Source organism: Hyperoodon ampullatus (assembly GCF_949752795.1).
Source record: "Hyperoodon ampullatus genome assembly, chromosome: 1".
NCBI classification, from domain to species: Eukaryota; Metazoa; Chordata; class Mammalia; order Artiodactyla; family Ziphiidae; genus Hyperoodon; species Hyperoodon ampullatus.
In genome coordinates, this window is record NC_136914.1 from 90,756,439 (window position 1) to 91,044,796 (window position 288,358).

Below are 288,358 nucleotides of genomic sequence, written 5' to 3' on the forward strand. Positions count from 1 at the left end.
ATTTTCTTTCCATGGTTCAAGGTGACACTTAGACATACTCCTTTGAGTAAAAATAAAATAGAACATGCTCCTCAGGGCTCTAACTTACCATAAAGATTTTTCCAGTTCTAGTTTTTCTTTATGAACAAGAATTATTTATGTTGATTCCCTAAAGAACAGCACCAATTTATCACCCCAAGCATTTTCCATTTGCGTGAGATGCACATCAGAAATTTCTGTCTTTGTGCTAAACCTAGCAGTGCACAGAGCCAGGCTTTTTAAACAGTAATTCATTAGTTTGCAAATAGGAAGTGACAAGAGGCAATTGATCTGTTTCAATTTGTTCTGACAGGGGATAGCTTTTATTTCTTTGCCTCATGGCCCCTTTTGATTTAGTGTATGTATTTTCTAGACAATTCTTGTCTTTTTTTTTTCAATTCAATGGGGAGCAAATTTTAGACTGTTTTAAATCACAGATGTAGACCTCTCAGTCTCAACCTCTACTTTCCTACTATAACTAAATATAGCAATTAGGCAATACCAATGTCTCCCTCCCCGGCCTGGCTCCATCTCAGCATTCTGCCCAACCTTGTTTATTCTGTTTCCCCTCCCCCACAGAGATTTTAATTTTGTTAAAACATTTTTACTGCGGCTGTGACTCAAGCGCTCAGCTAGCTGCAGAAACACAACGTCATTTAATATTCCAGCCCACAGCCCAGACAGTTTCACATCAGGTCATCTGGAGCAGAGCTGTTGTGACAGCTTTATGACAATGATTGGCAACACCCTGCTGCGGAAATCAGACAGCCTGGAAACCCACTAGTGTGCTCTGCGCGTGTTTCCATTTTCACACCAGACTGCAAATCACAGCCAATTTAACCAAAGTGAGTGTGGTCACAAGACGACGGTATTACAGTAAAGCCACACTCTTGATTCCCTCTGTCTTGGTTGGATAAGACACATCCATTCATTAACCCACAGCCCATTCATTCAGCTCTATTCAAAGTGGGCCTCTTTCAAGATGGGAACCATACAAAGGCATTGCTCAGGACACAAAACAGCACTAGTTTAGCTCCCGATGCTACAGACCTGTGTCTACTGGAGAAAGTAGACTTCAAAAACACATTACGGGTGGGGGCGGCCATGATGGTAACCTGGGGAACCAAAGAAGATGGTACCCTGCTCACAGGCAGACGAAAGTCACGTTACAGGGCCTCACAGAGGAAGTGAGGTTTGAAGTGAATTTTGAGGGATGAACTGGCTATGACCAGATGAAGAAAAGGAGTAGATGTATTTCCGGCTACGGAAACGCATCCATAAAGGTGAGAGACTGATGACGGCAGTGCTGTTAACTGAGGTCAAGAAGAGAGGACTGGGCTGGAGAGAATGAATTCTGCTTTATGCCATGTTTGCAGTATCTGTGATGGGTCTGGGGCTCACAGGAGAGCTGGGGCTAGAAGTAGAGATTTGAGAGTCAGTCTCTACAGTTCAGGGCTAAAGGCAGGTGAATGAATGAAGTCATCTAAGAATGTGAGGAGTGAGAGGAAAAAAGAGCCCCTGACTGAATCCTAGGAAGAGCAACATTTAAGGAGGTGACAAGGGACACACAAGAGAGGCTGAAGAAGAATATAGATGGAGTACAAAAATAGAAGTGTGTGGTGGAGAGAAGGCACTGTTTTTACAGAAGCTGTCTCCCTCACTTTTTAAAAAAAAAATAAATTTATTTATTTATTTTTGCCTGCATTGGGTCTTTGTTGCTGCACTCGGGCTTTCTCTAGTTGTGGTGAGCGGGGGTTACTCTTCCTTGTGGTGTGTGGGCTTCTCATTGCTGTGGCTTCTCTTGTTGCGGAGCACAGGCTCTAGGCGCACAGGCTTCAGTAGCTGTGCAACACAGGCTCAGTAGTTGTGGCTCACGGGCTTAGTTGCTCCGTGGCTCACGGGCTTAGTTGCTCCGTGGCATGTGGGATCTTCCCGGACCCAGGGCTCGAACTCACGTCCCCTGCATTGGCAGGCGGATTCTTAACCACTGCGCCACTAGAGAAGCCCATCTCTCCCTCACTTTTACATTCCTAGTACCTGATATTCACCCAGATATCCGCTAAATGAATGATTTTACATATTATCCAGCTTAATCTTATCTAAAAATGAGAAAAGTAAAGCCTAAAGTTATGTAATTGAGATATTCTCTCTTGTTTTCATTTTTGCTATGATGTGTCTAGGTATGGATTTATTTCTAATTACCCTTTTTAGGACTCATTATGCTTCTTGAGTCTGGAATCATGTCTTTTTTCGAGTCTAGAAAATCTTTAACTATTACATTTTGAAATATTACTTCTTCCACCCCCATCTCCAGCCTCCACAAGTCCCTCTGGAATGCCCGTTAGATGTACATGGAGGTTTTCCATTACTCTGTTGTGGACTTATCTGTGGCTTTAAAGGGTGTTTGTTATCTTTTATGCAGAGTATCTGGGTGTTTTTTGTAAAAGAAAGATTTTCAGCTAGCCGAATCAATCATATTATCAGAAAGTGGAGGTAGGTGCGACAATTGCTATAAGTCTGACTGCTAATTTACATCTGTTCCCAGTTCTCTGTCTTAGACTTCAGACCCAAAGTCCATTTGCATATTAGACTCCAACTGGATGATCCAAACATTCCTATACCCAACGTATTTAAAACCCAAGTCTCAAACTTGCTATTGAATACTTTGCCTATGTTCTGTAGCTCAGTTAATGTTATTACCATCCACCCAGTCTTCCAAATTAAAACCTAATTTTGCTTTAAGTCATCTCTCTCCTTCACCACAATTGTATCTTTTTTCAATTTCCATGCTTATTTTCCAGGATAAGCTGCCATTAGTTTCCATTGGCATTATCATAATAGCCTCCTAGCTTGACTCTCTCACTGTTCTTTATGCCTGTTCCTGTCCATTTACCCTAAGCTTCTGGAATTGTCTTTCTGAGTCTTGAATCTGGATATGTCATTTCCCTGCATAGAAAACTTAGCTGACTTACTGCTGTCCACAGAATAAAGTTCAAGATCTTTACATGGCAATAAAGGTCTTAGATACTTTACTACCCACCTTTCCACATCTTGTTTCCTGTCCTTGCCACTTTGTATACAATCTCTGTTCCTCTGAGGAAGTAATGTACCCATGACTTTGTTCAAGCGCTTCTTCTCTGGAATGTCCTTCCCTTCCTTCACAGATTGAAAGTCTAAGCACTTGTCGGTTAATGAGGCTTAGACTCCACAGCCAGAGTTTATCAGCACCATCTCTATTTGAACTTGAATATATACAGTTCATCACAATATGCTTTGCATTACACTTAGCTGTATACTTAGATGGAGCAGCAAGGTCCTTGAGAATATGAAACAGATCATATATCCACCTCTATCGTCCTACTGTCTCAAAAATTGTTGGGAGATTAATACACAGTTGTTGAATTGAGTTGTTATAATACAATATTACAGGGGCTTCCCTAGTGGCATAATGGTTAAGAATCCACCTGCCAGTGCAGGGGACACGGGTTCAATCCCTGGTCTGGGAAGATCCCACATGCCGCAGAACAACTAAGCCCATACACCGCAACTACTGAGCCTGTGCTCTAGAGCCCGTGAGCCACAACTACTGAGCCTGTGAGCCACAACTACTGAGCCCACATGCCACAACTACTGAAGCCTGCACACATAGAGCCCTGCTCTGCAACAAGAGAAGCCACCGCAATGAGAAGCTCACGCACCGCAAGGAAGAGTAGCCCCTGCTCACCGCAACTAGAGAAAGCCCACGTGCAGCAACGAAGACCCAACGCAGCCAAAAATAAATAAATAAATAAATAAATTTAAAAAATACAATATTACAAAAAGAACTCTGAAATTTTCAGAATCCATGTCTACTAATTATAGACAATTCTAAAGGGTCTAGAGTAATAGAAGAAAGCATGTGTGTATATATATATATATATATACACACACACACACACATACACACAAATATACATATGTGTCATATATATCCCAAAATATCAGATTTTTTGAAAAGTCATTTATATTTGATCAGTTAGGAGAGAGTCAAAACAAGTACAATAAAAATACTAGTACCAATTTTTAACCCCCTCATCTCCAGCCCCATACGTCCTCTCAGCATGAGTTTGCAGAAGCGGTGTGGGGGAAGCAGTGACCTTATCTACTCTCCCCCAATCAATATTCTAGACAAAGTAGGGCAATGGATAGTAATGGCATACTGGAAAGCAGCATCCAGGGGTAATAATTCTCAGATCTATTGGATGGCAAGACTAATTCAATATTGAGAGTAAGAAAAGAATGTATGAAATAGAAAATTATTAACAGACCTCAGTCTTTTCCTAGGAAAGAGAAACCAACATTCACTGTTATTCCACCAACACATATCACTACTTACCAAGGTTAAATGAGTAAGAGGTTGTTTTCATGATTTGCTTCTTGCGTAAGGGGCAAGATGTTTTAAATTATTCCAAGAGTAATCCAGCTTTAAAGAATGTTTCAAAATAACACTTTCTAAATTCAAAAATGTTAATTTTTTTTATGGAGTGCTGGAAAAAATTTTTTAAACCAAATTCAAACTAATTAGTGGTGTCTAATTTTAATAAAACTTAAATTTCACTTTTGCTATTTATTGTGTTGTCTGGTTAACAAGAGGTAATCTTTCTGTTGGGAGCTTTTAAAAATATCAGTGGAGTTTTTCATGTTTAGATCAAATAAATTCTCAGTTTAATATCCTGCTAGAGCTCTGTAAGATACTGTTTATTTCTTTTCAGTTTATCAGATGACAAATGCCTCCTGATACAAGCTTTTATGCCATACAAAGACTGCTATGGAAGTCCCTAGGAAAGTCTTCTATGTATCAAAAACATGTTGAAATATTAGAACTTCAAGAAAGCAACAGACTTCTCACCTTTCAGGTTAGTTGACGGTGATAGGAAAGTTAAAGAATAGGTGAAAACAAGGATGGGACTGGTTAAAGAATGGAAGATTAGCAGAGAAAAGAAAAAGAAAACAGTCTGAACAATCTTCTCCTGTAAAGTAAACCCCTATTATTAAATCACTGAGGAGGTGAGTAGAATACTGAGGGCCCCTTTGGTACAGACTTTGAGATAACATGCAAAGGAGGACCTGGATTAAATCAGATCTCAATTGATGCCTTCTGTAGGGACCAGGAAGTGTGCATTGAATCATGTGATTGGAGAGCAGAGCAGATGAGATAGTATTTTTACAAAGATGACTATTGGATGAGATCTGACGTGTTATCAGAGCCAGCAGGATGGGCTGGAAAAGGTCATGGGAGGACACAAGGAATCAAAGCCTCAAACAATGTAGCAGAAGGAAGACGTATCAGCTCACATAACCAGGAAGGTGAGGAGTGTTGTTGGGAAGGACCAGAACAGGGACCCGGTGCTGCCTACGTTTTCTCTCTTCACCTCTCATCTGCTTTATTTAGGCTTTTATTTTTGGCTTTATTCTCCCAAGCTGAGTGGTTTTATAAAATGGAGCCATGATTAGTATCAGTTTCTGGGCTCACAGCTTCCCAACTTCTTAACGTGAAGAAAGGGCTTTTCCCTGTGACTCTCATTAAAAAAAAAAAAAAAAAAAAAATCATAGGGAAGGACCCTAATTGACCTGAGTTGGATCAATTTCCACCTTCTGGACCAGTCACTAAAGTTAAGAGGTTGGTTCCTGGAGTCACATCATATACACACTTTAACATTTACAAATTCAAGTCTGAGAGTTAAATGGGGGGAAAATAAGAGAGAGAGGGTGGTTGTGTGTGGGTGACACTGCCAGCCACCGAGTACAGTGGATGTGAGCCTGGAGAAGAGAATATGCTGTGCCCGAGGTCCCAGTGCTTGTCATGGCCTGAGAACCTGGAGCAAAGGCCCAGAGAAGTCATTTCATATAACCTGACCCTGAAATGCAAGCCAGCTACTTCATCTGGTAGTCAGCTGAAGAAACAGCCATCTGTTCCAAAACTTGGGGGGACATGTCACTGCAGCCTTCATGAAAAAAAAAAGTATACTGTTATGGGTGTTTAAAGGATTTTCAAGGACAATTTTACCTGTAGTGAATTTCTCCTCACAAGCTGACATTAAAACCTACCCCCTGCCTAGGATTTCTCCAAACTCTATTAAGATGAGTCTGGGGGCCCATCCCTCAACCAGCCCCTGACAACTCAGAGGTGGGGTCCTTTAGGAAGGCAGTGGCTTCCATTTGGACTTTATGACAAGAGCTGTTGGATGTGCAATTCCCCCCCAAAAGGAGAGTCTGCCTTCCAGGAGAAGAGGGGAGGAGCGCTGGGGAGCAAAACAATTGGGATCCACTACACTGGAGTGACTATGTGGCATAAGGGTTGAGTGTCTACAAACACCTTCCTCCACTCTGACATCTTGGAGTCCACCTCCCTCCTCTGGTCCTCACGGGGGCCTCCTTCATGGCCTCCTGGCCCTCTTTAGAGCCACTCTGTTAGTGTCTAATTAACATGCACTTCATTCCCAGACTACTGCCTGCTCTAGTGTTTGTGTATGTCAGTGGCTTCCTCCTGCTCTATGAGGCTGGAATTCAGCTATAGAACATGTTTAATTGGAAACTGCAGTGCTTCTCTCCACCTGGAACCAGGCCAAGTTCCTCAGCGGAGGAGGAGGGGCCTCGCTGTCTCCTCTTCATCAATCCCCAGGCAGCACCCCTAGCCTGAGTCTAGCACCTCCCCTTTGTTCCCTGTGATTTGGGGGTTGCTTCCCAACCATGTGGAGCTCTTAGCCCCCAGAGGCCACCGCTCCGTTTCAGTTTTCTAATCATCCTCTTTCTCCAGGTAAGGTTGCCTGATGAAATATTTGGGACATCTTTATACCAAAAACTTTATTGTTTACCTGATACTCAAATTTCACTGGGCAGCCTATATTTTTATTTGCTACATCTGGCAACTCTATCAGTAAGGCTTCCATAAATATGACCTCTGCCTGCCTGGTGCACCAGGCCACCCAGACATTCCTCAGCAGGTTTCAACGTGCCTACACGCACCAGGAGCGACAATCCAGGCTTAAAATATTCAGATTTTCATGCCGGTTACGTAAATGTAATATGGGTGTCCCCCGCTTTTCCAAAGTTCACTTTACACCACTTCACTTTTACGAAAGCCCTACCTATCAGTAGTCCTTGTTTTCGCTAACCAAAAGAAATCCAAAGAGGATTTTCACTCTCAGGAGAAGAGAAAAGCGAAAAGAGCGTGGGTTTTGCAGCAGCCATTATAGAGGCAGTGCGTGCCCCAAGCAGCGAGAGTGGCCCCGCCAAGCTCCTTCCCAGGAACGACACTCAGCATCTCAGCATCAGGCCACCAGAGCTTTGAACTGTTTCAGCATCAGTGCTTTTTCTCCATTGACTTCGTACAACCGTTAGCAAGATGTGTCCTAAGGTAAGTGCTTCTTTGCTTTATGCCATTTTGGTTTATCAAAGGTTTCATAGGAAGCTCTGCTTTGGGAGAGTGGGGAAACCTTAATGCAGACCAGCATTTTAAGTGTGGAATGCATTTTGGACACAGAAGATAGTCCCTGGTTATATCTGTCATTAGCTAGTTATGAAGTATGATTAACACTGTTAGAAATCGACGTTTATCTGTAAAATAGGCTTAATTATATAAATTAGGCGTAATCACCAGGCCATGTTGCTTTTAGGTACAAACCAGCTGAGAGGAATATTCCTATCAACGCTCCCATTTGACAGCTTCTATTAAAAGAAAATCTTCCCGCTTCCTTTCAACAAAAGTGGCCAAATATTATTGCAATTCAAGTTTCTTCAAGGAATTTAGAAAACCTACGTGTTTTATTACTTAAAACACAATAAATTACTATATACTCAATCTACTTATTTGAACAATTTCAGTTTCTTTGAGAGGGTGGTGCTGAGAGTAGAGATAAAGCAAGTATAAGAATGCAAAAATCATCCATCATCCAATATATTTTGAACACATTGGCCCAATCTTTTTGAATGCAAATATATGAATATTTTTAAAGAAATTTGGGCCAAACTGTACATACATTCTGTTATATAATTTACTTTCTTCCTATCAGATTTTTAAGCTTTTTAATAGTGTATACTCTTCTATTATATGAATAAAGCATAATATACTCAACCAATTGCATATTGCAGAATATTTAGGTTTTTCTAATTTTTTTTTTCTGTTGCCACAGTCTTACTTTAGCTTCCTGCATAAATTGTCTGCAATTCAGATGATTTCTCTAAGTCAGCAGAGTGAGCACCTAATGTTTCTGCCTGCCCAAAATCCATTTATCCTCTGTTAACAGCACCCAATATTCTGTTGGGGAATCCCTGGCCCAAATCTGAGTTCATGTGTCTTGAGTGGGGATGAGACTACCCCCAAGTTCAAGGGAGAGCATTCCATCTTGTGGCTATAACAACCTTTTCAAGGATAGGCACAGTTCCTCTGCTGGGTCAAATTTATCCCAGGACTTTTATGAAAATTATTGGGAAGTAATCATTCTCATTCCATGGGTGGTTCTGAGCTGGTGGATATTTCTGGATTTGTCTAGCCCCCTAGGGAGAAAGGGAATGTAAAAATGAAGATGACAGTGGAAAGCAGAGCTGAGAAATGGACAGAGACCCAGTCCTCACTATAACCTGGGAGCCAGCCACACCAGGAGATTTTTTCATTCTCGTGAGTCACTAAATTCCCTTTCTGGCTTAAACCATTTTGAGTCAGTGTTTCTGGCACCTCACTTGAAATAATCCTAATTTAAAAAAAAATGTCCATCAGAACTGCATTATCAAATTTCTTTCCCCAGAAGTTGTATCAAATAACCCCTACCATCAAAGCTGTGCTTCTATCGCATTTCCACCATTAAATGTTGTTACTTTGAGACACTGTTTGACTTTTTTTGAAGTTTCATATTTTATGTTTATTTAAATACTAGCGAGCTAAAATTTTTCCTATTTAATAAATAGAATGTAATTTGTCTATTGTAAATTGTATCTTTTGCCTATTTTTCTCTATCAACCTATGGCCTATGGATTGATTACATGATTTGCCCTTTGATACTTGTGGAATGTATTTTTCCTCTAGATTTTAAGCTTTAAAAAATAACATTTACATTTTTCTGATTATAAAATATATTTACAGAGGAATTTGGAAGACACAGTAAAACACAAAGAAGAAAATAAAAATCACTTTTAATACTACCACTCAGATATAATATACACTGGAGAAATTCCCTCTAAGTTTACATATATTTAATATGCTTACTAGAATATAAGTGTATGTTAATATGTGTTTAGGGCTTTTTAAATTGCTTTATCACTTAAGATTATGTCAACAGGGAATTCCTCCCTTGTCATTAAATATTCCTCAAAATGGGTCTTGGACCCTCTGAGAAAAGTCATGAACTCACATTTCAGGAAAAAAATGTACATATATAGAGAAGTTGATACATTATTTCGGGAGGGTCACATATTCACCCTGGACCAGATTAGGAACTCTGGTTGTAAACACGATTCTTAGCACCTGCATAGCAGTCTTTTGTATTAGTACATTTGTATTTATTTATTTTTTTATTGAAGTATAGTTGATTTACAATGTTTCAGATGTACAGCAAAGTGATTCAGTTATATCTATATCTATATCTATATATCCATATATCTTCTTTTTCACATTCTTTTCCATTATAGGTTATTTCAAGATATTGAGTACAGTTCCCTGTGCTATACAGTAGGTCCTTGTTGTTTATCTATTTTATATATAGTAGTGTATACCTGTTAACCCCAAATTCCTAATTTATCCCTCCTCCACCCATTTCCCCCTTTGGCAACCATAAGTTTGTTTTCTATGTCTGTGACTCTATTTCTGTTTTGTAAATAAACTCATTTGTATCTTTTTTTAAGATTCTACATATAAGTGATATCATATAATATTTGTCTTTTTCCATCTGACTTACTTCACTTAGTATGATAACCTCTAGGTCTATCCATGTTGCTGCAAATGACATTATTTCATTCTTTTTAATGGCTGAGTAATATTCCATTGTATATATGTACCACATCTTCTTTATTCATTCATCTGTCAATGGACATTTAGGTTGCTTCCATGTCTTGGCTATTGTAAATAGTGCTGCAGAGAACACTGGAGTACCTGTATCTTTTTGAATTAGAGTTTTCATCTTTTCCAGATATATGCCCAGGAATGGGATTGCTGGATCATATGGTAACTTTATTTAAGGTTATTCCTATTTAACTACATCATATTCAGTTTAGGAGGACAGACTTTGGGATCCAAAAACTTGGGTTCAAAGCCTATCTCTATCCCTACTAGGGGGTGACTTGGCAAATTTCTTTTACTCTCTCCTTTTTTTTTTTTTTTTTGACTTGGCAAATTTCTAACCTCATTAAGCCTGTTATGAAGATTGAGTGAGATGATCCATGATTAAAAGCTTAGTAGATTGTATGTAAGCATTCAATATAGCTCTCATTTTTTTTTTAATTCCCTGATTGTTTTCTTGGATAAACACCTAGAAATGGAATTGCTGGATCAAAGGAGATGCACATTTTTAGGACTACTCTCATCTACACCAAGTTTTCTTCTAGAAAGTATACACCACTAGCAGGATGAGAGGGTATGCAATTGATAGTATCCTTGCCACCATAACATAATATAATTTATGTCAGTTTTCTCTGACAGTGGAAAAATGGCATCTATAGCATTGGCCAAAAAGTTCATTCGGGGTTTTCCATAACATCTTACGGAAAACCCGAACAAACTTTTTGGCCAGTCCAATAGTTGCTTCAATTTAATTTCTTTGGTCTTTCCTTTTTGTGATCTTGTGTGTCTATTCATATCGTTTGCCTTTTTCCCTATTGTATTGCTTGTTCTTGTTAATTTGTAAAACTGTTTTATAAATTAATGATACTAGCTCTTGGTTTTACATATGTTGCAAATATTTTTCTCATTTTATAATTTGCTTTTAGTTTTTTAAATGCTCTTCTGACTACACCAAAGGTAAAAATTCTTATATAGCCATATCTACTGAGCTTCCCATTATGATTTCTTCTGTTATTTTTTTGCTTGGGAAGATTTTCCCTATCCAAAGATGAGATAAATACTAGCTAATATTTTTCTCCAGCATTTTGTTCCATTATTATTATTTCTTTAATCCATCTGGAATTAATTTTGGTGTATGCTGTGCAAGAAGGCTCTAAATTTATTTTCCCCCAAATGGCATATTTTCCATCTATGTTGTCATCTCTCCCTTCTATGTATTTTCTCCCTTCTGGGTGGGCCAGACTCTCCTTGGTGGCAGCAAGAGTAAAGGTAAGGCAATTGAGAAAGCGAAGTGACCCATGCCAGCTTGCCCAAATCACCTCATCTGGAGAACTAGCTCTGTTTTCTAATCCTGGGCTTTTCTCCTAAATAGTGAAGGAAATCAGAAGGAAGAGGGGAGGCAAGAACATCTGCTTTATTTACAACAATTACACCAGGTGTGCAGGCCCCAAGAAGTCCTCAAGGCTGCAGGTTGAGCATGATCCTGCTGATTTACAACCCAAGCCCAATACTTTCTGATTTTTGCTCTTCACCCACTGCACAAATCGCCTCCTGTATCCCTCCCCAAACCCCAGGAGGAGCTAGTTGGATGAGTTGGCCTGCCTCTAACTATGGCTTACTTAATTTGATTGTGGATTTTAATATCATTAACACAAGGAGGGGGCAAATTGGAGTGGTGTCTGCAGAGTTGGGCTTTAGCTCATGCTCTGCCATTCGTGTCCTTGGCTTATCTCATCCTGTGGTTCAAAGAATGTAAAGGTTTCACAGTCCTCCTCCTTATCTTGTCTGTCTGTCCACATGTCTCCCCTGGATATACTCACTTAACTGAAGTATTTGGGTAGCATGTTTCTTTGTTTATCTGCACATAAGCCTAAATGAGAACTTGGAATATTTTTGGTCACATCCCACTTCCTTCAAAGCTCTACAGATATTACTGCCTTGTTTTCTTGGGTTTATTGTTTTGGGGAAGAATGAAGGTATATTATTTTCTTAAATGCTTGCAGAAGCACTGCCCTCATGGAATGTATGGTCTGATGGAGAAGAAAGAAATTATTCATTTGTGATTGAGTGCAGTATTCTGTGAATTTAATCATATTTTTCATATTCTCTGTCATTTTCCTGAGATTTGGGGAGGAGAAAATATAAACACATGGGCTCAGTCCACCATTGGGAAATGGAAGTCACCCAGTCTCCTCTGGTGTCAGAAAAGGGGCTAGGGACAAGTTTCCAGGAGGAAGAATTCACTCTAGGATCTTGGCTCCACACAGACTAACCATGGGCTAAGAAATTCCCACTGTTGTCTTTCACAGATCAACTGGCTATCACTTTTTTTTTTTTTTTTTTTGCAGTACGCGGGCCTCTCACTGTTGTGGCCTCTCTCGTTGCGGAGCACAGACTCTGGACGCGCAGGCCCAGCGGTCATGGCTCACGGACCCAGCCGCTCCATGGCATGTGGGATCCTCCTGGACCGGGGCAAGAACCCGTGTCCCCTGCATCGGTAGGCGGACTCTCAACCACTGTGCCACCAGGGAAGCCCAATAACTGGCTATCACTTTATGGTCACAGCCTTCTCCAATGGCTCTGCCTCCTTGGTATGAAGAGAAGTCCCTTTCCTTTGTAGATGCATCTAGAGACTCCCATAAAGTTGTTGAGTCAACATTTCCAAGAACTCTGCATTTGATTTGTTTGGGGATAAAGCTGTCTGAAGCAGGGAATCTCACAACTTTATTTCTCTTCAGTCCTTTAATCCTAAGGCCAGGGCTATACTCAAAACACTTCATAAATCTATGGCCACTGAAGTAGCGTCTCCCCATCTGCCAATAACTTCCCAAATACACATTTTTCACGGAGACTGTACTTAGCAGAGCTCTTCAATGCACGCTTTAATACCATCTTCGCGGTGCACACTGAGCCAGCTGCTTCTGGGTTTGGCTGATGAGGCTGAGATTTCCCTGTGCCTCGGATTCCTGGTGTGGAAAAATCGAGCTAACAGTATCTCTCCCACGGCTCTGCTGTGAGAAAATCAAATGAAATAATGCACACACACATGCACAAGACCTGGCTCAAACCCCGCCAATATTTTTATTACTTTTTACTTTAAGTTGGAACGCAAAAATCTTATTTAAAAATTGTAAGTTAAAACCAGATATTGTGTCTTACTACCAGAGAGCAGCTCCTATTAAGTCAGGCACCCCTCGGAATGCTAGCGGTTGCAGGCTCTTTGAACAGTGTGTATGATGTATGTGCGTCCATAGACAAACTCCTCTCTCTCTCTCTCTCTCTCTCTCTCTCTCTCTCTCTCTCTCTCTCTCTCTCTGTATGTCTGGCTTTCCAGATTTCATTATCAAAGAGGCACAGCCCATGAGAGAACTTGGTCAGCAGCCAGGCACAGTTTTTTCTTCTTCTTGCCCTTTGTCAGGTCTTTGTTCCGCCCCTGGCTACACTCTAACAGAACCACTTACTGGTGATTAAAAGGGGGGGACTCGGCGGCGGGGGCGGCGCCTGCGGGCGCGGGGGCCCAGCGATTGGGTTCACCCTCGGGGGCTGCGCTTTCTTAAGTGCCAGCCAGCGGCCTTCGGCCGACCCCCAGCCGAGCACCGACCCGTTGCCCCGGACGTCAGCCGCGCGTAGCACAGCCTGGCCACCGGCTCCCGTTTGGCGGCTGCGGACGGGCGGACAGACAGACGGACGGCGGTGGCGACCGAAGGCGCAGAGGCGCGCGCGGCGGGAGAGCAGAGAAATCCGCAGGGCGGGCAGGAGCCAGACCCGCAGCCTCCCGCCGACAGCGCCATGGACGGCACCGGCAACGCCACCCTGCTCTTCGGCCCGTCCTCGCTGCAGCCGGACAACTACACCTTGTCGCCCAACGCCAGCAGCCTGAGCCCCGGCCCAGACGCCCCCCTGGCGCCCACCTCCAGCGCCGGCCCTAGCCCCGGGCTCAGTCTCGCGCCGGGGCCCGGCGTCAGTTTCAGCCCCGGCCCCACTCCGACCCTGGCGCCGACGGCCGGCTGCTTCGCAGGTGGCGCCACCGGCCCGAGCCCTACCCTGTTCGCTCAGCCCGAGGCCGCCCACGAGCCCCCGTTCTGGGACACGCCGCTGAACCACGGGCTGAACGTGCTTGTGGGCGCCGCCCTGTGCATCACCATGCTGGGCCTAGGCTGCACGGTGGACATGAATCACTTCGGGGCGCACGTCCGTCGGCCGGTGGGCGCGCTGCTGGCCGCGCTCTGCCAGTTCGGCTTCTTGCCGCTGCTGGCCTTCCTGTTGGCGCTCACCTTCTCCTTGGACGGGTCGGCCGCCGTGGCGGTGCTCCTATGTGGCTGCTGTCCCGGCGGGAATCTCTCCAACCTGATGTCCCTGCTGGTTGACGGCGACATGAACCTCAGGTACGGAGCTGCTGTCTGGTAGGCATCTTTCTTCTCCCAGTCAGCCGCGTGTACAGCCACGCGTTCAAGACCAAGGAGGGAGGAAGGAGAGGCGGTTAGAATGAGGCGCAGAAGAGGGGAGAAGAAACTGGAGATGATGGGGACGCCCGGGCTTTGGAAGTCCAGGCAAACATGAAGAGGTAGGGTTGGAGGGGAGAAGATCTAGATGGGGACAGAGGTGCTCTGAGGGTCTTGGGGTCTCATCCACAGCTCCCTCCCCACCCTCCCTGAGTGTTGGGCTGTCAGTGCAGGTTTGCAGGCCCCGGAAGACAAAGGAAACTGGGAGGTCTGAAGCCAGGACTCACGGGAAATGTAAAAGCAAAATAGGACCATTGGCTCCAATAAAGAAAGTAATCTCATATATAAGACAGTATAATTGAGGTTAATCCAACAAGTAGTATTCAGCAGCTTTACCATGCCTTACAGGGTGCTTTGGAGGATTAAAAAGAAAGCAAAAATGTTCCTGGCCCTCACAGTCATCCAGACTGTAACCAGCTTAATAGGCTGTACAAAGCAGAGGGCAGCAGTCCTGAGATTTTTCTTCTCCTGCCTGGAGTTCATGTTTCAGTTGGGCTTAGCCATGCTGCTCTCTTGCTGCTCCCCTGGGATGAAGCAGGTTCTTCCCTGACTTCAAGCTGGGGGACTTGTAGTCTCCCCCGTTTTCTTCTACCCAATGTTCAAGCAAGGATCTTTGGCTCAAAGCCCATTCCGACTTCTGTTCATTCCCTTTTCTGCAGTATCATCATGACCATCTCTTCCACGCTCCTGGCCCTGGTCTTGATGCCACTGTGCCTGTGGATCTACAGCCGGGCTTGGATCAACACTCCTCTGGTGCAATTACTGCCCATAGGGACCGTGATCCTGACTCTCTGCAGCACTCTCATCCCTATTGGTTTGGGCGTCTTCATTCGCTACAAATACAACCGGGTGGCTGACTACATTGTGAAGGTAAGGTCACTCTTCCCTTTGCATACTTTACACACGTAGAGAGTCCTTGGTCTCTGACCCATGGCTGAAACAGTGAGAAGCTTGGGAAAGAGGAGTAAGGAAGAAAAGGACTGGGTAGCCCTTGCATGGATAAACTTAAAAAAAAAAAGAAAAGTTTATGCCACAAATATAACTTCTGTTCCATCTTTTGGAACTTCAAAAATAATAGCTTTAATTAAGACACCGGGTTAATTAAAAACAGCATAAGAGAACTATCAGTATTCATAGGATGAAACAGATCATGGGGGGAAAAGATGACAGTGCAATTAAATGGCAACATGTTTTCCACTAAGAAGTCATGTATTACTAAAAATCAAAGCAGGTGAAATAAAATTAATAGGATTTGTGCAGTACTTTTGAAATGCATTACAGTACTCTACTTTTTAAAAGTGGAACTCTAATTCTGAGAAACTCTGTAGAAGTTTCCTTTAAAATGTTTTATTAATTTTCTAAAAGTAAGTTTACACTAATAAGACAAAAAGTAATTTAAAAATTACATCGTAAAAAAATTACATCGTAGAATATAATAGAATACACAAAACATTGGCTTTAAAGCACAAAATAAAATTAGGTCCTGGGTAAATAATGCAGAATATATTCACATTACTAAATTTGTGTTTCTTTTTCCTTCCCCATTGCAATATTTCATATGGTTTTTAAAGGTAGCGGAAGAATGGGATTTCTATTATTTTGTGCAATATTTCCAAAATTGCTTTATTTTAAAAAAATTGATGCTTTTTGTAGCAGTAGAGATTTTGTAATAGTTGATTGGAGAAAAAATTTAAATATTTCTAAATTAAACTTTCTTTGAAAACTCAAAACTAGTAGTAAATAAGAATAAATCATGAACAGGATTCTCATTTTAGGAAGTTAATTAAATAAAATACATAACGAATTAGTCTAATTAGTGTAAAATGTACATGCAAATTCCTTCAGACAATGAAGAGAAAAAGGATCACTCTAATGTTTCAATTATGTAGATTTTAGAAGACAATCTTTTGTGTTTTACTTATATTATACCAAAGTAATCTGATTATACAGAGGGGCTAACTTTTATTAATATGAAAAATAGAGGGCTCTTTTCAGTACATATATCCAGCCTTGAGTAAAAAAATTATGCTCTATTGTAAGCATATATATACTCTGAATGTAATAAATATATATGTACATGTAAATATACATATTTGTTATATGTTACACATAACATATCTATAGATCATCTTGAGATCATTAAGAACTTACTAAGCTTGATCATTAAGGTAATACTATTAATGTGATGGCATTTACTATAAAACCTTGGGAATTCTAAGAGAAAGTCAAATTACCTATTTCCATGCTAAAAACAGGTAAACATATTTAAATAACAGACAATTCAATAAGATAGTGTAACTTTGAGTTTAAGCTGAACCTATTCCATAGCCAGCACACTCATTAAGATTCACTTCATATTTTTATACTTTTGCAAACACTTTAAAATGAGCATTCAGTGTCAGTGTTCACCCAAATGATTTTAAATGGTTCAAAGGAAATGTTAGAGCCAATATTTTCACAACGAAGAATCAGATTTCCTCTCAAAACTATTGATGTAGACACACTTTGAAACTTAATATAAGTTTTGATTTATAAAAGTCTGGTTTCTGCTAATTGTACATTTGTAACATGAGTATCTTATATAATAATTACTTCAGCACCATTTAGGGTAGACTTTTTGACCAGCCCAGATAAATTTTGAATAATCTTTTAAAGAATATAAAGTATATGCCAACCCCATAGACTCCAAAGGGTTATCCTCCCAGATATCTAGGGAACCAGAAGCAACACTTAAACTGTTCTGGATCTGTAGTCTCCCTCACAGACACCCACCCAATCCCCTCCCCCATTAAAAAAAAAAGCTACCGATCTGAAGGAGAACTAGGAGAAGAATTTTTAGGTTTCCACCTTACTATTTACAAGCCTGTCTTATTTGCATGAGTGAAATGTACCAGTCAGACATCAAGGTGACACACTGTTTTATACAGTCAATTGTTTTTATCTAAAATCCTTCTATTATATATAATAATTCCTAAGCGTCATTAGAGACTTACATGTGGGAGTTTTCTCATGAACAGGTGAAAAAGCAGGGAGTTGCAGGATTACAAAGAATTCCTCACATCTTATGTTTACATTTTTTTCTTTTCTCTTACCTAATCTAAGAGTTGGTAATTGTTTGGGTATTGCTAACGATTCTCTGAGCTATGAAGTATTTTACTTTTTTTTTTTTTTTTTTTTTGCGGTACGCGGGCCTCTCACTGTTGTGGCCCCTCCCGCCGCGGAGCACAGGCTCCGGACGTGCAGGCCCAGCAGCCATGGCTCACGGGCCCAGCCGCTCCACGGCACGTGGGATCTTCCCAGACCGGGGCACGAACCTGTGTCCCCTGCATTGGCAGGCGGACTCTCAACCACTGCGCCACCAGGGAAGCCCTATGAAGTATTTTGAAGGTTAAAAATATCAGACACTCAGTTTCATAAATCAATAGCCTTTTATGTCCTGTGTAAAACCAGAACTAATTTCTTATGGAAAACACTGGGTCCTGTTCAGGGAAAGCAATGTCCATCTGTCCCACTCTATTCATCAGACCACACCTGGTGTCTTGGGCTCAATTCTAACTGCTCTGTTTTTAAGAGGCACATTCACAAATTAAACGAATGCTTAGAACAGTCAGGACTCCAAAACAGTTACGGAATGGAGGCTGAAAGCCTGGGATAGTCTGCCCCCAGAGAAGAGTAGCCTTCCCCTCATAACTGGTTTTTAAACTTCTGGAGGCTGATTTGCAGGAGTAGTCGTCTGTCTGTTCTGTGCTGCTCCTGAGGGCCTACCCAAGACAATGGCTGGCAGTTATAGAAGGCAAATGGTCACTAGACATAAAGACAGGTTGCCAAACAATTAGAGCTGCCTGACATGGCCTGGATGCCTCCTGAAGAGGTGATCTACCCATCTTCAGAAATACTCTGTCAGAGACTTTTTTTTTTTTTTTTTTTTGCGGTACGCGGACCTCTCACTGTTGTGGCCTCTCCTGTTGCGGAGCACAGGCTCTGGACGCGCAGGCTCAGCGGCCATGGCTCACGGGCCCAGCCGCTCCGCGGCATGTGGGATCTTCCCGGACCGGGGCACGAACCCGTGTCCCCTGCATCGGCAGGCGGACTCTCAATCACCGCGCCACCAGGGAAGCCCTGTCAAAAGACTTTTAATGGTGAAGATCTCCATTCTGTGTGGGAGGTCAGACTAGATGACTCTCCTCTTCCAAGAGCCCAGGATCCCCTTGCCTGAATCCCTCTTCAACTATCTTATTTTTGATGGCTTGTTTATCCCTGTTCTTTTACTAGGTTTCCCTGTGGTCTCTGCTAATGACGCTGGTGGTCCTTTTCATAATGACCTGCACTATGTTAGGACCCAAACTGCTGGCAAGTATTCCTGCAGCTGTTTATGTGGTGGCGATTTTTATGCCTTTGGCAGGCTACGCCTCAGGCTATGGCTTAGCTACTCTCTTCCATCTTCCACCCAACTGCAAGAGGACTGTGTGCCTGGAAACAGGGAGCCAGAACGTGCAGCTCTGTACTGCCATTCTAAAACTGGCCTTTCCACCGCAAAACATAGGAAGTATGTACATGTTTCCCTTGCTTTATGCCCTTTTCCAGTCTGCAGAAGCAGGGATTTTTGTTTTAATATATAAAATGTATGGGAGTGGAATATTGTACAAGCAAGATCCTCTAGATGAGGATGAAGATACAGATATTTCTTATAAGAAACTAAAAGAAGAGGAAATGGCAGACACTTCCTATGGCACAGTGAAAGCAGATAATTTAATTATGATGGAAACCACTCAGACTTCGCTCTAAATATGGGGATACACAGGAGAGTTTATCTTACTGAAATATTACTTCATGTTTATGGTCTGTGGTAGTGTCTGTGGTTTACATAAAGAACAACAATTGGTTCACATTATTATACATGTAACAACTTTGATCTGCCCATTGGTATATTAACCAAGCGTTTTCATAAATTACAAATCAATGTTGTAATATAACTTGCACCTGAGACTGCTAGGGTGCTACCTGAACAAATGTGCTTTTTGGTTTTTCACCGTTACCGATTTCTATGATTGTTTCAAATATTAACTCTTAGAAAACAGGGTCTTGGAAATGTAGAATTTTGATGCACTATCTTATATGAGTAAAAACACGCTATATTTGTAAAGCATAATTGAGTTTAATGTAATTGTTGTAAAAAAAAAGTGTGCTTGCTCAGCTTATAAATACTTGACATTGTTAAAATTTGACCTGTGTTCAGAAAAATCCCCAAACAGGTCTATTAAACAATGAAATATAGTATTTTATTGTCCAACCTGTATCAAATCAGAGAAAAATTACATCAACGTATTTGATTACTTGACCTGATATCTATTTGTAACGAGCCGCCAACATGTTTCTAGTGGACAAGGCATTTGCTTTCAGCTGGGGATTGATTTGGTCTTTTGCATTTATGTAAACACACCCTAAATCAGTTTCTCTTTTGGAAGGATTATTTGGTTAGGAAAATCCGTAGAGCGACTGTCTACCCCTGAGAAGAGCAACAGTCATCAGACCCTCGTGGTACTCAACAGCACCTCCTGGTCACCGTTTGAGGTGGGGGGTTGGGGGCGCGGCGGGGGTGGAGTACGTTCTCCAAGGGAGAAAACGATTAGCCTAGACACAGATGCCCTGGAATGCTTTCCCTATGCACTTACTGAAAGGGTTCAATGAGTAGATTTCTCAGGGCAGCCCTGAGATGATGAAATAACCTACAATCTGAGATCGTAGGTATCAGACCCAAAGCAGTTCCCTCAAATCTTCGCATTTTTGCCCACTAGCCAGAGGCAATCAGCCTCGCCTCAGCTTCCCGGGCGGCGCCGACGATCACCCAGGGCTGGGGACCACCTGGCTCAGCGAATTGCCGTGATGGTTCTCCTGCTGGTATCCTCTTCACCTGGAGCCAGTTCACTTACAGACCAGTTCTGCTTCGCAAAGAAAGCCTTCTTTGCGGATCATCTCAGGGTATTTGTGCCAGCCTCCGGGTGTGGAAAGTTCCCACACCGAGAAAGTCTGGCAGGGGCCCCTCCGGCGGGGACACCAGCGGGTGGCGGGGAGGGTGCGGGGGGCCGCGCAGCGCGGCCAGCGGGGGTGGGGCCCGCGCCCGGCTGCCCCCGGGAGGTCGCCTATTTAGGACGCAGGGGCGGGCAGGAGCGGCAGGGGTGCGCTGATGGCTGCTCTGGGGGACGAGGTGCTGGACGCTTACATGTACCCGGCGTGCGCCCTCTACTCGTACCCGTACCCTTACCCCTACCCGGCCGCCAAGGGCAAGGGAGCGGCGGGCGGGGGAGGCTGGCGGCACCGGGATGGTGGCTACCCTCCGGTTTCCTCCTCCTCTGACGGCGCGGCCTCGTCGTCTTTCCCGGGCTACGGGCAGCTGGCGGCCGCCGAGTACTTCCACAGCTACCAGCGGGCGCAGCTCATGGCCCTCCTGTCGCAGGTGGGCCCCGGCCTCGCCCCGCGGCCCGGCCGGGCCAGCATTCGGGACGTGGCCGTGCAGGTGAACCCGCGCCGCGACGTCTCCGTGCAGTGCTCGCTGGGGCGGCGTACGCTGCTGCGCAGGGCCCGCGAGCCCGGCCCTGACCCCGAGGGCGCGGCGGGCGCGGGCGGCAGCTGCCCGGCCTCCCCGGAGCTGGCCCGCCGGGGCCCCGAGCAGGGCAGCCCACCGAGCGGCGCCCCGCGGCCCGTGCGCTTCCCGCGCACCGTGGCGGTGTACTCGCCCGTGGCCTCCCGCCGCCTTGCCACCCTCCTGGAAGGGGCCGAGACTGCGGCGGCCGAGCAGAGGCCCGGGGCGCCGGACGGAGAGCGAGGGCCGCCAGCTGCGAGGCCCCGAGGACCCGAGGAGGGAGAGGGGTCGGCGAGGAAGGAGCCCCAACGGCCGCAGTCCGAGGAGGACGAGGCCCAGGCCGGCGTACCGGCGAGCGGGGAGCAGCCCCCGCCGGTGGCCGGCGCCCCGGATGCCGCGGGCGAGAGGTGGTCGCCGCGGAGCCCCCAGCCGGGCAAGGAGCGCCTGCGCTTCCAGGTGAGTCCCGAGTCGGCCAGGGAACCGGAGCGGGAGCTCCAGGGCTGTGCGCCCTCCTGGCTCGCGTCCCCGTCCCCGCCCCGCGGCTGCTCGCGACAAGTGGAGGCGCGCGCTCCCTTAGGCGCGGGCACTTCTGTGTGCCTTTCGGCAGCTGCTGAAGTCGTCTTTCTCCGGCAGAATTCAATCCAGTGTAGTTTGCGTGTTGCTGCGATGGTAAAATACCGGTTGCACAGGGGTGGCCGAGGAAACGCCCTTTTAACATTCTTATTCCGAGCGTATTAGCTGTATAAAGCTCTGACCACGGGAGTGTAGCCCGGTGTTGATCCTGCACTGGATGATCTGGGATGGGTCTCGGAACATCAGAAGGTGAACTTAACTGGCAAAGGGAGTTGATTCCCAAGGATCCCACTCACATTTTCTCATTCAGTGTGTTAGAAACCGTTAACAATTGACTTCTGGGGTCCTAGTCAGGATCTTCTCTTGCCCTTAAGACGCACCCCTCTTCAGAAATCTAATAGCACTGCATCTGCGCTGTACTGCATTGCTGCCTGAGAGGAGCAGGCTTGGAAGGCCAGTTGGTACTTGCCTGAAACTGAAAGAGCTGGAGCACACTGAGAGGTTGTAACCCAGGGGAGTGGAACGGCATGAGAGGTAGTAAGAGGCCCGGAAGAGCCCTTTTGGGGTCTCTTCCAGGCTCCCCAGGGCTGTTTCGTGGGGGTGGGGGAACACAGAGTGAATCAAGTTTGTGCACAAGCTGTGCGCACTCCAAGCTGTGTATGATCTTAAGTCTTTACCTTCCTGGGCTTCAGTTTGCTCACCTGTGAAATTGCTCAGTGTCCTCCAAAGTTCCTTCCAATTCTAAAGGCCTAACTCCAAAAACTTGTTTATAACTTGTTTCTCACTGAGAAGAAGAACTTAAGAATAAGGTAATACTACTTTTGTTCATATTATGTGTGAATTATGGCTTATCTGTATTTTAGATTCCCAGCACCACTGTTTGGTGGAAACTTAATTAGCATAGAGAACTTTTTTCAAGGTGTTCTCACCCAAGATCATTTTAGGATGCAGAATCTAGTCTCTTTTCTTGAGTTTAACCACTTCATTCATGTGTGTTCTAAGATCAGACCTATTCTACAGAGAGAAGCCCTCCCTAAAGAACCCCAAAGTTCAGGAACCCTATGTGTTTGGTTTTCCCCTTGCCTGCCTGAGGGAAAACACCTGCTTAGTAATCTGTTAATTTGCTTTATGAACCAAGATAATCCGGTACATAAAATTCCGGTGGGCCCTCGCTTTTCTACTTAATTAAGCCATTAGCTTTCCTAATGATCACGTGGTGGAGATGGACTATGAACCTGATTCTACTTTCCTCCAAGATATGGAGTGGAGTTGCCAGTTTTAAGTATCAGATCCTTTCCGAGCTTCTGAGATGAAGGCTAATTCAGATGTCATGTTGGTTAAACTCTGCTATCCTTTTGCTCAGTTCTTAGAACAGAAATATGGCTACTATCACTGCAAGGACTGCAACATCCGATGGGAAAGTGCCTACGTGTGGTGTGTACAGGGCACTAACAAGGTAAGAAGTGCCCTGTAACTGGCATCATCCTGACAAAAGGTTCAGGAGGGTTTTGCTCTAAGTTTTTCCTCTTTCCCATCACAGGTTTACTACAAGCAGTTTTGCAGAACTTGTCAGAAGTCTTATAACCCTTACCGAGTGGAGGATATCACCTGTCAAGTAAATTGAATGTTTGTATTTTGTGTTTGAACTGGGTAGTGATTAGAAAATTTGGGGGTAGTTTCTTGAATGTATTTCCTAAAAGAGCCTAGATTCCCAGTGACCTGAGGTTTTGATTTCTTTCTGGAAGGAGTTGTAGAAATAACACTTAACTGGGAAACAAGGCCTTGGTGTTAGTTTTCTTCTGCTCTTGCAAACCTCGGTCATGTGAATGTCTCTAAGACGCTGTTGCCTCACTTGCCATGTGGAAGAATGTTTGCTTTGCCTGCGACTCAGCTGACTGTAGGAGAAAATAAACTTAGAAAACAGATTATCTTTCTACTAATATGAAGTAGTAAAGGTTGACAGTTTTACCCAAATGCGTTTTATGAAGCACATACCCAAGTTAAAGTATTTAGTAAAAGCACGGGCTTTTTTTAAAGTTTCCATTTTGCCTTTGAGTTCAGGAAGGGATTTGTTTTAAAGTAAACCTGTTGCTTTAGCTTTAACCCTAAGCTTTATGGGGTTAACTGGTAACACGTTGCTTGTTACTATTACCTGAGCACTGTACTGTGATAAAAGGCTCTGATAATCGAAGAGGGAGAAGTGGCTAAACTTGCCTGTTAATCACACAGCTAGTGGAGCTTGACTTGCCAGTAGAGACAGCCTAATCAATGCACTTGACTCCAGGTGGGTGCCGGATGCATGAACACTGCAGGGTGGGTGGAGAGAAATTAAGTATGGAAAACTTAGACTAATCTAGATCTTGGGAGAGTAGGGTACATTCTAAAGTAGGAGAGAGGAGTGTGAGAATGAAAGTGAACTTCCTAACCACTCTGCTCTTGGCCCAGCAGTTGCTGCTCTGCCTTCTGCCTTAGCTTGAGGTCCTTCGGGGCAGGGAGAGGGCCAAGGTTAGCCACTGGTGCCAGGCCTGCTGCTAGTTCCTGGCCTCACACCTTCGATGTTGTTAAACTCCTCTCTCCTGCTTGCTTGTTCCTACCCTTCAAGGGCAGGGACAGGTTTCCTCTTAAACTGTTTTAAAAGAAACTTCACACAATTCAGAATTGAATCCTGTGCAGCATGGGAGCAGGACTGCATGATAAAATGCTCTATTCCTCCCATCCTTCTCCTTGCTAGGAAGGGATGTAGACAGAACAAGATTAGCACAGGACTTTGCTTAGCGTGCATTCAGTTAGTATTGCAATGGACTAGAAAAATAACTTTGAAGTTCCAGGACATCACCAAGTGTTTATGTTCTGTATGTACTTCTCACTTTTTTTTTTCAGAATTGTAAACAGACTAGATGCTCCTGCCCAGTAAAAGTTCGCCACGTGGACCCCAAAAGGCCCCACCGTCAAGATTTGTGTGGGAGATGCAAAGGCAAACGCCTATCCTGTGACAGCACTTTCAGTTTCAAATATATCATTTAAATGAATGTGAAAAAACCAAAACACTGGTCCCGCTGAACGTGTGTGTGCTAGTGGAGCAGACAAGTGAGCTTTTTTCCATGCTCCTCCTCCTCTCCGCCGCTCCCTCAAAATACTTCGTGAAAGGCTGTATTTGACAAAGCTGTCAAATAAAAGCATTGCAAAATTGATACACTGCGTAAAATCCTTAAGATTTAGGAGAGCCTGTCTTGTCTTAACAGTCTGGGCCTTTTACTTTAACATCTGTCCATTGCTTACAGAGCAACCAGGCTCTGAACTAGGATAGTCACTTGAGAGAAAAGTGTAGAGGGACTCACATGGGAGGTTTACTACTTTTAGGTCTGTAGGGCTGATGCCTATAAGAAATTAATTGAATAAAAAGCCATCTATTAAAATGAGCATCCTTCTGGGGCAGGTGGAGGCTAGAGCCAGGCCTTGACGTTTGAGGGGACTCTGATGTTTGGGGATGGAATAATGCAGAGTCAGAACCCAGAATGGATGGGCCTACAGCTGATCTCGGTTTAGTCGTTGCTGAGGGAGAAAGGCTGTGAGAACTGGCGCCTTGCTAATCACGATGTCACAGGTACGGATGGGAACAGGGTGGCTAAGGGCAGCTTTAAGATGTTAAATAACTTCAAGTGGACTTCGGCTGGTAATTTGTTAACTTGAAAAAAAAAGCCCTCCTAAATGTATTTAAAGATTCAGTTAGAGGCAGCTTTATTTAGCCTTTGTCATTATGGACTTGCAGTTCTGTAAGTGGAAGCAGTGTTTGGCGCCATCTAACACAGGGATTCTCATCCTAACCTGATTACCAAGCTTTCTACCCGATTACCAAGAAAACATGAGACCCGGCACCAGCGCTCTCCCGGTGCAGGGATGGGGGTGGGGGATGACATGAGGGATTTTAATGAAATCAGTGTTGAGAGCTGTTGATTTCTTGGTTACAGAAACCACATAATTGGAACCAGGTGCTAATTAGGCCTCCTTCCAATTTTCTAAGCATCCCATTTTTAAGTTAACCCTTACTACCTTATAGACCATGTATAGTAAGTCTGTTAACATCTTGGATGCTTGTATGTTAGACAAATATGGAAAATAACAGAAACAAAAATGAGTTTGAAGTCTCTAGAACTTTATAGCAAGGGGGAAGGCCTCTAACCATATGGCTTGGTAAGGTGTTTGTAAAAAGGCAGATTCTTAGGTCCTTGTCTCTACTGAATCACTTACACAGAGGTGAAGCATTGAATAGGCGCCCCCTGTATTGCTTATGGAATTGAAGTGTGAAAACTACAATTGAGTCAGCCTTGCATTCACCGTAGAAAAACATGGCTGTGGGCTCTGCCCTCATAAAACTTCCAGTGTATCGGGTAGATGGCCATTAATTCCTGCATAAAACTTCTGCCCTGCACTATGTAAGACCTACTTGGTGCCTGGTAGGAGAAAAAAAAGGGATCTGACTTGGGGAGGTCAGGGAAGCCTTGCCTAAAAAATGACACTACAGCTGAGCTAAAGTTTGGATGAGTTGAATTAGACAGGGGAAGAAAGAACTTTTCCAGACTAAGCTAATGTGTGCAAAGGCCCAGTGGTAGAGAAAGCCAGGAGGCCACAGGGGCAGGGATGGGGATGATGGCAGGTGCAACTGATAGGCCCAGGCTGGAAGGACTCTTTGGACCTTGCTCAGGATGACTGGTTTTCATGTCATCAGTAAGAATCCACTGAAAGGTTTTAAAGCTGTGGTGGGGCATGGTGACAGATTCACCCTTTAAAAAAAGTAATCACTCTGGCAGTACGGTGGATGCCTGTTAAACCTGTAAGGAGTCTTGCAAAGCTCAAATGGTGGTGGGACAAAAGAGAAATGAAGGATGAGAACTCTAGGTGTGGGTGAAGGTGATGTGTTTTGTACTAACACTATTAACTCCTGATGTGGTTGAGGGTAGGTACAGGGATAGGAAACCGATCTGACTCACATGACGTGCAAGGGGTACATAATATTCACTCTAAGCATTTGCTGAATGAATGAGGAACAATAGCAATATACCTTCAGTGAGTCCTAGGACAAATTCAATGGTTATTAATACAGCTATTAAAATGGCTATTAATCATTCTTTAAGCTTAATATTGTTTGCCATTAATTTTCCTAATAGAGCAGCTAACCCTGTTTTACAGCTGAGGAAAGCAAGGATCAAAATATGTGTTACTTAGAGTTAGTGGCCATTCAGACATTGAACAAAGTGGTATAAAAACTCATGATTCATGAGTTATGGTGATAACATTCTACCAATAAGGCACTGTCAAACTGTATGTATAATTGGAAATTTATAAAATTGATTTTTCTTTGAGAGATTGAGAGGCTAGAAGGAAATATCCCAGAATACTGTTCTCTCTGGGTGTCAAGAGAAGTGATTCTAGTTTTGTTCATATTTCTTACATTTGCTAAAGTGACAGTGGGTTACTTTGAAAATTTAAAAATAAGAATGCCATAAAGTACAATTATTATCACATTGATTCTTATTTCCTCTAGTGTAGGTTATGCTGGTGGATGAGCAGTTCTCATAGACCAAAAGGAGGTACACTCACTCTGGCTTTGGTGAGTCTGTTCCAAGAAAATGTCTGACGATTTCCTAAACTTAAGGTAGATTGTGGGCTGTACCACACCCTCCATCTTATATCACTAAAAGTAGAAAATATTTTCTAAATTGTGTTTAAAATCCTTTGGATTTTTCTTCTTTGGAGAAACTGCCAGATATCTTTTTTGTTTGTTTGTTTTTTAATTTTTTTAAAATTTATTTGGCTGCACCGGGTCTTAGTTGCAGCACTTGGGATCTTTTTAGTTGTGGCATGCGAACTCTTAGTTGCGCGTGTGGGATCTAGTTCCCTGACCAGGGATCAAACCCAGGCCGTCTGCATTGGGAGCATGGAGTCTTAGTCACTGGACCACCAGGGAAGTACCCAGATCTCTTCTCTTGTGTGATTTTACAGACTTAACTGTTTAAAAATGATAAATTTAGTGGGCAAAGGAAAAAGTTTATATGAGCAAAGACTGGGCTCTGATTGGAACTAAATAAGGTGTTTAATAAATTAAGCATTTGATATATTTTGTTAATAAATGCAAACTTTGGACCCAGAGGACAAGGAGCAAAAAATTATAGGTTTTAAGGAAATCTGATTTGCAAAAGGACAATCCTAATGACTTTACATCTGCATCTTGCTTTCTGCATGTGCATTAATCTTTATTACATTATTAATAGGCTTAGTTATATATAAACAGGAGAAGGAAATTTCAACTGTTTGGAAGGTTTGGTTTGGGTAATTAGTCAATTGAACTGAATCTGTTCTCCCCTTTTGAAGGAAAAATATTTTTAAGAATAATGAAGGCAACATTTGAAAAGTTCCTTAATTATGCACACTCTAATCATTCATCTTTTCTTAAAATACAACACAAACCAACAGCTACAATGCTTTTTATTTTAACAAAAAGGATATAAGGAGGGTGAGAAAAATAGGGGATGGTAAGATAGGCTGTAAAGTGCGGTGTGTCTCCAGACACCCACCCCTCTCTTCCTGCCCCGCACCCAGAAGTTATTAAATAATTTAAAGGACACCATTTACAGTACCAGAACACCATCAAAATAATTGTTTTTTATCAGGGTCAAAAAATACAGTGATTATGAATGTGCTGTGACCAGTTACAGAATTTTACAGGAAACATAACTCTAGTCAGCAGTCCAGCGGCGTGCACAGGGCCCTCAGTTAATGCACTTGAGCATAATTACATTTCTGGCAGGGGTCTGCACCACCAAGGAAAGGCAAAGCCAAGCATTTCATTTCTACATTCTAAACTCTGGAATCCCAGAGCCCAGTTTAAAAGAAAAGTCACAGTGGATAAGAGATGCATATAAAAAATACAAGGTGTTCCTTTCAAATCAGAGGAATTGTGGGACTACATTCATTTCTTTTACAAAATGCTATTTAAAAAAAGGACAGAGAATCCAGTTCATGTTATGCTACAGGCTTGGACAGTGAATAAGTATATTGCATGTTTTGGTAGTCAGTCTTCAGGCTTCCTTTCATCTTCCCCCATAGCCCCAGGTTCCTTTAGGGTGAAACATGTGAGTCCTGAATAAACATATAAAAATGCATTTGCATCTCTCTTCTTGAATTCTGCAGACTTCAGGGCCTGCAAGTCATATATTTTACCATCAATGACCACAATTTTTTCTTTAGCTTTGTACACCTCTTGTATAACAGTGCGTTGCACAAATGTACAAGAAAATACTGGTTTTAATCTATACAGTTTCTATAATAATTATGGAGTAAAATAAGTTAACTTTTCTAATGAGAAGAGCTGACGGGCAGCATACATCTTTATTTTACATTTTAAAGTCTCTGCAGGCATCTACTTTGGTTAGTTATCAACAATCGTAACATAAGCACTGATCAGAGAACTGAGCAGCATTCCAATAACGTTAACAGATATATTATTTCTTTTTGAAATACTGGGAAAGCCCAGTTTTAAAATATTATTAAAATGTTCTAACATTTACACACTATGAAGAGTTAGATCTAATAAAATAAAATTTTTTCAAAAATAATCTTGCAGTGCTCTTTTAGGCATGCTCTGAGACGTTATCACCAAACATCCATACCTTGAAAATATGACTATCACATATTCACACATCTCAGCACACACACAATTCCTTATACAGACCAAAAAACAAAACACCCACGCCCTTATCCCACATGTTGGGGAAAAAAAAAAAAAAATCAATGGTTTTTGCAAAGAAGTCTTTCTGTGTATATCCATCCGACTGGATGTTCTTCATGTAGATGATTAACTATCAGTTGTTGATTATGCTTGTGACTACTAGAAATCCAAGCATCTCTGCAGGTCTTCAGCTAAAATGAACCAGCCTCGATTTCAGCCTCATTTCACCTGCTTTCCAATGTCTCAGTATTAGAGGCCATTATTGCAGACAATCTTAGAATTCTTTTCTTTCTCCAGAAAGTAATATATTTGTATGCATCACTTTTAGCCCTTTTCTTTTCACATAGGTAATTAAAAAAATTCTTTCTTCACATAGTTATTGTGGGAGGTATTGGCAGCTGTTAAATGATTCGTTTTTTTTCCCTTCAGCTCTGATTCTGACGTTCTTACTTTTTTACCCTGGTAAAGTTTGACAGTGAACTGCAAGGGTCCATAGAAGGTGCTTGTTAATATTCTTAATCGCCTTCAGTTTAGTCTCTTCCTAAATGCCTGAAGTTTCTCAGAATCCAGTGCTCACAAAATTTCCAATTGGTTTGGCCTGTGCTAGGAGTTGGTATGACTGCACCATGCGTAGAGACTCTCTTATTTCTAGATTAAGTTCCATCAATTTGTAGTTGGCTTCTGACATGTCCAGGTCAGAGCCTATGACTGCAAAGCTTCCCGTCTGGCCCAGGGTCTGGTGATGGAAATAGATGTGTAACAGTGTCTGGACAGGGTCATCTTCACAACTGCCAAAGATATCGTTGGGCCAGAGAGATCTGAAAACACACAGTATTTTTAAGTCCTGAGACTCAAAGTAATTATTAAAGATAACTACTTTTAAGTTAATACCTATAAAAATAATTTCCTTTTGAATCACTGAGGATGTTTTAATATTTGAGCAAACATTACTGTGAAAGTATCACAGTATGAACAAAATCTAAAATTGGTGTCATTTCATTGGTAACTGTACAAAATAAGGTCATGTTTTCCTTTCACAAAGACATAATATTGAAACATCAAACTGAAAACCAAACCCAATCTTTATAAACTTCCAGTTAGGTATAAAGGCATCTCCTATAAATTTCCTCACAATTTACCTGAAAGCTTTGACTTGTGCTACAGCTGATATAAATTCCTTATTTTTCAAAGTTTCAATTAAAGTATGAATGGCAGTTTCTATAGTAGTTTGTGCAGCTTTGGAAATGTCAATTTCTTCATTTTCTGAGGCGGACTCGGCTTCTTTGAGGATACTTTCCAACTGGGCAAGTTCCTCTGACATGTTGAAGACCTAAAAGAAATAAATATACCTTAAAAGGATCAATTTGTTCGGTAACAACAAGAGCATTTACTTGGCTGTGAAGATACATCGAATGGTGGTAGTATCTTCTCTTTTTTTTTTTTTTTTTTTTTTTTGCACGGTACGCAGGCCTCTCACTGCTGTGGCCTCTCCCGTTGCGGAGCACAGGCTCCGGACGTGCAGGCTCAGCGGCCATGGCTCACGGGCCCAGCCGCTCCGCGGCATGTGGGATCTTCCCGGACCAGGGCACGAACCCATGTCCCCTGCATCGGCAGGCGGACTCTCAACCACTGCGCCACCAGGGAAGCCCTAGTATCTTCTCTTAAATATTATTTTCAACTGTTAAACTTAGTCCTTATGGGCAGTTAATATTTCAAGTTCTCTATTCAGTTGGAATAAATAATTTCAGCTGCCAAATAGTAGCCTTTAAATACTCTTGATAAAACAGGTTGTCTTAAGTGTAATAACTGTTACATTGTAATAAGTTAAAATAATTGGTTGCAACCAATGTTTATATTGGTTTTAACATGTGATATATACTTCATCTTGGATAGTAAAAAATACATTTATGTTATTATTTTGCCAACAGTAGGCCTGGAATTATGGGATGATCATGAAAAAAATTTTTGACAGTAATGAGAAGTCTTTATATTTTAAAGGGTTACTTACCCAGGGTATTTTATATAAACCAGTACGTGTTTATTTTTTTAAATAAATTTAACCACTTTAGAAAGCGAAGTGATTTCCTCGGTGATAGTTTTGGTACCAGTGGTTGACAAGGGGGAAAAAGACTAAAGTCCCTACTTTTGAATCTATTCATGACACGATTTCTAACATTCTCAGTGCTCTTGACATGTTTATTCTTGTGTGCATTACTTGAACTATAGAAACACTATGTGGACAAGATGTTAGGGGGTTTCATAATACAATTTTGTCTTTATTGAATTGACATGCTTTACTTCATTTTTGATTACAGATGATCTGTTGCTGCTACTGCGACCTTTAAGGTCTCGGATCTTTTAAGATCGCTGGAAATCTGCTGTCAGATTTACTAACAGGTCCTGAAATAGTACATCATTTCAAAAACCAGTAATGCTTAACTGGGGCGGGGTGGGGAAAGATTCACTATAAGCGACTTCTCACTTCATCGCTCCTGCAAGGAAATATGTATGTATGTATTTTAATTTCCTAGAATCAGTTACTAATGCCTAGTACAACTGAATATTTACCTCTGCTTCATTTTTAATTGTGTTTACTTGATTGATAAGTTTACAGTAGGCTTGGAACAGAAGCAGCAATTGAAAATGCAATTTGTATAACCTTCGGCAGAGCTCCAGTTCCTAGAAATAAATAACACTGTGTTAAATTTAGGTGTTATTTTCCATATTTGACTAGACAACATATTTCAAATAAGAATTTATAAGTAAATAATTGTTAAAATTTATTCTGAGCTTTATTTTTCTGCAGTAAGCAAGTTAATATGGTATGAAGTTGATGAAAGACAGATGAAAGATGCTCTGAAGACTGGGATTAAAATAAAAATTTAAAGATTATTGGTTACATAATTCATTTTTAGTGTGAAGCACATTTTCACATTAGACAAACAGAATTTTTCAGCAGGCAATAAATAGAATGCTTTAAAAAGAATCCACTAGAACTTAAAACTTTAACTTCATAAGGAGAAGAATTTACAAGTGCATATACTACTCTTGCCACACTGAGATGTACATCTCACTGCATTTATCAACAAGTGCTTGATAAAGCAAAAAGTAAAACTCTGGATAACCTCTCACCTAAAAAGTAAGAATAGTTTGTCTTTAAAATGAGTTCCTTTTTTTAAAAAAAGCAAACTTGTAATCTCACTGAAACAAGACAATGAAATTAACAAATGCACTTGGATTTTTAAATTAAGAAATATAAAAGGAGACATGTTAGAGATGTGTAAAAAGGCAGCCACTAGTTGTACAGATTAATTATAAAACCTCATTGTCTTTGTAGGACTGAAACATTTCATGGATTAGGGCTATGCAAAACTGAAGCACACACTACTCTTAAAGCAGTCCATGACAAAACATTGCTAGGTCACAAATGGCAAATGAAAACCAGTTTGTCTGACATGGATAAGTAGTCTATAAATTAAGACAGGTCACTTACTGCTAGAATTTCCATTTGCTAAGCAAGAAGGTGATCGGGTCACAAAAAATACAAAGGAAGAAAAAGACCAAGAATTAGTGTAACAAATCATTTTAACTAGGGTCACAGATGTCCCAGGCAAACTGAAGAACATTTAAAATTACACCCAAAAGAAAAATTTATGACGCTATTTCCAGAATAAAACTTTTTAGACATTTACTGTAACAATCCAGGGTGTTTTTCACTCTTTGCCAAATAACAGCTAAATTACATTTAGGCTATAGTTTATTTCTTGTGCAAAAGCTACAAAGAATAAAACTAGTGGGATATTGGGAAAGTTGGCTACTGAAAGTGGTCTTCTATCTGGGTTTTTATAGCCTTTCCAAAAAAAAAAAAAAAGCCAAATGTAATAAATTTCCATTAGTAAAGTGGAAAACTTCTGATTAGAAAATATGAAATGATTTGCTCTTCTCAGAAAAGAATTGGTTTATAATTTTATGTAATATGCATTTGCCTATGAGAAGATTCTCTCTGGCGTGGCTCATTCTGGGTTGCCTACCCTTTGCTGTCTAACTAAGTCCTAAGTTGCCATAATTAGCGCTGAATCGGAAGGTAAAATATTGAGAGCAGCTGTGTGTTTTAAATTGTATTGCAAATGTAATTTAGTAAACCTCAGAAATTCAACCCAACTAGGTTTGAATCAAATGAGATAACGTAAAATACACAGTGAAACATCCAGTTTATGGAATATTTAAAACTTATTACATTAAAATATCTACAGCAACTTAGACCTAGTCTCATTAATGGAGAGGAATGACTTCTAATTAAAACAGCAATCGCCATAATGTAAATATTGCTTCTAAAAGTCCTTTTTGAAATCTGCTTTTCTAAATAGTTTCCTCTGAAGCACTGTTTATATAACATTTATTCCTATCAATTTAGAAGGGATTTGCTAAGCAAAGGTGAACTTCAGCTCCGTACTGCTTACCATAAATTATGTAGATAGTCATCCTGTGAATATTAGCTGAGCACAATCCAATGTCAAACAGATTAGCATATCTAAATTTCTGAGGTTTTACTTCATACAGTTTTATATGGAAACTAACAACAATTTAAGCTTTTAAATATTTTCTTTTCACTTCCATTAGCATAAATAAAAACTGACTCTACACACGTATTATCCAGAGCATCTACTTTGGGATGTAATGGAAAAGAAATCACTGATAAAGTTTACCATCACCACAACTGTAGGAAATAACACAGACATAATTAATTTCATAGCTCTGAATTACTAGAAATCACGCTAAATATGTTAACACTGTACATTTAAAAATATTGCTTTTCAGTGTACTGAAATTTGCATATACAGCCTTAATTTATTTTTAATATTTATTGATTGCTTATTATGCAAAAGACTATACTGGTATACAGCAAAAGACAATACATAATGTTGTTCAAAAAGGGACCCCTGCTCTCAAGGAGCTGAATGTGAAAGGAGACCTAAGATATCAATGGAAGTCTTCAATGTACCGAGTTCTCAGTTTTCACTTAGTAGAAAATCTCAAGCTATATTAATTGACATAGACTCCTGGAGATGGAACTCATTTTCTTCAAGGTAGAAGGGGTATAAGAAATCACTTAGTCTAACCACCTAATTATATATGAGAAAAGCAGTTTGTTACTTGCTTAAGCCATAGTGGCAAAGACAGAATTAGAACCAAAGGATCTAATTCTAGTCTGGGGTTAATTCCTTATCTTGCCTCGTTTCTTTCTTTACACAGATTATTTGACAATTTCTTTATGACAGAGCAGGATTTGGAGTCAGCCTTCCAAGGTTTGAATCTTAATCTATTTACTTACTGATATTAGATAAATTAGCTTCTCTGAGCCTCAATTTTAATTTGCATATACTTTTTCTCATTTATTTTTAAATATTTATTAATTGCTTATTATGTATCCTCATCTGTGTAACGGGGCTAATTACAACATCTACTAGACAGAGCTGTAAGGACTGAGATAATGAATGTGAAATGCTCAGCACAGTGCCTGCCAAATAGCTTACATTTATTGAGAGTATACTGTTATTTTCTCAACATTTCAGTTTTGTAAAACTTCACATTTTTATTACAATAGTACAATAACTTACAGTGACTAGAAATCTGTAACAATCTGATGTTGTAAAAGGTTAGAATTCTCATGTCAAATGCAAAGGGTGTTAACTGATTAATACATGTTCCCCATATGAAGTTATACTTCTATTAGAATGATTTGTAGGTCTTAATTTTATCCTCATTTAATGTATGTGTTACATATGTGCACTTTTCTCTAAGCAAATATATTACTATTATTTTCACTGAATTTTATACTAGCAAAAACCATAATTTATCCAATCAGAATTTCAGCTTCGGAAGGGCTAGTATGAATGTATATAACATTACTCAGGTTTGTTATCCTGACCAGACTATTTATCTGTAGAGGACTAATGCAGAATTAAAAAATGTTTAAAGAGGCAGATGCAACTAAAAGTCAACTTGGACTGTCCAGATATTCATCGAGCTTATCTATGGAATGTTATTAAGCTTCAGTCATAAGCTGGCCGTTCATTTTTATTAAAGTGAATTTTTCATTACTAAGCCAATATTCCACTGAACCTAACTTTTACAAAGATTGTTCTGATAACAAAAATGAAAAATGTTACCAATATTCTTTATTTCTAGGAATATCAAGGACATTTGAGAATACGTATTATTTTACCTGATACAGAAATATAGCAAAACTAAGAATAAGAAACTTACTTGTGCATCTGTGTTTATCCTATACATGTCTTCTTTGGCACCAAATGTCCTCTTACAATTGTCTAACCACTGAAGAAATAAATAACAGTAAATTTTAATAGAGTAATTGCACAATGTATAATGAAATAGGTAGTGTAATGGCCTGCTCATATAAAACAACAATCTTGGACCTCCCTGATGGTGCAATGGTTAAGAATCCGCCTGCCAATGCAGGGGACACGGGTTCGAGCCCTGGTCCGGGAAGATCCCACATGCCACAGAGCAACTAAGCCCGTGCACCACAACTACTGAGCCTGCGCTCTAGAGCCCGCGAGCCACAACTACTGAGCCCGCGTGTCACAACTACTGTAGCCCGTGCACCTAGACCCCGTGCTCTGCAACAAGAGAAGCCACCGCAATGAGAAGCCTGCTGGCTGCAACTAGAGAAAAGCCTGTGTGCAGCAACAAAGACCCAAAACAGCCAAAAATACAAAATAAATAAATTAATTAATTAAAAAAATAAAACAACAGTCTTAAAAAGTGAACTTGAATTTCTAGGACTGGTTGTAGACATAGACTTTCATCTCCATTTGAGCCGAATCATTTGTATGCAACAAACCCAAGCAGAGGATACTGTGTATGTGGCTACATGCACACGCTGGGGCCGGTTTACTAATGGAAACACAATCAGGTGTCTTCTATTCCAGGGCCTTGTGGCGCTCCATTTCAGTAAAGAATATTCATTTTGTAGATTTTATTGGAAATCTTCACAACCTATACCTGACCTTTGTCTAATGTAAGATGGGGAAATGAAAGATGGGCTTGCCCTCCTGTCAGTTTAATAAAGGCAACTTAGAAAGAATTAACCAGGTCCGTTTGCTTATCGGAAGTATAATTCTCAGAAGAATAGTGTCACTTTTAATTAGTGAAACAGAAACTAAAATACATTTTAAATCTTGTTTTTGTTTGTTTTTTCTTCCTTTTTGGACAGCAATAAATGACAAACATTATCTCCAATGAATATTGAATACAGAAGCCAAATGTGGATTTTCCTTTTCCAGGGGCTAGTCCTAAAGATGGATATTTATTTAAGGTACCTTTTCCTTGGTCAGATAAAAAGAAAATAATAGTACTATAGTTTAGTGGGGAAAAAACACTGGAGTCACAGAATTTCCAAGCTAAAGTGAAAGCTTAGAGCCTTCAAGTTAAGATCCTAGGTGTTGACGGTTTGATATTATTAATATTACCAGTTCATTCGACTTCCTAGTTCTTTTTGTGTGATAGATTAAATATAATAAAACTAATATATATATGTATATATGAAGTCATTAGGACTTTGAGAAAAACTACTAGCTACATTGTTTACTCTTTGAAAATATTTCAGTAGTAGACATTTGAAATTCTCAGTTGTAGCTGTTAATGGTCCACATGCAAAGAATGAAAATTAGATGTCTCGGTTGTTTCAAAACAATCTCTTTGACCTTATGTCCCTTTTATCCTGGTTCCTCAGCCTGCACGGGCCCTTAGGCTCTTTACTTGACAGCATCTCAGAAGAAAAACATGTTAGGCTTTCCTAGTAAGATACAGCTGCTGGCAGTCATTGTCAAAAGCTATCTAGCAGGTTTCTTTATATGAGCAAAATTCAGTTGACATCTATCATGGAATCTGTACCTTAATCTTTATTCACTCAAAATGTTAAAATGCCTATACACTTCATCATCATCACAGGTCCAGCCCAGTTTGTCCAAGTATACTGATAAATTTGAAAAAAATAATTTCAATTGCTTATTTAATGGTTTGTTCTTACTAAATATAATTTTTTATACTGTATGCCTATGATATGGCATTTGGGGGGCACTATTCAAAGTAATTATTTCTGATTTTTATTCTATTACAAGAAAAGCCCCAACCCTATTGTCCCGAGGCTACACACTGGCCTGCAAAAGTAGAGGTCCACACCTTCCCAGTCAGTGTATACAAGATACAGTAGACGGTTTGTGTACAGAATACTCTCCAACTCACATGTAACAGTCTTCCTGTCATGATGGATTTTTTTTTTTTCCCCATGATGGATTTTTTTTTTTTACTCAAGGCCCAAATAAAGGTTAAAATTTAACTGGAGAAGTTTGGCTTCTGGGTATGATGGGGTAGCTTGTATAAGGCCAGTCCTCCAAGAACAACTATGGAAGCTGAATACCACCAGCCAGGAGGATTTAGGGAGTTAGAGAAAAGTACTGAAGGGAGCTGTACATTGATTCCAGCATTACCCTAGGGGACTTGCTCATTGATGTCCATGGGCTCAGAAGCTGAACAAAAAGTAGTGGCTTGTAGTTCACTGGGCTGGGAAAACAGGGCTGTCACAGGTAGTGAGGTACTGAGGGCCAAGATCCTGGAGAAAAGATAACTGCAGAGAAGGGAGCCTACCAATCTGTGTGCAGTTTGCTCTTGGGGCACTTGTTCCTATGTTTGTCATGTGCAGGAGGAGAGGCTAAGAAAGCAAGTAATAGCATCTGGGAGGATGAAAAGGTAAGCAGAGACTTTTTGGTCTCGTGGTGCTGGGGAGATGAGATAAAAATTGTTCCATTCCTGCCAAGAGAGCAGGGTCCTGATAAATACCCCAGGCTTTCACCTGTGATCCTTAGAAGACTCAAGGAATAATAAAAGAATGTATAACTAAAAAACTATTAGAGGGGAAAAACTGAATAATGAAAAATGGTTGATAGAAAAGAAGTTAAGAAAGAAAGGAAAAAGTAACAGAATAGATGGGATAAGAAATGGTGAGATGGTAGCTTAGGAAGGAATCAAATTCATTTTTCTCTCCATACAAATATTTTAATGGATTCGGCACAATTTATTGAACATTCTTTTCCCACTGCATTGCCATAGAGCCTTTGCTGTAAATTATATGATTATATATGTGTAGGTCTGTTATGTTCTATTGGTCTATTTGTCTATTTTTATGCCAGCACTACACTCTTTTGAGATTTTTAATAGGTCTTACTGGATGTAGGTCTCACTCTGTTGTTTAGACCTTGTTGTTGCTCTTTCTGGACAAGATTTGGAAGACGTTTTCTGTCAAGGGCAGACAGTAAATATTTTAGGTGTTGCAAACCATAGATTTTCTGTTGCAACTATTCTGTGTCGCAGTGCAAAATAGCCATAGACAATAGGTAAACAAATGGGATGGCTATGTTCCAAAAAAGTTTATTTACAAAAACAGGCAGGAAGCCAGATATGACCTGAGGGCTATAGTTTCCTGACCTGTGTTCAAGACTATAATCAGCCTGTCAATTTCCATTAATATATTGTCTGAAATTTTGAATGAGACTGCATTCAATCTATAGATCATTTTGGGGAAAAATGACTTTACACTGTTGAGTTTTTTGATTCATAAACGTGGTATAGCCTTCCATTTATTCGGGAGGCCTTTAATTTCTCTCAGTAATAACTGAAATTTTCTGTGTGGAGGTTTGGAACATCTTTAAATAGACTTAATTTGTAGGTATTTGATGTTCTCCTGTTGTAAGTGGTATCTATTGCTGTATAACCAACCACCCCTAAAACTTAATGGCTTCTTAAAACAACAAGATAAATCTTTGTGTTGGCTGGGAGTTTCTTCTGGTCTTGCCTAGGGTCACTCATGAGTCTACCGTCATCTGATGGCTTGACTGGGGCTGAAAGTTCCAAGCTGGCCTTCCTCAAGTGCCTGGCATGCTGGCAGTCAGCTGGATTCCTCCACTCTCCTCCACATGGCCTCTCATCCTCCTGGAGGCTGGAGGTCAAATAGTTTTCCAGAGTTTGTTCCAATTTACACTCCGACAGGCATGATGGCAAAAGTAGAAGCTGCAAAAGACCTCTTAAGTGCTAGTCTCAGAGGTTGCACAGCATCACTTCTTAATTTGATTGGTCAGAGCAAGTCACAAGGCCATCCCAGACTTAAGAGGTGGGAAAATAGATTCCATCTCTTGATGGGAGGAACAACAGCAAAGTCATATTGCAAAGAATCGTGGACACAGAGGAGCATGATTCATGGGGACTATAATCACAGCAATCAACCTTCTAGGATAGACAGAGATTTCTGAAGACACAAAAGCACTAACCATAATGGCAAAGATGGATTAACTTGGACCTAAGTAAAATGAAAAACTTCTGTTGATCAAAAAAATGCTATTGAGATAGTGGAAATGCTAGCCACAGATGGGGAAAAATTTGTAATTCATACATCCAGTAAAAGGCTTGTGTTTAGAATGAAGAACTCCTACAAATCAATAAGAAAACCACAAATAACCCATTTACAAAATTGGGCAAGATACTTTAGGCACAATTCACAAAATAGCTAAATGAAGAAGAGAAGGTGCTCAAACAGTCATCAGACAGATGCAAAATAATATCATGAAATACTACCTCACATCCACCAAAAATGACAAAATGTTAAAAGTTGGCAATACCAAGTGGTGGCAAAGGTATTAGGGCATGGTAACTCCTGTACACACTTCTGATAGGATTGTAAATTGATGTAACCTCTCTTAGAAAACTGCTTGGCAGAATCTACTGAAGTTGAACAGATGTATACCCCGTGACCCAGCAATTCCACTCCTAGATAGATATCCAACAGGTATTTGAACATATATACATAAAAGACATGTATAAGAAGTTACACAGCAACATTATTTGTAAAATGACCAGATCTTGCCCGATACTTTCCTGCTACTGAAAACTCTCCTCTTCTCCAATCTGTCATTACTATTTCAGTCCAGATATAAGATCACTACCCCCTTATAAGTATTTTCTTATACCATATTCTTTTCCTGAGATAATCCCCCAATCTAAAATTAATGTCTGTCAAGGACTAAGGTTGCATCTCTATTCCATGAAGCTTTCCTATCAGCTAAAAGTGACCTCTCCTTGGAAATCATAGATTTGGTTTGCATCCGTTCTCTGTTAGACCTGTATGATTTGGGGAAGTCTCTTTCATTGCCAGTACTTTTATTTATAGCTATAATTTAAACATTTGTTACTAATTATTCATGCACAGTATTTGTGCTTTATATTCCTATCTAGAATATTTAGGGAATAAGAACCAGGTTTAACACTTCATTTTTCATAGGCCTTTACATGTGATAGATATTTAGTACTTATTAATGAAACACTCATCTCCTATTCTAGGGGAAAAAATGCCTACTGTATGCAGTTTGTGTGAAAAGGAGAAACTTTTTTTCCTTTAAGTTTTTCTGCCCCTGCCAATTGAAAATATACTGGATTTATTCTCAGGGAATAGAATGACTGTGGGTTTTTTTGGGGTGTTTTTTGGGTTTTTTTGCGGTACGCGGGCCTCTCACTGTTGTGGCCTCTCCCGTTGCGGAGCACAGGCTCCGGACGCGCAGGCTCAGGGGCCATGGCTCACGGGCCCAGCCGCTCCGCGTGGAATCCTCCCTGACCGGGGCACGAACCCGTGTCCCCTGAATCGGCAGGCGGACTCTCAACCACTGCGCCACCAGGAAAGCCCAGAACGACTGTGTCTTGCAGTGCCACACTGGAGTTAAACATTTCTTTGCAGGTAATATAATATACTGTGTGCTTACTTCTCCCTTTGCTTGCCCACGTACACATACACATCACAGGAAAAAGATCACCACTTTGTCACAGGTTGCAGATTTTTCTGGACCACAACACCACTGTGCCTTTCTCAGGGAAATACTGCTTTTATACCCCAGCTTGCAATGTTGACAGCAGCTATTATAGTCTCAACACAGAAGCGTTTTATAAAGCTCATTTTCCATTGTGCTCTTAGGCTCTTAGAGGGCCAATTTCTAAAAGCAAAAGATAGGAATTTACTGGCCAGAGAGCTCCAAGGCCCCAACATTCTCAGTAAAACCCTGAGGCAAGTGTTAATAGGTTCTGTTTTCCATCTAAGCTATTATGCCCAGTTAGCGCTTCTAGTGTCACAAGCAACTACTTTATTTTACAGGTAAAAACAGACCGACCTGCTCAGCTGCTTCCCGTTTGGCATTGTATGTATCCAGGTGCTCTTGCAATTCCAAAACACTGAACTTGAGTGTTTCTAGCAAATCACAGGACATCAGCTGTCAAATCAGAAACACATTGATCCAGGTCACCATTTCTGATCACAATACTGAGACCAAAAACTTTGGTTTTCAGGCCAGCTTAAGCTGGCCTCCCTAACTGTACGCTGTCCCATACTAAGGACTGACCTTTCACTGAAACAGAGGAGAAGTGCAGTGCAATTTCAGGGATGTCAGAAGGATAAGCATGCCTTCAACTGCCTTCAAAAATGGGCTCAGGCAAAAATGGCAATGTCAGTCCAGGATATACCTTAAAGGTAACACCCTTGAAGCTTTTTCAACCTTAATTCTTTAAAAACCTTAATACATAATCTACAGGCGTGCTTGGACACAAGTGGGGAAGACCAGGGAGTTCTGGGTTCTTCATGGGGGGAGGTCTAGCCCTCTCCTACCCGCTTTTACTCAGGAATCAGGAAAAGTACACATCTCTAGAGCATGATTCTTCAGCTTCCCCATCTAGGACTCTGTGGAGGGTGAGGGCAGGGAGAGGCCAGAATCAGAAGTAGTCACAAGCCACTGCATATAATACACGGGAATTATATTCTGCTAGATATTTATAATCAAGTTGAAAATATGAACCTTCAGACTTCAAAATTCTGAATTACCTTAAAAAAAAGACCATTTACTGAATGATGCCATTTCAATTTAGTTTTTATAATAAGCCCTCATGTTAAAACTTACTGTCTCAGCATCCACAAAGACTGTCGGGCATTCTGAACACACCACCATCACTTCCAGTGAACTTTTAAATTTGGTACCAATGCGTTGCAGACTCTCGCCAAGAAAGCTGACTGCCTCATTAGTTATGTCTCCAAACTTTCTTTGAATTGACTATGGAGAAAACATAAGAAAAATGTTAGTATTTCATATGAAAGCCTTTTTTCATGGTTAAGTAAAAAAAGCATAATTTATAATTAGAGCAACCTTTTATTTTAAAACTATTATTGTAGTGATATATAGAACTCTTAAAACTGATCTGTAAGTCCTTGTTTTTAGGCACTTCTTTAGGAAACATGGTCATTTCTAAAAATGATCAAAACAGTATTTACAGAACAGTATTCCTGAAAAAAGAAACTGTTGGTACAGGCCATTCACCTCCCCATTCCTGAGGTTTTTTTCATTAGGAAAGACAGAAGGAATACATGCTATATACGTTGTTGGAAATAAAGTCCTCACATGTGTGAGGAATTAGCTCTTCTAAAGTTAAGTTCTACCTGAAAGAAACTTTCAGTAAAAGTAGTGTACTCTCCTTGGCTATGAGCTGCCTTCTGACTTTAAGTCATCAAAATGCATCAAGGGTAATATCTTCTCAAAACTCAAGAATATTCATTCACATAAAACAATCAGACAGTGCCTGACCCATAGTGAGCACTCAATGAATTAGTGTAATCAACAGTGTAATTACTATACAAACACTTAACGTGTACCTACATGTATATGTGTAGCACCATTAGTTGTCACTATGATTAATTAGGAAAAAAAAAAAGCATAAGCCACAGTCTTGGGCATCAAGAAATTTATATCTCTGGCATGAAAAGAATATAAATAGAAAACCGAGTAGCAATGCAAAACTACAGAATTAAATAAATAAATGCTCCAGTTAATAAGCACTAAAGAACCTCCAGGAGGGAGAGACCGAAGGTTGGAGTGGTTGGTTGGGAAAACCTCAGAGAGAATATGTACCGACCTGGGTTTTCTAAGATGGGCAAAGTTGCTGAGGTAGGGAGGAAAGGTGGCAGGTAGTTTGGAAAATAATGACTTAAATGGTGGCATTTCTCTCTGCCTTGGTTTCCCTAGCTACAGAATGCTAAAAACACATCTACGTTACATAGGTCTATTGTAAGAATTACTCAATGTAGAACATTTAGCCTAGCGCCTAGCATGTACTGAGTGCTCAATAAATGTCAGCTCATATTATTTTTAGGGCTGGAAGCAACCCTGGCTAAAATTTTTAAGGTCCCCACACAGTGATGAAAGTGCCAATGAATTTAACACTTTATGATAAGTTGTCTTATGATACTGACGTAAGCTCCTTGAAGGCAGGAACCACGCTTTATATTTCTTCAGTGTCCCTGAAAGTGCCTCAGAAAACTTATCAGATGTTGTTCTGAAGTTTTACTCTAATTGCCTTAGGGGCGATATCAGTACTAGTCATTGTATAATGTCCCAGCAGTGCTACAATGTCGAAGTGTAAATTTAAATATCACTGTCTCAGGGCTTCCCTGGAGGCGCAGTGGTTGAGAGTCTGCCTGCCGATGCAGGGGACACGGGTTCATGCCCCGGTCTGGGAAGATCCCACATGGTGCAGAGCGGCTGGGCCCGTGAGCCATGGCCGCTGAGCCTGCGCGTCCGGAGCCTGTGCTCCGCAACAGGAGAGGCTACAACAGTGAGAGGCCCGTGTACCGCAAAAAAAAAAAAAAAAAAAAAAAAAAAATCACTATCTCAGGAAAATAAAAATTTTTAAAGGGAATCAGTAGGAATATTAACATTTGAGGTACTGATTTTAGCCAAAACCCCATAACTTTATCAGGTAACTATAATATGAATTCAGAAACCCTAAACCTCACTGACCTGAAACAGCCTAGAAAACACGTGAAAAGTAAACACTGCACAGGACCCATCGGTGTCAGACAGCATCTGATTGACATGACAGCGCCAGGCTTCTTCTTCATCATCGTATGCTACTGGCTGAAAAGCGGCTATGATGGCAGAAAGAAATGGTGATGGCAGAGGTGATGTCTGTGCTTCTGGAAAACCATCTTGCTCTTCTTCATCTTGACTGTTAACACAAGATATCATCATCATAATATTATCGCAAAAGAATACACTCAATTACTTAAAATAGTTTGTCATCTAACATAGATTATTTTTTACTCGTATATACACATTGATTTAGAAAATGTGCAACCACCTAAACTTTGTGAGGAAGCACAAACAAGCAGATTTTCTTATTCATCCTGTTCCTTCTAGCATCTTGTTCTTTCTTAGCATCTTTGGAATTAGAAATCTAATTTCACATGACCAACTTACAACAGCTCAAGTCCTAGCATAGGCCAGGGCTATGGAATAATTTCTGTAACTTCTATGAATAATACAGATTAGAATGCTTTCATTTTAAATGGTCAATTTTGGAGGCTTTTTTTATTTGAACAGGCCCAGATTGACAATGATAATATTTTTAAAGTTTTTGTCATGTACTTTTATGTCAAGGGCTATATATTAGGTGCTTTATACAGATTGTTTTCATTCAATCTTCACAGCAACTCTAGGACAATTAAGTACTATTATTATCTTGATTTTTTACCAGTGAGGAAACAAAAAGTTCAGCGAAGTTAAATGATGTGCCTAGGCTACTGCGTAGGAAATGACAGAGCCAGAATTTGAAGCCAGGACTTCAAATGCGACCAAACCCAGTGTTAAAGCCGTGACATATACTATATGCCTAGCAGTATGGCAGTAACAGATCTGACTTAAAGAAATATAAGGCCTGGCCATTTTCTTTGAGAAATTTATAATCCCCACAGTCAGATAATACATACAAAAATGAGACAATGGGAAAAGATGGAGATGTATTTGGGTTGGGCATCCTATAAGGAAATGTGTGACTCTGGGTCTTAATATTGTGTATTTCACATTACAGGGTAGCTCCACAAGGCTTTATAGAAACTACGGAGCAATTCATATGGAAGAGAGGGATCTGAGAAGACTGGGGCGGGGGGGAAGATCAAAATGAAGCAGACATTTGAAGTAAAAAATTATATCTCAAAAAGTTTAATTTTTAAAATGTCAATGTGGTGATTGATTTGAACAAAATGTATCCTCTAAGCTTGAGTACATATACCCCTATATTTAGTAAGGATGTTTAATTCTATTTCAACTTCAGTGCTTGGCCAAAGTCAGCTCTTTGGCTGCAGCCTTTTAGAAAGGCAGACAGCTGAGTATCTACCCCTGCATCATTTCTGGTGTCCCTTAACTTGTGTATGATCAATGAGTGAGTGACTGCATAGGCTACTGTCACATCCAAGTCAGTAATATGAACAAGGTATGTCACCAAGATGTGTTGTTAACATCTGAATGTGCACTTTCAAGTGTAGATAGGCATTCCAGATATGCTGAGAGTGAAAAATCTCCTCATGTGCTATATATGTTAAAACTCAATTATTACTTGAAGTATTGATATAAATGAAAAGCTTTCATTGTAGGAGTAAAGCTCTGATATACTTGATTACTAATTATTAATTTTTATATAAAAATAGTTATCAAGGAGCTTCCAACTGTTGAATAGGGAAATAAATACACTGATAGAGAGTGCATTAAATTAGATGTGCTTATAAAGAACATTATTTTGAGCCACAAATATTTATAAAGTTAATTTAAAAAGCAAAATAGTAGATGTAGATTATATCATAAGTCTCATCATTATAGAATTGTTTGGTATTTAAGTTACATAACAGTCACCAAACTTTCTTTTAAGAACTTTATGTAATAATTGATTATTCAATTTTGTCAGCCCATGAGTGAAAAAAAGTCCTATTTGAGAATTCAACTATCACTTTGTGATAATTCTGAAGCTATGGTGCGCATAAACATTTAAAAGGAGCACTCTAACATCTGACAGTAGTAAGAAATGGTCACTTTTGCCCATTATGTAAGTCAAACTTTAAAAATATGACTGTTGATAATAAAACTATAAAATAATTTTTGGAACCTATTTCAGATTTGTTCTGGTATCACAGAGTTCATACCATGATTTTGATACTTGGTTCTGGCCATGGTCCAATATTGATTTTAACACTCAGCCATTTGGCATTTTGCCAAAATAGGTATTTGGTGTATTTCTAAATGCAGAATGCTACTCACTATGTTCTGAGAATGGCCTACTTGTTTTTCTTTAAGTGAATGTCAATAATAGAAAATAAACCCATCGTAAAAATGAGGTAAGTCATTTTTTTTACCTTGGAAACATACACAGGAATGAAAGTCCGTTTACTAGAACAGAGGGTCATATTTGGGAGGGGATAGGAGAGAAAATATCACCTCATTATTGTGTCTGTGATACTGTATTCTCACCTAGACAGCCCAGAGAAATCCGCTTCCTCTTCTTCACATCGTTCATCCAGTTCTTTCAGAGCTAAGGTGACATCTTCTTCACAGACTGACCCGGGGTAGCTCTCTGGAGCCGAAGGCTCTGGCATGTCAGTTTCCTCTAAATCAAGAATCCCTTGACACACGAGAGAATCCTGCTGTTCTTGAATAATATACGACCCTTCATCTTCAAAGGCTGTAAGAACTTGTTCCTCCTTTAATACTGAGCTTGTATCCTGTAAAACAATTATGTTTTTTATGGCCTTGAAAAACATAAAAGAGAATTTTACCAACACAGAATAAATGACTATTGCCACCAACCTACATCTATTTTACTAGGCAGTCTTCATTTACACAGTTTAAGTTTTGGAGTTTTTGGACTCTGATCGTATAAAATTGATTTTTAAAAATATTTCCAGCTTTAAAATATTTTGAAATTAAAATGTATCACCTATTGCCACTTAGAAATATCATGGAGATCTTTTTTCTCCTACTAGGATTTAGGTGTTTACTTAGAAATATATCCTTATATAATACCTTCTCTCATACATATTCTAATTCTACATAAGTATAACTTTGTATTATTACTATCAATTCTCTCTTATTTGAAATGTCATTTCTTTCATTATGCTTGAACCTTATATCCAGTGAATCGTGGATATAAGAAGGGGAGGTAATTCAAAATGGTTAACCCACTGGTCCTGTGGGGCTACCGTGAATCAAGAACAGGTCCTGACCAATCAGGAGGCTGCTGAATGAAAACAGTGAGGGCCACCTGACTGGTTTAAGTGAGCCGAACACCAGAGATGTAAGATTTGCTTTCAGGTCATAAGACCACAGTAACTCATTTAGGTTTGAGTTCTGAGGCTGCTTCATCACTGAGTTAGAGTTCAGAGAACCCTGGGAAATTTTAGACTCTTGTACTTTTGAGAATTAAATGAACTATAAACATTTGTCAATGGGGGAAATGATAATGGAAATGTGTGTTATAAAGTATACAGTGTGCACTTCCCAGGTGGCGCAGTGGTTTAGAATCCGCCTGCACATGCAGGGGACGTGGGTTTGAGCCCTGGTTGGGGAACTAAGATCCCACATGCCACGGGGCAACTAAGCCCGTGTGCCACAACTACTGAGCCTGCGAGCCACAACTACTGAAGCCCACACGCCTGGAGCCCATGCTCCGCAACGAGAAGCCAGCGCAATGGGAAGCCCGTGCACCGCAACGAAGAGTAGCCCCCGCTCGCCACAACTGGAGAAAGCCTGCGCGCAGCAACAAAGACCCAATGCAGCCAAAAATAAATAAATTAATTAAAAATAAAAAATTAAAAAAATAAAGTATACAGTGGTATTTCCTTCCTATCCATTGTAACATTACTGAAATAATGTTGCCATGTGCCTGGCGTGGAGTAAAAGTTCAACAGGTACTGGCTGAATAAATGAACTACCACTATTGAAAAAGAAAAATACTTCCGGGGTGTATATCATGTCATATCAGCACCAGTTTTAATTTGCATGGACATTAGTTCAATCAGTTTGAAAGTAAGCACTAATAGTCTCACAGCTTTAGGAAAAAAGATGAACTTCTTTCAGTACTTAGACCTAAGGTTACTACTCAGTTCTACAGTAGTTCCTTATCTCTTTTTCATGGATAAAAATAGAATTTTCCTTCCAAATTATGAAAAGTAAGTGAAATCCAGAGCTCCTGACCTCAGACCTCATCCGTAAAATTCATGTATAAAATGAAGGATTTTGACCAGCTTCTGGGATGGGTGCTCTGGGATAAATTAATAACTACAATTAGTGTGCAAACTAATAATGGGGTTAGGCTAATGTACAAATGACGATAATATACAGTAGAGTATGGTACATGTAAGGTAAATATAAGTGATATACAGAGGGCTACTGGTACTCAAAGAAGGGAAAGATCACATCTGGTTGAGGCAATGAAGACTAGTCTCTTTGGAGGAAACAACATATGGTGGGTTTTGACAAAGATGGGGTAGCAATAGTGCTATGGACCAAAAGTTTCTGTCCCCTCAAAATTCATGTGTTGCAACCCTAACTCCCAATGGGATGGTATTAGAGGTAGGGGCCTTTGGGAGGTGATTAGGTCATGAGGGTAGAATCCCCATGAATGGGATTAGGACCCTTATAAGAAGAGGACAGAGAGCTGGCTTGTTCTTTTTCCACCATGTGAGAACACAGCAAGAAGAGCTCCCAGGAAGAGAGCCCTCACCAGACAATGAATGGCTGGCACCTTGATCTTGGACTTCCTGGCCTCCAGAACTGTGAGAAATACATTTTATTGTTGATAAGCACCCCTGGTGACAGTATTTTGTTATAGCAGCCCAAGCTAAGATAGACGGTGTCTCAGGGAAAAGGACTTAGAAGATATCGAAGGCACAGAAACATGGCAGGAAAACACAAAGTATACTAAGGGAACACTGGTCTGGAGATAGTTATGCAGGGAAAGCACAAACTCTTTGAGTCTTCACAGGATAGTACTTTATAAATAATATAGTATAATCATTCCTTAATTGCTCCAATAGCCTATATTCAATACACTCTATTTAAGGTTTCCATCTGAATTTTTTTCTTAAAGATCTGGCCATTAAAGGGGTAAGCATTAGTTATTTGGAAAGATATTTTTCCTTCTACGTATCATGTTGAAATAACCCACCAAACTTCTTAGTTTAATGCCGTCACTTTTCATTAGTGTACACCTGTATTTTGTTGTCATTTGTTCTTGAATAATAATTTGAAAATAGATGTTTACCTAAAATTATTATTATATAGTATATGCTGAAATTTTCTAATAACACCTAGAATTCATGAAGAGAGTGCTTTTTGGTTAATGGAATGAATTCCACTATTATACACAGATGGTGAGAATCAAATTTTCTTGAACTTTACCTTATTACACAATGTCTGTCTCTCTCTCTCACACACACACACACGCACACACTTCCATTCCAAGTTTCATTTCCTATAAGGAATAATTTCTGTCACACATGAATCGGTATCTAAACTATTATAGATACTAGAAGAAATCTCTCTGTGGAGGTTTCTCTGATAAACACAAGGACATAAATCCTTCTAGAGTAATTTGTATATATTATAGAGAAGGGAAGGACACACTGGGTTCTAAATTTTCTGTCTTGAGGTGGAATGCTTTAGCCTATTACGTTTCTTCTTCCCGATATTAACATAATTTAAGGGGAAAAATTCAAATAAACATTTCTAGGATTTTTTCTTTAGTTCATAAAATGTTTCATCTACTACAATTAATTGTATTCTTTTTCTTGAGAAACTGCTTTATAGCAATATGCATAGCGTATGTAACTCATATATAACTCTATATAATAGAGTTCTGGTTTTATTTCAATATATTAGTGCTTTCATACTTTTTTTTTTTTTTTTTTTTTTTTTTTTGTGGTACACGGGCCTCTCACTGTTGTGGCCTCTCCCATTGCGGAGCACAGGCTCTGGACGCGCAGGCTCAGCGGCCATGGCTCATGGGCCCAGCCGCTTTGCGGCATGTGGGATCTTCCCAGACCGGGGCACGAACCCGCATCGCCTGCATCGGCAGGTGGACTCTCAACCACTGCGCCACCAGGGAAGCCCTCATACTTTTTTTAAAGGCACAATTTTGGGTCATTTAACACTGTTTGGCACACCAGGGACAAACAAATTAGGCCATCGTATCCAGCAGATACAAACTTGAATCATTCTCTTGTGGACAGCCATTCTTTTGGTGATTAATTTTAATGTCAATAGAATTATTTCTAAAAGAAATAGTATGATTCAAAAATATCTCCTTCATTCTCATCTGCCAGTGTCACAAAGTTTACAGTGATACTGAAATGCACTACTGTAAAAGGGAAAAAAACCTAGTAAATTAAAGTGTTTTCCCTTCATTAAAAAAAAAAGTATCCTCAGGAACTTTATAGTACCTCAGAAGTAGGCCCATTAGATATTGTTGGATGAATGACTATCTCATCTGAAATAACACAATTTCCAATATGTGTGGAAATATGTATGAATTTCCGATTCACTTCCAATAAATATGAATGATTTACAGGAGGTAGTTTACTCACTAACTATGATTACAGCTATTTTAATTACCAAAAATAAAAGATTTCCCTGTCAACTACACAAAATTAAAGCACATGACCATTTAACCATACTGCTTTTGTTAAAAAGGTATTTCTAGTACCAGCCTGTTGTTTTCCATTGTTTCTAATGAGAATGTCTGTTGACCAGTAACATGCTATGAGGCACACCAGACACAGTAGATTAGATTAACTAGTAGCTAATGCTCATGTAACAAGCCTTCCAACACTGAAAGTAATACAGTCTACTTCAAGCGCAGCTCTGAACCCTGTCAGCTCCCCCCGTAGACACTTTCCTGCCCACGCGCTCTGTCGCTTCGGGACCCCTGATCTCCTGCTGTTATTCCCCTCGTTTGTCTCCTCATCTCAGTCCCCTCCGATCCTCCCTCCACAGCTCGGTCAGAGACTTTACTAAAACACTGATCGGACTTTAACCTTCCTGGATGACAGACTGCAAGCTCCACGTGGCAGGTCTAGGTACTGGAACCAACTTTCCCTTTGCCGCAGAAAAAGCCAAGATTGAAGAGAATAAACACAATCAGATCATGTCATCCTTCTGCTGAAAACCCTCCGACGGTTGCCTGCTGTGTGGCCTCTAAGCTTGCCCTCGAGAGCGCCCAGCCCCTCCAGTTCCTCCCCAACTCCTTTCTCAGGTACACGTGCTCCAGCCCCAAGGGCCGGCTTGTTGGCTCATCAGACACACCAGGGCCTTCTCCACTCCTGTTTCCTGGGCCCAGAACATTCTTTCTCCACACCTTCAAGGGCTGGCTCCTCGTCACTTGTTCCACCTCAAATGCCGCCCTATCTAACTCTCTCCCTTACCAAGTCCACATTACGGTCAGATTTTCTTAGTATGAATAGCAAGATGATCACTTTCAGATACATCATTTATGTTTTATCTGTTTTACCTGTTTATTGTGTCTCTCCTACTAGAATTAAGCTCCATAAGCCAGGAACCTTGGCCTGTTTCACGCGGTGACATATGCCCAGGGCCTAGGACAGCGCCCAGCACACGGCAGGGGCTCAGTAAATAAATATTGCTTAAATGTCTGACTGCCTGTGTGCCCCGTATTCCCACGTCGGTATCTGGTACAGGGCTTGTCACATAACAGGCATCTCTGGGAAGAATGAAAATTCATGACTTCCTATCATCTCAAGGTAAAGTGTGTCTTTAGCACGGCCTGTGGGACCCAGCATGTCTTAGACTCGTCCATCTCTCCCACTGCTGCTGCCTGCACATACCATGTTATTTCACATGGCCATGTCTTTCTGCATGATGCCCCTCTGCCTGCAAAGTCTCAATCACCACGAAGCCCATCCTTTGCCACCATCACCCTTAATGCACAGCTGATAGGTTGTCCTTTGAGTTTTCACAAAGCTTTGAGCATGTCTATTACTGAGTTTCTCATATTGGCATGTAATGCCCCCCCCCTTTAAACCATCTCTGTCTCCCTTAATAGACAGTGGACACTCTGAGGACAGGGTAATGTCTTATTCATCTTTCTAGCACCTAATGGAATGCCCAGCATCTAGTAAATCTCAATAAAAATTTGTTGAATTGAATTACCTAAACTTCAGCCGTACTAATATGAGCATTTAAAAAACTCCCCAAATGCCTTCATTTCAAAATATATCTGCTTACTGTAAAGATCTACAATACATTGTCAGTGTAATAAGAACATGAGATTTCAACTTACTCAGATAATAAGATCTAACAACTAGATTGGTCTAGATCTAATAACTACATTAATTTGGTTAACACTGAAAAAAATATAGTATTTTCCTAATACCAAGGCACAATAGCATACATGAGAGAGCTATAGCAATTACAGGTTAAAAAATATCTGTAATAATCTTAAAAAAAAAAACAAACAAACTAAGAAAACTAATACTTACTTATTTTTGGTCAGTCATTAGCTTGGAATCTGGCTTACTTCTCACAGGCCTTTCCAAAAAACATAATACTAGTAGTTCCAAAATCTTTCTAAAAGGTTTCATTTTAACCAACTGCTAACACAGCTGGCCTGAGGTTTTCATCCCAATTATAGCACCAATCACAAAAACCCAAATACAAAGCAAAAAGAGAAGAAAAAACAAAAGCGGTCCTTCAAAGAAGGCACATTGCCACAGAAGATGCTCCCCATCCCCAGAGAAGCGCCTGTACATTAACCTAATCACATTCTGCAGCACAAAATGCTCATTAAAAACACTCAGGGTTATTTTTAACCTGTAGGTCATTTCCTTAATCTATCAATTTTTTTTTTTTTTTTTCCAATCATCAGATCTGACTATTTCACTTAGACTATATCACTTAACCAACAGGTTAGAAATACTGGTAACAAATCAAATAATTAGCGTATCAGATGAAAACTCTTTCAAAAGAAAAGCAAGGGGTATAACGGATTGCTAAAAAGAGCCCAGATTGGCCATGCACCAGCCCCCATGTCTCCCCACCTCAGGCAGCTGGCTGTTAGCATTATCTAGAGAAGCTTCCAAACTTGGGGTCTCATCTCTGATTTGCAGCACTTCTTCTGTTGAGATGCTGCCCGTGGAATCTTGAGACTGAAGAAGTAAATCAGGATGGTCTGGCATGGTTTCATCTGCAGCGGAATCATTGTTTAACTAAAAGGAGAGATAGTAAAATAAGGAATTCATTTATGAGTCAGTGATGGTCACAAAGGCCACAAGAAACATTCTATGTTGTAAGACATTCTGGGGCCATAGTTATAAAGAGCTTCTTTGACTGCCTAAAATTACTTTTTCCCCTCATTTCAGTCTATGCCAGAATTGGTGCTGTGAATGCAAGCAACTAACCCATCAGCAGAAATGAAGTATCCGTTAACAAGGGTTAAATTTTGCTAAATAAAAACTACCAAAGTGAAAGAGCTCCTTGTGACTGTGTTAATCTTGACCTAAAATTCTTATTTTTTTATTTTTATTTTTTGTGGTACGCGGGCCTCTCACTGTTGTGGCCTCTTCCATTGCGGAGCACAGGCTCCGTACGCGCAGGCTCAGCGGCCATGGCTCACGGGCCCAGCCGCTCCGCAGCATGTGGGATCTTCCCGGACCGGGGCACGAACCCGTGTCCCCTGCATCGGCAGGCGGACTCTCAACCACTGCGCCACCAGGGAAGCCCTAAAATTCTTATTTTTACAGTGACGTCTCGTGCTTGCAGTTGGTCTTAGGACTCGTGAAGGGGGCGCTTTCACCTCCCCCGTGGCTTTGGCACCAAACACTCAGTGGATTCTCAAGAAGCAGCGTTATTAACTGGGAAGCAGGCACATAAGTCTGAACCGGCCATTCACTTATTTAAGCAAAAATCAATACCACAAAACTTCAGCAAGACGTAAAGAATTAGGACAATAAAGTTGTAATGGCAGGCCAGCCTCAGTGGGTTTATGTTCTAAGAAAATATTACAGTTTTTCCTCTTTTAAGTGGGGTTATACATTTTTTTTTTTAGGAATTATTTTTTAGGTGTGAAATGGTACTGTGATTATGATTTTATTTTACTTTTTTGAACTTTTTAAAAGTATACATTTTATTTAATATTTAGATACACTTTTTTTCTTTTTAAAAATTTAATTTAATTTTTTTTATATAGCAGGTTCTTATTGGTTATCCATTTTATACATATTAGTGTATACATGTCAATCCCAATCTCCCAGTTCATCACACCACCACCCCCCTCCCGCCACTTCCCCCCACTTGGTGTCCATACGTTTGTTCTCTACATCTGTGTCTCAATTTCTGCCCATTCAGGGTTATACATTTTTAACGGCCAATATTTGACATAAGAAAAATCAAGTTCATGATTCAGAATAGATAAAGGCAAAAACTAATTTTTTTTTCCCTGTGAGGAGGAATCAGCTTCAAATTCTTTTTTAATTTCACTACCACTATGACTAGGGTCGTCCTTCTAAGGAGACAGTCAGTTCTGCCCTGAGGCTCTCATGGGAGCTAACCTTTGTTAAGCACTTACTATACTGTCCTCCCCATGAAATTCCCAGGAAGCAGGTACTGCAGGTACTATTGGGAGAGGGTAGGTAACGACCGCAATTACATAGCAGGTTGGTGGCACGATGCCAGCCTCTGAGCCTCTAGTCTGGCTCCAGGGAGAGCCTGGGCCTTCCTCATTGAGTCGCTGCTACCAGCAACTCACTGTTCCTTTAAATGCGCACAGTCCCTGGAAGAGACCGTCCTTTAGGTAGCATGCAGACCGCCTGGCTCAAATGCACTTACTAGCTGTGTGTCCTGGGACAAGTCACTTAATCTACAGAACTGCTGTAACCATACTTAGCTTGTGTGGTTGGGGGGAGAGTTATAGTGACTAATCCACGTAAAACACCTTGCCCAGGGCCTGATGAATCTCAAACGCTCAGCGAGTGGTAACTACTGCTACTGTTATCAGCGACACCTCATCACTTAAGACGTGATAGGGAGTTAGTGGAAAGACATACTGGGGTAACGGTGAGATGCCAAAACAGGAGACGTGATAGGAAGCCAACCACAAGCTGACAACTGTACATGTTCACTGTCTAAAGCCAACTCAGCCCGGCCATTCAACAGCACTGCCAGTGCTTTACCAGCAGACCGAGTGTGATGCAAATGGGCCTAATTAAAGAGAGGCATGTAAAGGGCCCTCATGTAAGAGCGCTGTAACTGTAGCTGCCGTCTGGTCTTCACTAGCTGACTCCTCATCACGTGGGCCACGGTGGCTAATCCACACCCCTTCCCTCTCCTTGTTCTGCCATCTTCAAGTTCCAAACCAGCTACCACTTCGTGTGCGGTGCTCCCCTCAGTCCACACTTCTGAACGGACAGACTACTCCTGCAGCCTTCATTTTCTCATCTGTCTCTGTCTCTCTCTCTCTGAATATCTGCCATCTCGCCCTTGGAACACAAGTCAGAACCTCCATATAACTGACTTGATCTTGCAAAGAGAGCAAAGCTGTGCTCCATCTTTCCACGCTGACGAGGAAAGAAAAGCAGGTGGAGAATTAAGCAGCGCTGGCGCTCACACCGATACCAAAACATGTATCATTCAAGGCGAGGGCCTCTAAAAGTGCCCAGCACAACTCACTGTTACTAGGAGAGAAGCAATAGAACATACGTCTCAGCGGCTAAGCGGCACACAGTATCCAATGTTTAGTTCTGTCATGAATAATGGAACACTGCATTGCGGCTACAATTTTGTATTTTCATTTCAGTGTGTGCATTTCACCCGCACTGAAATGAAAATCACAATATAGAGAAACAGTAATTACTAAGTTGGAAGTTAGGAGAAAGGAGGCCAGCTGTCACTGTACGAAAAGGTCACTGTACCATCTGCGTGCGTGAGAGTATCTGGCTTGCTGTGAGTGCTGCTTCTTCTTCTGAGGACTCGTCCGTATCCTCCTGGTTTGTCAGGTTCAGGCTGGGGGTGCTGCTGGAACACTGGTACTCCTGGAGGGATGGTGTGTCCCCTTTGTCAATACTGTCCAGTGAGCGCCTGCGGACTCCCCAGTTGAAATTGTCCATGCTTTCACCCTGGAAAATCAAGACATCGTTTCTAAGACCTCAAATACATGCTTATAAATATAGAAAAGGTAATACAGCAGGAAAACATACACCAAGATGAGAAATACTTAATGCATCATCATAAGCAGAGTTTCAATCAGCCCTTCAATTTCTTGAAACTTTTAAAACATCATTCAATATTTATAATATTTAAAGGGGTCAAAATATTTGGTCAATGCCCTGTTTTAACTAAAGAGTTCTCTTGACTTTCTATCTTATATTACTGGGGACCAACTAAATCTACTACCTAGGCCATTTCTATTCTAATACACAAACACAGATGAGACCACAAGGAAGACAAATACATCACAGATGACAACAAATAAACAATCCACAACACCAGGCTGCAACTTACCTGCAGCTCCTGGTTAGCAAAAAGGAAAACACACAGAATTAGAAAGAACGAAGACAAACATGTAAATATACACTACACTTTTGGGGAAAACTCTTTGTGATTTCTCAAACCCAAAGACTGATTCAAGCTCTGGATTAAGCTTTGTGCAGGAAGCCAACATGTGATTCAAACTACTTTTTTATGCAAAATATATTGTGAAAAAGTCAGAGACAGACACTTAAAACAACATTTCTATGATACACTTTGGCAACACAAACTTTATGAAAATCTTCAAAATTTACATAGATTTAATGCTGGATACAATGTAAAACTGACTTAAAATACCCACATTCAGTTGACAACATACAGGTTCACAATTATTTTAGATTGTAGCATGGTTCTGGCTAAACCCAATGGTCATTTTTTGCTACAAAGTAGTTTAAAATCAAGATTATAGTTATCAAAACGTAACCTTTGCCAATCTCAAAAGGTCAATAGGAAATAAGACAAATTTCTATTTCGCCCCACTTATGGATTTATATAAGTTAACGTTTCTGTTATTCCAAGCTGATCCTCCTTTTGTAAGGATATAACTCTTATGCTCCTCTTTCTTAAGCCCTGATGACGAATTACAGTGTGTTGGCTAGCAAAATATGACTTATGTGTATTCCTTTACTCAAGAGGGATTGTCCAGAATAGAGGTTTTCAGATTTTTTTTTTTTTAATAAAGCAGAGGAATACTCATGTCAAATGAAATTTACGACAGAAATCAACTGTGCAAAACTGATGAACAAAACCAGGGCTGCTCTGGTTGAAAAAGGTGGCCAGGAGTCCTTGGATCTTTCCCTATTTCTCAGGTATCTAGAAGCCCTAAGGCTCTGCAGGTCAGAGTTTGAAAGCCACCTTCCTAGAACATATCATTTCAAATATTGCGATGTAGCAGAACACATAATAATGGCAACAGCCCTTGATACATATCTGGTGGATGAATGAATACACACTGTGGGCTTTCAAGGTTGGGGGATATTTTAGAAGTTTCATTAGCAGTTAAGTCTGTTTTGTAGCAAAGTACTTCTTGTTACCTTGTTGGAAGCAGGACTATCTTTAGGTTTTAGAAAAGCTCTATCATTTGATTTGGCCTAATTATGAGGCATAAATTAGCACCACGCTCCCCAAATTACTGTGACTTGAATGAAAAATAGAACTACAATAAGCATCTTTAATTCCTTCTAAGGTTCTATTCAAAAGTTATATTCATTACTATGGACATTTTAGAGTACTGGATGAACCTGAAAGCATTTACAGTGTTCTTTAAAAAAAAAAAAAGGCAAACAAAAAGAAAGAAACTGACCATTACAAAAATGTCAAGATCCAGCCTTTAGAGATTCTAAATTCTGCACTGAAAAAAGCAAGTAATTACAGAAGAATTTAGAAGTGGCTCATGCCCGTGAGGTAGGGCAGCAGGTCTCTTGTACCCACCACACTTCCTTGCCTGACTGTGCAAGTATGTCCAATTTCCTACAACATGTTTTTCCAACTGTGGGAGCGACATCAATTTTAGAGGCTGGTGACCTGCTCTTTTTAAAAAAAAAAAAACTGAAATGAAAGGAATAGAAAATATCACTGTGCATAGCATAGAGTAAAGATGCATATTCTTGAAACTTTTATTTTAAAGGTGCGTCCATATAGATACACTTGGATGTGATATAAAATGTACTAGCAATGGCCACAGCTCAAAAAAAAAATGTTTAAAAGCCACTGCCCTACAAGATGCTGAACAATACTTGTTCTTGGGCTCCTGTGAACCTGTCCAGTGGTGTCTTTGGGAATATGGCGAACTATGACATAGGAGCCTGTGCCACCCCTCAGCCAGTGTAAGGGCATCTGCTGATCTCTGAGGCACCACGGTCATACCCTCATATCTGCAGGGGTGGGGGGCCTGGGGCGCCGAAGCACACAGGAGGACCTCCCTAAACTGGCTTCCTATCAACAGCTAACGGTGTGACATGGCAGAAGCCATTACATTTTATTCCTTCACCTCACCTATATGAGCCAAAGGAAACATCCCTTCAAGAGGGTTGATGAATGCATGCAAGTTATATGAGTGATTTTAATGTCTTTGGACAGAGATATATCAGTGACACAGTATGAATACTTGACAGTAAGGCATTTGGGGCTCTTGAAGATAGACATTTATAACAATTTTAGAATGAACATTTTTGTGATCTGTTTGATGTAAACTTTTCAGATTTAGGAGACTGTTGTTTAGGGGACTGACATCAGCTACAGGAATAGGCCCTGAACAGCCTAACACAACCAGGGCAATGGGCAATCCTATTCTCTTTGCCACAATGATTGGTTTAGAAATTGGCAAATGCCCCAACTTGGGCCAATGAGATGTGACAAGAAGTGTGCTAAAAGCATTCAGAGAGTAACTTCTTTACTTTCATGAGAGCATTTCTGGAAGTGACCCCTGCTTCCTCTTGACACTGCTGTGTGTGGACATAACCAAGATCGTCTGAGGTGAAGCTGACTTGCAGAGAAGGGCAGAGCCTACAGAACTGCAGAGAAACAGCCTGAAACCTCACTGAGCCTTATCTAAAATAAGCTCTAACTCTGGGCTAGCTCAGTTCTGGGAGCGTAAATCTACTTTCTGAGTTGGATTTTCCATTTAGGAAGCATCTAAACTGACACAACTATCAACTTTCTCTAAACGGAGTCAATATCAAGGACAAAGTCCTTGGTATTGAATGAAATGAGGCATTTGAGAGAGCTGGCTCCAACCTAAAGAAGAAAATGATGATCAATGTCATAGGCAGAATCTCAGCCATAGGAAAGTGTTCTAGAAGAGAGCCAAAGGCGCCTTAATCGTCAATTTAGTTTCAGGGCCACCTTCTTTCAAGTTGTCTGATAATTTTTTAAAAAATAACTAATTTTATTTTATTTTTTAAATTAAATTTAATTTTTTTGGTCACACTGCTCGGCATTCAGGATCTTGGTTCCCCGACCAGGGATCGAACCTGTGCCCCCTGCAGTGGAAGCGTGGAAGCCTAACCACTGCACTGCCAGGGAATTCCCCATGTCTGATATATCTAAATGTAATTTTTACTATTCTGCTGCACATTAATTTGTATAATTCATGCAAACATTTAAGTCTAAGCATACCCTCAATTAAAAAAAAATACTTTCGAAGAAATCCATTTTTACTCTATATTTTAAAATATAAAGATGAAAAATTAGATGTTCCTTTTATTTCAGACTTATTCTGTTATGCCTAACTGTACTAATCATGTTTAGTTCCCAGTTTAGATTTTTACCTTTTGACCTTACACTGCCCTTAATCAGGAAAGATCCTGTGGTTAAATCCTTCCTTTTCATGCAGTTGTCAACTATTCTATAAATATTAGAAAAGAAAGTCCATATCCTTACCTCTGCATCTTCCAACTCAACATCTAAAAAGTCAAAATCCTTAAAAACGCCAAACTGTTGTTCACTGCTGTTATCTTCCACAGCTACTTCTTCCTCTTGAATTATGTCCTCTGTTGCAGAAATGAGGCTAGTCTGCTGGTCTCCGGCTTCCAAATCCTCATTAGAAGAAAATACAACCTGACCCCCAGCCAAAAACAAAGCAAAACAAAACAAAACTGAAAAAGGCCATCCATCAGCTTTGTCACTCTGAATATGGGACATCAGTGCCCTAAGAGCCATTGCAGGCCTCACCTGTCAATGAGCTCAGAGCTTCAATTTGGTCTAATGTCTAACTGGGTGTATGCTTAATTAGCATAGCGGCCAAGTGTCAGAAAGGCAAGTAATAGTTTTTTCATTCTTAGTCAACACTGTAAGTAAGGTAAGTTAGAAAAGGCAAGCAAGGAGACAGTAATTTCTGTTTCTTCATGGACTAACATGATGTTTAAAACCTTTACAGAGGTTTTCATGATTACTCACTGATGGATTCTTCGGAAGACCAGACTCTGGACCACAGAGAGAAAGCACATTCATTAGCTTTTCTCTTGTTCTTCGCTAAGGAGAAGGAAAATGCAAACGTTACGATTCCTGATAAAATAAGACAAATTCTTAAGTTCTCATATATAGAATAAAATGGATTCTTCTATTCTATGAACTTTTTTTAAATCTTTTTTAAAAATTTTATTTTATTTATTTATTTTTTATACAGCAGGTTCTTATTCTATGAACTTTTATGTACCTGTGATAACTGTGGCCTCTTCCAACTAACAGGAACCAAGGCATTAGAATTAGAACCAGAAGAAGTTGAGGAAGTGCTTCTTGTTACAGCAATCACTTTCGGCTTCCCGTTTCTTCCAGCTGCACTATGCTGATCACCATATTTATTTCCAATAATTGGTGTCTACACAGAAACAAAATGCCAGTGTTTGACTCAAATAATTCAACATAAATGGGTTAAGTGTATCTATAATGACATTTTTTATAAACAGCCAAAAAAAACAGCATAAGGAGAAAGATTACTTAGCGTAAGGCAGATACTACAAAAATCAAAGGTAATGATGATATCTTTTTTTTTTAATCATAAGATTTCACTTTATTGGGAACAAGTCTCTGAGGAGATTATTGGAGAACTTATTCCTACTTTAAATACAGATCTGCTTTCTTTAAAAACTACCATCTTCATCTTTTCCCCCATGATTATAAAATAGGTCCTCTTTGAAAGCTCAGAAAATATGAAAATGATTTAAAAAAATCATCTGTCAGCTCACCACTCAGACTTAATGTCTATTAATATTTTGGTGTTTTTTTGATGCATGTTGTGTGCCTCAATAAGGTGCTTTTGCAAATATTCAACATAAGTAACAACTTCAAAGAGAAAGCTATCTACATATGTCTTACTGCAAATCTGATATATAATATTTCCAAAATTTATTTCCGTAAAATTCCATGATGAGCCCAAACTTTGGATGATCCAAAACATGTGTATTTACTTGGCTTTGTGAAGTGTCTCAAATTTGCATTTGAATATAATTTTAAGCTCACTTGCATGTCACCCAAGTCCCCTTATGATCTGGTTCCTGCTTATCTCCCCAACTTCAGCCTCCACCACTCCCTCCTGAACTTCATACTCCAGCAGAGCTAAACTTGCTCCCCAAGCATATGGTGCCTTTGTGGACCTATGTGTTGGCACATGTCACCTCCTTTGCATAGAACATGCACCAAGCAAACCCCTAATCACTTTGAACATTGCCTCCAGACTTCCAAGGAGGCCTATGCTGATACCACCACCACCTCTGGGTAATTATACTTGGACATTTACCAGGTGATGGTGATTGTTTCTGTGCCTCCCTCCCCGCTATACGGGAGTCCCTGGACTGGGTGTGACTCATCACTGCTCCTCTAGTATATCTCCAGAGCCCACACAGAGCAGGTACTTGGGAATTTTTTGATGAAACAAATTGAAATTAACTATGTGATATAGATCAAATGTTCTGAGGATTCGTATCACTGTTTTAAACAAAATAATTGTGACACCATCATTTTCTGACTCAGAAGAACAGCAAAGCCCAGTTTCTCCATCATATTCCCATCCTGTGTATTCCATGTTAGAAATTCTCAGGTGATAGAAACCAAAACATTGGCAGTAAACATACTTTCTATCTTAAAAAAATAACCAATAAGCTCTGGATAAATTCTAAGACCAAGACTAAACTGCAAAAAATTTTTTTAATCTATATAATCCTAATCAATTAAAACATGAGTAGATCTTCAGCTGTTATCTTTCTCAACTCCCCCACCCCCACCCAATACTTGATCAATAACTTCTCTCTTGAAAAATTCCTGCCTTGGCTTGTGAAAGACCATTTCGATGGCACCAAAGCCAACAAGAGTGGGCTGAGTTTCTGGAGGAAAAAAACCAAAACTGATGCTCTCCGCAAGGGTCAAAAAATCTTTGCATGAGATTTGTATCGATATTAATATGTAACATAGTCAGGGTTCAGGTTCCCTCTGGACTGGGGGGCCCTGCCTCAATCTAGCCCTAAAATGTAGGGCTTCTCAAATCTCAGTTTATTTTAGCCTCATTTTTCCTTCCATGATTTCAACCATCCACCTATATGACACTGAAAACCCTTAAACTTTTTCCTTCTGCCCAAGTTTTCCTCTAAAACTTCAGATCTCTTTAGGTAATCAGCACCTCCATCAGTATGTTTTTTGGTCTCTTTGGAGCCAGTATACCCGAGACTGAGCTCATCATGCCCTCCTTCCCTGCTAATACCTGTTCTCCCTGCATTTCCATCCTCTTTGAAAGGTACCAACACTCACCAAGTTGTCACAGCAACTGTCCTTGTCTGTTCCTTACTTAGCACCTCCTCTCCTTCCCATCAAACCCCATCAATTACTTCCTCAGACTTTTGAAAACCATCCCTTCCCTCTTTGTTTCCTCTGCAGTTGCCTAGGGACACAGTCCAACATTATCTTTTACCCAAATTACTCTAACAGATTCCTTAAAAATTTCCACCCCCCTCCTCCCTGGTCCATTTTCTGTCCTGTTGCCAGCATGATCTTCCTAAAATGCAAATCCTAATATTTCCTATTCCAGCTAAAAATCCTTTAAGAGCGCCTACTGCTTCAAGAGAAAGCCATCTCATCAGACAAGATGCCGGTGACCTTGCGGCTCCCTATGCCTTCAGCTTCCTCTCTCATCCCACTCTATACCTCCATCCTCTGTACTCCGTGCTCAGGGTAGGCCACACTAATTGGATGGAAGTTTCCAGAGCGCCACGCTTTCTCACACTTACAAGCCTTCATTCACACATGCTGCTTTTTCTTGGATTACTCCTCCCTCTCCAGACTTCCATATATACCTGTCTAGGTTTACTTATCTCTCAACATTCAGCTCAGATCAGGTTAGATGTACATGCTATATATTCCTATAGAACTTCAAACCTACTTCCAGTCAAAGCACTTATCACAATGTTTATTTGCCTATCTCCCCAGGAGGCTATAGGCCTTCTCCCCACTCCCACCCCATTTTCATGACACCTGTCACAGCATCTACTGCTGAGTATGAGCTCAATCAATGCTTGTTGAATGACAGAATGAATAAATGAAGAAATGAAAATTTCTAATAGAGCACCTTTATCAATCTCTGAGCATCTTACCTCAGATATATCAAAATGAAAATCTAAGGTCTTCCCAGGCAACTCCTTAGAGACGTTATTAAAAATTTTAGTGAAGGATATTTCAGGAGAACCTGTATCTCCTCCGTAGGTCCTGGGGATATCGTTGGGCACGACAAGGCTTGCCGAGCGAGACACCACCAGTTTTAAGATGTTAAGGGCTTCCTTCCAGTAAGGACTCTGGTTTCAAAAAATAATAGACAAATACATATTTAACTAAGAACAAAAACTTAGTGTACACTGTAGGCAATGAAAATATTATTTCTACAAAAACTCCTTATAAATTATTCATTTTTACTTTGAGGTCCCTAACAGAGGGTCCGAGTTACAAAAGGAAAGAAAATAAGTTATTATTTGTACTGTTAAATTTATGAGATATTGTACATATAATAATGCTACCAACTCAGAATATTTTGCATTTTTCCCAATAAGTGCTTTATAAATATTATTGGTTGAGAAAGTCTAATACAGTAATCTGGCAGTTGGGGTAAACAAAGGGGTTGTATATATATGTGAACTTTCTAGATGAATGAAGTATATGGCTTTAAGACTCTAAAACTTTAAATGTTTTAAGTCTTGGAGATAAACATTTTTTTTGTTTTTTTTGTTTTGCGGTACACAGGCCTCTCACTGTTGTGGCCTCTCCCGTTGCAGAGCACAGGCTCCGGACGCGCAGGCTCAGCGGCCATGGCTCACGGGCCCAGCCGCTCCATGGCATGTGGGATCTTCCCGGACCGGGGCACGAACCTGTGTCCCCTGCATCGGCAGGCGGACTCTCAACCACTGCGCCGCCAGGGAAGCCCGAGATAAACAATTTTTGATGCATACTTTTTAGACATAAAAATATTAAAATACTAAAAAAATTTTAGATTTTTCTTAACGACCCAAGCCCCAAACAATAAGCATAAGTGCTACGCTAAAACGATGCTCTCAGTGATTCCTGAGTTGTATAGGGTGAACTTTTCCCCCTATATATGGTGGCTATGTTTTCGAGTTATTCTTCTACTTTTAGTTTTGTATATTTCTGCCAATAAAATTTAGGAATGATTTATATGACAGACGTATATGTGGAGAGGAATCAATGCCTAATTAAAAATTTAGAACTTTTTTTTTTTTTACTGCTTACTGAAAATCATATAAAAATGATTTTTTTTCTTACTTGTGGTACCAAAATCAAACTTCAACCTTGTATTATACATATTGTTTCACAGTTGGCAGTTCTGAGAGAGGGGAAATACTACTTAAAAAAGGAAGTGAAAAATCTTTGGCAGAACTGAATTATCCAATTTAGCTAATAACATCTTGCTATGAAGACATCTAAAGCATAAAATATTACTAGTAATTAAAAATGTCCACATGTGGCTTCCCTGGTGGCGCAGTGGTTGAGAATTCGCCTGCCAATGCAGGGGACACAGGTTCATGCCCTGGTCCAGGAAGATCCCACGTGCCGCGAAGCAACTAAGCCCGTGACTACTGAGCCTGCGCTCTAGAGCCCGTGAGCCACACTACTGAGCCTGTGCGCCACAACTACTGAAGCCCATGAGCCACAACTACTGAGCCCACATGCCATAACTACTGAAGCCCGCGCACCTAGAACCTGTGCTCCACAACAAGAAAAGCCACCGCGATGAGAAGCACACGCACTGCAACGAAGAGTAGCTCCCGCTTGCCGCAACTAGGGAAAGCCCACGCATAGTAACGAAGACCCAACGCAGCCAAAAAAAAAAGAAAAGTCCACATGATACTGTGACATTTTAAGCACATCATCGTAGAAAACAGTTTATCTTTAACAAAGTTAGACTATGTAAAAATCATCATCATTTTTTTCTTATGGAAATAATTAGGAGCCCTGGGCATTGCAAAATGCTAAAATCTCTTCAGAGATGTTTCCATAAATTATATTGGTACTTGTGTTCTAAATGTGAAAGATCATCAAGAGTTCAAGTATGTAAAATGTTTAATATTTGAATAAAGCAGAAGTCACTAACTGGGATGACCTGTCAGCTAAATATAACCTTGGTTTACCCAACATTGAAAAATAAATTTAAGGGCTTCCCTGGTGGCGCAGTGGTTAAGAATCCACCTGCCAGTGCAGGGGACATGGGTTCGAGCCCTGGTCCAGGAAGATTCCACATGCCGCGGAGCAACTAAGCCTGTGTGCCACAACTACTGAGCCTGTGCTCTAGAGCCCGCGAGCCACAACTACTGAGCCCATGTTCCACAACTACCAAAGCCCATGCGCCTAGAGCCCGTGCTCCGCAACAAAGGAAGCCACTGCAATGAGAAGACCGTGCACTGCAACGATGAGTGGCCCCCGCTCACTAGAACTAGAGAAAGCCCACGCACAGCAAAGAAGACCCAACGCAGCCAAAACATAAATAAATTAAAAATAAAATAAAATAATTAAAAAATAAAAAGAAATTTGAGACATTTTAAAATTAGGCGATTTTAAAGAAAAACCCAGATTTTGAGCTTCTCTTTATAAATTAGAAAAGAAAAATTAGAAGTTCTGGCCACAGTGGACCTGTACTCCAACATGGCAACCATTCTTAGTCATGCTGTTCCTTTTAGATGAGGAATGTGCAGTTCACTTAGTCATAAATCTATGCCCTCTTATGGTTACTTGCTGGCCCACTGGGCATATAAGCTTGTGGTTCTGAACAAAAGAAATGAATCTATGTTTCATAAATTAGTAATTCAATGTGCTATGTATTTCTGCGGGTGATCCAGCAAATATCTGATGAGTTAACTTCTTTAAGCCTTAAGGAATAAAAAGAGAAAAGTGCTTTAGGAAAAAAAATATAATTGTTGAGTGGTGAAGCCTTGCTCCTTAAGAGATAAAAATAGAGAAGATACACAGGGTTACCAAAGAAACCTATGTTTTTTTTTTTAATATTTGCAATCACTATTTTCAAGGGAATCTAAAAAATAACCCAGATTACCCAATAAAAATACTGAAAAACATTTTAATACAGTTGTGTTACTTTCAGAAATGGACAAGAACACAAGCTCATTGCAGATGAGTATTTCCATTTGTAAATTTTGCTTTAGCGAATGCAGTATCACTGGAGTAGAAACACAAAGTATTAATCCGTTAAGGCTCTCAAAGAGTTCGCTCTGTTTGCTCAGTTGTATCCACAATACTGCTCTGCTTATCAAGGCGTTTCTTTTTTTTTTTTTTTTTTTGCGGTACGCGGGCCTCTCACTGCCGTGGCCTCTCCCGTTGCAGAGTACAAGCTCCGGACGTGCAGGCCCAGCGGCCACAGCTCATGGGCCCAGCCGCTCCATGGCATGTGGGATCCTCCTGGACCGGGGCACGAACCCGTGTCCCCTGCATCGGCAGGCGGACTCTCAACTACTGCGATCAAGGCCTTTCTTACAGATAGTTCAAAAGTGAAATTCAGTACAGACCAAGTTGACTTGTCGCCATTTACAGTTAAACCAAGTCTGATTTTCTACTTTCTAAATATCTGGCACTTTTTACCAGACACAGAAAGCAACTCTAAAATACAGACTCTTCAAAGAGTTCTTCTGTTTCTAAAAGTAATATCTGTTCATTATGTAGGACTTGGTTAAAAACAGAAAGGTACAAAGAGTCACAATCATACTGTCCAGAGACAGTGACTGCTGCCATTTGTGTACATTCCTTCCAGTGATTCCTGAAATGTACATTTGTAGATGTAATCATTAAAAATAAAAATCAGGAATCATGCCAATCCTACCGTTCAGATTCTGCTTTACATCACTCAGGTTGAGAGCATTTTCTCATGTTGTAACTATTCCTGAAAACATGATTTATGAACTAACCACTTCCCCTATCTTAGACATTTAAGGTGTTTCCAATTTTTTTATGATTATAAATTGTTTCAAGATGAACACTTCTATACATGAGATTTGGGGTCACTCACCTGTACATATTTGCCAATAATCTTTATGATCTCCAGATTAAACTGCTTGACTGGGGCAGCGGAGAGGTCAATATGACTCAAAAGACTATAGATGATCTGTAGTAATGATTGCTGCATACTGGACAGTCCTTTTTCTAACAACTGAAAGTAATATTAAAAAGTATACTTTAATCAGGTTAAAGAAAATTCCACAGGATTTACATTAGTGATGTTGAAAACCATAATAGATTTAACCTAAGAGTTCATGGTTAGAGTTATCAGAAATCCAGAGAATAATGAAGGTAAAAGGTAATGTCTATTATTGTTACTTGTCCTTGCTGCAGAAAGGAGAATTAGACAGATTACTTGTCATCTTAATCTTAGTGCTTTCTTTTATATCCTTAACTAATTTAGTTAAACACCATTTATTTTAGGTTAAGAGAAAAACCGCTACACCACCGTCACCAAAGAATAACTAACTACCCGCCAGCCATTCACACCAGCCACTTACTACCTATGTGATCTTGGATACGTTTCTTATTTCTCTGAGCCTTGATTTTTAAAAATAAAACTGATAACACTTGCCTCATAGGGTTTGTAGGACAATTAAATTATATATGTGTAGTTTTAAATATATGTGACTAATTTTAGTACTGTTGTTAGTAATAATTTGAGTTATTAATAATCATAAAATAAGGATAACTTACACTAGTAAGAGTAACACTGGGGACAAAGCATTCTCTCTGTAGACTGGAACTATATGGCCCACATGTGGTACCCAATGGGCTGTATTGTGCCAGTGCCAGACCTTAGAACCCCATGGGTGGGTCTTCAGGGAGCGCTAGTGTTGCTTTAGTGTTGAACTTTATGGTGGCGCAAAAGTTGAACTTTATAGTGGCACTTAAATTCAAAGCCAGTTAAGGAGGTCTGGCTTTATGTTGGCTCTTGTCCTAAAGGTGTAGGTATAAGATAACCTAGCGATGCGCATTCATTCAGGTTAGGAAGCTCTCAGGCAGAGGGCTCACGCTGTTGGCTCACCTAAATATAAAGTCGATGGGAGTAAACCCATCCAAACCAACACCTTAAACATCCACACCAGTCCTGAGCACTTTATAATGCCCACCATCAGTGACTTAGCTAAGTTAAACAGTGCTGTGAGCAATACTTAAAATGTTTATTGAGTTACAAATAATTTAAGTTTGTACAGTGTGTTAGGTTTAGTTGCCAGAGGTCAACTTTCTGAAAAGGAAGGTATCACTGACAAACATTTTTAGTGACTAGGAATTTCTTCCTTTTGAGGGTCTCCTTGTGGCTCTCTACTCAATAATTTACTTTTCTAGGCACGAAGTTAGTTCTTCAACAAATAAATACAGTCGACCCTTGAATAACAGGCTTGAACTGCAAGGGTCCACTTATATGTAGATTTTTTTCAGTAGTAAATACTACAGCACTATAGGACTCACAGTTGGTTGAATCACGGATGTGGAGGGCTGACTGTAAGTTACATGTGGATCTGACCGTGTGGAGGCTTGGCACCCTTAACTCCTGCGTTGTTCAAGGTCAACTGTATTAAATTTTCATGCTGTTCTATCACCAGATTTTAAAATTCTATTTACTCCCCCCCAAAATCATATTTTACATTAGGAAGGAAATATATCATCAAAATTAAAACTTGCCCAGCAGAAATGACTTTGCATGCTGTATTTCTAGAAAGGATCTCAAAGCCAAGAGCTGGTTTTGTAGAAACAAAAAGATAACCATTCCCTAGGATCAAGACCAGGAAAAAACCCATTTGCCTTTTGAAATAAAGGTGAGGTTTATATTATTATGAGTTTTATGTCACTTAAGGACAGTGAATGAGGAAATAAACACTGAAAATGAAAAAAAAAAAACCTTTATAAAAACTTCCTCCTTACATGAAAGATATTACCTATACTTTTCTTCAAAAAAAGATGTTACCTATATTCACTCTCAAAGAAAATTTGAAGATTAATTAGCATCAGTGCTGCTTCTAGAAATAAATCTACTTGAAAATTTTGCCACAGAACAGTTGAAAAACCCTTTTTTTGGGGGGGGGGGTGAATTTACCTCTGCAAGATAAGTCACAAGACTAAATGTAGTATCTGAGAAGGAGTCATGCAGGTATCTACACACTACGTTGATCCAGTTAGAACAGTCTCTGGAATACGTGTGCGTACTGTACAGACTCATCATGTGAGCCAGATTGACAAGCGTTGGGCATTTTTCTTCTGCACAAACCTAAAAAAGCAAACAAAAATTTCATTCACTTAAAGACAGTTAAGTTTAAACTTGATTTTATACTAAATGTATTTATTTAATGAATCAATTTAGATATATATGTTGAAGAGTTAATGCATTTCATTTCAATACGGTAGATAAGTTAAACAGAAGAGGAAAAAAGCACAAGGCATTCTTAAGAGAATACCTTAGATCATACAGAGAGGATTAATATGTCAAGCACTTCCGTGGGTGTTAAACAGTGTGGCTTTTTTTCAGTCTGATGTAAAATGTCTTTGGTAAAAACCCAAATGTTTTTGTAAACCCTGTGTGTCATTTCGTAAAAAGAGTTTTGTTTTGTAAAATCTATATACGGTTCAGTGCACAAATAACTAAACAGGCAGGCTCCACGTAGGAATCCTCAGCAAGGTTCGGAGCTGCTACGCCAAAGAAGCAATGCTTTAGTCTCAAGCTGTCCAGGGTATCTCACTAGAGCAGTCAACTGCAGAAACCTCAACCTGTGTGATACAGTCAAAGGACTTCATTGGAGGACTGATAAAACGTTTGAGTCCTGCATCTCCAGTGTGGATGTCAAGCTACTCTTCAGGAAATCACCTAAAGCTCTTCAGGTCCTTGGCCAGTCATTTACAGGCTACTACAAAGTGTACTGACTTCCTAGACTTTGCGTGATACGGTACTACAGAATCTGAATCAACAAATGTTTGGGAGGATCTTACTGACTAAATGCACCTTCATAGTCCGTCTGGTTCCCTGAGTTAACTGGTGAGATGTTCCTTACCCTCCTCCGAGGATACCTGAACAATGAAGACCTGGAAAAAGGCCACCCTCGTCTTATAGCCTCATCTATCATGAAAGGCTAGCCTCGTTGAAATTTCTTTTAATTTTCCTTTTTTCCTTTTCCTCACTTATTCTTCCATCTTATTGATGTTTGGTATGTATTTTCACAAATTGCCTAGAGCATTTGATAAAGAAAGTAGAGTATTACCTACTAAAATATATGTATTTTCAACTTTCAGATGACTATAACTAACTTTTACTTTGATTCGTCATGCAGACGGCATCACTGGATAGGCCCAAGATATGAAGGCATGCAAGACTATGCAGAGACTAATACAGTACCTTGGAAGTTATTTTGTAAAATCATTAAAAGCAGTTGTTTTCATGCCATTAGCCTTTTACTCATAAAACAGACACCAGGAAGAAAAAAGAAAAGTTGTTTGATATTTCTGATTCGTATTTCAAAATATAATAATTTATCACACTATTTTAAAAAACCACATAACTTTATAATTTCAAAATTTGTTATCCTACAGCAAAAATTTTTATAGTTTAAATTCTTTAATCTTATCCTGAAGGATAAGGCATTCCTATAGAATTCTTATATTCTTAAAGAATATTTTTTGAAAGAATGATTTTTTAAAAACCTATTTTTTGAAACAGAAGAAAGTTCTTTGGAATAATAGGCTGTGTACTTTTATAGTAAAGCAAGTGGCTTAGATTTAATTTTGGAACTTTGGAATTACCAGGTTAAAATATGAGCCAAAAAAGAGTATGTTTTATAACCAACTTTTTTAGCATACTATTTTTGCCATAATGAATAGCTAAAAAGGACAATATTTGTCCTAAGTGTTGCCTCATTTTGAAATTCTGTGCTCTCCAAGGGCACAAACAGTAGAAAGAGTGACATTTGCATAATGAGGAAGCACATAATGGCAGAAAATTATTCTCAACAGTTTAAGTGAGAGAACAATTAAGGAATCAATTCAGTTCACATCCTGCAGGTTGCTGAAAGGCCACAGAGGGAACCTTTGTGTGCTGCTCAACAGGAAGAAAACAGACTTAATAGCAGTTTATGACTAACAGAAAGCCACATATTTGATTTCTTAAAAACATAAAAGATATTTGGGACTTTCCTGTGCTTTGCCTCGGTCATGACAGCAGAGGCTTGGAGCTCAAGGGGCTTCTATGGCCTTCCGGTCACGCTGTGCTTCTCACCTGACCCAACACTTAGCAAATTACTCAGCACTTCAGCTGCCCATCTCAAATGCTTCTACTTCCCCTATCAAGGGATTTATGCTTTTTGCTTTCTTAAAATCCTGAAATAAGCCAATATACATTTTTTCCTTATATTTTCTTTCTTACCCCTCCATGTAGAAAAAAAAAATCTTTGTTTACATTTTCCTAATGGTATGTTATTAGAATATTAAAATGAAAGTCATTTTAATAAATTATTTTTAAAAATCACTTTTAGACCTCATTAATGCAAACACATGTTGTTGGGTTTTTTAGTGCAAACCATCATTTTCAAAACTAAGATATGTCTCCATGAACTATAATAATGGCTCTTCTTTTCAAATACATGCTTTTAAAATGGTTAAGAATTTCTCCAGATCTATTTAGAAATTTAAATAAGGATGGATTCAACAGCAAATTTTATTAAATATTTTCTTGTCACTTATTAAATATTTTCTATCCAGATAATGAAAATGTTCTTACTCTTGTTACTGTGTATGTGATTTGGGTTGGTAGTATTTTTTCACTCCACTGGCACCCAGAGATAAATTTGCACTTAACAGTATTGAAATGTGGGCCACAGAGAGATGGGTGTTTTATTTGGTTTTCTAGAAGCTTGCTCTTTCCATTTACTGCTGTGCTACTTGCTAACTGAATCTCAGGTTTGAAAAAAATTGCTTATATAAAAAGCTCTTCCAGAGAAATTTACTTGCTTGTTCCCTTCTGTTGCAGACTTCTCTGATTTTTCTCCCAGTGCTTTAGCCAGGTTATCTTACTTATATTACTATTGAGTCACCCCCTCCAGTTCACCTGATTTCCTGTTGTATGTATATTACTTGCAAATTCCTATAACTTGTTCTTGTAACTGTTTGTATTTTCAGCCTGAAAAGTCTTTTTTCCAAGACTCAATGTGACAAAAAAAATAAATATATAAAATAAAATTAGTTAAGAATTCAGTTTAAGCCGAAGGTAAGCCGAAGGTAAGGTATTTGTGATCTCTTTATTGTTCTTAAGAGGAAGTTACTAAATAGATAAAATGTCAAAATCATATTCTTTTACAATTAAGACTAAGAGCTATAAAACTTTTAAACAAATGTTCACAAATGATTTAAAAATAGCTACATACGTGTTTAAGAAATATATGATGGGAGGAAAAGAGTCAAATAAGGAAGAAAAAAGAATGAAGGGAGCATAGAGAGAAGATAAAGAGAATGTTAGAAGGAAAAAGGCAAACATAAAGGGAGAGAGAACTTTCAGAATCAAAAAATACATTATGCCCTCTTCTTCCGCAGGGCCTTTGCACATGCAATTTCTCCTGCCTGGAAAATTTCTACCTTCAGCCCTGCTCTTGTTTCTCATCTAGGGACCTTATTTTGGTTACTCTTATTTGCCCTTCAAGTCTGCTTAGATATGACTTCCCCAGGCAGACTTTTGCTTTATGTGTCCCTAGAATATTTTGTTCTCCCATTGCAAAGTCACCAGACTCTACGGTGATTGTCTACTTACTTGACTGCACTGCCACCCTAAGGCCCATAGGGCTAAGGATTCTATTTACTCTGATTATCATTGTTATTTCCAGCACCTGATCCAGTGCTCAGTACATATCTAGGGGCAAATAAATGAATGACTTGGAAACTGACAGAGGATAAAGTAGGGAAACAGAGCAGAAAAAGATTCAGACTCAGAGGAGAGCTACTCTAAACAAATAATTTTATTCACTGTCATTTGAGCAGCTAACATATCATTACTATATTACTCCTTCATATGCATAAAAGAATAAAAATTTAGATAGGAAGTGACGGTAAAAGGATTTTTAAGAGATTCCCCCCTTAAGATAAACTCCAGAGAAAATTCCCTAAAGTGTTATCTTCCAGCATCACATTTGCTTACCTTTGCTATTCGACTAGCTGTTTCTTTGCAAAACTGAGTTGGGCTGTCAAAATGCTGGATTAAGTGAGGCAATAAGCAAAGGATGTTAAGAGGAAAGCCTATCAAAAAAAAAAAAAGCAAACAATAACCAATTTTATTGCACATTATTTTAAAAATTAAAGGATTTTTTTCATGGTTCACAAAAACCATTTTCTTTTTATTTCCTGGAGTACTTGATCTTCTAAAAAAAATTTTTTTTTTTTTGCTTTTACCAAAGAATTTAAGCTATCTCACATATTAAGAAAACCATAACTGTTTGTGTAAAAGCAGAAATTAGTAGATTTCAAAACCAACGATTAGTTTACATTTCACTATACTAAAAAAAAGCAAAGAGTTGGTGCAATTCTAGTCACATCACCTGACAACTGGGAAGGATCCACCAACGTGTGTTTGGAGACAGCAATAAGTTTACTCAGGAGGTGCACTGTCATTTCCTGTGTAGATACTGAGGTAAAACCCTTAAGGAAGAGCTGCTGAAGGCCTGGGAAATTATTCCACTTCAGTTTGCTTTGTACGGTTTCAATCTTCTCTCGACTCTCTGTTTTTTCCAAAGGCAGGTGGATCAGCAGTTTGTTGAGAAGTCTGAGAGCCAGGAGGTATTCATATTCATAATCTGATTCTAATAAAGATGCTGCTATCCAAAAAATGGTGGCCATCAAGCTGGCAGGCTCAGTAGTGGGCTGCACATCATACACGGCTTTCTCTCTCAGGGAGGAAAGGCTTCGAGTCCTCGCTAAGCTACTGCTGTGGTTGAGCCGTCCATCCATTATATCCAGTGTATTACTCCGCCGCCGGTCACCTCTTCGGTCACCAATTAAACTTAACCTCAAAGAGTTACTTCTTGCATTACTGCTATATCCCAAATAACTGCTACTATTAATGGGACTTGTGCTTAGATTGAGTTGTCCAGTGCTTTTCCTGTTAGCTGCATACTTGTTTCCCATTATAGGATCATGGTATGAGGTTCTTTTTAAAAAAAAAAAAAAAGAAAAGAAAGAAAAAAAAAGATGAATTCATGCACAATCACTTCTTTTGCTACATTAATTGTACTCTTGAAAACACTGCAAAATGGTAACTGTTACTAGGAAAAATCATTTTTAAGTATATCTGACTTTTGCTTAACCCAATTTCAGTTCTTTCCTCCCTATTAAAATGTACAACAGTATCTTTTCCACTGTGGCTACTTTCGGTTGGAGGAGGTTTGATTTGAAGCGAAAATTCTGCAATAGTTATCGCTGATAACTTTTAGCTCTGGGATTTAGTACATATTACGTCCAAAGCAGGCCTCGTTTGTCTCACCCCCAGACTCAAAGGTCCTGATGTTCCCATTTCTGTCAATTCACATTCTTTCCAAAAGAACCAAGCTCAAAAATTTAGTTTTGATTTCTCCTTCTCCCTCACGTCTAATTATCATTGATTAAAAAATAAATACAGAATACTTTCTACATTTGCCAGCAGTATGCAAAATGCTAGGAATATTAAAGTCCATGGAAATGGATAAATTAGAGCCTGTTAGTTGCTGTTATGAAAATATTAAGAAAATACTGTGAGATCCCAAAGGATGGAATGCTTGGCATTGCCCTGGGGCAGTTAAAAATACTTAGCTAGGAGGTGATATTAAGACGGGACTTGAAGGATAAATCAATTTGGGATTTGCAAGGAAGACAAAGTTCAAAGAGAGGCTGGTCCAGGGAGAAGGAACAATATGTGGAAGGTGTGAGTCCCGAGGAGCCTGGTCTGCTGGGGTGACAAGAGGATGTTGAGTGTGGCAGTAACAGCCTGTCACTGAGGCTGAAGCCTAGTAGCACAGCAGAGAGGTCTCTGACTAGGGTGTCAGAGGAACGGCACTGCCGCAGACTAGCCCCGTGAGCTTTCACACGTCTCACTGTCTGAGGCTCATTTTCCCACCGGCAATCCATCTGAATTTAGGGGTAGTACTCTCACTGCCAATATTAGAACAATATAGTATTACACATATTTAGCTATTGAAGGTCTAAATACAAATCTACCGGTTGCCTAGTTTTTCAGTTCTTACTGAGAAAGGGCAGAAAGAAGATCGTAATGCTTCATGGTTTCAGCCAAAGTATCAATTGCAGATTCCAACGTGAGAAGAAGCTCAATCACAAATCCCTAGAAAAAAAGGCAGATCTTAATTAATTATACTCTGGAAAGAAGAAACTGCAATGCACTTCCTGATGAGATTTCAAAATAGAACAAACTCCACATTAATATGACAAAATAAACTCTTGAGCAACATGATCTTGCTGATGGATGAGAATGCATCAAACTAATGGTATAAACTGATTATACTGGCAACACGATTCACCCAAAATTACCTGGGCCGGAAATCTAGGAGCCATTCTTGGTTCTTTCTCTCACATCTAAATTGAATCCATCAGCATCTTCAAAATATTACTTTAAAAATAAATCCTGGGCTTCCCTGGTGGCGCAGTGGTTGAGAGTCCGCCTGCCGATGCAGGGGACGCGGGTTCGTGCCCTGGTCCGGGAATATCCCACATGCCGCGGAGCGGCTGGGCCCGTGAGCCATGGCCGCTGAGCCTGCGCATCCGGAGCCTGTGCTCCGCAACGGGAGAGGCCACAACAGTGAGAGGCCCGCGTACCGCAGAAAAAAACAAAAACAAAAACCTAAATCTGACTTATTTTCTCTACCTCCATAGCTTCCCTTAATCCAAACTATCATCATTTTGGCCTGGACTCTTATAAAGAGCCTCTTAACTGACCTCTCTTGCCTTCCTAAGGATTCCACCTAGCCTCCAGAGTGTTTTTTAAAAAAGCAAGTCATATCCATCACCTTCCTTTTAAAACCAATGGGCGGTTTCCCATCAATTCAGAGTGAACTCCCACCTCCCACCAGAACCTCCTTGGCCTCACATGATCTGGACCTGCTTACCTCATCAATCTCCTGCCTCTGAGGTCCCCAACCAGTACGTTCTAGCCACATTGGTTTGCTTGATGTTCCTCTATTTTGTTTTATTTTAATTTTTGGCTGAGCCATGAGGCTTGCGGGATGTTAGTTCCCTGAGCAGGGATTGAGCCCTGGGCCCCAGCAGTGAAAGCGCCGAGTCAATCCTAACCACTGGACCGCCAGGGAATTCCCCTGATGTTCCTTTAAAAAGCCAATTGCTTCTGCCTCAGGCCCTTTGCACTTGTTAGTCCTATTTCCCTCTGCCCTCTTCCCCAGATTATCACAGGGCTCACTTCACTTAAACATGTGTTCAAAACTCTTCTTCACAGATGATCATATAAAAAAAAAAAAATCCTCTCCCCCATCATTCTTTAACCTGTTACTCTACCTTATTATTTTCACAGCATTCACCACTAAGTAAACTTGTATTATACATTATTGGTGGATTAAAGGCTTGTTTCCCCAATGAAATGTGAGCTCCAGAATGCCAGGAACTTTGTCTTGTTCATTACTGTATCCTTAGTGTCTAAAGCAGTGTTAATAAAGTCATGAGTCTGTACAGACCTACGTAAGCTCTCTATTGCAATATTTCACTTAATTTATCTTAACAAATGAAATTCAGTGTTCTAGTTTACATCTAACTTTAAATTCCTCTTATACCTTGCGGTCATCTCAGAATAATATCCAGGTGTGTGTGATAAAGCTGTTTCTGATAGGCACTATTTAATTCAATTAGTATGCTATTAAACATTAATTACACAACTTTGTTTCTTAATTCTTTGCTTGTTAGCATCTGACATCAGTAATTCTATACAACCATTATCTTGCTCTACCTGCCATGATTTACATTTGGCAATAAGTCCTTGAAAACGAGGAGTGCTCGATACTTGCTGAAAGAATTGAATGAACTACCTGTGCATCTTCTCCTGGATCCCCTACAGTTTCTACAAGTCTGGAGAGAACATCAGAAAGTGTAGTTGCCGAAAGAGGCTGCTTAAGGGCCCTGAAAATCTGAAAGGATCTCCCAGCATAGTGTCGAGAAGAACAAGAAAGTGCTGTCTGCAGAGCAACCTCGCTAAGATGATGCTCCAAATGAATTCCTTCTGTGAAAGCAAAGGAAACAAGTAAGTGCTTGTTTTTCAGGATATATATAGGGGTTATGATCAGAGGCTAATAACCATGTTAAACCCGGTGCCAGCACAATACCTGGCAAACTGGGCGGGCACTAATATTTCATAAGTCAATGCTTTTTCTTTTCATTAAATTCCATCTGCACTTTAGATGACTCTTCATTCTAATCTCCAGGGAAGTAATCCCTGAGAAAAGGGTTTCTCAGCTCCAGCATTACTGACATTTTGGCCAGATAATTCTTTGTTGTGAGGGCTATCCTGTGTAGTGTGTGTTTGTGTAGCAGAATCCCTAGCCTCTACCCAAGTGGACACCAGTACTAACCACTTGCCCCGCGCCCCCTAATTGTGACAAAAATGTCTCCAGACATTGCAAGATGCCCTGAGAAGCAAAATCACCCCTAGCTAAGAACCACTGTTTTAGATACATTTTACTATAATTTTCAGAATGTGTTAAATTTTAGATCATCGAAGCCTATACCAGTATAAAAAAATAATATAAGAGTTTGTCATCTCTACCTATGTTCCTTCAATATAATAGTTTCATAATAAACAATTGTAATTTTATTATACCGTCTTACACCAAACTAAGAACCTCAGAGCGTCAAAGTAGCATTCTTATTTTTAAGTAGTAACAATTTTTCTTCAACCAGAACAAATCTGTTATCACTAGTAAGTTAAAAAAGAAAACCTGTCTAAAACTTTTGAAAATTTAGACATGTCAACTTGTCAGCTTTTTGCTAAACATTATCAGAAGTTGTGACATCACACTAAAAGATCTGCTTGAAAGTAAATACTATCTGAAATGATCATTAAAATATACCTGAGCTTGACTGCTTAAAAACAGAAACCACATGTTTCAAAAATGTAGTTAACTGCTCAGCACTCTTTATGCTAGGATTCTTGGCAGAAACATCCTCATGGTTCCAAAGGGGCCCTCTTTTTCTGAAAACAGAGAACAGACATGATTCCCTTGGTTTTTAAACTTAATTAAGGTTTACTCATACTCACCTAAAATGTGCTTTTGCAGTTAGAAAGGATAGTAGTTGCATAAATCAAATAGCATGTCACACAGTCTACTGCTACTATTTATGTACTTCGATACGTAATGATCTAGAGCAAGTACAGGAAGATCCAAGTTACGTATAATTTCAAAGTCTTCCGTTGTTACAGTCAAATTCTCTCAGAGGTAGCAGGAAAAGATGGCAAATTTTGCCAAGTGAGAAGAGTACTGGTTACTGCTTAGGTATTACAGGTCAAAACAGTCTCGTTTGTAGAGGCTAGACTGTATTTAGATTGTAATGCAAATAAAATAATTTAGAAGTTAAAACTACCTGTCGATTCTTTCTTTAAAATATCTTTGCATTCACCAGCTTGGTTAGTGTTAGGCCCCTTATTGCCATAGGCCCAAAGTGCCCTGGAAAAAAGATGTGGTCATGCTGCCTCTAGTCTGTAACACCTCTAATTCATCACATACTTTGCTATGACTGATTTTCTCAACATATTTATTTAATTGGGTCCTCCACCCTCCCCATCCAGCTCAAAGATTTTTGATAATGTCTCCTTTCTTAAAAGATCTATAACCTCTGGCCAGGGCTTCATGGCCCTCCAGCTTGTCTAGAAATTCCTCCGCATTACACTCAGGCTGGATTACTCACCAGTTCCAAATATACTTTGTTTTCTCACACCTCTGTGATTTTGCTCTTGCTATGGTATACTAGCCCCTTTCTCCCCACCTACGTTTCTTCTTTATTTATAGTGCTTTTGCAAAGAGTAGGCCATAAATAAATATTTGAAGATTGAATGTTAATGTAGCTGGTGGAGGCAGAAATATATATTCAGATAATACTGTATCCTCTTTGGGTACCTGGTATCTAGTCATGATTAAGACCCTCCTTAGGTATAACAGTGTGAGCAAAAGAAGAAAGTCTCTGGCTGCATCAAATTTTCTAAATATTGCACAATACAAACCTGCCTATTCCAAATCAATGACCCTTTGGAAAACAAAATAGGGTTCGCTGAAGCTGACAAATGAAACAATGACTTAACACAGCTATGCGTCAGGAATGGTAGGAGCTGCAAATGTTACCTTGAGGTAATGAATTCCATGAGGGTTTTGACTTTTCCATCCTGCTCTACTGAGATGTCGACCTCGCTGAGGACGGTGGTGTGCAGATGTGAAATGGCAGCACTGTTATTTCCTAAGCTGATACTAGAGGAGGTAGAACTTGAGCTGAGCCCTGAGTCGGTCATGGGGGAGGGCTGGTAATCAGGTATAAAATCGCTAACACCTGCTGAAAGAGACACGGGGCGTGAATACCCAGACGGAAGCAATCTCCCACAACACTCAAAGAAGTGAGCCTCACAAGCACCAAATTACACTGAGTGAGTTTTTGAGCAAACGTTGTTTTCGGAGCCTCTCAGTCAAACTTAACGACTTGGACTTACTATGCAGTCCTGTGCTGCCATCTGCTGAACAAAGTTGAAATTGGCAGTATCCTAATATTTTGGCATATTTCCTCAACATAGGTTGCCATTCACACTTCTATAATGAGAACTGATTTTTAATTTATGTTAAGGAGTCTATGCTTTCTGCTTCACTTTACTTAAACAAGGAAAATTTTAAAGTCTATTTGTAAAATTGATATTATGTCAATTATTAAATAATTCTAAAGGTTATTACTAATGCCCACATTTACAAAATAGCAAAAGGAGCCTTAAAAACAAACACCAAACCATGGAATTTTGAATAGAAATGCTTTAACAAAAAAAAGGCAGTAAACTTTATTCTGTTCATCTTTTAATCATGGTTTAAAAAGGCGAATAAGTTTACTAATAGATGTTTTCTCACTAACTACAGGTTTTTAAGTAAATAACAGGGCTTTAAGTAAGTAACTTTAAAACGTATTAACCCTGTATTTGGCATTATATGATTAGGAAAAAAAAAGTAATTTTATTTCAATTTTTAAAAACCAATTATTTTCTAGATCATCTATTATAAACCTGATGATACTGATGAATGAAATAAGTAAGTTAGGGCTATTAGGGAAAAAGAAACTATAACTTGAAAAGTAAAACAAATTCACATCGACAGTGAAATAAATTTTACATTAAAGTGTCATTAATTTGGACCTCACTACTTCAAAATACATAATTTGGAACTTACTAGACTTCAAGATGTACAACATTTTAAGTGCAATCGTGAATAAAAAGTTTTAAAAAATTTTAAATGTCTTCCTTTGTCAATTTTTCAGATCTTGAGAGTAGGGGGAATCTAATACAAGTTCACCATCTTTGTCATAACCAGTGCTCAACAAATTAAGCCACTCTTTCATTGTACCTTTACTTACATGTGGAGAGTTTAACATTTTTATGACAAAGACCCTTAAAGGTAAGAGAGATTCAAATACTCCAAGTTTAATTCCTTCTTCTATGAATTAATAAATAATGTCAATGGTACTTAAAATAATAAAACTACATTAAAAATATTCTCTAGTATCTCAGCTTCAGTTGATGTTATCTAATGCAGGATCCCAAATTAACGAAGTACGGTTCCAGTTTCAAACTGTACTTTTAAAGCAAATACCTGTGAAAGTATAATCTAAGTGTGCAATTTGTTTGACTGTAAGCACCCTGGGCTCATTAAACTCCTTGTTCCTGAGAAGGACAGAAGCAACAGTTCGGATGTTACTGTTGGATCCCATTACTATTAACAAGTGCAGAAGCAGGCGTTTACAATGTTCATACACCTCAGGGTGGCAGTGGTCAAACCCTAAAGGGAACAGTAGAAAATCATCATCAGTAAAGAGAAATAATGAGTATTCTTGCTATCAAACTCATATTTTAAAAAGAAAAGCAGAAATTATATAAAATATTTTGTGAAAGACGACATAGTACATCAATCAAGTTCTTTATTGGCCTAGAATGTGTATACACTTTTACAATAGCCTATTGTCCTACTGGACTAGGGAGAATCAAGACAAATTTCCAGTGTGTTTTATGTCTAAAATTTAGTAATCTCTTAGAAACTATTACTCTGTTACATAACACTAGATGTAAATGAACTTTTAAAGGCAAGCATTTTTTGTGCCTAGAACACAATAGAAAGTCAGGAGATGTTTGCTTACTGAAAGAAGAAAGCAGTGCCTATATAATATGTGTACATATCAGGAAAATGTAGGAGAAGATGGCTATTTTGACTTGCTTCAGGAGAGCAATCCTACAAGCATGAAAAGTGTTACTGATGTTATGGATCCCACATGTTTGTTACAGAGGGCACAGTGGAGTTTTAGCTGTAATAATCAGACTGTCCACAATCTAATTCTTTTGGGAAACACTTAGTACCCGTCTCAATTTTCCATTTACTCTGAAAGTTCCCAGTCCCAGAGGTAAATTAATTTTACTCTTGCTACAGTTACAGTTTTTCCTGCTGGAGGGTATGTGTGTTTTTGTGTGCAGTGGGAGAGGCTGTATGATAGGAATGGGTATAATAGACTTGTTTGTGGTTCAAGGAGAGGCTAGGAATAACTCTGATCTAGACCACAAGAATCACGGTAAAAAGTGTCATGGAAATAACATACAGAAAATAGAAAGAGAAATATGAAGAAACTTTCTTGAAACCATATCTCCTTTCCCACTGTGGAGAACAATATGGAGGGTCCTCAAAAAGCTAAAAATAGAGCAACCATATGATCCAGCAACCCCACTCCTGAGCATATACCCAGAGAAAACAAAAACACTAGAAAAGATACATGCACCCCAATGTTCACAGCAGCATTATTTACCACAGCCAAGACATGGAAGCAACCTAAGTGTCTATCAACAGATGAATGGATAAAGACAATGTGGTCTATGTACCCAATGGACTACTACTCAGCCATAAAAAAGAATGAAATAATGCCATTTGCAGCAACGTGGATAGACCTGGAGAGTATTATGCTCAGTGAAATGTCAGACAGAAAAAGACAAACACTATATGTTATCACTTATAAGTGAAATATAAAAAAAAACTAGTGAATACAGCAAAACAGAAGCCAACTAACTAATATAAAGAAGAAACTAGTTGGTTACCAGTGAGGAGAGGGAAGCGGGGTGGGGGGGCAAGGTAGGGGTGGAGAATTAAGAGATACAAACTACTGTGTATAAAATAAATAAGGTACAAAGGTATATTGCACAGCACAAGGAATGTAGCTGATATTTTATAATAACTACAAATGGAGTAGAATCTATAAAATTTTGAATCATTATTTGTACACCTGAAACTAATATTATAAATCAACTCTACCTCAACTAAAAAATAAATAAAATGCAACCTGTAAAAAGCAAACAAACATACTATACTGACTTTCAATTATCACAAAAATATAAAATGAAGGAATTAGCGCCAAATATGTATTACCTATAAAGATTGCATGAAGAAGAAGATGGAGGTAGCTTCCCCATTCCACCTTCACACTATGATCGATAATGAGATCCGTCAAAAGGATGACGGCTATGTTACACCTATGACAAACAAGAGCATTATTCATGTGTCACTAGAGTAAACCTAGAGAAAATCTTAGGCAAATTACTTGAAGATTTTAATATTGTCTTTTATGGAAAAAATACAATTTCTCAAGAAAAAAAGAAGAAAAGAAATACAGCTGAAGAAACCATTATGTGATAGTTTTAGAAAAAACCTATCTGGCTAAGGGCTCCTTGAAGTCAAGGGCCATATTTTCTTCATCTTCAACCCTAAGGCCCAGCACACTGCTTGCCACATAGTAGGTGTTCAGTACATGTTTGGTACAATAATACATTTCGAAAGAATGCAGTAACTGTTCTATTGTGATTTTTGCTAAATAGAAATCAGCTTAACTCAATTCAAAATAATAGTGCCTACTACTGTAAAATATTTTTCAGATGTAGTAACTGGGTCCCAGAAAGGTCAAGTAACTATGCCAGACACCCAGAAAAGCAGCAGCAGCAGAATTAGGTTTAGTAATACTAATTGTAAACAGTGAGAAGTGTGAGTTTTTAGATTTCTTAAAATCTAAACACATGGATCGAATTTGTTGCAGTATCAAAAGAAGGAAGGTTGCTTATGTTCTGTGTTGTCAGACAGCGTAGAAAGCCGGAAGTGTTAAGCAGTGGTTTGGCTCATATGAAATAGGAATGACACTGTGGTCCACCTGTGAAGAGGTAATCCAGGTGATGACGTTTCAGGCAAGTAATCCACCAGTGGTGACCAGCAGCCTCCAGCTGGTGGGAAGGGTAGTGGCTCTCCTTGATTATGCTCCATCACTTTCAGTCGCCAATTAGAATAAAGTGGCATTGAATCACCTATCAAAATAAAATGATCTCATTGTCTACACCATCTACTTTCCGCCAATATAAGCAAACTCTAGTAAAACACCAACTATTTATAGCACTGGAAAGTGATAAAAAGAATTTCCCACTATTTGGACATATGTTTGCTAGGTAGACATGGGTACAAATATTATCAGATTAAGCAAATCAGAGAGAGAAAAGAGATATCAATTCAGGTTCCATCCTTTAAATCAAAGCAAAACTACATGAGCACTTCATCATGATTCCACAATTGATGTCCAAGCTATGAGACCATATTATAGGTAAAGCTGCCTTGTAACAAGGGCCTTCTGGTAAGTTACTCAGTTCTAAATTTCCTGAGATAGGGCAAATACAAACCCATCTTCAAAGGAAATCTGCTCTACCACAGTGGGGCTGCAGGGTGCAGTAAGAAAGGCCATCAGGAAATGTGAGTTCTGTGTGACATGGGTAAGTCACTTAACCTCTCTGGACCTCAGTTCCATCGTGTGCAAAATGAGGAGATTGGACCAGATCATCTTCAGGGTCCCTTCAAGTCTGAAGGCTTGTGCTTCTATTCTACCCTACCTTAGTGTTATAATGAGACTCGGACACATTATTTATTTTGCAATTGCAAGGGAGAACGTTTAAGTAAAACGTGAATCCCACGAAAGTTCAAATCTGTTCAAAAAAGCAGCCTGTTGGTCAATGTCTGTTCTATGATGCTTCTTGAGAACCAATTCTTATGTTCCTTCTGATTTATCTACAGGGAACCTGTGCTTTTGAAACATATTTCCCCCACTTACGTTGCTTCTTAAAATCAAGACATTTCAGATTATGTTGGAACACCACTAGTGGCAGTTAAATACCCTTCTTAAAAACCATTTCCGGGAAGAATGTATTTATTAACATTAATATAATGATAATACACCTTGCCATCGCAGTTATTAAAAAAAAACATTTGGAATGTATTACTTTTTTCTTCTTCATAAGATCCTCCAGAGCTGCTACTGTATCGAGATTCTAGTCTGTGATGTTGACGATTTAAATGACTGTTTAGTCCACTGTAGATGTCTAGGTGCACATAGCTATGGGAATGATCATTGAGTTAGTCACAGTTCATGGTAAAGTGGTATTTGTACTTTATGTTTCACTTTCTATGCTTAAAAAAGAACACAGTACACAAAATACTAAAGTTTACTATGATATATATTAATTTCCACATTACAATTCAAAAGCTTAAGCTTTGAAGTCAATTATTTCTACCTGAAGATTTTTCTTAAATTGTTGTGATAATAATGTGCTGATGAAAACTATTCCATATAAAACAGGCAGAGTAAATATGCATTTAGAAAAGTTTAAAAATGTAGCAACACAAAAAGTGACTGACCATACTCTACCTATTCATCCATTAGTGCATATTAAAAAGTCTAGCATGCCAGAGTCTTTAATGTTAAAATAGTCAATGTGGAAAATTTCCAATATGGAAATATATTTCCTCGCTAGAATTTTAACACAATGAAATATACATTCCAATGCAGAAATTATCATCTATGCTGATGATAATCTGTATACGTCAAACTGACAGGCTAATGAAGAACAGAGAAGTACTTACCTCTCTTCAATATTCTCTTTTATGGGCTTATTATCGGGATTGCCATCCATGGGAGCTACCATTGTATTGCTACTAGAAGTAGTTCCTGTAATCATAAACAAAACAGTATCTATGAATTTAAAGCCTAGGATAGCTCAATAAGAACAAAAGATTTCAAATTATAGATGTGAAAACTCCACTAAAATGAGAAGAAGGTGATTTTTAAAAAGGAATGTACTCTTAACGACCAAGAGGGTAAGGAGACAACATCAACAAAATTATGGATACTGGAAAACAAACGGACAGGAAGTAATCAAGTGTTAAGAAGGCTGAATCCAGAGCTGTTAGTGGAGGAAAGAAGAAGCTTCTGTATCTATACTGCTGAAACTCCAAAAGGTCAGGAATTAGTGGCTTCAAGTACCTCTGGAAGTAGGGGGTTGAAGGAGGTGCTAAAAATGGCAAGAATGGGGCTTCCCTGGTGGCGCAGTGGTTGAGAGTCCGCCTGCTGATGCAGGGGACACAGGTTCGTGCCCCGGTCCGGGAAGATCCCACATGCCACGGAGCGACTGGGCCTGTGAGCCATGGCCACTGAGCCTGTGCGTCCGGAGCCTGTGCTCCGCAGCGGGAGAGGCCACAACAGTGAGAGGCCCGTGTACCGCAAAAAAAAAAAAAAAAAAAAAAAGCCAAGAATGGTTGAAAATCTCTTTCCTAAGTAGCTGTTTCCCAAGATCTACCCCTCTGCCTCCTGTAACTGGGTAGCTCTCTCTCCTCACTTCCAGAAGTCTCTTCTGATGAGAGTAAATCAGAGGATTTCTGGACTAGGGCAGACCATATATAGGTGAAGGAGGAAGTACTTTACTGAGGATACGAAGACTAAGTGAAAACATACATACATACATACATAAATTTGCCATTGGATCCCCCTGCAACCTTCTTACACCATTGGGCTACCAGAAGGCTTGAAGACTCTTTGCAAGTGTATGTATGTATGTATGGATTATATGTATTGGTACACACACACACACACACACACACACACACACACACACACACCTACACCTTCTACTCTAGGCAGAGGACTAGAAGAGTTTTCTCTGGGGAATCTGATTACTGCAAGAGAAAAGACCTATGTATACTTGTATCGACGAAATCATCATACAACAAAGGACAAAATAAGTTCCATATATACCTACAGAACATCCAATCAACTTTTTAATATGCCTGTTAAGTGAACTATTTATGAAAAGACAGATCCAGAATTGGTAGGCTTTTGAGGAAAGCTTTTACTAAGACAAACTAAAACAAAAAACACAGCAATATAAAGAAAATAGGAACTTTCGCTGGTAGAAAATTTTATCAAATATACAGAAGATAGTCCAACCATGAAACATGAATAGGATGTTCCTAAAAAAATTCTAATTGAAAAAACCTCTCTTTGGAATTAAAAACATTCTAGCAGATATGAAAAATTCAATAGAAGCATTATTAGAAACCTCTTGGAAAGTATAACAAAAAGATGAAAATAGATGACAGAAATAAATTATAAAGATATAGCATGAGAAATTTCTATTTATACAATGTTATTAACATCACAAAAACATTTAATATAAACTGAATGGCAAAGAAGTTCATAGAAATTTAACCTACAACAGCCCAGATATTATACTGATTTTCAATGAAAGTTATTCCCTCAGCGATGTAGTTTCTTCAACTTGAAATATTACAATAACTGTAAGTATATGGGTATACATAAAAGTATATACACTCATGTGATTGGATACTATGTATAATATATGCCCAAATAATTATAATATGAAATTACACAGTAATTTTCAATAAGTGAACATTTTCTATATCTACATACTAATTACAGTCATTTTAAAAAAGCACTTGTTGTATAGAGATATATAAATGTATACTCCAGTTCTAAATAAGTATGTAAGTATCCTTCCCTTTATCACATTATGAATCCTTACATTGTCAAACTTCTTTACTCATATGAGGATTTACCAAGTTTTGTCCGGTTAATTAGATATATGACTCATGTTTGCTTGTTTTCTTTATGATGATGTTTAAAGCAAACGCTTGCTAAAATGAACAATTACGGAAAGCTTCTCTTTTTATACAAAGTAGTCAGTTTTAAATGACTTCTCACCTGAGGTGACAGAAGGGATTTTATAGCTGGAAGTGATGCGGTAATATGGGGGATTATCCATGTGAGTGACGCCTGAACTGACAGGGTCGGTCAGCTGTAGTTCACTCACCAGTTCTTCTAGCAACTGCATTGTTTTGTCTCTACCTAAATATACAATAACTTTCTTGACCTGTCACAAAAGAAATTGTTTGGAAAAGAAAAAGCACAATTTTTATCTCACAAACTTGCCTTGAGACAAATTTTATCAGAGTAAGTTCAACTTTAAGTGGTAGATGAATAAGCACAATCTTAATTTGAATAGACACTGATCAGCAATCAGACATTAATCAGCTTTATAAGTACTGTTCTATCTTCCCTCTAACCCTCAACATTATATCTAATTAGGATGACCTAAATGTATTGTTTAATGGTGTCCATAAAGTTATCTACTTCCTTTATACCATTTTGGTGTTTTTTTAGAAAAGCAAAAGATAACTTGCCTTTCTATAAATCAGTTTCTCTTTCAATGGAAACTTTCAATTAATATCATCCTAAGATTTTCCTCATATTTTTATTCAGCCAGCCTTCGAACCCAGGATTCATCATTTATTCTGCCTTCCCCGTTCTCTATATTCAACCAGCAGTATAGAGCGGTGATTAAGAGCGAGAATCTAGAACTAAACTAGAACTCCAACGACACAGTCTGGATTGAAGTGTAGATGTAACTCTTACTAGCTAGGCGATCTGGAAAGTTCCCCTCAGTTCTCTCTTCTGCAATTAGGGACAACGTCGCCTACTTCATAGGGTTGTTAGGATTAAGTAAATTAAAATTTATAAAGCACTTTAAAAAGCCCTAGTACACAGTACGAGTTAAATAAGTGAAAAAAACTTTTCAGTAGTATGCTTTATAGGTATGTTTTAGTAATATGTATTATTGAAATGGGCTGATTGGTTAGTAAGCGATCTCTCTTTTTCCTCCCTACTTTAATCCTTACTACTCAAAATGTGGTCCTCGTAGAACACGCATCGTCATCTGAGCTTGCTAGAAATACAGAATCTCAGGCCTCACCCTCACCTCCAGACTCAGAACCAGAACAAGATCCCTAGACGACTCACGTGCATACAGACGTGTGAGAAGCTCTGTCTTATTAGATGACCCCCGGACAAATCTTACAACATGCTTTATCACATCATACCAAAAATCTGATAACGGTTCCCTAATGATAACTGACTGTCCTCCACACAGCTCTTGAGCTCTCCGAGCTGTTCTAACTATTTGCTAATTCTCTGTTCCCAAGTCCAGTCTCCTCTGACCCAGGAAACGTCAAGTACATTTCTTCCTCGGTGCCTTTGCTCTGACCCAGGACCTCTGAGTTGATGCGCCTGACTCTAATCCTGTCAGGTCTTCAAGCCCCATCCCCGCTCCAGCTTCACTGCCTGTCCAAGAAGCTTTCACTGACTTTTCACCAACAGCTCTGGGTTGGAATTCCAGCTCCATGAAGACAGAGCTAAATGGCTGTGCGACTTTGAGGAAATTACTCTTCTTTCCACCTTATTTTATTCATCTGTAAAACTGCAGTAATCTTAGCAAGGTCACAGATTTCTTCCAGAAATTAAGTAATGGAGATGAAGTGCTTATACTATGCCTGGCCTCTAAGTAGTGCTTAAGAAATGACAACTAAGAAATTAGTATTGTTGTCATTAAAAATAGCTCTTTTAAAATTTCTGGCAAATGGCTATGCCCTGAACTTCATCTTGGCTTCTTAGAATTACAGCTTGTTTCATGCCTGTTTCTAGTGCCAGCACCAACTCACTCATTCATTCGTCTGATTAAGGGGAAGATTCTATGTGTCAGGCAGTAGTCCAGGCTCTGACAAGAAGGCAATGAACTAAGCAGACCAAAATTCCTGCTCTTAAGGAGCTGACAATCCACTGGACTGATTGAGGCAAAAGTTATGAGCCAAAGAGGTAAAATATATAACAAGTTTGATGATAAGTGCTAGGAAAATCAGTGAAACAGGGAAAGGAAAAGAAGAGCGTACGTGTGGGGGGCAGGGCATTTGCAGTTTTAGACAAGATGACCAGCAAAAGTATCAGTGAGAACTGACATTTGAGGAAACGTCTGAAGGAGGTGCAGCAGTGAGCAATGTGGCTGTCTTGGGGAGAGAGGAAAGCAAGTACCAAGGCCCCCAGGTGGGATGCCTGGTGTGAAAGCAGGACAGCCAAGCGGAGTCAGCGTGGCTCAAGGGCAGGGGGCCTGAGGGAGAGTATTAGGACGTGCGGTCAAGAGGTAATGTGTGATGGTGTTGTTTGCTACCAAACACCCACCTTTCTCTAAGTGCTTCTCATCGAAGGTCAATCTTGTGACATGCCTTCAGAACAGTGCTTTCAGTAATCAAGTTAACTGGTTCGTTTAAAGTAGGATCCATAAGAACTTTCAGAGCAACATTCTGCAGAGCTAGTCTTCTGTGGACATACTTTAAGGAGATGCTACCATGTCACTGATAGCTATATCTACATATACACACGTGTTTGCGTGCATGTGTTTAACCTTCATGTTTGATAGTTTCGTGCTATTCTCTTAACTTGAGCAGATTTAAGTATTGCTTTCCCCTCTAGAAGGCAGACATATTCTTCACTGTATGTCTCTTATCATGCTTTTCCTTGCTTCTAGAAGCCTTACAGCACGATTCCATAGGCACTGAGCTCTCACTTCCCATCCTGCTCCAATATCCCAACGCCAGCTCGTGATAGGAAAAACTACTAACATCTCTCCACTTCCATATCACTTTCTCTCCAGTATCATCTCTAATCCTCCCAGACATTGGTGATTCCAAAGTTATCCACTCTCAGGACTCTGCAATTTTCCTTTGTAGCCCTTACCATGACTGTACTTTATTAACTTACTGATTTATTCATTAAATAAATTAGGTGTAGGTTCAAAGAATAAAATCTGTAGCATCCATCAGAACCTAGAAGAACACCTAGCCTGTAGTAAAGCCAGATGATATCTGTTAAATGAATCAATGGATAAATCCATGTGCTATTTCCTGATTTTCCTCATCTTGGCCCCTGCTTTGCCTCTGGTGGTCTACTGCTGCCCAGACTCTGACATCACAAGACACTGGGTAAATATATATATTAAAAAAAAAAAAAAAATGAACTTGAACACATACGTAAGGCAAGAGGCTTGGTTCACTATTCACTCCACAAATGCTGATCAAAAAGTGCAAAATTATTTTCAGGTTTTTTGGCCAGCCATCTGCGAGTGTGGTCCACACATTCTCCACCTCCGACCAGGCCAGCTCATCACCATACTAGAGGCAGGAAACACAGCACACACTTTAGTAACGGCTGTCTTTTCACTATCAAACTTGCCATGTCATGAAATATTAGAAAATAACGCTTTTACAGACAGCTTTAATCTTTTCCACACTTTAGAGGAACAATCATTTCTTTCAACAAATCTAAACACAAGTATCATTAAGCACATATGATTTTAGCTCCCCTCCACCAAAAAAAAGATATTTTATATCTAATGAGAAGTTTTTTAAAGAAAGGAATTTACTGGTAACACATACTTGTTTGGTTAACACAGGATTATCTAATCTCTTTGTCTATTTCTAACGTGTTTACTCCTAACTCCGTAATTCTGTCCAGCAACTGCAAATACAAAAACCATGTTACCTTTGCTGTCATGTACATCAGATTATTCAAAACCATGGCAGTGGCTTGTGGGGATCCCCAGCCTTCTCCTCGTAACCAGCGCCGGCTAGTCACCATGAGTTCTCGGTCTTTTAAGGAATCATCTTCATCTTCATCGTGTCGCCTTGCGGTAGGCAACGGTTTTAAATCCACCAACTCGATGTTGTTCATCCACGGTAACAGGTAGTGCAGCATTACTTGCCTCCCAGCAGGGTGAGCTGTCTGAATTCTCTGGCTTATCTCTGTAATTAAGAATAAGTCAAAGAGGGAACGACTGATGTAATTGTGGTTTCCTTTGACTTGTAATGAATTTAAATTTAATTTTTAAATTTAACTTTTTAATTCTTAAAAAACAGCAAGCCAGATTTTATTCATTACATTTAAGAATTATGAGCACATTGGGGCTTCCCTGGTGGCACAGTGGTTGAGAGTCCGCCTGCCAATGCAGGGGACACGGGTTCGTGCCCCAGTCCAGGAAGATCCCACATGCCACAGAGCGGCTGGGCACATGAGCCATGGCCACTGAGCCTGCGCGTCCGGAGCCTGTGCTCCGCAACGGGAGAGGAAACAACAGTGAGAGGCCCGCGTACCGCAAAAAAAAAAAAGAAGAAATATGAGCACTGTTTCTCCTTTTAATGAATTTGACATTGATGACATCATAAAGAAAAGATAGCAGCTAACATATATCACACACTTAGCTTTTATATAAAGTATCTCTGGCGGTTAAGAAAAATAAATGTCTGCACACTATTCGTGAGATTGTAAAATGGTGCAACTGCTATGAAAACAGTATAAGAGCTCCTCAAAAAATTAAAAACAGAACTATTATATGAGCTAGTAATTCCATTTCTGAGTATGTATCCAAAAGAACTGAAAACAAGGTCTTGAAGAGATATTTCCACAACCACGTTCATAGCAGCGCTATTTACAATGGCCAAGAAGTGGAAGCACTCCAAATGTCCATTGATAAATAAATGGATAAACAAAATGTGGTATATACATATAATAGAATACTCTGCAGCTTTAAAAAGGAAAGAAATCCTGTTATGTGCTACAATGTGGATGAATGCTGAGGACATTATGCTAAGTAAAATAAGCTAGTCATAAAGCCACAAATGCTGTGTGATTCTACTTATATGAGGTATCTAACATAGTCAAATTCATAGAAATAGAAAGCAGAATGGTGGTTACCAGGAGCTGGGGGAAGTTCAGGAAAAGGGTGGTTACTGTTTAGTAGGTATAAAGTTTCAGTTCTGCAGGATGAAAAATTTCTGGAGATCTGTTTCATAACAATGTAAATATATTTAACACTACTGAACTGTACAGTTAAAATGATTAATATGGTAAATTTTACTATGTATGCTTTTTACCAAATAAATAAATAAATGTAATTATAAGATAAAAGACAATCTTTATACATGGATTAATTTAAAGTGACCCATGAAAAATCTCACATATTTTGGTTTTATCTAGGGGAGATGCCTATGATGTGCTTATTACTTTTACATTCATCTCATTTAATGCTCATGACAAACCTGTGCAGTGGACAGTCCAAGTAACTTGCCCAAGGTCAATGATCAAGTGGCAGAGGATTCAAATACAAGGTTGATTCCAAAGCCTGTGAGTTTTTATATGCTATTTAATGTCCATAAATCACTTTAAGTACAAACCTTCTTTCTCCTCAAGTCCCGTTTTGCCTACTAGGTCTTACACCTGTTTACTCATCAGAAGGAATAAATATGGAAGCACAGTGATTTGGAACTTGGCTCTGGAATCACACACACCTGGGTTTGAAATCCCAGCTCTACCACATACATTACAGGTTGACCTAGGGCCAACCTGTCAACCTCTGATCCTCAACTGATTATTCTGTAAGAAGGTAACAAAAGAAGCTGCATCATGGAGTTACTGTGCAAATTCAACATAGTACCAGTGAACTGCTCAGTCCAGTGCCTTGCACATATTTATGCTCAATTCTAACATTTTACAAGAAGCCCTTCTGTTAATAGGTCAATGTTATTGCCATAAGTATGAAATATTAGACCTGGAGCTCTGAAAGTAGCTGAATGAAGAGATCCTGGCCAGGGGGTTGTAAATGCATATAACAGCCGGGGCCATGGCAACACCCACTGACATCCTGACCAATTTCATGACCTCTGAGACCCAGAGGACTCCTGTTTTCTGTGCTGGAGCCTCCAGAAGAAGCCCAGCAGCAGCAAAATTAGTGTTGACAGTGATTACTACTTTGCGTTGATGACCATCCATGTCCACCTTGAAAGGGCTGTCAGGACTGTGGGAGCCAGGAAAAAGGAAGGGGCTTGATTGCTGCCATTTATCAGTGCAAACCAAACATGTGAGCTGCTTTAAAAACTGAATGTTAGGAGAACTGAAGTTGTTTTTTCCCCACTCAGGTCAGTTAGGGATGGGAATCAAACTATCTCCACCACTAAAATAGGTACTGTGGAAAGATGTGCAAAGAAGGCTAAGGCTTCTATGCCTTGAGCCCAAATGAAGGAAAGGATCCACTTAAGAACCCTGTTATTCCCTGCATGCCAGTTTTGGTGCATTTCTAGTACTTGGATTAGAACAAGATCTTGTTGCAGATGAAGAGCAGAAAAACTAGCTGAGTGTCTTTCGTAAATATTATAATTAAAACTTTTCAGTTAAAGGATAAAGCACTATGGGGGCATCTGCAATAGTGTGCTCACTGGCCAGAGGTTAAGCTGGATGAACCCCCAAATTATCTTAAATCTAAAACCTGGGAGGCCCAGATATAGAGGACATCTTGCCTGACACATAGCCCTGATGTTTTCAAAACTCCTGGCAAGAATATCTATTGGCCCACAAGGAAAGGAAACTGGACCAGAAAGCAATGTGGGTTCCTAGCAATAGTTTTGCTTAAGGCAGTGCAGGACCTTTCCCTAAGATTAGAGCTTTTACTTATAGAAAGAAACTTGTATCTCTATCCCTGTCCATTTTTATTATTAAAGACAGACCAATACACAAGATAAACTGCATACCAGAAGATTCAGGAAGTTCTGTGTCTACTAAAGAAATACTTTTCAATTGCCTGTGAAGCCCCCTTCTATCTTTTTTTTTTTTTTAAAGCTGGGTTGAGGTGGAGAATGGAGGCCAAAGTTAGAATCCCTGCAGAGATTTTTAATAAGCAATCTCAATATCATGGTAGATCAGTGTTAAGAGTTCATACTAAAGAAAAAAAATTATCTTATATAAAGACATGTTTTGTTTTGATTCAACCTCAAATTTCATATATTTAAATTTCCTAAAAGTAGTTTTTTTCAAAATGGTTGCTAAAGAAAAACTATTAACCAGTTCAATGATCATACCTGAGAATATGGCGAGAGTTAGCTCAGGATATGCCCTTGCTAATTCTTCAGACAACTGATAATATGAAACAGAATACAGATGCGGCAGAGGAGACAGCTGGCTGAGTACTCCATCTGTTCTCTGAACCTCCAATTTGTGAGCATAGCGAAACATCTTCGGTTCCAGGATCTACAAGAATGTACTCCATTAATTTAAGATTTTATGGGTCCTCTAAATTTCAGCTATAATGAAAAACATAAAATCTTCTCCCAAGAAATATTCCAGTTTAAAAGTTATATAGTTATATATGTTGTAAAGTTTTTCAGGTGCTAATTTCTAATTCCAAGAAATGTTTGCAAAAGATCTGTAACTCTTTACAAGCCTTTACATTCCCTGTGTTGAATGCCAGTAGCATAGTTTAAAAATAACTTCAGCAACTTAACACACAATTACTTAAATAAGATTTACCACTTTTCCAATTCAAAACTATGACTGTATAAAAACATGTATACTTGAAAAAAAAATCTTCAAACCTATCTTGTTTAATAACAGATTAAATATGGAATGTAAGCTAAAAATTCTTTGGACATTACACTACACAAAGAGCTACACTACTCAACTTTCTTCTTAATTAATAAAGACATTAGGGTATAATTCCTAAGATGGTCCCTACCAGCCTCAATACCACTTCAAACCCTTTGGAAAAATGTGCATCTCCTTGAATCCCATTCTTAACCCTTGGTTAAGAGTGAAGAACCACACCCTATTATCAATGGATATAATCATATATCCACACTTGATAAGTTAACTTTCTAGGTTATTTTCCTCAGTCTAGTAAAGAAATATTATAAAAGGTTATCATAAAAGAGCTAATTACTTTTCACTTGATTTTCAAAAAAAATTTGACTCGCATTATTCTTATCTGCTGAACAGAAATAGTTAAGTGCACACATAGGCCTTAACCACTCAGTTTTTGTAAGTACTCACACACACACACACACACACACACATACACACACACAGAGGCACACACAGGTGAGCGGAAGGGGGGCTGCGGGAAGGGGAGGGGTATCATACATAATCCCCTACAGGACACTTCTGAGTAGTTTGCATGATTTATAGACTTAAATGACCCATATTATTTTACTCTTCTATTTCTAATGATAATCAGGAATTAACACCATACCCCACTATTAAAAATAAAGCTGAATGTTAGCATACTTTCAAGGCAAGAATACATTATTATACTTCATTAAATCCCGAGCAAAAATATATTTTAATTAACATTTGTTTACAAACCTGTAAAAGTTGCATAGCAACTTCATAGATACTTCGAGAAGAATCAGCGGCTTTAAACAGTATCAGATTGAGGAGCATCACCGTGTCACACTGATAATCCCTAGGGACAAAGTGTACATGTTAGGTAAAATAATATTTAGAGGCTTTCACACCAGTTAATAAACATGATATAAAGGGAAGGCTACAGGCATGCAGCTGCTAAGCCTATGAGATGACTGCGTGTTTTTGTTTTTGTTTTTAAGGCAATAGGTACAACAGATGCATGGGGATCATTATCTGTATTTGGTTAAATTTTGTTAGCACTTAAGGAAAGAAAATACTGGTTCATTATTATTTCTGAGTTCAAAAGGACATGTTTTCTTTTTTAAGAAAAGCTAAATAAAATATGAAAGACAGTAGTATCTAGAGTACCTGTTCTGGAATACATTAGCTATGGCTTTAAAGCAGCCAGCTGCCACTCTCTTGGAACCAGTGTAACAGCGATCCACCGCCCAGTACATCAGGTTGCTCTGATCCGGGTTCAGCTCCAGCAGTAATGTAACTGCTTCACAGCCCAACTGATGAACCTAAGTAAAGGCCACAAAATTGCCCAGAACAGAAAAAGGGATATATTATTTGTCTACTCCTCTACATTTTAATTAAAATAATATAGTGCATATATTCACTGTATTGAATCAGGAAACTCAAGCCTCCTTTTGTTCAACTCTTTCTCATTTTATTCAGCCAGCAGAAAAACCAACGTGGAAAAATTATGCTTGGTCTCCTGCTTTTTATATAAGACTCTTAGAAGTACAATTCTCTTCTCCAGCAGAGCCCTGGAGGTGGTTGATGAATATGAACAGTGATTAAGTGCTTTCAGGAAAGTGATTTATTAACCTCTCCAGTTATTTTTATCAAGCTTTATTCTTATTTTTGATAACCCAGTAGAAAAATTATTCTGAGGGGAAAAAATGTTAAGTCCTATTTTAAATTGTGAAGTCTGTGTGTGTACAGAATGAGAGTAAGGAAGTCGAGAAAGAATGATTAATTGGAGAGTGGTCAAAAAAAATTCAAGTAAACGTAGCAAACAACGTATTTTTCCATGGAGCTTAATGTATTCCACAATTAATATTCTTTTATTGACTCAGAACCCTATTGTGATATATATACACACACTACTGTATTAATCCTGTAATATAAAAGGGAAAATTAAAATTATTCAAATGAGTACTAAATAAGAATTACAAATCTCATAGTTTATGGTATCCTATTTAATTTTACATAATATATTTTTTGCCTGTAATTCTAACCTATCTTATGTTAAAAAGATATGTTCAGTGGGCCATACAATAACTCTAAATAATGCAATGACAATTTATTATAGAATTTTAAGGGAAATGTCATAAGTACCTTTTTGTCCAGAGAGTCCAAAATGTTATCCAACCATTTGTACAAATATCCATCTGATGAAAGTCCTACATTATCTGCAACAGGGCCACAACATAGTACAGCAGACATAGCCTTCAAACAATAATATTAGAATTACATTTAAAACATTTAAGAGGTTAAATGTTGGTTGCTTAATGAGAAGAGGCAGGATATTTTACTCATGTTTATGTAGCCACAATATTGTTAATTTTTTTCTTTATAAAGAAAATCAAAATAGTTACTTTTGAAATGAAGAAATTTACTATGAGTAGTATGAAAATATCATGTTACCAGATAAGACATGGAGTTTGAACAGTATTGGAGGAGAAGAGAAAAAAAAAAAGACCAAGAGTAAATACTTAAGTAGGAAAAAAACAGTTATTTCTTTGAGGCAATCCTCAGTTCTTTAAGAGAATGGCTTCCAATTTTGGTAGATTCTGGAACCTTTTTGCATTTTTGTACACTTAAATAAACTTACAGTATAAATGTTTGAATACAGCAGACAAATGTATATTCTAATACTCTCAGGTACTCTGAAGAAATCCCTATCCTTTTTATAACACCAGGCACTGAGAGACAAAAAAATTTAACTCCACTCTTAGCATAAGAAAAAAGAAATCAGATTTCTAGGTAAATACCTTTAGTGCACAGTACTGATGTCTGTTAATTTGCATATTTCTATCACTGTATCTGTCCAAGGGTGTAAACATGATGCTAAAAGGACCTGCCCAGTGACTGAACAGCATAAAGAGACTGTGACGAAGGCTCTGTTGAGGAAAAATACTTCTTCTCTGGTGTACTGTAAATAAAAAATAGGTAGAAAAAATTATTTCCATTTCTTTTTTTCCTTAATACGCATGTCAACTTCGTTACTGAATATATATTATAAAAAAAGAAAGCAAAAGCTTTGATTTTAACCTACTGCAAACCTCCAGAGTAACAGAAATTATTTATATATATGCAAATAACAGAAACAAAGTTGCAGTGTATGTCATCATGTAGTGCAGTGTTATGTGAGATGCAGCGTTATATGAAATACGGCATCTTGGCAAGCAGAATTTCACGGCAGTCACAATGCTGCCTGAAGGCTGGCACAGAGCTGAGAGTCGGGACCCTGCTTCTCCCTGGGCTGTTGCTGGTTACATGGTAACCTTGCCAAAACATTAACATAACATACCTCTGGATCTTGGTTCATTGGTAAGAGAGGGCTTTGGACCATATAAGCTCTTTTCAGCTGTAAAAGGATCATTACATGGAATCTTGATATACATAAGTGACAACAGGGGAGCTGATCTACTTGTAGTAAAGTGTGAGGCCTGGAGTCCAAACCCATTCTGCTGCCCTTTGCTGCTGGTTTAGATGATCTCCAAGGATTCTTTCCACTTTAAAAATCTATTCTACAAGTTCTCTGCATCAGTTCTTGTTGAAGAAACTCAATAGTACCGTAATGAACCAATGTGGAAGTTGCAGAGAAGTGTTGAGTAATGGACTAAATTACATCTTTACATCAGTGAGCTTCAGATCAGAAAATTTAGAGGAAAAAAATGCTCTTTTCCTCTATATAGCATCATTTGCCCCTAAAGTTCAAAATAGGTTTTCTGCACTTGAAATTAATGTATCGAAAGAAGTGCTTACAGGACCCTCCTATAAAATACAACCACTGTCTTACTTTAAAAGTCAACTATTTGCATATACTTTTTAAGGTTACAAAGTAACTTTAATTCTTTCATAGAAAGAAAAAGAAGCATTTGTATTTACATTTTATACCAAAAGCTATAACCACATTTTTACACTTGTAAAGTATTTATGACTTTTTAAAATGCAATTGCATATAGTAATCTTCCTGCTGCCTCAACCAGTGCCTGGCACGTAGTATGTGTTCAATAATAGGCACACATCTGTTAAAGGAATCATGAGTCACACTGTATCCTTATTATACTCTACTTCTGTGCCTATACCCTTCTCCCATTAGTCAAATGTATCTTGTTAATTCTATTCTCAAATACCACTTGGAGCATTATGCTCTTCACTCATTGTGTCTGGAACAAGTTTGTCCGAAGAGTTTATTTTACTGATTTCTTCAAATTTTTGTCAGTGTCTTGACTGTCGTTGAAAACCTATGTTGGGTTGCTTTTTGATTTCTAGTCACTGATACTAATTCAAAGGTAAAACAAATTCTTGCTATCCGTGTTACCCTGACATATTTTTCATATGTTCACAAGTTACTTGTCAACATAATTACAAAACCTCAGGGGGAGAAAAAAATACAATGGTCTCTTAATATTCATTAATGGTTTGAGGAGCTAAAAAATCATACCTGGAACATTCTGAATGATATTCGCCACTAAGGCACTAAAATGGCATCGTATATCCTTCAGTGTGTCAGAGTCTTTTTCATTTTCTGCTTCCAGGAGTTGTCTAGTTAAATCTACATATTCCAATAAAGTGTTGTTGAGGAAATGTGTTTCACTATCAAGGCCACCGCTTGCACTGAAAATATTAAAGAAAATACATGGTAAAGAAAATGTGATTTTAAATTATAATTTAAGTCAAAATAAATTCCTAATAATCAAAATCAGAATAATATATATTAAAATTTGCATAGTCGTAGCACTGTGCAACTTATAAAAAATTTGAATGAACAAGATTTTGGCTTACTGAAATATAAAAATACGTGGTGTTTCATAACCAAGGAACTGCAAATGTAATTTACATTATTCAATTCCATATCCAACTTCAATTACCTATTGTGAGTGCTAAATGTTATTTTCTCTCCATCAAAATATATTGCTTTTTAAAATAAAGAAATAAGGAGACACATGGGGTAGGGAGGATCAGTTTAGAAGGTAGAGAGAGGAAAGACTAATTCTATATGTTCGCATAGTTGCCCCGCATATTCATATTATGCCTTTAACATAATCAATCAAATATCCATTAGGTACTTATTCTCAGCAAGATTCTGGCATAGGTATTACCGGGGATACAAAAATTTAAGAGAATTCAAGTAAGAGAGCTGGTTTTCAAATCTTCTATTTAGACTTTGGGAGTTGCCCCAAGAATCTCTACAGTAAGATTCTCTTTGAGGCCAAGGTCCCAGGCCTGAAGCCTACTGACTGCAAGGGGATCGTTTGGTTAGTCACAAGTCCTGGATTCCAGTCTTATTCCATCAGTTATTAAGCACGTGACCAGTAACTACTTCAGAGCATTTTAGTAATTTGGTTAACTTCTCCTTGTTATATTTGAAAAATACCTCTAAAAGGTATGACTTTAAATATGCTTTTCATAGCTGTGAATAGTTTTTTATAAATATCCTACAGCCATGAAAATAAGAGAAAGGAGCAACAATGGTACTAGAGCATATTAAAAATATCAGTTTACAACAATAAAAATATGTTGAATGTATTCACTCTGAAATTTTTTCCTTTATTCCTTAAATGAATGTTTTTTAAACTCTGGATCATGACTTCTTAGTGGCTGGGAAACCAATTTACTAGACTGTAACCTAGCCCAGAATAAACTCTGAGTACCTACTATGAATCAGGCACATAGGATCGATTGGGTGAACAAATTAAAGATCCCTGCTGTCTTGCCATTCAGAATTCATCTTTTTTCCTTAAGCAAGAAAATAAAAAGTCCATAATAATCCATAATGGATAACTTTATATTGACTTCTCTTGGGGGAAAAAAAAAGACAAATCCAAAAACAAAACATGCAACTGTGTTACTAACATTACATTAAAAGCAATCAAGGAAAAAAGGATTCAGATGTGTATTAGGTTAATTTTTTGCATCAAGTTCAGCAAGTGTCAAATTCACTTTGGCTAACTTCCACTGTTTTATTTTTGTGGAGGACAAAAAAAAAGTGATGTTTCTTTTTTCTTTATTTTCATTTGCTTTTCATTTACTATAATAGTAAATCAATGGTTTAAATTCTCTTTCATTAAAGCTATATTTTGAAAGCACTTGTCAAAAGCATTCGATGCTAAATATGAAAGGTGTTAGGCACACTGAGAAAAAATGATCAGGACAAATGGTAACGTAACAATAAATACAACACATGTTTGATTATTACTACTTTTTTCTTCAGGATCTTTTTTCAGTTATCTTTTTTGGCAATGGTCAGATTCATTTTTTTTCCCTCCTTCAATGGTCAGGCAACACCATTACCTTCCTAAGGGAATAGTTATTTCTCAACATAAAGCTGATGGAATTTTCCTCGAGGGGATGGTCTTAGTGTCAACAATAAGCTCAGGTTTTTTGTTTTTTATTTGTAAAGGGTGGAAACAAGAATTATGGTTTTGGATTTCATAATTTTTCTCAGCACAATAGATTAATAGTTGATTGAAATAAATTTGCAAACCTTACAATGTTTAACCTTTAAATATATGATTTTTACAACTCCAGAAGAAATAGATCTAAGAACAAGGTAAGACATAGTTAGATCAGACACCAAAAGAAAAAAAAAAAAAAGGCTACTGTCCACTTGCCTAGATTACTAGATCCCCCCAAATATTAAAATCATAAGAACATTACACCCAATTTTTGCCTGAAGCAGTATGTACCAGTGGTAGAACTTCAATACATTTTTTAGCCATGGGTTAATGTATCAGATGCATCTTTGGTAAATAATCTTTATAGTGGTACAGATTTTTTGTTGTTGCAAAGGTGCTTTTCTGGATTTCCTTAGAGAAAAATATTACGGTCCCTAGTTTTAAAAAAGTTTTGAAAATCAAAATCCAATACTGACCTGTGACTAATGACACCGGCATCTGCCAGCAGTTCAAATATTCGTACCAGTTGTACTCGTAAAATATCTCGACGCCTGCGTCGTTTCATGTTCTATTCCAAAGATAACAAAGATGTTAATTAAAAATCCTTCAAGGAAGTTGACAGAAAACTTGCTGGTGTAACTTGGAAAGAATAATGTGACTGTCTTAGAGTTTGGGGGCTCATTATTTTGCTTGTGCAAGGTAGATTTTGGGCACTGTGGTGGCTATTGCATCAAAAAGGTATGTGTGGAAAGTTTGAAATTAATGAGCCAAATAAAATCAAATGACATTTTACACAGTAATAACACTTAGAGGGGAGAAAATAAAATTCTACACTTTACAGTTACTTTTAGGTCAGATTTGCTAACCTGACAATTTTAGAGGAACTGAAACAGTTAGTAAACTGTTCCCTTTGGATGGTAAAGAATCCCTAAGATACTCCCAAATAATATGACAGAAGGGAATGGAAAATATCACACAGGGGACTGAGAAACCCCACAGATTTTGCTCATGCCATGGTTTTTCACTTAACAATTAATTCTGACACACAAAAATACAAACAAATTTCTTTGATCATCATGGCACGAATTAATATGTTTGTCTTACTAGGGCCAAAGTACTAATGCCTAGGGTAACAGCTGTAACATCTTAACTTGATTCTGCTTCTAACAGAAACTCATATAATGGTAAGATATAATTAATCTCCTACAGCACTTTCTTCTATAGCTCATTATGTCATTTATAATTTTCATAATACAGAGCAATTAAAAATTAGTCATTCACTTTCATGTCCACAATCCAGTTTTCTGCCTTCCAAAAGGAGGCCAATTTGTGGATAACCAGTTCATTAAATTTACTGTTTCTTTTAGTTCTTATGAAGTTTGCTGCAATTCATATTGAATGAAATGGTTTTTTAACCATCTCTGAGGATTTTTGCAAAGTTTTAGTCCACCTGTTTTCATTTTGTGTCCACAGAAAGATTGTGAGTCTAATGCTCTCAAAATATATCACACATTCAAGGCACATCACTGTGCACATCTATTCACCTGCTAAGATAACTTTTTGCCCTGAAATTTGTAAGTACAAATACTGCTACTTAATTTTATTTCCAATTCCACTTCGCTCTAATAAATCATTTTGCACTGTAACCCACACGATCATTCTGAAAGAAGAATTAATCAATTACAAAATGGAGATACTATCACTACTCCACGGGGCTGAATTACAAACGAGGAGTAAAGAATTACAGATGCTGTTTTAAGGTCCCTATAAAAAGTAGCTATTGTCACCATCTCCCTCTCCTGCTAAAATTCCTCAGAGGATCTCCAACATTAATAGCAGTGACTCTCATTCAATGTTCTACATCAGACTCATCTAAGGTGCTTAAAAAAATAGATTTCTGAGTTCTGTTCCAGGGATTCTCATTGAATAGGCTCAGGAATCTATACTTTTTAGCAAGTTCTCCCGGCTAATTCTCAGATTCCACTGCCATATGGGGCACTGCCACTGGTCTTCTGGATAAAGCTGAAACCAGGAGCCTTTCATAAGATAGTTCCTTTTTTGCCTTCCAGCCTAACATTCAGTCACTTTCCCCGTAACATAATTACAAAGAAAAATTTGCAGTGTCCAAAATTTTTAAATAAAGTTTGCAAATGCTGTTCCTCTACCTAGAATGTCTTTCCCTTGCTTGTCCACTGGGGAATATGCTTCAAAAATTCACCTCAAATGTCATGCTTCACCTATAAAGCATTCTCTTACACCACAGGCAAGATCAGAGGCTTTCTTCTCTGTAGCTCATGTAACCCTTTATCTATGACTTTATTTGAGTGCAGAATAATTCTTATAATTATGGATTACATATCATCTGTCCCAAAAGACATGTGGCTTCTGAAAGTTGCTCTGAACCTGATGTGTAGATTTGGGGATCTAGACCTGGGCTTGGCAAAACACAGCCCTCAGGCCAGATCTGACTCACTGCTGCCAGTAACTATAAACAGAGTTTTATTGGACTATAGAGCAACACCCACTTGTTTAGTTGTCTAGGCAGCAAAACTGAGCAGCTGCAACAGAGACAGGATGGCCTGCAAAGATGGAAATACTATCTGGTCGTTTATAGAGAAGGTTAGCGGGCTCTAATCCAGACTCTGACCATCCTAACTTCAGGTAGAGCAATTAAATATCTGTATTACAGAATGGGTTTCTGAGTAAGACCTCTTGTGGGGGGGAAAAAGAGTTCTACACATTTTTTAAATGTTGAAAACTGCACTAGACTTAGTTACTTATTTACTTCTGAACTTCTAACTTTTGTTATATTGTATAGAATAGAGAAGCCAATTTTAAGCGTTTGCCAAATAAATATTTAATGCTAGAAAACTAAGCATCTTACCTCTGGCCTTCGTTCAAGTGCTTCTTTAATTATGGGATGTAATTCCTCTATTAGTTCCCTAGAAGAAAAATGATATACATTCATTTAATTAATAGCTAAATATATAATCTGACATGTAGAATTATGTAAATATTAATATAATGATGTAAACTAACAAGTGTTAACCCTAATCCTACTGTTTTAAACACAATTTTTATTGTTTTTTTGTTTGTTTTGTTTTGGTTTTGGCCACACCGCGCAACTTGTGGATCTTAGCTCCCGATCCGGGATCAAACCCAGGCCCTAAGCAGCGAAAGCTGGAGTCCTAACCACTGGACCCCGAGGGAATTCCCTGTTTTGTTTTGACTGTGAAATAACATGCACTCTGTAGAACATTTGGAAAACAGAAAAAATGGTATAGGCCACTTATTCTAATTTGTAGAGATAAATACAATCTGTTCAATCATTTTCAACCCACATACATTTTACATAGTTGAAACTCCAACATATACAAAATAGTATCCCTTTTTCTTTAATTAACACTAGCAATAACCACTTTCACATACCATTAATTAATTCATAATGCTCTAGTATTGATAATTTTCCTAACCATTTTCAGTTATTACTGTTTCATTAAATTTTATCTAACTTTTAAAATAAATACTGTCCAGTGAACACCTTTGTACATTAACCTTTGATTTCATTTCTGATTATCTCCATAGGATTAATCCTTACAAATGAGATTAATGGGTCAAAGGGTATGAACTTCATGAAAATAATCTTTTTGTTGTTTTGCTTATGTAAATGTACTCATTGTAGAAAATTGGGAAAATACAAAAAAATAAGAAGAAAATAAAATCCATCCACGATTTCATCATCTATAGAAACTGCTGCAGACATTTAAAGTATGTGCCTCAGAATTGTTTCTATTTATGGGGATTTGTTTTTTAAGAAATTGAGATCATTTTTGTATCTCATTTTTTCTATTAGCATGATTGTGTGTTTACCTGTCATAAATTATCTTCCAACACTTCATTTATAATGAATGCTATCCCACACCTACAGACATATTACAATTTATTAACCTATTCTCTGTTGTACATGTTATCTTGGAGACAAAACATCAAACATCACCCCATATCAATGGAGGACAACCTCAAAAGAATAAAGTCAGGATCCATCAGGCAATAACAAAGCAGAAACTCAGGCAAAAATGAAGAATTTGCTTTATGACTATCAAAAACACCAAGAATAATATAAAATATGTACATAAATATTTCTTTTAAGAATAGTCATTCTCTTGAACAAGAAGGGGAAAAAAACTACAGTTTTAAGCAACAGATCAAGATTATAAACTAACAGAATCACTGTGTAAATAAATCAAGTAGGAAAATATTACAACTTTACACGGCATTTTATAATTTCTAGAATGTATTTATGTATAATATATATTTGATTTCCATAATCATTCTTTGAAGAAAATATGGTGTTATTTACTCAATCAAAATGAGGAAATAAAGGCTCAGATAAATTAAATGACCTGTTAAATGTTAAATGGCTAGTTAGCTAGTAAAAGTCAGGACTGATATGCAACTATCCTGATAATAAGTACTCTACCTCACCTTCTCTCCAAGGAGCCACATTTGCTATTTTAGGGCGTAGAGAAAACATGCAAAGATAATTACCTAAAAGCTCCTGGGTTGGTCCTGCCAAGACCTAGAACAAGGGATTCTGTGATTTCCATGCTCTCAGAGCGCATCATTGGAACTATGTGCTTAAACAAAGATGAAGGGGATGGGATGCCAATAATCTGGAAAAAAAATATTATATTTATCGCAGCCACTAATGATAGTACATCCAAATAAATAATTTGACATTTCAACAATATTTGGTCAAGGACAATGGATAGGTGACATTTTAGAATGAATGTCATTTCAAAATTCACTTGTGGTGTACCTAATCTAAAAAAGTTAAATGATTTATCCAATGGCTCGCTACAAGTTCGTTAATGGAAGTGGGATTTGCAGGTCTCTTAACTCCTTACAGACACTCATCATCATATAATAGGCTGTTTATCCATCAGCCTATTTCTTTCGATCTGTAAAAATGAGCAAAAAAATTACTTCTAAAGGAGTCATCAGTGTTAAAGTTAGACACCCAGGTGTTAAGTTTTGTCAATTTCCTCCAACTACCTGATAGTATTTTGTGTCATATCATGAAGACTATGTCACTATTCTTATCAAGTTATTTGTACCCCTACATAATCCAGGGAAATTCTAAAAGAAAAACTTTATGCATTATTGATTCCAACTAAGAATCCATAAAAATAGTAATGGGATTTCTTGAACTATTTTCAGTATTAGCCCAAGTAACTAATACACTTTTCAACCAAGTTATTTTATTGTCCTGAAAAAGAAATTTTAAAACATTATTTTTATGCTGCCATTTGGATTCAGCGGCAGGTGCGGAAAACTTACTTTAGAATCAATGCTGTAGCCACTATCAGGGGTGGACGCCAGCGTCTCAGGAGGAGAGCACCTCACGGAACCCGCAGATGTTGAAGATGCCGTGGAAGTCGCTGCACTGCAGCAAAGAATCAGGTAGTTTCTCCACAGGCCCATGTATGAGTCACTGCTTGTGGTAGTATTTACTTTCTTAGCATTGATGGGGCTACTGAAAAAAAGAAGAAGAAAAACAGGTAGACATAAATAATACATGTTTTGAAAAGTTTTTTTAAAACTAAAGCTAAATTTCTATCAATTTAGGGGAGATGGTTAGCATAAAGTTTTTATTACTACCACTGAATCCTGGTGGAATAAGATATAATGAATAAAATATTAGACTGAAAAATAAAACACATTATAGGATCATTTTAACCTAATCTATTATTTCTGTGAGTACAGTTAATATTTTATCAGGTCACATTTTATAACTTGTTATACATGCTCAATGTAGGGAAAAAAAGTGAAAACAAAATGAAAATCACCTTTAATCCTATGCCAAAATATGCACTGTACGTCTTCTACATATCTTCAATTCATATACATTAAAATAAAGGCATAAATACATCTCTTTAATTTATAAAAATTGAATGTTGTTTCATTTGTTTTGTACATGCTTTTTATACTTAACATATATAAACATCTTCCATGTAAATTAATATACTTCTATGACATCATTTTTGATGACCATATGTTATATCATAGAGATTATCATGATTTATACAGCCACACTTTCACTGTCAGATATTTTAGCTAATAGTAATTTTTCCCTATTATACACAACACTATACATTTGGATATATGCTTAATTATAATAAATGTTTTATTATTTTCTTGAGTAAATTCCTGAAAATGGAATTGCAGAGTCAAAGAATATCTACATTTTTTTTAACATCTTTATTGGAGTATAACTGCTTTACAATGGTATGTTAGTTTCTGCTTTATAACAAAGTGAATCAGTTATACATATACTTATATCCCCATATCTCTTCCCTCTTGCGTCTCCCTCCCTCCCACCCTCCCTATCCCACCCCTCCAGGTGGTCACAAAGCACCAAGCTGATCTCCCTGTGCTATGCGGCTGCTTCCCACGAGCTATCGGTTTTACATTTGGTAGTGTATATATGTCCATGCCACTCTCTCACTTTGTCCCAGCTTACCCTTCCCCTCCCCTAAAGTATCTACATTTTTAAGGCTTCTATCAAATTTCTGTTTTGAGAGATTAGACCAATAAAATATTCTGGAACAATTCCATAAATCTTTCCAAATACCAAAAATTCTGTTGGGATTAAGGACTGAGAGTAAAACAAAGACAGCGAAAATACTAAGTTTTATTCCTCACCTTCAACAGATTTATAATCTATTGATAAGTAATACGTATCATTTCACTGATTCGTCAATAGTTTCTCAGTATCTTAAAAATGTTCAGAGCACTGTGACAACAGTAAAAAAAAAAACAGAAACAGAAACCTGCTTAAAAAAAAAATCACTGCCATCATGTGTGCTAGGGGAGATATATAATAGAAAAATAAAACAATGTCAGATGGCACTAAGTTTGATGAAGAAAAATAGAGCAGAAAGGGGATATAGAGAATGGTGGTAGGAGAGGGGCTTATAATTTAAAATATGGTAATAAAGGAGACTAAATAAGTTCATAAATGTTACGCAAGGTGGCAAGTGTCAATCTTCTTTAAAAAACCAGCATCCAATACACAATACCTGAGAATCTACATAGATATATAATTAACATGTGTGTGTGTGTGTATATATATATATATATAAACAGTAAAAACAAAAACAAAAAATATATGTGTGTGTATATATATATGTTTATATATATATATATGTATATATAGATACACACAAATGTAAAAGAAGGAATAATTACTCTGGGTTGGAGATATAAGAGAAGGCTTTAAAAATAAGGTGGAATTTGCGATGCATCAGATATGGGCAGGGCATAAAGAAAACAAAAGGCATTCTAGGTTCATGTGAACAAAAGCTCACGGAATAGACACTGCAGACCACATTCAGTGAACTCTGAGAGGTTTATTTTGGTTCCAACATAAAGTACATGGATAGCATTGATAGAAAGTAAGGGAGAAAGTACAGACTGGAGGAGCCAGGTTTGTGCAGGCTTAAATATGAGCTGAAGGTGTTAAGTTTATCTAGGTGTTGGGTTTATATGGTCAAGTTATATGATAGGAGGACTCATGCCATGCAATCTGATCAATGGCATACTGGATAAGGTGAAATCAGGAACTCTAACTCAAATAAATTCTCTTTAAAATTTAAGAGCAAGACTAACCTGCAGTTATAAAGCCTTGGTCAACTCTCCATCACATCACCAGTTACTCCAACTCTTTACCATTATCCTCAGAACTACAACCAAAGTCATTATCACGAATCCCTAACAGTGGACGGCCTTCCTTACAATGTTGTCAGGAAAAGTAAGGTCACTGAACTCGGTTTCCCTTCACTTCTCACCCTTTATCTACAAACTCATCTATACTCGCATCCATATTCATCTTCGGATGATTTCCTCATTAATTCTTTCATTCACTGGATACAAACTACATACCAAGCAGTGTGTTATTAAGTAAATGAACGATTACAAATTGGTGAGACCAAATTATAAAAAAAGAATGAAAGGATAATGAGACTGGATCCTTTACAACTTTCATCTCCCTTCTTCACATACCAGTATGTTATGGCATGTTATTTATGGGATTTCCAATTTGTAGAACTTTTCAAATGCATACCTTATGAAGGCTGACAGTCTATACATTTTAAAACTTGCACTAGAAAAACAACTTACTTTATATCAACTTGTGGGGATAACAACTGAAGTCTTGTGTATGCAAACATCCAAGCATAGCTCACAGCTGTAGGGCAGTGTTTTGGAAGGTTTTCTTGCTTTAAAAAACTGGAGAGACTTATAATCCATGGATCTTGGCCTTGGGTCACATGTGCAAATATCCATATGTGCGATGGACTAATCACATCAAACTGGTGGCTAATAGGAGAAGAGTTCCATTCTGCTAATGTCTGTAAATCTATTGAGCTAGGGCAATACAGCAAAGTAGTCTATGCAGAGAAAAAAAAAACAAACCAATTGATTATTGTATATTTCAACAACTTTCAAAGTTTTGCCATATAAATTGCTTCTAACTATAAGTGGCTTATTGCTAGTTTCTAGAACAGAGGTTCTTAAACAGGGGTAATATGAGCAGAGAATTCCTGAAACTGCATATAAGCTGTTTTGTGCACATGTGTACATGTAATTTTCTGGAGAGAGATTCCATAGTTTGTGTTAGTCTCAAAAAAGATCCATAAACCAAAAAGTTTAAGAACCACTACTTATGTAATTCATGTATGAATATGCAGCTTTCATGGGCATACTGAAGCTGCTAGAGAACTCAAAAATGAACCATTAATTTTCATGCTGATGTGCCCTATATAAGCATAAGTGGAACAGACGGGGAAATGGGCTCCTCTCCAGAGGTACATATTCTCAAATATTTGCTCAATAATATTCAAAGCTCTTATACTGAAGAGATAAAGACTTACCTTAAGAGCAAATTACTTATGATTCAAACAACAACAATGACAACAAAACAACAACAAAAACCGGAGTCTTAAACTGAACAGAGGCCCAATTCACTCGATCATCCAACAGATATTCATAAAGTACCCGCTCCGAGTCAGGCACTGTTTTAGGCACTAGAGAGCCATCCATTTCTCAATTTATGGTTAATAATCTAAAACAGAATGCTTTAAATTGCACAGATTTATAGCCATCTCTTAGGTTTATAAAATTTTATTAATATCTCTCTTGGTTACATATAACTTGTGAGGTATGAGAGCCAAGTGTTATGTGGAAAGCACAGAAACCTCTTGTCCAGGTATTCCCAAACGGGAAGAAAATAATTTCAAGTAGTAAAGTGTGATGGTTATTCTTACATCAGTTTTGAAATCTTGATATATGACCTTTTCTTCCCCCAAGCCAAACTAAGAAAGTTGGCATCAGCTTTCTTATGTATGTGTTGACAAAGTGTTTTTCTTCATTTTAATGAGTCAAATTACATATGACTCAGGCATAAAATACTATATATTTACTCTATGCACTTAAATTTACGTGGCAAAGCAAACAAATACACTTACTGAAGGTGCACAGCACAATTTTTTGCTTCGAATTTCAACAAAAATTTTCTCCACAGCCTTTTAACCAGCATATATAGGTCAAGAATATTATATACTGTAATAAATAGCAAACAATAGTCGATAGCAGCTTCAGATTTAAGTGAAACTTTTTAGACTGGAATGGTTGGAATTTTACAAAGATAAAATATTTTTATTTCTGTGGGAAGAGTACTAACCATAGCATAAACTAGTGCCACTTTGTGTGTGTGTATGCCACTTTTTTAAAAGTATTTTTTATTTTCAAAGCACTTTACCATTTTCAAAAATACTTTCTAATGCATGACATTTGTAAAAGAAACTCATGTATGTATGTATGTCTTAAGTTCCAAAACACGACTGAATAGCACAAAATCATTAAAGTTACCTGATCGGCCCCAGTGAGATGGATGAAGCTCTCAAGAATGGATGGGCTCAGCCTGTCCATCACATCTATGGCTAATTCATCATCACCCTATAAAAAAGACATCACACGTCTAAAAAAGTTTAGGAATGTTTCAGAAAAGCCGTCAAACCTAGGTAAACATTAAAACTCACTTTAGCCCTATTTGTTACAAATGGAATCGAGGGCAGGTGGGTGACCTTAGACCCTGTCAAAAAGATCTTGTTATAAAGTAAATTATCCCTGCACAGTAAAAACAGAAATGGAATAAGGATGGACAAAAGGAGTTTTTAAGTACTTTCATTAGATAGCTGGATGAGATATCTAAATCTTACCTTAGGTATTTCCAAAAGTGCAAATAAAGCCCGTATTTCTCTAAGGACACTGACAGCTAATCTCCTAGTGGCAGGTCGACTGCTACAGAGAGTGACAAGTGCAAACCCTTCAACCACATGGAATACATTGGAATACGGGCTCCTTTCCAGAGGAGGGGGATGAGAAGCTCCATTAACCACACCATGCTTGAAAAATAAACAGAAGTTAAAAAATATATGTATGTATAGACATTCTAGTAAAACAATTACTAAAGAGTAAAGCAAATCATAAAAATGATGGCTATAGGTCTGTCTCAGCTCAAGAAATTTAAATAACATTTAATTTATAAAAATGTCATAGTCACATAGTGAAAAAAGCATTTAATTGGCAGTCTAAACAGGAATTCTGTACCTAAGTTCTATCACTCTCTGGCTACTTGGTAAAAGCCTTAGAGCTGACACTTAAAGTCACTACTGGCCTAACATTTCTATATGGAAAATGAGGGGATTGGATGGTATCCTTTGTACTCAAAGTGTGGACCAGCAACGTGGCATCACCTAGGAGCTCATTAAAAAGAGAGATTCTCAGGCCCCTGTGATTTGTAGGCTCTTTAAAGGTTGAGAAGCTGGGTTGGCTTAGATGATCCAGCTCTAATATTCCAAGATTCTATGACTTAACACATTATCACAAATCAATAATTTGAGCACCTTTTAGGGTTAAGAAGCACACATACTGTATATGTAAAATGGGGACTGGTGCCTTTGATAAAACAATCAAATAACTCAACTGAAAGGCTACCAAAATTTTTTATTATATCAGCTTTAAATATATTGGAAACAACCTAAATGTGAGCTAGAATTGCCTCTAGTTTCTATGTTCATTTAAAAATAATTATTACCGGGACTTCCCTGGTGGCTCAGTGATTAAGAATCCATCTCCCAATGCAGGGAACACGGGTTCAAGCCCTGGTCCAGGAAGATCTCACATGCCGCAGAGCAACAAAGCCCATTCGCCACAACTACTGAGCCTGCGCTCTAGGGCCTGCGAGCCACAACTACTGAGCCCATGTGCCACAACCACTGAGCCCGTGCACCACAACTACTGAAGCCCACGCGTCCTAGAGCCCGCGAGCGACAACTATTGAGCCCACGTGCCACAACTACTGAAGCCCATGCGCCCTAGAGCCTGCGAGCCATAACGACTGAGCCTGTGTGCCACAACTACTGAAGCCCACACACCTAGAGCCTGTGCTCCACAACATGAGAAGCCATCGCAACGAGAAGCCCACGCACCGCAACGAAGAGTAGCCCCCACTCGCCGCAACTAGAGAGAAAAGCCTGTGTGCAGCAACAAAGACCCAATGCGGCCAATAAATAAATAAATATATATTTTTTTAAATAAATAAATAAAAATAAAAACTAAAAATAATTATTACCAAAGAAAGAAAGTTGGAAAGGTTGGACACGCAAATGTTATGTATTTAATATATAAACTATAGGAAAGTTCTACTTAAGGGATTACAAATACTTTGAAAGGAAGTAAAACTAATAAAACTTTTAGTTTTTGAGAAAGTCAGTATGTTTTAACATCATCATTGGTCATCTACCACTGACCACATACAAAGAGACACTACAAAAGAGTTTGGTACCTGTGAGTTCTGGTTTTTGTTATGCATTTGGCTTGCTTGTTTCCACTGATTTATTAATTGCACCAACATCTTTACGGCATTATCAAGAAGCGTGGGATGGACATCAGTCACTTCACGAACAATAAAATAAACAAATCCTGAAAGAACATCCTCCCGCCAATCTGGAAAATCAAGCATTAGTGCCTGCAGAGTATTGAAAGCCAGAGCACGTAGTTCTTCATCCATATGAATTGTGAGCCTACCAAGAACAAAATTCCATTAGCAAACCTCAAAAACCTTCCAAAGAGTTTTATCATCTAAAACGTAAAACTAAGAATTTAAAAAATATACCCTCTCAGTTGGTTCATAAGAAGAAGATAGGAACCAATGTTCACTTTTTGTGCTATATTCATCCTTATGCTAAACTATATTCATTTATTTAAATTCACACATCAATCTACTAATATTAGTTGGTACTTGTACTATAATTCAGAATAATAAGTTTAATCATAATTCAAATGCTGTACTTTAGAAAACACAGATTGACAAATCAGAATTACATTAAAAAATTCTTTAATCCTTAAAATGCCATGTTATCCTATAATCAATCAAAAATTACGTCCAATCATATAATACCTTAGCGCTAGCTCATATTTATTTAGTCCTTTACTGGAAAGGACATGATTTATCTCTATCATTCCTTTCATGCTGCTGAGGTTACAGTTAAACATAAGACGGCTGATTGTGGAGAAAGAAATGCAACAAATCAAGATGGAATCAGTTTAACAGAAATAATTCTTGACAGTGAGAATGAGAATAAATTTAGGAGTAACTTCATAAATGGGGTATGCATAGAAAGAAAATGAAAAAAAAAAGTGTCAAACTAACCCATAAGGTCTTCAAGAGTTTAAGTCTAAATAAATTATAGGAGAGGCTATATATAATTACCTTTTAAAGACATCAATACAATATGAGGACATGAATTAATATTAGTTAAAGGATTTTAATGGAACTTAAGAGAATGATAAACAAGAAAATCATAAAACATGGCTACAGCAGTGAAGCTACCAATATACAATGCTATACGAATATGAGTTTCTGTTTGGGGCTGTAGAGTATTATTTTCATGATTGACCATCATGACAAACGCATCAGAGTTAGAAAGAGCTTGAATGAATAAAGAAAAGCAGGTGTATTAAAAAGTATGCCACAGGGCTTCCCTGGTGGCGCAGTGGTTGAGAGTCCGCCTGCCAATGCAGGGGACACGGGTTCGTGCCCTGGTCCAGGAAGATCCCACATGCCGCGGAGCGGCTGGGCCCGTGAGCCATGGCCGCTGAGCCTGCGCGTCCGGAGCCTGTGCTCCGCAACGGGAGAGGCCATAACAGTGAGAGGCCCGTGTACCGCAAAAAAAAAAAAAAAAAGAAAAAAAAAGGATTTATAGGGGAATCCAGAAGAACTTTAACAGTTAAAAAATGAGTGAGGGGGCTTCCCTGGTGGCGCAGTGGTTGAGAGTCCGCCTGCCAATGCAGGGGACACGGGCTCGTGCCCCGGTCCAGGAAGATCCCACATGCCGCGGAGCGGCTAGGCCCGTGAGCCATGGCCGCTGAGCCTGCGCATCCGGAGCCTGTGCTCTGCAACGGGAGAGGCCACAACAGTGCGAGGCCCGCGTACTGCCAAAAAAACCAAAAAAAAAAAAAAAAAAAAATGAGTGAGGACTGCTGGTGGGAATGTAAATTGATACAGCCATTATGGAGAACAGCATGGAGGTTCCTTAAAAAACTAAAAATAGAACTACCATACGACCCAGCAATCCCACCACTGGGCATATACCAAGAGAAAACCATAATTCAAAAAGACACATGCACCCCAATGTTCACTGCAGCACTATTTCCAATAGCCAAGGCATGGAAGCAACCCAAGTGTCCACTGACAGATGAATAGATAAAGAAGATGTGGCACATATGTACAATGGAATATTACTCAGTGATAAAAATAAACGAAATCGAGTTATTTGTAGTGAGGTGGATGGACCTAGAGTCTGTCATACAGAGTGAAGTAAGTCAGAAAGAGAAAAATAAATACTGTATACTAATACATATATATGGAATCTAAAAAAAAAAAAAAAGTGGTTCTGAAGAACCTAGGGGCAGGACAGGAATAAAGATGCAGACCTACTGGAGAATGGACTTGAGGACACAGGGAGTGGGAAGGGTAAGCTGGGACAAAGTGAGAGAGTGACATAGACTTATATACACTACCAAATGTAAAACAGATAGCTAGTGGGAAGCAGCCCCATAGCACAGGGAGATCAGCTCGGTGCTCTGTGACCACCTAGAGGGGTGGGATAGGGAGGGTGGGAGGGAGACACAAGAGGGAGGGGATGTGGGGATATATGTATACGTATAGCTGATTCACTTTGTTATACAGCAGAAACTAACAAAACATTGTAAAGTAATTATACTCTAATAAAGATGTTAAAAAAAAAAGATACTTTTAGGATATCACATTTAGGATATCAGGTCATTCGTTGCTCTCATTCCCTGGGGAAAGAAAGGCTTTGACCTCTCTGCCATGAAATTAAATAAAAGTAATTAAATACATCTTGAGATTAAATTTCATCAACAACAACAACAAAAAATGAATGAGGAGAAAGTGTTAACAAAACGTAAAAGACAAAATGGGAGTTTAGAAAGTTATCAAATAAAGGATGAAAAATGTCTTTATCACTACTTTTTTAGTGATAATAGTAACAGGGGTGCATTAGAAATTTAAAGAGATTTAAAGAGATAAAAGGTAACCTGACAAACAGTAATTCTCATTTACCTTGCTAACAATTCAATGAGGTCAGTTCTGCTCATACCGTCAGGAATCAACCTTGGAATAGCAGCAATACAAGTTCTAAACAAATCAATTTTGGGTTTTCTTTCCCCCCTGAAAAACAGATCACAAGAGGACTTAATAAGAAGAATCTTACATACACCAGACAATAAAAGCAAACTTGGAAAAATTATTACAGAAAATGAGCCCACCTCTAAAAGTTTAATGTATTTATTATAAAAAGAGCATATACAAATCCAGTAAATAATTATCAGTTTATAAATGCAGAAAAGAATATATGGATAAGTCAGGAAAAAAACACAGGTAGCCAGCAAAAAAGGTTTTCAGTAATTGAAAACAAGTATAACAACTATTATGTTTAAATAATAAGTATTATTTAAGTAAATTATTTATATTATAATGGTTTCAAATAGAATTAAATATATAATATTTAACCTTTGATAATATTTAATTATTAAAATAATAAAATTGACATTAAATAACCAAATATTAGTTATTTGGGGGGGTCTATAAAATCAACAAAATTTTTTCTTTCTCTTAATATCATATACTAACAAGGGTTTTAGAAAACAGACATTCTCATATACTACTGTTGGAGTTGTTTTTTCTTGTCTTCTTATTTTACTTCAGAATGTACACACACACACACACACATATTTTAAATTTTTATGTAATAAAATATGTGAAGTTTTGAAAATCCTGGTTCCTCCAGAGGCTTGATACAATTTAATTCTTCTGTATTTTCCCCTAGTTATTCAATGATTTTATTTATTTTAAATATCTAACCTTCTAGATACTGGTTTTTATTTTGGTCTACATTTCAAGGGGAAGCTGTTAATTTATTTTACTCAAATTATTCTTCAATTGGCCCAATAAAATAATTCTTATATAAACAAGAATTTGGATGTTTTAAGAGTTTTCGGCTCAGTATCCATTATCATGGCAATGGACCTACTAGTTACTTTTAGTGATTTTATATACAGTGAGTTTTCTCAGCTTGGTTCCAACATGCATGAATTTCAGTTACCACAATTTAGTTAAATAATACAAGTCTCCAACAATGTGGTTCAATTTTCCATTACCATCAACTGTAAGTAATTGTGTAGCCAAGCTTCCCTATTAGCTCCTCAGTGCACAAATCAGGACGTAAAAAACAGATGTGTATCATAACCAGTGATTTAATCACATTAATTTTTTCAAAGTCTGTCGTGATTGGCCACTGCACATCTGTTATTTGGTTCACACATACATGGCAAATTATGTAGTTGTGTTGATCCCTTGCCTCCAGGGGTAAACTCAGGTGGCATTTGACAAAAATGGATAATCAAAAGAGGAAACTGGCCAACGAAGATTAAAGTACAGCAAAGAAAGGAAAAGTGAATACTGGAAGTGAAATATTGGGTTGGCCAAAAAGCTTGTTTGGGTTTTTCTGTAACATCTTATGGAAAAACCCAAATGAACTTTTTGGTCAACCCAATATGAATCAAACATTAATGGAGTTACAGAGGACTAGCTGACCGGGGAATGCTGACACTGCTGTCACTGAAGACACTACATACGCAGCCAGAGGAACTCAGTGAGGGCAAATTTACAGGCAGAAATGAGGAAAGTGTGACAAAAAGGATGAAGACTTCCCAGAGGAAGTAATGCAGGAAAAAAAAACTTCGCATTAGAGAAACTCTCAGAGATATTAACATTTTCTAGTATATAGTAACTATGCATTAATTGAGAGATCCAATATCCAATTTGGTTATCTAAGATGTACAATGCAGATACTAACACCTTAAAAAAAAGTCCACTTATAAAGAATATGTAGATACTTCCTAGCAAGTAAAAGAAGTTATTGCCATAAAACATATCTTCCTGAGGAGGAAGTCCCTAACAATAAGGGAAAAAAACATGGGTTGACAAGCAGTGTTGGCAGTGAGATGGGGGTGAGATGAGGTACAGTTTCTCACAGAAAAAGCCACTCATACATTATTCCCCTCTGTACCCTAAGTTCCCAGGAGATTTTCAGGTTTTCTTTTTTTGTTGAACAAGGCTCTGGAAATAAGAGCATTTGTTTGACTTAATAAACCAACCATGTCCACACACATCTGGGGTCACTAGCATTTATCTCTCACTCACAGAATAAGTATAAGGCCTCATCACTGACAACAAACTGGACGGATCCAGGATGACTTTTGCTATCTGTACTGGTTTGACAGCACTTTAAAGAGTAAAACTGAGCCTGTGGGAGGAATCGCTGTATTAAAAGCTGTCGCAGATGGCAATAGGGGCTAAATCCAGAAGAGAAAGGAAGGAAACAAGGAAGGAAACAAGCAAGAATCGACCCACTTTACTTATGAAAACTGAAATAGCAATGAAGAGAAATAATTGACTACATACGTAATCATATCTTCAGGCTCCTTATTAGACATCTGCACACTAGTCATACACATTGGTCTCCCAACTTCTTTGTCCAAATGTCTGAGAATGCTGTCTAACGCTTTTCTCACTTGAGGGTAGTAAACAGACATTCCTGGGGGGGCGGGGGGGAACTTCACAGTTATAAAATGTCAAAAATTAGATAAAGAATAGTTACAATTATTTTCTGTAAAAAAATAAAAGCCTATCAACCTTTAAATTACATTAGCTTATTTCTGTTACAAAGGAAGGAGTTCTGACTTTGACATACTATTCTCCCTGAGAATTTGCTTCAGTATATTGGAGAAAATGTGTAAAAATTATGCACACAACTGAAATTAATTTGAAGGAAGGACAAAATGCAGTGAATAGTAGTATCATGTGAGAAAATACTTAACCAGAAGACTTTTAACATAACAACTTATGGATATTATTAAAAAATGTATTCATTTTTGAATCACTCTGTACACTGGAATAACCAGGCAAATATATACTTTCATAGGCAAATATATACATGTATGCATGCATTTACACAGGCAATAATATACATTTTAGATTTGATCATAACCTTTCACAAAAGAATATTAAAACTGTATTATTTACTTATTCCAGTTAACACTAACCTATGACTTTTGCCTCTTCATCTGTCAAGGTTTTATTGAGAAAAATTTTCTTTACACGCAGAGTGTTTCCTGAGGGAAGAATAACTCCTGTTGTTGGCATTGGCGGCTCACCATCTTTCTGCTGCAAACTGTCCGCTATTACAAGGAAGACTCTGAGGCCTATGTTCATTCTCTTCAGAGAAAAAAGTTTCAAAATAAAGAAGTCAGAGTGTCAGAAAATTCCTTTTTTTTCATGCTAAAAATATCTCATCAAATAACACTGGGGGATGGGAGGAAGGAGGACAGAAGAAACACAAACCTTTCTGTCTAACATTTTTTTAAACTAGCCCAGGCACTGCAGTTTGCTCTAATACCAAATTCCCAAGTGCCACCCATTCATTTATGAGGTCAACTGGCTCTCTTATTTTCTAGCTTATTTCAAACCTCTTCCATCCCTTCCTCAACTCTCCTACACCGTGATACCATACTCTCCCCTCTATAAGCAGATGATCTGTCACCCACTTCACAGTCAGAAAAAAACCATCAACCTTCCTCAATCTCTCACTACAAAACACACTGATCTACTTATATCTGCACCTCTTCTTCCTCTACTTTGCTCCTATTACAGTCGAGGGGTGCTGGTATTCCTAGTTATTAGAATCCCATCTGCTCTTACATTATCAGGAAATTACACTATCAATTTATCCCTTCTCTTTCTTGCATCTTCAACATTTCCCTTTTAACTGAATATATCTGACTCCTGTTAACTATACTCAAATATCTTAATGCAATGAGCCCTCCCCGTAATACTTCCCTCTCACTCATCAGTGACAGTACTGCTCAAAACAGTGGGCATTTTTCCTGCATCCTATTTGACTTTTCAGCAGCATGGGACACTGTCAAATATTCCTTCTTCCCTGAAACCCTCCCTTCCTTGGATACATCTGTGCCACTGCTGACTGGTTCATCTCTGTCCACATTTCAAATTTACCCTCCTTTATCTGAATATTAAATGTTAGACTGCTTCAAGGCAAGTTCCTAGGCTGCCTTTTCCTATCATTATGTATTCTCTCCGAAAGTAATTTCATGTATTTACATGGCTTCAACTACCACCCATACCAGATCGCCTGCTAATTTTAAGCCTTACTTCTCCTCTGAACTTGGACCCTCAGACTAATTTGACACTTCTACTTGGATGTCAGAAAGATGCCTCAGATTTGCCATGTTCAAACCAAATGCCCTCTTCCCCGCCAAACTCAGTATCTTCTCAGTGTTTCTTTTCTCAGTAAATGATCTTCTCTCTATCCACACCACACCATCTCAGCCCAAGCTGTCATTAGTTATGACCTACACCAGTGGTCTCTAAAATGGGTATATGCATCCCAGTGGGTGTGTAAGATGGTTCACTGGAATACAGGGAGAAAATAAAATTTTCGTTTATATATATTTTTATCTAAATAAGATCAAGGTTTTAAGATTTACCCCTCTTTACATATGACATAATACTGGTGATATTAGTCTAATATCAGATGGTCATTTCACATAGTCATAGAAGACATCTTGAAGGGAGTGGGAAAATTCCACAATGTACTGTGGTTTATAGAGGTGTCCTCACTTATTCATTCTTTCAGTGTATTGCAATTTGCTTGATTTGATTAAGTGGATTAATAGATAATTTTATCTGGCTTTAACTAAACTAACTCTCACAAGCTCCTGAAAAGAAAATACAGATTGAAGAAAATCCTAATAAAGTAAGCCTGTAGAAAAACAACAACAACAAAACGGCACAATTGAGGTTCCCTGGTGGCACAGTGGTTGAGAATCTGCCTGCCAATGCAGGGGACATGGGTTTGAGCCCTGGTCTGGGAAGATCTCACATGCTGCGGAGCAACTAGGTCCGTGAGCCACGACTACTGAGCCTGCGCGCCTGAAGCCTGTGCTCCGCAACAAGAGAGGTCGCAACAGTGAGAGGCCTGATCACTGCAATGAAGAGTGGCCCCCGCTCGCTACAACTAAAGAAAGCCCTCGCACAGAAACGAAGACCCAACAAGCCAAAAATACATAAATTAATTAATTAATTTAAAAATAAACAAATAATAAATAAAACGGCACAATTGACATTTTTTCTACTCTTAGTATGAGCGTTTCAGTGAGGTAAAAACTTAAGTTCAGAAATAAACTTGTTCAATGAAGAGAATATTTTTGAAAACGGATGATCAAGAAAACGTCTTTCATTATGTTATTTTTGTTGCTGAGAACCAGGTTAAGCATATCATCTATAAAAAGTCTTTTCTGGGCTTCCCTGGTGGCGCAGTGGTTGAGAGTCCGCCTGCCGATGCAGGGGACACGGGTTCGTGCCCTGGTCCGGGAAGATCCCACATGCCGCGGAGTGGCTAGGCCTGTGAGCCATGGCCGCTGAGTCTGCACGTCCGGAGCCTGTGCTCCGCAACGGGAGAGGCCACAACAGTGAGAGGCCCGCGTACCGCAAAAAAAAAAAAAAAAAAAAAAAAAAAAAAGAAACAATTAAAACAAAAAAAGTCTTTTCTGTTCACTTTAAAAATTTGGAAATAATTATTAACCTATCTTAAAAATCCTACAAATAAAAAGCTTCATTAAGTTTTGAGCTCATTTATTAACTACATAAATATATATCTTAGGATTTGATTATGAGGAGGACCAGCACAGTAATTTAAAAGAAATAAGAGAAAATATAACACTTATTTTGTCTTTTTACATTCTCCAGTGTCATTAAATTCCAATATGCAATTACTTCAAAAAATATTCTTAAATAATCTGAAAATTTTATATCTAAAGGATGAGTAGCAGTTTACAAGGTAATAACAAGGCCAAAGAAGTAGGAAATAACATTTATCTTAATTTGTCTTTAACTAGAGGTGTGAGCCTAAGAGTTCTGATTCCAGAAATTGTGCTTAAAAAAAATTTTTTTTTAATTGTATAGGATAGTAAATTACTACATTATAATTTTTTTACCTCTGGATTAATGGTGAAAGTTTTGGTAGATTTTCCAACACTGAGAAGATCAAATATTATTTCTTTCATTGCAAAATCCAAACGTTCCTAGAGAAAAAAAAAAACAATAAATCCTTATAACTTTCTACTGCTATGGGCATACCTTGGAGATAATGTGGGTTTTGTTCCAGACTGCAATAAAGCAAAATTGGAATAAAGCAGGTCACACAAATTTTCTGGTTTCCCAGTGCATATAAAAGTTATGTTTACACTATACTGTAGTCTATTAACCGTACAACAGCATTATGCCTAAGAAAACAATGTACAACCTTAACTAAACAATACTTTATTGCTTAAAAAACACTAAACATCATCTAACAACACAGAGTTGCCACAAACCTTCAGTTTGTAAAAAAAGGCAGTATCTGCAAAGCACAATAAAGCAAAGTGCAATAAAACAAGGGTCTGCCTGTATAAGTTAAGTATCATGTTAAGAATTATAGGGCTTCCCTGGTGGCGCAGTGGTTGAGAATCTGCCTGCCAATGCAGGAGACACGGGTTCGAGCCCTGGTCTGGGAAGATCCCACATGCCGCGGAGTAACTAAGCCCGTGCGCCACAACTACTGAGCCTGCTAGTCTGGAGCCTGTGGTCCTCAACAAGAGAGGCCACGATAGTAAGAGGCCCGCGCACCGCGATGAAGAGTGGCCCCCGCTCGCCGCAACTGGAGAAAGCCCTTGCACAGAAACGAAGACCCAATGCAGCCAAAAATAAATAAATTAATTCATTAAAAAAAAAAAAAAAGAATTATACAAATAATGGCAACAATACAGGTCTGTGTCCACAAGAAGTTCCTGAATCTAGTTGGACAAAAGAAAAATGTATATGAATTAATGTTAAAAGTATATGATTATAGATACATGATTTAATTATCAAATGATTGGTTTAATAGCCAAACCAGCAGGATAGAAGTTTTAAACACGCATTTGCCAAACTCATATTCAAGACCTAAGTGAAGGAATTCCCAAAATAATGATAAAAGCAAGTCCCATGACGACAGCAATGAGGCAGGCCTGGAGAGCAGGGAGTTCATACTGGGACAGAAAGAACAGGGCTCCAGGAAGGTAATCTCCAAGGAAAGAAAAGTTAACTGAGAGTAACTGATGTTTGAGAGGAGCTCTATAGTTCTGGAGGAGTGTTGGTGTGAGGCGATTAAGCAAAGGGAGTGGGTACGACCCTAGGGGAAGGGATGCAATCAAATAGCAAAAGTTTTCTCAACAGATCTAAAGCACAATCTGCTTTCATTCATCTTATTGACACATTTATTCTTATCTAATTATCATTAATTCTGTGCTCCCGTAAATAGAAATGTATTCGTTTTATTTAAATATTCCTTATTTCTTCATTGTCAAAAATAATTACATTATGGGTCATCTTCATTATCATAGTTTTAGTTCAAAGAGAACTCAATAAACATGCTGGAACCAAAGTTTTTTTCCCAAATTGAGAAGGTAACCCTACCTATGCTTCTCCAGGGCTGATGTCCCAAAAGAGAATGTGACCAGAGCCATGGATTTGCTTACTCAGCCCCCATTTAATCCTCTTCAAATAAACCTTCCTTTACTGCAGAGGCTAGAAAGCTAAAATGATATTTCCCAGGATGCCTCTGGACAACAGGCTTCAGGATGTGACTGAGACCCAGTCAAGTGATATACTCATGGGGACCCTTGGGAACTGGGGTACGGGAGGAGGAGGGGGAGGACAGGGAGAAAGGAATCTATTTTACTGGTGGGGACTGTGGTGGAAACATGATTCTGAAGCGCTTGGGGCACTTCCTAATTTGGCAGGTTTTTGACTGTGGCAGAGCAGCAGCTTCCTTGGTAGCCCGATGGTGTAGTTTCCTCTGGATTTCCATTTTAGCTAGAATCTGTTTCTTCAGTCCTATGAGTGATTCTGTGAACGACCTCTACGCCTTAAAAGACCCCTCTGGATTCAACAAACTACCACGAACTCTAGTGTCTCTACCTGAGAACCTAGATTAATGCAGGTTATGGAAACAATATTCCAAAATCTTTCAAGACACTCAGGAACTAATTAGTAAATAGACAAGCGGAGGATTATGAGACATTTTCTTGACTCTTCCTAAATTAAGTGTCTCCTCCTGTGAGTCTCCTTTCCAAGTGTGTAGATCAATCATCTAAATGTATTTTGCACACACACAAAAATCATTAGCATCATTTAGTTTTTACTTTTTAAAGCATACTTTTATTTTTCACTATTTAGTATTAATAAATGTTTTGTTATCATGCTTTTAGATGTGTAACAAATTCTATGACTCTAAGTTACTCTTTTTTTTTTAACATTTTTATTGGAGTATAATTGCTTTACAATGGTGTGTTAGTTTCTGCTTTATAAAAAAGTGAATCAGCTATACATATACATATATCCCCATATCCCCTCCCACCCTCCCTATCCCACCCCTCTAGGTGGTCACAAAGCACTGAGCTGATCTCCCTGTGCTATGCGGCTGCTTCCCACTAGCTATCTATTTTACGTTTGGTAGTGTATATATGTCCATGCCACTCTCTCACTTTGTCCCCTACTCTTACAATTTACATGTATATAGGTATTATGAGGTGAGGCACTCACCTGAGCAATGAACTGAATAATCTTCACAAATATATTGAGAGGTGTATCACGAGGAACCACACTACGTGACCCTTTTGGGAAAAGTGCTGACACTATGCTCATAAGACGACTGTAGGGAAAAAAGATTAAGTCATAATGAGAGAATGAAATCAACAAAACATTAGCAAAATATCCTTCCCATCCTTCATAATATGTCAAGATAATTCATATTCCTCCTCAAGGTATTTGTAATGTTAACTAAAATTCATCAGTGTGGCATTTTTTACCAAGATGTTATTTTAAAACAAAGGCACTCACCTTTGAGTTACAGTGTTGCTTTCACATTTTATTCTAATTACATAGACCCACAACAATCTATACAAAGATTCCAGTGCAACTCGAGACATTTTAGGATCTTTATTCTGTTTAGAAACAAAAGAGAATAAAAATAAGCTTATTTATCAAAGTACTTGCAATAATTTAAGATCAATTATATTCTCTGTCAACAACTAAAAACCCTCTCCATTCCCTTCTTTATTCAATCTAAAACAGGTTTAAATATGTAAGTATATATTTGGTATATGGTAAGGACAGAGAGCTCAAAAGCAACTATAAATAAGGAAATTGAGCCATCCCTTATATTCTCAAAACAAAACACTATTAGTATCTCTAAGAACTCTGAAATTATACACACTTCAACTTACCTGATGGTAAATGGGACACACAACAATACTGACATAATGATAAAAGGACTGCTCATCTTTGCTATAATTCATTGCAGCTCATACACAGTTAAAATTTATAACACCAAATGTTGTTATAGATGTTTGCGCTTATGGAATAATGCAAAATATTATTGAGTGATTATACTTAAAAGAAGGAATATGGAATGGTGGGTTAAGAGCACAGACTCTGAAATTAGGAATGATTGGCCAAACCCCATCCTTGGATCAGTTGGTGAAACAGTTTCCTCAGCTCTAAAATGGAGATAACACGGTACCTACCTCACAGATTAAGGGAGTTATTATGTGAAAAGCACTTGGAACACTGCCTGACACATGTTAAATGTTCAGTAAGTGTCAGGTGTTTACCTTTAATTTTTTAATTTAGAATTAGAACATTATTATTTAAAATCAGAAAAGTATCCATTTCAATCGCAATTTGATCAGCAAACCTTTTCTTCATACTAGCTATTATAAAAAGTGAAGTTCTTAAATGACAAGAGACATGTAATGAGATTTAATTGTAAATTTTGAAAATTAGCTAATAATCACCTTTAGTAGGAGAAACTCTTTATGCATCTGTTAATTAGTTGTAGGATGCATTTAGTGCTATAAATTAGCATTTATTTAATCTGGTTTGAGAGATTTCTTATTGTTAAACAATTATTTTATATATAACAATGAACAAAAGGGAGTTTTTAAATACTAAGTAATTTACCATTCTATTTTATGTTTTCTCAGACTACAGAATAACAGACATCTACTATGTATGATTAAAAGCAATGCAACAAGATTATCACTGGACATGTTTTTAAAAAAGAGAACCACTAGAAAATATAATTTTGCATATCTATGTATATGAAAATTTGATATAATTCAGAATGGAGTATCAACTATTCAGCTGGTCAGAGTCTCAAAGTCAGTCTCTCCTTCTACTGCCAAACCCACGATTCCAAATTTCAAATACACTCCCCAAGTAGTTTTCTATTAATTTGTTACTAATGTAACTAAAGTAACATATAATGTTACACACAATATATGTTACTAATATAACAACTAAGCTTTTTGTAGTACTTTCTTTTCTATCACTTAAATGCAAGGTCTCAAATGTCAAAATATGAGTTCAATTAGTTTTATGTACACTCCAAATAATACTTTCACATAGTTAAATTATCTTTTCAAAATATGAATACTACAAATTAACATATAATAAATTATATAATAGAAATATTTAAGTCCAATTCCACATAAAAGTTCTTCTCATATAAATTGTTAATAAAGTATTTGGATTATCTTATGTGCTGAGGTATCTGGCATGAAATAAAATTTTGATTTTCAAACTTTCCAAGATGGACTACTATGTTTTACAAAGCAGACTTATTTTGTAATGAACAATTCCAAAAAAGATAAAAAGTGATAAAAATTATATAATTGTTTATTCTGTAACTGCAATGCTGCTATATATCTCTGATTAATGAGAACATCCTAAATTGATCCGATCCTTAAACAAAGATACGTATTTCCCTAGTTACAATTTTGGTCTAATTTGAATAATCAGATTACATTAATAAAATCCAGTAATATTAACATATAATACAGTTCTTTTTTATTCTTTTTTCTTTCTTTCTTTCCTTTTTTAACAGCAGGTTCTTATTACTTATCTATTTTAAATAATACAGTTTTGATGTCAGGCAAATATGCTCTTTGGCAACAATCATTTTAATGTTTCTTCCTTTTTTTCCTACTGTGAACAACAACAAAAGATTTGTTTAAAACTCAAACCAGTAGGATTGTAGTTTTAAAGTGTTGTATCAAAATCATATTCAAAATCTGAGTTACTATCTCCTGAATTTCATTGGAAAATTTTATAAAAAGCATCATTTATAACAGCTAATTTTAATTAAACAGAATATTTTAAAACTGAAGATTGTGGTTAAAAATCAACATTTGGTATCACTTCTCTCTCTTAAATTCATCTTCTTGGGACCACATTAATATTAAACTTTCGGTAGAATGTTCCTGCTGTGTGCTGCTCTTCTTTTACAATACGAGAAACAAGCTTAAATAAATATGTTGGACATGCAACGCAGCCATGGGTAAAGGGGGAAAAAAGCCACACTTAAAGGAGATAAAGCAATATTTTACTTTGTAACATCAACACGACTCACCTGGAGTGTTTCTATTTGTTTTCTGATACTGTTGTTAGATGGCATCTAAATAAAGCAATGTGAGACAGCAAACATAAACATGAGATGCAGCACATGCATGTTAGATGAAAATAAGCACAAAACAAGACAGCTCTTCACCAAGGTCTCTATTTAGAAGAAATTTGAAATGTCCAAGACAGTGGCTAGAATCACTGAAGAAAAAAAATTCTATAATTTGGGCATCATGGGATACATCTACAACACTCAAACTGAAAGAAAATAGATAAACTTTTAACTATCTAATTTTTCCTCTAAAAGTACTGTATTTGATTTCAGATAAGTTTCAACTTTTAAAAGAAAATAAGCATACACTCTAGAAAAAAAAATCTAAATTATTTTTACATGGCATCTACTCTTACTCCTCTCTCTCTCTCTCAATTATTCTTCAGAAACTTTAAAATCATTTTTCACATAATGACCTTATTTGACATAAAGATAGGGGAATGGGAAACTACCAAATTATGTTTGGGACAAAAACAGCAGATTTAACACTTTCGGTGAAAATAAACTGATGTTCTCTCATGCTATTTATGGACCTACAGACTAATGCCCATTTTTCATGGTCACCAACTTCAGAAACTAGTATGGTAATTTTTAAAAAATTGTGCGGTATCTTAAAGTGCCTTGAAAATGCATCATATTTATTCTTATGAGTCTAGGGAACAATGCCTTTTTACTATCCCAGAATTATAGCCAAAAATATTTTTAAAAATACTCAGTAAAGCAACATTCCTTATAGTACATTAAAAGGTAACATGGTAGACCAGAAAGAGCAAATTTTATTGAACTGGATGGATTAGATGCAAATCCTATCTCTATCACTTTTTTGGCTCCCTAAACTTGGGTTACTTATTTATCTTCTTTCAGCCTCAGTTATAGTAAGAATTAAATGAGATACTGTACTTAGAGAATGTAGCCTATAATAAATACTAATAAAAGTCTATTTTAAGGAGTAGTAGGTCTAATAAACGGAAAAGTGTTACAGATTTTTTTGAACTCAAGAGATTACCTGAATCTCAAAACAAAATCAATTTAGGTAAGACCTTTATCTTGGACCAATTTTTCCTGTATACAAAACAAATAAATTATACCTGTCACAACAGATAATTAGCATAGTTTTTCCCTGAATGCTCAACTCCTTACCTCAACTATGTAGCATAGCCACAGTATCTAAAACTTAACAAGCAGGAACCAAGTCATAAAATTTCTGCTGAATAGAGCCTTAATGTAAGTTAAAGGTTAATGGTCAAGACAACTATATTCCAAATATTCATGCTAAGTGGCTCTTATCTCCTTCAGCCTGGCAGATTGACACAGCCATTAATGAAAATGGACAATATGCCAGAAATATTTAACAGGAGGTAAGGGTTCAAGGAAAACAGAGCATTTTAAATGAAAGCCTTAAGCCAAAAAAAAAAAAGTTAAAGTACTGCGAAAGAACTGCAAATATGTTAGGTGCAAACGTATATATATAAAAACATTCCAACAAGCAACAGAAAAGTATGAATTGTCATGAAACAAAGCAAACTTCCAGAAACACTTAAATGCGTGTCTTAAAATATGTTATTAAAAGTTTGAAGAATCATACTACCCAGAAAATGATCAATTCCCTTTCAGTACCTAAATCTGTATGAATTATCAAAATAAGGACAGAAACAATATAATGTACTTAAATAAAACTTATTTTCTGGTTGCATGACATAAAGAATTTAACCAGCTTGATTGGTCCTGGGAATTTTCATAAACAGAGCAAAGAGAATATATCAATTCTCACCCAAATATGAATAACATCAGTGTATGTATATCTAGGAGGAAAATAGCCAAAAATATTTTTCAAAGACATATTTTAGTACACCTTACTAAGAAATCAAAGTATTTTTCAAAATGATATGTAAAATCATTAAAAAAAAGATAAATAGGATAACGTTGTCCAGTGAATCAATCCTGAAGTGAGAAATAAAAGCCAGCCCTATTTCTCACAATATCACGATGAGCTGTAGGGTCAGAAACAACTCATTTAATCTCTCTGTGCCTTGGTTTCATTGTCTTCCAAGTATAAGTTTTTCAGTCTTAACCCTAACTTAGAGGAATAACAGAAAATGAAATGCCATGTCTGCGTGTTTCTATAACATGTAAGCAAATATTCAAATATATTCATTTATGTATCAAAATGGTATTCAAATCAAGCATTCACATGACATGCAGATGAGGAGTATTCCCACGTTCTGTGTCAGGTATTAACTGTGGTCCTATCCACAGAAGAAAAGAAGATCCTGTTAGATTCTGCCAGCAGAGCATCCTGGGCAGATAATGATCCTTCTATCTCACAGTTTTGTTTTTAATCCTAAGAGACTGGACAAAGATGTGCCAAATAGTGTTAATAACAATTAATTATCCCTTGATTCAAGTCAGAATCATTTCAGGAGCTTTCACATCTATGTGGATCCAGTACCATACTTTTAGATTTGGCTGGGCATACTTAACACTAAATGTGCTTTTACCTGGTATTTTATTATCGAGGCTTTTTTCATATTATTCAGACTTGAGCCAACATTACTCAATTTTCTCAAGAGAAAACGCAAAATAAGCATCTGGAGAGTTTTATAAGATTAACTAATACTCTTAAATTCCAAAGGAATTTATTTATTAACAAATATTGCTAGATCCAGGATAATATAAACAATCATTACAAATGTATAGTTTTGCATTCATTAAGACCAACTAAATTTTTAATCAACAGTTTATTCATGTCTATAACATGATTCCCTATAGAAGGAATGAAGTATGTATAAGAAAAGGAATATGTTAAAGTATCACAATTCAAATGAACTGTAGTACTAAAAGTTTTATTATATACTGTTCAATGTATATGCATAAGTGAATATACTACAGTCAGTATTTACAGGTCAGAAATGAGATTAAGTCTTACCTTTAAATGTGACAAACAGTTCTGTAGGAAAATATGCCAGTTATTTAAAAAAAACTGTTTTTGACTGACACATAAAAGGCAGGTAATTAATGGATATAGAGCCTATAGGAGACAGAAGAAAGAGAATAACATTTTAATGAAAAAGCACTGGACTTGTAAATTATATTTCATTCATTCTCATAAACAAAAAAAATTCTATTAGCAGTTTTCCCATTTGTAATTAAAAAAGTACGATCTCAGGGAGTAATCTAACAAAGAATGATAAAGGGCAGATTTTCTATAAGAACAATTTCCTGATCTATCACATCTCCCCAAGTGAGAAATATGCTATTATTTCTCCCTAGACCCATTCCTCCTCTAACCAGTAAAGTGGCCCTGGGATCAGAGGACAGACCGGCATTAATGTTGCAGTTTTCTATTTATCAGGTGTGTGACTTCAGGAGGATACGTTAAAGTGCTCGAAGCCTCACTTTCCTAACATGTAAAGTGGAGAATGCTCATCACACACATGCTATAGGGTTGTGAGGCTTAAAGACAAAGAATGTAAAGCACTTGGCTCAATGCCTGGCACAACCAGTGTTTATTATTATTAGACCTCTATCTTAAGCGGTCAAGTATTTGTCCAATTCTCCAAACTTTCTCCAAGCTGCATACAAATTTACAGAAAAACCCCTCAAAGTTACTGAAGTGGATGGTGAAATGGAAAAAAAATGCTTTAAATCTCTGAATAGAAAAGATGTAATTAGACAGACAACAGCTCCTAAATAATCAAATGCTTCAGAATATAATTTATTATAATGTAAAATAAAGGAATTTATGGTTTAATATGAGACTACACTTAACTTTTCCTTTATTCTAATACATAATTTATAGCATCTGTCAAGACAGGTAAATACCTAGAATGAAGTCTGAATAACCTATCAAATACAGAGCTAGTAAAATTAAGAATAGAAAGTTTTGAAAAGAGCAGGAGAAGATAGGTAAAAATGCCCTTGTGTTACCCTTTGGATATTTTACAATTTCAATTTTTATAATTCTCTTAAAACTCTACTAAAAAAAACCCAACTAAATTCATAAATCAATTACTAAAACTCCTAATTAAATATATGAAGGTTTGAAATGTTTCTCAATACCAATGAATGCTTCTTTCTGGAACTCAGTTCAAAAGTAGTCTGATAAAGCATCTCCACAAAATTTTTCAAGCAGGGAACATTCACTTCATTTTTAACAGCCTAGAAAAAAGATAATACAAAAACAAAGAAAATGGTTACAAGTGTTAGATCAAACTATACAAAGATTACAATAAGTTTCTGTAAGGTTTAAAATTAGTCAATGAGTATCTGATGAAGTCCCATAATATACCAAATGACCAAATGTTGAGTAAGATACACCGGGTCCTGGCCCTGGGTGAACAAGCAGATGAATATGTGGTATAACAGGAGCTCTAAGAGGAAATTCTCTGTTCTCTTGGAGCACTCAGAAGAGGCCCCAATGGAAAAACTCCACAAGGAAGTAACATCTAAGCTGAATTCGGCATTTCTTTACCTAAAATACTGCAATAGCCTCCCATTTAACCTCTCTGGTCTTATCTCCCACTACCCTGGCCCCCTATACTAGGATCCAGCCACACTAGCTTCTTTGTTGCTCCTAGAACACATCAAACATGCTCTTGCTTTAGGATGTCTACACTGGTTCCTTCTGCCTAAGAAGCTCTTCCCCCAAATATAGCATGTCTTACTCCCTTATTCCTTTAGTTTTTGCTCAATCGTCACCATCTCTTTCAAGGTGGTGGTCTTTCCTAATTACTCTATTTAAAATTTCAACTCCCCTGCCCACTTCAAGAATTTTTAGGCCCCTACCCTGTTCTACATTTCTGCACAGTACTTACCACCTCATCTGGCATATACTCTTTTTTTTTTTTTGTGGTATGCGGGCCTCTCACCGCCGTGGCCTCTCCCGTTGTGGAGCACAGTCTCCGGACGCACAGGCTCAGCGGCCATGGCTCACGGGTCCAGGCGCTCCGCAGCATGTGGGATCCTCCCGGACCAGGGCACGAACCCGTGTCCCCTGCATCGGCAGGCGGACTCTCAACCACTGCACCACCAGGGAAGCCCGTTGGCATATACTCTTGATACATAATTTTACATACTTGAGTTTTCTGTACTAGACGTAAGCTCTGTAAGAGCAGGGAGTCTTTCCTGCCTTGATCATTGTTGTATTCCTGTGGACGGAAGAGGCCCTGACACACAGAAAGCACTCAATACATATAATGAATAAATAAGTAGAATCTAACCAGGAAAGGAGGCTGGAGGTTATTTGAGAGGCAAGAATGTTCCAGACAGGAGTTCTATGTGCAGAGGCTGGTGTGATGGACTGACTTGTCCCAAAATTCATATACTGAAGTCCTAACCCCGCATACCTCATAATGTGACATTATATGAAAATAGGTCATTGCAGATATAATTAGTTAAGTTAGAATGAGGTCATATTGAAGTTGGGGCGGGGGCTACTCCAACATGACTGGTGTCCTTAAAAAAGGGGGCGGGGGATGAATAAGGAGAGTGGGATTGACATAGACACACTATTGATACTAGGTATAAAATAGATAACTAATGAGAACCTACTGTACAGCTCAGGGAACTCTACTCAATGCTCTGTGGTGACCTAAATGGGAAGGAAATCCAAAAAAGAGGGGATATATGTATACGTATAGCTGTATTGCTGTACAGTAGAAACTAAAGCAACATTGTAAAGCAAGTACACTCCAATAAAAATTAATTTTAAAAAGGTGGGAGGGGGAGAATTTGGACAAAGACATGCACACAAGGATAACACCATATGAAGATGATGGCAGAGATCAGGGTGATACATCTATAAGACAAGGAAGGTCAAAGATTTTCAGTAAACTACCGGAAGTTAGGCAAGAGGCATGGAACAGATCTTCCTCACAGCACTCAGAAAAAAATAAACCTGGCAACACCTTGGTCTTAGACATCTAGGCTCCATAAATGTGAGACAATAAATTTTTGTTGTTTAAGCCACCTAGTTTGTGGTACTTTGTAAGGGCAACCCTAGTAAACAAATAAAATACAAAAGCAAACATGGCATAAAAGAAGAATTAGGCAACACAGTAATAATGGACCACAGTCGAGGGTCTTTCTTCCCACAATCTGCTCCTTTTGATGAGTTACCTTAGAAACTACAACATAATCTCAGATATCTGGCAAAACAGATTTTTTCAGACAAGGGGGAAGCACAAATGACAATTTGGGATGGATATGCAGTGTTTCAAACCATTTCTAGGAAAAGAAATTGAAGTACATGCACTAATGATGTACTTCATTAAGTACATAGCTACTTCAGAGCTAAGCTGACGTGGTTGTATAAATGATCATCTGTTTTCTTTTTGGCAAAATGAACCTATTTTCACGGTTAAAACTGAGGTGAGAGTGGGGGTGGGGTATTTGACTCAAACTACTTACAAACTTATAGTTCATGACTTCTGTTTGTACTCATTTAAAAAATCTTCAAGTATTTAACTATAAGTAAATATTCAAAACTGGTAAAAAAAAATCATGTCAATCTCTACAACTGCTATGTCATTAATATTTTAAATTCTTGATTTTTCTTACAATTCCCTGTCCATCTTTTCTGAACATGTTCTAAAGATAGGACCTGAATACCATAAACCATTCCATATGAACACATAGATCACAAGTCAATTAATTCAATATTTAAAAATAAAAGTCAAAACCGTTACATTTGATTCTCAGTATGAAAATAAATTTCTTCATTTTAAAATATTTTAAATAGAATAAAACCTGAATAAAGTGAATCTTACTAACTTCCATTTCTAGCCAAGGTGGTGTAAAGGGGGCTAGACTTATTTTACCATCTGAAACAACCAAAAAGGAACAAAATATATGAAATGATACGCAAAACATTATACATCAGTCAACAAAAGAAAGTGACCCCTGAGGAATGGAAAACAGATGAGGTGAGCCCTTTGATGGCCCCAGCTTACTGCTGTGTGAGAATTTTCAGGGAAGAAATGAAAGTGTACCATTGTGTATGGTTTTTACATTACACATGAACAGTATAATATCACTTGAGGTAGACAACGATAAGTTAAAGATGTATACCATAAACAATAAAATGACAAAACAATGAGATATAGCAATGAGATATAGCTAATAAGCCAACAAAGGAGATAAAAGAATCACAAAAATATTCAATTAATCCAAAAAAATAGTAGAAAAAGGAAACAAAGAACAGATGGGAAAATTAAGAACATAATCAGAAGATGACAGATTTAAAATAACTGTATCACTAATCATATCAAATGTATGTGGTACCCAATTAAAAGGCAGAGATTGTCAGACTGGATAAAAAAGCAAGAACCAACCATATCCTGCCTACAAAAAAAATATATATATATATATATATTTTAAATATAAAAACACAAGTAGATTAAAAGGAAAAAATGGAAAAAGATATACTATCCTTATACAATAAAAAGGAAGCAGAAGTGGCTATATTAATATCAGACAAAGTAGATTTCAGAGCAAAGAATACTATCAGAGATAAGGAAGGTTATTTCACAATGATAATGGTGTTAATTAAAGAGGATATACAATCCTAAACATACACATGTTTCATGATAGAGCTTAAACATACAGCAAGCAAAAATTGACAGAACTGCAAAGAGAAACAGTTGGTCAGATTTCAATACTCCTCTCTCAGTAGTTGATAGAACAAGTAGAGAGGAAATCAGCAGAGCTGAAGAACACTATTAACCAATTTGCCCTAATTGATATTCATAGAACACTCTATCCAACAGCAGTATACATAGTCTTTTCAAGTGCACATGGAACATTCATCAAAATAAATGATATTCTTGGGCTTCCCTGGTGGTGCAGTGGTTGAGAGTCCGACTGCTAATGCAGGGGATGCGGGTTCATGCCCCGGAAGATCCCACATGCCGCGGAGCGGCTGGGCCCATGAGCCATGACCGCTGAGCCTGCGCATCCGGAGCCTGTGCTCCGCAATGGGAGAGGCCACAACAGTGAGAGGCCCAAAAAATAAAAATAAAAAATAAATAATATTCTGGCCCAAAAAACAAATTTCAATGCATCTAATGGGATTCAAGCATACCAAATATGTTCTGCAACCACAAATTAAAAATTAATAACCTGAAGATCTCTGGAAAATCCCCAAATGTTTAGACATTAAATAAAATGCTTCTAAATAACCCGTGAATTTCAAAAAGGAGAGCAGAAAGTACTTTGAGCTTTATGAAAATGAAAACACAAGATATCAGAATTTGTGGGCTGCCACTGTAGAACTACTTAGAGGGAAATATATAGTATTAAGTGCTTATATTAGAAAAGAGAAAAGGGCTTGATGACCTCAGCTTTCACCTTAAGAAACTAGGGGGGAAAAAAGAGCAAATTTAGAGTAAGTAGAAGAAAAATAATAAAAATCCAAGTAGAAATGAGTTAAATAGAAAACTGAAAAATAGAGAACATCAATAAAGTCAAAAGCTGGTTCTTTGAGAAGATCAATACAATCAATAAACTTCTAGACAGACAGATCAGGAAAGAAGGAGAAAAGTCACAAACTACCAATATTTGGAAAGAGGTCACTACAGATCCTACAGCTATTTAAAGAAATTAAGGGAATATTATGACCAACTTTACAACAATAAATTGGATAATTCACACAAAATGGGCAAACTCCTTAGAAAGACATGAAAGCGTACTCAAGAAGAAATAGCCTGAGCAGCCCTATGTACTTTGAAGAACATTATCTGGTAGTTAAAAAGCGTGCCACAAGAAAAATCCCAGGCCAGGTGGCTTTATTGGTGAATTCTACCCAACTCCAAAGGAAGATGTAGAGCCAATTCTTCACAAACTTCTTCAACATTAACTTGTTACTAAAAACAAAGACACTGCAAGAAAACCACAGACCAACAGCCCCCATGAACATAGGTAAGTGCAAAAATTCTCAAAAGAAAAAAACCTAGCAAATAAAATCTAACCATACATTTAAAAAATCTTATGATCAAGAGGAGTTTAACCCCAGGAATATATGGTTGATCCAACATTTGAAAAATCAATCAATGTAATTCACCATATTAATGAACAGAAAAGACAAACTATATGATTACTTCAGTAGACAGAGAAAAAAAAAGCATTTAACAAAATCCAACATTCATTCCTGAAAAAAACTCTTAACAAACTAGGAATGGAAATAAATTTCCTCAATATGATAAATGGCATCTATGAAAAATTGACAGGTAACATCATACTTATTGGTAAAGGACTGATGACTTTAGCCCTAAGATGTGAATGGAGTCTATTCTCATCACTTCTATTTATCCTTGTACCGAGAGTCCTAGCCAGTGCAATAAGGCAAAAATAAAATATGCACACTGGGGCTTCCCTGGTGGCACAGTGGTTAAGAATCCGTCTGCCAATGCAGGGGACATGGGTTCGAGCCCTGGTCCAGGAAGATCCCACATGCCTCGGAGCAACCAAGCCTGTGCGCCACAACTACTGAGCCTGAGCTCTAGAGCCTGCGAGCCACAACTACTGAGCCCACGTGCCACAACTACTGAAGCCCGTGCGCCTAGAGCCCATGCTCTGTGACAAGAGAAGCCACTGCAACGAGAAGCCCGCGCACTGCAACAAAGAGTAGCCCCCGCTCACCGCAACTAGAGAAAGCCCGTGCGCAGCAATGAAGACCCAACGCAGCCAAAAAATATATATATATATATGTGCATTGAAAAGTATTTTGAGCACCTGGAAAATGAAATTTTAAAACAATGACATTTAGAGTAGCATAAAAATATGAAATGCCTAGGGCTAAATTTAACAAAATATATTCGAGACCTGTACACTGAAAACTACCAAACACTGTTGACAGAAAATAAAGACCTAAGTAAAAGGAGAGAAACTATGCTCATGAATTGCAAGAATCAATATTAAGATGTCTGTCCTCCCAATTTATTGACTAATTTAATCCAATCCCAATCAAATACCACTAGATTTTTTTTAATGGACCAGGTGATTCTAAAATTTATACGTAAATGCAGTAGACCTAGAAGAGCCAAAATTTTTTTGAAAAAACATTAAGTTGGAAGATGTATACTACCTGCCTTCTAACTTACTACAGTAATTAACATAGTATACCATTGTTGTAAGAATATACACACAGATCATTGGAACAGAATAGAGTCAGAAAAAGACCCACACAAATAGAGTCAATAGAATTTTTTGACAAAGGAACTAATGTACTTAGAGTTGTCAACAAACAAGTGACACGGTACAGGAACAACTGGATGCTATTTGCAAAAACAAAAAGAATTAAACAAAACAGAACAAAATTTCAGTCCATACCTCATACCATATACAAAATTAACTCAAAATAGATCACTGACCTAAAAGTAAATCCCAAAACTGAAATATAGAAAACCCGTGTTACCCTGGGTTAGGCAAAGACTTCATAGGTACGATACCAAAAGCACAACTTATAAAAGAATAAACCGATAAATCAGACTTCATCAAAATTTAAAACTTCTCCTCTTCCAAAGACATAATTAAGAAAATGAAAAGACAAATCATGGACTAGGAGAAATATTCACAAAGCATGTAGCTTACAAAAACTTCATATCCAAAATATACAAAAAATACAAAAATATATCTCTCAAAACTTAATCAGAAAATAACCCAATTATAAATGAGAAAAAAGATTTCAACAGATATTTTGCCAAAGAAAACATACAGACAGAAAATAGGACAGGAAAAGATGCTCAAAATCATTAGTCCGGAGGGAAATGCAAATTAAAAGCTACACTGAGATATCACGACACACCTATTAGATTAGCTAAAACTAAAAAGACCAGCCAAAGCCAGAGTTGGTGAGGATGTGGAAGAAGAGAACTCCCACATAAGTGGTGGGAACGCAAACCAGTAAAACCACTTTGGAACACAGCTAGGCAATTTCTTTAAGAGTTAAACATACACCTACCATTTGGTCCAGCAATTTCACTTCTAGATATCAACCCAAAGGAAATAAAAGCACATGTCCATACACAGACTTGTACGGGAATTTCATAGCAGGTCTATTTGTAACAGTCAAAAACTTGAAACAGGGCTTCCCTGCCAGCACAGTGGTTAAGAACCTGCCTGCCAATACAGGGGACACGGGTTCAATCCCTGGTCAGGGAACTAAGATCCTGCAGGCTGCACTGCGTGGCCAAAAAAATAAATAAAATAATAAAGAAGATACACTCTTGGGACTTCCTGGATGGCGTGGTGGTTAAGAATCTGCCTGCCAATGCAGGGGACACGGATTCGAGAAGATCCCACATGCCGTGGAGCAACTAGGCCCGTGTGCCACAACTACGGAGCCTGTGCCCTAGAGCCCACGAGCCACAACTACTGAAGGCCACATGCCTAGAGCCTGTGCTCCGAAACAAGAGAAGCCACTGCAATGAGAAGCCCCCGCACCACAACGAAGAGTAGCCCCCGCTCGCCGCAACTAGAGAAAAGCCCGCATGCAGCAATGAAGACCCAATGCAGCCAAAAATAAATAAATTTATATAAAAATAAAACCTTGAAACAACCCAAATGTCCAAAAACAGATAAACACATAACTGAACTGTGATATATCCATACAATGAAATACTAGTCAACAATGTATAAACTGCTGATATATTCTGTAACACAGCTGGAACTCAAAATAATTGTGCAGAGTGAAAGAAGCCAGAAAAAAAGAGTCTGTACTGTAAGATTCCATTAATATAAAATTCTAGGGCTTCCCTGGTGGCACAGTGGTAGAGTCCGCCTGCCGATGCAGGGGACACGGGTTCGTGCCCCGGTCCGGGAGGATCCCACGTGCCGCGGAGCGGCTGGGCCCGTGAGCCATGGCCGCTGAGCCTGCGCGTCCGGAGCCTGTGCTCCGCAGCAGGAGAGGCCACAGCAGTGAGAGGCCCGCGTACCGCAAAAAAAAAAAAAAAAGATCTAGAAAACCCAAAACTAAGTAGAAGAATAGAAAGATCAATGGTTACCTGAGAACAATGTGGAGTGTGGGGGGGGGGTGGATTAAAAAGGAACATGAGGAAACTTCTGAAGTATGATAGGTACGTACATTATCTTGACTGTGGTGAAGGTTTTACAGGCATATACGTATGTCTAATTGTACACTTTAAATATGTGTAATTTAAGTCAATTTTACCTCCATAAGTGTTTTTAAATGAAATTATATGTATATATATAAAGAATATCATTTATACAGCAGTACATAGTATACTGAAAGTGAGTGGCATATCACATACCACAAAAAAAAAAAACCCAGGAAACAAAAATATCTAGCATGTCCAAGTATTCTAAAATCCCCGAATCCTATTTATACCATGCTATGTTACTAGTAACTACAGAATTATTTTTGAATAACACAATGAGTTTAGACCTAGAAAAGCTTCTATAAATCTGCTTCCCTAGAAGTTATTGGAACCATATTTATAGCAGTCATATTTTCTAAATAATTTAGAATACACATTTTGACAGGTATGTTGAATGTCATGGCAACTATAGAAATTAACTTTTAAAACTGAGACAATCCTGTAAACTCTAGGATACATGTCACAGTACTTTAAAATTCTTCAGAGGCATTAAAATGGCTGCCATTCTGTAAGGAGCAAATGCCATTAAATGCAGTGTGTTACACTGAGCTACTTCAGATAATCATTACTTCTAGGTTGCAAATACTCTGCCTTCCTAACAGTCTCTAAATCTTAAGGGCCTGGGCTTGTTCTTTTGATTAAAAGACTGATTGATGCTCTTCTGCTATGTGTCTAATAATGATTTACCCCATACTCCCACTACATTCAAAGTTTCCGCTTTATTGTCTATGAGGTTACCAGAAAGTAAGAATATCACATGTGGTAACTTCTTCAGCAAAAAAGGTACTTTTAAAATGCAATATAAAATTAAAAATATACTTACAGCAGCTACAGGGATAAGAATCTCCACAAATAAACCAGCAAGTGCATGTTTTATATCTTTATCTTTTACTTCTAAGAAATACTGAGCACATTCCTTGAGAGGGAAAAAGGTATATTAGATTTAAAAAGGAAGAAGATTATAGAAATGTTAATATCACAATAATTTTGTAAATACTCTGCAATTTTACCAGAAAGCTAAGTTCAAATCATGTTCAAATTTAAAAAGAAAATTAATTCACACTTCTGACAACTTAACGCTTGGGGTAAGGAATTAGTAACGTCATTAATTATATTTATTTTGTTTCTTTTAAATAGTCATGAAAAGCAAAAACAACCATTGTTAGGCCAATTCTAATTACTGCAGATCACCTGCATGAACTGAAATGATGCTTCAAAATCTTCTACAGGATACATTTTCACTCGGAAAAATTTCATTCCCATTATTAAGCTGATGACGCTTTGTACCACATGTGGACTTTGTTCCTTTTGTCGCAGTTCTTTTAACTCTGTCACAAACTTCTTCCTCACAGCCTGAAACCTTTAATGTACACGGATACACAATTTGATATGAATTGAAGACACTCATTTCCCACATGATATTTAAGGTTGAAATCAAAAAGTATTTTACCTAAACACCATCTCCTTTCTCTGCCCTCATCAAAATTACCCAGAAAAACATACAAATGAAAACAAAAATACTTCTTATTCTAAATTTACTGTTTATTTTTTCAAATAAAAAATGCCTTAAGGAGAAATTCTTATTTCTTATTAGAATTTCTTATTCCTATGATACCATCAATACAGCATCATTACCATTTAATAGTTCGTAATCATCATAAAAATAAGATCTAATAACCCACCCATAAAACATACACATGTAAATCAGAGAGTGTCTCTAAATTTTAAGACTCATTTTGATAAAGTCTGCAATTTGAGTTACATGGAGAGCAGACTGGAGACTACATATTTGTTCAAAGAAATAAACCAATCACTTGTAGACTACTAATTATCTCTTAAAATTATTATCTCCTTACACTGTAGAAAAACTGAAGATGAGTGGGAGGGCACTGGTCTCACAATATGAATCAGCTAAAGAATCAAAATGCTTTTGAAATGTTGAGCAACATCCTGGATTCAAATGACTACAACAGTTAAGGCTACTAAGTTTTTCTTTGCTTACAATGGAAAAAGATATCTGATAGTTTGTTAATCAATAATACTTCACTTTCCCCCTCCATGAAACAAAGGTTTTATTGATGATGTTACTTGGGGAAACCAGTTCTCGAAAGTTATAATGACAAATGAAGCATACTTCCCAATGGGCACTGAGTACATATTAATATTAATTAAACATGGATATTAATTACATGTTAATGAAATATGGATCCATGATAGGAAGTATAACTTCTCCATTTCCATTTCAGTCTTGTAAAATACACCATTTTCCATGAAAGTGTTCTTTTGAGTTTTATAAAGAAAATATAAAGTGGATAAAAATCTTCCCATTGCAATATTATTAGAATCCAAGGATTTTTCCTTCTATTAAATTTCTCATAATAATTATTAGTCACTATAATCAAAGGAAACGCATTGACAAGATTCTAAAATACCCCCAGCCTTTTCTTTCTCCCCACCCCTTTCCCACCTCACCACCTTTCCTCTCAAATGTTGGTGCCATCAGCCCAGCCTAATGTGGATCCATCCAAGTTTTTTCCCATGCTCATTGTATGTATGGGTGGAAAACACCTCAATATTGTTCTGAGTGGCATTTCTCTTACAACTAGACCAGTGAGGCTGAGCATCATTTCATAAATTTACCATTGGCCATTCAGATTTACTATCCTTACCATCCTAGATTTCACTTAGCTATGATGTAGGGTTCTTCTGGACCCCACTTGCTCATGTGTTATTTAGCACTTCTAACCTATATTCCTGACAGAAAATCATTTTCAATAAAAATTACAATATGAACTACTGTGCCATGAAAAGAAATACATTATTGCTCATGTTTTTGTAGCTATATTCCTGAAACAGGGATTCATTGTTGATTAAATATAAACACAATATTAAAATATTATTGTCTACGTCTAAGTCATTTCAAATACTCCAACTATGTTCTAAGTTCTATAGCATTGGGTATACAAGGGTCCCTGGTAAACTACAAAGGATAAAAAATAAATAATACTAAATTAAAGGATAGTAACTACAAAATAATAAAATACATCACTTCATATTAAAATCTAAACTAATAAACATTAACAATAATTGTGTTTGCTTTCTTAGAACTGAAAAAGGTTGCTATAGGATGATTTCAGGGCCAAAGACTGACACTTTAAATAGCACCCAAGAAAATCTAAACTGATACTTTTTTCCTTACAAATTTCCCAGTAGCAACAAAGGAAATTCAAAATCTTCCATAGTCTTTAGAGCAAGCACACGATACTAAAGACAAACATCTTTTTTACCGTTTACAATAATGATGGTTCAATACAATTCAATGCATGTAACTTCTAATGAATAACACCCTCTTTATGGAGTACTCTAGTATCTTTATCTTTCCTTTTTGGTATGTCTTCCACCTATTCAAAACTCTGTTCAGTATTAAAATAAATAAGATGGTTAGAAGGAAGACACTGCATTGCTATCTCAGAAATAAAAGCATTCAAGTAGAAACTATTAAAAGTAATTATTAGCTTCGACAAGAGTTCTATAAGAAAAAATTTATAAAAACATTTCTCATAGAACTGTGAAAAATAGGGAATAAGGTAATGACCTGACTATTCTTGCCAATTTCTTACTTCCTCAATTCAGGTTTTATGGAAAACCCCCAATAATGAAGACAAGTTGTGGAATTGAGGTATGGGTGTCACTTAAAATTCTTCGAAAGCAGGGGTCCCCAACCCCCAGGCCATGGACCAATAGCTGTCCACGGCCTGTTGGGAACCGGGCCACACAGCAGGAGGTGAGCGGAGGGCAAGCGAGCGAAGCTTCATCTGCCGCTCCCCATCGCTCGCATTACTGCTTGAACCATCCCCCCCATCACTCGCATTACCGCCTGAACCATCATCTGCCGCCATCCCCCACCTCCCCCCCACCGTGGAAAAATTCTCTTCCACGAAACAAGTCCCTGGTGCCAAAAAGGTTGGGGACACCTGCTCTAAGGAACAGAGCAGCAAAATAATAAAAGGTGAAACAGACTTCACAATAATTCTATGGAAAAAAAAAAGATCTAAAACTGTCAGTGTCTATTCTATCAGTTAGCAATGAGAATTCTAAAATGCAAAAACAAATCAAAATCAGTGATTTATAAAACTTACTTTGATTGGGCAAGAACGCCTATCACTTCTGCATATAAATCTGCAATAATATGCACATTCCCAGTGTTGGTTCCTGAATATCTAAAATAGCAAAAGAACAAACATTATTTCATGAAATTTTTCTACAAACTCTCTTTCTTAATAACTCCGAAAATTCCTTATCAGGGTGTTGTATAAATTTTCTCTGAAGATTCATTTATAGGGTGATAAAAACCAAATGAATTTTCTTCTCTCTCTAGATTTCAATTTGCCAGGAAATTTAACCTGATTCTTATAAATTCAATCAATGGTTTTAAGAATCATTTTTACAAAATCTTTCCCATTAAGCATCTCCTGTGGACTAAAAAATACAGGAAGATAATTGCTTTGAACTTCAGAAAACAAATGATTTATGAGAGTTCAAATTAACAGTCTAAATCTGGACCGCAGATAAAAGCAACAGTCCCGTAAGTATTTTACTTACCCTTCCTTATGTTTAAAGTGCTTAAAAGCTAAGTTTAGAACTTCATGAACTAAGGGATCAGGCACAGGATGAACAGGAATCTAGAAAAAAAAAAAAATCAAGTGTGTGCTAAACAGGTTACAGGCCCTTTATGAGTATTCTCATCATTTCAACTAACCAAATCAATAATCAATTTTAGTTTTCATGATATGATCTACTATTAATCTGTCAATCTTCCCCTTTTCTAAGAATGCTATTATTTTTCTCTAAGAACTTAGTTGAACATCTACTTTAACAAGCTCTAAATTCATGAACATTTAGCTTTATAATTGCTAATCTTTAAACTATAGACTATGCAGATGAAAAAATTGTCATTGTTGTTACTACAACTGTCACTGTCCGAAAGTTAAAAACACACTCACAGGTGACTCTCTGCAACACCTATAGGAAAGTAAACTTTGATTGAGCCAGACTTCATATAGTCTGATTTTCTATCATAATAGTATCCAAAAGGGACTCCAACTTTCCCAACAATTTAAAATTATTTATGGTTTTATTAGAAATTTGCTATTTAAATGTTTGTTTTGTTTAGTTCTTTAAAAATTACATGCCAGTTCCTAATATGGACAACACATCAAAACCTTTAAACCAGAAAGCAAAATCCCTGCCCCTTCCCCCATATATAATCACTACTGGTATATATCTACTTCCAGGCTTTTTCCTACACACACTCATCCACACAGCTTATTTTTTACTTAAAGGACTGATGCATCTTTCCCCATCAGTACTTAGCTCCTCCTTACATTATTTAGCAGCCATGTAATACTCAGTATATATATATATATTATAATTTATTTAATGAGTTCCCTATTAAGGAACATTTCATTCCAGATTTTCAATATTCAATATATATAATGTTATACAACAAACATCTCGTGCACTTAACATTATTTACTTGTATAGATCCATGGGAAAGCGTCCAAAAGGAAGAACTGATGGGTCAAAGATTATCCAAGACGTCATTGATATAGATTCTAGTTCTTTATATGTGTGGGTCTGTTTGTGAGCTCTCTATTCTATCAATTTATACACATCTATACTAAAATCATGCTGTCCTAATTATTAGGGCTTACTAATAAGTTCTCATGTCTGGCACCACAAGTCCTCCCTTATTTTTCTTCAGAGATAGCTTGGCTATTGTTCTTCCCTATTCAATTTATAGTCATCTTTTCAAGTTCCAAAAAAAACTGTTATAGGTGAACTATAATCAAATCATTATATAACATATAAAAACATTTTCTTCATTAGACCAAAAGGTCTTTCTACACTTTTTATCATTCTAATGAAGAAAAGCCAAGCTTCTCTTTTCACTAGTTATGTAACCTGGAGGAAGTTTCTACTTCTTTACCGGTAAAAAATGTAGGTAATAGATTAGAACCCCATAATTACCAGCCCTGAGAGAATGCAAAGCTGGGTACATTACAATTGGAGATTCTTGGTCTCTCACCTTTTCCACCCTTCTCTAAAAGGGACTAGGACAAAATTCTTACTTCCTAGGAACGTAGGGCAGATGACGGAACTAGAATATAGGATGGAGATATTGAGGACAAGGCCTGGTAGGGAACCCAGAGCCCATTAGGAAGTGGGGAGGCAGATGTATTTTCCTAGCTTCATCTTCCCTGGATTGGGCCAAACAAAATAGGCCCCAAGGTAAGAAAAAGGTTACTGAAGTCATTGCTGTTGTCCCGTAAGTCCCAGTAAGCCCTATGATTATCCCATTGATGGTTAAAACAAAGTAGATATCTACCACTAGGCGATACCAAACTTTAGTCGGGAATATGCTGTATCTGGATCCAGCAGCCCGACTTCCAGAACTTACTCCAGAATTCACAGCACTAATCACGCAGGGTGGCCCCAGACACTTCAGTGACCTTCCAATAATGCGACACTGCATTTTACATGACAATTTCTTGGGCCCCATTTACTGTGCTGTGTTGTGGTTTTACCATACTGACTTCTATACAGGGATGTTTGGTGTGCTCTAGGCCAGAGATATGAAACACAAGTTAACTTACACCTATACTTTCTCCTAAGTAGTCTTTATTTGCTCCAGTTATGCCAGAAGTCTAACAATGACAGCTAGGGACACTACTTAGCTATGTTGTGTGCTCTTTATTACTACCTTATTAATATTAGTTATTAATAATGCCACCACCAACACTTTCCACGTGTCTGTGTGCCGGGTATTACTTAGGCATTTTATATGCATTATTTATAACACTTATAGCAACCTTATACAGTAGTATTTGTCCCCTGTTTTACAGATGAGGGGACTGAAGTTTAGAAGTCAGTGCATACTTCTCTAGAAAATACTGTGTGCCCAGTTTCTGATATATGAAAATGCATTTAATAAATGGAACAAATGAGGAAAGAAAACTTTCAGTTTTATCATATTATAGCTAGGAAAGAGACAGAGAAACAGAAGTGAGAGAAGAAATATGATCTCATCTTTAATTTTTGGAAGAAAAAAATACAACCTCTAAAAATTTTAAGAATGAACACTATCAGGATGCTCAGACGTTCTTGAAATTCCTACTTCTCCCCTTATTTACAATAATAAAAAAAATTCCCAAGCTGAACCTCCAAAAAAGGGGGGCTGGGGTGGGAAAGAATCCCAGTTCAGTTTATAGAGAAAACGTTCTACTTTCATGGAGTAGTATTCCCATCTATAGCATCAAGAATTTTTTAGATCTTGCCATTTGCATGATTTTGGAAGCAGATCTAATTCTATTTGAACATTCAAGAAGGATATATCTAGTAGACTCTAAAGAATACCCAAGTTTTATTCCAAAGCTATTCCCACCACCACTTCCCCAAATCTAATGCTTTTAGCACATCATGAAAGTAGAAAACCACAAAACCAGGTTAAGACATGGACAATGGGGAGTCGGCAAGGTGCGCTCATTATGTAAATGACCAGCCCTCAGTGCAAAGGACAATGGAAAAACTCATGACTCTGCAAAATCACAAATAACCGCATAACCTTCAGGGCTGCTCACCAACATCTAAAATGCTAATGTCATGTGATGAATTGGAAGATTGGGATTGACATGAATACACTGATGTGTATAAAATGGATGACTAATAAGAACCTGCGGTATAAAAAACTAAATAAAATTCAAAAATTAAAAAAAATTCAAATAAAATAAATAAATAAAATGCTAATGTCAAACCTGAAAATACTAAGGATCTACTCCTCCTTCTGATAATTCACAATAAGCACCCATAAAACGAAGCCAAAAGCCTGAAGTGGCTCATAAGCCTGGTTTCCCAATCTTGTTTGTTTCAACAAATAAATGTATGGCTAAAATTCAATATAAAAAGAAAATTGCTTAAAGATACTAAATGCTATAGTGCTTTTACCATGGATTCTAAAGCCTCTGGTACTAATATGCTAATATTTGTAGTTGGCCATGACACCCAAATTATTCTTCTGACTTTCTTGAAAAAATAAAATTAGTCCTTTATCATCTTGAATTAATTTTGTTTCCATGGTGAATCACACTCATTTCATCACATTTATATAAACTCAATCCTTTGTCTAATTTGTTATGATTTAAACTTTAATTCAATTTTATAAGATGCTGGCCATTTCACCTAATTTTGTATCACTGATTTTTACGAATAAGAAAAATGTTATTTACAAAGAGAACTAGGGGCTTCCCTGGTGGCACAGTGGTTAAGAATCTGCCTGCCAATGCAGGGGACACGGGTTTGAGCCCTTGTCCAGGAAGATCCCACATGCCGTGGAGCAACTAAGCCCATGAGCCACAACTACTGAGCCTGCGCTCTAGAGCCCGCGAGCCACAACTACTGAGCCCACGTGCCACAACTACTGGAGCCTGTGCACCTAGGGCCCATGCTCTGCAACAAGAGAAGCCACCGCAATAAGAAGCATGTGCACCGCAATGAAGAGGAGCCCCCGCTCACCACAACTAGAGAAAGCCCACGTGCAGCAACAAAGACCCAACACAGCCAAAAATAAATCTATTAAAAAATAAAATAAAATAAAATAAAAAAATAAAGAGAGAACTAGCTTTATAATCTTCAGCAAGTCACTGCAACTAAGAACACTGATGTATAAGATGAAAAAAACAGATAGCATTTATTGGACACTTTCTATGTCCCGGGCATTATCGTATTTAATTCTCACCACTCTTTTATAGAGAAGGAAAGAATTAGTGGGTAATAACTTGCCCAAGTTACATGGCAAGTAAATGACACAGCTGGAATAAAAACACTTGCCGTGGTTATCTCCCAGTTTATTGTAATGACCAGCTGGTACAAGGGATACAGAGTTCTTCGTGCATTTTGAAGAGATCTAAATATGTGATGATGAGACATAATAATGTCAGATAAAGACATGACAAATTATTCAAGAAACAAATAATTTATAATATATGAGGTCAAGAACTAACCCACAAGTAATATATACTCCTCCTTAAGATTGATCCAACCATGTATTGATATTTCAATACGCCTGGGGCTGTCCATCTCATCAAAATAAAACTAAATCACATTTTAATACATGTATATTATGTGGGTCAAAAGTAAAAGTCCTATTAAATTCCACATATGCTACATTGATTACTCTCCAGAGCTATTAAACCCTACACCATTTTGATACGGGAAAAAATTGGGTTCGTTTGTCATGGTATTTCAGAAAGTTCTATTGATCTTGACTTCACTTTCTATAGTTTAATTAGTTTTGCAGAAGCTAAAAAGACTTGCCTTTTACTAGGAAAGAGAAAACCTCCATGGGATTTTTTTTTAAGTCACTGTCAAATTTGTTACAATATTGCTTCTGTTTCTTATTTTTTTGCGGTACGCAGGCCTCCCACTGTTGTGGCCTCTCTGGTTGCGGAGCACAGGCTCTGGACGCGCAGGCTCAGCGGCCATGGCTCACAGGCCCAGCCGCTCCGCGGCATGTGGGATCTTCCCAGACGGGGGCACGAACCCGCGTCCCCTGCATCGGCAGGCAGACCCTCAACCACTGGCCACCAGGGAAGCCCTGCTTCTGTTTTATGTTTTGGTTTTTTGGCCCCAAGGCATGTGGGATCTTAGCTCCCCTACCAGGGATCAAACCCACACCCCCTGCATTGGAAGAAGAAGTCTTAACCACTGGAGTGCCAGGGAAGTCCCTGGACTATTATTTTTTTAAAGGAAGAGGAGGATGAAGACAAGGACAATGGGGCAAGGGAAAGGACAAGAGAGGAGGAAGGGGAAGAGGAAAAAGAATAACCTCCAAGGGGTTGTCTGTGCACTGAAGTTCTGAAGTCAGCGCAATTAAGAGCAACTTTTAGATGAGAAGAGAGACACTGCTAAGTAGAAGAAAATCATGGGAAACAAAGGAGAAAAGGCACAATAGAGCCTGAATGTCAGTGCACGGAGTTTGCGATTTCTTTTGCAGGAAGAAGAAATACCTCTATGATTTAACTAAGTAAAGAAGTGCAAATGCTGATTACCAAACCACTCACAAGACCTACATTTAGCACACAGAAATGCCAGGGATCAACCACAATGAGGCCTAGTCCAAGTCCGTTCATGGTACAGTGTTTCTGGTCCTCAGCTCCCCCTGTATCTCTACTGACCTCAGCCTTAGCATCTTATGATCCCAGCTAAACTAAGAGATCACAGAAAGCAAATCTGGCTTTCAGAAAGCACAACTTTCAGAGGAAAATTCTTTTCCACCTCTACTAAAAAAAACCTTTATGGAAGGTACAAATTAAATTGTTTTTATCTTTGATTAATGCATTTATCTATGTCACGTATTCAAAATTATTTTTAAACAAAACAAAGCCAAAAAAATTATTTTTATTTTCAGATTTCAGATTTCAGTGTCTTTTCACATATATTGTAAAAACAAAGGCAAAGTATAAATGATTACATAATTCAAATATTTTTATATTAGCTATGTTAAAAAAGACTATCAAATCAATTAACTTTTATATCTTAACATTTGCTGTTTCCTGCTGTATTATATATTCTATTCCATTTTACACAACAGAAACAAAACTCCCTGTCCAAACATGTCATGTGCTGTGCAAAATATGATTTTTTTTCTTTTAGGTAGCCTGACTTTTTTTCAAAACACTACAGTGTGCATGACAGGAAATATATGGAACACCTTTGAATGATGTATATAACTTTTTAAAGACTACAAACTACAAAAACATTTTCATATCAGTACAGGTATTTTCTTTTTAATATGCATTTATTTATTTATTTTGGCTGTACCAGGTCTTAGCTGCGATAGGCGGGATCTTTTAGTTGTGGCATGCAGGCTCTTAGTTGTGGCAATGGGAACTCCTAGTTATGGCATGCACACGGAATCTAGTTCCTCAACCAGGGATTGAACCCAGGCTGCCTGCACTGGGAGCATGGAGTCCCACCCACTGGACCACCAGGGAAGTCCCTCAAATCAGTACAGGTATTTATACATATACTTGTACTGACTGTGATAGTAAAAATATATAACATGATATCTGACACTATTTACCTATTTATATCTTACTATCTATGCCATTCAGATGTTGAGCTCAGGGGTGCAGTACCTAGAACAATGCCACCCAACAGTAGGCATTCTAATATTCACTGAATGAATAAACATAAGCAATTCATTATCCTGAGGTCTTCTCGATTGTCTGAAAACCATTTGCACTTGACAACTCAGTCTTACTCAAGTCAAATCACCCCTGTTCCTCAACTATCATTGCACAATTATCACATGTTGAAATGAAGGCTTGAAGGCTACACAGAGAATTTCTGTGAAAGTGGAGGTAAAAAGGGATTGAAGTAGGTGAATGACAGGCGGACTACAGTTGCTGCTAAAAGCCCAGATTTTACATACTTTTTTTTTTTTTTTTTTTTTGCAGTACGTGGGCCTCTCACTGTTGTGGCCTCTCCCATTGCAGAGCACAGGCTCCAGACACGCAGGCTCAGCACCCATGGCTCACGGGCCCAGCCGCTCCACGGCATGCGGGATCTTCCCGGACTGGGGCACGAACCCGTGTCCCCTGCATCAGCAGACGGACTCTCAACCACTGCGCCACCAGGGAAGCCCTACATACTTTTTATTCAGCTCCATTTTGCTAACATGATTTCATGTCTTGGATGGTAAACGAAGGTAGAAAAATGGGGAGTGATAGGTACAGGACACGGAACCCTCAGGCAATTGACAGAAGTATAATTAAATTATAGGAATTTTGTTTCTGTGAACCAGAAGTTTAGACATAACATCCTAAATAAGGTAACTGAAACATGAAGGCAAAATTAGCAAAAAATAAGAAATACAGACTTTGCAGAAACAAAAGAGCTTACCTGCTTCAGAACTTCAACTAAAACTAAACAAAAAATGAAATCTACTGCTAAGTCTCTTCTTTCAAGAAGATAATCTCTTTCACGTTGTTGTTCATCCCTGAAACAAGGATCCCAAATTAGGATTGCATTAAAACTATAAGTTCTCAAATAGCTCTTGGTTAGTACTTCATGTTATTTATTGAGTTCCTAATACACATGGTGTCCCACAGCAATCGTTACAAGTTTTTATGATAACCCAATGTATGTATTACATGTTCTTATGTTCTTTCTCTTTTTGTACATTAGGAACTTATATGCACATCTCACTATTACATCTATCAGAAATTAAACCTAATCTAGAATTAGTAAGAGGAAGAAAAACACGAAAATACAGTGCCAGGTCATTTTTTCACAAATCTAAGTTGAAAAATCACAAGTGGCATCTACTGAAGTACAATTCTAAACCATGGGCCATCACCTGAACACAAGTAGATGTTTTACTTAAAGCCATGATCTCCCTGGGAAATTTGAAGACAAGTTCGAGGATTTAACACCAAGAAGAGTCTCATGGTATAAGAATTTAGGGTTTTGGCTGTCTTCCTGTATCGCAACAACTGTTTCCCTTCACAAACCACGTGAACAGGACTTCCTTTGAATATTTTCTTAACTTCTTCTGTGACTGTTAAGGCTCCTCACTGAACTACAGAAATTCCGTTTTGCATGACTAGTCCCAGTGATGACTCCTGTAGGGCAGCACCTACTTTAACGGATATCTTTCCTTGATTTACAGTTTAAGTATGGACTATCTTTTCCCCTTGTTACCACTTCATAACAAAAGTAACCAAACAATAACAATCGTCAGTTGATAACACTATTACCCGCTTCATTGGAAGTGTTTTGAGCCCAGGTCACACAGTAGAAAATGAGCCACTTACCCCTTAGATTTTGTGCTAGACCGAGGCCTATACTCATAAGACTCATCTTCAGCTCCATTCTGGCGTCTGTACCAGTCAAACAAGGTGCGAAGTAAGGAAGGGAGACAGTGCTCTGCTACTGAGCTCATAGAGCTTATCAACTGAAAATACAAGACGTTACCAGAAGTAAAATACAACATCAAAGTGCCATGCTCCTCAGGCTACTAGCAATCACTTAGAAATGAGTAACATTTCTAGAATAAAAATACACTAAACGCAGTAACTCCAAAGCAATAAATGTGTTTTAAAATAAAAGGGAAAAAAATAAATACATAAAATGCCACTTACATGTAAATATCTTAAAAAATAAAATAAAATAAGGGCTAGGGGTTTAGCCAAGTAATAAAGTAAAGTGAGCTAAGTTTCACCGGCTATTAACATTTATCCAAATCCATTCAGAGACTTTCCACCTTTTTCCTGTCTCCATATGCTACTCACATGTGTAAAAACTTGACCATCAGTAACATCCCTGATTACACACATGACACCTCTGGGTGAACTGTATAACAGAGAACATGAAACAACCACAACTACTTCCTCCCCACCCCCCCAGGCCAGTTCCTCTCTGCTCATGTGAATGAAATGTTCTAAAATGTTGCCACTAGAAGGGATGAAGAGATGCAGAAACAGAGAAGACTACACCATGTTAGAACTGTGGGAAAAGCTCCACTTTATTCTGTGCTGCTATGACACCGAACAGGGAATTATAATTACACAATTAATTTGTGATACAAATAAACATATTAGAAATGTGGTATATGCATGTTTTTAAAGCTTAGAATATATAAATGAACAGCAGAAAGATAAGTGAAGTGGGATGGACACCTGCAACTCAATTTGAGGCATCCCTTAAACTATCTGAATTGTAGGTGAGTTATCAGATTCATTTCATGAATGAACCCAACTTGCCTGTAGTGGTGGTAAGAGGTACATCAGCTACCATTAGTCATCCCTAAGGTCACTCTTCATCTTGAGGATCCAGAGAAAAAACGTTCTCTCTTCATAAGAGACTCTGTATCTGATTCAACCCATTGCTCGTAAAATTCGTATTTTAGAATTAGCATACAGTAAAACATGCTTCACTTTGTTTTGCTTAACTAAAAAACTACGGGTTGCAGGAATACTCAAGGTCTCGTTCAGGTCCACGACTGTAGGAAGTATCAGTTAATAAAGATAAATTGATACCTCTAGGAATTAAACATTTATTTTTCCTAATATTTTATATTTTTCATATAAAAAAGAATGAAACAGTTTGATTATGTATGATATTTTTCTTTTTCATGATCTCTGCCTTCCTTTAATCATGCTTTTATTTATAAATTACCATAACATGACAGGTGAATAGTTTCTAATATAGGGCATTAAAGTAAAAACAAGATTCTAATTTTATTCAACCACTTTTGAAAATTTATATTTCATTAACAATGAACAATACCACTCAAAGGAATCCCTTTTAATACCTAAAGAAGGAACAACAAAACACCATCTGCTACTGTAAATACATATTAAAGCAGATTACCCCACTCATAGTTTTTTATTGTGGGAAAAAAATCAAGGTATGGAGCATAATATATAGTTTTATTAATCATTTACATAAAAAAAGAAATGGAAGTTTTCCTTAAAATGTTGTTTAATAAGATTTCATATTGATTGTTCATTCATCATTAGTAAAATGGATTCAAGATGTGAATAATCTAAATACCTTTAAAATAATATATTAACAATACATTAATAATTAATTAATAACTAGTAACAATTAGTACCTTTTGTAATGGCATTAAGATTTGAAAAGGGTTATATGAGGTGATCTTATTATTACTGTAACAGAAAACTAGCCTTCTTATTTACCGTTTCTTCTTAGACCAGTGGCGCTATTTACTAAGTGTGTGCTTCAGAATCACCTAGGGAGCTGTTGCAAAATACAGGTGCCAGAGCACTGCTCTTGGTGATTCGGAGTCAGCAGAACTGGAGTGGGATCCAGAAACAGCATTTTGGTAAGCCTCCACCAAGTAATCCTAACCAGTCATCTTTATCTAATCAAGCAGACTAATATGAACATTAACTTCGATTTCCTAGATACATAATTATGAGAAGAGTAGCTCAGGAATACTAGATGGCAACAGAAAGCTGATCTGGGTTATTGGGTTTTGCAGACAATCAACATATAATGAAATAAGTCTTGAGCAAACATAATTATGACAAAAATAACACTTGATCTAACATTCAATATCAGCAAGAGGAAAGAACTGACATTAGAGGATTACTACTAAATTTTAGATATTGATATTATATAAAAAGGTTTTTGGTTTTGCAGGGTTTTTTTGGAGGGGGAGGGTTGGCCATTGTATATCTTCCTTTTTAAGCTTCGTTGGCTTTTTTTTTTTTTTTTTTTTTGGTACGCAGGCCTCTCACTGTTGTGGCCTCTCCCGTTGCGGAGCACAGGCTCTGGACGCGCAAGCTCAGCGGCCATGGCTCACGGGCCCGGGCGCTCCGCGGCATGTGGGATCTTCCCGGACCGCGGCACGAACCCGTATCCCCTGCATCGGCAGGCGGACTCTCAACCACTGCGCCACCAGGGAAGCCCTCGTTGGCTTTTTGACACAGACAGTCCACTTGGCCTTTGCACAAGCACGGATACAAGTAGTTAATGCCTCTTAGGGCAACCCTCAACTGCTGGAGATGGGGGCTGCAGATAAATGCTCTAGCTCTCCATTCTTCAGAAAGACAAAAATGGGTGACATTCTGTATGATTCTCAGAATGGAATGAACCCCCAGTGCCCAGAGCAGTGGATCTCTATCAGTTCTTCCTCTTCCCTGCCTCAATCTCTCAAGTCTCCTCCTTGGAATCTCTTTCCAGAACCAAGTCCTTGTCTCTGGCTCCGCCTTCAAAATGGGGTGGAATGGGAGAGAACCAGGCTGGATGTTTCAGTATAAAGGTTCTGATACCCTCAACAGGAAAAAATAAATGTTAAAAGGTCAAATATTATTATGTAAAAATTGTATACAAGGAAAGATTGAGGGATATGACTGGAAATCTTTTAAGAAGTTTTCAAAGGGCATAGTAAAGAGGGTACCAATGAAAAGCAAAGTTTTAAAATGCTTAATGAACAGAAATCAATAAAGTTCACAGCTCATTCTATGAACTATGAAGTTCACAGTTCATGACTCATTCTATTTGTTCTGTTAAAAAACACACTACCAGTTCCAGACTGAATCTAGTGTATAAAAACATACAGGGCCACTAAACAAAACAAATAAATTTCTTAATATTGGATGTATTTGGATCAGACTGTTAGGATAAACATTTTCCTTTCAGGAAAAAATATTCCCCCCACATTAGCATACCTGGTCAAACTGAAGATCTTCACCCCTCTGAAGAGATCTAGATAATGGCTTCTCCTACAATTGAAAAAAAAAAGTATATATGCAAAATATTAGAAATCTTACTGATAATAAACAGTTGAGATTCGTGAGATGGTTTTGTTTTATTTGTAATTAGATTGTTTCAAGGAAAGGTTCTAATCTGCTAATACAAACAAAATTTAATATTATTAGTTTAACTTAGAATAGCATACCTAGCACGACCCCTTGTGTCAGCCTTTCTACCTACTTGCCTTGCTGCTTACCCCACGTATAGTTACCTAACTTACTGAACATAAGAGATGCCTCAAATTATGTTCACATATATTATGACTGATTCTTTTCTTGAGATGTTTTAGGATGATTTTCTAAACTTTCTACTTTATGCTTTTTTTAATTGAATTTTTATTCAATAAATATATTTACTGAAATACATATCATAGGAAAACAAATGCCATTTTTCCATGAAAAAAACTGGAATTTAGAAATATGTATATTCTGAAGCTTATCTATCCAAGAGCCCCAATTTCCTTCTCTCATTTATTGCTATAACTTCATGAAAATAAACTCACAAATGTATCTGCCACTGAAATTTAAAAATTCCTAATCTAACTATCAGAGAATCACATTTCTAACTAATTTAATTGGGGTCAGTAAAATACCTGAATTCCATAGCGCTTGACTTCCTTAATAGGGAAAGGTTTTTGCCATGTCCTTGGCACTTGAGCCCTTATATGCTAAGCACACTTTGGTAATTATCTTGCAGGCAAGTCATCAATTTCTAAAAGCAACTATTATACATTACAAACATGCAACATGATGAGGATCCCGTCCAATAATATATATGCCCAATTAACTAGCTCTAAAATTTAAGTAAAACAGTAAGTCTCATAGCAAGTCCAATAGAACATTGTTTTTAAAAGTATCTAAAAGTTTGAAAATTACTGAGCTATCCTAATGTGAATTGTGTATTTAAAACCTGGGCTGGGGGTGGTGTAGGAGAGATAATAAGCTGTTTCTTACCAACTTACTTGACTTATTTGATCCCCCTCACTTGATCCCTCTTTTCACTGTAATATTAAATTTAAAGGTCTTCAGTAATATTTTGAGGAGTGTTGATCTAAGTAGTTTATTACTCACACAGGATGTTTATATAATAAAGTATGGCCAAGCAGATTAAAAGAGAGCAATAACCTTCTCAGAAACACTTACACTGTTTTCTTATACCTCACACTTTTCACTTCTCAACAACTCATGCTTTCTCAAAGATTTCTGAAGATCTGACATCCTCACAGAGCTTTCCCTAAACCAAAAAGTGAGGATGAGTTATTTTTCCATAATAATAACTCAGAAATGATGTTTAAATGCAAAAGAACACTCATATTACCATCAGTACAAAAATATGAAATAAGTGGACTGCACCAAATGCTGTATAAATTACTAATCAAGGACTTTGTATTAACGTCTCGGTTTGATTACAGTATGGTTGAGGATGGCCTAATCGTTGTCAAGCAGATGTACTTTCAATGTGAGATTTTGAAAAGATAACTATTTAAAACATGTTTATAGTACATGCAACCCATTGCCACAACAACTAAAAAGAATACAAATTATTCTCTATATTCACATATAGACGAATGCAAAGACTTATGTACCAGAATGTTTACTGTAGTATTTTTTTCACAGTAGCCTCAAGTTGGGGTAAGTCCCAAACAGCTTATCCATAGACACTGGTAAAAAAAAAAAATTATAGTACTTTCTTTTATTGAAATAATATTCCACGTTAGAGAGAAAGAGACAAATATATATGGGCTGATAATACAACAATCTCTCATTTACATTGTTAAAATAAAAATAGGGACAGAGGGTCTTCCCTGGTGGCGCAGTGGTTGGGAGTCTACCTGCCAATGCAGGGGACACGGGTTCGTGCCCCGGTCCGGGAGGATCCCACATGCCGTGGAGCGGCTAGGCCCGTGAGTCATGGCTGCTGAGCCTGCGCGCCTGGAACCTGTGCTCCGCGGCGGGAGAGGCCCGCATACAGAAAAAAAAAAAAAAGAATAGGGACAGAAAAAATATACATATAAAAACTCCCATTTGTGTTTTTTTTCAAAAAAAATAAAGATGGAGGGTGCTACAGAGATTGATAAATAATAGAAATGAAAGATGGTATACTAAACACTATGGACAGTGATTATCTTGATCCAGAATGGAAGGAAGGGTCATTATTTTTATTACATAACCTTTAAAACTATTTCCACTTTTTATAATGTTATTATTTCATAATAATATAATAGATCAATAATGAATCTAAGGTGCACAATCCTTTATACTCTAATTTGATCCTTTAGTATCTATGTATAGAGTACCAACAGCAACATGTAGCTTCCAGGGAAAGCAAAAGAATTTACTGAAAAGATTTTCGCAGCATAACAATGATACTGAAATATTTCAATAATTTGCAACTAAAGATGGCAATCTCTCCTAAACAATCCCTGTCCTTGTAGAGCTAAAAGTCTAATGACAGAGCAAAGAAAATATATATTATCTTAGACAGACTTCATAGGATAGGAAGTTGCAATGGAGGTGAAGATTTTAGAATGACCACTGAGAAGATGACATTTAAGTCACAATCAGAGGGAAGTGAGTAAGCTTGCCATGCAGAGTGAAGGAAAGATAATCCAGTCAGTACCTTGGAACTCCCCAAAGGCTCAGGAACTGGAGAATTTCAGTACTATGCAAGTGTGGGTGAAGGTGAAGTTAAAAATAAGAGGACTGGTTGAACGATAGTTTAGGAAACCCTCCCTCCCATTCCCTTCACCCACCCTACTTAGCAGGTTGGCTCTCCCTCCAACCTACCCACAGAGGAACTGCCCTTCTTACGAAAGGGCAAAACAGAGATGTCGATTGGGGGATACTACAGTTGAAGACAAGGTACCACACTGAAGACAGGGAACTTAAGTAAAAAGGTATATACTAAATATCAAAACCCCCAGTTATCTTCTGTCTCTACATCACCAGAATGCTAGCAGCCAAGTCTAAACCCTCCCATTTGGGCTACTGAAGGACTCCTCCAAGGGACTCTGACTAGCTTCCAACAAAAGATCTGACATTGATGGTTCAGATGATTACACAGTAAAGACCACAGTCAAAAAGGCCCCTCCATGTACAGAGCTTCCAATCAGCTGTTTAGTGCCTCAATCATAATAAATAACATATAATATGTTATAATAAGCATGTGAGGAGAAGGGGAAACTAACAGAAAAATGCAGTTTGGAGGAAATAAGAGATCAGAAACTCTTTAAAATACATATTTAATATTATTAAAAAAAAAAACAGTGGACAGTGCAGAGTTGTAAAAATGCTGGGCCTAAACCAAATACATACAGTCTAAATCAGCAGGTGACTGGTTAAAGCCCTTTTTCCTCTCTTCTTTTCTGGTCGCTGGCAATCTAAAACAGTAACAGATAAGCTTGGATGTGTCTGGATCATTACCCATGATTGATCTACCTCCTTTTAGGAAGAAAGAAACCTACCTAAGGTATCTGATTGCATAGTTTGCAAGCTGCAATTTTAATCAATGGTTGCCTTTCCTTCTTGAATCTTCCTTCTAAGATAAAAATGAAATTGTGGCTAAAGTCAAGCTCAGCTAATCTTCGAATCTTTTGCCTTACTTAACCTCCTTTTATTGTGGCTTCTAATGTAAGAATGAAAAGGCCAGTTCTCTCATTTTAGTGATTGATTAAATTCTTTTAGCAAAAGCCATTCACATTTGTGCTTCTAAGTTTTCATGTAACCTACTGTCCATCTGACCATGAGAAATGCTAGCCTCCTTTTATGTAACAACTCGTGGATGCTGTTTTCTTTAAAGAGACCCCATGAAAGTTTCATTCAAGAACGCAAGAGACTCATCTTGAATGGCTGTTTATTACTGGAAAGGGTACAAATAAATTTCAATATAAATGAGATCACAATAAACGCATTTGAAGCTATAATAAAAACCTCATGATAATGTTAGATTAAATGTATTTTCATTATCTAATCTTGAGGCTGGGTAGACGATACACCATCTACTCAGACTTGGACATAAATGAAACAAAGCTGGCACAGATCTGATTCAGACAAGAAGAAATTATGCCGGTATATAGGAGTGAGGCGGGTAAAATCTGTAAAATATGATGGGGATTTTCTCAGCCAGTGTTTGTCCTTGGCTGCTGTCGTCTACAACACTGGGGGTTTTCCTGGTGTGTCAGGAGGAGTAAGCAGGGATGCCTCTTCTCTCTTAAGTGTGATGATGGGGTGGAAACACCTATTTTCTAATGGAATCCTCACCACTACTCACCAAAACTTAATAATCTCATTTTATATTACACAGCAGATGTTTCTGAAATTAACTGGTAAATGAATGAATAAAATATAGTCAACATCAGACTATTCTGAAAGAACTATCAGAAGCTCTGGCTAACACAAGGATACTATGCTTTGGGGCTTCCCTGATGGCGCAGTGGTTGAGAGTCCGCCTGCCGATGCAGGGGACACGGGTTCGTGCCCCGGTCCGGGAGGATCCCACATGCCGTGGAGCGGCTGGGCCCGTGAGCCATGGCCACTGAGCCTGCGCGTCTGGAGCCTGTGCTCCGCAGCGGGAGAGGCCACAACAGTGAGAGGCCCGCGTACTGAAAAAAAAAAAAAAAAAAAAAAAAAGGATACTATGCTTTGTTAGAAGAAAAAGGGCACAGGCCACAGCAATGTTCTTAAGGCTACATTCAATTTAAAATACAAACTAAGCACCTATCACCAAGGGCTTTTTACTTTTACTAAGCACCTACCACCAAGGGCAGTGCTGCAGGTACAGAGGAAAGAGAGACCTGGTTCCTGGTATCAAGTAGCTCACATCAGAAAAGATAAACATGTAAGCAATTAACCATAATATGACAATGTCAGAATCGAGGAGTATGAACAAATTATTATGGTAAAACAAAGATTCATTTAGTTTGGGGAAGGATCACTATGTTAGAGGGAACATGTGGGAAGTTGGAAGAATGAATAGAGGTTTAAAAACAGAGGAATTAAAAGCATTTTAAGACTTTCCTGGTGGCGCAGTGGTTAAGAATCTGCCTGCCAATGCAGGAGACACAGGTTCGAGCTGTGGTCCGGGAAGATCCCACATGCCGCGGAGCAACTAAGCCCGTGTGCCACGATTACTGAGCCTGTGCTCTAGAGCCCACGGGCCACAACTACTGAAACCCATGCACCTACAGCCCTTGCTCCGCAACAAGAGAAGCCACTGCAATGAGAAGCCCGCGCACCACAAAGAAGAGTAGCCCCCGCTCACCACACCTAGAGAAAGCCCACGTGCAGCAACGAGGACCCAACGCAGCCAAAAATAAATAAATAAACGACATAAAAATGACACTTTGAACAAAAAAGCATTTTAGATTGAGAGAAAAATAAAAAATACATCAGAACAACAGAATATATAGATGATACTTTTTTTTTTTTTTTGCGGTACACAGGCCTCTCACTGTTATGGCCTCTCCCATTGTGGAGCACAGGTTCTGGACACGCAAGCTCAGCGGCCATGGCTCACGGGCCCAGCCGCTCCGCGGCATGTGGGATCTTCCCGGACCGGGGCACGAACCCGCGTCCCCTGCATCGGCAGGCGGACTCTCAACCACTGAGCCACCAGGGAAGCCCTAGAGGATACTTTTAAGTGTCACAGCACACATCAGGATGGGAGAATCATGAGACATTACAAAAACTGTAATGAGACTGTGAAGAGGCTGAAATGACTCACCAAGAACTTGAATTTAATCCATAGCAATGAAAAGGAAGCAAGATTTCTAAAGCAGAAAGGCAATAATATTTGTATTTTAGATGAGGAAAAGTCTGGTGAGAACAAGGAAAATGGAAAGGAGATGGACCACTTCTTGACTGCTTAGAAGGCTAATGCAATGGCCTAATATGACAGAACCTGGCCCTGAGCTAGGACAGTAACAATGGCATTGGGAGAAAAAGGAAGGAGAAAGATGTAAAATCACCATATTATAGACTCATTCAAATTAGATAATTTCACTCGTATTTTCTTTTAACTATTTTACTCTGAAGACTTTCACATTTCAAAATTAAAATTCCTTTAAGAATATAAAATATTTCAGAGCTCTTAGGACCATAGCACATGGTGCTGTTTAAAAATATTTTATAGGGTTTCCCTGGTGGCGCAGTGGTTGGGAGTCCGCCTGCCGATGCAGGGGATACGGGTTCGTGCCCCGGTGTGGGAGGATCCCACATGCCGCGGAGCGGCTGGGCCTGTGAGCCGTGGCCGCTCGGCCTGCGCGTCCGGAGCCTGTGCTCCGCAACGGGAGAGGCCACAACAGTGAGAGGCCCGTGTACCACAAAAAAACAAAAATTTATAAAATAGGTAAAAGTTTTAAAAATGTGCTGTGTAAGTTGCAAATTGCTGAAACCAGCTGATTGCTGAGGGTTCATTATACTATAATCTCTACTTTTATCTAAGTTTAAAAATTTTAATAAACATTTTTTCAGGCTTATTGAGATATAAGTAATAAATAAAGGTGTAATATATTTAAAGTATACAATGCGATATATACATATATACTGTGAAAGGATTCCCAACTTCAAGTTAATTAAAACATCCAGCACCTCACATATTCACTTTTTTCTTTTTCTTTTTCTTTTTTTTGGTGAGAACACTTAAGTTCTACTTTCTTGGCAAATTTCAGTTATACAATATAGTATTATCAACCATAGTCACCACGCTCCATAAACTTTTTTTAATGTATTTTTTAAAAAGTGGTTCCCGGGCTTCCCTGGTGGCGCAGTGGTTGAGAGTCCACCTGCCGATGCAGGGGACGTGGGTTCGTGCCCCGGTCCGGGAAGATCCCACATGCCGCGGAGCGGCTGGGCCTGTGAGCCATGGCCACTGAGCCTGCGCGTCCGGAGCCTGTGCTCCACAACGGGAGAGGCCACAACAGTGAGAGGCCCGCATACCGCAAAAAATAAAAAAAAAAAATTAAAAAAAAGTGGTTCCCTTTCTGACTGTACATTATTTAAGTAGGCTAGTGTAGCGATCTATCATGTAATTCATAGACCATAGATGAAGAAAATAACATTTTATAAAGTACATTTCTAATCAAGCCTTATAATCACTAATTCATATCTATAGACTCTTGTAATCCCAATTTCTAAAACACTTTTATATTATATACATGCTGTAAAATATATATACATTGGTATAAAAACATTAATTTGATATGCAGAAAGTAATCGTGGAATGATTTAAATTGAATATAGTGAGATGAACAGCTTTAAAATATACATTTTGGTTAATGATCTTTTACTTATTATTATTTATTAAACCTCAAATACATTATTTCATAGATGCTTTCTTCAGAGTAGTTTCCTCTATTTAATGATCAGAAAGAAACTCAAGGCATGCATGTACCCACACACATACCATCATATTATGAGTAATGTTAAGTCCTACTTCACTAAGAAAATTAAGAACCTATAATACTTCCTCAACTTCCCTTCTTTCTTAGGTCATCATTATTCTCTTTTCTGTTCCTTTCCTCCCTTCCTTCTGAGGAAGGACAGCAGATTGAGTTAAGCCTAACTCTTCACTCTGCTGCTTATTGGCTTTGGACTTCAGACAAGTAACAGACCCTCTGAGTCTCAAAGTGACAGTGAAGCCCTATCGCTAATCCAGTTGTGTAAGGAATAAATAAATTTTAGCTATTACATCCTCTACCTCCATCTTCATTATCATCACCGTACTTCTAACCTACCAGCGTGATCTTGATACATCACATATCCATTCCGTTCAAACCCAAAGAGTTGCTTCCTAAAGTTACACCATCCTGCTAAAACTGCTCTCAGGCTGTTTAATTTCCAAGTCTAATACGCTCTTCCTCAGTGCTCACTGTGCCCTGCCTCTCTATATTCTTTGACAATAATAATGCTATTCTATACTCTCTTCCCTTGATATTATCATGTGCTCTTTTAGCTTTAATTATCACCCTCATGTAGATGATGCCAAAATCTATATTTCTTTTGAGTTCCCAAAAGGAATCTCCAGCTACCAATCAAATAGTTCCACATGGTTTAGATCGCTAGTAGCTCAAGCTTAACATACACAAAGGAAAAATTATCTTAATCACCTTTACTACCCCAATAATACTCCTGTTTTCTTTACCTAAGTAAATACACTACCATCTTTTCTAACACTTCAAAAAATCTTTAACCCTTCATTCTCACTCAAAACACCTACTCCTATTTAATTATGTGTCAAGTTCTACTGATTCTGCTTCTGTTGTTTATCTCACTTTTTTCTGCAACCACTTCTCCACTGTTAATGCCCTAGTTCCAAGGCTCTTTTCATTCCAGCCTGAATTATATACAATAACTAAACAGTCTCTGCCTTTCATCTATTCTCCCTCTTACTGCCCAACCACTGCATTATCTATCATAAAAGCCACCACAATTCATTAGAATCCAACCCAGACATTTGTTTTTGGTCTTTTTCTTCCTTCTTCATCACCATAAGCTCGACTCACACAGAGCTCCTCACATTCTTTAAGTATCCTCGTGTACTGTAAGTTCAAAGCTGTTTACGTGTTCATTATAAGTCTGGCTACTGTCACATCATTAACTCACAGAATGTTTTAGGTTTTCTCTTATGTTTCATCTGTCTCAACAATTCCCATTGGTGAAATCCATTTTTGTTCTTTGGTGACCTGCAGTAACTTATCAAAGTGGGTTCTAGAGTCATTACAGCTTTTTAGATCATCACTTTACTACTGGCCTATCCCTTAATTTTTTTTTAAAACTTTATTTTTGAGAGCAGTTTTAGGTTCACAGTGAAACTGAGTGGAAGGATAGACTTCCCATATTCCCCTGTGCCCTTACACGCATAGCCCCCGCCATTATCAACATTCTGTGCCACAGGGGTGCATTTGTTATAATAGATGAACCTACACTGACACAGCCTAATCATCCAAAGTCTATAGATTGCACTACAGTTCACAACGGGTGTTGTATATTCTGTGGGTTTGGACAAATGTATAATGACATGTATCCACCATTATAATATCATACAGAATATATTCATTGCCCTAAAAATCCTCTGTGTCTGCCTATTCATCCCACCCCTACCCCTGCCCAATCCCTGGCAACCACTGATCTTTTACTGTCTCCACAGCTTTGCCTTTTCTAGAATGTCATATAGTTGGAATTATACAGTATGTACCCTTTTCAGATTGGCTTCCTTTAATATTTTTTCAAGTATATTATTTTCTTTGGAAAATTTGTAATATAATGGTTAATGCAAGTCAAGAAAATATTGGATTTATAGGTCAGCTCTACTCACCAAGGGTTCAGCCATTACAACTTCAATTTTCTTTTCAGCTTGAACAGCAAATTCTGCAAAGAGGCTCTTGATGACATATTCACCAGGCTTGACATCTGGGTCAATTGTAATGCTTGACATGATGATATTCTTTTTCCCCAAAGTGGAATGAAAGTTGGAAGAAGTGCAGTACTTATTCACTTTGCTGACTTGTGCTGAAGCTAAAAATAAAAGAAACAAAAGAACTCTACTTTAATAATCAACTCAATTAGGCCAACCAAAACCACCCTATTTAATATGTATCCTCCCCCTAAGCCCCATCCAGATCTACCAATCTGTATTACCAGACTCTATTTTTGTCTATTACACTTGTCACCTTCTAACATACTGCCCAATGTAACTAAAATTTAGTTATATATTACGTTTACTATGTACTATTTTTCTCCATACCCTACAGTTGTAAATGCTATAAGAACAAAGACCTCTTCTGTCTTTTTTGTTCACTGATGAATCCCAAGAGCCTAGAACAATGCCTGGTATATATACTAAGTATACAATAAATATGTATTGAATGAACAAATGAATTCTAAGCAAAGTTATGTGCAATGAAGGAAATAAAACATGACTCATAGGACTTTTCTTTGTATCATTCAAAGGAGAGATAGAGATGATATCAACTGTGCCTGGCAAAGAGTGCTTTGCATCAAGTGTGGCACAAAAAGAGCACACACCACTGCTTGCTGTTTATCTTCACCTGTTCTGTTCTCTTGACTGCCTGGGCAGTCTACCTGGCTTTTATCTACAGTTTATCCAGTCACCTCGATCTTCCAGGCTGTTGCATAATATAGACCCTCCCATTCTCTAACCTCAGCTTGTGACATCCCTTTGGCCTGGAATATTCACGGAGAACCTGCAAGAATGTACTTCTCTCCCTCAAGCTTATCTCTAGATACTACCCTTTCAATATGCCACCCTATAAATAACTCCCTCCTTGAAACAGGAAGCAGAACACAATTTTTGAAACACTGAATTTCTGCTTATGTGTATGTGTGTATATAACCACAGGACAATAAATTTAATCTAAATAAATACACTCTCAACTTATAAAGAATTGTTCTGTCAACTAAAAAAAAAAAAAAAAAAAATACCCTACTCTACCAAACATAGTATGTGTCAATATATCTAAAGGTGACTGTGATAACACCCAAAGAAAATTCTAGAAAGCAATATGAAGTCAGGTTATGGCAGTCACTTCAGAAAAAATAATTTGAAAATTTAAGAAAAATAAATATTTTTGAAAAACTGAACTTCCGGGAGTTCCCTGGCAGTCTGGTGGTTAGGACTCCACGCTTTCACACCTGAGGGTTCGGGTTCAATCCCTGGTCGGGGAGCTAAGACCCCACAAGCTGTGTGGTGCAGCCAGGGGGAAAAAAAAAGACTGAACTTCCCAATACCAAAGAATGGCTTACTTTCATGTCCTATTCATTATCTTTGTTTACTTACTTATTTTTTATAGAATAGAATATTTTCCTCCAAGGTTAAGATTAGAAATTAGTCATACATAATGGCTTAATATTTAAAATAATAATCTAAAGAATGTTATAAACTGTTAATATTGCATCTAAAATAAATATCTTTGTATCACATAAAATTAAAATATAATATGTAATGTATTCTAGAACTAAAATTATATAACAATTCAAAACAAAAATTCACAGTCCTTTGAACACAGTGCACACTATTTATTTTAAACAATGACTTGTTTGTTTACTCTGTTTCATGATCCAACACTGTGTATTATAAAGGAGAGAATGTGTTAACAAATGTCATTGTGGGGAAAGGAGATCTTAAATTTTAAAAATTTATTCTGAGTCATTAAGAATATTCTATATTTTATATCCACACATGTTGAATAACTCTTGGGAATCATAAAATAGTGAAAAAGCCTACCCAGATAGTTTCTAGAATTTTAATTTACATTTTAGAAATAAAAATGAAGATGAAACACTTTTAAGATTTTGACTTATGGTAGTAGATACAAAATATATCTTTTAATTAAGATTCATAAGAGAGTTACAAAGTTTCTTTGGCTTTAACTTTACAATAAACGTTTTAAACAAGAAGCTATGATAGACTTTAGCACTTGAATTCTAAACTTTGATGAAGTATAATCTTAATAACATTGTAACCTTTAAAGTTTCCTCAAAAAGAAAAAACTTTAGTTAAAATGACCTCTCAAAAACTCACCCTTACTCTCTTCTACTTCCTAAAAAATCATAAACATAAATAAAGCATAAACAAATATTCCTACGTATCATAATTGCATATTTCAAGAAATTTGCCCATACAGACAAAAGTTTTAGGGAAACTAGTATTTATCTTCCAGATAAAGGTTTATCTTCCAAAGACGTGCATTATCTTCCAAAATAAAAATACTTCAATTTTTTAAAAAATCAAATTTTAATGAAAATTACTTATTAAGAGTTAATCACTTTAACCTCCATCCACAAAGTTCTAATGAAATCAGTTAGAAAAAGACCCACACCCCCAAACTGAAAACTGGACAAAGGACATGAAGAAACAAGCTACAAAAGATATAATAGAAGAAGCCAGTAACCATGAAAATAATATTTAACCTCACTAATATTTTAAAAATAAATAAAAATTAAATAATACTTTTCATTTATCAAAGTGGTTTCCCCCAATTGTGTATTTCACTATAACGTTCAGCTTTGGTGAAGATATGTGAATATTTCTCATATTCTGCTAATAGTTAGGAAAAAGGGATGGTCACTCTAAGCAGGGTAAGAAGGCTAGTTTACACATAACTAGATCAACCTGATGTCACCAGACTGCTTGAGTTAAATATTTTATGAGGTTAAACAATCCTATTTCCTTACATGCTATTAAAATTGTTTGAAAATTTTATATAAGCCTACAGGAGAATAAAGACGTAATGTTAGAGTGTAACTCTTAACACAATTCAGGCATTGAATTACAAGTTGTAAAAACCCAATGTCAGATTAAACATCCTTGGAATATAAATCTATAAAACTCTGATAATAATAAGAATAAAGCAAGACCCGAATATTTAACATTTAAAATTAGATAAAATATAAAAATTAGCCTAGCATGTATACTCTTTCTCTTAGATAAGGTGCAAATAAAACATAAATACAGTTATTTTTAGACAGCTAACTCTCTATATAGCACTGTTCTTAGCATGTTTCATTTAAAAATTACCTTTTTCATGCTCATAAGACTCCTATACCTTTATAAGATAAATTGAACTTCAGTGAAGGAGAACAGACAAGGGAGAAGAGACACAAAAACCCTAAGCTGATACATGTTTGGTTTCATTACTTTACAGCAGCGGTTCTCGGTGTTTTCTAGCTCCATTATATTCTTATGCACAACACTAAACAGTAACATCCCCCAAAATGCACAGTGACTCAATGACTGAGGTGTTTTAGATAAGGATGAGTAGGGGTGGGTGGATGTAGTTTTAAAAAGACCCCAGTGGAGTCTATGAAAGCTGCCTGTAGTACCCTCACCCCCCAAAACAGGTCTTTAGGGATAAAAAATTACTACTCTGTGGTCATAATCTTATATATACATGCATATTACACACATATTTATGAAGAGATTTATATAATACAGAAAAGTAACAAAATACCACACAATTGCTTACTTATAATTATTTACTTATATTGGTTAGTAGTAAACATGTTGATGACAACCTAAGAAAGAAAAGGTATAAGGTAAATGGTCTTTGAACAAGACCAAAAGTCAAAAATATCTCTTATTTTAAAAGGCAAAAGCAAAATTCTTAGTTTAAAAAGCAAGCCTACACCTTTTACAAAAACTAACTCAAAATGGATCATAGATCATAGATCTATGATCATAGATCATAGATCTATGATCATAGATCATAGATCATAGATCGAAATGTAAAATGCAAAACTATAAAATTCCCAGACTATAAGAAGGAGAAAATCTAACAGTTCTTGGGTTTAGCTATGACTTTATTAGATACAACACTAAAATCACAACCCATGAAAGAAAAATTGATAAACTGAGCTGTATTAAAATTACTAAATTCAGCTCTGCAAAAGATACTGTTAAGAGAATGAAAAGACACAGACTGGGAGAAAACCTTTGCAAAACACGTATCCAGTAAACTGTTATCCAAAATATATAACAATTCTTAAAATGCAATTAGAAGATAAACAATCCAATTAAAAAATGGGCAAAACATCTGAATAGACCCCTCACCAAAGAAGACATACAGATGACAAGTAAGCATATGAAAAGATGTTCCACATCATACGTCTTCAGAGAAATGCAAATTAAGACAACAATGAGATACCACCGTGGATGGAAAATGTCACCTGCCATATCAGTAAACAAAGGGTGCTGCCAACGTCAAGCCATTAGCCACTGCAGTCCCCCCAACATGCACTCTGAGGGGATTCGGGATGGAGAAAAGCAGGATCCAGGCCCTAGATAGTTAAGGTGCATATCAAAGGAATGATTTCAATGAGCCCAGACTCTTGCATCTTTCTATGTGCTAATGAATTTAGCACATAGGAAAGTGCTAAATTCATTAACATGAGATGTCTGGGTTTTTTTTAATTAACAGTAACCTCTTGATGTTCCAACTACCTGGTTTTCTGTTGCAAAAACTCCTGTTTCCTAGCTCCTCCCTTACCTCTTAGGAGCAGTCCCTCAGAGCTATCTTAGAGGCTGCCTCCTAGGCCGAAGTCCTCAGCAAGTCTGTCAAATAAAACACAATTCTCAACTTTTAGGTTGTGCTTTTTGGTTTTTTTTCAGTCAACACCACTACACAACTATTACAATGATCAAAATCTATAACAATGACAAAAACAAATGCTGGTGAGGATGTGGAACAACAGGAACTCTCAGTCACCACTGGTGAGAATGTAAAAGGGAAGACAGTTTGAAGGTTTCTTACAAAACTAAATATATTCTTACCACACAACACAGCAACTGTGCTCTTTGGTATTTCCCCAAAGGAGGTGAAAACATATACACACAAAAACCTGCACACGGATGTTTTCAGCAGCTTTATTCATAATTGCCAAAACTTAGAACCAACCAAGATGTCCTTCAGTAGGTGAATGGATAAACAAACTGTGGTACATTGGACAATGGAGTATTATTCAGTGCTAAAACAAAATGAATTATATAGCCATGAAAAGACTTGGAAGAAACTTAAATGCATATTACTAAGTAAAATAAGCCAATCTGAAAAGGCTACATACTGTGTGATTCCAACTATTTGACATTCTAGAAAAGGCAAAACTATGAAGACAATAAAAAGATGAGTGACTTCCAGGGGTTGGAGGGAGGGAAGGATACATAGGTGGAGCACCGAGGAGTTTTAGGGGCACAGTACTATTCTGTATGACACTGTAATGATGGATACATGCCATTATACATTTGTCAAAACCCATAGAATGCACAACACCAAGATTGATATTGTAAACTATGGACTTTGGGTGATTATGATGTGTCTATGTAGGTTCATCAATTGTAACAAATGTATCAAATTAATGTAAAATGTCAATAGTAGGGGAAATGGGTGGGGCTGGGAGGGGTGGGTAGCAGAAGCGGGTACATGGGAACTCTCTGTACTTTCTGTTCAAATTTCTGTAAACTTGAAACTGCTCTTCACAAAAAAAAAGTCTATTAATTTTTTAAAAAAGAAAGAAAAGCCTACTCTATTCCTGTCAGCCAGAAGAACCAAAGGTGCCTGAGAAGAGTCACAATAAACAGCAGACCAATCCAAAGCTTAAAACAATAATGTACTTGGACCAAGAGAAGAAAACAGTTTTAAGTCAATTACAATAAAATGTCAAAAACACAAATCAGGTTATATGGTAGACAAATTGAAAGCAGAAACAAAGATAGCAAAATCAGATTAGGGAATAAAAGAAAACTTCAACTTCTGGGGAGGCCAGTTGGATTGGTGTATCTTTCAACCAACTATCCAAAGCAAAACTCTACATTTGAAAGCAACTGTTTCTGAAGAGAAGAAAAGTAATGTGCACGCTGTACATGTTGAGAGGTACAATATGAAAGCATTGTTTGATGGATTCAGTGCACAAACACAATTTGCTATATAAGGCAAGGTATACCTCAAAATTCCTTCATGAATGAAGGAATCTCATACCAGACACCATTCACTTCTTATGGAAACAAAACATTATTTAATATTTATTAAGATATTTTGCATGTTATCTTACTTTATGCTAACAAACCAAATCTTATTTCAAGCGATAAGCTGATAAACGCCTCTCTTTAAAAAAAAAAAAAAAAAAGTGTCCTGATTTGCAGCATTTGCTAATTTCCATCATGGAAATACTCCTCCCATCATGGCTGATTTCAAGCCGCCAATAATTTAACAACCAGATGGTAAAATTCCTGGCAGGAACCAGGTGCAAAACACCACATCAAGTTACTGTTCATGTATGACAAGGAAACTGACTTCTAATTAAAGTCGATTGTCCCATTTGAATGGAATGTGAACTTAGGTTCTCAGTTTAAGAACTTTCAGATCAGTGGCTTTATTTCCTCCACAACTGCCAGATTTTGATATATCATTTTTTCTTCCTTAAAAGTCTATATTATTAACATACTCTTTGCTTAGAATGACTATTTGCCAAATCAAGTACTTTTGTTGCTCTTCAAATTCATTTATATAAAATGGGCTAAAAAGAAAAAGCGTCCCCATTTTGATCAGATATATATTTACCTCTATTTTCTTTTAACTCTCTTTTAGTTATATTTACTCCATTTAAATCTGTCTTGGGGTGTTATACAACAAAAATTTAAAAATTCTTCCTCAACATTTAATCAGTTCTTCTCAGTACCTTTACTAAAATTTTGTCACTGATTTTATTATCATAAACTAAATTCACACTCAAATATGCTTCCTATTCTGCTCATTAACAATCAGTTTTTGTATCAGTACCATTCTTTTAATTATTGTAACTTTTCATAATAGTTTTTATCATCTGTTGGCACAAATACTCCTGGTGTACTCATTATCTTCAGGAATTTCTCACCTATTGTCATTCACTTATACTTCCAAGCTTATGCATACTTTCACAAAATAATTAGAAGAAAATTGACATCTTAAATAAGACTTCTTATCTAGAACCTGGATACCCTCACTAATTTGTCTTCTTTCATGTACCCAAAGGAAAATGTATACTTTCCTTCATAGGGGAATCTATTTAATTCTTATTAATTCTGTTCCTAAATACTTTAAGTGTCTATTCTATGTGAACGAAATCATTTTCCTCACTACTCAGTCCAACTTTTTTGCTTCTGGATGAATTTCAATGGATAGAAAAATTAAGACTTTTGCTTGTTCTTTGGACAGCTGTTCCTAAAATGTTTATTTATCCTAGGCTAAACTATTCCCATTAAAAACAATTTCTAAACATAGAAGTCCTATGACATCTTTGGCACATTTCCAATGTTTTTTACTTGAAATCTACTACAGAAATATCGCTTATTATAAAGCTGAAGAAAAATGACCTATCATCTAAATAATCCATTATTCACTCAGCCAAAGTCTCCCTGAGGTTATTATTTTCCTGTAGTCTTTTGAACCTTCAGAAGCTCGCCTAAGAAACTCTTCTAAAATTTAGAAATAATGTGGTATTTTTAAAATATGCATGGACCTAGGAGTCAGAAGACAAGAGCCCTGGACTTGGCTACTGAATATCATTATAATCTTGGTCAAAATATTTAACCTCTCTAAGCTCTGCTTCCCCACCAGAAAATGAACGAGTTGACTTATATCTCAACTGTGGGTATGGTATCAGAAGCAACAAAAAAGTTGTTTTCATTTTGGTTCTCCACTCTTCTGCCCATAAAAATATTCACTGCCAATGAAAAACCTATTGTGGCAAAATCTTCTCCTCTGGCCAGACATGAACCAGGGCCTCACCACAGGATAGCCCTAAAGTGAAAATATGAACACCAAAATCCTGCAGCAAACATACCCAGTTGTTTCATCCAGCAAACGTACCTAGACCCAGGGCTTGGCAGAGGTAGATAACTGCATATGGTTGTGTAGCCATTTTTCTTTGACTTCCAAGAAGGTGAGCAGAATCTAAATAGGTGGGCTGAGTCCTCTATACCCCTGAGGCTGATATGACTTAAACAAACCAAGAACAAAGGGGCTTCCTCTTAATGTCTTAATTGATAGCTAACTAAGGCTCACAGAGACTGAGCCTGCTTTCCCTTCCATCACTCTTGGGATTATACTTTAAAATAGTACTGTAGCTGTATGGCTCACACACTTAATTAGCTGACAAAGAAATATAACTGCACACCTACTGGTATCCAGCAGCCAGAGACAAAGGAAACAAATAAAATATTTACCATTCACCAGCAGCAAATATTTTTATAGGTTTCAAAACACCAAGTCTATTTCAATTAAAACAAATTAAACAAAGATGTTGATTCTTGCTTTATTATTCAACACCATCCTGAAGGTTATGGGATGATATAAGTAAATGCAATAATACAAGAAAATGAAATATTGTTATAAATATTGAAAAAGAAGACATGAAATTTCTTTATTAACTAGCAATTATGTAGGAATGAAAATCGATAAAAACCTATTCACAAGTATAAATAGGTAGGGATACATTTAATAAAAAAGCATAGGACTTATATAAAGGAAAATTCAAGAACTTCTTAAAGAACATAAAAAGAAGACATGAACAAAGGTAAGGACATACTTATAGATAAAAGCATTTGTTATTATGTGTCAATTCTCACAAAATTAATATATTAATTAGTAAATTCCGATTAAGATTTCAGGACTATTTTGTTCAGATTATATTGGATAAAATTATCTTAGAATATACTAGGAGGAATAAATACCTAAGAACAGCTAAAAAAATTATTTATAAAGAATACAAACACTATTCTCTAAATCAGAAGATAATATAATCAGAACAGATTATAACTATAATCAAAACATATATCAAAATATAACATAAAATGTTGAACATCACTAATCACAAGGGAAATGCAAATCAAAATCACACTGAGATACCATCTTACACCTGTCAGAATGGCTATCATCAAAAAGACCACAAATAACAAATGTTGGCAAGGATGTGGAGAAAAGGGAACCCTTGTACACTGTTGGTGGGAGTGTAAATTGGTGCAGCCACTGTGGAAAACAATATGGAGGTTTCTCAAAAATCTAAAAATAGAACTACCATATGACCAAGCAATTCCACTCCTGGGTATATATCCGAAAAAAGCAAAAACACTAATTCAAAAAGATACGTGCACCCCAATGTTCACAGCAGCATTGATAACAATTGCCAAGACATGGAAGCAACCTAAGTGTCCATCAACAGATGAATAGATAAAGAAGATATGGTATATATATATATATATATATATATATATATATATATATGTATGTAAGTATGTGTATACGGAATACTACTCACCCATAAAAAAGAATGAAATTTTGCCATTTGCAACAATATGGATGGACCTGGAGGACATTATGCTAGGAGAAGTAAATCAGACAGAGAAAGACAAATACTATATGACATTACTTATATGTGGAATCTAAAATACAACTAACTAGTGAATATAACAAAAAAGAAGCAGACTCACAGATATAGAGAACAAACTAGTGGTTACCAGTGGGAAGAGGGAAGGGGAGAGGGGCAATATAGTGGTAGGGGATTAAGAAGTACAAACTATTACATATAAATAAGCTACAAGGATACAATGTACAACACAGGGAATATAGCCAATATTTTGTGACTATGGAGTACAACCTTTAAAAATTGTGAATCACTATACTGTACACCTGTAACTTATGTAATATTGTACATCAAATATACTTCGATTAATAAAAACTTAGTAAAATGGGTAAATATATATATATAATGACTATATCAGAATACAATGTAAAAGTAATGAACTTAGTGAATATTAAGTACAGATAAATTAGATTAATATAAAAGATTAGAGAACCTCCCAAAAATCCCAGAATAAGAATTCAACATAGGCAAGATTAGAGGGGAGGGAATGATTTATTTAGTAATAATGTTGGACTATCTTCCTACTCATCTGCAGAAAAATAAACATAATATACTCAAAAACCAAATTCCAGATGGATATAAAGTAAAAATGTTTTAAAGTCTTAGAAAAAAAACATTCAAAGGCAACATGTATAATCCAGGAGAGAGGAGGCTTTTAGCCAAGATAGAAAGCCCAAAATTATTAAAAAATAAAAAAAGAGAGCAAGAGAGAGAGAAAGAAAAAGATGAATGTACTCAACCAAATAAAAATTTTAAATATTTATAAGGCAAATGATACCATAAACAAGAAAGGACAAAGTCAGGGAAAAAATAGAATGCAGATGACAGAAAGTATAAAATATTCAAAGAGCTCTTACAAATTTTTTTAAAAAGACAACACAACAGAGAAAAAACTGGCAAAAGACATAATTAGACAATTCACATAAGAACCAATCTAAGAAGACAACAGATGAAAAAATATTCAAACTTTGTAATGCCCAGAAAATGAAAATTAAACTAGCAGTGAGCTTTCATTTTATACACAAATGTTAAATTTGTGCCAAATATTAAAAAGAATAATTGGATCTACTGCTGGCAAGGTATAGGGAAATTAACACTTAGCACACTGCTGATGGAAATGTCATGTCCACCTAAGTACAGTCCAGTAGGGTGGACAGAAGGATGAGTATTCTGGCCCCTATAGCAGAACATGACAGATATAAATTTCTTAGATCTTTAGGCTCTTCCATGCAACTTCCTGATTACAATTTAGCTTTTATGACCTACCTCACAGGAGAGCAAAGAATGGTCTGCCAGCTCCAGCATTAACGCTCATTCACTTGGCGTATTTCTCACTGTAAATTAGTAAATTGGCAAACATAAAAGCTTGTCTCTGTCAGACTGTTTACAACAATTCTGCCCTCTGGAAAAGATTTCATATCCACTCGCAGCATTCTGGCTAAGTCAAGTTTTCTGACCTGATGCTGGTCTTTGCCAGCCTTCTCTGGCAATTCCTTAAATCAGAATCAAAATCTTTGGAGGGAGGCCCAGGCATCTGTATGTTTTTGAAAACTCCCTAACGTGGTTCTACTGTGCAGCCAGGGTGAAAAGCACTGCCTTCCACTATTCTCCTAAAGCAGAACAGTTGGTTCTATACAATGATTTTACTTAAAACTAATTCTGATGATAAACTTTGAAAAACACAGTAAACAAGGAAACCTTCTTATATAATACCACAAATAATATCCATCAAGCAATTCAGAGAGAGTTAAATGAATGCATGTCAGGGACAAAGCTCTAGGAAGCAAAGTGAAGGATAGTTCATAAGATAACTCAAAAAACCTAATTTTAAAGAGTCATATAGAGGACTTCCCTGGTGGCACAGTGGTTAAGAATCCTCCTGCCAATGCAGGGGACATGGGTTCAAGCCCTGGCCCAGGAAGATCCCAGGCGCCACAACTACTGAGCCTGCACTCTAGAGCCTGCAAGCCACAACTACTGAAGCCCGCGCACCTAGAGCCCGTGCTCTGCAAGAGAAGCCACAACAATGAGAAGCCCACGCACTGCAATGAAGACCCAACACAACCAAAAATAAAAACAAATAAATAAATAATTTTTTAAAAAAGTCATACATAGTTCTCCCAGTTCATACTAGAAATCTTGATGAATTGATTTCTCTCTCAGGGTTTCAGCCACTTCACTTTACTCACTGTCCGTGACCCAAACCACATATCTTGGTGCCCAATCAATCCTCTGCCTTTCATTAGCTGTGATTTCAAAGGGTAAAGTTTCAATGATCTAATTTCATTGATTCCTCCCTGTGCCCTATATTCCATATCTAGTCTACCCATCAAATCCCATCACTACTAAAAGTAATCCCCCCATCCTTTTTCTGCATAGCTAAATTTTAAGTTTAGGTCCTAATAACAGTCTATGTAAACTCCTGAAAAGTCTTCCTTCACAGTTATCCCTGCCTCTTAGCGGACGAAATATCGACTTCACATAGCAGCCAAAGGGACTACTTTATACTTGAACCATTACTAGGCTCTTATATACCAAACCATGGTAATCCAGTGCCTCTGTACTCTGCATAAAAATGCACCACTGGGCTTCCCTGGTGGCGCAGTGGTTGAGAGTCCGCCTGCCAATGCAGGGGACACGGGTTCGTGCCCCGGTCCGGGAAGATCCCACATGCCGCGGAGCGGCTGGGCCCGTGAGCCATGGCCGCTGAGCCTGCACGTCCAGAGCCTGTGCTCCGCAACGGGAGAGGCCACAACAGTGAGAGGCCCGCGTACCACACACCAAAAAAAAAAAAAAAAAAAAGCACCACTAATTACCCTCAGGAATATTACTAAAGCCATTTTGTTGGAACATTATTTTCTTTTCTTCCATAGTCTCCCTACGATAAAAATGGCTCATTCATACACTCCTCCAAAATTTTACATGAATTTTCTTCAACTTTTTTTTTTCAAAACAATTTTTTAAGAGCAGCTTTAGGCTCACAGCTAAATTGAGAGGAAGGTACAGAGATTTCCCATAAACCTCCTGCTCCCACACATGCATCCTTCCCCCATTATCAACATCTCCTGGTACATCTGCTACAGTTCATGAATCTATATCGACACATCATCACCCAAAATCCATAGTTTATATTAAGGTTCACTCTTTGTGTTGTACATTCCATAGGTCTGAACAAATGTATCCATCACTGTAGTATCATACACAGCAGTTCCATTGCCCTAAAAATCCTCTGTGCACCACCTACTCATCCCTCCCTCTCCCCAGCCCTTGGCAATCACTCCTCATTTTACTGTCTCCATAATTTTGCCTTTTCCAGAATGTCATATAGTTGGAAACATACACTATGTAGCCTTTTAGACTGGCTTCTTTCACTTAATAATATGCAATTTTGCTTTCTCCATGTCTTTTCATGGCTTGATAGCTCATTTCATTTTACCACTGGATAATATTCCATAGTCTGGATGTACCGCAGTTTATTCATTTACCTACTCAAGGACATCTTGGTTGCTGAGTTGTGGCAATTATGAATAAAGCTGCTATAAACATCAGTGAAGCTTATTTTAAACAAAAAAGAGCCATTAAATGCATATAATGTAAATCTGTTGTTATTATGTTACATTGTTACTATATTGCATGTTAATGGACATTAATTTATTCTTCAATTTTTATGAATGCCTTTGTGAGCTACTTTCTGCATCACATGGATCAATACATACAATTGAAATATATAACTTCTAAAACATTTCATATGATTTTCTACTATGAACTACCATCACATTTATAATTCATCATCTTCTAGTAGAAACAGGTCTGACAATTCAGAATTTGGTTTCTATAGCCTTCCCCATTCAAAGTGATTTCTCTTTTTGTAAAAACCCTTAAGATTCACCTGGTTGAAAACAAAATCCCATGTGACTGGCTCTGCTCTCAGGCCATCATGGCGTCTCCCAGTGGGAAGGGAGCCAGGGCTCCGGAGGCTCCTGGTTGCGGGCTCCAGCCACTCAGCCGGGACCTGGTAGACTCCATGGACCACGAGGAGGGGCTGTACATGGGAGTTGAGCGGTGTCCACTGTGTGCAATACCACCCGCCAGCAGCTGACATGCACCAAGTGCGTCCAGAGAGGTGATTTAGTCTACTCCGATCACCATGACCGTGAAAGGTTTATAGACAACAAGGAAAGGTTAAGCCAACTTAAGAGCAAGCAAGAATAATTTCAAAAAGAAGTGTTAGGGACTTCCCTGGTGGCACAGTGGTTAGGACTCCGCTCTCCCAGTGCAGGGGCCCGGGTTCAACCCCTGGTCAGGGAACTAGATACCACATGCATGCCTCAACTAAGAGTTCACATGCCACAACTAAGGAGCCAGTGAGCCACAACTAAGACCCAGTGCAACCAAATAAACAAATAAATATTAAAAAAAAAAAAAAGAAGTGTTAAAGGCTATGGAAGGAAAATGGATAACAGATCAGCTGGGGACGCAGGTTCAATCCCTGGTCAGGGAGCTATGACCCCACATGCCGCAGGGCAACAAAGCCCGCGTTCCACAACTAGAGAGAAGCCTGCGCACCGCGAAAGATCCCGCATGTCGCAAGGGAGATCCCATGTGCCATAGCTAAGACCCGACACAGCCAAATTAATTAATTAATTAATTTTAAAAATATATGCATTTAAAAAAAGAATTACTTAAAAAAATAAATGCTCATCAAAAAAAAACCCTTAAAATTTCACTCACTTTAGCAAAATTTTTTAAAATAGCATGCATAATAAAAACCAACTAGTGGACCCAAAATAAAATTTTCAGAAGTAACAGGCACTGTCCTGTAACATCCTGCATTAATAGATTAGGAGGAGGAATAATTAAGAGAACACAGCCCATTCCATCCTGCCAAATGTTAAGCAACTATGACTTTTCAATGTGATAATGAGATTGTAAACTTGGTTACCTCCAGAAAAGAAGTCTAAGGGTTTGGCCAGTAGTGAAACAGTCTAAAACTGAATGATTTGGGGTATAAACACTATAACAGGCCAGATACCTGTCAGATGTTATATTTAAAATATTCAGCAATCAGGACAAAGGGACAGTCAGAACAGCTTCTGGCTGTAAATACCAGTACAGCCATAAGGATGCATTATAGCTGAATATCAGCAACACTGAAGGTAATAAAAAATCTAGTAATGGAGGCAGAATGTGGTATCTAAAGAGTATGAGAACAGGTAAAAAGCACCAGGGGATCCAAGAAATAACAAGAGATATGGCAGTTAGACAGATTCATAATGCAAAGTCTAAGAACAGGATATATATGGCCATGCACCTAGGGAGGTGGGTTTAATCATTAAAAAGGTATGTCAGCAGAACTTGATTCTCATCTAGTTTTACTTTTGTTTTCGGATGAGAACTTCATTCTCTTGAAGGGCAAAGCAGGGTCTCATATTTGGAAGAAATGGAATACCAAAGATTTTGACAAGGCAAGGCTCAGGAAGGAACGAGTACCATTATTAGAGGTGGAGCCTTTGACACAAGAATGGGTAGCAGCCCAGACATTGGAACTGATGAATAAAACCAAGCCAAAACTCATAGTGAGGTAAAGCTGATGCTGAGCTGTCTAGACTAGTGAGCTAGGGCTCTCCCAAACCAACGTCCCATCTTAGCATAGGATTGGACCCAGGATCTGATGTAAGACTGAGTCTACACATGACTACGATAGAAGGTACAAACAGGAAAAGGTTGTGACATCAGGATTTATGGAATAGTGGGTCTGAAACTTACCATACATATTACACTGACCTTTTTGATTACTCTCAGACACCTAGGAATACTGTGACCATCTGTGTTACAGTTTCCTGATTTCAAATTTCCTATCTAATTATTAGACTATATATCAAATTTAAAACAAATCATGAAACCAAATACTTAATGAGTTAGATAATCAGCTGCACTTCTCACAACACAAAATGTTTAGACTTGAAGATAAAATCTGCCTTTTGTCAAATGAAGTAAACCTAGCTTAAGGAGTCAGAACATTTAAAATAAAATTGGAGAAAGCAGGCTCATGATTCCTAAACTCAATGATATCTGCAGCTGGGAACTCCAAACTCAGGGACCATCACAGACTTCAACAGTTCCCTTAACAGCACACTGAGTTGGCTGCCTTGTCTAGGCTTCATTTTTTAAAGCAGACAGATTTTTCTGAGGGATGAGAGGGTATCTGGGCACTAAGCAGTAGGTGATTCTTTTTCACTGTGACCAATGGATACGTCTCTGAAGTTAATGTCAATGAGAACATAAATTACCCTACCAAATTCCTTTTATAAAAGTCTAGTTAAAAATCTCCTTTACCTCCCATATCTACCCCAAGACCTATTGTTCCTAGTCTTAAACAGTCCCCATATCCATAACTGAGTTAGTATTTTGTAAAGCATTTAGAAGACAACCCACCCACCCATGTGGTAGGCATTACATACGTGTTCGCTAAAGAAATAACATTTGTTCCGCCTTCATCTCACATCTGGTCTACTGTAACAGCAACCTAATGCAACTCCCTATATATGCTGCACCCCTCTCTCTTCCCCCTTTTCTGTCCCCATCCCATGAAAAATGGAAGTCTAATGAATTCACCCCAACCACTGTCACAAAGGCCATCAATGACTTCCCATGTGTTTTACGTTTAAGACCAAAATCTATAAGACAGTCTTCAAGATTCCACATGGTCTGGCCCCTGCCAACCTTTGCAGCTCATTCCCATTACTGGCCCCATACCTCTCTGCTCCAGCCAAACTGGTCATATTTCCTCCCACCCCCCAGCACATCATATCCCTTCTGCCCACCCACACGTTCCCAGAAATTGTTAACTATTTCTTCCTTCACATTTTGCTAAAGTCTCACTAGATCAGGGGAATCTTTAAATTGAAATATGAAGGATTAAAAGAAGTTAGTTGGATAAAAAGTCTGAGTGTGTGTATGTGTATTTGGTTTATTTGGGGGGGTTCTTTGTGCACTTTACCTTATCTGAGCCCCCTTTTACTCTACGATAAAAATGGCAATTTATCAACTGATGAATGGATAAACAAAATGTGGTATATTCATACAATGGAATATTACTCAGCCATGAAAAGTAATGAAGTCCCAATATATGCTACAAATGGAATAACCTTGGAAATATGGTAAGTGAAAGAAGACAGTCACAAAAGAACACCTATAGTATGATTCCACATATATGAAATGTCCAGAAGAGGCAAATCCACAGAAACAGAAGTTAGATTATAGGTATGAGGTTTCCTTTTGGTGTGATAAAAATGTTCAACAATTAAAAAGTGGTGATCATTGTACAACTCTGAATACACTAAAAACTACTGAATCAGACACTTTAAAAGGATGAATTTTATGGTGTGTGAATTATATCACAATAAAGCTGTTATTTTTTAAAAAGCAGCAATAATAATAGTTTTCCTCAGATTTTCAGGATAACACGAGATTTAATAAAAGTATGTGTATATGTGATTGTACATACACATACACACACACACACGCACATTTACAATATGTACTTAACACAATACCAGACCCATAAGTACTTCAATAAATGGTACGTATTATTTTAAGCAAATAACACAGATTTTAACTGAAATTAGATGATTGCATAATTGTGCTTTTAGGGTTTGGCTTTTACTATTTTTGCAATCCAGGAAAAACATCTGAGCATTAAAAATTCTGTTTATGAATTTTTTTCACTGTGCAAAAATTCAAGTAAATTATGCAAATTTAATTTCTTAACACACTATATCTTATTCACATTTTAATTTATAAAACTGTGGTGAAAATAAGTCAATTTATTTCTTCTATGTCTGTGACAAAAACTGAATTCTTTGAAACACTAGCTCTCATAAAATCATGTATGCAAAATAAATTCTATAAATTAGTATATTTATGAAAGGTAGTATATTGATAATAAATGCATCTGTGACCTTAAAGCATTGCAGATAAATGACTAGATAGATCTCAGTACTGAATCTTGCCTTGTCTTATCAATTTTAGGGAACTAAGCCAATCTTTAAAATGATAACGTCTTCACTACACAGCTGGTTTAACAGAATGTTCCTGATTCAGTTTTTAAAAGAAGTAATGCCTAAAACTGTTGGCACAAAGACAAAATCCTGAATTTAGGCCATATGAATGTCACTTCATTGTTGTTACTGAAAGAAATAAGCTCAACTATAATCAAACTTCAGCAGCACTGCATCAACATTCTGCCGGCTAAGCAGGCCTTGAAACCAGAGGGCCTCTAGCAATTAATATAAAATGTAGCTTTGAACATTAATACAAATCATGGCAAACATATCTTATAAACATGAAACATTATCACATTTAATGATAAAGAAATATAATATACACTGCTATTAAGTTGTTTTCAATAACAAAAATCAGATTTTTGTCTCTTTTTCCTTTTTTCTTTGGATAGGGGCAATATTTGAAATATATAACTTATTTAATGGAAAAATTACTTTCCATTTCTGTTTTCTCCCTAAAAGCTATTAATAAATCAAGTTTTTCTCAGTTTTTCCCAAGGAATTCACTAAATAGAATATTGTAAAATGTTATTATTATTTTTTTAATCACTGGGTATCCTTTTATGCATTCCTGCTTCAGGAACTGTTCCCCTGAGAAACATCAGTAATATAATAATAATTACATAGTCTAAGAGGGCTAGTATATTTATGCTCCTGCCTTCTTTCCTATTATTAATCCATTCCAACAAAAATGACTGCAGCCCTAAGCTTTATCTTAGTTCCCTGCACATTTACCAGAAGTCAACTAAGCATTAAGTATACAAAGAAGAACAAAACCACAATCAACCTATGCCCTCTAGGAGCTTACACTCAAGTAGCAGAGGAAGACATGAACAGCGTGCTAAGTGTAATGATACGGTAATGTTAAAGTGAAGAACAGAACTGGGGAAGCATTTAGTATCTGGCTGACTCAAGAAAGAGAGGGTCTTCAAACATGAATAAGAATTCACTGTGAAGCAGACAAAGGGGTGAGGGGTAGGAGGTGAATTCTAGGCAAAGGCAAATATGAAGGCATAGCATGCTCCAGGAATTGGATGAGTATGGCAAGAGAAGAGAATGACAAGGTGAGCAGGGGCTAGATGACGAAAAGCTTCATCACACAGGGGACAGGAAGACTGTGAAGTAAGGAGGGGAGAGACTCTAGGAGCAGGCATTTAGAAGGAACCCTTGGCAGCAATGGGAAAGATGCAGAGAGGACAAAAAAGAAGCAATGGCAATAACCCAGGTGATACTGAAGGCAGAGGGCTGAACTAGGCAGGTTAAGTGGCTGTGGAGCAGAAGGCAGGAGAGACTAAGGACGCTTTAGAAGGTAGAATGACAAGTCTTGGTGAATGAGGGCTGAGAGAGGGGTGTTCACTCACCCCTGGTTTCTGGCTCAGGGAGAATGTAGATGGCTGTACTACCTACCACCATGGGGAGCATCCTATCATTCAAAACTAAACTCCAGGCTTCCCTGGTAGCACAGTGGTTGAAAGTCCACCTGCCGATGCAGGGGACACGGGTTTGTGCCCCGGTCCGGGAAGATCCCACGTGCTGCGGAGCGGCTGGGCCAGTGAGCCATGGCCGCTGAGCTTGCGCGTCCGGAGCCTGTGCTCCGCAACGGGAGAGACCACAGCGGTGAGAGGCCCACGTACCGCAAAAAAACAAACAAAAAAACCTAAACTCCAATGAACTCCTTTCCTAAGTAAGTTTCTCCATCCCCTGTGGTTCAATATGATTCCTTCCATCCCTGTACTCCCTCTGCCTGTTGTGTATACAAGAAATTTGGTAAGTCATAACGCATACTTCATTTAACTGCCTTACTGTGAACTTTTCATGTATATTCCCTCTGAGTAAACTAGATGTTCCTTATGATCAAACATCATGCCTATTTGTTACAGAACAGTATATGTTCAATAAACGTTGGCTGATTCAAGTGTTGGTATCATGAAAACATCCCTAGGAAGAGACAGATAACCACTGTCCTTTTCTAGGGTCTTAAAAGTATTCTAATCCTCTGTCTCTCTTTTTAAATACAATAGGGCTAGGTGAAAGAAAAAAAAAAAAAAAGACATCCAGAGATGCTGGTGAAATAAAAACATTCTCCCACTTTCCAGGACTAGGGCGGACATGGTTAGGGCCTTACTGAACAGTGAGACTTGTCACTTCTTTTCAATATTAACCAATTGCTTTATAACTATAAAAACATCTTCAAGAGGTTTATACTATGAATGCCCAAGGGTGATGGGATACCCACAAACTGAATCATTATTTCACTAACAGCTAACAACAAAGGCTTTACAAACATCGGTTTTGGGTTCACTCTTGGATTCAGGGAATATGACTACATGAGATTTGGCTGTGGCTGGTTACAGGGTTCAGGCAATGACATGTAGAAATGTTTAAATGGTCACAAAACAAAGTAACCATAGAGTTCACAAGCATCTAAACAAACTAAGTTTTTACAGGACAAGCTGCTGTGATATAATCTAAATACACTGTTCCTCTATAAGAACCCATTTATAGCTTCATTCTCACTATAAAACCGTCTTTCTATTTTTAAAAAAGTACATGGTGAGGATGGGGGAAGGAGGGAGAAGAAGAGGGAAAGGGAAAAAAATGATTAGAAACTAGAGTCTAGTTTATTTTAGTAAAAATATATTCTATAGTATCCTTTTAAGTAGTAAAAGTATTTAATTTAAATTAGTCATGATTATAATTCTCCCACTATTTTAACTATGTATATTCACTTAGAAACTTTCCTCATACTAAGATAATTTTCTGCCATCTGGCACAACAATATCTCCATATGGAAGCATTACTTACAAATCAAAAATAAAAGAAAAACAGAGATTGTAAATGCGGTACACTTGGCATAATACAAATCTCCTCAAATTATATTCTATAAAGTTTTAAGAGGTTCCCCCCATATCAACATTTGCTCTTTTATATTATTTGATTACAAAACAAAACTCCATCAAATATTTTGGTTAGAGAGTTAGCAGGAAAAAAGTAAATTTAGTCTCTCATATTTTATTCATTAGTTTGTTCAGGCAGCGGCAGCACAGTTGGGAGCAAGAACAACTGGGTTCTAATTCCAGTTCTTTGCCACCATATGACCTTGGAAAAGTCACAGTTTTTCTATACTTCAATTTTCTTTGGGCCAAACAAACATTATAGCAGAATCTTTGCTTGCTTACTTCATTAGTCTGGTATCATTTTATTAAGGTAATTTTCACATAAAAAAGAAAGAAAAGAATAGAAAAACAAACTATGGTGAGAAATACCTTCCAGAAGTGTTTTGAGAGCTTCAGAGAAAAGTGCCATTGGAAATCACTGGGAAGACTGAACAAAATCAGTGTTTCTGCCAAATCCACATATTAGGAAAGGAGTTAATAAGAGCTCAATGATATTAGTTGTAATGACTTAACTGTGAACTCTGAAATACAAGTACATCATCCTGAATGCTCTTTATCAGAAAATTCACTACCTATGAAAATTATTCAATGTAACTTCAATTATAGGACTAGGGGAAAATTACAATCATTATATTACACTATCTGATGCCTTAAGATAGCTGATGTTGCTTCAAACATTTTGTGCTAACAGAACTATGGAAGAGTACTGGTATCCGATAATCCTGCAGACAGAGATCAGAGTCTATTTGTCATCTTTTTTCCCCATTTTTGACCAATGGAGAGAAACTTTGCCAGAATGACACAAATTAACAAGAAAAGCCAAGGCTGGTCAAAGAATATTTGACTACCCATACTACAACTGCCCAGTGTGTGCACATCTAGGTTTTTCTATCTATCTTACTGATTACTATTCAAGAAAGTATTCTTCATGTTATTTTCAACAGCTTTAATTCTATTTGAATTGGGCTAAGGAATTAGCATGCAAGGAATGGCAATGATCATACCTCAGCATTTCTCCTGTTTAGGCAAATATACTTACAGCTGCTGCTCCAGGACTTTAACAAGGACTTTATGCTAATTTCAAAAAACATAGAATCCTGTAGACTCAACAGTGTGTCCCAACTGGCTGCAACAGCAGCAGTAGCAGCAGCAATGGATTTGTTGATCTCTCTCCGAGCTGCTGTCCCTTCTGCTCTCACAGGCAGCAGAGTTTTGGCCCACAGTGCCTCGGCTTCATTACCATGCAGTCTCGCAGTGACGCACAACTATAGTGGAAACGCTGCTGAATGCAGATGAACTATCCAGCTGAATAAAAGCTTACAAGTTTATCACGAGTGCCCTGAAGGACACCCTCACCTTTCTTGCTGTAGATATACACGTGGCCGCAATCATCAGCTCTGTTTATGTCCCTGTTATCAGTTTTGACGCTGCTTTCAGTGTAGTCACTACTGCTAGTAAACAGACAAGGGTAGAGCTCTGCCCTTGGATGCCAACTTTTCTCACTAGCTGAGAGCCTTTGAAATAAGAAATGAATTTGGATCTAGCATAAGGTCTTTAAGGCTCTTCCTGTAATAGCTGACCCCCTCCCCCACCAAAAAAACATCGGTGGTATTTATCCCACTCCAACCAGTGTTCTCTAGGTGATTCTAGTAGTAAATTCTCTCCACTCCTCTACACACCCAGGCAGTAAGCAGTGACTTTCTCAGCGTGCTCATGATGATGCAGAGTCCACTGCCTCACTTAACCCATCGGAGAAAATGCTGGCTAATGGAATGAAAGGATGATGTAATGAACACCGTGGCTGAGCTTCCATCAGCCTCTAAAACTGCTCAGCTCAGGACAAAGTTTCGTCTGCTACAGGCAACTTATTCAAAAGCGAGAACTCTATTTAAATAATGGGATTATTTCAAAACATAGGGTCTTCTATTTTTAACATAGCACGTAATTCCCCTGAAAATCTTATAGTCAGATATCAATGAATAGCAAGAAATCCTCTGGCCAAATAAAATGCACGTTTTAAAAACTTTATCCTATAAAAGATATTTTAAAATGGAAAACTGACACTATTGAAAGCCTGACTGCTCTTCAAAAAGTAGAAAAATTCTAAAATCAAACCTGACAAATAATATTTTATGTTCATATCTGAAGAAAAATGTCTTGACCTCACAATTAGTTTACTGTGACTTTGAAGGTCAGTGGGGGGGGAGTGTTTTTCCATATGTGGCAATACATTTGTATTGATCCACCTATATTTTTTATCCTTTAAATACCACAAGAAATAAGTAAATTCAGTGATCAAAGTCATAACTGAATAGACTAATTCATAGCCAAATGGCTAGGTGCTGTATTAAAAGCTAAAAGAATATCCTTCTACGCACAAGTATCATACACCAAGGGATAAAGATAATCATATTCATTAAGACACATTCAGTGGTAATAGCAGTATTGAGAGTGTCATTTAAAGCTTGTATTTTTCTTCAGAGTAGTCCAGGAACTCTGGAATAAGTCTGTGGCCATTACTACCCCTGAACAGGTCCAAAATCTAAATTTAAACCAGGGCCACAAAGGCTAACCAGGCAGAACTCCAATACCACAATACTGTTGTTTGGCCACATCTTGATCAGAGACATCTCAGGATCAGGTAAGAGCAAGGTTTCCCCCCGCCTAATGGAACACAAATGCCTCATGAAGTTGCGTGAATAAAGGGTATTCCACAGTCCAAAAACACTGCCTACTACATCCATTCTTGTACATTAACAACATATGTCAACAAACAAAAGGCTCTCGGTTATATACAAACCAGTTCAATTTCTTTTAGTTAAATTATTCCCCAAAGTGATTTGACAATACAATCCTCTTTTCATCAAACAGCTGTTAACAGATTCAGGAAATAAGCTGATCTAGACCCAAAGAGACTACACCAGTAAATGCCAAGACTCAGAATCAAACCATGTCAGCAGGCAGACAAGTTAGCAGGCATACACACAGATATTTTACCATAGTTTTTCTACCCCTACTGAGCTAATAAGACTTTTAGTCTCACACAAATCTTGAAAACTACTTAATACTATTTGACTATAATGTCCCACCAAAGTAACCAGGGTTCATTCTTAGTAACCTTTATAAACTGTAACAAGCAAAACCAACTGTCATACAGAATGTCAGAGTAGGATACATTTTTTAAGGAATGGGGGTTAAATAATAGGTGATTTTCTCACAACCTTAAAAAAGGATTTTCTTCTGCTGAAGTTTTGTGTACATGGATCTAAAAGAATAAACCAGAACCTAAAGTTTCTCTTATACCTAATGAGTCTGTTACTATGTGTATACAGCCAAAGCAAATCAAGTTTCTTGGAGACACAGATGCATAAAAATTAATTTCAGAGCTTATCTTGGAAGTTCCATTTACACTAGGACTTCCTTGTAGACAGAGGGTGAGTGAAAATTGTGTTTTCCATTTATACGGAGAATAATTCAACAGGCCCATGTGGGCAGAGCCTGGGTTCTGAGCTTTATCCTGAAATGTAAAAAATAAAGTAAGTAGCATTATTATTCCAACTCTTAATCACAACTAACAAACATTAATGGATTAAATATCTCCTTTCTAACCCTTGCCAAACATTCATCACCCAAATCGCTGAAGTAGTAACTAGGAGAACTACATACGCACCCAACAATTCTTTTAGAAGACTGGGGCAGAGTCCCACTGTATTCCAAATGCTTTCTCAAGCCCTCAACTACTAAGCAGATTTTTTAATTACACAAATAATAATACTCATATCATTCTTCAAGTGATCTCTCTATGCTTAACCTAGCAATTAATCACAGAAACAAACACATAGCCTAAAGATCTTGCAAGCTTGACAAAAAGCCAGTCAAAATGTCAGTCTTCTTTATTCTTTCTATACATTCAGAATTCTCCAAGTTGCAACATTCATATATATTTTTTTGTCTCATCACCATAAAAAGATAGCAGCACAAATCATTTCTCGATGGCATATCCTGGGCAAAGCAGAAAAATCTACTTTGTATAATTTCCTTCAACAACTCCTCTCCACCTTTCAGACTGTAATATTGAAGAATGCTTTCAAAACGATAAGATTTAGAACATTTTAAAGAAATACACAGTTTCAATATTATCAGCCTTTGCTGAGGTCCTCTTGGCATGGGCCAGAGACTGTGAAGCACTGGGTACAAAAGATGACCGTGCCAGTCCCCTTGACCCCAGGAAATTAGAAAGTAGGTGTCCTGGGGCTTCCCTGGTGGCGCAGTGGTTGAGAATCTGCCTGCCAATGCAGGGGACACGGGTTCGAGCCCTGGTCTGGGAAGATCCCACATGCCGCAGAGCAGCTGGCCCCGTGAGCCACAATTACTGAGCCTGCGTGTCTGGAGCCTGTGCTCTGAAACAAGAGAGGCCGCAATAGTGAGAGGCCCGTGCAGTGCGATGAGGAGTGGCCCCCACTTGCCACAACTAGAGAAAGCCCTCGCACAGAAACAAAGACCCAACACAGCCAAAAATAAATAAATAAATAAATTTAAAAAAAAAAAAAAAAAAAAAAAAAGAAAGTAGGTGTCCTTTTTTCTTTTAATCAATTTCCATTTAATTCTATGCCCTTTTCACTGGCATTTTAAGGATTCATGGAATTGGTTACTTGCTTTACATTTCTAAGTAGAGGATAGACAGAGGTACATCCTAGTAAACCAAGAGAACGTGTACCAGGAAAACTTCTCAGAAAATCCTACAAAAATATTGCCATTTAGATATGTTCTAAATGGATCCAAACAAAATGTTCTTTAATAAAAAATGAAGTTTGGATTTAAATGACTATATCATACAATATAACCTAATAGAATTTAATGTTCCACCAACCCAAAAGGAAATAAAAGTCTTCAATTATTAACATTCTTAGGAAGTGTACAAATATAATGGATCATTCCTTATATTAACACCTTTTAAAATATCTAGAAATTATTAAACTGGTATCCAAACAACCATATTATAGAAAAAATAGAAACTTGGCAAATTTTTCTACATAAAATATCAAAAATCCTATCACTCCTAGAGCCTTTCACAGTCCCCATACATTTCAGCCTCTTCAGAAAGTCCTCATCTCTTCTGGAGTTTAGAAAAGAGATAAAAAAGCTTTAGGTATGGAAGGAAAGATGCTCTCAGGTCTATTAGGTATTAACACCACACACGAAATGCAAAAAAGAAAAAACAGAAAAGGCTGTAAAAATCACTTCATATTCTGTTTTGTTGTATTAAATAATACACCAAAAAATTAACAATAATCATCTATAATTATAACAGTAGTTAACATTTACTTTTTAGTGCACTTAATTCTACTTTCTTCTTTCTCTATTTCCCAAATTTTCTACCATGAATTTGATTTAACATTTTAAAACTTCATTACAAAAAGAAAGCAGAGCTCCTTGGAGAAATGACTGATTCTAGGGCTAGAGCATGGAACACACAAGATAAGCCTGGAACATCTTGTAGGGCCAGAAAGTGAGAAAGAGCTAAAAACACAAAATAATGTGGGTATGTCAAAGGGATATTGGAGCCAAGTGATAGAACTGCCAACAGTCAAAGCTAACACTCTGAGCAACAAAATAAACAATGTAGTTTTGGAATACAATCCAAAGTATAAGGTAAATAGCCACTGAGTCTATACTTATATAAACAAATGATTAAATAAAAGAGAAGAGACAACTCTCACACTATACAAAAGAGTTAACCTAGCAGGCTTGACTGATAGTCTTTGAAAGGCCTGCTTACAAGATTGGCCCTTGGCTAGCATCCAAGAGCTTAAATTTTAAGAGGGGCCCACCATTCCCATGATAAGAGTGGCTCACCATAACTAAACTGCTGGTACAAACAATATAGTTTACACTGAACAACTGCTTTCCCTTCAGGGAATCTAAATCTGGGTATGTGCCATGTCATCAGCCCCAATAAAAATCCTGGGATCTGAGTCTCTAATGAGCTTCCTTTCTATGAGGAGAAAATAGAAGACCTAAAAATAGACTCAAACAGAACTTTGAGAGATAAAACACCTAAAACAATAAATTTAATGGGTGGGACCAAGAAAAGATTAGATTCTGAGGAAGAAAAGACCAGTGAACTTGGAGAAATGGAAATAGTAACTCTCCAAAGTGAAGTCCAGATGATAAAACAAAGCGAAAAAAATGCAGAAAGCCTCAGAGACCTTTGGAACAACATCAAATAGTCTAATATATGTTGGAATATGCCAAGGCATACCATACACAAACTGCTGAAAACCAACGACAAAGAGAAAAATCTCAAAAGCAGTTGAAGAAAATGATAAATGATAAGTTACATACAGAGGAACAAAGATAAAAATGAACACAGATGTTTCATCTTTGTTGCCACTCATGGGATTTCTCTAGGTGAGCGGGGGCTACTCTTCATTGCGGTGCGCAGGCTTCTCATTGCGGTGGCTTCTCTTGTTGTGGAGCACGGGCTCTAGGCACACGTGCTTCAGTAGTTGTGGCATGTGGGCTCAGCAGTTGTGGCACACAGGCTCAGTAGCTGTGGCTCGCAGGCTCTAGAGAGCAGACTCAGTAGTTCTGGCCCACGGGCTTAGTTGCTCCACGGTATGTGGGATCCTCCCCAACCAGGGCTCGAACCTGGGTCCCCTGCATTGGCAGACAGATACTTATCTACTGCACCACCAAGGAAGTCCCAGGAAAAGACCTTTTATTTCTCGTTTTAAATTTTCTTTACGATAACTGACTGCTTAAAGCAAAAGTGCTTAACAATGTACTATCAGGTTTATAATGCATGTAGAAATAAAACAGTTGACTACAGTAGCAGAAAGGATGGAGAGGAGAAACAGAAGTATAAAGTTTCAAGTCCCTACATCCTACATAAAATATTATGCTATTATTTGAAAGTAGACTGTAAGTTGAAATTCACTTTGTAAACTCCAGAGCAACTAATTTTTAAAAGAGAGAGATAATAAGCCAATAGCAGAATAAATTAGAATACTAAAAAATATACAACTAATCCAAAAGAAGGCAAAGGAGGAAGGGAAAACAGATGGGACAAATAGGAAACAACCGCAAGATAGATTTAAACCCAACCAAGTCACTAGTTAAATATAAATGGTCTAAACATGGTATGGGAGCATCATGTCAGGTACAAAAAGGATAATTTAGTGAATAAAACAAAGCTTTGTGACCTTGGGAAGGTTAGGATCCAATGGTGGTGATAAAGAGTGTGTGGTATGTGTGGGTGTGTGTCCCCACAAACATCCATCCAAATATAAACTAAGCAGTTGTGATTTAGTGCTGTGAAGGCAATAAAGCGGGTACAGTGACAGAGAAAACCAGAGGAGGCCCTGCTGAGTTAGGGTGATCAGGGATGGCCACTCTGAGGGAACAATATCAAATCTGAAATCTGTTTAGCAGTGGATCTTCTTCTGAAGAATGAATCTTTATGCTTAATCCCCAATAGGAAAACAGACTGAAATCAAAGTAACCCTGGCTGACCAGGGTTAGAGCACCAGAGTCCTACCCACTTGCCTGAGGAGATTCTCAAAGAATCCTTGAAATACCCATAGGGCCCCAAGAAATATTGAGGTCAGTAATTGGATGCTATAGAAGAGTTCTGAGCAGGAACAAGGTCAGACAGACCAACCTGATTGGTGATGTGGAGAACGGACTTTAGGAGAACACAATGAAAGTCCATGGACTATCTAAATTGCTGAGGTGAGAGATAAGGACTAAAAAGATAAATAGTATACATACTTAGAATGCAACAGAAAAGGGCAAAAAAAGATGGGAATAGGAAGACAGATTCCATTTTTTCCTAATAGATACTTCTTGATGTATCTTGTGACTGACAGTATAGGGAAAAAAAAAAAGCGGTAAAGCTGAAACACTCAAAAGTGACCCCTAGGCTTAGGTGACTGTGTGGACAGTGGTATTAACCATGGACTAGCCAGGTGTGGGTCACATCAAGAAGGGCTTGGACAACATAAATCTAAAGTACAAAAGGGATGTCAGAACTAGAGATAAGAGGAGGACAGAGACAGAAGAGAAGCAGACAGACAGCCAATCCCACAAGCTCTCCAACTTCTCCATTTATGAGGGGGGTAAACAGAATTCACTATTTTCTAATACATGCTGGCCAACAATAACCACAAATTAACGAATTCAGCTGAAATGAAGAAAAATAAAACCAAACAAAAGAAGAGACAATAATTCAAACATGGCATTATGAAAGAGCAAGTGAAATAAACAAGTGAGTAATGAAGGGACTCTGCTCCTGAAACACAAGGATCAGAATTCCATCTAGATTTCTGGAGAGAAAGGTTTCAGGTCATGACCAAATGAACTGCTTATTTTAGAAGCATAAATCAAGTTTCTGAATTAATGGTCATAGCTATAAAAGGGTCTCATAAAAATAAGTTTTAGACAAATGTCACAGATGGGATTAATGCATCAGTATATTCACAAATTAGCAGCATAAAACCAATAAAGAAGCATTTTAACTAAGCTCAATAACTTGGGGAGTGGCTACCTATACAGCAATTATATTACTTGTGAATGCCGTAAGGTACATTTACTGTTACCTTCTTGACACAAGGTATTTATTAATAGCCTAACTTATTCCTAGCTTTTGGTTTAAGTTCTTTTTTATATATTTCACATGTAAAACAAAAAAATTTCTTCCTCTGCTTAAAATGAAGTAGTCCAGACCCTGTAATCGTACTTTCTCCTCTGCCCTCACAAACCATACCAATTTGCTATCATTTGGCCCAATGCTAAGATATTATTATTTCTTGAATGAAAAAAATCTATTTCTGAATATACTTAAAATTGATTCTTGAGACCTTAAGAACTCTAGACATCAGAAATTAAATTTAACTGCCTGAAATAATTTTTGAAGATACTGGTGATAAAAATCCAGCTAAAAATTTTCTATTCAAAAGGCTAGTTACTGGATTTGTAGTTTTACAACATGCACAATGTATATTCACTGCCCCAAAAGAAACTAGAATAGTTAATACTAAGATACTTTCATTGTCAACACATGGTATACAGATATATTGAGAAGAAAAGAGTATATGCATTACAACTGGTCAATCCTACTGGGAAAAAATAGGTAAAATTCTATGAACCATGAATAAGGGAGAACATAAATGTACTGTCCAAAGCAGGACTTTTTTGAGCATGAAAATAGGCACGAACTATTAACAACATGTCAGAACAAAGATGTAAACCATTAACTGTCCAAGGTCAGTGGAGACCAATGGTCACTTTATCCATGAAGCACCATCACAAAGTAAAGGCTCACGACTTCCTGCCAACACTTCCCTTTCTGAATTTCTCCTACCTTGTCAGTAGCACAATAAGCTTTCAGTCAACTAGAAATTTTTATTATTAGAGCCCCCTTTTATATCACTCAGTTTTAAAACAAAGGGGTGAGTTGGCAAGGCTGTAATAAAGTATAAGAGGAACAGTCTAAATCAGTAAAGGAAAGGAAGTGTCAAACTGCAGAGGCACTCAAATGTAAAGACAAAAATTACACTTAGGAAGTAGAGCACCAGCAGTGTTAGGAAGAAAAGGTGAAGAGATTGTCCAGTGTAATTAAATGGGCAAGCCCAAAACACAGGAAAATGTTTATGCATCGTCAAGTTTAATCATAATGTACTATATTAAAACTAATTTGGAAGAATTTACCTTCGTAATCTTAATATTCTTTAAAGCCTCATCCTAAACCTTATAAATCAGAACCCACTTCTTTATAAGATCCCCTAGGTCATTCTTAAGCACAGTAAAGCTTAAGAAGTGTTACTTTAAATTATATTAATACAAAAACATCATTATCTTGCTTATGTCCTTTTTAGCACACATCTATACTTATTTAAAAATAGAGATTAAGAAAATTCGGGACCTCCCTGATGGCGCAGTGGTTAAGAATCCGCCTGCCAATGCAGGGGACACGGGTTCGGCCCTGGTCCAGGAGGATCCCACGTGCCGCGGAGCAACTGAGCCCATGCGCCACAACTACTGAGCCTGCGCTCTAGACCCTGCGAGCCACAACTACTGAGCCCACGTGCCACTACTGAACCTGCAAGCCACAACTACTGAAGCCCGTGCACCTAGAGCCCATGCTCCACAACAAACAGAAGCCACCACAATGAGAAGCCCGTGTACCGTAACGAAGAGTAGCCCACACTCGCCGCAACTAGAGAAAGCCCGTGTGCAGCAATGAAGACCCAACGCAGCCAATAATTAATTAATTAATTAATTAAAATAATAAATAATAAAAGATATATTCATTTAAAAAAGAAAGAGAATTCAGAACCTGAGAAATAATAAAGATAAATTTTCTGCATTCCTTACAAAGAACTTTTTAGAGTTTTTTTTTAAGTTTCTCTATCATGTAGACTAGAAATAAATGCCACCTTATACTTCTTCTTGAGAACAGTATAAGAGATTGTCAGATGCCTTACCTAACCTTAAACAAATCACTCTCTAGAAACAGAAAAATCTATCAAAAGTCTAAGTAAAGGGGTTTCCCCGGTGCCGCAGTGGTTAAGAATCCACCTGCCAATGCAGGGGACACCGGTTCAAGCCCTGGTCCAGGAGGATCCCACGTGCTGCGGAGCAACTGAGCCCACGCGCCACAACTACTGAGCCTGCGCTCTAGAGCCTGTGAGCCACAACTACTGAGCCCGTGTGCCACAACTACGGAAGCCCGCGCGCCTAGAGCCCATGCTCCACAACAAGAGAAGCCACTGCAATGAGAAGCCCACGCACCGCAACAAAGCATAGCCCCCGCTCGCCGCAACTAGAGAAAGCCCGCACACAGCAACGAAGACCCAATGCAGCCAAAAAAAAAAAAAAAAAAAGTCTAAGTAAAAGTAGAATTTAAAATTTAGGTAAAGTGATAATAATTTACATCTGTAATATCTAAAATTATTTTGGATTATTGTTTAACAGTTTAAATGAATAAATCAATGATGGAATGTTCACTTGCTGATACAGCATTTAGGAAAACATAATTCTCAAAGGCAGACTGATCCTCATTTTGATCGCCATCTTTCTATAAAGAATCATTGTCTTTCTTAAAAAAAAAAACCTACAATCAATTACCTTTAGAGCTGATCTATTCTATTAAAAAATGACTAGGCTTAATAAATTTTATGATTAAAGTAAGGCAAAGTGTGTGTTGTATCCACACATGTGGCAGGATAGAGTGATAAAGATGGGTGAAAGGTACCAGTATTACCTAGTGGACAATGAGTTCCATTATGGAAAGGTCCATAAAACAAAATGATTGGTAAAAAGCAACTATTTCAGAACTCCACAGCAGGATATTAAAGGCATACAGGAAATGTGTTAAGCCAACAATTGTTATCTTTAAAGAATAAACCATCTGGCCTTCCACAAACAGAGAATTGCAAATTTTTTTTAACTGGAGAGTCTTTAAAGATCACGTAACATAACCCCTTAAATTTTAGATAAGATAACTGAAGCCCAGGGAGAATAAGTGAGGGAGTTGGATCCCAAATCAAATTAATAAATATTTACTGAACACCTACTATGGATAAAACACTACTCCAAGGGTTACAGAAAATAAGTATAACAGTGAACCGCTTCTTCAAAGTTTCCATTCTATTTCCCAGGTAAATTACCAGCATGTAGCTCCCTGATGTTAGCAATATCCTTTTCCATATTCTGGTTTAGGGTTGGAATGCTTAGGCCCCCAAGCCAAATCTGGTTCATCACCTGATTTGTAAATAAAGCTGTACTGAAACACAGCCACACACATGCATTCACATTTCATCTAGGCTCCTTTTGCTCTACAAAGACAGAGCTGAGCAGTTGTGACAGAGACTTATGGCCTACAAATCCTGAAATATTTACTATCTGACCCTTTCCAGAAAAAGCTTGTATTCTAGATCATCTTTTGCTTGATTTGAAGGATTTTTTTTTTTCTTTTTTCACTTTCAAACTAATGGGAGGCTGCTTTTGCCTCAGGAGCCACTGCCCACTGAGCGATGTGCTAGATGGTTTTGAAGGAAGAAGTCAGTGGGCTAAATATGGCAACTGACGGCAGCTCTTCAGAACAAGTGAAAACTTGCTCTGGCACATAAAGGACAAGAACCAGAGGACAGAAGACGCTAACCTTCAACAAACATTTAATAACTGCTTCCTAAGTGACTGCCATGGGGCTGAGCTCTGGGGCTACCCACATAAATAAGACCAACTCTGTTCTCAAAGAACTCACTATCTGGAAAAAGAAACAATACTTTCATATTAAATGGAATAACAGAAGCTAGTGGACAATGACAGAGAATAATTAACTGAGGTTGGGGGTGAGGGAAACTAGTCAACCCCAAGGACAGTCACACAGAGACTTCTATTCCCCCTGCAGAGTTCCAGTTTCAGGAAGTAACCAGGATTAGAAGCTTATCACTATGTATGGTTGCCTCAACCCAAAGGCCACTACTTATAGGTGGGTGGAGTTAACCCTTGGGCTGTATGTTGCTTCCTGAATTCCTTTTATAGCACACTTTATTTTTGTTTAACCTTCCTAGTATATTCTTTTAGTTACATTTTAAATTTACATTCAGCTTTAGTCATCTTAACCTATTTTACTGTGCATTTTAACTTCTTTGTTATTTTTTTAGAATCTTTTGATATAGATATTATTTTCTATCATTTTATTCATCTTTGTACACATTATTTCAGTATTTTTGCCTAATATTTATTTATATTTTTCTTATACCCTTTTGTTTCAACTATTTTATCTTATTCATAGCATCTCCTTCCTTTTGTTTCTCTAAGTGAGAATAAACAGGGGTGATGATCAAAATAGTCAGCCACCAGGAAGGTACGGTAATTGAACAATTTACCAAGCCCAGCCTCAGAGTGGAGGTGGGTCCTGGAGTCCCTGTTATGCCTAGGTCTCACCCTTTAGTTGATGAAACCCGAGGTGATCAAAGAGGGTCCTGGGGTAGGGTAAGAGGGCTGAAGCATCAGGAGCACTTGGGGAAGGGACGTAGGAGTAGCTAAGTATCAACTGATACTAGAAATTGTAATATTTTAACAACCAGTATCACCATACTAGATAAACATCAATTCTGTGATTAGGAAATGGGAGAGTAAGTGGTATAGGAGGAGACTATTCCAGGCCTCTTAAAATGGAGACAGATGCATTTTTATTTCGATTAAGTTTCTTAAAAGTCCTTTCTGAAAGCCAAAGAAGTAAAGACCCTGACCCTAACTCTAGTCACACTTAACTGCCCCAATTTTTTAAAATATACACCCATGTAACTTGAGGAGACAGTCCAAAATGACCCTTCTTAAGAAACGTTAGGCTGAGACTTCCTAGTAGCGCAGTGGTTAAGAATCCGCCTGCCAACTCAGGGGACATGGGTTCGAGCCCTGATCCAGGAAGATCCCACATGCCGCGGAGCAACTAAGCCTGCGCGCTGCAACTACGGAGTCTGTGCTCTGGAGCCTGCGAGCCACAACTACTGAAGCCCACGTGCCACAGCTACTGAAGCCTGCGCGCCTACAGCCTGTGCTCCGCAACGAGAGAAGCCACCGCAATGAGAAGCCCGCGCACTGCAAGGAAGAGTAGCCTCCACTAGCCGCAACTAGAGAAAGCCTGTGCGCAGCAACTAAGACCCAACGCAGACAAAGATAAATGAAATTTTTAAAAAAAGTGTTAGGCTAACTTTAAATACAGCCAAGAGAACCTACTGAAGTAATACTGTTACACTAACTTCTAAAAACCTTTGTATCCGAATCACAAGATCTTTTGGCAGTAGCTATTTGGAAGAGCACACATTATAGACAAAGAAGGAAAGCACAGGAGAAGGTGTTGCAACTCAAGTTCCCACGAACTGTCATGTAGCTATAAATCACATGCTAAAATGGTTCGGAATTATGCACGACGAAAGACCTAGATCCAAATTCCTAGAATGTTTTCTACGATGGAATGCTCCAAAGATAAATCCTAGTTAAATTTGATTCATCTATCTCCAAGTCAAAAATTCAAAAGTTTTTTTAAACAGTAATAGCCACTATGTATTGAATCATGTATCAATTTTGTTACCATTTTTGGTAATCTTGAAAACAATGCTACAAAGAAAATATCATTCAAAGTGATAGGTGAGGTCAACTGGCCTAGAGAGATTAAGTAGCCTGTTCAAAGACACGTAGCCAGTCACCAGCGAAGCTCAACTCAGTCTGGATCAAAGCCCCACTCCATGCCATTCTCAATACTTACTTCACTGCCTCTCTCCCATCACGCCTGTAGGTCTTTTCCAATATCTCTCCTCTATCATGAGAATTCTCACAGACTCAGAAAAGGCATGAATATAACCACCCATAAGGCTTCTCCTGCAATCGCCAATGAAAACTACCTGAGAAGTACTCCAAAGGCCCTCTTAAGTAAGGGATCCTACTTGATTTCAGGACACTATGAAAACCCAACACTTCCAAATCTCATTTACATAAACAAGAAGAATTCATGAACTCCTTCACATACTTACACAGTGAGAACAAGGTATCATTTGGGTCAAGCCAGAAATTCCACAGCAGACTGATTATAATTTGGAGCTCAAGTTCTTCCATGACACTGTCCTGCCCAAGAATCTTTTAATGACATTTGAATTCCAAAGGATTCTCTATCTCCTTTGGTCTGTTATCACTTACAAGCATTTGAAGTGGCAAAAGAAGACCTCAGAGTCCAGTCTTTGATGAACACTTAAAACACTCTTTACTCATCTCATTCCCTTCTAAAAAGAAACTGGCCTGCCATGCTATTCCTCTACCCAACATAGGGTGCATCAAACAAAAGCGAGATATTCAGGAGGTACGAAATCTAACCACTGAGAGCAACGGTTCGACAAAAATAAAACTAAAAAAAGAAGCCACCGCAATGAGAAGCCTGCGCACCACAATGAAGAGTAGCCCCCGCTCGCCACAACTAGAGAAAGCCCACGCGCAGCAAAGAAGCCCCAACACAGCCAATAAATAAATAAATTCATTAAAAAAACCAATACACTTTCTGTGGGGATGACAAATATCAGTATTAGGAAATCCAATTATCCAAAAATAAATAAATAAAAACAGGCATGACTATACCACTGAGTAGCCAAAAAACCTCAAATAATTTGGTTAAGCCTCTCTGAACTTTTAAAACTTTGTATAACAACCTATCTCACAGGGTTTTCATGACGACTTGGATAACATCTGCTCATTCAACCAATATTTATTGAGCAACTATTATGTTCCAAACCCTGGAACACATCAGTAGACAAAGCAAAGTCCATGTTCAACTTACATTCTGAGAGTGGAAAAGGGACAGGTATGCACTAAATGGGTAGACAAATTAGACCATTTATTTGTAAATCAAAACAAGAAAACAATGCCCAGAATACATAAGGTGCTCAAATAATGTTGACATATATTTAGTTCTGTTCAATGTCTCATTATCTCTGTTCTTGGTGAATTATAAAAATCAATTATAATATATTTACACTCACTTATTCTTGACTCCAAACAGAATGAACAACAACAAAATTAAGGTTGATTCCATCAGAATAAAAATAACCCAGTCCTGGAGATACAAGGACTTTGAGCTGTCACAACAGAAGCCTGTGGACACTGCCTTATTCTTAGGATCTGAGGCATAACTATGCCTAACATTCATTCTCCTTCAATGGTGAGACAGCCCTGAAGTATATTCTGAATCAGTGAAGGGCATTTTCTCCCCACCAACTCTTACGCCTGAAGATAAATATTAGTAGAACTGGCACAAATAATATCTATCAGTGAAATCAGTCTTTGATCACATAATTAGGACTCTACACAAACAATATTGGATTTTTAAGCATCTTATGAATATGATTACATAACATGAACACATGAACATTTTGATTCCTTTTTTTTTATTAAGGAAGTAAGGACAGCAAATAAATGATTTACTTCTTTAACAAAATTGCAACATTATACAACTATATAGAGCTCCTTTATGACAAATTATAACTGTTAACTAATCATTTAATCAAAAAGCTCCATTAAAGTAGGAATCAGGGAGGGTGGGGGGGAAATCAATAGGTCTACTAAAGGCTTTAACTTAAATATAAAATCCATGCTTATTCCCTAGACTTCTGATGTAGTGCCAAGTCCCTGTCTCTTAAGGTGAATTTGCTGATTACTCTGTTGTCTTTCTCGCCTAAAATACAGCCCATGTACATCACCTATGATACCTAGTTTCAATTTCTTCAAAGTGGAGTGGGAAGTTGAAGGTATGTGAGGGCAAAATCCTTCCAATCTTGTATACTTATCTGGCCTACATGTAATTTAAAAGCAAACTTTTCGAGGAATTCACTTTTATAGAGTATGAGCAAAGTATTCAACTTTTTTACACCGAAACAACTTTCTTTTCAGCCTCATACTTTACTGAATTATGTGATACCTAATTAAAATACATAATCACAATTACAAGTATAACTGGCATAAACGAGTTTGGTTTAAAAGGCAACCAACTCTTGGTAAGCCCACACCTGAATCTGTTAGGAGCAGAAGCGGTGGTAGGGGATTTGAACAGTGTGCAGTGTACTACAGGCATTTGTTAATATATTTTACAGAGAAATAGAGGATTTCTGGTAAATCCAGTGTGTTGTTTGCGAATTTCTATCAAACTTTTAAAACATTAGGTTACTTAAAATTTAGAGAAAGTTAAAAAATGAAAAACTTTATCAAAAGTGAAGAAAAGTTTTCTTCAAAATATCAACCCCTGCAAATACCTCAAAATTCTATGCATATTTTTGTTAAAGAAACCATAAGCATCTATAAATATTTCTGGAGTTAAAAGTAGCAAGGTAAATTTCTATATACTGCAAACTTATCCTCTCACAAAAGTACAATTATCAATCCATATTACAATTTTGTCTAAAACTCCTTAGAAATAATTTTTTGTAATTTTGAATTAACAATTAAAGAAGTTGGAAACAACTGATCCAAATACAAAGCTATGAGATTACATACCAGTTTTTCTCTAAAAGAATACTTCCTTCTTTGCACTACTGATATGAAATCTCTTCATACTCTTGATCTCTCCTTTCATTAAATGAGCAAACTGTAACGCCCTTTAGAACTGTACCCAGTTCTTTGCATGACTTCTGGATAAACTTCTGCATTATCTCTATCCCAGAACCACCAGCAAACAGGAGGTAAATTCATTCATGCTGAGTTGCAAGTAATCAGTGTGTAGACTGGTGTGAATCATGTGGGTTTTATTCTTACATACAATATAAATTTAGTATCAAATTTTGAGATTCAAGAAAAGGACTTTATCAGTAAATTGAAATTTCAGAAACCAAATCTTTTGACAGATATTGCCAAAGAAGTCCCTTAAATTAATTTTAATAGTCATTCCCTAAAGTTGAATTTTATTTTTGAAGAGAAAAATGGGGCAAGAGTTATTCCACAAAGGACCCGTGGCCTCTGAAATTTCAAACAGATTCTTCAGTTGTTTCAGTTCCATGATTTTGCTTTATTTTGACTGATTGGTAAAAAGATATATAGCATAGAAAGCCCTTAATCGTTAAATTGAGTGCTATTTGCAAATTAATGTAAATTACAAAATCTCATTATTATATTTAATAACATATATGCTATGTTCAAAAATGTGTAAGACAGTCTTAAAAAAAAAGGAGCCATATTAAACTAATGGGCATAGGATATTACATTTAAACACCAGGTCCCTTATATATGCTGTGGTACAGTGAAGAAAGCAACTAAATGATTCAAGACTGAAAGCTAAAGAGTAAATTTGTAATAACATAAATAACTGCACATATTAATACATTCATATTCTTCAGTTATGCATATCTATACTGTTGAACACAAAACTAAGTACTACTGGGGCTTCCCTGGTGGCGCAGTGGTTTAGAGTCCGCCTGCCGATGCAGGGGACACGGGTTCGTGCCCCGGTCCAGGAGGATCCCACATGCCGTGGAGCGGCTGGGCCCGTGAGCCATGGCCGGTGAGCCTGCGCGTCCGGAGCCTGTGCTCCGCAACGGGAGAGGCCACAACAGTGAGAGGCCTGCGTACGCCAAAAAAAAACAAAAAAAAACTAAGTACTGAATGATTTACAGATTTTAATTGAAATTAAGAGGCACTAACCCATCAGTAGTCTCACCTCCACTTTATCTACCCAAATGAGTGAAGAGTATAAAAAAAAAGACTTCTAATACCAGTATATTCTAGATATGAATATTTCTTTTTAAAACTTAAAAGCTCCTTCTCCTTTCTTTTACATAATATTTTTAAAACAGAAATTTTACTTTCTCCTAAGTATGACCCTATTTTTTTTTTTTTTTTTTTTTTTTTTGTGGTACGCGGGCCTCTCACTGTTGTGGCCTCTCCCGTTGCAGAGCACAGGCTCCGGACGCGCAGGCCCAGCGGCCATGGCTCACAGGCCCAGCAGCTCCGCGGCGTGTGGGATCTTCCCGGACCGGGGCACGAACCCGTGTCCCCTGCATCGGCAGGCGGACTCTCAACCACTGCACCACCAGGGAAGCCCTGACCCTATTTTTTAAACTGACAAGAAACAGTGTTAAGGAGAGTACAAAGAAATAGAGATACTGCCCTAGGGAGCTTAAATTGAGAAAATTCTGAAAAGTAACTTGGCACTGTCTATCAAAATTTTAAATGTACACAGAAATTTATACTAAGAAGCAATCATACAAAGGCATAAAGTAATACAATAAATGGATAATAAAGTAATAAAATAAATGGATATGTATTACATAATTACTTCTAATAATTAAAAATTAAAGTCACTCAGTGTTCATCAATAAGGACTGATTGAATAAATTATTATGTCATACAATGGCATGCATTTTAAAGAGACAGAAAGATGGTTATGATGTATTAAATGAAAAAGCAAGTATCAGAACAGTTTAGATAGTAAATCTCATTTTTAAATTCTATAAGTAAAAATGTATATGTGCATATTAAATATGCATAAAAACAGCTGTAAGAATATATATCAAACTTGCAGAGGATTTACAGAAAATCTCCTTTCTACTAAATATTACATTAATTTATATGAGTAGTTATATATTCCCTATAATAAAAATTCATAATCATACAGAACATTTTAACATTTTTAAGTGTTTTAGTCAAAATTTTAAAGCAGGCATTTTTTTTCATCATCTTCCTAAAGGATTTTCCTTTTTTTCCCCCAACATTTTCTAGTTACCATATGCAAACCTGATTTTTCTCCTGACACATGAGTATCATCCTCTCAAACTTTAAAAGGCATTATATTCAACTTTGCAGAATTATATGAAATAAAGGTAGTGACACAAAATAATCATTATTATATTCAAAGATTTTTAAAAAATATTTCATCCCAAATATTCTTTATCTTTAGAGCAAAAGAATGGGACTTTTTTTTTTAAGTGATTTCTGTAGTGATAGATAAAACTCAGTATCTTGTTTTTCACGTATATACCCTACCGATTGTAAAATAACACTTTTTTCATTAAGTATAATCCTTCAACATAAAAATATTTTCCAAGATCACTAAACTGTTAACTTTATTAATGGCTTTATCTTGATCTATAGCAATCAATATTTCTCCATGTAAACTCAAAGCAAAATTTTGATACTAAAAAAATTTAGGCCAACTATATATTTACTCTATTTTTAAATTCTTTTTAGTATTTAAACTTGATTTTCAAAATAAAGATTTATGCTCACTAGAATTCATACTTGTAAAAATAATTTTACTTTTCTAAAATAGTTTTTATTAAAGGATTGAAAATACATTTTTACTTTACCTAGTTGCTGATGTTGGTGTTTGTCATAATTACTGTGGCCACTCTCCTCATCTACAGTCTTCTCTGATGAAAGCAAACTAAGAGGTTTCAACTTCAGCAATCTTGGACGACTTTCCTGAAAACTCTCTCTAGTGTCCAAAACCACATCTCCCGAATGAATGGGAGGAACAACTCTCTTCAAAAAGTCCATTTTAAGGTTCTTCTACATTACTGGGCCCACGAGCACACAGAAAGGTGCTTGTACCAACTTCCTTGATGAGAAGGTAAGGTCCACTCTTTGTGTCAAAGAGCAAAGAAACGTCATATGAACTTAGGTGGGTCGACTGCCAGCTGTTTTGAAGCTGATTTTTAGGACATTTGCTGTTCATACTGATAAGAAGTCAAACAGCTACCGACTGTGAAACTGCACTTCATATATACATGTACATGTACATGTACAATGGGTGTCAACAGCAATACTGGGACTATAAAATGTTTAGCATCCATCTAGTTTAACATTTAGACTTTGAAAACCTACACTGTGATAATGTTAAGACAAATTTACTTTGGTCCGAGGTGTGTCATTTTTAAATACACTGAACAACTTAAATGTGAAACAGTAACTTGTATTCAAAAGATAATTCTTATCATTCTGAAAACTCACTAATAGACCGCAGGAACATCAAGTTTTACAGGAGGTGAAAAGGAGTAATTTAAAACTATACTGTATTATGAACATCCCAATATACTTTTAAACACACACACAAAAACCTCTTCATTATAATCAATCATAAGTATCAACAGTAGCAAAGGAAACCTTGGCATGAATTACTAAAAAAAAATTGATAATTTAAAATGTATGAATCTAAGAAAATAAAGTTGAACAGTTTAAAGTATAAATATTTAATAAATGAACCCAGTAATCAACCTTACACAATTTATTTCCAAATAACTGAGCATTCTACTAAATATTTTAAAATAGCAAAAGTAGCTGATCCTACTGCCTTACTACAATCCAGAAGCATGACAAAATGTGCCAGTAAAAGGTGCCTACATAAGACTTTGTGAACTTAAATTAATGTCTTTTCTCCCTTCCTTTGCCTGCCCTCTGGTGGGGTTACGAAGTGACAAGAAAGAAATGGAAAAAAAAAAATGGGAACAGATAAGACGTAAACATCCCTAAACTAATCAAATTGATAACTTTGAAGGATACACATTTTAATAATAAAAAAAATCTGATTCACTTAGTGAAACACAAACACAATCTCACTCTTCCAACACTCAATATGAAGAAAATGGTCTACATATATTAAAAGATGAAGCATAAAATTGTCTACACAGATATCAAGGAAAATTGTTATAATATAAAAACAAGGAAATTTCTGGTCTGAATTGTCGAGTTTTTAATCCTTATTCTTCTGCCACATTAATAATGAAGTCAATTATTCTCTATTTCATTCATTTAAAAGATGTTAAGTAAAAGTCCTCTACACATAAAGCATTAATGTAGTATTAAGGTTCAGAGAAAATTTAGAGGATTTATTAATGCAAATCCTGTCTCATGGAATCCTACAGTAAAAAGGGGAAAAAAAACCCCAACAAGAACTCAAGTAAAGGACTCAAATTTCTTGCCCTAAAACAGGACTGTACCAACTAGAAAAAAACACTGACTTTTTTAAAAAGTCCTTCTCAAAAAAATAAAATAAAATAAAATAATTTAAAAGTCCTTCTCAGAAGTAAATTCTCTCTTAACCCTGGAGCATAAGAGGATTAAAAATTCATATCTGATCAGCCTATTCCCTACACACAGAAAAAACAAACTGGTTAGAACCATAATCCATATCCCTTAATAGCCTAGGAGTTATCACTGTATCTTACAGGGTTTTTGTTTTTTCCATGTTACCTCATTCATTCTTTTTTTTTTTTTTTTTTAATTTATTTGGCTGCGTTGGGTCTTAGTTGCAGCACGTGGGATCTTTGTTGCAGCATGCAGGATCTTTCGTTATGGTGCGCAGGCTCTTCTTTGTGGCGCAGGGGCTTCTCTCTAGTTGTGGCGTGAGGGCCCAGTAGTTGCGGCGCAGGGGCTTAGTTGCCCCACAGCATGTGGGATCTCAGTTCCCCAAATGAGGGGTCGAACCCACATCCCCTGCACTGGAAGGCGGATTCTTAACCACTGGACCACCAGGGAAGTCCCTCGTTCATTCATTTTTTTTTAACTGAAGGATAACTGACTTACAATATTATACTAGTTTCAGGTTTACAACATAGGAATTTGATATTTTTATAATTATGAAAAGATCACCCTAAGTCTAGTTACCACCTGTCACCATACAAAGTCATTACAATATTACTGACTATATTCCCTATGCTGTACGCTACATCTCCATGACTTATTTATTTTATAATTGGAAATGTGTACCTCTTAATCTTCTTCACCTATCTCACCCATATCGCCAACACCCTCCCTTCTGGCAAGCCCCTGTTTGTTCACTGTATCTGTGAGTCTGTTTCTGTTTTATGTGTGTTCCTTTGTTTTGTTTTTGAGATTCCACATATAAATGAAATCACATGGTATTTGTCTTTCTCTGCCTGACTTACTTCACTTAGCATAATACCCTCTAGATCCATGTTGTTTTTTTGTTTGTTTCCTCTTTACTGATACAGTCTCATATTCTTTAAAACAGGTGTCCCCAGCCCCCGGGCTGCACAGCAGGAAGTGAGCGGCGGGCAAGCGAGTAAAGCTTCACCTGCTCCTCCCCATCATTCCCCATCACTCGCATTACCACCTGAACCATCCCCACCCCCAATCTGTGGAAAAACTGTCTTCCACGAAACCGGTCCCTGGTGCCAAAAAGGTTGGGGACTGCTGCTTTAAAACTTATATGTGTGGTTTTCCTCAGGTCCCATTGTAGGTCTTCCTTATCTGTGGAGCCCAGGAACACAGTGGTATGCAACACATGCTGATTATGGAGGACAAGTTACCTTCATGTTTGTCCATGATGTACAAGACAACCATGTATGTCACTGTTAACCTCACTGTTCTAAACCACACTTTCAACTGGAAAAAGGAAGGGCAAAGATTAGGTGTTACAGGAGGGACCACAAGATTTTTCTCAGATTTCCTTCATTCAACAAATATTTGCTGAGCAACTTCTTTAAAGGCCTGTACCCAATGCAAAGGCATTAAGGACATGTCTCCATCCCCAAGAAGCTTAACTCTCACAACTACAAGACTCCCTTGTCTCAGTTGGCTAAGGCTTTGTTGAGCCTACATTACACTTCAATTTCCTCTGCCCAATAACCTCCTCTCTTTATAGGTGGTTGATCCCTAATAAACATCCCGGAAGCCAAACTCCCTTCTAGCATCAGTTTTTGGAGGACCCACCCTGAGACATACAGCAAGAGGGAAAGCATGGCACTCCAGTATCTGTTACTAGCTGAATCTATGCTGAATCTATAACAGGGAAATACCATAAAGCCTTGTTTGCATGTTGATATTTCTAAGATCTTTGGTTGATCATCACAACCTTGAACTCTTGGTATAAGAGTTACAGGACTGAGAAATTATAATAAAGGCTAGTCACTCAAAGACAGCATTTAAAAATCTTTTTAGACCTCATGGTCACTATTTAGCCTTTAGAATATTTATTATCATCTTACCGTAGAATTCAAGACAGTAATTTCTTGGTGGTAAGTTGGATCATCTAATCCTGGCTGTGGGACTCTTGAGCAGTTCTGAGAATTAAGCATTTAGGTGTGAATCATCCAAGATTCAAATAAACGGCTTCAGCTCTGAAGAAAAAACATGAGATTGACACATTAGATATGTTTATAAAAAGTACATCTGTGTGTGACTCATATCTACCCTTACTTCTGAATATATTATATTGCAGTGTCACCTGGTGCTACAGTTATCCTCTTTCAATTAATGTTGCATTACACTTTTTTCTAACATTTTATTATGAAAAATTTCAAACTAATGCAAAATTATTAAGACTAGTATAATGAACCCACAATTGTTAACTCACAGCAAGTCATGTTGCATTTATATTTTCACACCCCCACCCAACTCCCACCACTCTGGATCATTCTGAAGCAAATTCCAGGCATTATACCACTTCATCTGTAGATAATTCTGTATGTATCTCTCTAAGACAAAGATTTGCTTTTTAAACATAAGGCAGTATCATTATAATATCTACAATAAATTCAAAATAATTTCTTTACAACATCAACTACCAATCAGTGCTCAAATTTCCCCAACTTTCTCATAAGTGTTTTTTTAAACAGTTTGTTCTAATCCAGATCTAAACAAAATCCATACAGGCAATTGTTACTGTCTCTCTTAAATCCCTTTTAATCTATAGTTTTTTTCCTTTCTTCTCTTTGCAGTGACAAGCCATGATGCTTTTACTAGGCTATGACTGAATGAATACATTAATACCTTAACTGTTCAATAATACATTAAATCCATTTTCATTTTATTCACTAAATTAATCAGATTTGCAAAACAGTTCATATACCCACTAGGCCTAATATTTATCCCATCTACAGACAGTGTTTAGGATGTATATTTTTCAAAGTCCTATTATAATAACTCTGAGCGGGTCATGGATTGTGAACTACTATACCTTATATGTAATAATTTGATGGCTACTAAGAATGAAACCAATGACCATAGGGAGTTACCCTTTTACCACATATAAGGCCTCACATGTAATCATGCACATTCCATGTTTTTATAACCATGAAAGGTCTGTGCATTTTTCAACAGTTAAATAGGACACATTTTTAATTTGTCATTGAAACTCTAATCAACTTCATTTTAAATCACATCCGGTTTCCTACTACTTTTTCTGTTTAATGAATTTAATCCCCAACCCAACAGAAAGAACTACTTGCTGAAATATTAATTTTGTACTTAAAACTTCTTAATCTGAAATTCCTTTAGCCAACTTAGAAAAAAATATAATGATATTTCATTTATTCAGAGGTATAATCAACTAAATCATGACTAAAACCAAATCTTTGAAGCCCCAAAACTGGTAAATATGAACAAAATAGTAACTTAGATGCACTTGTTCATAATCAGATATCATTCAGACTTATGGAATTTTTGACTGCCCCACCAAATATTTCTGAATCTATTAACAAGAAGATATCTACAATTCTGCCATAACTTTTTATCCTTTATTTTATATAAGGTTAATGGAATTATTTCTCCCTCAAAGCAAATAAAAGTTTATCTGACAAATAGCATACCATTTCTTGTACATAGTGAGCAGAGCACAGTCATGTGCTGGTGTGTATTTAATGAAATTTAAACTATTTTTCACTTTGTCTTCTAGGACAAATCACAAAACCAAGTACTGCTGGAGGACAAAGCAGTTTTAGGAATACTGCAAAAATTGCATCTAGGATTGATTTGTACTACCATGTCTACATCTTTCTTTTTGCTTCATTTTTGAATATTCTTCTGCTCAGACACATCAAGGGCTAATGCCATGCTTTTTATATATGTTTTCTCTTCTTATAACCACACTGTCAGAGCACTGTCATTTTAAGACTTCCCAATGTTTGCCTAGAATTTTCAATACCTCTCTAGTAGAGATACAGCCTTCCTATTTTCCACTTTCACTTTTGATAAAATAAACAAAGTTTTGTCTTTAGTTACCCTGGAAAATATTTGGTTTATACTTCCCTGGCTTTCTTTATAGGTTATAATCATTTTTAGCAGGGATGGGTTTTTGTTTTCGTTTCGTTTGGGTGTGGTTTGGGTTGTTGGTTCTTTGGGGGTTTTTTTTTCTTTTTTTCCTATCAATTGCACTTTCACCTTGTCTCCATATGTATCATCTAACATGGAACTCATTTTTATTTTTCATTTCCCTTGATTAATTTGGAGAATATTTTATCTACAAGAAGAGTAATTTTTATTACCATTTTTATACTACTGCTTTTGAGATGGTCAAGGTCAGAGAGGTTAGGTAACTGTGGTCACAGTATACACATGACCAAGCCTGTTGTTTCTTATTTTAAAAGAAAAAAGTCATATAAACAAGAGTGACTTGAGGAGGTCAGTTGGTGTTTGACAACACTGAAGATAAGACTGTAAATAGTCAAACAGCACAAGCTTTACAGGACCAAGGCTTTAAACCTTCAGCAAAACTAATGATCTAGAAGCTTCCATGTGTAATAAATAAAGAGAACAGTGGCCCAGCTCTGGGGCTTGGGAGGATTCTTAGGTCAAATGAGGTCCTTCAGGGACAACCCTGCTTCGCTTCAGTCTAGAAAGTAAAAGAGAAAGTTGAATGGGTGCTCAGATAACACATTAACCTCATTTCCTTTCTGAAAAGAATTACGAGAATAATAAAGAACAGAAATGCCACAAATCTAATGTATCCTAATTGTAGTAAGACGTGACATAAAAGTCTCTGATATACATTGATACAGAAAATGATAATCTCAAGCAGAGTAGAAATTAAGAATAAATGAATCTCAGTGATGTTCATTATAAGTACTCTCAATACTTACAGACTTGGAATACTTCATAATTTGAAAAGGAAAACAGGAAGTTATGGTGCCTAGCACAAGGTAGATTTGAGCTCAACATAATAAAAATAAAAAATTACTATATAATTCATTTTTAAAAGCTGCTTCATAAAGAAATAGAGTTCCTACTCACTGAGTTTTTAGGCAAAGATTGTTAGAAATGCTATAGAAAGGGTTACACCACTGGGTCAAAAGATTAAGCTAAATTACTTCACAGATTCCAACTTGAAACTCTAAATTTCACTTCAAAATGTATTCTGTACTTATACTTGAATAATGGAATGTGTGGTGACCTAATGATTCAATCATATTTCAACTAAAGAAAGAAACCACATTGCAAAATATGAAATCTATAAGGGAAAATTCCTGCCCTTCTATTGAAAGTATTCTGGGAATATTGGAAGGCCTCTTAAAATGATGCAATGATTTTTTAATAAATTAGAATAATCATAGCTCCTATTTGTAACAGCAAAATAAGTGTGGAAAATGTAAAATGCAATGACTTTTTAAATCTGCTGAAGATTATGGAAAATGTGAAAAATCTATTCACAAAGACTCAAATGCAGGCAGCAAATAATTACTCAAATTATCTTTTCTGTCTGGCTGGCAAAAGTCATTAAGATAAAGAATTTACAGTCATCCCTTTAATTAAGAAAGAAAATTAATGATTCATAAATTAACACTGGTTCCATCACACTTCAATTTTTAGAAATTCACTTTTTCTCTTATTTTAGAAATGTTATAATTTTTACAATTTTTAAAACAAACCTGCACTTTAATCTTTTGTCATTCTTTTAACCTTCTACCAAATTTCAATTTTAAGAAGTATGGAAACTTATAATGCTGACTAATGCAATCACAGATTACATTATATCACCTGCTAAAAATGCCATATAATGGTACTGAGCTAGAATAATTGGGCTTCACTGCAAAACTCTAAATCTCTTGCTGATAAAGCAATGTTCTCTGCACGTAAATTTTTCAACATTTTGTTGATTTTACATTTTTAGCCACAATAGCAGTTACTGCCATACCACTTGGTTTAATGAAAACAATTAGGAAAATTTTCCATTCTCAAATTTAAGGGGAAGTTTTTCTATAACAATTTAATTCACTGAATCAAATGAAAACAGCGCCAAAGTACATTTTCTAATAGACTGATGAATGAATATGTATTGTTTAGAACAATTTTCCTGTTACATTTCTACAGCATTACATTTCTATAGTATTTCTAACCCATTCTACAGCATTTCTGTTGGCACAGAAAAAACAGGAATTCGACCACAAAATTATCATACAAATGCCCTACCTACTCATCTAGACTTAAACAAAAAGAAAAATTTCGGACAAATATAGAAACAGCCAAGTAAGACATCAACCTCACTAAATCTGGAATTTTCTTATATCCCTAATTTTTAAAAATCCATTGCTGTATCTATGCCACACATAAATTTACAAAAACCATACCTTTAACAAATATTTATTGAGCAGAACTATGTGCCACGAACCAGGGACAGAGGAGTGAACAGAAAAGACAAAAGTCCCTAGCCTCACAGAGCTTACCTTCAAGTAGGAGCTTGAATTTTGATTTTGAATTTTTTTGAAGTCATCCTTTTGAGAATCTGAAAAAAGTTTTGGAGGACTCTCCTTCCAAAATGCACATATACCTAATTTTTCAGGGTTATGAACCTTTATAATCCAATCATTAATTATGGATTAAAAACCTGAAAAAATCCTCCTTATGCTTATTTTCTATGTCTACCATTTATAGTTGAGAGTTTCATAATTTTACTATTCATAGTATAAAGAAGTAGTACAGTCATCCCTCAGTATCCAGAGGGTATTGGTTCCAGGACTTTTTGTGGAAACCAAAATCATCAGATGCTCAAGTCCCTTATATAAAAGTGTGTAGTATTTGCATATAACCCACTCAAATCCTCCCATATGCTTTAAATCCTCTCTAGATTACTTATAATACCTAATACAATGTAAACGCTATGTAAATAGTTGTATACACAATGTTAATGCTGTGGGAAGCAGCAAATTCAAGTTTTGTTTTTTGGAACTTTCTGGGATTTTTTTTCTAAATATTTTTGATCCAAGGTTAGTTGAATTTGTGGATGTGGAAGACTCAGATACAGAGGACCGACTGTACTTTTTTCTTCCCCATTAAAATACTTAAGGCAAGATGACATGATACTATACATAGATGCTACCAGAAAACTACTAGAGCTAATCAATGAATTTGGTAAAGTTGCAGGATACAAAATTAATGCACAGAAATCTCTGGCATTCCTATATACTAATGATGAAAAATCTGAAAGTGAAATCAAGAAAACACTCCCATTTACCATTGCAACAAAAAGAATAAAATATCTAGGAATAAACCTACCTAAGGAGACAAAAGACCTGTATGCAGAAAATTATAAGACACTGATGAAAGAAATTAAAAATGATACAAATAGATGGAGAGATATACCATGTTCTTGGATTGGAAGAATCAACATTGTGAAAATGACTCTACTACCCAAAGCAATCTACAGGTTCAATGCAATCCCTATCAAACTACCATTGGCATTTTTCACAGAACTAGAACAAAAGAATTTCACAACTTGTATGGAAACACAAAAGACCCCGAATAGCCAAAGCAATCGTGAGAACGAAAAACGGAGCTGGAGGAATCAGGCTCCCTGACTTCAGACTATACTACAAAGCTACAGTAATCAAGACAGTATGGTACTGGCCCAGAAACAGAAAGATAAATCAATGGAACAGTATAGAAATCCCAGAGATAAACTCACGCACATATGGTCAACTTATCTTTGATAAAGGAGGCAGGAATGTACAGTGGAGAAAGGACAGCCTCTTCAATAAGTGGTGCTGGGAAAACTGGACAGGGACATGTAAAAGTATGAGATTAGATCACTCCCTAACACCATACACAAAAATAAGCTCAAAATGGATCAAAGACCTAAATGTAAGGCCAGAAACTATTAAACTCTTAGAGGAAAACATAGGCAGAACACTCTATGACATAAATCACAGCAAGATCCTTTTTGAGCCACCTCCTAGAGAAATGGAAATAAAGACAAAAATAAACACATGGGACCTAATGAAACTTAAAAGCTTTTGCACAGCAAAGGAAACCATAAACAAGACCAAACGACAAGCCTCAGAATGGGAGAAAATATTTGCAAATGAAGCAACTGACAAAGGATTAATCTCCAAAATTTATAAGCAGCTCATGCAGCTCAATAGCAAAAAAACAAACAACCCAATCCAAAAATGGGCAGAAGACCTAAATAGACATTTCTCCACAGAAGATATACAGACTGCCAACAAACACATGAAAGAAAGCTCAACATCTTTAATCATTAGAGAAATGCAAATCAAAACTACAATGAGATATCACCTCATACCAGTCAGAATGGCCATCATCAAAAAATCTAGAAACAATAAATGCTGGAGAGGGTGTGGAAAAAAGGGAACACTCTTGCACTGCTGGTGGGAATGTGAATTGGTACAGCCACTATGGAGAACAGTATGGAGGTTCCTTTAAAAACTACAAATACAACTACCATATGACCCAGCAATCCCACTACTGGGCATATACCCTGAGAAAACCATAATTCAAAAAGAGTCATGTGGGGCTTCCCTGGTGGCGCAGTGGTTGGGAGTCCGCCTGCCGATGCAGGGGATGTGGGTTCGTGCTCTGGTCCGGGAAGATCCCACATGCCGCGGAGCGGCTGGGCCCGTGAGCCATGGCCGCTGGGCCTGCGCGTCCGGAGCCTGTGCTCCACAGCAGGAGAGGCCATGACAGTGAGAGGCCCGCGTACCACCCAAAAAAAAAGAGTCATGTACCAAAATGTTCATTGCAGCCCTATTTACAATAGCCCAGAGATGGAAACAACCTAAGTGTCCATCATCGGATTAATGGATAAAGAAGATGTGACACATATACACAATGGAATATTACTCAGCCAGAAAAAGAAACGAAATTGAGCTATTTGTAGTGAGGTGGATAGACCTAGAGTCTGTCATACAGAGTGAAGTAAGTCAGAAAGAGAAAGACAAATACCGTATGCTAACACATATATATGGAATTTAAGAAGAAAAAACATGTCGTGAACAACCTAGGGGTAAGACAGGAATAAAGACACAGACCTGCTAGAGAATGGACTTGAGGATATGGGGAGGGGGAAGGGTAAGCTGTGACAAAGCGAAAGAGAGGCATGGACATATATACACTACCAAACGTAAGGTAGATAGCTAGTGGGAAGCAGCCGCATAGCACAGGGAGATCAGCTCGGTGCTTTGTGACCGCCTGGAGGGGTGGGATAGGGAGGGTGGGAGGGAGACGCAAGAGGGAGGGGATATGGGAACATATGTATATGTATAACTGATTCACTTTGTTATAAAGCAGAAACTAACACACCATTGTTAAGCAATTATACTCCAATAAAGATGTAAAAAAAAATAAAAATACTTAAGGCATTCAAATTTCAATAAAATGTTTTCTATTTATTCCATTTTTCCCTCTCACAAATTTACAGGCTGTCAGAGTACACTTTATCAATCTTGGTTTTTCCAGAAAGAAATTGATCCTAACCTCTTTGGTAGCTTCATAGGTAAATTTTCTGATTTCATTAATTATTCTCTGGACCTTCTTAAGTTAAAATCCCCCTCCCTCTGCTCAAATCTTCAGCTAAAGTCTCTGTAGAAGTCACCACAGTCCCTGGAAGAAGATATATGCTCAAGAGAAACCACAATAAAACCTTATTTAACCCTAACAGAAACCATCAATTACCCCCAAATTTTTGTTCTTGCTTTTCACAAAAAGAGAGTGACCCCCTAGAAAAAAGCTTTCTTATTTAAAAATACAACATCTAAAACACTTTTAGGGTTATTACTGTCTCTAATCACAATGTCTTATGCCTTATATGCCTATAAGTTTTTAAATCATACATTTGAAATTTCTCTACCTAATTATGATCCTGAGGTCCTAAAAGATCAAACATTAAAGAAAATTCATGAAAATTTGATATGTGTATTTTAGATGTTATATAAAACAATTTACAGTAAAAAGGTTTCAAGGCTAATCTAAATTTTAAGTTAATTAGAAAAATGAATAAGTAGCTGTGAAAGGTCACAGAGCAAGTAAATGGCCTCAATTTAATCTCCAAAGTTTGTCTTTTCTCTTTTTCTCTGTGTTTATAGTCTCCAGCAAGTTTAGAGAAGCCTCACTTTTGTAAGAGCAACTATGAAAGCACAAATTCCCACTGATGTTTAGATGACCTATTTCTCTCAAATTTATAGCTCCAAAACAATTTCTCTAAGTTTAAGGAAGAATGATCATTTGTTACCTGCAGTCTCATAACTTGTATCAAAAGCCTTTAAAAATGCTTATGCTCTTTGACCCAATAATTCCACTTCTAAATGATTTTTCTAGGAAGATAATCAGAAATGCACATAGAGATTTATTCACAAAGATACCATTGTACCATTATTCCTATGAGCAAAATACTGGAGGGGAGGGGCAGAACAAAAACAAAGGACCAGTTGAAAAAAAATCACGGTATATTCACTAGATGAAATGTTATCCATCAATTAAAAATCATATTTTTTAACTAATATGCCATAATATTCACCACATATCTTTAAGTAATATGTAGAAAAACAAAACAGTATTTACAGTATCTTCCTAATTATTGGAGATAAAACTACATTTAGAAGCAAACAATAAACTTAGAAGGATAGACTCAAATTGTCAAGGTATTCAATCTCTCTATGACCATTTCCTCATCTGCAAAATAAGGATTATAAAACCTCTCAGGGCTATTATGAGAATTCGCTTTTAGATGAAAAGTGCTTAAATAGTGTTTGACACATAGTAAGTACTCAAATGTTTATTATTATTTATTAACTCATATAACATATGCTGATAGACAAAATCTGCAACATTTCTAAAAAAGAAAGAAATGAAGAAATTAAAAATTATTCATAATTCTAACACCAAGAGATAGCCACTATTAATTCATGTAAATATCTGGGTTAATTTGTTTCAGGTCTTTCAATACGCATTCAACATTTTATACAATTGGTATGTTTTACCATTTCTACTGGTTACAAAATACTGTAAAATTTTATAAATATACTATGTGCATTACATCCTTCCACAGGTATTGAACATTAGGTTCAATTCTTCACTCTATAAATAATATTGCAGTGAATATCTTGATTGGCAGTCTTTGTACACATCTTTGATTTTTCCCTCAAGAAAGAGTCTAGAAACAGAATTTCTATCTCAAATGGTATGAAATACACTTCGCCTTACTCCTTAGTAACCTGTACAGAATGTAGACACTAAGTATTCAGAACTGCCAATTTCTCCACTTTCTCCATGGATATTTAAAAGCTATTAATTGGCTTTTTCATTGTTAACTTTTCTATTGTGTTTTGATACCACTGCTTATCAGGTATTTCTCTTTTTCCATTTATTCTATTTAAAGGAGCTCACTTTTCCTTTATATCACTCTAACATCCCAAACACAATTTGAGTGTTCATAACTTCAGTACATTCCTCAAAAAGATTAAGATTCTACTTTGTATGTCTAGAAATAGAAGTCCTTGTCTTTCAGAAATACATCCTGAAATATTTACAGATGATGTGTTATGACAGAGGAACTGCATCAAAATAAGTGGGAATTGGGGGATGGGAATGGGTAGAGTTAACAAAGAGTTGATCAAGGTTGAAGCTGAGGAACAGGCACATGAACATTCATTCCACTATCCTCTCTGTTTAAATATTTATCATTAAATATTTAAATATTAAATTTAAATGTTAAATGTAATATTTCTCTAAAGATATAGTATAAATATCTATAAGCATGTTTATATGTTTATATTTCTATATAAATACTTAAATATTAAACATAAATGTTAAATATTAAATATCTTTAGTCAGCGGAAGTTGTTTTAAAATAAATCTTTAAGAGATAAAATTATTAAAATCTACAGAACAATTATGGTTAAACGTCTATCATAATAATTAAATAATTATTTAAAAAAATAAAAAGACCAAAAATATTTAAGCCAAATTCAAAAGTGAAGTAAACAACTACAGTATTTAGAATCTCTCAATTACACTTGCCAGTAATTCCCACAGATTAAAAACATACTACAATGCCTTTTTCCAAACCATTGCTTCAGCATACCATGCTGATTCTCCAAAACAATATTAGTATTTATACTGTGCATTACAAGAATACAATTATGCCTCTGTATGTGCCCACATGAACATTTGATAAGTAGTTTTATTATGTACTAGTATTAAATAATCCAAATTCTCTTGGTGCTTAAATCACATCTTGGTACCAAGTTAGGCACATCATAAACAATTCTTACAGATTAACAGTTAGATCCACCAAAGTGTTTATTTGTACCCAGAGGCATGCAAGCAAGACCAATGTAATGAAAACACCACCTTGCTGCACATCTTTATGTACTGGGGGAAAATATCACCTCTGTATATTTCTAACTGGTTAGAAAACACTTTACCTTGGAGTCAGGTCATGATGACAAGAGAGCATAGCAAAAAGAATAAGTAATATATTTGGGCTGTTCCCCAGGTTTAAAGCAAGGGTGAAATAGACTAGGACATGTTTTCTAAACTCTTTTCACTGCAGTAAAGAAAAAAATGCATTTTACATAAATGAACATATAATACATTTTCTATAACAACCCAATATATATACACCCATATGATACATTTGAAATAATATATAATACACTGTGATAGTCTCCCACCTATTTTTAAAAAGTGTTATAGTTAGAATGATTTCTTTTTTTTTTTTTTTTTTTTTTTTTTTTTTTTGCAGTACGTGGGCCTCTCACTGTTGTGGCCTCTCCCGTTGCGGAGCACAGGCTCTGGACATGCAGGCTCAGCAGCCACGGCTCACAGGCCCAGCCGCTCCGCGGCATGTGGGATCTTCCCGGACTGGGGCACGAACCCGTGTCCCCTGCATCGGCAGGCGGACTCTCAACCACTGCGCCACCAGGGAAGCCCTAGAATGATTTCTTGACTTCACAGTTTTAAATAACTGAACTAAGAAATTGGCCTGAAAAAAAAAAAAAAAAAAGGCCTGTATCTCCTCCTGTTTACTAAATAAAGAAGATGAAGTCCTGTCAACCCTTCATAGAAAAATGACATTAGTACTTATCTGGGAGGATAAGGAGTGGAGGACAGGAGACACTGAAGTAGGCAGGAATCAAAGGACTGCTGCTTAAAACACACACACACACACACACACACACACACACACACACACACACACACGAGAATCTCTTAAATCTCTTAAATCTCTTCCTGTTCTAAAATTCTGTGGTTCTAAGAGTTAGCTCTGAGATTATGAGCCCCTAAAGGGCAAGAAATTCACTTTAAAACTCCCACAGTGCCTAGCAAACCAACTTTCATAAAAATAATAAAGCACTAGGGCTTCCCTGGTGGCGCAGTGGTTGAGAGTCCGCCTGCCGATGCAGGGGACATGGGTTCGTGCCCTGGTCTGGGAAGATCCCACGTGCCATGGAGCGGCTGGGCCTGTGGGCCATGGCCGCTGAGCCTGTGCGTCTGGAGCCTGTGCTCCGCAACGGGAGAGGCCACAGCAGTGAGAGGCCCACGTAATGCAAAAAAATAATAATAATAATAAAGCACTAAATAAAGATTAAATTCAACTAATAATATACAAAATAAGCATAAATGTAAAGGTTTCTGTCATTTAAATGTATGTTTTCCACACTCTATTAAATGTAAAATCAATGCTACTGTATATTATTTGCAAACTTATAAGCATAAAAGTGTTAAAATACATATGTATTGTACAGGTATATACGTGTGTATATATATTAATATATGTGTCACAAAACAAATACTATTCGTGTTACTTTGCCCATAAAAGGTATAAAAATAATTCACTGTAAAATTACTCTAAAACTCAGAATCAAATTAAACTGCTGGGCTTCCCTGGTGGCACAGTGGTTGAGAGTCCGCCTGCCGATGCAGGGGACACCGGTTCGTGCCCCAGTCCGGGAAGATCCCACATGCCGCGGAGCGGCTGGGCCCGTGAGCCATGGCTGCTGAGCCTGCGTGTCCGGAGCCTGTGCTCCGCAACGGGAGAGGCCACAACAGTGAGAGGCCCGCGAACTGCAAAAAAAAAAAAAGCTACATGGAAAAGGACTTGAATTGTTCCTTGAAAAAAATAAAGGAAATCGAGAATTTGCATTGGCAGAATAGAAAGAAATAAGAATGGAAATACAGGATACACGGTAGAATTAGCCCCTCTAGAGGTTTTTCTTTAAAGAATTAGAGAGGATGTGGAACAATATAATTGGACCAGTTAATGTTGAGGAGTCTCCACAAGCCACAGGGAGACGTGCACTTAACACAGACTGAAGATCCACCCTGAGCTCCCAGAATCTGCACTAAGTGACACTAACACAGACACGACCACCACCAACCAGGAGCTTACAGACAAGCTGGAAGAGAGACACATCTGACAACCCTTTTTAGATGCTTTGAGAGAAGTTACCTAAATATGTTCAAGCTACAACTGGGTACAAGGGAGACAGTCATCAATTTACGTGGAGGGTGGGACAGGAAAGACACTGCCAATGAAGCGGTGCGCATAGCCTCTGTTGCCAGGAAGTAACTGGAGCTACAATCTACAATGACATGAATGGCTTTTTGCCTCTCTTTGAGGAGCTGGCTAGCTGTTGATAGAAGAGCCATTTAAGTGACATATTAAGGCTTAATAAACATGACTATTTCACCACAGGCCTCCAAGCCATGACTTCCCATTGTGACAGGCTCCAAAATTGGGTGCTATCACACACCCTCTGAATTGCCCAGCCATGCCCGGCTTTATCACCCGAAAGGTTATCCTGGGATTGCTCCCTCCCTGTGTTTATGAAAGAAAGTACTGTGTCGGATGAGGTTTACACCGATTGACAATTCGTCTCATTCTAGATATTTATAAAGGATAATAAGCAATTTATTTGGATCAACATCATCTGTACAGAAAATAACACATTTCAAAGTTAGTAACAAAACAACATTCCAAATCAGTTTGGTCACTATGGATGACCATATAGAACATGCCACAAAGCTTAATCTTTCACATTCCAGTACATCCAGTAACTCTAAAAGGACTTGCACACAAAAGTCAAAAAGCTCCACCCCACCAATAGGCTTTATTCTTCACAGTGGTTAAGTCAGTCTAAACAAATTACAAATATGGGAGGGTAGAATTCAGAATTGGTTCACTGCACCGTAAGAAATGGTGCCCTAGAAATCCAAATTAATTAAGTGACCAATAATAATAAAAATAACCACCACTAATTACTGAGGGCCTACTATGTGTGAAAAACTAGGTTAGGTGCTTTACATACGTTATTTCATTTTAACCCAAACAAACCCATAATTTCTGTAAATGTTCAACTTTGCAGCTGTGGAAACTGACAAGACTAGTAAATAAACTGAGAAATACTGCACATCCGGATCCTTTTATATTTTAAAAGAATAAGCTGTTATACGGAGTTATGAGATGAAGTTCTCAAATTAAAATGCAATTATGATTTCAATGTTTTTATATTGATTCTGAACCTCAGAACAAAAGCAAGAGAACTTTCAAAAAAGGATAATTAAGCATAATTAACACGTAATTTATCTTAAATATTTCATGAAGAAAGAATAAATTTGCCTTATCAAAAGTAAAAAATAGGAGGAAAGGGAGAAATCATATTATGGCTAACAAATCATAGAGATGCTTATTTAAAACTAAATTCAATCCTCTTCTGCTAATGTCTCACTATTAATTTAGAAGTCCAGGAACAATTTTATAAAGGAAAGTGACATTTCTCTGTCTCAGCCAGAATTCTTAAAATAATCTTTAATCTAAAATATATGTTTCCAGGCTATCCTGGTGGTCCAGCGGTTAAGACTCCACACTTCTACTGCAGTGTGTGCGGGTTCAATCCCTGGTCGGGGAACTACAGTGGCCAAAAAATTAAAAAGTTAAAATTAAAATAAAATATATGTGTCCTTAAGATGGATGCTCACAGGTACAAAATTCTGTGTCAGCAATTTCTACATTACAGGGAAAACCTGACCAAGTATGCAAGTTGCTGTGTCTGTGGTTTAACTGCAACTTCCCTCCACTTAAATCATCCTTTATTCTCCTGGGTCCCTGCATGCCCCTTTTCCTTTATTCCTGCTCTACGTTGAGAAAATTTTTGGTCCCTGGCTCAATTTAGTGGATTCAGGGTCATTGGAATTATGCTTTTTGAATGTTGACTCTGGACCAACTTCCCAAAAAACTTTAGCATTTCTAGAAACGTAACACCAGGTACAGTATAATAAATGAAAATAGACATAATTCTACTACCTTTACTAGCCCAACTTGATAGATATATCAAGCTATGTAGTGAAGGACACAAACACTGAATAGACATAAACCTTAAGGAGTTGGCAGTGTGGTGTGTGACTCATCCAGCTCTACGGCCGCCCCTAAATTGTCCTAGAAGGAGACTGTTCTAGAAAGTTCCAGTATGGTATAAATGGAGTTATTATAAAACAACAAAAGCTTACCTTTTAATATATCAGGCTTCTGAATTAATGTTGTGATTATATTTGAAGCTGTAATATTCATGCAGGATTTAAAATGGAGAGTGCAAAGTGAGGAACTGAGTCATTTCTCCCACCTCATCAGGTTTTTTTCACCCTCACTTACTTCGTTACATAAATCCTACGTTGAATGCAATATTTCACTTACAACAATTTTATCTTTCAAGCCTTTCATAAACCTGTCAAACCATGAGCTGCCTGAAACATTTTCTGTTTTACAGATACTTAGTTTTAAAAATAAAATCCTTCATCACTCTAAACTTGAAGATCACAGTACCAAATGATAATTTGATTCTTACCTATAAGCACCTGCCCTAGTTAATACTTCACAGTGATTTTTAAAAATTCATATTCCAGAAACTGACTTAATGTCCTAATTTAATCTGAAGCAAGCTCATTTAAAATTTCTATTAAGATATTTTTACCTTAAAATAATACAACCAAAATACTTGTCATTAGTTAACATTGCTGAAACACCCAAAATTTGAAATGTGACTTTAGGAAATTTAATTTAAAAACAGCTTTAAAAGGTTTAGTTTCTACTGCATTTCCAATGACAAAATTAAATCCCATTTAGTATAGAGGCGAAATGATTATATAATCTCCCAACTCTTTTATTGCATCAATAGGTATTAGAAATCAAAAACAGTCATTTAATTCAAGAGGTGATCCAAAGAGACTTAAAAGTTAGATTAATATCTGAAAACTACATGTAAGACAAATCTGTATAAACCCCATTTCCCTTATAAGTTCAGAGAAATGACCTCATATGAGAAGGCAACACAATGTATGTAGCACAGTTACACAATACAAAGCTATATTAACTTAGACAAAGTGACTTAACCTCATTTATAGGAAGAAAAAGAGAGAGGGAAGAAGGGAGGGAATAAGAGAGGAAGAGAAGAAAACCTGTTAGAATTTTAAAAGATGGAACACATAAAATCATTTTGCAAGTGTGTAGGTAGTAATGATAGGACCCTTCTCTTCACAAACGAAACATACTGGCTGGCCCCAATATACAAACAAAACCACATATGAGAATCAAGTATATTAAACTTAGTCAACATGCAGACCACTACTTTTAACCTAGCAAGGTATCCGGTCAGAAGTTGTCGAAGTGGACAGCTAGTCAGCAGGATACCTCAGGTAAAAGCAGAGGTACATTTAGATATGCTACATAGTCATGGTTTTATTGACGCCTCCCCACCAGCATGGAAATTGAGTATTAATCCTCTATATACCCCCAGTAAGTCAGAAGAACTCTCTGATATTGCCATATAAACATATTTTTGCCAAACTAGTACAGAGAGTTTAAGTATTATCTGATATCCACTGAACTGTAAAGACTGTTTCAAAAGGGAAGTCAGATTTTACTATTTCTAAATGAGGTCACTCCCTAAAGGTTCAATACAAGATATTTATAAACTTGTACTTGAGACTTACCTCTTTTTTAAGAGATTTCAGTGAGGGATCTAAACACATGGAATGATCCCTAATCTCCTACAATTCAACACATATCTACCGAGTTCTTGTCTGTTAAGAAAATGAAATATACACAATTCTTTGCACTCCAGATAAATACAGGAGTGCTTCTAATATGACACAGGCTGTGATGAATCTTAGAAATGACATATCAACAAATGTTAAAAGTCAACCTGACTGAGGAGATTTAAGGATTAGGGCAACAGTTAGGATCTGAATGGAGACTTTAGGGGAAAGAGAAAAAAAGAGAGAGAAGGGGAAATAGGGTTCAAGAGGCAGAGATGTCATGACAGAAGATGAGGATGAGTTTTAAAAAAGAGGTAGAGGGCTTCCCTGGTGGTGCAATGGTTGGGAGTCCGCCTGCCGATGCAGGGGACACGGGTTCGTGCCCGGGTCTGGGAAGATCCCACATGCCGCGGAGCGGCTGGGTCCGTGAGCCATGGCTGCTGAGCCTGCGCGTCCGGAGCCTGTGCTCCGCAACGGGAGAGGCCACAACAGTGAGAGGCCCGTGTACCGCAAAAAAACAAACAAACAAAAAAAAAAAACAAAGAGGTAGAACAATATCAGTCTTGGCTGCCTAAAGAAAAGTAGTCTCAGAGGAGCAGCCCTTGAAGCTTAAAGAAAATGAGAAAGGCTTCAATTTCAGGTGGGCTTTCATTTTTCTGCAATGAGGGAGTGTGTTAGGGTTCAGAGACTACAGAGAAACAAAACCAATAGGATAATATAGATACATAAGAGGATATTTATTATGGGAATTGGCTCCCACAGTTTCAGAGGCTGAGAAGCCCTACGATCTGCCACCTGCAAGCTGGAGACCCGGGAAAGCCAGGGATAAAATTCAGTCTGAGTCTGAAGGCCTGAGACACAGAGGAGCTGATGGTGTAACTCTCAGTCTGAAGCCAAAGGGGTTTGGGGTCGGGGGTGAGGGTGATGTGCTGCCGGTTTAAGTCCCAGAGTCCAAAAGCCCAAGAATCAGGAACTCAAATATCTGAGGACAGGAGAAGATGGAAGTCGCAGCTCAAGGAGACAGAACAAATTCACCCTTCCTCTGCCTGTTGGTTCTATTTGCATCCTCAATGATTGGATGACGCCCACCCACACTGGTGAGGAAGGATATTCTTTAGGCTACTGATTCAAATGCCAATCTCTTCTGGAAGCACACTCACAGACACACCCAGAAATAATGTTTTACCAGCTCTCTGGGCATCCTTCAGCCCAGTCAAGTGGACACATAACATTAACAGTCACAGGGAGCCACCAAGAGTTTTCGAGAAAGAAAGTGATACGAACAGACCTGTGATTTCTAAAAGTTCGCTTCTGAACCAGATTGGCTGGCGAACAGAGACTAAAACCGCGTGGGACCAATTTGCAAAAACCCATCAGAGTAGTCAGGAGGTGACTTTCTGAACGAGGGCAGTGGATATAAAAACATGGGAAGAAAGAACAAAGCACCAGAGTAGAACTGAAAGAATGTCACTAAGAGAATGAACGCGACACTTCCACTTTTCACGGTTACCACCACAGCCTCCTCAGCAACCTCTACACACACACCCACTCCACCTCTAGAGCCAGAGTGATCATTTTACAAAGTAAATCCGATCACATCTCATGGCCCTCTACCCGCCCCCCCCACATGCCAGCCAAACTGGTCTGATCATTTCCTAAAAGTTCAACTTCTTTTCTGCCTCAGGATCCTTCCACATGCTGTTTCCTATATCTGGAACCCCAGTTTTTTTCACCAGGTGAACCCTAACAGACCTTCAAATCTCAGTTTAAATGTCACTTTCTCTAAAAGGCTATCCCCCTAACCTCTCCAATCTAATCATGTGTCCCAGCCCATAAATTCTCTCTTGAAATACTTACCACCCACTGAGACATGGGTTTGTGTGTATATTTGTTTACTACCTATTCCCCCATCAGACTGTTCCCTGAGAACTAGGATTGTGACTATTTGTTACCTAGTGCCTAGTCCAGTACCTGGCACTTGGTAGGTGCTCAACAAATACTTGCTGAATTAATAATAAATAAACCATAAAAGATCACTCCAAGTTCCCAAGTAGGAAAATGGTAACGCCATACCTGACAAAGGGAACACAGGAATATCAGGTTTGTGGATAAAGTTGAATCCTATCTGGGGCATGTTGAGTTTGAAGAAATGGTGGGATAGGTTTGAGCTGCAGAAGTGGAGTCATCAAATACTGAATAATGATTTAGCCAGAAGAAAAAATGTAACACTAATGGAAAAGGATGAGAAGTAAAACAAAGCAAACTAAAAGCAGATTAGAGACTACCTCTATTTAACTGGCAGGAAGAAGAAAGCAAAGGGACAAAATGTTGATATTCCTAATATGTAAAGAGCTTATAAAATAGAAAACACCAACAAACCTAGAGAAAAAGAGCTCAAGAAATGGACAGTTAACAAAAAAAGAAATGCAAATGCCTCTTAACCATATAAAAAGATACTCAGCCTAATATGTCCAAGATAAACATGGTATGTTATGTCTAAAAAAATCCATAGTTGATTTAAATGGTTCTGAAATGTCTATGAATAAAACTTTAAAGTTAAAAAAAGATACTCAATCTCACTCATAATGAGAGATGAAAATTAACACTACAATGAGGACAAAAAACCCAAAATTCTAACAATATATTCTGTTGATAAGGTTATATATACACAAAGAGGCACTCTTGTACATTACTGATGGGAACACAAAAAGATATAATTCTTATCAGGATAAATCTGGCAATATCTATAAAGCTGTGTAGGGCTTCCCTGGTGGCGCAGTGGTTGAGAGTCCGCCTGCCGATGCAGGGGACATGGGTTTGTGCCCTGGTCTGGGAAGATTCCACATGCCACGGAGCGGCTGGGCCCGTGAGCCTTGGCCGCTGAGCCTGCACGTCTGGAGACTGTACTCCGCAATGGGAGAGGCCATAACAGTGAGAGGCCCGTGTACCGCAAAAAAAAAAAACAAAAAAAAAAACAACTGTGTACTCATTTACCCTTTGACCCTGCAATTCCACATCTAGGAATCTGTCCCAAATGTACAATGGCAAAAATATAAACACATATATATGAATTACAAAGTTATCCACTGCAGTACTATTTACAAAAAATTAGAAACAATCCAAATGCCCATCATTTGGGAACTGGTTAAATAGCTCTGTTTTTTCATTCATGCAATGAGATATTATGTAGCTATAAAAAGGAATTAGTAATTTACTACTAAGGAGTGATCTCCAGAATATGTTAAGTGAAAAAAGAAGGCATATAATATTTTATCACTTGTCTAAGGAGGCATATGAATACATAGCCTACTTATATTAAACTTGGTTTTAGAATATAATTACTTAGAAAGAGAAAGAAAACGGTAGAGAAAACAAAGATAGAAGTTAGACTCCTTTGAATAAACCTTGTTTTGTGGATTTGACTTTGGAAACATGAAACTATTATACATGATTATAAAACAAAATTACATTTTAGAACAGTCATTAAGTATCAAAAATAAATTAAGTTAACTTAGGGACTTCTCTCGTGGCACAGTGGTTAAGAATCCGCCTGCCAATGCATGGGACACGGGTTGGAGCCCTGGTCTGGGAAGATCCCACATGCCACGGAGCAACTAAAACTGTGTGCCACAACTACTGAGCCCGCGCTCTAGAGCCTGCGAGCCACAACTATTGAGCCCGCGTGCCACAACTACTGAAGCCCACGTGCCTAGAGCCCGTGCTGCGCAACAAGAGAAGCCACTGCAATGAGAAGCCTGTGCACCACAACGAAGAGTAGCTCCCACTTGCCACAATTTGAGAAAGCCCACGCACAGCAACGAAGACCTGACATAACCAAAAATAAATAAATAAAATATAAATAAATTTATTTTAAAAAATTAAATAACTTAAATGTATACCCTGTTGGTGGCAGAACTATACAGAACAATTATTAAGACTGACTTAAACAGTGTGGTGGCAGCCGCTAGGAGGGACCCAATGATCCCCACATCCTGGTATCACACTGTTATATAACTACCTCCTTTTTAGTATAAACTGGATTTGGAGACTTGCTTCTAAGAAAAGGATGCAGTAGAACACCAATATTCATAGAAGTGTTATTCACAATAGCCAAAAGGAGGAAACAAATGTCCATCAACAGATGAATGGGTAAACAAAATGTGGTATATACATGCAATGGAATATTATTCAGCCTTAAAAAGGAAGGAAAATTTTTTTTTTTTTGCGGTGCGTGGGCCTCTCACTGTTGTGGCCTCTCCTGTTGCGGAGCACAGGCTCCGGACGCGCAGGCTCAGCGGCCATGGCTCACGGGCCCAGCTGCTCCGCGGCATGTGGGATCCTCCCAGACCGGGGCACGAACCCGTGTCCCCTGCATCGGCAGGCGGACTCTCAACCACTGCGCCACCAGGGAAGCCCCAGGAAGGAAATCTTGACACATGCTGTCATGTGGATGAACCTTGAAGACATTATGCTGAGTGAAAAAAGCATGTCAGAAAAGGACAAATACTGTATGATTCTACTCATGAAGTACCTAGAGTAGTCAAATTCATAAAAACAGAAAGTAGAATAGTGGTTTCCAGGGGATGTGGAAGGGAAGACTGGGGAGTTAGTGTTTAATTATTATAGAGTTTCAGTTTGGAAAAAGTTCTGGAGATGGGTGGTGGTGATGATTGCACAACAACGTCAGTGTACTTAATGCCAATGTACTTAATGCAATGTACTTAACTATACACTTTAAAATGATTAAAATTGTCATTTTATGTTATGTATATTTTACCACAATAACTTAAAAAAAAAATAAAAGAATGCAGCATACGTGTTGGGCTGTCACTCTAAGAACAGGTTACTAAAAAGGCCATGGATTCCATTTTGGATACCCTTCCCTCCCTTGCTCCAAGCTAACAACCAGCGCCATGTTGTTAGCTGCCCCATGGAGAGCCCTGAGGGACTGGTCTCCAGCCAATGGCCAGAAAGGACCTGAGACCTACCAATGATCACATGAGTGCATTTGAAAGCATCCCAAAAGGCTCCTTTGTGGCTCCTCCAACTGAGCCCTGGGATATACACAGCCCTAGCTAACACCTTGATTGCAGCTTTATAAGAGACCTTGAGCTAGAGGCACTCAGTTAAGCTGCACCCCACAGAAACTGACCCACAGCAACTGTGAGATAATAACGTTTGCTGTGTTAAGTCACTAAGTTTTGGGGTGATTTGTTACACAGCAACAGATAATGTTTCATACAACAACATGGATTGAGAAAAGAAGGCAGACAGACAAAACGCTGGTACCGCTATTCTGAGACTGTTGTGTGTATTATGGGGGTACTATAAATGAGTAATTATGAAATATTCTAATTGTATTATTCTTAGTATCACTGAGAACTAGAATTTTCAGTTGAAAGATACAGATGTAAACTAAAAAGATTAACTAAAAATCTTATAGTATTGAAACTGAATTGGAAGTATCAGTATGAATTCATGAGGTACTCTATCATAAAAAAAAAAATTTTCCCCTAGTTCTGACTACCAAAAAGGCATAGAAACAATGGTCAACCCACTAGGAATGAGAATCCCTACAGCTCAAACTGTGGTCTTGAAATTCCATTCCCCAATGAAGGAATCAGGGCTCCTTGGAGAAACTACTGATACCACATGTGGGGAGGAAATGTACATGTGAGCCTGGAACTCCTTGTTATACCAGATAATCAAGAAGCTATCAAAGACTACTAGAGTCATGTCAAAATAACTCAGTAAGCAAATTTAAAAGGCTCCCACTGGCCAAAGATTAAATAATTTGAGCATCAATAAGGGTAATTACCATAATGAATTTTTTAAAAATCCAATATGTTTAAATCTAAGAGTCTATAATGAACCTGGAGGAGAAGGGGAGATCCTAATTAGTCACTGCTGGAGAAAGCTAATATACCCAATTCATTATTTTGAAATTCATAAGCCAAGGGAAACTGTCAAGCTTTTGTCTAACATTTCCTATACAAACTGTACTACCATGTAACAAACAGTACACATGGAATAGCTTCTCTTTATAGAACATTTCAGCTAATAAATGAAAAGTAAAGTTACAATATTAAAATTTTCCAAACCCTAATGATTTAATAGGCCTCAAGCAGGGAGCCCATCACCTGTTTTTGTAAATAAAGTTTTATTGGAACACAGTCATGCCCATTCATTTACACTTTGTCTATGGCGGCTTTCTCATTACAACAGCAGAGTTTAGTAGTTGCAGCAGAGGAGACCAGATGGCTCACAAGGCCTAAAATATACACTATCTGCCTCCTTACAGAGAAAGTTTGCCAACCCCTAATCTACAGCATGGAGGCAAAATGGCAACTAATCAGCAGAAAAAGAGACAACTAGGCATTGTGTGCACCAGAGAGACACTTGCCCAAAGACAAAGACCTGCCAAAAGAATCTGAACTTGAGTCTGAGCAAGTCTCTAGATCCAACGACCAATTAACAGGAAGTACAAAGGTCAGGTGTGTATGCTTAATCACTTCACAGGAATGTAATCAGAAACATCCACATCTACAAGACAAAGACCCAATTTGTTCAACAAATAAATTTTAGAAACAAAAAGGGAAGGGAGGTTGAAACTTTAAGAGAAAAATCAACCAACTGCAATGGAGGAAGGGCTCATCTAGACCCTGATCCAATCAAGTCAACTGCTTTTAAAATGTGTGAGGGGAATTCCCTGGGGATCCAATGGTTAGAACTCCATGCCTCCACTGCAGGGGGCATGGGTTCGATCCCTGGTCAGGGAACTAAGATCCTGCATGCCATGTGGCGTGGCAAGCAAATAAATAAGTAAGTAAATAAAATGTGTGAGAGAATTAGAATTAACCTTGATTGGATATTTGATTATATTGGAATTATAGTTTTTTTAAGATTAATAATGGTATCATGGTTATATTTTTTAAAGGGTCTTATACATAAGGATATATACTGAAATACAAATAAATTTTATGATATCTAGGATTTTCTTTAAAATAGTACAGGAATGGGAGGGAAGTCAGTGAGAGATTGAAAATTTGGCCATGACATGATAATTACTGAACCTGAGTCATGAATACAAGGGGATTCATTACACTAGTCTGTTTACTTTTATATGTCTTAAATTTTCCGTAATAAAAATTATAATAAGGTACATAATTTCTTCTTTAGACACAGAAAAATTCTGAAGTGAAAAGAAGAACAGGTCAGGAAGTATGCTAGATAGCCCCCAAAAGACAATTTGACTGTGACAACGTGTGGGGTCTTCTAAAGGAAGGGTAAGAAGCCAACCTTGAAAAGAACCAGTTTAGAGATCAAGTAAATGACTGCCTAGTAGGTCCAAACTTAGTTATGTGACCTTTTCCAACTGCATCAAGCAGCTGGAACTAGGAAATATATACATGGCAAATTAACTTAGGTTTGAGATTTGGACAGGTTCCTCACAATGTTAAAAAGGCAACAGAACATAAGATGCTGCTGCAAATATGATCATGGGGTTTGGGTGAGTAGAAAGCAAATGAAGCTAGGAGATAGCTAACTTAACTACAAAAACAAAATGCCAGGAAACTACAAGTCATAATAAAGACAAAGAAGAGATTCAAAAAGTGTGGCATAATAGAGGGTTATGATCATGAGAGGAGACTCAAAGACCACAGAAATTTAACTAAGTGATGATGTGATCTAAGGCAAGAAGTGACGGGGTGTAAAACCTGGGGACTCCAGTCCTGGTGAACTAATAATGCTGGTTTACTAGTAGGTTTCAGCTACCTGCCAAAAAATCGTACCCTTCTCCCAAGCTCATTTTAGAAGGTATCTGTATTTTTTTAAAGGGTCCCAGAATTAGAATCACTGGTGTAAGGTGTAGTGATCCTGGAAAATACTAAGATGAAAACAATGGATGCTAGACAGGTCAAGGAAACATGATGAGAGCCACTAATAAGATACGACAAACAGAAAGGGAACAAATGAAGAGTCAAATGAAGGAAAATTCCAGAGGTCAAGAGAAGAGAAGGATAAGAATGTGGAGGAAAAAAAATAAAAGATATGACCTTCAAAAGAAAATGACTGAGGGATTTCCCTGGTAGCGCAGTGGTTAAGACTCCGCCTGCTGATACAGGGGACACGGGTTCAAACCCTGGTCCGGGAAGATCCCACATGCCGTGGAGCAACTAATCCTGTGTGCCACAACTACTGAATCTGCCTTCTAGAGCCCACGAGCCACAACTCTGAGCCCATGTGCCACAACTACTGAAGCCCATGCGCCTAGAGCCTATGCTGCACAATGACAGAAGCCACTGCAATGAGAAGCCTGCACACTGCGACAAAGAGTAGCTCCCACTCGCCGCAACTAGAGAAAGCCTGGGCAAAGCAACGAAGACCCAGTGCAGCCAAAAATAAATAAATAAATAATTTAAAAATAGATTTCTAAAAAAAAAAAAAGAAAAGAAAATGATAGTGGGGACCTTATTCTAACGCCACAATTCAAAGAAAGTAGTCTAAAAATATCTCTATTGGAAAGGCTAGAGAAGAAAAGGTATCCTCAAAAAAACAAACACCTATCAATTTGTTCATAACAAAGTGTTAGGTGTACGAAAGCAGCAAAAAACCTTATAAACCATTTAGTTAATTCACTCATTTCATAGATGAGAAAACCAAGGGCTACTAAGACTAATAACTTACACTCAAGAACACTGTGCAGTTAATGGTTAGATTTAGAGCTAAAACGTACCCCATTCTTCACTCAACCTCCCTGCCTTGCATCCTCATCTAATGCCATGGTTTCTATTTGATGACTTACCTCTTCACAATGCCAAATGTCATTGTGTATTTTTATTCATAAACAGCAGGCATTTGGTAACTATTTGTTGACTGATACTCAAAATGAGTGTTCAATATTTTACAACAATAATATTATTTTAAAGGTTTCCCACTTCAGCAACTTGTTCTGCTCAATTTTACTCCACTGCACCCCCCCACCCTCCAAAAATGTGTTTTGAGTAAATCTCAGAGATGTTCAAAAAACATATTGGCTAACTAGCACTTATGCTTCCAAAAATTCTTAGAATATGAAAAGGGACACACAGTGCCATGCTATAAAAAGAACAGCTGGCATTACACACCTCTCTCATCAACTCCATAAATGTGCACATAATTTACAATTGCTGGGAAGAGGATGTCCTTGACCCAATGGACTCAAGACACCTAAGTAGGTAGGAAAAGAGAGCAACAGGAAAAACTACCTTAGCCTTATAATAAGAGAATATACAGACCTAAAGTTGGAATCTGTGGCTCTGGCAAAATGAAAACAGAACCAATAACAAATCATAAAATACATTTACAACTCACTTAACATGCAATTTCTAGTTCAGCACTGAAATTACTCTATTTCCACAGCTTTTTAATTTCTTAAATCCAAAATTTTATCATACCATAAAACCGTTTTCTTCCCAAATCAAACTACTTTTAGTAAGCCCAGTTTTATAAGTTCACTTGTTGTAATAACCACTAAAAGTGGTAATCACCTATAGCAGTAAATATATACATAAAATTAAATCATTATTTAAAAAACACTTGGAGCTAAAATCTCTAATTATAGGGCTTCCCTAGTGGCGCAGTGGTTGAGAGTCCGCCTGCCGATGCAGGGGACGCGGGTTCGTGCCCCGGTCCGGGAAGATCCCACGTGCCGCGGAGCGGCTGGGCCCGTGAGCCATGGCCGCTGAGCCTGCGCGTCCGGAGCCTGTGCTCCGCAACGGGAGAGGCCACAACAGTGAGAGGCCCGCGTACAGGAAAAAAAAAAAAAAAAAAAGAAAAAAAAAAATCTCTATTAAACAAATATAAACTATAATCTTGTGACATCAATAACTGCCACTTGTATCTCAAAATGAAAATGAAATTATTTGTAAAATATGAATATATAATACAGAGCATGTAAAGTACATATACATAAAGGTGTTTACATATTTTTATATTTATTCCTAGCAATTGTAAATTATGTGCACATTTATGGAGTTGATAAGAGAGGTATGTAATGCCAGCTCTTCTTTTTATAGCATGGCACTGTGTGTCCCTTTACATATTCTAAGATTTTTTGGAAGCACAGGTGCTAGTTAGCCAGTATGTTTTTTGAACATCTCTGAGATTTACTCAGAACACATTTTTGGGGGTGCAGAGGAGTAAAATTGAGCAGAACAAGTTGCTGAAGTGGGAAACCTTTAGAATAAAACATTTTTATTCCATACCAAAAGAGAATGCAGCATAAAAAGGGGGAAGGCAATCCAAACAAAAACTGTTTTACAAATTTCTATTATTCTTTTTTAGAAGTACATATCACTTACCACTTAGAAAGGGTTGTTGAGGCACAGAGTTTGTAGAAAAGACACCAAATTTGGAAAAGATCCATCTAGAAGCTTTTTTCAATCTGGAGCTTGTACTTTACAGGCACGCAAGTGGGCACACTGGTGCAAAGCAGTAGTGATTCACCATGTACAAAGCAGAATGTGGAATGTTAAAGGCTGAAAGACAAAAAAAAGAGAGAGGAAAGAAATATGGTTGGTTATTAGTAACAGCCATGTTTAAAACAAAAGCTGTAACATTTTAACAGTTTTCGTATAACATATATCATTATTGAAGTTAGTTTTTATAACTTGAGAATTTGGCCAAGAAGAACTTACTTATAAAAAAATGTCAACTGTATAGGGAAAGCATCTATCTGGAGAGAAAAAACAAGAAAATGCGAATTTGTCTTTTTTTTTTTTTTTTTGGCCTCGAAGCATGGCTTGTGGGATCTTATTTCTCCAACCAGGGATCGAACCCTGGCCACGGTAGTGAAAGCGCCAAGTCTCAACCACTGAACCACCAGGGAATTCCGAGAATTTGTCTTTAAAGGTTCTAATTTAAATTTTTTTAACCACCTATAATATCTTTCTCAAGTATATTACAAATTTCCTCACCATCTAAACATAATTACCTGTTTCTTGATGACACAAGGGTCATCATCATGAGTTCTTCTATAGTACTTGAGGATACATATATTATGGGATTTGAGGTAATGACCCTAGGACTATCGTTTTTCAAAAGGTACACCGAGGAACCCCAAGAAATGAGCATTCTCCATTGCTGGTGGAAGTGTCAATATCTACAAAACCAAGAATGCATTTATTTTTTGACCCAACAACTCTCCTTCTGGGACATTCTCCTACAGATATAATTACACATTCACAAAATAAAGTGTGCAGCAAGATTATTGTGGGATTATTTGTAAAAGTGAAACACACTGAAAACAACTTAAGAGGACTGGTAAAATCACCTATGATACATCCATTAGAAGGAATACGGTGCAGCTGTAAAAATAAATAAGGAAGTACTCTGTGTACTTCTATACAAACATCACCAGAATATGCTAAATAAGGTACAGAAAAGCAAGGTATATGTATATATACATTGTTATATTCTGTGTTTTTAAAAAGGGGACGGAAAGAGGGAAGTAAGAATATCTATTCTTATTTGTTAATTTTTATTAAAAAGCACTGTAAAGATACATAAGAAATTGGTATAAAAAAAGCAGGGTTACAGTAAGGAAACAGGGATGGAAGTTAAGCCTTTTCAAAGTGTCATTTTGACTTTGAAACATGTAAATATTCAAACAATATAAAATTTAAAACAAGTTCCCCAAATAAGCTTAATTTTACTTTTTTTTTTTTTTTTTTTGCTTAATTTTACTCTTTCATCCCTTTTTTATAAACATATGAGCTGTTATATGATCAGTGTAACAAGGCTACTTTCCTGGAAAGTTGAATGGCAAATTATTTCCTTGTCCTTCAGAGAAACCCTTTTCTTTCCTACTGGTAGCATTCTACATATATTCAGTGCCTACTATCTTCCAGCAATACATACATCAGTGAACAAACTCAAAAAAATCCCTGCTCAAGTGACCTTAAAACTCAATTGTTACCCATTTACTCATTGCTAGTGAAGGTACAGTAAGAAAGGAATACATATACATTGCTAGAGGAAATATAAATTCTGAAAAGCAATTTGTCAATATGTAACAAGAATCTTTAATACGTTCCATAGCTATTGATTAACCCAGTAACTTCATTCCTGAGAACTCAAAATGCAGACCGAATTTTACATACAAATTTTTTTACATTATTTATAAAGAAAAATTGTAAGAAATATAAATGTCTGAAATAGGGTAATGGTTGGCTAAGCTATGGTTTATTCAGCAGATAGACTATTATGCTGCAGTTAACCTAGAAGTAATTTCTAGTTAACATGTTAGATTAACCATAAAAATTTATTCCCACTCCACCTCTGGGCTCCTCTGAAATAACTGTAAAATTTGAAAAATTAATAAAAATATAAGAACACAAAAGCCAAAGAGAACAAAAGAGACATTCTCTGATAGGATAAATTTAAAATACAACTTCAAAAAATATGGGGAAATGCTGTTAAACAACAATAAAAGGCAGGACTCAAAATGATATATACTTTTAGCCATATTTTAAAAATTACTTTAAAACATGGAGAAAAAACCCACTCAATATTATTTCTAAATAGTGATCTAAAAATAAATGATTTTTTCTTTTATCCTTTTCTATATTTTCCAAAATATCTACAAAGGGCATTTATTACTATTATAGTCAGAAAAATAAAATCACTTTAAAAACATAAACATACCCACTAGGATGGCTATAATCAAAAAGACAGATAATAACAAGTGTTGGCAAGTGTATGGCTGGAACCCTCTCACACACTGCTGGTAGGAATATAAAATGGTACAGCCACTTTGGAAAACAGTTTGGCAGTTCCTCAAAAGTTAAACATGACTAACCATTCTCTCCCAGCTATATAGCAAGAAAAATGAAAAAATAACATCCATGTAAAAATATGTGTACAATAGCATTATTTGTGATAACCACTAAACTACAGAAACCATCATAATAGCATTATTTGTAACAGCCAAAAGGCAGAAACGATACAAATGTCATCAACTGATGAATGGATAAATAAAACGTGTTATGTCCATCCAATGGATTCTGCCATAAAAAATATTGATACATGCTACAACATAGATGAACCTGAAACACATTATGCTAAGTGAAAGAAGCCAGTCACAAAAGGCTACATATTACATTATTCCATTTATATGAATAGACAAATCTATACAGTATAGAGAGAAAATAGATTAGTGGTTGACTCTGAACAGGGGGGAGGAGACGGGGAGCTAATGGATATGAGATTTCTTTTGGGGATGATGAAAATATTCTAAAATCAATTGTGGTGATGGTTGCACAATTCTGTCAATATAAAAAAACCTCAAATTGTATACTATAAATTGGTGACTTGCATGGTATGTGAATTATATCTCAATAAAGCTACTGTATTAAAAAATATATATAGTCTATAACTTCACCACTAACCAGTATTTCACATATTATTCCTTATCACCTTGCAACACTACATAATAGGACAAACATTAGATTCAAGATAAAACCAGACTCTTGCCAATCCTAAAACCATGGACAAACCATAACTCCCAAGTTTCAATTTCCTTTTTGGGGGAAATGGGGAGTCCTCTCTGGTACACCATCTCATTTTTCTCCCAACAATTGAGTCGCATGCCTACCAAGAGCAAATTATCTTATATTTGTTCCAAAATCTTTTTATGCCTGTTGTATTTACTATAATTATATAATTTAGTTAAATATTATATCAAAAACATGAGTGCAAAAAGAAAATGCTTTGTCTCTAAAAATTAAGCTGTACGATTTGAAAAGGGCAAGTTACTTTAAAAATATCCTAAAGTTGGGACTTCCCTGGTGGCTCAGCGGTTAAGACTCAGCGCTCCCAATGCAGGGGGCCCAGGTTCGATCCCTGGCCAGGGAACTAGATCCCACATGCATGCCGCCACTAAGAGTTCGCATGCCACAACTAACGAGCCCGTGTGCCACAACTAAGGAGCCCGCCTGCAGCAACTAAGACCCGGCACAACCAAATAAATAAATAAAATTAAAAAAAAAAAAAATATCCTAAAGAGAAGGTCTCAGCTATACATCAAAAGATTGATGATGTACGAGCATTTATACACTTATCAACTATAAAATATTTAAGGCATATATCCTTCCTATTATTCTTCATTTCAAAAAAAATTTTTTAACCATTCTAACTACTGGTGATTGTACAATCAATATTGTATAAGAGAGATTCTACTCCATGTAAATTATTCGTATAAAAGACTAACAGAAGTATACTACTATTACTATTATTCTATCTCACACTCTAAAGGTTGATGGTTGACCCTACTGAGTTGTCTCTTAGTGAGGTTGAAACTTTTCTATCCTTCAAGTTCCCAGGCCCACCATAGCCCTGTACTCTCTAGATACCCTCATCTATTAAACTGAAAGAAGATGCCCAATGTAAACTCTTCAAGTTCAGTTCAAGGCTGCTGAAGTCCCTCTTCCTGTCCTCTTAGACCCTCCAAATCCTCCCTTTTCAAAGCCAAACTTACATCTGACCTGTATATTCAGATGACCATTAAGGAAAAAAAAAAATCTTACTTACGCTCATACACCACAGACTTCTCTTTTATTTCCTCTTACTACACATTTGGGCCTCTACTTTCTCATCTCTCAACTCATCAAGTCAGTCATTTACACTCCAACCCCAACTGCTGCAATACTAAAATACTCTTCCATCAAAAAAATTCTAAGTGGTCTCTGACCTCCCCTCTCTCACTACTCTGATGCATCTCAGATATTGCTGCCAAGTGCATATTCCAAATGCACAACTCTGATCACAAAACTCCCTGCCTTGGTAATTCAGTGACAGTCCCAATGCCTACAGAATAAAGTCCAGAAATTCCTTAGCCTCAGAGTCAAGGTCTTAATGGAAGAGAATAAACTGTTAGCCCATCTCCCTAATGTTCTCTAGACTAGTCAGGCTGAACTCTGCTCTATGCAAACATGTCCCATTCCTTCCTACGCCCAGATCTTTCTTCCATCTGGAATGCCCTCCCTTTGTTTCTATGCATTAAATTCCTCTAAAATCATTTTTAAAGTAGAAAATCACTTTTTAAATCAGAGCCTTGGGTTTCTCAACTGTAAGACCTTTTATAAGGATTATAAAGTGTTAGAAGTATTATAAGTATTATTAAGCATAAACTTAGAACAATAGCCAGCAGATAGCACTCAACAAATGTTGTTACTGTTGTTCATTCAACATAATGAGGACTCAACAAATATTTTTTTAATTGACATGCGAGACAAAGCAAAACAAAACAAAACAGTCTTTTCTATACTGTACTATACTCTTTGCTCTCAAAGTAAAGAGTTTAAGATCTGACACCTCTGGAAGTTAAGATGATGAAAACTTCTGATAATCAATAGTTTTCACTTTCTGGGAATCTCACACAGATTTATGATATAAGAACAGCAACCCACTATTTCAGATTTAGTCATGAACAACTTGATTTATAATCACTTCACAATATATTATGCCGTAAACCCTAAACTTATACAGTGCTGCATGTCAATTATATCTTATTAAAATGGAAAGAAAAAAACAACTTAATTCACTAACATCTACCAAAAATGAGGAGGGCAAGCCTTACCAAAATAGAGTAGTTCTATTATTCACTTTTTTTTTAAACTGTGTAAAATACACATAAGATCATTTACCATCTTAACCATTTTTAAGTGTACAGCTCAGTGGCACTAAGTACATTCACATTGTTGTACAAACACCATCACCATCCATCTCCAGAACTCTTTTCATCTTGCAAAACTGAAACTCTGTACTTACTAGACAATAATTCCTCTTCCGCCCCCTCCTCCCAGGCCCTGGCAACAAGCATTATGCGTTCTGTTTCTATGAGTTTGACTACTCTAGGTACCTTATTTAAGTGGAATCATACAGTATTTGTCCCTTCGTGACTGGCTTATTTCACTAAACATGAGGCCCTTTCAAGGTCTGTTTGTGTTATTTACTTTTTCAGCAAGAACTTCAAAACCACATGAAGGACATGGTTTAAACATACTCTAGTTTAAACTCATGGTTTTAACACACACAGTATTATATGGCACTAAACTGCAGATTTGAATGACTCAAATTACAGAAAGAAAAGGAAAGTAGAATAACATGTACCCAATTACCTGGTATGATACCAGGTATCAAACCAGGTGCATTTCACACAAAATTAAGTCCACACAACTCGAAAGAGGTAGGTTATTATTATTCCCAGTTGGTAAATGAGAAAAAGGAGATTCAGAGGACCTCCCATGCCACTGCCCTATTTCCATTTTGTTTTCATCATAGAATTTAACACTATCTGACATATATACGTATGTACATACATTTATTTCCTTACGTGCAAATTGTATATAGACAAAAAAAAAGTTGATAATCACATTTATGCAACAAAGTTGTATCTATAATACAACATAGCTTGGAATCTGAACATCTTATAATCTCTATCTTTTCTGAGATGCTTGTCCATAGGTACACTTCTTAGATACTCAGAAGTTGGGAGACTTTATTACTGCCAAAGATATATATATTTTTTGTTTGTTTGTTTGTTTTGTTTTGTTTTTTGGAAGCAGGTATGGGAAGTAGGGGGCACTGGAGGACAGAAGTAGGGGATAAAATTCCAACTGAAAAGTCCAAGGGTTCAAGAAAGGCCAGTCTCCAGGAAACCGAAATCTATTATTACAACATCCTCATCTTCTATGAATTTTGTTGTTTTAAATCAAACTTCACCTGAGGAATATTCTACCAATGAATTTACAATGGGAGGGGAGATACTAGTTTGTGATGGATGTTCTACTTATCCCTTGAATATATTCTCACTATAATATTAGCTATATTTACAGTACTGTGGATTTCCTTCTTCTACTTCAGAGTGAAAAATACTCCCACCACACTGTATTGCTACATTTCCTCCCTTAAAATTAGTTAAAACTTTTTATTACATTTCAAGAAATTAAGAACTAGATACCTAACTTTTAAATTTGTTAAACTATATTTTTTCATAAATGACAATTTAAATGACAATTATCTCCACCATTAGAAGAATTTTAAATGGTCTGAAGAGAAATCAAAAAATGTTAAGGGCTCCCACTAAGTAAATTCCCACTTGTAACAAAAGTCTACATTTCCCATTAGCTTACTGCTTTCATATAATAATTTCTTTTGATCACAGTATGAAAAATGTTACTCACAAAAGGAGTACTGTATTCACAAAATAATTTTATCTTTACTGATATAACAAGAAGTCAGCGGTTTCCTTCTTGTGGTAAACAATGGGCCTTGGGAAACACGTTCCCTGTTAAATGTCTTTCACGTTTTTTTAAATACACAATTGGTTCAACTTCCTAATAATCACCATTTACCAGAAATGTGAAAGATAAAAATCTATCAAGATACACAATAAGACTAAGCAAGCCAAAAAGAGGAAAACAAAAGAAAATCACAAAGGCTCCCCGAAGAGGGTGGGGTAGAGAAAACTTCCAACCTAACCTCAACCACCTCTTACTAAAAAAAAAGGAGAACATCAATGTCAAGGTGACAAAAATCTCCCATCTATTTTCCTCCATTCCTAAGGGATCATGTCCATTTGCATACAAATATACCATAATGATCACTCACCTTAAAGAGAATTAAAGGGGGGAGCCCTCCTCCCTCCTCCACCACAAAACCCCTGTCATGACTACCCTGTTTCTCTGCTCCCCTTTACAATAAAAGTCCTCCAGACAACTGTCTCTATTCAGTATTTCACTAGCTGCCCTTCTTCATCTCATTCTCTCCTCTCTTCTACCCCCAGGGCCACTGCGCAGTGTCACTGATGACCTCCACACCTCATGAAATCCAAAGGTCAATAATCAGTCCTCATCTTAGTTGACTACACGGCAGCATTCCTCTCCCGCCTTTTTGAAACACCTTCTTCACTTGGATGGCAAGATGCCACACTCTCCTGGTTCTCTTCCTCTTCCTCAAGAGCTGGTTTTCTTCTGCCTCTTCTCCAACTCAAAATGTTGGAGAGCCCAGGGCCAGTCCTTGCCCCCTTTTCTCCACTGACATTTACCTCTGGACCTTATCCAGGCTAAAGGCCTTAAATTCGAATCTGGAATTTGTTAGCATATAGATGGTATCTCTAGCCCAGACCTCTCTCTACTGAGCACTAACCTTGCAAATTCAAATACCTGTCTGCACATCGAGATGTCAAACACAACTCTTAATACAGCTCCCGAAATCTCTGCCTACTCCCAGTACTTCACTTCAGTAAATAACACCACAGTTCTTCTAGATGCTCAGGCCAGAAATCTGGCAGTCACTTTTATTCCTTTCTTTACCTCACACCCTCGAATCTAATCCATCAACAAGTCTGTCAACCCTGCTTTCAAAATACTGTATACCTTAAGTCTGGCCACTTCTCTCCCATCCACTGCTACCACCTAGTCAGAGCCACCATCATCTGTGGCCCAAACAATTCATGTCACCTCTTAGCTGATGCTGCTGCATCTACTCACCCCTTAATTCTACACAGTCACCAGACTGATCTTTTTAGAACATAAATTTATTCACTTGCACTCAAAAATCCTCCACTGGTTTCCCATCAAATGCAGAAAAATATCCCATGGTCTCCCTAACATTTCCTTTCCTCTATTCTAGCTACACCAGCTTTCCTGCTACTCTTCAAGTTGAAGAAGCTTATTCCCACATCAGGGCCTATGCGCTTGCTAACTCCTCTGCCTGGAAAGGTCTTTCCCTTGAGTATGACTTGCTCCCTCCCTTCCTTCCTTTGCTCCCAGATGACTGCAAATGCTCCCACAAAGAGGCCTTCCTCACCATGCTATCTGAAATAACCAAAACCTATCACACTCTAGACAAACTTAGTTTTTCATCATAGAGTTTATCATCCAATATTTGTTTAATCTTTGCCTACATGACTAAAAAGCAAGCTCCAGAAGGGCAGAGACTGTCTTGTTTACATTTATAATCCCTAGCACCATCTCCTAGCTCACAGGTACACAATAAGCATTTGTTGATTAAATAAATGATGTCAAAGGTAATACATGATATGCACTATAAAAAAAAAATAAACCTACAGACTTTCAAACATTTTATTAAACAAAATGAATATTAACTGCTTCATAAGGTTCCATTTTACAGCCTTTAGAGGAGATACGAGAAGAACAGAATGACAGAGGAAGAGGTAAACTTCTTGTCTTCAGTACATAAATCCAATATATTTGCACACTCTACCTTATATACATTTTGAGATGTAACCTAATGTTTCCAGAAAATAACAGGTTTTAAACTGTTTCTTTTCTTCTTGTTAAAGACCTGAATCAAGCTGCATCCAAACAATTAGCTTAAAAGGAGGAATAATACTTAGAGGATAACTTAGGAATACATATTTGACAAGGTCAGCTCCCTGTTCAAATAGCCCCTGAGATAACTTAATCAACATAAAAGGGAAAACTCTAGCAACATTAGAAATTAAAAAGGGCTGGGCTTCCCTGGTGGTGCAGTGGTTGAGAGTCCGCCTGCCGATGCAGGGGACACGGGTTCGTGCCCCGGTCCGGGAAGATCCCACATGCCGCGGAGTGGCTGGGCCCGTGAGCCATGGCCGCTGAGCCTGTGCGTCCGGAGCCTGTGCTCTGCAACGGGAGGGGCCACACAGTGAAAGGTCCGCGTACAGAATAAAAAAAAAAAAAAAGGGGGGGGGGGGTACCACCCCACCCCTGAAATTTTGAGCTTCCACAAAGATATGCTAAGGTAAGAACAATGGGAAAGGAGAAGTAATCTGCCCTGACATCAACCATTATTGCTGTGCTCGAGAGTGGGCTTACAAGTCTACTCCACCGAGGTGCACCCCAGAAGATAATGCTCAATCCCTCCCTCCATCAAATTCACTGGGCTAAATACTAACTGAAACCTTCAACAGACCCTGACTATCCTTTAAGAGCAGGATAAGACAGAATAAAATCTCATGCCAGGCTGTGACGGAGCCTGTACTATTTATCAACACAGAATAGCATGTATACAAAAAAAAATCACCAGTCTTAAGAAAAGAATTGGAAGATATAAGATTGATCAAAATGTTCTGAATTCCAAGGTTAATGATCTTGGCAGAATTCTAAACAAAGGGGTGAGACGTGAAACAATTTCCTTTTCTAAGATATTCACTCTCTTGGGGGGATAGAGTGGTAGTCAGGCCTACCAAAGGAATGTCTACAACCAGGCTTAGGGACCTGAGGAGACTCCTTCTCTCAAAAAACAACAAATCAACCAGTAAAAAATGATAATAATAATAAAGATATAGAGGATATTAACAATATTACTCACTTTCCCTCTCCTTCTAGGCTTTCCTTCTCTCTCTTGAAGTCAGGCATGGTCATGTGATTTGTGTTGGCCAATGAAATGTGAGTAGAATTGATATATAAACTTCCAATGGAAGCATTTAACTGTTGGCACTGGGCTCTGTACCTCTCTGTCCCACTGTCTCTGTAATTATGGAGGCAGGTGCTGATATGGAAGTGCATTGCCAAACCTGTAGGCAGAAGACAACTTGCCTAAAAGGCATGAACTTGACATGAATAAGAAATAAATTTTTGCATGTTAAGTACTAACAATTTGAGGATTGTTTTCACTGCAGCATAAGCTAACTTGATTATTTTAAAATTCCAATAAAATTAATTAAAATTCGGCAAATCCAGAAAATCAGACAAGGGGAAAGATGTTTCAGAGACAGAAAAACATACAAACATGAGAGCATAATGAGAAATGGTTTATAACCATAGAAACAGAAGATTTTAATGGAATATCCCTTCAAAAACCAATAATTTCATCTTAATTTTAAAAATTTTAAGAATAGTAGGCTAGCTCTGGAAGGATGCACAAGAGGCTGATTATACTGGTTGCCTCCAGGAAAGGAAACTGTATGGTAATAGAAAAAGTGAGGAGAGACTTCCGGTTTTCATTCCGGCATGAAAAGACACTTAGAAGTCACCACTCCGTCTTAAAAAAGTAAAAAGATAAACATACTGAAAAAGCAACAGCTCTTTTTAGATTCATAAGAGGAGTGAGGTCATAGGGCAAACCACTACTCCCAAAACTGGAGACAGGCAGGTGCAGAGAATCACAACTTATGGGAACAGAAACCCATGAGCAGAAGCTTCCTTGGGAACCAGTGCCAGGGTGAGAAAACCTGAACTTTAACTGACAAACTGCTAGAGGCTTAGTGTGGACAACTCTGAGAGTTAAAAACTCCAAGGGGACCAATAATAGGGGGAATCCCATACTTGTGAGTTTTATCTCCAAGAGCTCCACCTGGTTCTCATAGTGAATATCAAAGAAAAATCCCCTCAAGTTTCTGGCAGGGGGAGGGGAAAAATATTTTGAAATACTCCAAAGCATTCTGTTCTTCTTAACAAAGTCTGCCCTCAGGAGAAATTAAGAAACTCTTTAACCAGAGCCTAACTGAGCTAGGAGAAGGGAAATACCCAACCCCAGCTCCCTCTGGCCATCCTGTGCCACCTAAGGTAGGGAAGAAAACTGAGAAGCACTTGTGAAATCCACAGTCTGGAGGCATAGGCTGACCCCCCCAACACACACCTCACCACCACATTACTGACAGCCTACTTAAATCAGTCTCTTACACTTGGTACTGTAAGTCCATGTCCAGCTACCAAGAAAATATTACAAGGCATGCTAAAAGGAAAAAACAAAACAAAAACAGTTTGAAGAGACAGAGCAAGCATCATAACCAAACTCAGATATGGTAGGATGTTGGAGTTACCAGACTGGGAATTCAAAACAACCATGATTAATATGGTATCTAATGGATAAAGTAGAAAGAAAGCATGCAAGAAAAGATGGGCAATGTAAGCAGAGAGAAGGAAATTCTAAGAGTCAAAAAGAAACAGTAGTGATCCAAAACACTGTAACTGAAATAAAGAGAGCCATTGATGGGCTAAAGAAAGAATATCTGAGCTTGAGGCTATATCAACAGAAACCTGAAAAGAAAGAGAACACTGAAGAGCAAAGAGAAAAAAGACTGAAAAAAAAATAGAATATCCAAGAACTGTGGGACAACTACAAAAGATCTAACATACATGTAATAAGAATAGGAGAAGAAAGAAAGAAGAAAGAAAGAAAGAAAGAAAGAAAGAATATTTGAAACAATAATGACTGAGAATTTCCCCAAACTAATATCAGATACCAAAACCACAGATCCAGGAAGGTCGGAAAATAACAAGCAGGATAAATGCAAAACAAACAAACAAACAAAAACACATACCCAGGATATCCTGTTCAAAATCAAAGATAAATTAAAAAATCCTGGAAGAGGCCAGAGGAGAAAAAAAAATAAACCTTACCTGTAGAGGAACAAAGATAAGAATTACACCCACCTCATGCAAGCAAGAAGAGAGAGGAGTGAAATATTTCAAATGTTGATAGAAACAAACAAACAAACCAAGCATTCTGTACCCTGCAAAGTTATCCTTCCAAAGTGAAAGAGAATAAAGACTTTCTCAAACAAAAGTTGAGAGAATTCATTGCCAATAGACCTGCCTTGCAAAATATGTTAAAAAAAGTTCTTTAGAGAGAAGGAAAATGATATGGGTCAGAAAATCAGATCTACATAAAGAAAGGAAGAGCATCGAAGAAAGAATAGAGAATGTAAAATACAAACTTTTACAATTTTTAGTCTTAATTGATCTAATAGACAACAATTTGTTCAAAATAATAATAGCAACAATGAATTCAATTATGTATGCCTATAAGTGAAATGAAGGACAGCACTGATATAAGGGAAGGGAGGGAAGAATTAAATTATTTTACTATAAGGCACTCACTCTACTCATGAAGCAGTATAGTATTATTCGAAAGTGGACTTGAATTAGTTGTAAATATATATTGGAAACTACAGGACAATGACTAAAAACAGTTTAAAAAGAAGTATAATTGATATGCTAACAAAGGAGACAGAACAGAATTAGATGAAATACTCAAAACCATAAAAGGCAGAAAAAGACTGGAAGGAAAAAAAAAAAGAAAAGAAACAAAGAACAAGGGCAACAAACAGAAAACAAATATGATAGAAATTAATCCAATTGTATCAATAATCACTTTGAACATCACTGGTCTAAATGAATCAATTAAAAGACAGAGATTGTCAAAGTGGATCAAAAACCAAGACCCACCAGAAACCCACTTTAAATAAACAGACACAAAGATTAAAAGTAAATGGATGGAAAAAGATATACCGTGCTAACACTAATAAAAGGAAAGACAGAGTAGCCATTCTCATTTCATACAGAGCAGACTCAAAAGGAAAGAAATTTATGAGAGATAAAGAGGGGCATTAGAGGGCTTCCCTGGTGGCGCAGTGGTTGAGAGTCCGCCTGCCGATGCAGGGGACACGGGTTCGTGCCCCAGTCCGGGAAGATCCCACATGCCGTGGAGCAGCTAGGCCCATGAGCCATGGCCGCTGAGCCTGTGCGTCCAGAGCCTGTGCTCTGCAACGGGAGAGGCCACAACAGAGGCCCGTGTACCGAAAAAAAAAAAAAGAGGGGCATTAGAGAATGATAAAGAGGTCAGTTCTCCAAGAAGACATAACAATCCTCAACATGTATCTACCAAACAAGAGAACAAAGTACATGAAGCAAAAACTGATAGAAATAAATACAAGGAGAAATAGATGAATCCACTATTATAGTTGGGGACTTCAACACCCCTCTATAAGAAATGGACTGGATAGCGGTCAGAAAATCAATAAGGACATAGTCGAACTCAACAACACCATCAATCAACTAGTTATAATTGACCTCTACAGACTACTTCAGCAACAGCAGAATACACATTCTTTTCAAGCTCACATAGAACATTCACCAAAAAATTTAAAAGAACAGAAATCACACAGCATCTACTCTCAGACCACAATGAAATTAAGCTCGAAATCAATGACAGAAAGATAGAAAAATCTCAAAACACATGGAGATTAAACAGCGCTTCTAAATAACACATGGGTCAAAGAAGAAATCTGAAGAAAATTTTTTTAAATATTTTGACTGAATGAAAATGAAAACACAATTACCAAAATTTGTGGGATACAGCAAAAAAAAAAAAATCCTTAGAGGGGAATTTATAGCACTGAATGCATATATTAGAAAAGGAGATCTGAAAATCAATAAACTAAGTTTCCATTTTAAAAAACTAGAAAGAGCAACTAAATGCAAAGTAAAGAGAAGAAAAGAAATAATAATAATTAGGGCAGAAATCAATGAAATGGAAAACATAAAATTCATAGAGAAAAATCAGTAAAATCCATAAACCTCTTGCCAGGCTAACTAAGGAAAAAAAGAGAAAAGACACAAATTACTAATATCAGATATAAAAACAGACATCACAACAGATCCCATGAACATTGAAAAGAATGAAGAAATACTATGAACAACTCTATGTCCACCAATTTGATAACCTAGATGAAATGGACCAATTATTTGAAAGACACGCAAAGAAAACTTCAAAAACTCACACAAGAAGAAACAGACAATCTAACTAGGCCTGTATCTATTAAAGAAATTGAATCAGTAATTAATAACATTCCAAAATAAAAAGCACCAGGCCCTTTACAAAAATTACCTTAAAAGGTATCATAAACCTAAATGTAAAATGCAAAACTATAAAACTCTTAATAGATAACATTAGTACAAACATAGATGACCTTGCGTATGGCAATGATGTTTTAGATACAACACCATAAGCACAATCCATGATAGAACTAATAAGGATATTGATAAGCTGGGCTTCATTAAAATTAAAAACTTCTGCTCTGCAAAAGACAGTATCAAGAGAATAAGAAGACAAGCTACAGACTGGGAGAAAATATTGATATTTGCAAAACACATGCCTAATACAGGGTTGTTTAAAAAAAAAATACAAAGAACTCTTAAAACTCAACAAAAAGAAAAGAACCACATTTAAAAATGGACCAACTCCTGGGCTTCCCTGGTGGCGCAGCGGTTAAGAATCCTCCTGCCAATGCAGGGGACACAGGTCCTAGCCCTGGCCCAGGAAGATCCCACACGCCGCAGAGCAACTAAGCCTGTGCGCCACAACTACTGAGCCTGCACTCTAGAGCCCACAAGTTACAACTACTGAAGCCCACGTGCCTAGAGCCTGTGCTCCACAACAAGAGAAGCCACTGCAATGAGAAGCCTGCGCACCACAACGAAGAGTAGCCCCCGCTCACCCAAACTAAAGAAAAGCCCGCATGCAGCAATGAAGACCCAACGCAGCCAAAAATAAATTTTTAAAATTAAAAAATAAAATAAAAATAAAAATTATCCAACTCCCAACAGTGCACCCTAAGGGGACTCAGGATGGGAAAGAACAGGATACTGGCCCTAGACAGCTAAGGTGCATATCAAAGGAATGATTTCAATGAGCCCAGACTCTAGCATCTTCCCATACAGAGAAAAGTGCTAAGTCACAGGTATAGAAAGCAAACTTATGGTTACCAGGGGGGAAAGTGGGGGTGTGGGGGGGAGATAGATTGGGAGATTGGGATTGACATCTACACACTACCATATATAAAATAGATAACTAATAAAGACCCACTGCATAGCACAGGGAACTCTTCTCAGTACTCTGTAATGACCTATATGGAAAAAGAATCTAAAAAAGAATGGATATATGTATATGTATAACTGACATACGTTCCTGTACAGCAGAAATGAGTGCAACATTGTAAATCAACTATACTCTAATAAAAATTTTAAAAATCTTTTTAAAAATATGGGCCAAAGACCTTAACAGACATCTCACCAGAAAAGATATTCAGATAGCAAATAAGCATAGAAAAGATGTTCCATAGCATATATCATCAGGGAAATGCAAATTTAAACAACAGTGAGATACCACTGCACACCTATTAGAATGGCCAATTCCAGAACAATGACGATACCAACTGCTGGAGAGGATGTAGAGGAACAAGAACTCTGATACACTGCTGGTAAAAATGCAAAGCGACACAGTCACTTTGGAAAACAGTTGGCAGTTTCTTACAAAACTAAACATACTTTTACCTTACGACTCAGCAGCTGGTGCTTTTTGGTATTCACCCAAGTTGAAACCATGTCCATGCAAAAACCTGCACATGGATGTTTACAGCAGCTTTACTCATAATTGCCAACCAAGATGTCCTCCAGTAGGTGAATGGATAAACTGTGGTACATCCAAACAGTGGAATATTATTCAGCACTAAAAAGAAATGAACTATCAAGCCATGAGAGGACATGAAGAAATGTTAAATGCATAATGCTAAAGTGAAGGAAGCCAATCTGAAAAAGCTACATATTGTACATACTGACATTCTGGAAAAGGCAAAACTATGGTGACAGTAAAAACAAAAATCAGTGGTTGCCGGGGAGGGGTGGGAGGATGATTAGGCAGAGCACAGAGGATTTTTAGGGTAGGGAAAATACTCTGTGTGATACTATAATGGTGGATATACGTCATTACACATCTGTCCAAACCCTACAATATACAATACTAAAAGTGAGCCATAATGTAAACTATGGACTTTAGGTGATTATGATTTATCAGTGTAGACTCATCAGTGGTAACAAATACACCACCCTGATGGGGGGTGTTGTTAATACGAGAAGCTATGCATGAATGGGAGAAGGGCTCTATGGGAAATCTCTGTACTTTCCTCTCAATTTGGCTGTGAACCTAAAACTGCTCTCTGAAAAAAAGTCTTTATAAAAAATAAAGTCTACAGGGACTTCCCTGGAGGTGCAGTTGTTAAGAATCCGCCTACCGGTGCAGGAGACACGGGTTCGAGCCCTTGTCCGGGAAGATCCCACGTGCAGTGGAGCAACTAAGCCCGTGCGCCACAACTACTGAGCCTATGCTCTAGAGCCCGCGAGCCACAACTACTGAAGCCCATGAACCTAAAGCCTGTGCTCCACAATAAGAGAAGCCACCGCAATGAGAAGCCCATGCACCGCAACAAGGAGTAGCCCCTGCTCGCCGCAACTAGAAAAAGCCCGTGCGCAGCAACGAAGACCCAACGCAGCCATAAATAAATAAATTTATAAAAAATAAAATAAAATAAAGTCTATTAAAAAGGCTTTTTTAAATTAAAAAAAAGAAAGCCTTGTCTTATGTGAGCTGACTCGAATTCCAATTATTTCTACAAATCTTAAAAATTACGTTTTCTGCTTTGGTTGACATTAAAACAAAAATAGTTTGAAAATTTTTAAATGACGTATGTGTTGCTATATCAAAGACAATGCCACAATTTTGACTTATTATAAACCAGTCTTCCCATTAAAATTAACTTTTGAAAATAAAAAGCTCAATTTTTTTAAACAAATATTTGGATTTGGTTCTTGGATGTGGCATATAATTTTACACAAAAACAAAAACTCGACTTTATAGAAATCTTTGCAGAGACTGGTTTTATATGGCCTGTGATAGAAATCAATTTACAATACAATAAGTTCTATAAAATTTTTAAAGCGTGTGTTTATAGGCATTTTTCATGTAAGAAGTCCGTAGCTTTCATTAGATTCTCAAAGGGGGCCATCATTCAGACAAGATTGAGAATGGCAAGTTTTTAGGTATCAGTTAAACCAAGACATTCACCCACTATTTAACACTGAGGCTTCTACTATGATTAATCATGAAACCCTCTCTGACCTCCATCCTGTATCTGTTCCCCCTTCCAAGAACATAAAAGGAAAATAATTTATTGTCACCCAAGTATTTAGGGAAGTACTAGGGAACACCATAAGAGTTCATTATTAGATGAAAGAGGATGATCGGAAGTCAATTAAGTCACCCCAATAATCATTTTTTAAAGAATACATTCACGTATGGTTAATGGGATCCTGCAAAATAATTGGGCTACGCGCATCAAGACATTAAAATGGCCATAACCTCTAAGTTAATAAAGGGGAATTTACCAAAAAGATATAATCTAAAATCAGGTTTAAAAAAATATATGCAGAAAGATGCTTAACTGCATACAGTTAAGAACACAGGCTCCAGAGCCATCTTGCAAGGACTCACTTACGAGCTAAGCAGCATGAAGCAAGTCTCTTAACCTCTGTATCCACACTTATTTTTAAAAGGGATAATAAAAGTACCTATTTCAAGAGGGTTTCATGAAAATTAAATGAATATATGCCAAATGCTCAGTGTACAATAAGCCCTCTGTAATTGTGTGTGCACTTAAACCTACTAAGCTTCAACCATGTGTCAGGCACTGTCCTAGGCAGTTGAGATACATCAATGAACAAAAGAGAAGAATCCTGCCCTTCTTAGAGCTTACATGCTAACAAGGGAAGACAACAGACAATAGAAGTAATAAATAAATTATGAGGCATAAAGAGATGAGAGAAGCTATGGAGGGAAGAAAGGAAAAAGGAAACGTAGAGAAGAATCACAGACTGGCAAGTGCCAGAGGTGGCAGGCGTTGCAATTTTTAAATAGTCAGAGTACATCTCATTAAAAAGGTGACACTTCAACAAAGATCTGAAAACTCAGCCAGGTAGCTATCAGGAGTAAGCATATTCCAGCCACACGGGAAGAACAATCACAAAGGCCCTAAGGTGGGAACATGGCTGGTACATTAGAGCAAAAAAAAAAAAAAAAAGGATGATTAGAGCAGACAAGTAAGGGAAAGAGTAATAGGAAAAAAGGATTAGAGAGGTAATGAGGGACCAACTCAGGTAAGGCCTGTAGGCAGCTGTGCTCTGGGGAGCCACTGCACGGTTTGCAGAAGAGTAACATGACTGTCATACATTTAGAAGGATTGCTCTGGCTACTGTGCTGAGAACAGAGTACAGTGGAGAAGCACTGATGCCGGAGAACTCTCACTACGAGGCTATTTGTGACTGAAGTGTTAGCAAAACCCTTGTTCCTGAGCCTGAGAAATTGCTCTTGGATTCAGTTCATCTTCTAGCTCTGTTCCCCTGGAAACCATACAGGCAGAATGTCAGCTGTGTTACCAGGCAACGTTGCTTATGGTAAAAATGACTATTGGTAAGTTGCTTCGGACTGAGAGAAACAATAAATACCTGGTGAGTGGCTGTAACTGTGGGCTTCCCTTACTATGGTGACTCCTATAATTCGGCACATACTTTGTAGGGATCCTGGAAGCTATGCTCACGGGTTGTTACACAAGATAATGGCTCTTGTGAAACATGGGGCTCCTAAGCAAAGTTAATTACATATCCATCATGTGAGCCTCATTACTTACTTAAGCTTCACCTGGAAGAGGGGAGAGGCACAGAGAATGGTTCTGGCTGTTCTCCTTGTAGACTGCTACAAGGACTTCTACCAAAGAGAGTATCTGATTCTTCTCTGCTGGTAAGCTGTGTTTCCCATATCCTCTTCTCATATCCTCTTAAGCAAATCTGATGTCAAATGTGGCCTATGGCAATCCAAACATCTGTCTAGTTGAACCCTAAGAAAATTCCCTGGGTGGCCACTGCTCTGTTGTGGTAATCCAGGCAAGAAATGGCAGTGACTTGGACCAGGATGGTAGTGGTGCCAATAGGAAACAGTAGTAAGATTGCAAATATAATTTGAAGGGGGAGCTTTTAGGATCTTCTAATGAATAGGATGTGGGATGTCCATATTCTATGTGCATACAATAAAGTTAGGGATAACGGCAAGACTTTTTGGCCTGAGCAACTGGAAAGATGGAGCAAAAAACTGGGGTTGGGGAGCACTAGGGATCAGGAATTCAATTTTAAACAAGCTAATTTTTGAGTTGGGGGTCATACATCATCTTGCTTTCTTCTCAGTGACCCAAAATGGCTGCAGCAGCTCCATGTATCATGAGCTCACGTCACCACATCCAAAAGAAGGGGTGTGCCTTCATAAATTGAAGGAAACCAGACTCCCAGAGGACTTCCTTTATACGTCACCGTGCCTGAACCAATCACTGGCAAGGAGAATGAAACTAACACTATTGACTTTAGGCTGCTTTACAAACTGCCCCCTTTGGGTTGGGGAGGAGCTCGTGAAGCAGGTGAACCCTAAATACCTGAACAAAACTAGTCTTAAGAAAGCGAAGAATGACTAATAGGTGCAGTGTCTGTCAAAGGTATCGTCAAGGGCTTTGAATGAACCATCCACACTGATGTTAACAACACCCAGAGATTGTTAACAACAATAAAAGAAGGTCAGTAATAAAGTACAGGTATAAAATAAAACAGGGAGCCAGGTAACGAATAATTAATGAATAAAAAACAAGTGACCTACCCTCTGTTCCATGAAAGAGACACCTAGACAAATCCTGTGAAATTTCATAGCCAAAAATTATTCTAAATGATTTGAGGAAAAAACAATTAAGAATCTGACTAAAATCAGTCTCTCAATTGTAGAAGACAGAGCAATGTCTTGAAAACTTCCAGAATTAAGTAATTTTGAACTAGATTTTTACATCCAAATGATCAATCAAGTGAGAAGGCAGAATAAAGACAGTTTCAGACATGTAAGAACATTACTTGAGGGCGTTCTTTAGCAAGCAAGAATGAAAACCAATAAAGTGGATGTGAGAACACAGGAAACAGTGGAAATGATCCAAGAGTGAAATGAAAAAGAAATCCCAGAATGGCAGGTGTGCAGCAGGACTAAACTATAATTCATCCTATTAATACAGAAAACTAGTGAACTCCACGAAAGGAAGAAAGGAATGGATTCTGTTCCAAAGACAGAATAACTAAGAAGCTGGTTTCACAACAGGAATGCATGTGTTTCTTTTCTTAACAGAAAAAAAAAAAAAAGGTATGCAACAAAAAGCTCCAGCAGAATGCTGTCTACCTACAGCTTTTCCTTCCTTATTCCTTGCTAAAGGAATCTAATCTTTTTTTTTCTTTTCTCTAAGGTATCAGGTGAGAAGCACAGGATTAGGGAAGGCAGACTCTTGCCCAGACCCATGGGATAAATCACTACAGGTCTAAACAAGCCCTGGAAATCCCATTCTCCTTTGCCAGCAGCTGGCCTGAGCAATGGAGGTGAACGAGCAACTCAGTTTAAGCCAATGAGACTTACAGGAAAGTCATCTGGGGAGCTTCTTGAAAGACTTTCCTCCAAGATAAAAAGAGAGATCTGATGGTGGGAAGGAAGATTTGCCATAAAGAGCATTACTGGGCAACTGGTGAATTTGAACATGGACTGTATATTAGATAATAGTACTGTGTTGTGGTAGACATGGAAATCTACCACTCACATTCAAAAGACTCACTACCAGGAATGAGGAGTGTGAGGAGTGTGGTTAAGCCGTTCGTTTCATCAGAGTTAGCTTCAGCCTTCAAGAGAGGGTCTCGATATTCTCTGGACAGCTCCCAGCCCATAAATGAAAAATGCAAGTCAGAGGCCAAGCAATTTCTACCCAACATGGAACTCCCCTAATGGACAGTCTTAATTCCAGATGCACTCCTTGTGCTGGCAGACAGGGTGTCATCACAATCTGACAGCTCCACCTGCCCAATCCTGCGTCCTTCTTTCACTTTTGTAAATACAATCCTAATTCTGGCTCAGCATCTGCTCCCCAGAGATCTCAACCTGTGACAATTACATTTCCTGAATTTCATCATTGTTCCATGATCACACCTTTTCTTATGTGATATGTGATGAAGTATTTAACGGTAAAGAATCATGATCTCTGCAACTTTCTCTCAAAAGATTCACCAAAATAAGGACAACTGGATCTAGATTTATAGAAACAAAAGATAAAGAAAGGAAAAAGCAAATACAGCAAAATGTTTGTAACTGATGAATCTAGGTGAAAGACAGTTCATATTACTAATGTTTGTAACTGATGAATCTAGGTGAAAGACAGTTCATATTACTATTCTCACAACTTTTTTGTTTTAAAATTTTTCAAAAATATATTTTAAAAGGGGGAAGGTCCAAAAAACAACAAAAAAAGAAGCACTCATCCTATCCCCTTCCTCCTGCCTTTTAGTAAGTGAAAAAAAGATGCTTGGAGTTACAGCAGCCACTGGCAATAAGAGAAACGTCAGAACCACCAGGTATGTCACCTGTGGGTGGATATTCTGTAAAATGCTGCCAAAAACAACCAAAATGATACATCAGGAAAAACAAAAAAGCTATTCAAGGAGGTAATGGTTCAAGTGTGAAAACATATACATATGACATGATTTTGAGCAACTGATAGATTATAGGGAAAAAGAATCCATTCGTCTTTGATACTAGGAACATCATCCTTCTATTGGCATGGGATCATGACACTGGTGTGGAGAGAAGGAAATGTAACCAGAAACTCACTACTCCATTCTGCAATTAATATTTGCATGGTAATTAAAAGATGTATGACCGATACAAAAACAAAGCACCAAAGATTTCATTAAGGTTACAGAACAGAATGTAAATGTTTACAACCTTGTAAGGATAAAAGGTACAGCTGATAGAAGTTGAGAGATGGAATGGGGGAGGGCAAAAGGCAAAAGGAAAAGCGGTGAAAGAGTAGGATTTAAATTTTTGATTCCCATAAGACTAGAAATCACTAAACATATTCCACTTGACTCATTTTTTTACCAGTATTTGAGATATTTGCCTTTTTATTATTGAGTTGTTAGTTCTTTATACATCCTAGATACAAGACTTGCAAATATTTTCTCCCATTTTGTGGGTTGTCTTTTCGCTTTCTTGATGGTATCCTTTGAGGCACAAATGTTTTTAATTTTGATGAAGTCCAATTTACCTATCTTTTGTTGCTTGTGCTTTTAGTGTCATATCCAAGAAGGCTTTGCCTAACCCAGGTCACTAAGATTTATTCATATTTTCTTTGAAGAATGTTATAATTTTAGCTGTTACATTTAGATCTGTGATCCATTTTTAGTTAATTTTTGTGCATGGTGTGAGGAAGGGTTCAAATTCATTTTGCATGGGGATCTCCAGATGCCTCAACACTGCTGAAAAAGCTGTTCTTTCCCTATTGAATTGTCTTGGTACCTTTGTCAAATTTTTTAAAAAATTGATTGATCATAGGGTTTATTTCTGGACTCTCAATACTATCCAACTGATTTATATGTACTGACACTTTTTAAAAATTAAGCTAAAATCCACATGATATAAAATTAACCTTTTTAAGTGTACAAATCAATGGCATTTAGTATATTCACAATGTTTTGCAACCAACAACACCTCTACCTAGTTCCAAAACATTTTTATCACCCCCAAAGGAAACCCATACCCATCAAGCAGTCACTCCCCATTCCCCATGCCCCTGGCAGCCACCGAACTGATTTATGTCTCCATGGATTTACCTGTCCTAGATATTTCATATCAATGGACTCATACAATATGTGATCATTTGTGTCCAGCTTCATTCACTAATCATAACGTTTGAGGTTCAGGCACTTCGAAGCATTTATCAGTACTTCATTTTTATGGTTGAATAATATTCCATTGTACACATATACCACATTTTGGTTATCCATTCATCAGCTGATTACATTTGGGTTGTTTCTACCTTTTAGCTAAAGTAAACTGCTATGTAAGCACCGCCATGAACATTCATTACAAATATTTTTTTGAACACCTGTTTTCAATTCTTTTGGGTACGTACGCAGGAACAGAACATGTGGGTCATATCATAATTTCGGTTTAACTGTTTGTGGTCAAACTGTTTTCCACAGTAGCTGTACCATCATAAACTCCTACCAACAATGTACAAGTGTTCCAATTTCTACACATCCTCGCCAACACTTGTTATTTTCTGTTTTCTAGCTCGTCAAATGTCACATCCAGAACTCAACAAAGTATTCCAGGTATAATCTGGACAGTACAGAATAAAGTAAGACTGATACCTTTCCTCTTCTGAACCTCCTCCTCCAGTAGTCCAGATGACGATTCTATGAAGCCTTTCTTATAGTTGCAGTACATTTTATATCTATATTGAGTTTATCAGAGTAATTAAAATACCTAAGCTGTTTGTACTCAACCACATCTCCCTCACCCCTATAATTATGCAGCTGTTTTCTGAACTCATATACAGGACTTCACATCAAGCTCCATTAAGTTATCATGTTAGCCTTAGCCCACCATTTCAGTCAGAAATATTATTTTCAAAAGTCAACCCTAAAAAATTCATTTCATCCAAAAATTTGATAAGCATGGTATCAATGTTTTCATTCACATCATTACAAAAATATGGACAGTGACTTTCAGCATGTCACTAGAAATTTTTATCCAGCTGTCATCAATTCATTATTAATTTTTAGAGGTGCTACTCAACCAATCACATTTTTACCTAATTTTATGGCCATCCAGCCCACAGCCTCCCCCTGTCAACAGAGAGAAATCTTATAAAATGTTTGGCTGAAATCCAGTTATACTGTACCTTCTGCATTCTCTTGACCCACAGTCCAATAATCTTATCTAAAAAGTAAGCTTAGTCTAACATAATTATCTTTAGCAAGCCCATGTAATACCTTTCCTTCAAAAATGTAATCATGGTCAATGTTTTTAGCACTTATAACACAATGAACTCAGATTAGATCATACTAGGTTTCCAATCATATTTTGAGATTTAAACATTAAAATACAATGAAAATATGCATCACTCAAGGCAATATGTATCACTCAGGCAACACAGGGAATACAGATATCTCAGGTGTTATACTTCACATTATCAAGACAAATGTCATCAATTTACTGTTGTTTGCATTTACAAGTTTTTAAAATTCTACAAGAGTCCTTCCTACACCATAAAAATATCAATAGGAAAAATATATTTCTCCCATGTGTTCACAAAAAAATAATAAAATAATAAATAAATAAAATAATAATTAAACTAGTAAACTTTAAGTTTTGTATTTCTAATAACACAGATTATTTTGTTGGAACCAATTTCCCCAATACCTTTAAGAGCATATTCCTAGCTCAAAAATCTCTTTTACAAAGCCTTCAGAGATTGTTCCTGTCTAAAACAGCTGCTCTCTGCTTTGCCCTTTCACAATACCTACTACTATCCCTACCACTCACTTCGGCGCTCAGTCATCTGATGCTTGGTAGTTATTGTTGTTAACTGTTTGATTATTATCTACAATAGGGTCTTGCCACATTCTTTTCTAACTTCATCACGACCAGCATAGAAAAGGTAAGCACTCGAACCCTTTTATTAATTTATATTGCATATATTATAAACCTATAAAGAATTAAAGTGAAATTGATAAATCTGAAGACAGTTTAGGATCTCCTGGTTCTCCTCTTTCTGAAAAGGGAAAACCAGGTACAGAGAAAGAGCTGTTGAAATAGATGAGGGTAAAATTCAGCAGGCTGTGTTAAGAAAGAATGTTTACTCCTAAAATGTATTAAGTAAGCACTGTATCAGTTTGCTATTGTTGCAATCACAAATTACCATAAATTTGGTGGTAACGAATATATGTCTTACAGTTCCGGAAGTCAGAAGTCCAAAACAGGTCTCACAGGGCTAAAATCTAAGTGTCAGTAGAGCTGCATTCCTGTCTGGAAGCTCTAAGGAGAATCCATTTTCTTGCCTTTACTGGTTTATAGAAGCTGCCCACATTCCTTGGCTCACGGCCGCCTTCTATCTTCAGTGCCAGCAACGCCCGGTCAATTCCTTCTCATGATGCCATCTCTCTGGTTCTGACTCTGCTGCCTCCTGCTTCTTCTTTTAAAGGCCCTTGTGATTACATTAGTCCCACCTGTTTCTAAAGCCCTCATAACTCTATTTGTGTGTGTCTGGGGGCGGAGGGGGTAAAGGTAAATGTACAAAAAGTAAGGCTTTTCTTGCCCCTACATCAACTAAAACCATCTCTCCTTTCATCACTTTATATTAGAGATCTCTGTGCATGATTTTATTTAAACAAAAGGTTTTTAAATCTCTACAAACCATGCTACATTCCACTTAGGCTTTGGCATATGAAGAGAGGTCATTAGTTAAGAAACAAAGCTAAAATTATGCTAAAATGTGACATATCGGATGTGAAAATCCAACACATTTATGTGTCTCTGAATCATCTCTTACCTATTTTAAATGAATTACAGAGTTTAAGTTTGTAGATTCCTTCCCCATTTGTACAATTTTAGGCTCTAGAGTTGAACATATAAATTATTTTTATAACTATTTCAAGCATTCAAATAAATCCCCCAAGATGTAATATACTGGATTGCAGATATCAACAGTTTACTATGTCTTGACATGTATAACACATTATTTTTCAGGAAACCATCAGCCATATGGGAACATATCTTCTTAAAAAAAAATTATTGGGGTGATATAATTGACTTCCAGGTGTCTCTCCTCATCTAATAATGACCTCTTATGATGTTCCTTGGCCCCTCCCTAAACACTTGGGTAACAATAATTTTCTTTTTATGTCCTGAAAAAAGTCTACAGATACAGGATGGACATCAGGGAAGGTATCTGTGACTGACGGCAGAAGCCTTGGTGTTAAATGTTTGGCAAATGTCTTGATTGAACTTATACCTCTAGAGCAGCCGTTTTTAATCTTTCCTGGGTCATGGCCTCTGTTTTAAGAATCTGATGAACCTACAGACTTCTCACTAGAAAAATGCACATGAACACATACTCAAAATTTTTAATATAACTTATTTTATTGTATTTTAAATTGACTGCCATTACAGACCATATAAAACCAGTCTTTGCAAAGATATCTGTATGTCTCAATTTTTGGTTTTATGCCAAAATTTGTTACACCCAGGAATAAAATTCAAAGTATGCAATAAAACAAACCAAACTTTAATTATTTTCAACAAATAGAAACCAGAGTACTGATGGCTGCTGGCTGGAGTGCCTCTGATACCAAAGCACAGTTCTAGGAGAAAATCCACTTCTTTCACAGAATTCTCCAGGGAGAGCTGGGGAAAACATAGGTGTAAGAGAGAAAGCTCAGGTCCAGACAGCAAGAGAATAATGTTGACTGAATTTAATGAGTGTTCCCCAAAACAGTAACATTTTATACTTGTATATATTTATAAAAAAAGGAAAAATATGGTTTCAAAAATTGCAATTCATTAAGAATAAAATTTAAATATTTTCGAAAAAAATCATACAGACTTGCTATGTTCCTACTACTTAGCCATGCAAAATGTATTAAGTTCAAAGTGGAGTAAATGCAAGCCTCAAAAGAAGGGTTCTCAAGCCAATAAGGTAAAAAGAAAATACTAGAAGACAGTACATATATGTTATCTTAAATTTGAAATTTGAGGTTTACTAATATTCAGTGTCAGATTGACACCAGCACCTGCTCTTGGTCCTGCATCAGGCTGCTTCCATCTTATGGCATTTACGTGAACTATGCTGGATACCACAGATTGGCGCACTTGACCTCCCGCCTACCTATGAGCAATTAGAAAGGAGCCTTTTTAGTTGTTTGGGGGGCAAGCACAGCTGTGGAAATATGAGATTTCTCTACAGCATAATTCCAGAGTCCATCCCCCAACTTCTTGGGTGACGAGAAGTGGGGCGGCAGGAGCACCAGCAGCAGAGGTGTCTTGATCTGACTTCCTAATCCAGGGTTGCAAGTTGGGGTCTGTCCTGCGGTTTTCAGAGTATCTAGAGGCAAATGCAGCAGTGGCAGAGGTGGCACGAGGTCTTGATTCCAGCACGGCTCCCAAGGTGGCCTCTGAGCTGCCCTGGTGAGTTACCTCTGGATTGACCCCCTAAAACCTGCTGTTAGGCCCTTCTAACAATTCTGTAAGCACCTAATACCTCGTATGAAATCTCTCCTAGCTTAAGATATTCAGAAGAGTTTCTGTTTGTGACGCTGACTACACACTCAGGTATTGCAGTAGATGAAAGTCTCCTAAGGGAGAGGTAGCAGTTTCACACCCTGGAGGGGTTGTTTGTGATGTTCTCACCTGTTCACTTTCAGCAGATCACAACATGCTGCAGCCCGCATGGGCCCAAGTAAGTAGATCTGCAGATCTCAGTAGAATTATGATATCACTCATGGATGGATTTTTAAGATTTTTGCAAAGAAAGGCAGATTAAACATATTAAAAAAGCAAAATACAAGCAAGCAACAAGAAAATGGGAAAGCTGACAACTGCCTGTTACCAATACCAGTGCTTTATCAAAAGCTGTAAGGTAAAAATGTGATTATTTTGTAAAACATAATCTATAAAACTTTTTAGAAGAAAACACAGGGAAAAAAAGTCTTTGAGACCTAGGACTAGGTGAACAGTCCACAGACATGACACCAAAAGAACAATCATAAAAGAAAAAACAATGATTAAATGCACTACATGAAAATTTAAAACTTTTTGCCTCTGTAAAAAATCCCTGTTAAGAGGATGAAAAGACAAGCTGTGGATGGGAAGAAAATTTGTGCCAATCACATATCTAACAAAAGACATATCTAGAATATATAAAGAACTCTCAAAATGCAACAATGAAAAACAACTCAATTTGCTCATTAGGGAAACAATTTGCCCACTAGGGAAAGGCAAATTGAAACTACAATGAGCTATCACTACACAACTATTAAAATGACTAAAATTTTTTAAAAACAGTGAACATAACCAAATTCTGGCAAGCATGTAGAGAAGCTGGCTCTTTCACACATTGCTGTTGGTAATATACAGCCAGTCTGGAAGATAGTCTGGCCATTTCTTGTAAAACTAAACATACACTTACAATACAACCCAGCAATTACACTCTTGGGCACTTATACCAGAGAAATGAAAACTTATGTTCACACAAAAACCTATATACGAATGTTCACAGTAGCTTTATTTGTAACAGCCAAAGGCTGGAAACAACTCCTATGCTCTTCAACGGTGAAGAGTTAGCAAACTGTGTACTGTTGTACATCCATACACTGAACCCTACTCAGCACTAAAAAGAAATGAACTACTGATACATACGACAGCTCGGATGGCTCTCTAGGGCCATCATATTGGGAATGCAGATACACTTTTTTATGCTGCTGGAGTGTGACATAAAACTTTTGCAGACCTCTGTTACAGAGGCCACAATAATCTAAGACTCTATCTTTTACATTTTTTACTTGGGCAAGCATATGCCAGAACAGGAAAAACATGAGACTGAGAATCAAAAAGAACTCAATTTTTATCCATAGGTTAAACAAGTCACAATCTCATCCTCGTCTACAAAATGTAGGAGTCATATTAGATCATTCCCAAGGACAGTCCAGCTCTTAAACATTATGACTCCATGAGTTCTACAACAGGAAAAAGTGAAATAACCATAAAGAAATGTATGACTAAAACTCTAACCAGTATTCACTGAAACTATACTATGGATTCAGTATTGCCAGGAATATTAAAAACAATACACAGCCTAAGTTACCATCAACATAAACACAGAAAAGTGCATCTACAAAGGTAATTTTATCTCAAAGAAAACAGATTAGCAAAAGATCCTGTTCAAATATAAATATCGAGATAACAGGCACATGTGGCTATTTTATATGCAACCTCACAGTTCTTTAAAGCCTCTAATTTCTGAATTGCAGCAAACAATATACCAATGAATACAGGTATCCTGGTATACAAGCTGTGGGCTGGGTTCTCACATGAAGTAGACTATCAAGACATCCAGAAAAGAATTATTTTCCATCCACTTAATTATTCTCCATCCACTTGAGTTAGACTTAATAAGACGGAATTTTAAGAGATCCATTATTCAGGGGAAGTTAAATATACCACGCTGTTATACCACCTTTTACTTCTAAGCAGTAAAAACCAACACAACAAGGTCCTAGCACTAAAGCTCCATGCACAGGAAGTTCTTCAGTTTCTCACCCAGAACCTTCTATCATTTTTATCCACCATTCAACAAGTGATTATGGGTTCTAGTCTCATATCACACGGAAAATACCAAATCAGAAAGGTGAGTAAACTACTACAGGTGGGTGTAATGAGAGCAAACAAAGAGATACAGGTAACAATAAAGTAATAAGCAAATCTATTCCCCAAAACCAAACATGCTTTAGAAAGGAATGGTTTCACCAACAAATGAACAAAATATGGTGGTCTGTATATTGCTGACTGAGGAAACTAATGGCTAAATACACTGTGATGAGTTCACTGACATCCAAGACACATGAATGGAACCACCAAAGTAATATTTTTTTTACTAGTATTTATAGACAGCATTATCCATCTTAAATTTTTTTAATGGAGAAGACTGAAAATCACATTTAAATTATCTTTCCAGCATTCTTTAGTATTGAACTAAATTACATCACATCTGAATGTTACCATGAAATACAGACACACACACCCCCAAAAAAAAAAAAAAACCAACAACACACAAAAGAGGACAAAACAAGGGGTTCTGAGAAGTTGAAATATTATGTTGAAATTCATTCAGGCAACAAGGCGTATCTGTGAATGTTTTACAACCTAAAAAAATGAAGCTGCACTGCAGTAAATGAACAAACTAATATCCCCCCCTTCAATTCCCAGATGCCCTTTAAAAAAACACTACCACCACTTCAACCTCTCTGAAGTATGGTTGTTCTAAAATAGAAATGTATCTCACAACTGCTGTCACCCAACAGGAACATTCAGTTGGTAAAAACTTTATGCTGACATTTCCTAAAAGTTCAAGAATGCGGTGGCATCAACGTGTCTTAGGTTTGATCAAAAATGGTCATTCAAAATAATCTAAAAAAAAAGAAATGATCAGAAGCCTGTAAAACTACAATCAATGGAGATACAGAAAATTCTCAAAACTAAATTGCATCCTTTTACTTTAAAAGATAGCACATAGGGCTTCCCTGGTGGCGCAGTGGTTGCGAGTCCGCCTGCCGATGCAAGGGACGCAGGTTCGTGCCCCGGTCCGGGCGGATCCCACATGCCGCGGAGCGGCTGGGCCCGTGAGCCATGGCCGCTGAGCCTGTGCATCCGGAGCCTGTGCTCCGCAACGGGAGAGGCCACTACAGCGAGAGGCCCGCGTACCACGAAAAAAAAAAAAAGATAGTACATATAAAGAACTTATTACTTAGCACTCAATAAATGTAGCTGCTATTATTACTACGAGACAGAAAATAAGGACTAGAGAGCTGATGAAAATATCTATGATCATAGTGGTCAGGCAACCAATATACACTTATTAAGTGCCTACAAGGTCTCAGCACTGTGCAGGGGCAATACAAGTTCATCACAATCAACTTACGCAGCACTATCTCTGATCAAATAAATGACAAGTTGCGCAATATATTCTGAACCAATAAGGTAAACATCAAGTTACATTCAGCAATGATTAGAACTTACCAAGTACTTTCAACATCTTTCAAAGTACCGTCCTTTATTTAAGTCCAGTATACAGAACTTGAGACAAATTACTTACTTGTAGAGAGTCACCAAATGATTAAATGAACACAAAAAAGTGTCACCAAAATGAGTCTTTTTCTTTCTTTCTTTCAAAATGAGTCATGATTTTTATAGGGGGAAAAAAATCTCTTTTCCCATTTCTCTCCAGGCTTAGGTAGAATAAGGATTTAGATAAATTCCCTCTTAAAGAAAATCTTTCTAAACTTCGAGGGTCATGAAAAGACCCTCTCTACTCCTAGGATTTATGCACATTAGAGGGACGGATTTACACAGGAATGCACATTTATTAAAATGTTATCTTTCATTTATATGAAATATCCAGAATAGCAAATGTATAGAGATGGAATGTAGATTAGCAGTTGCCTAGGGCTGAAGAGGGAGGTAAGGAAGGTGATGGGGTGATGAAAAAGTTCTAAAATTGGTTGTGATAGAGATGTACAACTCCAGAATATACTAAAAACCACTGACTTGTACACTTTAAATAGGTGAATTGTATGGCATGTAAATTATATCTCAATTAAGCTGTTATTTAAAATTTTTAACTCTTCTCAAAACTCGACAAATCACACTTGCTGCATTATGGTCAAACTCCATAGGGTGTATCCTTGGTCAGATATTCTTCCTAGCCTGGTTGACTCCATCACTGACAATTCTACAAGGCCCCTTTCTCAACAATCTGATTCTTTCCCCACCAATACAAAGATCGAGCAACAGAACAGGCTTGCGGGGAAAGGAGGTAGTCCATTTTGTAAAAGTTAGAAATACTTCACACTATATTTTAATACAAGTGATTTTTCAAAACAATTATTTTCATGACAGAAAAAAATCCTGATAAAGCTATCTATTTATTATAGCATTTTGAGTTTAAAAGAATGTGTTACTATTCTATCAGTAAACTGTGCATTACCTACTAGGTTACAGATACAGTGTCATAACGGTGGTCTATGAAATGGATGATCCTTGTAGGGTATAAAGAAAGACATATCAACATCTGCAGAATTTCTGAAATATTCTGCCTCACAGGAATAGCAGTGCTTGAAATTTAAAAAAAAAAAAATTCTACAGCTCACAGATTTACTTTAACAGGCTCCAGGACCCCAACCCACCTCCTATGGAATACCAGGTTTGTTTGTTAGGATACTTTGAAAGAAGCTATACAGAACAACAAACAAGGGTGAATAACAAATCACCTAAAAGTACACATCATGTATGCTACCTTTCATCCATATGTACCACTCTATTTAAGGATCCTACTCAGAGGAGCTCATAGCTTGTGGTCCAGACAGACTTCATCATCCTATTCTCAGTGCCTACATGGTGCACAAATTAGGTGTAGTTTTCAATAAAAACTTGCTGAATAAATGGAGATTTCTCACCTAATTAGCCCTGGCTGCTTGCAGCTGCGTTTTCTATTTAGGAACCTTTGGAAAACCTTTTTTCCCACCTGGGCTGGCTTAAGGAAGCACCCAGAACAACAGAATCTTATCACCTCCTTCATCAGCCTAAATTGTAGCTCCATTTTTATAATGAGCAACATAAGGGTAGAGTAAAACCTCTGCGTGTGAACTGATGAGAAACAAATATCTTCCTACATTCCTCCAGGGGCTACTGTGAGCAGTGCCAGTTGGCAGTCTCGGAGCAATTTTTAATGCTCTCTAGAGACGAGAAGAACTAAGAAATGAGAAGAGATTAGGCTTACGGTATGTACTCCAAAAACATTTTAGCGTAAAGATACTTAAAATGTTCAGGGACACAGGTTTTGACCATTTTTGAAATGATTATGTTTCTAATAGTCTATAAATCATAGACTATGTTTTGAACACAAAAATACTGGTGGGAGCCTTGTTTCTCAAGAACAGGTAAAATAACCATAATAACTGAGCCTGGAGAAATTAATAATTATTTATTTTATTATATAAAATAAAAAATAAATAGGTGTATAAAAATTGATTACCTTTCTCCATTCCCAGTAAACATAACTTACTCAGGTATGATAGTTTAAGGCACTCCTATCTGAAGGTAATAAAAAAAAGAAGGGGAAAAAAAACCTGGAATTAAAAGTCAAACCATTACCAATAGTTATAATGTGATAGGGGCAATGTTAGAGGGGATATTTAGTTTCTAAATTATACATTTCCTTCATAACAATACTTTACAATGAGCATGTGAAACTGGCGATAAGGAAAAAACTGGTTTTTCCTTTAAACACTCATATACTCTTTCCCCAAACAAAACAATATGAACTTTTTTATTGCTTGTGGTTTTACAGACTCTATTGGGCTAATAATAATAAACCTGCTCAAGTACTTTAGGCAACAGTAAAAGGGACTGGCGGGGGGCGGGGTGGGGGGCGGGAAGGCTCCAACTTTTGTTAATGGTTTTTACCAAAATCCACAAGCTAATGAATAAATACACACATAACTATACTGTAAGTCAGAGCATGGCTTGTGCTGTAAAAGGACTTTACAGGAGCAAGAGAAAAGAGCCGCCACTTAGGATCAGGAGAACAGGAGAGCTTGCAGACAAGGTGACATTTGAGCTGGGTTATATAGATGATCCCTGTGATGAGGTAACAATAGGTGAAATTCAGAGTACATGCTCTGGCCCCCCCAATATTTTATAGATTAAAAATAGTTCAAGTAGTGAACATACACCCCAAACATACTTTATTTAATTTTTTAAATATATATTATAAAATTTGCTACATAAGGCAATGAAAACTTTCCCACATCACCTAAGTTTCTTCTATCATTCCACTATTCCTTTACCCTTTTGGCATGAATCCTGTGTCACTGTTAGTTTGCACCTGTTACTGCAATGGGATACACATTATCTTTTCCCTATGGATGATAATTTTGCATCTTCCCATTAAACTCCATAACTTTGAGAGCAATGACTGTCGTCCATTTCTACTTTACCTTTCCATAAAACTCCTCAAATAAATGGGTACTCAACAGATGTTGACAGATTAAACCTAATTCTAATAATTGGGACAAGAAACAATCACCATCACAAAAGATGTCCGTGGAACAGATATTAGAAACAAATCACAGTTTTGTACACAGAACAAAAAGCACCTAGATTAATATATCTTCCCCCAAACACTAAACCAATTGCTATTCTTTGGTGTAACTTGCTCAGAAAGGTGTTTATTTAAAAAAATAAATATATAAGCCTCTCAAGCAGCCTCTATAGAACAGTATCGTTTTCTGTCACAAAGACCTAAGTCAACACATTAATTGGGCACTAGAAAAGTACTAGGCGACACAGTGAATCTGCACAGAAATAGAGGACAGTCCTAGTTCCCAGGGATCTCAATGGACAGTTCACAATTCAAGAAATTCCCTGGCAATGTGTATATTTAGGACAATGTTTAAAACAATGTGAAAAGCACACAGGAAAAATATGTTTTCCAGGAAACATAGCCTAGATAATTCAAAGGTAATTCTGAGTGTTTTCTTTATATGCGATCTTTTAAAAGTTCAGGAATTTTCTCCTCTATTGTTTAAATAAGCTGGTAAACAAAAATAGAAATTTGGAAGCTTCTTTTAATCTTCTACTTTCTATTATGAGATGGAAAAGACGATTATGCCAGCAGGCCTGCCTGACATACTTATCGAAGAAGAGGATCAAAGAGAAGAGGAGGAAGGAGGATATTAGGTGTAACAACGCCAGATACCATCAAGATTAGTACGAAAGATCATGTTTGTGTGTCTACACTTCCTAAATTCTATAGGAAGAGTCAAGTATCTCTCAAATATTATTACCTGAAATTGGCTTTTAGATTCCCAAGTATAGCTTCTCTGTTGTTACTGCTGAGCCTGTGAACTTATGTTATAATGCTGCACACCACTCATACAATCAATGAACACTTTGGAAAGTTGTTAGTATTGCTTAAAAAAAAAAACCCGCTGGGCCAGAGGTTCCAATAAAATTCACTTTTCCAGAGAAGTAATTTTACAAAATAACTCAGAATGTAAGAAAAGACAGGATGGAATGCTATCTTTGATAACGAGTAGCCAAAAAAAGACTACAGAATAACACACACACCGCAGCTTTGTTTATAGTGTTGTAACTTGCACATGCAAGTTGTCTACAAAGTACTGCACAAGAAGAAACTGTCAAAAATGAACGGTTCACGAGAACATTCCTTTTCTAAATAAGGTCTCTAACAAGGAGGTACTGTTTCTAAATATAATTTCTTTAGCAAGTATTGACAGGTATAGAATAGCAGCAGTGCTCAAGATGGAAAAAAACTTCTTACATGTTTTATCAATAGTACAAGTTACTGTTACTAATTATAATGCCTATGGGTTCAGTAGCAGAAATTTACGGAGATATCTGCTGGGCAGAACAGTTACAAAACTAACTTTACTTTTATCAAAAGTTTATTTTTTTTCCTAATCCTATAGACCCTAGCAACCTGGAGTTTTTTGTTCTGTTTCGTTTTGCAATTTTTTTCCTTCCAAAAGAAGCTCCGCCAGTAAAGTCGAGGTAATACTTTCCACAGTTCAAAGGTTAAGGCGCATTCGGCTCTACATAGAGCTCTAGCTCGTCATCAGCACCGCTCCCTTTTTTTTTTTTTTTCAAATTATCTTGACCTGAGAGAGGTTAATCCTCCCTTACAATGCAAATCCACGAGAGAGAGATTTTAGGTGCCGAGAAATGAAACTGGGATGGGAGGAAAACACCGACAGCGATCAAGAACCATTTCGCTGTAGAAATCAGGCTCTCCAGAACGCAAGAAACTGAGGTTTTGTCCAAAGAACCTGCCGCCCGGAAGCCACAACTTCCAGCAATTGGCAAAGAAAAGTTACAAGTAAGAGCACAGCGCCCAGAGAGCCTGCGCCGGTACGCAGACTGAGAGCTGCAACGACACTCACTGGCCCCCACGGCCCTAAGGCGCTGGCTGCGGCGTCGGTGGGGCAGATTCCGGCTCGGGCAGGCTCGGGGTCTGGGGGTGCGCGGAAGGCGCGGAGCGGCGCGGGCACGGCGCCCGCGTCCGCACCCCTCCCCACTACCGAGAGCAGTGGGCGGAGAGACGAGAGCAAAGGAAAAGCAGGACAATGCTGGGCCGGGCTGGCGACTCCGCGCGCTCAGCGGGTCCCCAGCGTCCTCCTCGCCTGGGGCCTCCAGCTGCCGCGCTAAGTTTGCTCCTCAGCCCTGCTTTCCTAGCCGGGGCAGTGAAGCAGTGACCGCCGACCTCCCTCCGCCTCGCCGCCGCCGCCGCCTTCCTCCCCGCGGGGCGGCTCCCGCGAGTCCACGAGGACGCGGCGCGCGCGAGCGGAATGGGGCGCGCGAGCGGAATGGGGCGCGCGAGGGAGAGGGGGCGCGCAAGGAAGCAGCGCGCGCGCGGGGGAGCCGGGCGCGCGGGGGAGCGGGGCGCGCGGCGCTCCCCGAGGACCCGCTGCCGCTCCGGCGGGTTTTTCGGTTGAGGCGGGGGCTGCGCCGCGGCTAAGTGTCCGTTATGAGTCTTGGCCCGGGCGGCGCAGCTTGCCAGCCATCCTGGCCCGCCTCCCCCTCGACTCCCATCAGAAAGGCAGCGAGCGAGGGCCGGCGACCTCGTCTCCCGCCAGGGCTGTGGCCGCCAGTCGGCGGGCATCCCGGCGCCTACCCCTGGGGCTGGAAGAGAAAGTGAAATGAAGCGCCTTTCCTCAGGCAACACCTACCCGTCCCCAGTCCAAGTGCAGCTGCCTCACTCCTCAGGCGCCGCCGGTCCCCGCCCTCGGGCCCCAGGCTCCGTTCTCTTGACAATGGCGCGTCCCCTTTAAGGAATAATCCGATTGGAACCGATCTGTGGTTAAACCTCCCTCCGACTCTGATTTTAACCGGATTTCTCTCTCTCTCCCCCCAGAGCCCAACGGGCGCCCGGCGGTGCTGCGAGCTCTTCCCACCTCTTCCCCGCCCCGCCCACTCCCTAGCCTTCCTGATTGGCGAGAAACACTACTACAGGAACAGCAGTTGTCGCATCCCACTCGCCAGTCCAGCCGCCGCTCAGAGTTACCCCCCACCTTCACCCCGCCCCCTTTCCTGGGTTGGTCCTACTTCTAATCATTCTCCGTCTTCTACTCTATCGTTGCTTTGGAGAACTGGCAGTCAAGGCTCACCCTCCCGCCTCCGGAAAGCGAACTTTATTTTTATTGGTAAAAAGGACATCTTCCTGTGCACCTGATTGGACAAGGAAGGAGTTAGTCTGCACGCCCCTTACCCATTATCGCTCTCTCTCTTTACGGGTTTGAGAAACACAGCCGCAAAGTCCTCCCCCCTACTTTGCCTTGTTCTAAGCGCCTTTCCCTTTAAATATTGGTAGGGGTGGTAGACAAACTCACAGCCTGTATTGGAGAAAGACGGAAAGGGAGAAGAGAAAATTTCAAAATCTTCTCCAGATGAGTAATATATCGGGAACTGGAGCTGGGATACTGCGGAATCTCATCCTTCGGTCTACTGCATGGAGTGGTTAGAATGAGTTAGAATACCTGAAATTCTAGTACTAACTTGTGAGATGTACTCAACAAATTTTCACTCACCGTCCACTCTACTCCTGCTGTCGATCCCACTGGCATTTCGCTACTCCAGAGAGCTTTAATAAAAGTATCTGCAAACCTAGAGGTGTCCTTGTTTGTCCCACATTCATTTAAAAAACACTTTAAATCGCTTCCATTAAAAGTTCCGCTTAATTCACGTCCTCTGTTGTTATCTCGGGGTTTGTCACGAGAGCTAAGTTACTCTTCTGAAAAGATTGAATAGATGCCCACCCACCATGCCAGCCTGAAAAGTTGAAGAAGTCCATCCTCCTTGCTAGAACTGTGCCAGGGGGGAGCCCAGGTTGAGCCCAAGCGGGCACCAGAAGGCTATTTCTTGAGAGAAGGGGGCAGTCTGGCACCGGAAGCTTAACCCTGCCGCGAAACCTCACGCATGAAAGAGGAGGAATTCTGCTGCAGCCTGGTGTGGTCTGCGTTAGGAGTTCCCCAGTTTCCCATGGGAACTGCAAGAACCGAAAGTGTCGTACCTACTAAAATTGGGTACTCAAGTGCTTTGGTACCCGTCTGTGAATGTTAGGGGTAAATGGTTAAATGTTCTGCCCCTCTTTGCCAATGAACTTCAAGAGACTTTGCACCTCAGGATGTTTAGTGCATTTGCAGTGAGAGCCCAGTGGAAACCAATGATGCCAAGATAGTGGCAGCGCTCAGCAGTACCCTGGAAGGGATTTATACCAGAAAAAACAGCGGTAGTCGATAGGACTTTTCCGTGAGTTCAGGGGGAAAACCTCCTGGGGATACCCATAAATATGGAAGAGTGAGAAAAGGGAAACGTTGTAGGTAGTTTAGGTGTTTCTAGTAGGAGATAAGGAAATATCTGGATTATATTTATATGGCCTTCAAGGTATTTTTTAAAAATCAAGATCTAGGCAATGTTTTCAAGTTCTTTGTAAATCACTTGCTTTATGAAGCCAAGATTATTTTGTTACACGAGCACATTGGGCTCATAACTCCAGATGGCTGTCTACAGTAACCTCTAGATTCTCTTTGTCACACCTAACCAACCACGTTGAGATCATCACCTTACAAATATAATTTATATATTTTTTCTCTATTTCATACTTGCCCACAATAGGATTACTTATTACTTTTTAGCCCATACACCCAGACTCCTGGTACTAATACTGCTATTGGTATTTCACATTGAGGAAGAATTTAGGAAACCTGCAAGCATGGATATGCAGGTCATTCTTAAGAATGTTCAGTATTATTGAACACAGCCGCAGTTCTAACCCTGGAGAAATTGACAATTTGCACTTTTCCCTTCAGAGGGACTTTATGTCTCCTACCTTTGTTTTCCATCTCTAAGCCAGATCCCCATTCTTTAAAAAGAAATATTCCCCCAATGTGCCAGTATGACTAAAGCTTTTCAACATCCTTGTATATAGATCTTTGTTAAACTCTTTTAAAGGTGAAATTTCACATGTTATGATCACTTATTCTCCCTTTGTTTATATATAAAGGTAAGCCAAATCAAAGACCTACCAGTTAAGCCAGTAATTCAGTTTTCCTCAGAAAAAAAATGTTACCATGTATATTGCAAATTCTTTTCAGTTCACCATAGGTTTATATAGTAACTATTATGTGTTGAGTAAACAATAGGGGGGAAATAGATGAATATGACTCTCCAAATTCTACCCATAACTGGCACAATTTTACCCCTCACTCAGCATGTAGGTGGATACCATCTATTAATCAGTGATTTTCCATAGTAAAATTAAGAAAAAAATCCAGTCAGTAAAAGCTGTCAACCAAAATCTTTCCCCAGACCTTTATTAGCATTAACAAGAATGAGACAAATTAAGACAAAATACATTCATAGTAATTTGTTTTATAAAGAAAACTTCAAAAAATATCTCCTGGGTCTCTCAGGAGGAGGAAGTCCTACACCTTCTATATTTCAATGTGTTCCTTTATAAAATGAGAACTGATATTCATTGAGAAGATCACTGAAAGATCTTCAGTTATCAGTAAAAGGTTCAATTATGTTCAGTATATTCTACTTATTCAGGAAGAAAAAAAAGATACTAATATATATATATTTTAAAGATTTCCAATTCTCTCCTACTTAAAATCCTTCAAAGATTCTCCAAGCACATATTGAATATAGTCCAAGCATCTAAGCAAAACATACAAATCACTTTATAATCTGACTCCAGGCTACCTCTCGGATTTATTCTCTGGCCACTCCTTCATTTGACACTTGAAATGGCTGCTCTTTAGATATCAATGATTCTGCTCTTTCAAGCCTCAGTGCTTTGGGGCATGTGGGCCCCTTTGTGTAGAACAGCTTTCCCCTCCATGCTTACCTGTAGGATGCTTCCATCTTTCCATCCAAACCCAAAAGAAGCTTTACCTTTTTTGTGAAGCTTTCTCTGATTTCACCCCCTTCCCTGATTTAATTATTTTTCTACCATATGTATGTATATATATATATATATATATATATATATATATATATATATATATATATATAATTCTGATTAGGATATGCCTGACATAACTGAAGGCTTTCAGTAAATGCATGTCAAATTGAGCAAGGATGAGACAAAAATGTTAACCTACAATGTGAAAATCTAATTAACTAGAACACTATTCTAGGAATATTCTAATTACTTAATATTTTACTGTAAATCTATCTCATCAGTTAGTGTAGATTACTGGTTCCCAGGCTTTTTTATTTCATGGACCAGTAAAATTTGCAAGGAATTTTTGGGAACTGATATAGGTTTAACAACTTTTTTTATTTTGCAAAGCAAAGGTATAAAAATAAATATAAATAAATCACTATCTATTCTCCCCATTATTTCATAAAATAAGAATATTTTAAAACCCAAAATTGGGAAGGTTGTTTCATAAAACAAGAATATCTGAAAACCAAAAATTGGTTGGGAGGGTTATAACTTCAGAATGAAAGTCCTCTGAATAAATTTGACATTATAAGGAACTTGTACAGGGGACTTTCCGGGGACTTCCCTGGTGGTGCAGTGGATAAGACTCTGCACTCCCAATGCAGGGGGCCCAGGTTCAATCCCTGGTCAGGGAACTAGATCGCACATGCATGTCACAACTAACAGTTCCCATGCCCCAACTAAGGAGCCCAAGTGCCGCAACTAAGACCCGATGAAACCAAATAAAGAAAGAAAGAAAGAACTTGTACAAACCTCCCTTGGGTCCAGAATACTCACTGCATTTCACAGTACTTGATCTGATGCTCTTTTTCATCTATTTTAAAAGATGGCTTAGAAATGAAAATATCCCTAAGATTTTTTTCCCTCCATAATGTTTATGGAGGGGAGGAGGAACTATGTGACTTTTTGTTAATTTTCACTCTACCCATGAGTAAATGTTAGAGCATCATCACTAATTGACTTGCTAGCTTCCTGCCAGGATATTTGTAGAAACTCATTGTTACTGGAGGCCCTTGCAAAATGCTTCCTGAATTCCTTTCTGCATCTACCATATCTTACAGAGTTTCCCTCCTTTCCTTTTGGGAAACTTACCACTCTTTAAGAACCATTGTTTAGTCCTTAGAAAGTTCCCCCTTGTTTGTCAATGAGTCAAACAATAAAAATTCAAGTGCTCTTTTAAAAATTTTTTTACCCATATAACATATTTTCTGAGCTTCCAAAAATTTAGGTTAAGTGCCCAGTAACCATCAATGAATATCATAATATCTATCCTGTGTCACAGTTATTGTAATGCTAATATGAGCCTACTACAGCACATGGAGAAATGTTTGTTAGGGTAATTCAAATATATATATTTAAATATATTTATTTATTTATATATAAAAGTGCTTTTTTAAATCGTGCAACCCAATCAGATATAAATTCTTTATGATGGGATGGCTCATATGGGTAAGCAACTTGTAGAAGAAATCTGATGCCACGGTAAAGGTCTAGAAATGCCACCTTCTAAACTGGGTCAAATAAATGATTTGTTGTTTCACAGAATATATGATAATGTATATTAGATCATCTTCCTTTAATAAAATATTATATTTATTTTGCATTCAAATTCTATACCTATTTTAGATCATTTAAGAGCTTTATAATTGTGACACTTTTATCAATAAGATCTTAACTTTATCCAAAATATTTTACTGCTATTATGTTAGTATCCTGTCATTTTTCTTTCCTTTTATCATTACAAGGGGACTTCCATTCTAAATAGATTCATTGTGTGAAAATATGAATTTAAAGAAGAGATAAATCAAGGATTAAATACTGATTTTATAAGTGAATTACTGAGAGAATTTTTAGAATATTATTCAAATGAGATCTATTTCCACTCACAAAAAACTTCTCAGAAGTAAAAGGCATGATATAAAGAAAGACACCTAGGGAATTCCCTGGCAGTCCAGTGGTTAGGACTCCTTGCTTTCACTGCCAGGGCCCAGGTTCCATCCCTGGTCAGGGAACTGAGATCCCAAAAGCTGCCTGGTGCGGCAAAAAAAAAACACACCTATATTCACTACAATCTTCTTTGTCTACTCTATCACTAAAAATATCTTTAAATTCAGCAGCCAAGAGCATAAACAGTGGTTACTTTTCAGATTAGATTTTTAAATTAAATTATTTAAAGGAATGAACAGTTCATCTGTCCCTGTTGGGACGGTTATCCAGTACTATGGTGAAATCACTTCGAAACTATCTTAAAACCTTGTTAGATTTTAATGTATATTTTAAAGTGTTGCTCTGGTAAGTATGAATTTGTAACTGGAAAGGGATATAGCCCATTTATAAGAAAACAGAAAACATTTTTTAATCCATTCCCTGTTTATGAATTGAAGGAAAGTTGAAGGGAAAATGTAGGCACTCTATTTAAACTGTTACCACCTATCAACTCATTATCTCATTTGGGAAAGGAATACATGAATTATCTGAAAAACCGGGAAATCTGATTGGGGGGAAAATAGTTAACGCCGTCATACCACTGGCAAAGGAGTTTACCATATGACTGACCGCCTTTGGGGGCTTCTGTCTGTTGATAGAAAAGCAGAAAAACAAAGGACAAAGGAAAGTCTCCTTAATTAATCTTTCCAACTAAGCAAAATAAATAGGTCACTTGTTTCAGCAACAGAAGCAAACTGTTAACAATTGAGAAAAGCCACCTGCAGGTGCTTTTGAATACAAAGTGCCCCAGAGCCCAGAATTACTATTGTTTAAAAGGGTCAGCTAAGTTTTTCTGTAAAGGGCCAGATAATAAATATTTTTGGCTTTGCGGCCCTATGGGCTCTGTCACAACTACTCAACTCTTGCTGTAGCGCAAAAGTGGCCATAGAGAATACATAAACGAGTATGCAGAGCTATGTTTCAATAAAACTTTATTTATGGACACTGAAATGGAATTTTATTTAATTTTCATGTGTCCAGATATATCATTCTTCTTTTTATTTCATCCTAATCATTTAGAAGTATAAAAACCATTCTTGGCTTGCAAGCCATGTAAAAAGAGGTAGAGGGGGACTTCCCTGGTGGCACAGTGGTTAGGAATCCGCCTACCAATGCAGGGAACACGGGTTCAAGCCCCGGTCCGGGAAGATCCCACATGCCATAGAGCAACTAAGCCCATGTGCCACAACTACTGAGCCCATGTGCCACAACTACTGAAGCCCACGTGCCTAGAGCCTGTGCTCCGCAACAAGAGAAGCCACCGCAATGAGACGCCCGCACACAGCAACGAACAGTAGCCCCTGCTCACTGCAGCTACAGAAAGGCTGTGCGCAGCAACAAAGACCTAATGCAGCCAAAAATAAATAAATAAATTTGTTTTTTTTAAAAAAAGGAGGTAGTGGGCCAGATCTCCTTATGGGCAATAGTGCTGACTGCTGGTCTAATATAACCCTAATTCATTAAAAAGTATATTTTTTGGTTGAGTACCTAGTATGTGTTCAGTACTATGCTGGACCTGGGGACTATAATGGCTAACAAGATGGACATTGTCCCTGTCCTCATGGAGCTTATGATATAATAACCATACAAATATATAGTTAGAAACTGTAATTAGTGGTTATGAAGGAAAAGTACAGGGTGCTCTAAACCGTGACCTGTAATCTAGACTAGGAGGTCAGAGAAGGCTTCACTTTTGACAAGGACTGGGAAATGAGTATGAACTGACATGGTGAAGTGGGAGTGGGGAGAAGGGCAATATTTCAGGCAGAAGGCACATCATGTAGGGCACCTTAATGGCAATCAAAAATCTGTGTGCCTAGAAAATACAAAGTGAAAGGAAGAGAGGCAGGGAGTTAAATTGGCGAAATAGTTTTTTTTGTTTGTTTGTTTTTTTGTGGTACGCAGGCCTCTCACTGTTGTGGCCTCTCCCGTTGCGGAGCACAGGCTCCAGACGCGCAGGCTCAGCGTCCATGGCTCAGGGGGCCCAGGCGCTCCGCGGCATGTGGGATCCTCCCAGACCAGGGCACGAGCTCGTGTCCCCTGCATTGGCAGGCGGACTCTCAACCACTGCGCCACCAGGGAAGCCCGGCGAAATAGTTTTTAAAAGAAAAAGCATTCAGGGCCTAGTAGGTATTCAAAGTCCTAGAAAACCTTGAAGGCTTTATGTCAAAACCATGACATGGTCAGATTTGCATTTTTAAAAGATCACTCTTTATAGTGTGGAGAATATTTAATGAGGGAAAGCCATGGTGACTACAATAGTCAAAGGCTTCTAGACCCTAGACTCTGGGCCCTAGAGTCAAACACTACTATTTTACCTAGTAAAATCATAATAGCCAGTATGTACTTTTTTTTTTTGACAGTTCAGATAACATTTATTTATTTATTTTCATATTGTAAGTCCATAAGCTTTATTTTATTTTTTTAACATCTTTATTGGAGTACAATTGCTCTACAACAGTGTGCCAGCCTCCACTGTACAACAAAGTGAATCAACCACACACACACATACATCCCCGTATGTCCTCCCTCCCGCGTCTCTGCCCGCTCTCCCTACCCCCACCCCCCAGGTGGTCACAAAGCACCGAGCTGATCTCCCAGTGTTATGTGGCTGCTTCCCACTAGCTACAGTATGTTCTTAATACTTTAATGTACATAGGTCCCCTACATACGAACCTTCAAGTTGTGAACTTTCAAAGATGCGAACGTGTGTCCACATGTCCAATCATGTGTTAGTCACGTGTCTGGCATACATTGTCACGTGCATGCATCCTCTACAAGTGGTTGTGCTTTTGTGTACTTTACTGTACAGTACTGTATAGAGTACAGTAGTACAGTATCTTTATTTCAAGCTAGATCTGCAAGAGGATGACTTCATTGAACTCCTTGCTGTGCAACACGAGGGGCTTACTAATGAAGACTTGATGGAAGTGGAGGCCCAGAGAATGGACGAAAAGAGACAAGAGGAAGAAGTAACTGAAGCAACAAAGAGATTCACGACACAGGAAATGGCAAGGGGATTTTCTTTATTTGACGAGGCACTGTTAGCTTTTGAGGCACAGCACCTGAACGTAGAACAGTACACGAAGGTTGCAGCAGCCGTTCAGAATGCAATCCAGTGCCACGGTGTCATCTATGACGAGAAAAAAAGAGGTACTACCCAGACATCACGGGATTGTTTTTTCAAGAGGGTAGATAGAATGAATCCAGCAAGGGACCAGAACCTGTGCCATCAACGTCAGGCGTGAGTGAAATTGCAGCTTGCCTTCCATCTCCTACTGCTGACGATCCTTCAGCTCTACCATCTCCCGCCTCCTCTCCCTCCTCCAGTCAGTAACTCTTCTGGCCTCTTCACTCGATGCCACCCTCTGTATCCCAGCTGTTGTACTGCACTACTGTACTTTTCAAGGTACAGTACTGTAAGATTTAAAATGTTTTATATTTTTTTAATGTTTTTGGTCGTGCCACCTGGCATTTGGGATCTCGTTCCTCGACCAGGGATCGAACCCGCTCCCCCTGCATTGGAAGGGTGGATTCTTAACCACTGGATGGCCAGGGAAGTCCCATGTTTTCTATATTTTTTGTGTTTGTTTATTTTTTATGTATTATTTATATGAAAAATATTATAAACCTATTACAGTACAGTACTATACAGCCAGTTTTGTTAGTTGGGTACCTAGGCTAACTGTGTGGGACTTATGAACAAATTGGGCTTACAAAGTCACCCTCAGAACGGAAGTCGTTTGTATGCAGGGGACTTACTGTATTAACAGATTGAATTTCATAACAACCCCGTAAGTAGGCACTATTATCTTCCCTTTATGGAAGAGGAGACTTAACTATGGGCTGCCTATCAATTTCTTCCCTTGCTGCAGCCCAGTTGAGTTTACAAATCATGGGAAGGAAGTGTAGGGGAAATGTAAGAGTGAGGAGGAAAGAGGGGCAGAAAGAAATGAATAAGTGTGTTCTATGGGACCATAGCCTTGGCTCAGACCCTAGCCTCTTCCCCAAGAGGTAGTACTGTGTTGTACTGGGAATGAGCCCCAAATTCAGCAAGGTGACTGCCTTAGGTATCTGTGGAAGCCCTTGTGAGAGTGCTCATTGCTACAGAAATATACCCAATGCAATGTTTGGTACATAAAAAAGCCCTCCCTGTTTATCTAAAATTCAAATCTAACTGGGCATCCTGTATTTTATCTCCCAAACCTATACTAAGGAAACAAATACATTCCCTCCCATAAAACCAAGATGTCAGCTGGAGACACCTGGCTCCTAAAGACTTAGAAAATCAGCCTGAATACCTTTTCTTCATCCAAAAGCCTTCCCAAGGACATTGTGAATTACCAGGGCAGGGGTATGGGATGGAGGATTTTGTTACCACTTTTGCCTCCAGGCTCATTCTTCCACCTGGAAGACTCACTTTTGAGCTCTTCCACTATCAAGAAAACCAAGGGAATATGGAAACATTGTGAGAGTGGTAGATTTCACAGGAGAGCTGGGAGTTGAAGGGAGCAGTCCCATCAGGCACAGCCTTGCAAACAGTTCAAAGTAGTATTTTATTATACTCACTTGTTTAGACTCCTTTCAGCCACCTACCACCAGAGGTTTTTCATATCCCTCTGCCATGATCTCTGGGTCATATTCACCCTCTTAACCAGCTGTTTTCCCTCCCCTATCTTCTGGACATTCTCTCAGTAGCCAAGAATTTCTCTCCTCCTATCGAACAAATTCCCAAACAAAGCAGTTTTGACTCCACTCTAAAGCTTTTGTCACCAGCTGATGACCAAGACCGCAGGATCTCACTTACTGAGGCATTCTTCCAAAACAAAGACAGTTTGAAATTCTCCCTAAGAAGAATTCTCTTGCCAGCATTTAAGACAATAATCACTTTTTCTTAAGTTTTTGCAATATCATTTTTTGCCAGCATTCAGGAAAAAGAAGGATATTTATTTTGGTTGCATCCAGTGGGGCCCACTTTTACCAATTACATCATCGTTTTCTTGGGAAAGTTCAACTGCTTTTCACTCTTGTAACTTAGTACATCAAAAGTTCAGGAAAAACCTAATGGGCAGCACTTTGGATTCCATAATGGATTCCAGAAAAAAACTTTTTTCCCCCCTTTGTTCTGCCTTTAAATCTGATTCAAAATTAAAGCTGATTGCCTTTTCCAAGGTAAAGAGAGAAGGTTTTGGTACACATACCACAATTTGCTATAGCTGGAAGCATTGCCTGATTTTTAAAAAAAAAAGAATGAAATGTACTATCAGGTAAACTCTCAGGAAAGAGTGAGGGGAAAAGAGGAGGCAGAAAGATATGAAAAAAGTGGGTTCTGTGGAACCATAGCCTCGGTTCAGGCCCTATTCCATTATCTTTTCCAAGGTTTATCTTCTAAATTTAGCTTTACTTTCCTATTTTCCAGGTGGTTCCTAGATACTGCAAAAACCACATAAAGATACATAAAGATATAGTAATCCTGCTAACCAATTGAAATAAAAATACAAAGGTTGATGAATACATATTCCTATGAGGTCATCTATAGCAAAATGAAACAGGGAATTTGGTCAATCATACTGATACATTTAAAAATAGCTTTGCCACAATTATCTTGATATTTAGTCATCTATTGACTAGTGTCTTTTTTTTTGCTTGAAGTATCCAAATAAAAGTATTCATGTTTTACTACTTTTCTGTAAGTATTAATTTGGCCTGAATGTTAGTGTATTAACAACTGACATAGAATATATTAATTATTAATTATGTAAAGGACAAGCAGATTAGTAATATAGTAGCCACACTGGTAATATGATAACAGAGAAGCAGAGGCTCAAATTCAAGCAGCAAAACAATATGTAATTGATTTGTCATTTTTTCAGGATGTTTACCACAACAGAAAGTGCTTATTTTCTACATATAATAAAAGTGCCAACATAGCAAATATTTTTACAAATCTACTGAAAAAAAAATCTTATTTCAGTAAATTACTCTTTTAACACAGAAAAAGTCCATAATAACCAAACAATTTTCTAAATTGTCCTTCAAAGAGACATCTTACCTTTAGGGAATCATGATGTTTCACTCAATGAAGCAATGTAAATCTTATCTGTGTGGGTATTTTCCCTTCAAGAAAATCCTCAACTTTCCATGGGCCAGCACTTTAGCAGGTCACATTTTCCAGAAGACAAGTTTTACAAACCATATGTAGATATCTGATGGCTGTTGTGAAATCTCACTCCACACAATTTAGTATTTTGGATCTATTTATAGAAGTCCTGTTATGTGAACATTTTCAGTCTGTATGATGTCAGCCTGGTAATTTTCATGCAAGTAAGAAAACAGTTTGTTCTGGACTCCAAATGGTACTGACATCAAAAGTGTCCTTCACACTGGAGAAGTTGTGACTGAAGAATTTTCAGCAAAAGCAGTAAAAATGGTGGCAATAGCAAGTCTGAAGTGGCAGTGCTAATGGGAGAGCTCTTCCCCCCCATCAACATAATGGATTCAGCAGTCATTGTTGAGTGAAGGCCAGAGAGAAAGCACCTGGCCTTCAAGTTCATTCCTTTCCTGACATGGAGATTCTGCCAACCTCAGAGAATCCAGGCTGTTGTTCCTAATGGCAATCCCATTACAGACCCCAATGTATTTTTCTAGCACAATCTCCCACTATTCTCTAATCTTTGATCAAATTGGTTTATATGCTATTCCCCAGATTCCTTCCTTGCCCTTGCGTACAACACAGAGAAAGGTCTCAGAAGACCAGGGTCCGAGAAGGTTAACAGAGAAATCAAGAGAGGAGTATTTAATCATGAAGGCATTGAGAACAACTGAGCTAGAGAAGCCTGGCTGCAGCCCCTATGAACTGCCCTAAGAAACCTGCAAATGAATCTGAATAGGGTGAAAATGAGACAGCCAACAGAGTGGTTAGGACCTCTCAGCTTATTCAATACCCATGAACAGACAAGTCAAGTGGGCCACAAACTATTGTCAGTTTTGGAGACGGCACTGAAGTGTCCTTAAGGATCTGGAGATGAGGGGAGTCTAAAGGTCCTCTTGAAATTCATTGGAAAACCAACACATCATGAATCAGAGAGGAGAAATCCAAAGTCACCGTAAAGAGAATGGCTCCCAACCCTACCAGACTTGTGTGAAAAGGATAAAATATGCCATCATATCTAAAAAAAGACAAAAGTCCATCAGAATGGGGATGGTTATCCATAAAGGCAGAGAAATAGGAGAGTCACAGAAAACTGAGACCACCTTCATCCAAGCCCTTATGGAGGGTGGATGCCATGATTGAAGGAATCAATTTGTCAATCCCAGTGGCAGGAACACTATTATTATGGGTGCTCTACGTGGTTTTTTTTTTTGTCCGTGCCGTGTGGCATGCAGAACTTCCTCAACCAGGGATAGCCCCCTCCCCCCAACCATTAGAAGTGCGGAGTATTAACCACGGGAACACCAGGGAAGCCTCTACATGTCTTAACCTACTGACATCTTAAAAATACAACATAGTGCTTTACTGGTCAAGGTCCTTTTGTTGCAAATGGCAGAAACAACCCTAACTAGCTTAAGCAAGAAGAAGAGCTTTATGAAAGAACACAGGGATGTCTCCATAAAAGGTAAAACCACTGAACCTCTGAAGGACTGGGAACAGGGAGCCGGCAGGCACTGCCCCAGGCACTTTCTCTGGTGTCTATGGCCCTAGTTTCATTTCTTGGCAAGCCTGCTTTATTCCCCACTCCCTTTCTCTGCAGGCCAGCCTCAACTAGCTCTGGCAGCACATGGATAGGCAGCCTCCGGTCCCAAGTTTACATTACTTCATTCAAGAAAATAGACCAGACTGGATAGAATCTCTGGGTCGAAATTGCAAGTTCCTGAGAGAAAGAATCGGATTAGCCACACCTAAATGAGGAGTCCCCCTCATTCATTTCCCTATGGACAGTGGTACAAGATCATACTGTAAAACATAGATATGAGAGGCCCACATTTATGGAAGGAGGGAGGGAGGGAAGGTGGTTATTCTTTTTTTTTTTTTAAGGTGGTTATTCTTAGAGGAAGTGAGCCAGTGTGACCTGTGAAGATATCACAAAAGACATCTTCTACAGGTATGAACCATTATTATCCCCATTTTTAAAATGAGGAAATTAAGGCGTTCAGAGCTTAAGTAACTTGTGCAAGGTCACAGAGCTTGTCACTGGCAGACTCAGGATTTGAAGTCAAGTCTGTCTGAGTCTTAATCATTATGTTGTAATGTGTCTCCAATCCCTGTTCGGCAAGTAACCTGCTTATTGACATAGCTTCTTATGAGGGTCTACCTGCAGGGCTGTATGATTATATAGACTTCATATGCTCCAATTCTTTTTTTTCCTCTTTTTTTAAAAATAAATTTATTTTTGGCTGCATTGGGTCTTCGTTGCTTCATGTGGGCTTTCTCTAGTTGCGGCGAGCAACTACGCTTCCTTGCGGTGTGCGGGCTTCTCATCGTGGTGGCTTCTCTTGTTGTGGAGCATGGGCTCTAGGCACGTGGACTTCAGTAGTTGTGGCATGTGGGCTCAGTAGTTGTGGCTCGTGGGCTCTAGAGTGCAGGCTCAGTAGCTGTGGCATACGGGCTTAGTTGCTGCGCGGCATGTGGGATCTTCCCGGACCAGGGCTCGAACCAGTGTCCACTGCATTGGCAGGCAGATTCTTAACCACTGTGCCACCAGGGAAGTCCCATACATTCCAATTCTTATGATGATTATAGTTCTCATTATAAACTAATAAATTGCCTTTATGGTTCTTACATCATTACTATGAGTTTAGGTAATGTAAGCCCAGTCCTAAGAAATGGGTGGATTCTTTGAATGTTAACAACATTGGTTTTTAGAGCCTGTAAGGCTAAGGCTGAGTCTCCAACTATCATGGCCATGATGGTTGTAAATCCCACCATTCACGTAATTCACGCTTCTAGGAAATTTCTTAAGGAACCATTGCTGGCCTTTCTGTCATGACAATCATTTTTTAAATTTTAATTAATTTTTATTGGAGTATAGCTGCTTTACAATGTTGTGTTAGTTTCTACTGTACAGCAGAGTAAATCAGCTATACGTATACATATATTCCCCCTTTTTTGGATTTCCTTGCAATTTAGGTCACCACAGAGCCAGGAGTTCCCCGAGCTATAAAGTAGGTCCTCATTAGACAATCCTTTTCTTACCACATGAAACATGTTTTTAACATCTTTATTGGAGTATAATTTCTTTACAATGGTGTGTTAGTTTCTGCTGTATAACAAAGTGAATCAGCTATATGTATACATACATCCCCATATCCCATCGCTCTTGTGTCTCCCTCTCACACTCTCTATCCCACCCCTCTAGGTGGACACAAAGCACCTAGCTGATCTCCCTTTGCTATACGGCTGCTTCCCATTAGCTACCTATTTTATATTTGGTAGTGTGTATGTGTCCATGTCACTCTCTCACTTCGTCCCACCTTCCCCTTCCCCTTCCCTGTGTCCTCAAGTCCATTCTCTATGTCTGTGTATTATATTCCTGTCCTGCCTGTAGGTTCTTCAGAACCTTTTTTTTTTAATTCCATATGTATGTGTTAGCATACGGTATTTGTTTTTCTCTTTCTGACTTACTTCACTCTGTATGACAGTCTCTAGGTCCATCCACCTCACTACAAATAACTCAATTTCGTTTCTTTTTATGGCTAAGTAATATTCCATTGTATATATGTGCCACATCTTCTTTATCCATTCATCTGTTGATGGACACTCAAGT

The 288,358-nt window shown here is 37.8% G+C and overlaps 3 protein-coding genes across 5 annotated transcripts; 2 read left to right on the plus strand and 1 right to left on the minus strand.

Annotated features, from left to right (window-relative positions):
• Nucleotides 1-13,837: 13,837 nt before the first annotated feature.
• On the plus strand, nucleotides 13,838-20,169 carry SLC10A4 (solute carrier family 10 member 4; the record flags this gene model as incomplete). The annotated part of the gene is made up of 3 exons (XM_079713486.1): nucleotides 13,838-14,433; nucleotides 15,210-15,420; nucleotides 18,823-20,169. The coding sequence occupies 3 exons, from the start codon at nucleotides 13,838-13,840 to the stop codon at nucleotides 19,333-19,335; spliced, it is 1,320 nt and encodes a 439-aa protein (XP_079569612.1). The 3' UTR covers nucleotides 19,336-20,169.
• Nucleotides 20,170-20,734: 565 nt separating this feature from the next.
• ZAR1 (zygote arrest 1) lies at nucleotides 20,735-24,848 on the plus strand (the record flags this gene model as incomplete). Of its 3 annotated transcripts, none has more annotated exons than XM_079705536.1 (4): nucleotides 20,735-21,586; nucleotides 23,067-23,159; nucleotides 23,244-23,318; nucleotides 24,584-24,848. In XM_079705536.1, the coding sequence occupies 4 exons, from the start codon at nucleotides 20,735-20,737 to the stop codon at nucleotides 24,725-24,727; spliced, it is 1,164 nt and encodes a 387-aa protein (XP_079561662.1). In that variant the 3' UTR covers nucleotides 24,728-24,848. The 3 variants fall into 3 exon arrangements, with proteins under 3 accessions (XP_079561662.1, XP_079561663.1, XP_079561664.1); XM_079705537.1 differs by having other exon boundaries at nucleotides 23,244-23,329; nucleotides 24,584-24,696; XM_079705538.1 differs by lacking the exon at nucleotides 23,067-23,159 and having other exon boundaries at nucleotides 23,244-23,329; nucleotides 24,584-24,696.
• A 5,140-nt stretch (nucleotides 24,849-29,988) lies between these two features.
• On the minus strand, nucleotides 29,989-236,772 carry FRYL (FRY like transcription coactivator; the record flags this gene model as incomplete). The annotated part of the gene is made up of 63 exons (XM_079707243.1): nucleotides 236,647-236,772; nucleotides 210,250-210,381; nucleotides 166,205-166,404; nucleotides 156,808-156,861; nucleotides 153,424-153,563; nucleotides 152,510-152,606; nucleotides 145,151-145,230; nucleotides 144,688-144,768; nucleotides 141,740-141,908; nucleotides 141,372-141,464; nucleotides 132,495-132,593; nucleotides 131,362-131,463; nucleotides 125,822-125,925; nucleotides 125,525-125,633; nucleotides 122,899-122,985; nucleotides 119,929-120,100; nucleotides 119,288-119,420; nucleotides 116,885-116,992; nucleotides 114,083-114,320; nucleotides 112,455-112,640; nucleotides 112,105-112,191; nucleotides 110,356-110,624; nucleotides 107,515-107,710; nucleotides 106,723-106,847; nucleotides 105,059-105,116; nucleotides 102,651-102,742; nucleotides 100,221-100,393; nucleotides 98,542-98,702; nucleotides 97,886-97,996; nucleotides 96,908-97,062; nucleotides 96,497-96,596; nucleotides 95,218-95,386; nucleotides 91,853-92,112; nucleotides 91,342-91,482; nucleotides 88,187-88,355; nucleotides 86,053-86,137; nucleotides 85,413-85,525; nucleotides 84,302-84,452; nucleotides 83,530-83,633; nucleotides 81,718-81,903; nucleotides 80,221-80,425; nucleotides 78,955-79,076; nucleotides 77,917-78,107; nucleotides 76,114-76,208; nucleotides 74,437-75,044; nucleotides 74,040-74,137; nucleotides 69,966-70,136; nucleotides 67,899-68,039; nucleotides 63,973-64,170; nucleotides 61,050-61,211; nucleotides 60,791-60,865; nucleotides 60,275-60,451; nucleotides 56,278-56,481; nucleotides 53,410-53,577; nucleotides 46,829-47,079; nucleotides 44,330-44,537; nucleotides 42,440-42,589; nucleotides 41,660-41,758; nucleotides 35,697-35,765; nucleotides 32,923-32,940; nucleotides 31,998-32,108; nucleotides 30,569-30,759; nucleotides 29,989-30,247 (listed from the first exon to the last, which is right to left on the minus strand). The coding sequence occupies exons 3-63, from the start codon at nucleotides 166,322-166,324 to the stop codon at nucleotides 29,989-29,991; spliced, it is 9,048 nt and encodes a 3,015-aa protein (XP_079563369.1). The 5' UTR covers nucleotides 166,325-166,404; nucleotides 210,250-210,381; nucleotides 236,647-236,772.
• Between the last annotated feature and the right edge of the window lie 51,586 nt (nucleotides 236,773-288,358).